At 39.8% G+C, this 288,358-nt stretch overlaps 2 protein-coding genes and 1 long non-coding RNA gene across 3 annotated transcripts; all 3 read right to left on the reverse strand.

Annotated features, from left to right (window-relative positions):
* Positions 1 to 430: 430 nt before the first annotated feature.
* On the reverse strand, positions 431 to 49,550 carry LOC124552390 (SAC3 domain-containing protein 1). The gene is made up of 7 exons (XM_047126651.1): positions 49,208 to 49,550; positions 48,697 to 48,918; positions 40,044 to 40,205; positions 31,712 to 31,936; positions 19,563 to 19,700; positions 11,482 to 11,674; positions 431 to 616 (listed from the first exon to the last, which is right to left on the reverse strand). Exons 1-7 carry the CDS (start codon positions 49,282 to 49,284, stop codon positions 533 to 535), a joined length of 1,101 nt encoding a protein of 366 aa, XP_046982607.1. The 5' UTR covers positions 49,285 to 49,550; the 3' UTR covers positions 431 to 532.
* A 12,478-nt stretch (positions 49,551 to 62,028) lies between these two features.
* On the reverse strand, positions 62,029 to 204,202 carry LOC124552721. Its single transcript, XR_006967965.1, has 3 exons — positions 204,068 to 204,202; positions 203,310 to 203,447; positions 62,029 to 62,206 (listed from the first exon to the last, which is right to left on the reverse strand). It is a non-coding gene; the product is annotated as an uncharacterized LOC124552721 (long non-coding RNA).
* A 42,978-nt stretch (positions 204,203 to 247,180) lies between these two features.
* On the reverse strand, positions 247,181 to 248,017 carry LOC124552391. Its single transcript, XM_047126652.1, has one exon. The coding sequence runs from the start codon at positions 248,015 to 248,017 to the stop codon at positions 247,181 to 247,183; it is 837 nt and encodes a 278-aa protein (XP_046982608.1).
* Positions 248,018 to 288,358: the final 40,341 nt, after the last annotated feature.

A 288,358-nucleotide genomic window follows, 5' to 3' on the forward strand; every position in this document is an offset into this window, starting at 1 on the left:
CAACCGTAAATCAAAACGTCACCCACCGAAAACTGTCACAGTATAGTGTCTGAGCAATAATAAAGAGTCAGGATTTTTCAATTGTCGTTTTTCTCGTGCCAGACTAATCAATGTGCCGACATTGCCACATGCGATACGGTTCACAGTTTTCAGTACTGTCAATTTTCTACTTTTGCTACCACTCTGCAGTGAGACTATTACATTGTAGACACTTGCTAAAACTGAGTACTCAATGATGCCCCTTTCCATCCTCTAAAACATACAGAACTAACAACTTGCTAGGGTCATAGATACTAACTGCAGTATAATGTAGAGAAAAACAGAGGTGTTTTACGTACCCTGTTTTTTAACTTCTATGGAAGTCCCTTTCTAGTAATGGTTGCTCTCTTGTTAGCAAGTAGGCAGCAGGATAAAAAGAAACTCAAAGCAGTAGTCACCCACTGGTTTACTAGTTCAACAACACAGGATTACATATTTTGTCCTTTGGCATGTAGGCCTATGTGCCACTTAATGCTTACTGCTTCCCAAATGATCACACAGGTTCTCCCAGCAACAATTTTGTGACGTCTGCCGCAGCCAGCTTCCGGTCGACTGCTTTCAGGCGGACCGGCGTACGCTGTACAGATAAAAGAATACATGTCAGTATGCGACTGACACAGTGGAAATAGAAATACCAGTAATTACAACAAACAACCAGTTAGGTTAAATAACTGGTCCCCATTTACAGGCCCTTCCCCGACCGCAACAAATAACTTTGTGCTCTTTGCTGTAATGACATGTTAAATATTTGTCTAAGAATTACCTAAAAAACCACACAGGCACTCGATCCATTTCTATAAGGTTAATTTCACCTGAGATTACACACGTTTAAATATCACTCGTCACTCTGAAATTAGCAAGCATCACACTTTTATTAGTTTGAATCACCAATGCCATCACAGCAAACTTTTTTCTGGTTGTGAATGTAACAAGCTGCAACATTTCCACAGTCGATATAAAGTGTGACTTTTGGCAGTCGTGGAGGGGAATGTCATCACCAGCACAAACTATCCGCACCGTGCGCACATACAGATTTTAGTTGTTAACTGGCTGTCAGAATATAATGCTAAGGAATGAAGAAATGGAAATACCAAAAAAGGTACTTCTGTCAGTGATTTTTTTCTAACTACTGAGAGTTTTTGTGTAAGGCCGAACAACCCAACTGATGCCGTACTCTTCCTCGGACCGAGAAATGGTACAAATTCTTAGACGAATGATCATCCCTTCGATTTGTTCTAGCAGTAATCATTCACAGATCCACGTCCTCAATTACCTTAGCACTGATCACAAGTCAAGATTCGTACAGGGTAGTTACTCTCACATCAGCTTCTTTCGACATCATTTCAAAATAAAATTTTTGTAGCTTCTTGCCACATTACTTTCCACTTGAACCTGTGTACAATGAATCACTTTGCAATATACACTGTCCACAGGAAGCCTAATTATGCTTTGGCCATTTAGCATAAACAGTTCGTCTAGATCTATATCGACTTACAAACTTCGCAATCCACTGTGTGGTTCGTGGGGGAGGGTACCCTGTACCATTACTGTTCATTTCCTTTCCTGTTCCACTCACCAATAGAAACAGGATAAAATGACTGTCTATATGCCTCCACATGAGTCCTAATTTATCTTACATCATCTCCGTGGTCCTTATGTGAAGTGGAAGTAGAATTGTTCTAGAGACAGCTTCAAATGCCAGCACTACAAATTTTGTCAATATTGCTTCTTGAAACAAACGTCACCTTTTCTCCAGGGATTCCCATTTCAGTTCCCGAAGTATCTCCATATTACTCGTGTGTTGTTTGAACCTTCCAGTAACGAGTATAGCAGCCTGCCTCTGAAACTATTCAGTGTCTTCCTTTAATCCAATATGGTGCAGATCCTAAACACTCAAGAATAGGTCACAGGAGTGTCCTCTATGTGGTCTCCTTCGCAAATGAATCACACTTTCCAAAAATTTTCCCAATCGACTGAAGCTAACCGTTTGCCTTCCCTACCACAATCCTCACATGCTCACTCCATTCTGTATCACTTTGTGCCATTACTCTCAGATACTTAAACGATGTGACTGTGTCGAGCAGGACACTACTAATGTTGTATCAGAACGAGATGAGTTTGTTTTTCCTATTTATCCACATTAACTTACATTTTTGCCATTTAGAACCAGCTGGCACTCTTCACACAAACTAGACATTTTGTGTGGGTCACCTTGTAGCACCCTACAGCCACTTCATCTTCAAAAACTGCCCATACAGCACAGCATCATCAGCAAACCACTACAAACTTCTGGATCATTCATGTATATAGAAAATAACAGCGGTCCTATCAGGGCACTCCTGATAACACCCTCATCTATGACGAATGCTCACTGTCGAGGACAACATTCTGGGTTCTATTACTTCAGAAGTCTTCGAGCGAATCACGTACCTGGGAACCTATTCTGTACATTCGTACTTTCATTAACAGTCTGCAATACGGCACCATTTTAAATGCTTTTCGGAACTCTAGAAATATGGAATCTACCTGTTGGTCTTCATCCATAGTTTGCAGTATATCACGTGAGAAAAGGGCAAGCTGAGTTTCATCTGAGTGATACGTGAACATCAGCTTTTTGGCCCCTAAGAATTTTATTATATTTGAACTTAGAATATGTTCTAGGATTCTGAGAAAACCAATTTAAGGACATCTATCTGTAACTTTGTCGATCCATTCTTTCACCCTTCCTACGTACAGAAGTGACCTGCACGTTTTGCTGTCGACCAAATAGTGTGGGTTTTCTGGTCTCGACAGTAATACGAGCTCTGTAAACTACTTGTATCGGGTTAGATTTCCTCGGTGGAACGTTCCTCTCTACTTCGAATGACATATTTACTGTCCTACAACGCACTGTTTATTTACACTGATGAGCCAAAACACCTATAACCGTGTACTTAACGGTGTGTCGGTTCAAATATAGAACACAATACAGCAGCGATTCTGTGTGGCACGGTTTTGACAAGAACTCGATAGGTTTCTGGAGGTAGTAGCACGAGACATCTACACTCGGGTCACGCGGTCCGTGTAAATTATGGACCAGTGGTTTGTAGGTGCGGAGCTGATGCCAGATAGCATCTCATATGTATTCTCTGAGGTTCAGATCAAGTTAAGTGATCCAGAAACCAACATGCATTCACTATCGTGCTCCTCAAACAATTGTAGCACAATTTTCACTTCGTGACAGGGACAGTTATCCTGCCAAACAGTGCCGTCACCGTCGGGGTCGCCACAGAGCACGAAGATATGTGAGTGGTCCACAATAATGTTCGTGTAATACACAGCTACTGCAGTGCATTCGATTACTGCCACATGTCCCACATATGGCTAGGTCAATACTCCCCACAGCATACTACTTACCCACCTGACCCACATGCGTTTCTAAGAGCAGTTTACCTCCTGATAGTATATCCAGACACGACCGTCAATCGGATGTAACAAGAAACGTGATTCGTTCAAATGAGCAACACGTTTCCACTGATCCACATTCCAATGTCCACAATCTCGTGCCCACTGCAACCGGAGATGATGACGATGTCGGTCAAAGTGGGAATGTGTAGGTGATGTATGCTACAGAGCACCATTGTCAACAGCATCTGCCACATAGAATTCTCCGAAACACTAATGCCTGCGCTAACATTGCACAGGGTGTTTGTAATTAAAGTTACAATTTCAAAATGGTGCAGAAAGGAAAATTGCTAAGAATGATGTCAAATTTTAACAGCATACCATTGATGCAGGGGGAAATGCCGTGGAATAAAAAAAATAAAATAAAATAAATAAAAATGAAAATTTGACCAATAAATGGCGTCGCAAGTGACACAATATACACATCGACAAACACGTGACACACGGCTGTTCCTCAGTTTGCGTCTGAGACGCCCGACACTACCGTCTCCACAAAGGATTGCACACTGCTGGTACAACTCTGCTATGAGAATGGTGACTGTGGCCAGTAGCCCTATAGAAGTTCCTGACACTCCAGAGTATGAAAATAGGCATTGGTCTGATGTCTGGAGAAGATTACAAAATTTGAAAAGACAGGTGAGTGATAGAGTGAGAAAAACAATTGATCCGACATCTGTCAAAGATGTGGCCACAGCACTGCACGAGAAATCGAGCGATGGTGTGCACCACAAAATCCTACAAAACATCCTACATTGCTATCCAAACAAAACTACTTGCGTTCAGGAGCTACTTCCTGATCTGCAAGCTCTAGAATTTATTGCTCCCACGGAAATGGACACTGAATGGCCACAGAATATTCTCTGGTCAGACAAAGCTCATCTGTACCTCCGAGACACGTCAATACACAGAACTGCAGAATATCCGCAATTTATGCGAGATGGTGCTCCTCCATACATTGCACAGCCAGTGAAGCGGCCGCTGCAGAGGCGTTACGGAGTTCCTACAATTATCAGTTGTCATTTCCCTACAGCATGGCTGTAAAGATCACTTGATCTTTTGCCATTTGACTTCTGGCTGTGAGGTTATCTGAAAGATGATGTGTTCAGCGCTCAAGTTACAAATGTAGTTAATCCAAAAGGCACACTTTGCACAATGCACTCTGAATGTGACTGACGAGACACACTGATTTGTTGTGAAACACGCCGTTTCTCAATTTCAACTTGTAGTGGGAAACAGCGGACAGCATATCAAATACGTCTCGCACCAGTCTCTCGACAATTAGAAACCGATGTTATTTTGCTTTTTATGTACTTTTGGCCACAAGACAATTAAAAAGACCCTAGAAGAATTACAAAATATTTACAACGCTGCCTTTTATGCAGTTTTTAGCCTCGGAACAATTAAAAACCAGTTTTTCCCATCCAGTGTCACACGACCTTGCCAGGGTGGATGAGCTTATCTACCTAATAATGTCACAGTCGTCGACTGCACAAAGTCATGCTCACTGGGCAGCACAGATGGTGTAATGTGCGCCTCAAACCATATTAGTCAGATTGTGAATCATCTGTCATTTGTAGCAGACCTCATTTACATTAAGACAATTAAAGTTCCATCTGTTTATAGAATTTTTGTTACATTTTTTCCTTCCCTGACATTTACCCCTATGTGCTGTTCAATGTCATTCAGAGCAGTAGTTCTCTTCCTACAGCATTTAAAAATTGGAACTTTAATTACAGACACCTCGTCTTCTGTCATCCAATCTGCCACAGATTGACACGTATCCTGCGTTGCAGAGTGGGCGAGCCAGCCTCCACTTTTGTGAGGAGCCTCAGATGTCGTCACAAGTTGTCGCCTAATCGTGAGTCACCACCCTTAAAATACTACCAGCAGCACACAATTAGACAACCAACTTCACCACTTCTGAGAGGCTTGCTCCCTAGCCACAACAATTTGCTCTTTATTGTGGTCACTTATATCAGTGGACTTCCCCATCTGCAGCCCGTATTGTCACTAGAATGATTCCCGATTCATTTGTGTTGTTCTTTCCTCACCTCTTCACATACTTCAAATGCCTCCAGGCATTCAGTCTCACAGTGGGCAGGGGTCAGAATGTTGTAGCTCACAGGAGTAACACTACGGCCCACTGTCCATTACTACTGTTGAATTTTTGGGAATATTTTGGATCAGAAAATTAGATAATCACTCTGTGAAACTGTCACAGTAGTACAGTGTGTATAAATGAACAAGGCCTTTACAAATGTCTGCTTGTGTCTGTGTACGTGTGGATGGATATGTGTGTGTGTGGTGAGTGTATATATGTCCTTTTTTCCCCCTAAGGTAAGTCTTTCCGCTTCCGGGATTGGAATGACTCCTTACCCTCTCCCTTAAAACCCACATCCTTTAGTCTTTCCCTCTCCTTCCCTCTTTCCTGATGAAGCAACTGTTGGTTGCGAAAGCTTGAATTTTGTGTGTATGTTTGTGTGTCTATCGACCTGCCAGCGCTTTTGTTTGGTAAGTCACATCATCTTTGTTTTTTGAACAAGGAAAAATAATTTCCAAGTTTTTCCCGGACTTAAGAGATAAAATACATTTTTTCCCTGGTGAAATAACATTTTCCGGTGTGAAAATACACTTTCTCCATGTTAAGTGACAGTATATGTTCTCTCGGAACTGTAAAACTTATCAATCCATTGAATGGTAAAGGTTATATACACCAGCATACAACTTCCCAGCACTTTTAAAAAGCATTCTGAAAAGATCTTTGACGTGCAGCAACATGTAAACTGCATATTTTCGTATCACGAAAGCATAAATACAAATTCCGCCAAACACATCACGGTAGCTTCCGAAGCACTGAAATCGAGACTGCGATGCGCTTTTGTCAGCAATGATCTCGCCAGCAAGTAACAGCAGATATTCAGATAACACGACACGTGATTTAGTCCCCCGGCAGCAATAATTACTGTTAAGTAGAGCGAACACACGAATACGAAAAGTTAACAGTTTAAATTAATAAACGTATAGTAGAGCTACAAAAAAAAGTTATGCTTTCACATGCAACATCACTCTTTTTTGCGTGTTTTCCCCTTTAAGAAATACCGACCACAAATCTGTCAGTAAAATTTTAAATAATGACACAACTGCCTGACCTCCTGGGCCCAAAATTTTTCTAAGTGGCTGATCCTCAAATTCTTAATTTTTGAATGATAGTCAGATGTTCTTTAATTCAAGAAATTCATTAAACATTCTCACACGTAACGCAATTCATCTCGAGTAAAAGGAAATGTACTTTGAAAGTAACACTTCTCAAACCACCACTCGCAGTATTTTCCAGCACACATTTTGCTGTCGGCAGGCAGTTGTGTGCACATTGTGTTTTGTTTTATAAATCGTGCATTTTTTTCTGCAATTTAAGTTTTATTTTTGGTTTTTCCTCTCCCTTATGTTTTGTTGCTGCAGTATTATTCTGCATTAACAGGCTAAAGTAAAATTCTTTGTAAGAGTATCACTTCTTACCAGTAAAAATTACAAAAATTTAATTGAAAACTAAAACAATGAAAAATACCTGGAAATCTAAAAAATTCCCAGTTTTTCCCCAGATGAAAAAAGTCCTGGGTTTATCCCAGATTTCCTAGTTGGCCCTTTAGTAGCATATTCCTCATGTCAGCAATAACTGTACACTCTTCTGCATATTGCACCCTGCCGGTATGCATCCATCTCCGTTATCTGTCTGTAACAACACGTTTTCCTGCCCAGCATTGCTACACTGTTCTCATGTTTCTGCAATACCAACTCTCAGCACAGTAGACCAACAAATGTTAAGTGTAGCAGCTGTTCTGCACATCACTGTCCTCTACATCTGCAATTGGACCTCTACTAATGCACTCCAGTTGCAAACAGCCAGATCAGTGTCCTCGTCTGCAGACTGTAATTTCCCTTTCGACCCTCTGTATCTTCGAAGCTGGTGAATGTGTTCTCAGACTATCACTTTTACAGTAACTCACTTACCGGTATGTGTCACTCATTGATTAAAATAGTCCTAATCCAAAAACACTAGTTCACAACAGCAGACAAATGGAAGACTTACTGATACTTGAAAACACAACTCTGCAACAAAAGCTGACGAACACAGAAAACAACCGACAGAGTAACGACAGGTCACACCCGAGCTTGCCGATCTATCAGCAGTGCTAGAGAGGACTCTGGCTCGTCAGCGCTATTACCTGAGTAATGGCGGCACGATCCACTGTCACAATTCACAAGTTATTTCGATCATACTGTAGTTTTACTGACAATATTTTGTTTTACAGAAAAACTAGATATATGAAATTTTTCAGTACTACTCATTTTGACCCTCTGCGAAACTTTTGCTAATACACTGACTTATAATGATATAAATTACCAAGTTTCCTGAGTATATGAATTTGTTTCATTTTACCTAATATGTTTTAATTTGAAAAGTTACTTTAATTTACATATGAGGGCTATTCAGCAAGTAGGGAACGTTTCCGTCTGACACCGCTAGGCGCGTGGTGATCCATGAAGCGGGAACATCTCTGTGCATCTGATTTTTTCGATTATTGAAATTTGAAATGTGCGCTGCAATCGAAAATCCTGTCAGTTGTGAAGTGTGGTCGAAAATCCCGTCAGTTGTGATGTGTGGTCTATGATACGGCTTTTGTTGGCAAAAAACCTAAAACCTATAGAAATTTATCGTGCACTGTGCGAAGCGTACGAAAACAACATAATGAGTGAATGTTCAGTCTGGAAATGTTGCATTTGGTTTAAAAATGGCCAAACCAACGTTCATGATGAAGAGAAGAGTGGACACCCGAGCATTGTGACTGACGATCTTGTCGCTAACGTTGATGAAACGATTCGTGAAAACCGTCGCTTCACAATAACAGAGCTTTAGCTTTCTTTTCCACAAGTTTCACGAGATTTTGTTATTTGAAATTGTCACTCAAAAGCTAGGCTACCACAAATTTTGTGCACAATGGGTGCCCAAAATGCTTACAGAGCACCATAAAGAACAGTGAAAGGGGCAACGTTGACATTTCTGGAGGCCAACCACAAACATGGCAATTCATTACTGGATCAAATTTTAACTGGTGATGAGACTTGGGTGAAACACATCAATTGTGAGATAAAATTACAGTCCATGGAGTGGGGGCACACAAGGACTCCCCAAAAACCAAGAAAATGTTTGCAAACCTTGTCAGGAAGGAAGTTGACGGTGACAGTGTTTTGGGATAGGCAAGGTGTGCTTATTGATTTTCTCGAACATGGAGCAACCATAAATTCTGCCCAGTACTGCCAAACTTTGCAAAACCTTAGAAGAGCAGTTCAAAACGAAGGTTGAGGAAAACTGATTTCCAAAATTTTGTTTTTGCACGACAATGCCTAACCTCACTCGGCAAACCGCACTAAATAACTCCTTAATTCATTCAAATGGGAAATTTTCCCTCATCCGCCCTACAGCCCCAATCTTGCACCAAGCGCTTTCCACTTGTTTCCCAAGATGAAGAACTGGCTTGCATCGCAGCGCTTTGGTGACGACGTGGAACTCCAGGAGGGTGTGACTCGCTGACTGAAGTCTCAGGCGGCAGAATTTTACGACGAAGGTTTTTCAAAGCTTGTCCACCGCTATGATAAGTGCCTCAATGTGTTTGGTGACTATGTGGAAAAGTAGTATGTCAGTCGCTCTTTCAGATGTATATAATAAAATGTATTTCTTGTACTTAGTTTTTTTTTATGCCAAAACATTTCCTACTTTCTGAAAAGCCCTCATATTTCGTTGTTTACAAATACATAATAATGAATATTGCTTCATACTTTTGCTTAAAAAAATATGATATGATTAATTTACATGAATGGTTTGATACATCTGGTAAATTTCCATGAAAGAATGGAAAATTTCTATTGCATCCTCATCGTTGGTGAGCTAGATTATTCCAAGGACCACATAAAGAATTTCAACAATGTACGGTGTACAGCTCTTTGTCGACAGCACTTGTATTGGTCAGTTTTTCGACTGAGAAAACTGAGTTTCATGCTGTTATGAAACATTTTCATTTGAAGGGTTGCACTGGCACACAACCAAAACAGAACTGGATGAAGTTTATGCGAACCCTGTGCATCACTGAAGATCATTTACTTTTTGATTAATGAATTTAAACATGACTGGACAAGCACCAAAGATGAAGAGCACTCCGGCCATCCAACTAAGGTGACCACAAAGGAAACCACTGACAAAATCCACGATACGGTAATGTAAGACAGCCGAATAAAAATTCGTGAGATTGCCAAAACTGACAGTGAAAAATATTCTCCTTGCTTTTTGCCGGATTTATCAAACCACCTGTATATATTCAGAAGAGCAAGAGAACATATGGAAACATGTATCAATTATATTACACTATTGATTCAAATTACATTAACATAGATTGTACGAAATAAGTTTATTTAAATAATCTGTAAATTATTAGTATAAATACAGTCCAATGTAGACGATATGTAGAGGCACAAAACAAAGTGGGGGTGGAGCTGTATTGTAGTAGTTGCAGAGTGGCTGTTAGTGCACGGAATAGCAGTTGTAATTGAGAGACGATGATCGATGGTCGGCATAGTATCGTTCCGTACGTAATCAGTGCATTGTGTTTTACACTGTTAATAGCACTTCTCATTCAGTGTACGATAATATATTAAGGCCTCATAAATACTTTTGTGCAGTTAGATTTCGAACGGTCACTGACCGATGTGATCAATATTACGAATATCAATTTTATTACTTGTGAAATTCTTTAACACAAACAGTGCGCATCGATAACAACTAAGACTGGGGCGGTAGAATGCGTCTGCTCTAGATGCGTGAGCTATTCTCAGAAGTGTGACCACTTCGTGTCTGCAGATTTCTCAAATAGCCAAGCAACTGGCTACCCCAACCTCTCTGCTACTGACAGAGCTCGGTTCGGCTCCACACGAAATCGAAACCACCACGGAGTTGCATTTTGACTGCCGCCCACAGCTCACAAATGTTGGTCAGAATTGGCTCTGAGGGAAACCCTATGTTTGTTGGAATCCCAGATGTGCTCAAAATATCAGAGGAGGAGGAGGAGGAATGGCCACAGAGTGCTGTTCTCCATCCTCTAGTTGGTTTCCAGCAAATAGGAGCGTATCAAAACTCATAACTCATCATTTGTGGTAATGTTTTCCACATTCTGAGTATGCAGGGAAGGCACCCACGTGTCTCCTCTATCTTCTGCAGCAATCACAGTTACATACATGAGGCGCCGACTTACAAACTGTGTGGCCACTGATCACCCATTACTAAGCAATACCAAAAGCGTGAATAATTGAATTAACTGGATCCTTCAATAGTGCTTCACCAACTCACAACTGAACTGTCATCTTCCAGCCTAATAAGGAACTCGGGCTAAGCTAAAGATCAGCCAGTCACTATAACCTACATTCCGTGACAAAAAAAGGATTACAACTCTTCTGTCCTCCTCTTTATGCACACCTAACATCACACACCACAGCATCATCGTGTTACGGGACGAAGGCCTCGCATCTGGTATCGGTAGATTCGATCGATCCACCTATCCGCGATTACAACCTGCGACAGTTTGCGGCAACCGCTGCTGACGAGGTGCAGTCCCCCACACACGTCGCCTCTTGTCGTCTCCGCCTTACAGGGTCACTCGCAGCACACGCCAGATACGGCACCCGGTCGACCTCGGAGACAGATCGACCTACGCGGGCGACACACAGGTATCTCACTCGCACTACACTCGACCGTCACCCCGTCAGCTGAACGAGGCACGTGACACGTTGGACGTGTGACGAGCCGAGCTGCCCAAAAGCGGCAGTGACGGGACCGTACTCTATCCGACGAGGTAGCCGGCTCTAAATCGTGAAATAGCTCGCGCCCTCACCATCTGACCACTTGCAGGAATCTTAATAGACGTGTTTATTCTGTACACGTCTCGTACTCACCACTCGTACACTGAGGTCGAAACGGTTCTTGTCGAAAGATATTCCGGCGTCGACGTCGGCGCTCAGCCCGTAGTGCCGACACTCGTCCACGACTTCGGCCGCGCTGCCCGCCAAGAAGAGGTCTGCGAGCACGGTGCTCGGGTAGCGCAGGGTGCGGCTGCTGTAGCCCACACTCATCACCCGCAGGGCCTGCCTGGCAGATGCACAGTCCCATTACATGTCACAGTCACTGGTTTCGTGCAGTTTTATACAGTAATTTATCCCGTATCAGCACGTCCATCTCCGAATAACTACTGCAACCTACATCCGTTCGAACCCGCTTAATGTATCCGAGCCTCAATCTCCCACTACAATTTTTACCCCCGACACTTTCCTCCGTTAACCAAATTGGTGATCTGTCGGTGCTTCGGAATGTGTCCTGTCGACCGATCCCTTCTGTTTGTGAAGTTGTGCCATAAATTTCTTTTTTTACTCAGTTCGATTCAGTGCTTCCTCACTAGTTACTCAATCTACCTATCTAATCTTCAGCATTGTCATACAGTGCCACATATAAAAAATTTCTACTCTCTTCTGATCTGAACTGCTTTCCGCCAAAGTTTAACTTCTGTACAAGGCAACAGTTCACACAAATACCTTCAGATAATACTTCCTACCAGTTAAATTTATATTTAATGTTAACAAATTGCTCTTTTCAGAAAAGCTTTTTGAACTACAACCCGTCTGCATTCTATATCCTTTCTACTTTGGCTACCGTCAGTTATTTTGCTGCCGGCCGCCGTCAGTTATTTTGCTGCCCGAACAGCAAAACACGTGAATTACTTTTAGTTTCTCATTTCCTAGTCCAATTTCCACAGCACTACCCAATAAATCCCACTCGTGGGGGTACAGGTTAAGGTTTTTCTAAACATAGAGAGCATCTGAATAGACTTTGTGCCCTCAATGTTTGCGTATGATTGAGCAAGTGTGGACATTTCAAACAAGGTTCAGAGCAACGGCATTCGTTAGTTAAAGTGTTTTTATTTGGCAGTAATTTTACATTTGAGGTACTCCTGGTCCGCTGTGCAGTGACACGAGGTCTCTTTATGGCGTGCTTACGTCATCGAACAGTGTGTCCTCGGAGTCTGCGACGCAGTGTGCCGTGGAGTCCCTCCTGGAGAAGTTCTGTGTCGCGGACTTCTCACAATTTAATGAATAGATAATAAAGTGAGTCATTAACCGACACACAGATTTTCTATTAGGAAACCATTGTGTGAAAATATTTTGAGACTCTGCAGGGCAGTCGTCCGACCAACATGAGAGCCTAACTGCGAGACGTTGCAATTCGTCAGCACGAACCCTTGCAGACTACAGTCTGTTATCCTAGTTTTACTGTTCTCGATATTTACCTCAAAAATCTCTTTTTAAGATAGTAACCATTTCATTTGACTGTTCTTCCAAATTCTTTGCATGACAAAAGTTATTTCATCACTAATCCGTAAAGTTTTTTATTCTCCTCCCTGAACTGTACTCCCATTTCCAACTTTCTCATCAGTTTCCTTTACTATGAGCTCCATTTTCGGATCGAACAATGTGGGAGATACACGACAACCCTATCTGACTCCCTTTCACGTCATTCGATCTTACAAGTGCAGTCTGGATTCTGCACAAGTTGTAGATAACTTCCCCTGCCTCCCCACTCTCCCTTAAGAGTCACCAGGTGGCCATCCTCTGTCCTCTGCCCCCGCCTTTCACATCCTCTTCTTATCTTCACTCCTCCTCCCCTTTCGATACGACTACTCGTCTCTATCAGGTTTGGTGTGCACAACGTTAGATATACAGTATACTAAAAATAAATTATTTTTGCAGAATGTAAAAAAGTTTAATCGAGAAAGAATCGGGGTACGGTTCGAGACGTAAGCCATTCTAAATATTCAAATGAAATTCTGAATCCTTGTTAGAACTTGGAACAAAGGTGGATAGTGTAAAACTCTGCTTAAGATAAAACTGACATTATTTACAGCATACTCACAACAACTATTTCCATAATTCATTAAAATTGCACATAGGTGTCAATTAATTGCTACATTACTCTTGATTTATGTCAGGAAAAAAAATCAAGGCTTTGAGATACTGGGTAAAGAAACTGCAAGTTAGCACACTAGGTGATTGCACTAAATGGTTTAAATGTTTATAAAATAGTCTAAGTGATTAGGCTGCATCATATTTCTCTTCTCCATTCTTCTTTTTCTTTTCAGACAAAAATGATGCAGCAGAATCAACAGAGCGATTTTATTTCCTTAACAAAGATTGCCAAATCTCACAGATTTACATACTTACAACTACATCTACATTTGGGCTATGCAAACCACTGCAGCGCAGGGCAAAGGCTGCTTCCCACTGCACCACAAATACTGGTTGTCTTCTTGTTTCATTCACACACGAAGTTCTGGAAGAACAATTGTTTAAATGCTTCTGTGCACGCTCAAATTAGTTTAACCTTGTCTTCGCATCTGAGAGATACATGAAGTGTGAAATATGTTTCTAGTTTCATCACTTAAAGCACATTCTCGAAGTAAGTGTTTGTGGGATGGTTGGCGTCTGTGACCGTTCATGGCCCTCTTCTTTGTATACATTCCGTATCCCCTGTAGCCCTGTTTCGTATAGGACTGAAGCACTTGAGAAATATTCTAGAGCAAGCTGAGAAACCCATCTCTGCCCATGTATTTATTTATTTATTCATACGTTTGGAATTCATTTTTCACTTATAAAGCTTCTTTGTACACGATGTCGGAAGCAGTACAATTGAGGCCACAAACGAAGAGCTCATCTGCTTTGCCGACACGGGAGAGAGCCACACAGAGCCGTCCATGCAAAACGCAACTGGCACCGAGGTCCACGCCCGCGACATGCAGTGTATGGCCTCGTCCTCTGTTTACGGTCGTGTTATAACACGAGATCGCCGGGAACTGTACAGTTAAAGCAAAATCGTAAATTGTTAGGAATAACCGGGATTTGAGGTATAAAAACTCACTCGAGAATAACATTTCGCAATAAGAATTTCTGCTTCTTTGAAGTTATGTCGAAGAGAAGAAACTTTAAACCTCTTCAAGTGAAAGATTCTGAGTACTGAAATACTGCATCTTGTTCAGATTTACATTGTGCTTCACTTTTGGAAAGAGTTTCTACACAGCAAGTTAAAGTCTGATGTTCTCGAGCTGCAGCAAGTCTGTGGATTCTCGAGTCGGGCCCGGTCCCCAGTATTTTACCCATCCTGATGCATTAAGAAAGACTTTGCTGCTTCCTAGGAATCATTTTTATTTGTAAACAAAACGAAATCAAAATGTAATGGGTAGGCACCCCTAACAAAAATTATAAATAAAACCTATTAAAAGAAGTAAAGCAATGTCATTACGGTTTTAATACACAAAGCAAAGTCAGTGTATCTTTATATCAAAGCCATGTAAATTCAATGTTAGTTTGTACTCATATAAATGTAAGATTGTGGTACTTAATTCTGTCACTCACATAAACCAAAAATACATTTGACTGGGTTAAAAAAATACGGGGTGTTCAAAAAGTCTCTCCGCAGTGCCGTACGACTGTTAGCCTCACATGCCGTACGATTGTTCGCCTGCCTGGGTTTTTCAACGAAACGATAAACGCACAACGATACTGCAGTGATAGTCTGTATGCATTCGTAGGAGAACTTGTGTTAAGTGAAACAGTGAATGGTTACTTTCAATCAGATGGTGCAACTGCGCATACAGCTCACGTTTCAATGTCACTGCTTGCCGATGTTTTTGGTGATCGGATAATTTCACAGGGACTTGGGCCTCCACGATCACCTGACCTAACACCATCTAACTTTTTCTCCTGGGGTGCAGCAAAAGCAACTGTCTATAAAAACCGTCCAAAATTTGTCGACAAATTGCAATATCCACTTTCACTGCTTCTGTTACAGAAGAAATGTTACAGCTCGTGTTTGGAAACACGATTAGACAAACTGAATTGTGTATTCGACAACAGTGGGGACACTTTCAACATTTAATGTGAAAATTTGTACATAAAAATGAATTTCAATAAATTAATAACTCGCATTTCACCGAGTTTCATTTCGGTATATTCACTGCGGCATACGGCACGCGTGGCTAACAATCGTATAGCACTGCGGAGAGACTGTTTGGACACCTCGTACAATAATGTGACAAAAGTTGTGGAATAGTGATACGCACACATACAGATGGCAGTAGTATCGCACACACGAGGTATATAAGGGCAGTGCATTGGCAGGGTTGTCATTTGTACTGGGGTGATTCATGTGAAAAGGTTTGCGGCGCGATTGAGCTACACGCGAGGGACATTCCATTTCAAAAATCAGTAGGGAGTTCAATATTCCGAGGCCGGCAACGTCAAGAGTTTGCCGAGGATACCAAATTTCGGTCACTACCTCTCACCACAGACAATGGCCTTCACTCAATGACCGACAACAGTAGTGTCTGCGTAGTGCTGTCAGTGCTAAACAACAAGCAGCACTGCACGAAATAACCACAGAAACCAAAACAGAATGCACGACAAACATATCTGTTCAGAGAGTGCAGCCAATCTGGCACTAACAGCCGCGGCAGCAGACGGACGACACGAGTGTCTCTGCTAACAGCACGACATCGCCTGCAGTGCCTCTCCTGTCCTCGTGGCCACGGCGGCTGGACCCTGCACGACCGGAAAAGTGTGGCCCGGTCAGACGAGTCCCGATTTCATTCGGTAAGAGCCGATGGCAGGGTTTGAGTCTGGTGTGGATCCCACAAAGCCACTGTACCAGTTGTCAACAAGGCACTGTGCAACCTGGTGGTGACTCCATAATGGTAAGGGCTGTGTTTAAACAGAATGGACTGGTTCTCAGGTTCAAAGGAACCAATCACTGACCAGAAATGGTTACGTTCGGCTGCTCGGAGACCGTCTGCAGCCGTTCGTGGACTTCACGTTCCCAAACGACGGCGGATTTACAGGACTTAGACGTAATCGAGAGGTCAATTTGTGTACAAAATCCTGTGCCGGCAACACTTTTGCAATTGTGTACGGCTAAGGATGCGGCACGGCTCAGTATTTCTGCCGGGAACTTCCGTCGACTTGTCGAGTCCGTACCACATCAAAATGCTGCACTGTGCCGGGCAAAAGGAGGCCCGACACAATATTAGGAGGTATCCCACAACTCTTGTCACCTCACTGTTTACCGTGGTAATTAAGTATCTGAACTACTAAGCTGAGCAGACAATTTTAGATAAAACTATAGATCATATCTTTTCTTTGTGTTCTGATTTTCAAAAAAACAAAGCTTACATGATTCACCCAGCTGTACTCAAGTTAAATGTGAAAACCCCATGAAAATTTGTAATGTACCTTTGGGGATCAGTGTGTTCGAACAGACACGATAATTTTACAGTTTTATCATTAGTACAGACAGCTCGTACAAGTGTTTTAAGAAGCCTCCTTTGTAGACCAATTGCATTTTGTCAGCATCCTACCACTGATCCAAAGGTCCGCCACCTGCTTTACGCACAACTGAACGATCCTATATGATCTTCCATTTCAGATTCCCATAAATTGTTACACCAAATAATTTGTATGAATTGATTGAGGCCAGTTGTAAAGATCATACATGACTCACTGATTCATTTCTGCATTTTGTAAAGTTCACATTTTTACATTTCTGAACACTTAAATCAATATCTAACTGAACACTGTGCAATTTTTTTCACATAATACTTCATTAAAGATAACTGCAGAAAGTCTGAGGTTTCTATTAATATTGTGTTCGAGGTCATTAATGTATAATGTAAAGGGTAAGATTTCTAACACACATATCTGGAGTACACCTGAAGTGATTTTTAGTGTAACATATCACTTTGGTGAAGTGAAGTGTCGCACAAGCATTTGTCGAACCGATGACTGATGATTGCCACCATAGAAAGTCGATTTTTTTAATGAATTAACAGAACCTCCTGCTCGGATGTACATTTTATTTGTGTGCGTGTCTCACGAAATAGATAGATGCAGCATATCTACAAGTCAGGATGACGATAAACGTCGTGCCGCGTTCACGGTACCTGTCGGTCGGACGGTTATTCCGTGTCGTCGAGTCCAGCCTCGTAGATATGGTGTGAGCCAAAGATGAAGAATGGCAGTGACAGTGCCTGTGATGTAACAGGGATGAGGGAAAACTTGTTATTTCCTCATGTAGACACTCTTTTCTATGTACTGCTGTTCCAAAATGCATTCTTTGTACTAACTGCTTTATATTCTGAAAATGGAACACAAACAAGGCTCGAGAATCCTAACCGAGATGTGTAGTGAGGAAAGATGTTTGTGCAATCCCTCACGATCCGATGTATTGTTATAAGATATGTAGGCAATTGTATTCTTATTCCTGATTACGTGAAACCGATGGCCTCATTACTCTGTCACTCGAGTGAATTCCTTCCTTTATCATCGACAGAGCTAGTGAAAAACAACTCTCGTGGATCGGGGGCCTCAGCTCCTTCTAATAGGAAATAGAGCTCTCGATGAAATACCAATATATATTGGCGATATTATTATTGAGTGCCAATATTATTTTATATTAAATTTTTTTACAATTTCTGATAAATATTTGAAGTTGTTCCTTCGAAATTGAAATATAACATAATTTTAGTTGCACCATGTAAAGAAGTCTCACTGCTTTCTGAACTCTCATCGCATCCAGTCTTCCTCTTTGGCAGTGTGAAGCAAGTACAGATGGCACAAAGAAGAAGTCCGTTTGCTACGGGGAGTGGCAGTGTGAACGGAATAACAAGAAATCCGATGTGAAGAAATAGCACGCTAGTTGCTGAAACTGATGAACAAGGATCTAAATGACAATATTGGTCTTTGCGGAGGTTGGAGACATTTGAGGGGAAATGCCGACACGTTCGGTGGCCGACACTACCGATAGAAACTGCAACGTTTAACTTCACGGTGCAGTTTTGATGCTACAACTGCTAGGTCGCAGGTGTTTGCAGAAATGAAAAAAGAGGTAAATCGACACGAAGTGTTCCAGAGAAATCCGATACGTGATGAAACCAAACGACAGATCCACCGGATACCTTTTATTGTGCCTCTTACATGCAGTTACCACCGGTAGCACAGTGTTTATCGCCAAACGTAAACGTGCACCGTTTTTCTTTCAATCCTCGATTTGAAGGGGATAAGCAGGCTGCTAGCTTGTCGGCGTACATTATATCCAATAATAAACCAGTACTTAAATATACAGCTCTAAAACAGGCAGTTTATTTACAATGTGCAGATGATATTTTTTTGGCCGGTATGTCGATACTTTTTCCGTCAACATATCAAAACGTTGACAATTTTGTTTCAATTTATCGAGGGCAGATAACAATATTTTTTAAAATACTGGTGTACTGGATTCCCAATTTTTTAAAGAATATCAACATTCCTAATAGGGTATACGTGTATCTGTCTTCTGTCTTCTTCCGGATAAGTGTATGCCCGTGCAAGTGAGCTGCACGATACAAAACAAGCAGTCGAGGCCGTAATACGGTACAGCAATAGCTTAGTTCTACGACTGCTACATAAGAGAACAAAAACTACCTAATAAGTAAGAATCTCAATCTCTCATAAATTTTTAGTAGAAATGAAAAACAACTTAACATTAACTCAGACCTTCCCATTCAAGTATTTCCATCACAAATATTCCACACGTGCTCTGTAATTGGGTGATGTGAACAAAGCTGCAGTTACAAACGCATACATTCGGGGTCCTGCTGCACAGGTGAACGTCACAAGTGCATCACACAATACGGCCTCAACGCACAGACGCGGTAGTTTCGACCGCGGCCGGAAGGGCAAGACAGAGCACGCGTCGGACACCTCCGGTCGTCCTCCTCCGATCCGCAAATCTCCGGACATTTCCACGTCGGACTGCTAAAGTCTCACTGCCCCTCTGTGCCACAGGCAGCAGGTGCTCCGGGTACTAAACTGTAGCCGTCGGACGGACGCATCACAGCTGAGGACATTCGGTACACCGAGTCCGTACGCCAGAGATGGGGCAGTGGCGGCAGGTGACCCACCTGCGGAGGTGCGGCACGTGTAATGCGGCGAGGCAGGCGAGCAGTGGCGGCAGGAGTGGCAGGCGGCGCAGCGCCCGCACGTAGTTCCCCGAGTAGCAGGCCAGGCTGAACTCCAGCGCACTCTTCACCGTGTCGGACCTGGTAAAAAGAAAGCACCGAGCGTGGAATCTTACAGATTAACTGAAGTCTGGCGGACTTACGACCGAATTGTCACCTTTCGACCGAAGCTAGACCTCGGGCTACATTACACCGTATTCCCATCCGTCGGCTTTGGCGAGAAGCCGTCACGGTGCCTCCTTACTGCCAAACCTAGACTGTGGGCTATGCTACAGTTCAGTCTGTCACCACGACAAATGTTCCAAAAACTAACAGAGAGAAAAAGAAATACTGTCAGTGTTCTATTGTCCTTCCATTTGTACATGTACGATGTCACACTCTACATCTTCATTCTGTTGTGGAACAACATTAACATCTTCTTTCTGTAGGTTCAGTGGACCCCATTTTACAGTATACTCGAATGGTCCCAACCGTAATGACTCGGGAACTCCAACTGAGAGAGTGTGTGTAAATACTGAAAGATCACAATTCTACTACTCGAAGACTTTTGTGCTTACAAACACGGTCTCTCTCTCCAGTAGTCAGGTGTGTGCAATAAACTGTTCCAAATGTCTGAACAATCCGTGCAACTTTGTCACCTTTTGCTACTGTAAAATATGCACAACAGACCGCGTGCAGAATGACGTGGGCAAGTGGGAGAGGGGGGGGGGGGGGGGGAGAGCAGTAGTGGTGGGGGAAATGCTGAGCACTGAAGGCGAAATGCCTTTCTAAACTGAAGCCTACACTCGTATTAAGTGGAGCCCCTCCACACCCACACTTGCACGGTGGCCATCTACAAAGACCTACTGTCACCTCTGCTTCGGTTAGTGTCTAAAAATAATTCCGCTGAAAATGAAATGAAGGCAGCGACTTATCTTCACCTGACTTGTTAACCATTTGAAACTTCCAGTGAAGTGTCAAGAGTGGAGAATTTTGAGTAAAGCCTACATTTCTCTTGTTGCTATTTTTTGATTGTTTCTGTTGCCAAAACACACCATTATGTAGAGCACTGTGTACAATGTCAGCTCACTAACATGTCGTGCAGATTCAGTTGTGGGAGAATCTTGAAACAGTGGTTTTAAGTGAGGAACTGAGGACAAATAAAGCCAGTATCTTATGAGAAGGCACATTCTCAGTACAAAAATAAATGTGCAATATCTTCAGTTATGTTGCTGCAAAACCAACAGCAATTCTCATTTCACCCTTAAAAATTAGTGTTCAATTGAAAAATTCTGCATTTAGTCGAATAACATGGAAGATAACGAAGTTTCGCAAATTAATCGTGTGGCAAAATACTCCACGTTCTATCATTTGACAAAATGTCGTTTCAATATCTTAAAAGTTTATCAGGTGTCAGGAACGTTTCAGATATTTCATTCTGGCTTTATTACCAGTGCACGTGATCGCAAATGAGTGCACTGTATAAAAATCAATTTTCTCGAGATTGGTGAAGGTACGAATCTCCATTCGAGTCTAAGGAAAAATTCAATATACTAGTTTAATTCCTTACACAATAATGTATGATGTAAAATACACCTAAACTAAAATCAAAGTGGCCCTTGCTTTTCGTTGTGAACTTACCAAATTTCAGGTAGTGTTATACTTAAAGGGAGACATCGATGAATAGTTTCTGTAAAAGAATTTGAGAAAAATTTCAGATTGCGCATCTTGCTTCTGCCGGTACAGTTCCTTGCCGCCTGGCTGAAAGTGAGCAAACGACCATTGCTCCCCTTCTGCACAAACAAATGAACTCGCCCCGCACTTTGGAGAAAAATTTGTCACTGCATACTGGCCACAACAATCTGCGTGGACTCTGCTTACTGAATATGCAGTAGTTTTTTAATCTGAGCTGACATTAATCTGAAATGGAGAAGAATAATAATCCTGTCTCCTGTTCACAAATCTCAATATCAGTGCTTATGTGGGAAATGACTGTGGCTACAGCTGGTGTCCTACACACACACACACACACACACACACACACACACACACACACACAGGCGCGCACCTCACATACACAAGTAGTGTGTGTGCGCGTCTGTGTGTTTACTGTTGAAGAAGGGCTTAATGGCCGAAAGCTATAATTGTGAGAGCCTTTTTGTTGTGCCTATCTGCGACTGAGCATCTCTGATATATGGTGAGTAGCAACTTTCCTTCTCATAGCACTGTTCCAGTCTTATTTTTAAAATAAGTAATTTTCATGTACATAGCTTCGACAACTATTGTGTATGTGCTCTGACTGAGAGAAGGTCACATAAAAACTCAGTGATATTTTGCTTAGTAAATGGAAGCACAATCATAATGAGTTTACATAATTTGTGGTAATTGTCTTACGTAGAACTGGATCCTGTCACAGCAATGATGCGATCTCTGCATATCAAAGGTTTACATGTGTGTATTTGTGCTTGTCTCCACCGTTCTCATTGTTTTGTGCTGCATTTAGAGAGTGAATGAGCACATATGGCAAATACTGACTAATTTTCCCCCCACCCTTCCTATCTCTGTCTCACCACCTCTCACTCCTCCTGTTTCTCTCCACATTATAACGCCAACCCCAATAGGGGGTTGCCCGTTCTTACTTCCAGGTATTACGTTTACCAAGTTTGGTTGAAACTTATCCAGGTTTCTTTTTTTTAAATTATTATCAAGGCTTTCAGCACTCACGTACATGTCACATATGTTTAATATATTTCACACACATCTTTAGTGAACTGTACCATTATCCAGAATGAGATTTTCACTCTGCAGCGGAGTGTGCGCTGATATGAAACTTCCTGGCAGATTAAAACTGTGTGCCCGACCGAGACTCGAACTCGGGACCTTTGCCTTTCGCGGGCAAGTGCTCCACCAACTGAGCTACCGAAGCACGACTCACGCCCGGTACTCACAGCTTTACTTCTGCCAGTACCTCATCTCCTACCTTCCAAACTTTACAGAAGCTCTCCTGCGAGCCATGCAGAACTAGCACTCCTGAAAGAAAGGATATTGCGGAGACATGGCTTAGCCACAGCCTGGGGGATGTTAAAACTGTGTGCCCGACCGAGACTCGAACTCGGGACCATTATCGATGCTTACGACATCTTATGTCCTGAGCTATGTGTCGTACAATGTTATAATTTTGTGGGTACATTCAGTCATTATGTGAATACTGTCTGCAAAGTGTGTTGCGAGTACAGTTAGTAGTACAGTAAAAAGTCATGCCTAATGTGGCAATTTTACTGCGAGAACTGAAAATGTAGTAAGTGACAAGTTTTCTTCAAAACATGGTTCAAATGGCTCTGAGCACTATGGGACTTAACTTCTGAGGTCATCAGTCCCCTAGAACTTAGAACTACGTAAACCTAACTAACCTAAGGACATCACACACATCCATGCCCGAGGAAGGATTCGAACCAGCAACCGTAGTGCCTAGAACTGCTCGGCCACTCCGGCTGCCAAGTTTTCTTCCTTCCATCATTTTGTGGCATTGTCAGTGAGAAAAATTTTCATACGGAATTGAAATTATGTACAAAGTTTGTTATAAGTCACTAAGGGCTCTCATCCTCAAATACTGGATGAATGAAGTCCGGTTATTAGCATGTCATGAGCTACACTGCTTTTTCATTCACACCCACACATTTTTGATAGGTGGCTGGCTCTTACCTCACAGTGATTCTTTGCAGACATTAAGTGATAGGTTTACCAAGTTTGGCTGAAATCGGTCCAGTGGTTTAGGAGGACATGTGGTACGTACACAAGTAGATAAATGTAAGGATAAAATAAACACACCACAGTATTATTTCAGCACCACCAGAAGGTCACACAAGGGTAGTTTCCACACACACACAACCACCATTTCCGGCTGCCGAGGCCCAAATGCGCACTGCAACAGTGTCTGTCATGAGCAGTAATTTGGGGTGGATGTTGGGGATAAGCAGGAGGCATTGGGTGGGGAGGGGGGAAGGACAGCAGGAGAGGGGTGGGGGAAGATGATGTATTGCCTGTAGAGGATGCGGGACGTAATGGGGCAGGATAGGGTTGCTGGTGCAGAGTTGGGAGGCTGTGTGGGGGCAGGTGAGCAGGAAAGGGAGAGGGCAAAGGAGAGAGGTAGAGACGGGGGAAAGACTGTGGGTACATCACTGAAATAGAAGGCGTGTGTAGTGCTGGAGTGGGGGCAGGGATGGGGATTGGTGAGTGGGAGGCAGAGATTAGTGAATGTTGAGGTCAGGGGGATTCTGAGAATGAACACCCCCAATGCCCACAGCCTTGCCACTTATTGAACACTACTTTTCCCAACGCCTGTCCGACTCCACACCTACAGCCTCCTTCCCGGTCACTGCGACTGACTGTATACTCACCCACAAATACTTCTCCTTTGAAGGCATCGTCTAAGTGACGAAGGAAAGCAGACAGTGAGGTAAAAATGGAGATAGAAAAGTAAAAGGGGAATTAAACAACTGCTAGCACTGAAAAAAAAGGAGTGGAGGAGGGGCTATATTGTAATGGAGAATAACTCCAGGAGGGTGTCTGTATGTGAGGACATGTTGCAGGGGAACATCTCATCTCCGGAGTTCAGGTAAGCTAGGAATGGGTGTCAAGATCCTTCCCTTATAATTCTTTCCCTCTACCATCGATTCATCTGCAGTTTTCAGGAACATCTCGTGCTGTAAATATGTGCCTCTCCCCGGCGCAATCCTCGTTATTATGTCTATCTCGCATCTTTTTTTATTTATCACATCTAATACACAGATAGCAAAATCCGTCTTCGAAACCATCTCGTCCGAGTTTAAACATTTTCCTTTCATTTATGCCCGTCTGCTAGGGCTCACTCCACTTCATTAAGCAACTGACTCACTTCCAGTCCACTTTCTGCGACAACTGCTGCGACGTGCGTGAACTGAAACGTGCAATGTATATCCTCGAGAGATGACTTTTGGGATGGCAATTTTGTGCTTTTTTGCATTAGTAATTCATATTTCCTTTCTGGAAATGGAACATTAATTACAGTCCAGTAAAGCGTGACACTATCACAGCCAATTTCCTTTACGCAGTTAGATCTACTCGATGTTCTCTCTCTACCGTCTGAAGTGTACAGTTGCCTAATTTATTTTCCTCTCACACAACAAGGGACTGTGGATTACTCTGATAGGCAATGTATAAATTCCATAAAAAATTACCTGAAATCCTTAGTCCACTTGACATCTTAACTCCATGTGTTGAAAAACAATGCCTTCAGTAAGATAACTGGTAGTAAGATGTGCTTCTCAGAAACACAGTAAAGTTAAGGTGTATTCAGTCTTGAAAGTCATACTGAAAGTGAGCCCTTCTGTGATAAAAAACCACTAGCTATTTGCTTCCCATACTTTGGGAGGAGACAGTATGGACCAAAACATGAATAAAGTGTCTAGTAAACGCAGTCTCTAAAGTGGATACCTTAAGAGCTATGAGTACTTGTTCAGTAGAAGAGATGTGTTTTACAGTAGCAAAGATGAACACAAGCTTGCAATAGAAGAGATTTGTTTCACAGTATCAAAGATGAAGAAGTGCTCACAGTTCTTAACGTATGCATTTTAGAGAAATTTTTACTAGCCTGTTTGCTTCACACGTACGTTCCTGTCGTATCCTCGAATACTGACCATTCCTCGTGGGACACAGTGTATGCAGTGCCATTGCGAGGAAAGAAAAATCTAATTAAAAACTGCACTCCAGAGAGTTCCATACGCCATTAGCAACTCCAGCTGCATGACACAGAGAATAGAGGAGGGGGAAACACAGAGCCTAAACTACTTCTGGACAGATGCAGAAGTACACGTTTATGTGCAGCACCCAGCTGTGCAGTGGTCATCTGGGCCGGAGCCCCCACCGCTGCCATCGTCTCCTCCCCTTCTGTGCAGATATGGGCTGACGTATTTTGGGTTCACTTTACTGTGTCTTATACATTTAAATCTACCTATCCGCAGTGCCAGTATTTTGCCTGCCTGAGGTAAGTACTGGCTGCACATTCTGCCTCCAGAAAACTGTACACAAATTCACAGCACAGTGTACAGTAACAGAATACTAAGATACATAACAAAGTTTGCACTACAGACGACAGCACAGTAACCGATAGTAACTCCCAACGTATACACAAACTTACGTAACTCAATACGCTCGTACGAGATGTGAGAGAAAAGTCACGAGAATGACAACACTGTGAGCAATCTGGCAACGTTACGCTGTTCTACTTGTGTCGACAGACGTGTTCGTATCTTTCAGAGGCTCAGTTCGAGTTTCAGTCCCTACAGCCGTCACGTGATTTCTGACAGTGCAATCGGTGAAGCTGTGTTTTTGTTGCGTGTTACAAACAGGGAACAATGAAATTTAGAGAAACATTATGAACATCAAGTTTTATGTTACATTTGGGAAATCCACGAGTACGATCTCTGAAAAGTTGAAACGGGACTATGGGGTATATTCCTTATTGAGAGCACAAGTTTTTCGCTGACGTGAATTGTTTTTGGAAGGCAGAGAATACGCCGAAGATGAACCTCACTCGGGGAGACCTTTGACTTAAAAAACAGACGAAAACGTCTAATGTGTGCACGCTCTCGTCAGATTAAACCGACGTTTAACAATTAAGGATGGTAGGTGACCTGTTAAACTTCAACACTGTCACCATACATCAGCTTTTGACTCGGTGCTGAAGAAACGTGCTTCGATCTTCTTGAGAGGACTGCCAATGACCACGAATGGTTCAATTGTGTGATGACAAGTGATGAATCGTGGATTTTTGAGTGCTATCCTGAGACAAAGTGACAAATCGAGAAGTGGCAGACTGAGATATCTCCTCAACTGAAAAAAGCTCGAATGAGCAAATTGGAGATCAAAACAATGCCGATCTGACTTTCTGACAGTAGGGATATCGTGCATAAAGAATATGTTCACCTAGGACAAACTATCACCTAGGTGTTTTACAAATATGTCCTCGAAAGGCTCCAGAAGAGGGTGAATCGAGTGAGACTGTTGTAGACGATGGTTGCTGCATTGTGACAATGCCCCATCTCACACAGTTACTTCCGTCACGAAATGCTTCACCTCAAGAGGCATTCCTATTGTTCCATAGCCCCCAATTCACCTGACCTGCATCCTTGTGACTTTTTCTAACCCCCCCCCCCCCCCCCCCCAAGAGAAAAAACTGAAAAATGTCATAAAAGGACTCTGGAGAACATCCGAAAGAATGTGACCGACATCCGACATGTTAAAGGCACTACCAGTTGATGCTTTTCGCACTGCTACCGAGACTGTGAACAGTGACTCTGCCAGTGCAGAGCTGCCAAAGGGAACTACTTTTAAGGGGACAATATTATTGTTTGAAAATAAATAAATAAAAGTTTTGGCAGATAGAAAAATCAGTCCAATTACTTTTCTCACACACCTCATATTGTAACGGTATCAGCTGACCGAGTTAATGAAACAGAGGCACCTGAACCTAAATAATGATGAAATATGGCTTCTATCCGAAAGCATGTGTAACAAATGCAAACATATGCTAAAACCAGTATTTACAAATTTTGTACAAAGAAACCTAATTGTAAATAATGTTCAGTGATGTGTAAAGATCCCAGGATTCAATGAAATCAAACTTGTATTTAAGAAGTGATTAATATTTGTACATCAAATATTGTTATGAAAAGTATTTCATTTACTATGACAATAATAACTGTATTATTACTGCATGTTTATTTCTGAGAAATAATTGTGACAAATTATTTTGGAAAACTAATTATTTTTAATTGTAAATGTCAAAGTTAATGTTTTCAACAATGAATGTATTTATATTTTGACTATTACAGGGCAATTCAAAAAGGACTTTACAGCTTTGAAATGATACAGAAATTTATTGAGATAACTTACACAATCAGTAGGGGTGTCATTTTGCAGCAAACAACTTCAACTTTGATTCACATAGTGCACCAGTATCCCATTCTGCCACCAGGAGTCACAGGGTAGGGCACAGTTATATAGGTTACTCTCACTGGTGCGGAGCATGTTCGCTTTGCGGCTCGGTTTCGTGAAACAAACTCTGCGACAAATGTTTGGTGTACATTTTGTACTGAATACACTAAAGAACCTCCGAGCAGGCTTACAATTTATTTCTGGCACAAGAACATTATTGAGACGAGCTGTTCACTGCGACATCATAAATCGCACGGTCACCCGCATATTGACAATTATGTCAAGTTAGGGAGAGCTTTGCCTGGAGTCCACAAATATCAACTTTTTAATTCCACAGGTCGATGGAGATGACCGAGATGGGACGGTTCACCAACGGCAGCACAGTGTACCACGACTATTGCTTCCCGGGTCGGTGGATTGGCTGTGAAGGGCCAATCGCGTGGCTGGCTACCTCGGTTCCCAGACTTGACACCACTGGACTTCTTCCTCTGGGGTTACATTAAAGACAGTGTATGTGTTCCTCCCCTAACAAACAGTTTAGCAGATCTGAAAAATCAAACATACACTGCCATTGCACTAGTTATGCCCAATTTGCTGCAATGGGTGTGGGAAGAAATTGATTACCAGTGGGTAGTATGTTGCATCACAAATAGTAGTCACACTGAACCAAAACGACACTTGACAATTTATTGTGAAACTTGAGATCATTAATTACAAAATGACACATCCACTGATTCTGTAAGTTATCTCAACAAATTTCTATATCATCCCAAAGTTGTACAGTACAGTCCATTTTGACCTGCCCTATATAAGGGACCACGGCAGCAGCACAGTCGTAGCGAGTATTGTCTCATATTTCGTAGGTTCGATGTTACGTCATCTTAGTGGTGTGAACAAACAAATAATTAAGCACATTTTCATTTCTGCATCATTACAGTGGAACCTCACATACTGAGCATAATTTGTTCCCTAATCATACTCGTAGTGCGAAAAACAGGCGTTGCGCGAAACAATTTGTCCCGTATAAATTAATGTAAAATATGATAATATGTTCCTTGCAGAAAAAGTACTACAAGTTTTATCTTATTCGTGCCATAAATTCAAAGAAAATTACACATACAGTTCAAAAAATGGTTCAAATGGCTCTGAGCACTATGGGACTCAACTGCTGTGGTCATAAGTCCCCTAGAACTTAGAACTACTTAAACCTAACTAACCTAAGGACAGCACACAACACCCAGCCATCACGAGGCAGAGAAAATCCCTGACCCCGCCGGGAATCGAACCCGGGAACCCGGGCGTGGGAAGCGAGAACGCTACCGCACGACCACGAGATGCGGGCACACATACAGTATTATGTACTTTATTATCCACAATACATAATTAATTCTTTTTCACTAGGAAGCTACCTGTAGTCATTCGTTTCTGCAGATGCTTCAACACTCGGCGAAAATGTGACATAGCATTATTGTCAAATATATGCAAAGTGCACATGGCCACTGCTTTATTGGGATGACGATTTTCAATGTACGATGCAACTGATTTGCATGCTTTCAGAATTTCTCTTATTGTGCCAGAAGATTACAGTTTTGCTGTTACTGCTTATTCCTCTGAAGACCTCTCTCCACAACTTCCTGATGTGAAATACACTGCAACTCCATAAACTCTTTGGTAGTAATTTCTTGGTTGTGATCTTCTGCAAGATCACTGACATCATTGGTAAACATTTCTAGTATCATGCTCTTGGCCAAAGACACAATCTCATTGACTACAGGCTCCACAGGTACTGACTCAAATGCCTCAGAGTCACATTCGACAACACACTTCGGCAAAAGCTCCTTGCAAGCAGAACTGAGAGTTATCTCGGTAACCCTCGTGCCTTAACCATCACCTTGACGCAGGCAACGATATTGAAGTGATATTCTCAAAATTGCATGAGAGTGGAATTGGTAGCTTCGGTCAACTCAAAGCAATGCTTGGAGAGTGTTTTAGTGTAGAGCTTCTTAAAGTTACAAATAATCTGCTGGTCAATAGGCTGGAGTAATGGAGTGGTGTTGGGAGGCAAAAATAGGATACTGATGAACTGAAATTCTTGAAGGAAGTGGTCTTGTAGCCCTGGAGGATGAGTAGGAGCATCGTCCATAGCAATCAACATTTCACTGATCCAATGACAAAAAACATCATGTGTCTCCCAAGCCTTGTTGTTCGACCTCCACATCACATTTACATCATCTGGACTTTATACGTCTCGAAGGCTCGTGGAGTTTCTGAATGGTAAACAAGTAGCAGTTTAATTTACAAATCACTGCTTGCATTGACACAAAACAGCAGTGTGAGACAATCTTTCATTTTCTTGTGACGGTGCAGTGTATTCTCCGCTGTTGTTATAAAGGTACAATTCGGCATCTTTCTCCAAAATAGATCAGTCTCATCACAATTAAAAACCTGTTGCGTAAACCCTCAGAATCTACGAGCATCTCGAAGCTGCCGATGAAGTTCTCTGCTGCCTCTGGGTCAGAGCTGGCTGCTTCGCTGTGCCTCATAACACTGTGGATGTCGGTTCTTCTCTTAAACTTCTCGAACCACCGACGGCTTCCCTTAAACACTCCTTCAATCACTGACGATCCTGGCGTCTTCTTAATGAGGTCGGCGAAAATCATTCTCGTCTCGTCACAAATGATGTTCTCTTTAATAGTGTTGCCCTGCAACTGTTTTTCATTTATCCAGGTAAGGAGCAACCTGTTGATATCATCCAAAAAATGAAACCATTGTTTAGATACTTTTGTCACTCCCTTTTGTAGCGGGACTTTGAATTTCGCCGCGCTACACTCGTTCCCTCAGATAAAAAATATCTCGTCGCAGCGGTATGAGCGCTCGACGGCAGAGAAAATACTAAAATGGTAACACTTTTTTTGTTTTTTTATTCCGTTTTCAATTGTCTCTTGATAGCCGTAGCTTAAGGCAGGCGTGATCGGATGCTGACGTAAAAACTTAATGGCTAATCTTGATCTGATTGTAATGTGTAGATATTGTGGAAGTTATTAAGAAATTCGTTGGATGGAAGTAGCAAAGTGAATTAAATTGCATACAGTATCAAGATGATTTTAATTGGTATAAATTAGTGGTCCCTGGACTATTGCAAGATTTCGGAGCAGATTTTTTCACGCTGAAATGAATGAGATTTTTGAAGACGTGGACGCCGCCCTAAAGAAGATAAGTTAATCTGGTAAAGGATGATCTCTCGTCTACGCCACTTCCCCCTGTCCGTTACATTCTGTTATTCTCTGTTTCTTTTCAATAACTTTTGTAGTGAAAATTGGTTTAACTTTTGCTCAAAAACGCCACAAGGACCACCCCAACAATAGCTTTTTCGAATAACGAAGTCCGATAGCTTTTCTGTAATACAAAGTCCGATTTGCTTTTCATTCTTTCCCTTTTTCACGGTCTCTCTTCTCCCATTTTTTTTATTAACCAATACACTTTGAAGCACCTATCTCCTTAATCTTGTCCTTCTTCTTGAGAACAGTGCAAATACTTGATGTAGACTGATTATATGTGCCTGCTAAATCAGCAATGCTCACACCACGTTCGCATTTTTCAACGATTTTACATTTCATTTCTAAGGTCATTTTCTTTGTCTTACGGTCATGTTCTCGCAGCTTTATCTTCGGGAACATTTCTAGGATCGTTTCAAAAATTTGCACAAAAAAAGCACAGTGTGAACACAAGTTTAGAGAAATGTGTGATCACAAGCTGCACTAAGACGGTAGCAGAAAGAACGCTAAATCCAGATTGCAGTATGTACTAAAGACACAGTTCGTATGCTGCTGCTGAGAATGAAAGGTGTTCAAACTGTTGAACGTGTGTGACATCACACTAAACTGCTGTCACTCATTGCGCGAAACATCGCTCATTATGTGAATCATTTTTACAGTTTGTTTTGCTCATTATGCGAATTGCACACTATGCAAGGTGCTCATTAAGTGAGGTTCCACTGTATTTAGTAGATTTTATTAACCGAGATAAGCAGCTCTATTACTGACAGCCTTAGATATTTGAAGATATCACAAACTTCAAGAAACTGCAAGATAAGTATCCATTTCTGGTGGTTGCACTTTAACGGGTCGGCTCAGATGCACCTGTATGCCGCAGGCAGCTGCAGAGCCCGCTGCAGCACGTCTGCACTTCCCGGCGCCAGCACGAGGTAGAGGGCCTCAGTGTCCGCCCGACCGTCGCAGCCGGTCGCGCTCCCACCACTCTCCTGCTCCTGCCGGTCGTAGAGAACCAGCAGCCGCTGCACGCACTCCAGCAAGTGCTGCCTGTGGATCACCGCGTCAAAGCGCGATGCTGGCTCTTCGCACGACCTGGAAAATGCGCTACCTGAAACTTAGGTAAGTCGTACATACAGGGCAACGGGGGTCGTTCGATCGATAGTGCCCCACAACTTTTCTCTCGGAACGTATTTTTCTCTTAAGAGGTAGAATTTGGTGACAATGTCAATCGACATTTCTTCCACATTACTTTTTTCCTACACAGTCTGTAGGACACACAAGAGTATGTATTCCTTGCAAGTGTAGGCTTCTGCGAGTATGTGGTCATTGTCAACAAACTTTTTCAGGGTATGTGACTTCATTGTCAGTATGTAAAATTCTCCGACGGTTTGGCCACTATCGCAAATGACCTTTCTGGAGGTGTTTTGCTTGCTGTTGAATGAAAAAAAAAATAGTTCTTATAGACTAGGGAAGAAGCTGTTTTCGTGATCTGATAGGTTTTAAGGATGAGGAGGAAGGGCATTAATACATCCTTTATTGGTTTTTCTTTTGTTTCTTGTTATTGGTGGAAACAGAAATCCTCTAGTGGCATTTGATTTATTTCTCACCACTGGTGAAAATAGGCATATGAGAAATGAGTGGCAGTTGTGATGTAGTGCCGTTTACTTGCTGCCCAGTGCTAGCTGAGGCGTGCCAGTACCCTGTGTGCCTACGGTCACTTTGGTCTCCTGCCCGACTGTTCAGGTCTCTTGTGAGAGCTGATACCCTGTAGCACTGTTATTGCTGGCAGCTGAGATGCTGAAAGTGTGTACCAATCTTCTCTACTCGTGTTGCCCGGTCATTCGGTTACTTCTATCACCTCTCTAATCTTCATCGTCAGAGTAACGGCCATTTCACCAGTATGCGTGCTTCTCGAAATCCTGTGCTTATTTCGCACTCGTCCTGGCGTTTTGACACTGCCGACTCGGTGTGTTCTCTCAGGCAGATATAGTTTTCGTGTCCACATATCTGTGTCATAATCGGTCACCGAGCCTCACCTACGTACACTAGTTCACACTCACAGCCGATTTCATGAACTCCAGCTGTATGTAGTCGTCTACTGCAGCTTTCATTGAACCGAGAACATCTTTTATTACGTCCCTGATTCGAAAAATTGGCTCAAAACTTGCTCTGTGGAGAATTTTCCCACACGTTCGGTGATCCCTCACAGGCACACTAATACGACGGTACTCTGTGTTTCCTTCTGCACTTCCCTACTGCCTTCCTTTGCCACCTAAGCTTTGCCTATTATTTTCACATCATAACCATACGATCGAAAGGTGGACCCCAGGTTTTTTAGTTCTGCCTCCAGATGTTCGTCATCGCCAATCTTGTGGGTCCTCTCAGTTAAAGTGAGCAGGGCAGATTTCTTCTGAGCAGGGAGATAGTGGCAGGAAGCATGTAGACACCTGTCTATGCTTGTGGATTTTTCTGTATACGCTGTGGTCATGTTTACTATCTGGATTTTGGTAAATTTCTACATCGAGGAAAGGCAGCACCCTATTCTTTTCGATCTCCATAGTAAATTGGATTTTACTATACTGTTCGGTCAGGTGTTGGTGGAAATTCTCTTAATCTTCTTCTCCTTGAGGCCGGACAACAGAGGTATCATCAATACACCAGAACCAGAATTTTGGGCATAATGGGGCTGACTGGAGAGCTGTTTCTTCAAATGCCTCCATGAAAATGTCTGCTGCAATAAGTGAGAGGGGAAACATGCAGGTACATTGTCTGTTGAGGTAGGCGGTCATTAAACAGTGGCGCACTAGCTCACAGACATCGGTAGCAACGCATTCCTCTGAGATGTTCACAGTGGCCGACTGCTCCATTCATAAATAAAGACTTCACATTGTAACTAACCAGCAGATCCATAACCAAGATACATTCTTCTTTTAAAAGTGTCCAAAATGAGTGGGGTCCTTAAAGTATGAATCTATTGGCTCACTAGATGTTGAAGCTTCAGAGCGACTTCTTTTGCTACTTTATAGTTTGGTGAGTTTATGCTGTTAACCGTGGGTCTTGTAGGAAAAGACCTTTGTGGAACTTTGGCATCCCATACGTCCTCAGTGCCGGTGAAACTTGCGGGATGAGTCTTCCAGCTGTGTGAAGTTCATTCTGGTTTGCTTTAACAGTGCTTGTATCAATTTGATTATCTTGGCTGTCAGATTCCCTTTACGTTACTTATAAATGGGTTCACTAAGGAGATCCTCCAGTCATTTGATATAATCTGATATGTCCAACACTATGGCGCCATTTACCTTGTCTGGCTGTAATACTACTTAGCACCGTTCTTCAGGTTTGCAATAGAATATCATTTCTTCTTGCTGGTGTTTTGTTTGGGTTGCTTTGTGTGAGCCAGGACTTGTACCCTTTCTTATCCATCACTAATTGTGGTAGGTGACATACTGAAACCTCAATGGATTCGATGATGCCTTCTTTTCATAACCCCTTTTCAGGCTACAGCAAAATTCATCACCTTAGTCAGCATTTGCATAACTGCATCACATACGGTGTAGATAGAGAGGTTACCCACTGTCTGTCACATGTCCGGTGTCAGTCCATGTTCATCTGTCATTTTCTACTACAGCTTCTCGAACTTGCTCGTCTGACGGTTGGTGATACTATCGCTCGACTTCGTGGCTTGTCAAAAAGTTAACCTGTCATCCTTCTACCAGTCTTTCATATCCAGTTCGCACAATATTCTGTTGTCGGTGTTGAAACTAATATGAATGTGGCATATCCTTTCCAGTAATGACAAGAAATGAAGCAAACACCAATAACAGACATCTAATACCCTTCCTCCATGTACTAAATATCCTATCGGATCACAAAAACAGCTTCTTCCACTGGTATATAAGAACCAAAGTTTTTCTCATTCAGTAGTAAGCAAACCACTCTGAGGAAGGCCATTTGAAATCGTGGCCAAAATGCTGGAAAATTTTATATGCTTATAATGCAGTCATATACTCCAAAAAAATTTAAATTTACTGACACATGTTCCTTGTTGGTAAATGTTCTCGTCACATGATCGTAGCCATGTTGTCACTAGATCAATTGTGCCCTCATCACCTTCAAAGTGTGTCCCACATAAAGAAACATTAAGTCCGCACATATAATGGCATCCACTTCATTCACTGTGTTGGGAGCAGTGGTCATGACAGGACATCTTAAATGCAGCCAATTGTGAAGCTCAGTTTCTGCACTTTCTGATGCTTTATCCATATTTACCCATTGCGCAACACTAGCCCTGTCAAATGCATCATTACCACACACTGTACACAAACATTTACGCATATTCATCACAGTTTATTTTTCCACAAGCAGAAATTCAATTAAAGGGCTTTGCCAGTTAAAGAATGTCTCATCAGGAAAACATTCTGACAGTTCACTATAGCTTTCCAAAAAAAGTTCACTATAGCTTTCCAACCGCTGGAACTGCTGAAAACTTCACACAAGTGTACAAGTAACATCAAGTTTGAAGCACTTAAAGGATGTTTTCCTATATATATTAAAGGCGGTAAAAAATCTGGGGCATTATTTATTGGATGATCCTTGTTCTTTGAGATGAGTGAGGCTAAAACGTTCATAATTACATGTTAAAAGGTAAAGTGTGAAACAGAAATCTGATCCACTGTGCTCCATTTTCATTCACTCATACACACAAAAGCACAAAATATATTAACACTCACAAGGGGACAATCATACCTGTTAATCACATAGGTTGATGAGTCTTGTTGATGAGTCTTCAATATGTTGTTGAGGGACCTTTCATGAGTACCTGTGTAGCTGCTTTCATCGTAAAGTCTCTGAACAGCCTGTCCTTCCCACAAAAAGTTTGATCATTATCAGTTGCATAATTGCGGTTAAAATTAGGGATGAGTATTTCTGTCTGTATTATAAATCCTTCCACAACTGCTAATAATTAATCCATCATTGAGAACTCTTTGGGGATGTCCAAACTATGAACCATAAATGGAATACACATTTGAAGAATTTCTGCTGCACAGATTGATTTATCAATGAAATTACTATGGTGAAAATGACTATTTTTTAATAACTGAATTACATTCTCTGCCAGGGTTCCAATTACCTCTTTCCGTGCCCTGAAATGAGAAATGTCCTGCCCACTATCCTTCCCACCCCTCCTACAGTGGTGTTCCACCAACCAACGAACCTAAACAGTATACTCGTCCATCCTTACATAACCCCTGCTCCCAACCCCTTACCTCATGGCTCATACCGTTGTAATAGACCTACGTGCAAGACTTGTCCCATACATTCTCCCACCACCAAGTACTCCAATCCAGTCACTAACACCTATCCCATCAAAGGCAGGGCTACCTGTGAAACCAGTCATATGATGTACAAGCTGCGCTACAGAGAAAGGCAGAATAAATGGTCACAGGTTTGTTTAATCTGTGGCAGTGTGTTACAGAGATACTGAAGGAACTGAACTTGAAGACTCTTGAAGATATATGTAAACTACTCCGAGAAAGTCTCTTAATGAAGTTTCAAGAACCGGCTTTAAATGATTACTCCAGGGATACGATACAATCCCCTACGCAATGCTCACACAAGGATTATGAGGATAAGAGTAGAACGATTACTGCGTGCAAAGAGCCATTCAATCAATCATTCTTGCCATGCCCCATATGTGAATGGAACAGGAAGAGACCCTAATAACTGGTACAATGGGATGTACCCTCTGACACGCACCTCATGGCGGTTTACAGAGTGTAGATGCAGATTTAGATGTAGAGGTATTCTATGTAATTTTCAGAGAAGTCATTCAGTAATATCTCACATGAGGTCTTGTCATGCTCACCACTAATAAAACTGTAATTATCGCAGTTGACTGTCAGGTGATTAAAGACTCCTCCAATTATGTACATACCTACCAGTAAACTGAGGGTTTCTCTTATGTTTCCACTTACATTGGGCGATGAATGTTGTGGCTGATAGAACAATCCAATCACAAATTTCTGCTTACTCTCAATATTGGGTGTTTACCTTCAATATTGAGTCGTGTACCGAGTAATTATTAACTACACTGTTTTTAGGACAACTTCAAACTCTTGCAGTTTGTTGTGAATACTTCTGCTGCTGATCACATGAACCTGGTTTCCAAAATGCCCAGGTAACTATCACAGTGACTCATCCTTTCCTTTCCTCTGTAGGTGGATCATTTCAACATGTTTTTTCTGCTGGGTTATAGGTGTTGATAGCCTGAGAGATTCTTAGATTGTCACTGCAGATGAAGGATTTGCTAGCACAATTTGACCTACCAACCCTACAGCCATCAAAATCACATATAATTAAAAAATGCAGACTGTGATCTAATTAGCTAGAGAAACCTTTAGGGCATATTCAGGAAATAAAATGCAGCCATTGAACCCCTGCTTACGCTCATCAGTGTAAAGTACAACAATGATGTAGTATTTAGATGAAATTCTCAAAAACATGGATTTGAAAACAAAGTCACGTGCACTATTACTTTCACCCTGATAAATCAAAAATAATTACGGGTCTGTTTATTAACCAGGCAGTTGAACAACTGCACCTTTAATGAAGCACAGTCGTGTGGTCCACATTAATTGTTATTAGGCTGTGGTTCCCTCAAATTCCAAATGGCCTAAAAGCTCACAGCCCATTTATAAAGTTCTCTCCATTGTGTGTGTGTGTGTGAGGGGGGGGGGGGGGGGTGACAGTAGGGAATCTTGGTGTCCGAGGCATCGAGACTGTAGACATGACAAGCGTCTGTTGCCAAATTGTGAGTGGGGCTCACCACCCTTGTCAAAGCAGCTGGTGGGAATATGTCCCATCTTATAAGTTCCTGTTGCCAGCCAAATACCCTCACAGTGAACGAAACAGATGAGTTTTAGGTGTGACTGCATAGCCACACCGTGAACTGTGCATTTGTAGTCGAGGCCAGATCACACAAAAATCTCATATAACATTCAGTCTACTCTCCGTGACCTATGTCTGAGGCATTTTAATGTATTCAATGCCATTAGGTGTTTGGCCTTCATATCCCTCACGTGCGATAATTCTGTCACCCTCTCACAAATTTCGAAAACCAAAAACATCATTCAACTTAAAAATTGAGAGTTTTTCATTTTCATTTCAGAAGCAAGACAGGAATGATCAAAATTTACACAGAAACACTGCTTAAGAAAAATTTAAAACCTGTGTACCAGTGCACTCCTCTGACCACCTTATAGTCAGTATCGTCAGTTGTGACCGACGAGTAGTTGTCATGTGATCGGGTAAGGGTCAAGATATCGTAAAGTTGTCAACAAGCATTGAACAATGAATGGAAGAATTAAGTATGGGTGGAATGTCATCAACTGCTGTATCTAACAGTCACACTTAACAAGATTTCTGAGGGATACCATTCTCCTGCTCAAATCAGACCAAAGGAGCATCACCTAATGAATGTCTAAAAAAGCGTCGAGAAAGGAAGGACATACAAGTACCCAGAGAGAGCCTCAGATGTTCCATTTGTGGAGCCTTCAGACGACATTACGCCTCTGAATAATGTCAGTCACAGCTTGAAGAAGACACCTACATGGTGCCATCCATGGACGAAGGACTATCATTGTATTCCCACTTCTCGAAGTGTGAGACTATCGAGGGTCGAACAGTACTTCCAAACCTGCCAAAAAAGTTACTACGCAGTTCCTACAATTCTAAGTGCTGGATCATGTGCTAGTCGAACACAACTTCTACTACGGTGACTACTTGGCAATGTGACATCCTTCCCGAGTTTCAGAAGGGATACTAACATTATATTCCTCCAGGAAGCCTTGAATCGGCCTAATTAGAAAGGATAGGAGAAGTTTTTTGATCCTTTTTTCAGGTACTATGATACCAGTACTGGATCCCTTCCTCATCTGGTGCATTCCTAGGACATGTGTCAGCATAAATACACAAATATCTGCAACCAGTTGCAGTTAGTTAGCTGTGTGTTCCATACAGCACTTTCACAATTTTTAAAGAAAATGTGTGAAATGAGGCTACATATCCACAATATATTTAGGAACTGGTACATTACCGTTTTTGTAACTCTCACAGTGGAGCAAAAATTTTACAAGAATAAACATATTAGTCTTTGACATAACTCTACTTCCTAATAATAGATATAAAGCTGCTTTCTTTAAACTGCTGTACATACTATCGCTTTTTAATAAATGGTTGTCTATGGAACAGAAAATATTGTACTGTACTCCTTTCTGAGACAATAACAGCTTTGGTAATGAGTAATAACGGTCTTTCTTTTTCCAATGTTGAAACTGTGGGAATCACTATTCTCCTCAAGCAGCAACAGTTTATCTATGAGAATTATCTTTAGTGAATATATAAGGGGCAGTCAAATAAAAGAGGGACAGATGGAAAAAAATAAATTAACTGTTTCAATATTATGAGAAGGAAAGTTGCTACTAACCATATAGTGGAGATGCTGAGTAGCTGACAGGCACAACAAAAAGACTCTCACAATTATACCTTACCGTCATTAAGGTCTTTGTCAACAATAGACAAACATACGCACAGGCAAACACACTTATGCAAACACAGTGTGAGTTGAGTTTGCAAACACACTCACGCAAACTCAACTCACCCTACGTTTGCGTGAGTGTGTTTGCGTGTGCGTATGTTTGTCTATTGTTGACGAAGGCCTTAATGGCAATAAGCTATAATTGTGAGAGTCTTTTTGTTGTGCCTATTTGTGACTCAGCATCTTCACTATTTAGTGAGTAGCAACTTTTCTTCTCATAATATTGTTACACTCCAGGATTTTTGATTGTTTAAAGTAAACTTTTTATTATTTAAAAAATAATTTCCATATCTGTTAACACATTTACGCCAATGTGAGACAAGACAATCCATGACTTCACAGAAAAATATTTGTTGGAGTGAACAAGACTGTACAGATGGTGCGTAAGGGCTTCCCAGCAAAATTTCTGCAGTGCAGTCAAAACAACCTCTGCAACATGTGGGATTGCCCACACTGGGAAGCCAAGTTCCCTTTTCCATATAGGCTATCCTCGAAAAGAATAAACAGCTTTTTTTGACAACGCTATAATCTTCTCGAGCCAATATCCGCATAGAAAACTGTAAAGAGGATGAACAATGAAGGCACGCTCTGCTGTGTGCTACGTACCTATATCCGGCGTATGCCAGAAATCTCGCAATCGGCTCCAGTATCTCCACCGATTCCACAGATGGCGTGCCTTGTATTACCAAATCCTGCCTCACAGCACGCAGGCGGTCGAACACAAAGTCGTACACTTCATTCCAAGGCAGGCTCTGGCTGGGAACAACTCTGAAAGTTTACACGGGTGAGATGTTTATTGAGCGGCACTGCCAATGATCGCATTGCTCAAAAATAAACACATGTTAGTTTCATCTAGGACATTAACAATATAAACTGTTTAAAAGAGAGAGAGAGAGAGAGAGAGAGAGAGAGAGAGAGAGAGAGAGTATGTGCAGCTAACTTGTGACTTGCACAGTTTATGTTTGGTTGGTAATCTCTAACCCGATCTTGCTTCAACCACAGAAAGTCACTACATACTGCAACCTGTGTGACAGAGGTTAAAGTAAACCTGCACTCTTAGAACAGTATGATAAGAAGCAATGGGTTTGCAATCGTGAATGAGACAATGCAGTTAGTGAGTACTGTTCATTCAGTCGACACACTCAGGCAGTGCATGCTTTGTCACTTTATGGCAAGACAGATTATCAATACGGAAAGTTGTCAACCAAACTGGTGTACAGAGGGATGGCTGTAAGGCAATGACCAAACACCAATAAAGTTGGGAGAAAAAAGAAACTTGGTGAACACCACAGTAGCATCCGATCACTGATCTCTCTCGTGAGAAACAAAACAATGAAGCTCTTATAGTGGTCAACTGCAGCCAACTACATCAGATGATGATTTTTATATACAATGGTGGTCTGATAATACTGGTAAAAAAAAAGAAAAATGTTTGTTTCATAAACAACTCACCTTGCTTCTCAACATAGTCTTCTTTAAAGGATATACATTTGGTCCAGCAATCCTCCAGCTTTTTCATCCAGCCGGAAATGTAGGTTCTGTTGAACTATCACTTCCTCATTTGATGAAAATTTCTTCCCAAAGAAGCCGAAGCTTCAAGTTATGGAATGGCAAAAGTCACTTGGGGCTAAGTCTGGTGAATAGGGTGGATGCTGAACAGCTTCAAAGCTCAGCACTTTCGCTATTGTTATTACTGATGTGAGGGATGGTGCATTATCCTGGTGAACCAGCACTTTTTTGTGTGCCTCTCTTCGTATTTTTTTAGCCAACACAAGTTTCAAATGATCCAACAATGAAACAGAATAGTGTCCAGTTATGGTTCTCCCCTTTTTCTAGTATTCTATGAGGACTATTCCTTAAAAAACAGTGACCATCTCCTTACCAGCTGACAAAATGGTCTTAGCCTTCTTCAGTGCACTTTCATCAGCCTTTGTCCATTGTTTTGACTCAAGTATATAATGGCGGATCCAGGTTTCATCAACAGTCACAAACCAGTGCAAAAAGTATTGCAGATTATATTAAACATCAAAAGACATTGTGTTCAAATGTTGTGCTGGATGTGCTTTTGGTCAACTGTAAGCAACTGTGGCACCCACGTCACTCACAGCTTTCATATAGGTCATTCTCCATGCTGGAATTCATGCATTAGCTCAGTTGAGATGCCTACAGTCTCAGCGATCTCACAAATTCTTATTCAGCGGTCTCAGATTACCGTACCATCGGTTTTGAAGGCTTTGTGGTGACCCCGACCGAATGGCCGGAACGAGCTTCGTCTTCAGTGCTCGTCCAATCGTATTACAATTTTTTTATCCAAAATTAAATGGTCTCCAATGGCGGTTTGAGTCCATATGAAATACATGCAATTCTGTTTTGATTTGTGTGGCACTTCAACCCTTCACCAGAAAAACTGTAATAACAGCACGTAATTTGATTTTCTCCATTTTCAATTGCTGTTGACACATTGATGAATTCAGATAGCTGTCATCAATGAACTGTAAGCCGTACATTGTTGAAATTCTTTATATGAGCCTTGGGATAATAACGCTTACCAACAATGATACACAATAAACATGTTCCGTTGTTTCACGGAAATTTATCAGAATTATCAAACCACCTTTGTATGTTCACAGAGTCACTGTCTGGGCTTGGCCAACTACATTCTGCCAGTTCTGCAACTCGAGTGTGGAGAGGAATCGTACAAGATGGAATGGGTGTGGACACAGGGAGAGGGGAGGTGCAAAATCGGGTGAAAATTTGGCAAAAAGTGGCTGATAGCTGCGAGAGAGGCAGCGGATACACGGAGAAGAGACTCAGAACCAGTGTGCCCACTCAGGCTGAAGGCAGTGGGACTGCGTACGGCACACAGCGACATGGACGGGTGGATCTGGACAGAGGCTGCAGAGAGGAGGTGGTGAGGGGAATCAGGTACCTGAGGCAGAGGCGGAGGTGGGTGTCGGACAGGGCCTGGCAGAGAAGGAAGTCGGGAGGATTAACAGACCTGAGAATGTGATGCTGGGATACTCAGTTCAGAGACACTGGTGTCTGGTGCAATGTCGAATGACAGAGCACTGAACTCGATTGAAGAGTTATAGAGATAGGCAGCCAGTTGCCGGCGTTCAGTTATTGGCAAGAGGTGCAGTCCTGAGTGCAGTGGCCTGTTTCTCATGTAGAACTGAACTTGAGGCTCTGTTCTGCCGAGAAATCAATTTCGTGGATACGGTAAATGGATTATTGGGTTTAAAAATGATGAGGGCAGAGAAACAGGCCTGTAGTTTTCTGCCTATTGTGTTACTTTTCCTGAAACAGAGGCATAACTCTTGACTGTTTAAGATATAATGGAAAGTTCCCCACTGGAAATGACTCATTCATTATGTTGGTGTAGGGAGATACTCTTCCCAATACGCACTGTTTCAATGCATCTAGGCCTGTTGTTGTTGTTGTTGTCTTCAATACAGAGACTGGTTTGATGCAGCATTCCATGCTACTCTATGCTGTGCAAGCTTCTTCATCTCCCAGTACCTACTGCAACCTACATCCTTATGAATCTGCTTAGTGTATTCATCTCTTGGTCTCCCTCTACGATTTTTACCCTCTACGCTGCCCTCCAATACTAAATGCCTCAGAACATGTCCTACCAACCGATCCCTTTTTCTAGACAAGTTGTGTCACAAATTTCTCTTCTCCCCAATTCTATTCAATACCTCCTCATTAGTTATGTGATCTACCCATCTAATCTTCAGCATTCTTCTGTAGCACCACATTTCGAAAGCTTCTATTCTCTTCTTGTCCAAACTATTTATTGTCCATGTTTCACTTCCATACATGGCTACACTCCATACAAATACTCTCAGAAACGACTTCCTGACACTTAAATCAATACTCGATGTTAACAAATTTCTCTTCTTCAGAAACGCATTCCTTGCAATTGCATCTACATTTTATATCATCTCCACTTCGACCGCCATCACTTGTTTTGCTCCCCAAATAGCAAAACTCCTTTACTACTTTAAGTGTATCATTTCCTAATCTAATTCCCGCAGCATCACCCGACTTAATTTGACTACATTCCATTATTCTCGTTTTGCTTTTGTTGATGTTCATCTTATACCCTCCTTTCAAAACACTGTCCATTCTGTTCAACTGCTCTTCCAGGTCCTCTACTGTCTCTGACAGAATTACAATGTCATCGGTGAACCACAAAGTTTTTATATCTTCTCCATGGATTTTGAAATCTACTCCGAATTTTTCTTTTGTTTCCTTTACTACTTGCTCAATATACAGGTTGAATAACATTGGGGATAGGCTACAACCTGTCTCATTCCCTTCCCAAACACTGCTTCCCTTTCATGTCCCTCAACTCTTATAACTGCCTTCTGGTTTCTGTACAAATTGTAAATAGCCTTTCGCTCCCTGTATTTTACCCCTGCCACCTTCAGTTTTTGAAAGAGAGTATTCCAGTCAACATTGTCTAAAGATGTTTGCCTTTTCTTAATCTATCTTCTAAGATAAGTCGTAGTGTCAGTATTGCCTCCCGTGTTCCAACATTTCTACGGAATCCAAACTGAGCTTCCCCGATGTTGGCTTCTATCAGTTTTTCCATTCGTCTGTAAAGAATTCACGTTAGTATTTTGCAGCTGTGTATTTTGCAGCTGAGGGTATTTCACCTGTCTCATACATCTTGCTCACCAGATGGTAGAGTTTTGTCAGGACTGGCTCTCCCAAGGCTGTCAGTAGTTCTAATGGAACGTTGTCTACTCCTGGGGACTTGTTTCGACTTAGGTCTTTCAGTGCTCTGTCAAACTCTTCACGCAGTATCATATCTCCCATTTCATCTTCATCTACATTGTCCTTAAGTACGTCGCCCTTGTGTAGACCCTCTATATACTCCTTCCACCTTTCTGCTTTCTCCTCTTTGCTTAGAACTGGGTTTCCATGCATTCACTACTTCATCCCTCAAAACTACCCATTCTTCTTCTACTGTATATCTTTCCCCCATTCCTGTCAATCGTTCCCTTATGCTCTCCCTGAAACACCGTACAACCCCTGGTTTAGTCAGATTATAAAGGTCCCATCCCCTTAAATTCCCACCTTTTTGCAGTTTCTTCAGTTTTAATCTACAGTTCATAACCAATAGATTGTGGTCAGAGTCCACATCTGCCCCTGGAAATGTCCTACAATTTCAAACCTGGTTCCTAAATCTCTGTCTTATCATTATATATTCTATCTCAAACCTTCCAGTATCTCCAGGCTTCTTCCATGTATACTACCTTCTTTTATGATTCTTGTACCAAGTGTTAGCTATGATTAAGTTATGCTCTGTGCAAAATTCTACCAGGTGGCTTCCTCTTTCATTTCTTACTCCCAATCCATATTCACCTACTACGTTTTTTTCTCTTCCTTTCCCTACTGTCGAATTCCAGTCACCCATGACTATTAAATTTTCATCTCCCTTCACTACCTGAATAATTTATTTTATGCCATCATACATTTCATCAGTCTCTTCGTCATCTGCAGATCTAATTGGCATATAAACTTGTACTACTGCAGTAGGCATCGGCTTCATGTGTATATCTTGGCCACAATAATGTGTTCACTATGCTGTTTGTAGTAGCCTACCCGCACTCCTATTTTTTTATTCATTATTCATTATTATTATTAAAGTGGCCTTGCTGTGCTGGTACTGCGAATGGCTGAAGCAAGGGGAAACAACAGCCGTAATTTTTCCCGAGGGCACACAGCTTTACTGTACGATTAAATGATGATTGCGTCCTATTGGGTAAAATATTCCGGAGGTAAAATAGTTCCCCATTCGGATCTCTGGGCAGGGACTACTCAAGAGGACGTCGTTATCAGGAGAAAGAAAACTGGCGTTTTACAGATCGGAGCGTGGAATGTCAGATCCCTTAATCGGGCAGGTAGGTTAGAAAATTTAAAAAGGGAAATGGACAGGTTAAAGTTAGATATAGTGGGAATTAGTGAAGTTCGGTGGCAAGACTTTTGGTCAGGTGAATAGAGGGTTATAAATACAAAATCAAATAGGAGTAATGCTGGAGTAGGTTTAATAATGAATAAAAATTAGGAGAATGGGTAAGCTACTACAAACAGCATCGGGAACACATTATTGTGGCCAAGATAGACATGAAGCCCACGCCTACTACAGTAGTACAAGTTTATATGCCAACTAGCTGTGCAGATGATGAAGAAATTGATGAAATGTATGATGAGATAAAAGAAATTATTCAGATAGTGAAGGGAGACAAAAATTTTATAGTCATGGGTGACTGGAATTCGAGAGTAGGAAAAGGGAGAGAAGGAAACATAGTAGCTGAATATGGATTGGGGCTAAGAAATGAAAGAGGAAGCCGCCTGGTAGAATTTTGCGCAGAGCATAACTTAATCACAGCTAACACTTGGTTCAAGAATCATGAAAGAAGGTTGTATACATGGAAGAACGCTGGAGATACTAAAAGGTATCAGATAGATTATATAATGGTAAGACAGAGATTTAGGAACCAGATTTTAAATTGTAAGACATTTCCAGGGGCAGATGTGGACTCTGACCACAATCTATTGGTTATGAACTGTAGATTAAAACTGAAGAAACTGCAAAAAGGTGGGAATTTAAGGAGATGGGACCTGGATAAACTGAAAGAACCAGAGGTTGTACAGAGTTTCAGGGAGAGCATAAGGGAACAATTGACAGGAATGGGGGAACAAATACAGTAGAAGAAAAATGGGTAGCTTTGAGGGATAAAATAGTGAAGGCAGCAGAGGATCAAATAGGTAAAAAGACGAGGGCTAGTAGAAACCGTTGGGTATCAGAAGAAATATTGAATTTAATTGATGAAAGGAGAAAATATAAAAACGCAGTAAATGAAGCAGGCAAAAAGGAATACAAACGTCTCAAAAATGAGATCGACAGGAAGTGCAAAATGGCTAAGCAGGGATGGCTAGAGGACAAATGTAAGGATGTAGAGGCTTATCTCACTAGGGGTAAGATAGAAACTGCCTACAGGAAAATTAAAGAGACCTTTGGAGAAAGGAGAACCACTTGCATATCAAGAGCTCAGATGGAAACCCAGTTCTAAGCAAAGAAGGAAAAGCAGAAAGGTGGAAGGAGTATACAGAGGGTCTATACAAGGGCGACGTACTTGAGGACAATATTCTGGAAATGAAGAGAATGTAGATGAAGACGAAATGGGAGATAAAATACTGCGTGAAGAGTTTGACAGAGCACTGAAAAACCTGAGTCAAAACAAAGCCCCCGAAGTAGACAACATTCCATTAGAACTACTGACAGGCTTGGGAGAGCCAGTCCTGACAAAACTCTACCATCTGGTGAGCAAGATGTATGAGACAGGTGAAATACCCTCAGACTTCAAGAAGAATATAATAATTCCAATCCCAAAGAAAGCAGGTGTTGACAGATGTGAAAATTACCAAACAATCAGTTTAATAAGCCACGGCTGCAAAATACTAATGCGAATTCTTTACAGATGAATGGAAAAACTAGTAGAAGCTGACCTTGGGGAAGATCAGTTTGGATTCCGTAGAAATATTGGAACACGGGAGGCAATACTGACCTTACGACTTATCTTAGAAGAAAGATTTAGGAAAGGCAAACCTACGTTTCTAGCATTTGTACAAGGCTATTTACAATTTGTACAGAAACCAGATGGCAGTTATAAGAGTCGAGGGACATGAGAGGGAAGCAGCGGTTGGGAAGGGAGTGAGACAGGGTTGTAGCCTCTCCCCGATGTTATTCAATCTGTATATTGAGCAAGCAGTAAAGTAAACAAAAGAAAAATTTCGAGTAGGTATTAAAATCCATGGAGAAGATATAAAACTTTGAGGTTCGCCGATGACATTGTAATTCCGTCAGAGACAGCAAAGGACTTGGAAGAGCAGTTGAACGGAATGGACAGTATCCTGAAAGGAGGGTATAATGGAATGTAGTCGAATTAAGTCGGGTGATGCTGAGGGAATTAGATTAGGAAATGAGACACTTAAAGTAGTGAAGGAGTTTTGCTATTTGGGGAACAAAATAACTGATGATGGTCGAAGTAGAGAGGATATAAAATGTAGACTGGCAATGGCAAGGAAAGCGTTTCTGAAGAAGAGAAATTTGTTAACATTGAGTATAGAGTTAAATGTCAGGAAGTCGTTTCTGAAAGTATTTGTATGGAGTGTAGCCATGTATGGAAGTGAAACATTGACGATAAATAGTTTGGACAAGAAGAGAATAGAAGCTTTCGAAATGTGGTGCTACAGAAGAATGCTGAAGATTGGATGGGTAGATCACATAACTAATGAGGAGGTATTGAATAGAATTGGGGAGAAGGGGAGTTTGTGGCACAACCTGACAAGAAGAAAGGACCGGTTGGTAGGACATGTTCTGAGGCATCAAGGGATCACAAATTTAGCACTGGAGGGCAGCGAGGAGGGTAAAAATCGTAGAGGAAGACCAAGAGATGAATACACTAAGCAGATTCAGAAGGATGTAGGTTGCAGTAAGTACTGGAAGACGAAAGAAGCTTGCACAGGATAGAGTAGCATGGAGAGCTGCATCAAACCAGTCTCAGGACTGAAGACCAGAACAACAACATAAGTTACGTAATGGACTTTGCATCCAAATAAATGTCAAAGACTAGTCCATTATGTAATATAGGTTTTCTTAATAAGGCAAAATGCGTTAAAATATCGTGCAGATGTAAACATTACGCTATGCTACAGGTCAATCTGTTAGCATAAACTTTATTTGGTTTTCATATTTATTAGCTTCATGAATTCACAAGCAATTATCACCGTTTAACTTAACCTAAACCTCTAGCTAGAGTGTACACTGGATACCCCTCTCGCCTACACATGAAGCACCGTTTATGGTGACAAAGAGATCTGTACCGATACCCACGGTACAGGAAAGGCTGAAAAGTGATACAATGACCGTGAGTTGTGGAAGGCAACGAATGTGAAAGACAAATATAGTTTGTGGTAATAGACTGACCCACTTGTAGTGTGGCCTACATTTTAACGCACTTTTCGTCATAAAATTACCACTACAAGGTAAATTATGAAAACGTATATTAGATAATGGAACAAGTCTACAACACGTATTTTGATGCATATTATGTACTACGTAGGGTTGAATATAAACTACGAAAAATGGAAAGGAGGCCCAATACGGAAGTTATACCCATTACCAGAAGTTGTAGTGCAAATAATGACTTACGGCTGCGTACCATCATTGCTGATGACTTACTCGGATAAGAGGTATTTTACAGTCTGGAGCAGCACCTGCGGGGGCCGGATATCGTCGGGGTCCGGTGGTCCGTGTCCAGCTGCTGGCCGACTGTAGCTTTTGATTACGCGTTTGTAGTCAGCTCGCCATCGTGACTTGATAGTTCTTCTGTTTCCAGTTACAGATTCACTTTTCCCCATCTGCACACTTTCCAATTGATGTAGCAAGCCATTTCGCTCTCGCCTAAAAGGGAAAAAAATACGATGGCGCTTATTAAAATAGCAAACTCTGATAATTATCAGAGAACAGTATACTGTATTCTTTTTCCTTTCTACATGTGTGGTACAAATGGGTGCCTGACCGACGCAATGTCTGGGCCAGGTGTACAATGAGCATACAGGAGAGTAAAAGTAGGTAGCCACATAAACAGGTTGCGGTTGAACTCTAAAGCAGAGGGTTTCCAGGAAAGAAATTGTCACTCAAGATATTATTTATGAACAGGATATTGCTCGGTACTCTAGTTCGAACTCACATCCTTATTTCTTTTTCTGGACACATTGACATGCATTTCCCTCGAATGAAGGTATTCACAGTTGAGCTGCTATTCATCTTAAAAGTCACATGTACTACTGCAATTCATATAAACGTGTGAAGACTACGCTCAACAATATCCAAAATTACGAAATAATAAAGTACATAATTTTTCCCCGAATCTACTGTCGTACGCCGGAACCACTCGTTCTAACATTCCCTGCGCCATGTGGTCTACGACGGTTTCATTAATGTCAAACTCAGTTCCCCCACAGGTTATGCTGTTTCATCTGCATAATATTCTCACGTGTTTACAAACACACAAAAGCTAAATAACACACGCCAGAGAAAAAGTAAACAAACCAAAGATGGTATTTTTTACCCCATTCAGTCATTGCTGCGTAATAATAAAGTTTTGTTCACTCACTATCCACATTCTTTCGTGTAGGTAAGCTTTACCTATCCCTCATAGTTTACTATTAAACTTTATATCTTTATCTGTCCATTACATATAAACACGATTATCTTCTTGCAGGTTTTAATCCTCGGGTCATATAGCACAGACTTGACTGGCAATTTTTGCAGGATTTTACTCTTGATATGAAATGCTAGAAACTTGTTCCTCGTCTCAGTATATTTTCTGAATTGAAATAACATATGGTCGTATCTCCCCGAGTAGTGTTATTACAATCATCGTATTAATACTAACAGGAACCTCGGTCATTTTGCAGCTGATGCAGTTATCTATAACGAAACACTGTCTGAAAAAAGCTGCACAAGATTTCAAAGTGTGCAAAGATTGACAACATATCTTAAATGTTCAGAAATGTAAAACTGTGCACTTCAAAAACGAATAAACACAATATCCTGTGACTATAATATCAATGAGTCACTGATGCGGTCGGCCAACTCACACAGACACCTGGGTGTCAGTCATTGTAGGAATACGAAATGGAGTAATTACATAGGCTCAGGCATGGGTAAAGCAAGTGCTAGACTTCCGTTTGTTGGTAGAATACTGGGGAAGGCACTCAGTCTACAAAGGGGAATACTTACAAATCACTCGTGTGACCAGTTCTAGAATATCGCTCATGCCTGGGATCCATACTGAACAGGGCTAACAGGGGATGTTGAACGTATACAGAGACGAAGGGTATGAATGGTTACAGGGCTGATTTATGCATGGGAGTGTCTCAGAGATACTGTAGGAACTATACTGGAGCTCTCTTGAATATAGATGGAAACTATCCCGAGAAAGTCTACTAACAAAGTTTCAAGAACTCGCTTTAGATTATGTCTCTCGGACTGTACTATTTCTGTTTGTGGACAGTCGCCTCCTTTGTGTAGTGAGCTCTGCATCCATGTTTCCTGTCAGTATTCGATTGTGTGTTTCTGAATAAGTTGTCCATATAGTTGAGCTTTATTTCTAATGGTGTTCCGTTGCTTATAGCCTGTTTTGCCAGTTGATCTCTCCTTCATTGCCTGGGATTCCAAAATGGGCTTTCACCCACGTAAAGGCGATTTGTTTCTGTCTTTTGAGGTATTCATAATACCAATAAGGAACTTGGAGTAGGTACTCATTGGTGGTTTTTGAGACTTTTATATTTGATATTGCTTGAAGGGACTTTTCCAGTCTGATAATATTGCATAGGATGTATAGTTCTCATTCATACACCATTGTATCGCCTTTAATATTGGGATTGTTTTGGACAAATAGGTAGAAGTAGTTGGTAATTTAAAATTTTTGACTATCTGCAGTTGTGGACTAAATATAGCACATCCTGTGTTGTCCTCTGCTGCTGTCTTTGATCCATTTGCGAATACGTCGGTTTCCCATTGTCTTGTTTCCTCCATTCGTCTTTGCATTGCTGTAAGTGTCTCCAAGACATCAGACTTTCCCTCTGTCGTTTCCATTGAGATGCGATTCCTGATGATGAAATAGTCATATTGGTAAGCAGGTCACTCTATACTTTTGGCAAAATCTTTGCACTTATTTTCCAAATCAGTACATGCCAAAATGAAATCAAAAGGCTTTCTGCCCCAATTTCCTGGAAAAGACAGTGCAGTCATAGAATGTGATGAACTGAAAACTGTCAGCATAATAATTTCTCTACTCTGTATCGTTCCACAAACTCTTCCTCCATATTTGGAAGGATATTTCTCACGCCTCCACTAGTAGTGTATTTGTCTGTGAGGATTTCGTCACTCCTAAGTACGTGCATATACAGTGATACTGTAATCTGCTCAGCTTCTCGACATTTTGCAAGTTGTGGATTTGTAGTCCATATATCCTTAATTCAATCTGGATCGAATGATTCAGGTATTAATAAGAAATGTCCAAGTAAATCTGTTGTCTAGTGTCATTCAAAAGAACCAAATAAATGCTATAACTTGTATTATTTTATCATATATATGTGTTAAATAATTTCTTGGTACATAACCATTCCTAGTGAAAATGACTACCAAAGATTTCTCCAGTGTCACCATCAGGCCATTGCCTCAAAGTCAGTGACTCAGTTCTTTTGTCGATAACATAAGGTTGCTCACCACCTTCTGTTTTACTCTCTCTAATATATAGAGTCCATTCATTGGTTAATGACGAAATACCTTCTACAAACGTTAGTGGAGTCCTAAATGTAGCAACTTATCAAACAGTATATTTGTCTAAATATTATCATACATTTTTGCTATATCCTAAAATATTGCTGCTCTATAGTTGATCTCACCAAAGCCAACTAACATGCTGTTGTCCCTGCATCTTTTACCTCTACGGAACCCGAATTGTGATCCATCTGGTAAGAATGAAAATTCTACCCACCATTCCATTTACCTTTATATTAGTTTTTCCAATGTTTTAGCAATATGTGACGACAGTGAAGTCAGTCAGTATGCAGTGGCTAATAATGGTTCCTTCCATTTTTTTTAAAATTTAGGGCTATGATCTGTGTCTTCCATTTTGGGACTAACTCTTGATGCATCCAAATTCCATTATAGATTTCAAACAGCATTGTCAGGCATGTTTTGTATTGTGGAATATGTTTTTTGATCAATTGCTGAGGCAGTATAAGTGCTATCTTTGATGACTGATGTCAGCTCATCAGTAGAGAACTGCATACTTAGCATATGTCAAGTTGCAGGATTTCTCCTTTGTCTCCTGAATAACTTATTGCGAATACTTGATTCGTCAATAAAATCACAGAATTCTTCTATACACTCATGTGATTGCACATTATTGACTCCAGGGGAGATAATCCTAAATACATAGACCTTTTGCCATATCCCCTACAATTTAGTATTCTTGGTCAAACTATTACAGTATTTTATCCAACCACTCTTCTTGATGGATTTCAGTATCATCGGTCGCCCATACGATAGACACATGTGATCAATCGATCGGCTGTGGGACCCTGTAGCCTAAAGCGACCCCCTTTTTCACTGTGAGGCATTTTGTGCGTGTGAGTGGGGACTGAGGATAGGTGATTGAGTGTCTTCATTGCACTGAAATTAGAAGTGAAATGTAAGTTATTAATGTATTATTTTATTTTTAAATTCATATTTCTGACGAGAGTGACATTCTTTGATTAATTCTGCGTTTTGATTTAAAATTTATAAACATTTTCACAACTTCTCATGTTAAATTTTACAATAGGCACTGCATTTAGCATTTCAAATTCAAGTGACGGTTTCGTCGAATCTACACGACCTTCATCAACGAAAATACTTGTTCAGTAGGTGCATTCATCCCTGGTAAACAGAGTTGGTGCTGGATGATAGCCAGACAGATTTTGTGTGGTTTGTTAAGATTTTGTACACCTTAAACCACCATTGCTCTGTACTGTTCTTGATCTCTTCCCGTCTATTCAGAACATTGTGATCCACATAATGTGAGATGTAGCAAACTTTCTCAAGTAAGTTAGCTTCTGCTATTGTCGTTGCAGTCTTAGGCATCTGCACCATTAACTTTTGTTATGTGTACTCCACATCAGCCCATTTTAGGCATTGTTTTAGCTCATTACAACTATATGTTTCGAATTCGTTGTACTGATGAATATATTTCTGTAGGTACTGGATGCAGATGTGATAGAAGTAACATATATACCGTATAAAATAATTTCTATCGACTTGTCCGCTCTCCACAAGGTTTTTTAACTTATTTCGTATGCTCAGAGGTGGTTTTTCTAGATGATTTTCAGATACAAAAACAGATGAGAAACATCCATAATGCTAATTTTTGACTCCTTCAGTCATTTTCATGGAATCGTTAAATAATGCAGCTTGAATATGTACGAATTTCAGCCACAGCTCTGAGCATTCATTAGAGAAGAATGCATGTAGTACAGCTGAACGTTTTTCTTGAAATAAAAAGTAAGCTTTCAGTGGTACATATGTTTGCAAGATTCTCTCAACTGCTGGAAAAAGAGTGACCCATCTTGTTTTACTATGTCGCAAAATAGTTTTGTACTAAATCGTCGCCTCTTCGCAAAAATCTTCGAGAGCTTGCACACACACTGTGAATGTATAATGCAACAATATATTCGATGTCCACTAGTAACAAATCTACTGATATTTGTATACTATCGTACGCAATGTGTGCTGAGCACCTCACACCAGCTATTTTTCTTCCTAAGCCTTCTTGAAGTTTGAAGAAAACGTCCTTCACATTGAACTACAACAAAATTTTTATTTGCGTTATCAGCACAAATTCCAGTCACTTTCTCTTGAAGATCATATTTTGCAAGAATGTCTATTAAAGAATCATATATAATGACTACAGTTTCGCGAGGTAAATTGATGATATCTAATATTTTGACATTAATTCCACTGATAGGATGAACGTACTGCGCTTGCATTGGAAATATTTTTACGTTTTTAGCATTTGAAATATCTGTACGTGTACATATAAATGGGACATTATTAAGTTCTGTCTTCAATCTGTCTAAAGACTAAAGCGCAATCACCTCTTTACAATTGCTAGTACTTAGTTTTGCCGCAGCGATACTTCTATTCAAATCCTTTTTGAATTAATTTAGAAGTGCACTCCACAGATCTAAGACTCTGGCTCTGACTTACCGCTTTGAAGGTCCACAAACTCTTGCAAGTTCTCGATCGCCGTATTTTTCTCGTCGAAAGTGAACTGCACCATACTCCAAAAGGTGCTCAACACTACTGTAAAAAAGAGAACTCTTTCTGCAAGTCTTCTGTGTATTTACAACTTCGCTTATTCGCAGTCGTCGGAATTCCCAACTAATACAAGCAGATTACTTCATCAAAGTGGCCAACACAGACACAAGTTAACAATGTCGTGTCAGCGCGTGGACTAAATTAAATCTCAAACAATGGCTTTGCGCCGAAGGTCGTTTTTACAGATGTGTCCAGCCTCAGTGGTTCAGCAGTGTTTGTTATTTTGTTATGCTAACCACATTGTATTACAAAACCCTTAATTCAGTTTCATTTTCTTTTCTACAAATAAGTACCGCATTCCAAGAGGGCCTTTATAATTCACTTTCAAGAATGCATGTTACATCTATGTGAAATTTATTCGCTTGCCACTGCCTAGTATGAGGCACGGGCAACCGTAGTTTACTGGCACTATAGTTCAATTCTTTTATCTTGGCGCCTCGCGCATGCCCGCCCAGACGCGGGAGATTGCTGCGTTGCCAGTTGCACGCGCCAAGTAGCGCCATAGTATAGTATAGTTCGCAAACTTACGCGCAGTTTATGAAGTAAAGCCACCACGGCCGCATTAACCCTTTCGCTGCTGCAGACACGTGCACCCCGCATTCCACGCTGTGCGCGATTTTGTCACCACTACACTGCTCGCCTGTGTAGACACACAGTGTCTCGACTGCTATGACACACTTATGATTCTATTTCACAAAAACTATTTGGCCCAAAAATTCGATTTTTTCACATCTTCTTGACTGATACCTTCCCCCCATAAATGACTTAATTTTGTTTCGGTGTTCAACGCAGTTATTGTGCAGCATTAAATGTAGTAATCCATTGCACGAAATTTGGAAGAGTTTGCAGAGGTAAAAGTCCACAGCGTATACTTTCCGTATGGTCGATTTACTTGCCACTAGAAATTTCAAAAAATTACATTCAAACGAATAAAATTCATGAAGTGAGACACTTCGATATTGTTTGTAAATAAAGAAATTATTAAGCATCGAACAAGATTTGAATTCGGAACCTTTGGCGTAGCAGCCAAACACCATAACCATTACGCTAACCCACCTCGTTGTTCAACAGAATTGCTGGAGTTCTTTAAAGAATCACGCAAAATACCTACAAACACTGTTGATATGACTATGAATTACTCACGTTTCGTCGAAGTACAACAGGAAATAAGAAATTACCGCTGTTCTTTACTGCAAAAAAGCGGTTAGTGAGAATGAATTTCCTTGCTATCGCCTTATTGCTTGTTTGGTTTAATTAATTAAAAGAATATGAAGCAGTTGGTATAAAGAATGCCTTTTCCAAACTTTCTTTCATAGAAAGTCTGCTATCAAGACATTACTTTTGTTCAATTACTTTATTTATGACCGAACGTTTCTAAAACTTAAGACACTCGTCCATGCTCTGCACTGCAGTCGAGCTCTGGCAACGTCGTTCTCTGTTCATTGGCTGACTGTGTTTTGTCACGTCAGATGCGCAGAACGAACCTAAACTCGGCCGCCGTCGTAAATGACGTGCACTTTAGTGTCAGCATTTTTCCTCTCACATTCCCGCTCCAAGCAAAGTCAAGTGATTTCATCTGAACATCCCACGCGTAACAGACTAATCGGTCAACTTTTCGCGGAGCTGTACTGGTTAAAAAGTTGTTATGCTGTGTTTCATTCTTTTTCGTTTTCATTTGACAACGTATGCTATTGCACATAGTCAAACAGAGATTCTGTATTAGATTAGATTTACTTTCATTCCAGTTGATCGTTATTAACAAGTCGATCGATACTTCCTACGAAGTATGAAAATAAAATATGATTAATGGAATGTGAAAATTACAAAAATGCGGGACATGTTAGACGTTTTGTGGGCCTTTTTTGGTTAATTCTTCCAGTGCGTTATTAGAGGTTCCCTTGATGGACGGTCCCGCAGAACCTGGGACAGTTAGCTGCCTTTAGCCTCATTTAACACAACTTTATTCCGCTCGCAGTGACAGCAGATGAACTTTTGTGGGGCGGTTGCCACGACAGTGCAACAAACGGCATAATTTGTTGGTCAAAACAGTGTATGTGATAGGTCGGTAGACAAACTGGTGCATGTGTAGGTCCTTTAACAGCACAAAAGTTGATTGGCGGAAATAAAATCCAACATGCCAGTTTTTCAGTTCATATCAGGAACGTGTCAACCACTCCTGTTTTCGAAGCATATATGTTGGCAATGCGTCAGTCCCCTTAGCCAATGGGAAGACAGTTTTAGGTAGCCAATGAGAGACGAGGAACTAAGGGAATATTCGAAGCGCTGGACTTGAAATTATTTGACGCTCTACAGAGGTTACCCGTAGTTTCGTTGAAGTTTCAGCTCAGTATGTTCGACATTATTTTTAATGATTGATTTTGAATGGAGGTTGCAGCGAAATATAGGTTTGTAATGTAGCCCATGATTCTAATTATTGAATTGCTTTCCTGGTTAGCTATAATTGTAGCTCAGACGCAACTACTTGAAGTTTCGTAGTTACAGAAGTTCAGTGCGTTCACAGCTATTATAATATATTAAGTTTATTTGTACTTAATAGATAATATTTGTTACTAAGAAAATACGCAGGATCGATGTTGTATCCCAGAGCTATAGATAAGTTTTAGCATTTAGTTTTACGAAAATACCAATAATTTTGTGTAATTGTAGGTACCAATTTCGTATAACACCAGTGTTCACAAAACTACTCATTGAATATCTTCAAACTACTTCGTTTTATCTCGATTGTGCAGTAGCTGTGAACGAACATAACCACCGTTTGTGTGACAATAAATGATCTTAAAATCTAAATTAACAAATTTCATATTCTCTCGTAAAATAAGTTTCATTGTGGTGTGCATAATATTTAAGGTTAAAAAAATACTCCTAAATTATGTAACTGATTTGCCCCAAAATAATTCTTAATTTGAAACAGTTTAGCACGAAAATCACTTACCTTTCATGATCATAGCATGCCAACCAAATACCATAAGTGTTATTTTGAACAAATGTACAAACTGTTGCAGGAGGATGGAGGCTCCAGTCTTCATACAACCGTCCTGATTTGTGTTTTCCAGGGTTTCTCAAAAAAATTCAGGAAATTTCGGATTGTTTCTACTATATGGCCACAGCCAGCTACCTTTTCCATCCTTGTCATACTATACCCGTAAGTATGCAAATGTCTGTGTATGTAAATTGCATTGTTTTTGTTTTTCTTAAATTGTAATGCCATGTTATGTACAGTATTCATTCTAAAGGTGCGTTTACACTGCGATTTGTATCGGCACATGTATGAGATACATGTATATGCGACTTTGCGACATGTATCGCGATTTGTATGAGTTGACAAGTATCAACCTCATACATGTATGAGCGTGAGTTTACACTGATTGATATGTATCACAGTGCGACAGCTTCCGACGACGATTTGGAAGTTTTCTCATTTTTATGTGCTGATACACTTGCTCTTTTGGAAGATGATAGGAAGAAAAGGCGGAGGAAGCGTAGATGGTGGCACAGAGAGTTTCTCGCGAATTAACGCCATATTTTAGAAATTATGTTAGGATCAGTATGGAGGATTTCCGCGGTTTGTTATCACTTGTGGCTCTTGTTGTGGCCAAAACCAACACAAACTTTCGGGAAGCGATTCCACCAGAGGATCAGTTGGCAGTAACACTCCGTTTTTTAGCCACTGGGGATTCCTCGTAAAACGAAGATTTCATGACAAAACATTTGCATTGTCGCGCGATTGCTAATGCCGACGTCTCACACACGATTGTCGGCATCCGCTGTCAACATTATCACGCGAGGCCGCCGGAATAACAGCAAAACATTGATATACGTGCCAGATGCATGAAAAAATTATTTAATGTATGACATACTCTGATATATATAAAACTTTTACCTTCACTTCTTGGGATAAAACTTGCACAATGGCCTCGCAAACACGAAGAATAATGTTGCATATGGCACTTTTTGATATTTTATGCAGATACATTAACGTCGAAACGACAGTCGGCACCTTCAAAACTCAAACAGCCGCCAAAGAGCCTGGTACTACGCATGCGCTAATCGTCGAAATAAGCGGCAGTCGACAAGACGACAGGAAATGATAGTACTGCGCATGCGCGAGTTCTTCAAATGTCGCTCATACATGTCGCGTATATGGCCAAAAAGCGATATACAAAATGTATACGCGACATGTATGAGCTCGAGGGTCCGCATACAAGTTCCGTGAATTTTTGTATGAGGTGATGTATCGCGACATGTCAAATTGACATGTCGCTCATACACGTCGCGATACATGTATCCCAGTGTAAACGTACCTTAAGAGTGTTACTTATGGAAATGCAGTGATTGTCACTTTTGCTACACGTATTTGATAAACAGTAGCTTATCTTGGAACTAGATGCTGATTTGGCAGCAGTGCAGGAAGAGTTGGCAGTTTTGGGAGCTGCAGTAATATTAGGCCTGGTCCAGGTGACTGGATTAACATAAAGCCTTCTAAATCGGTGCAAAGATCTAAGTCATACTGCAAGTCTGTTAGCTTCAGTCTAGCCGTCTCCAATGGCTTCAGTTCTTTGGAGACTGAGTTACTTAGTTTCACATTCCATGGATCATTTGAAAAATTGTTATGATGTGGAACAAATCCTTTTATGTTGTCGTTACACATTCATATTATGTGAAGAAACTTTTTCAGTTTGATTTCAAATTTAAGTTTTCTGCCTATGTGACATTTCATGTCATACGGTAAGTGACAAAAAATTTTGGAGGCACAATTATGCACTTCTTGTACTAAGGACAACCGTAATGTGGAGTAATCGATTTCATTTTTCTGTCTGGTATTGTAATTATGTGTATCATTGTACCTGTTTTACTGCAGTGGATTAGTTACATTTAAACTTCATGAGGGAATGGATATACTATGAGGCAGTAGTGAAAATGCATAACTCCTCAAATAGATGTCTAGGACATGATCGTGAATGAGCATCACAAATTATTCTCACAGGACTTTTTTGAGCAATGCAATGAACACTTTCTTTCTCAAAGATGAGTTATCCCAGAACATTATTTAATATGATGACATTAAATGACTTAATGATTTGTCTCTCCCCAAGATTTGCAATGATTTGAAGTTGAAATATGACAGAACTAAGTTCCAAAATTGTTTTTTCCAGTTTAAATTCTCACCAATATGGACATATAAAAACTTTGAAGTTTCCAGGCAAGTTATTATTTCCTCCCCATCTGAATGTCAGAACTAGTTAAAAATCTGCAGAAAAGTAGTTCACAGGTATAGTGTAGCATTTTTAAGTTAAGTGCAAGGTTCAGTGATGTCATCTGTGATTTATGCTCTTTAGGGAAGGTTCTTGGAAAAAATCATATAATAGTAGGGGGTCCAGTCAACAGTTTGGATGGCAATACAGTTAAGAATGACAACAGGCCCATTGTTGAGAACGTTTCATACTAGTGTGAAGATTGTGTCACTCTTTGATTGCTGGGCATGAATTGTTCTGTGGAATGAGTAAATGCAGAGCTTTTAAGATTGCTCACTGGAAATGGATCCCCGAACCCTCATTTGGTCACATCATACTAAACATTGTTTACATCTGACAGCTTCTGGTAAGAGGCTACTTGCAGGGCTAATTGTTTGAAAACATCATCTAACCAGTGCAGTATCCATCCTATTCCAGTGATTACCATTGTATTCCCTAGGTCATTTTTAGGATAAATTCACCTGAAAGACAGACTTACAGAGTAAATATAGTTAACATTCAAACAGGTAAATCAAATACTGCAGCTTGGACAAAGCCAAGGAAGTTAATGAAGCTATATTTAGTGTCTTTCCTCAAAACATTAGAAATTTTACTAAGAACTAATTTCTCATACCCACGCAGGCTACTAAGAGGATAGGTGTAAATCCAGAAGCGGTGCATTCATTTCTTCATATCATGTTCCATAGATCCCATCAAGAAAGATAGCCTTCACAGTTGTGGAATGAGCCAGGATGTATGATTTGTTGACAAGACAAGGAAATTGTAGAGACTTAGCATGTTTATTGCTTTACCTCTAAATTATCATAACACTGCTTAACACTTCTCATGCTTATGTCAGCTAAATTTAATTGTGTAGCCTAAATCAGAAAGAAATCTGCTTCTTTGAATAAAGGGCTGGTGCCATCTAAAGTGCACTGTATAACTGCTAGTTATCTGGCTTTGATAACTGTGACATATGTTAATGATATATTTCAATATGTTATGTGAGTCGTTCTCCATCGTAACATCGGTTTTTTAATGACTGAGTATGACTTCGGGATTTATGGGGACTAGTGTAGCAAGGGATACAACCCGTCGGCTTTGGACAATGTCGTCACAAGTCGCCAAACGAGAAGCGATTCATCTTAGTGTTGTAGCTCCCTTCAGTAGCTGAGAAGGGGTTTTTGGCTTTAAAAAAAAATCTCACGAGATAGAATAAACAGATCCACTTAATTAAGCAATCAGTAAAAAAACGAAACTGAAACATAACAGCAAAAGCGAAAATGGTAAACTGCTCTCTGGCGACTTGTGACGTCATTGTCCAAAGCCGACGGGTTGTATCCCCTGCTACACTAGACCCGATTTATGTATGTGACATAAAAGAATGTGACGAGCACAGCATGTAAAATGACATAACAAGTGTGCTTGATAATGGATTAAGGCAGAAATTAGCTAATAGCTTTATTTTAATAAAGCATAATACAGCCTAAAATGGACAATGCATTCTTTTATTAATTAGTAGAAAGTTGGGTAATGAGATATGTTTTCAATTATCTTTTGAAATGGCAGACACTCCTAGTTTCTTTCTTTATGTTGTATGGAAACTTGTTGAATCTCTTGCCACCAGAGTATGTAACTCTATTTGCAATTAAACAAGAAGGCAAAGTCTACTGAAAATTAGTGTTTTGTAATTGTATTGTGATTATGTAACACACAGCTCAGATGATGATGATGATGATGATGATGATGATGATGATGATGATTCCTTGTGACTATAATCTGATGTAAGTCTTTCAATGTTAAAGACAGACATGAAATATTCCATGTCCTGACCAGGGTTTGATACCACAGCCTCTCAAAATCTAGGCCTACACATCGCCGTTAAACCATCAGTCCCAGTGCAGTCTAGCTGAAACTAATTTGGTTATCAGTGGCAAAAACCATTCTTTAAAATGTATTCTTGTTGGTCTGTTACTACTTGGTGTTCACTGCTGGAGAGTACTTAACCATGGTACAATTTCTGTGAATGTCACCTGTCAGTTCTATGCTCATAATTACCTCTACCTTAAGTCCTATCTCGCTGCACTCATGTCACTGCTTGAAGTTGTATTCCCGCTATGCGTTGGCACTCGTAGCTATATTGAACTTCTTCACCACCTGAAAGAAAGCGCTGTAATAATGGAAAATTAAGTTTGCCACCTACTGGCTATGAAATCTCATAAAAACTTCTTTTCAAAATCTTTCTGTATTTGACAGCCTCATAACACTATTACATATCAATTAAATATTCACTTTTAAGCTCTTAATAAACAGAATTGTCAACAGACATATTGTTGGTATCACAATTCCAAGAAGTAATTAATTAATTAATTAATTCCATACAGTCTTCTTTTGTTTTTCATTTTGGAATGACAGCGATTGTCATGCTGACCTCGTCTTCTTTGGCATCCATGGCACGCACTCCCAAGTCGTGATATCATAGTGTAAATGTCTCCTTCCCCACCAGTAAAACACATGCCCTCCATTGCATCTTGTGGCTTTACTGTGCTTACATTTGGGTTTTGCATCTGAAATAAAAGATTCATCCACAGTATGCGTTCTTTCCTCTACCACTACTGGCATAAATCAGGATTTCTACGTAACCATCTCCCATTGGCACAATAGAAAGGCAGCGAGACATGTTGCTACCTTCAATAGTAACATGTACCACCACATTATCTACTTTAGATACTACTCTAACTGCTCATTTTTGCTGAATAAATACTTCGTTTGCTTGAAGTGCACAATCCTAGAAGATAATTCCATACAGCAGCAGCAAGTGAAAATACAGGAAAAAAAAAAACTAACACACTTGTTTTTAGATCAGTACAGTGAGAGATGCTACCAAGCACAACACCCTGAACTGAGCTTCTTGTTTAGTTTATCTACATACTGACTGCATTTTAACTTCTTCAGCAATTGGACCCCAAGGAACTTTACACACGACGTGTTGTCCAGTGTATAACCATATGTAGGTATATGAGACACGACAGGACAAGCACTCTCGCGAAAATTGTTAAAGAATTTAAATAAGAAAGTAACGCATGAAGAAGGATAAGAGCTAGTCTTGAGGAATTTACCCAGTGTACATCTGGGAGAATGGCTGGAAAAACATGTACATAAAATCATTACTGGCAGAGTATATAAAGGAAGAGACCATCAGTACAAAATAAGTGTGTGATTATTGAACAACAGTGGAGGTAAATACTTATACGTTGGTAGAGGAATAAAGAAGTCGAACAGTTTACCTGGAGATATCTGCTATCCAATCCAAGAATACATCATGAAATTTAAATACTTTAGTGGCAAAATGCCACCAACACATTACAGACAATAGCTGTGGCTAGTGTTAGTTTTACAGTGAATCATTGCATAATAATACTAGGGATATAATGTAATTATGTGATCTAAGGGTTTCATTTTACTTCTCTGGCAACAGCTGTATTTGTAAGCAGATAAAGAAAGGAAAGGAGTAGGTGGGAAATCATGACTCCAAGCCAAAGAGGGCTTTGTGGCATTGCAGTGGTGAAAGTTGAAAATTTGTACCAGCCCAGGACTCGAACCTAAATGCTCAGATTCTCCAGAAGAGTTGTCTTAACCATCCTGTCTGACTTAAATTCTCAACCTATCACATGCTGCATTGCAGCATCTCTTCCATTCGCACTGAAACAGATGTCATGAAGCCATCATGCTTGATTATATTAACATAAGTAAATGTTGTCTGCTGAGTCAGATGTCTGACTGACAGTAATTCTGCAGCATATATCTGTGTTTGAAAATACAGGAACAATCATTTATGGCGTATGGCATGTGATTCCAATTTAGTTCACACTTATGTTTGGCACTTTGGATGCTCAGACTCTATTATTATTTATGAAGACAGTAACTGTTCTCGAAAGAACAGAATACTGTTGATGACCGTGCAGCTTTTCCCTGGAATAAATGATGACTAACTGAAACCCTCAGCTGCCGACAGGTGTTGTTGGTATACCTCAATGTGGACAGCTGAAAATATGTGCCCCGACCGGGACTCGAACCCGGGATCTCCTGCTTACATGGCAGACGCTCTATCCATCTGAGTCACCGAGGACACAGATGAATAGTGCGACTGCAGGGACTTATCCCTTGCACGCTTCCCGTGAGACTCACATTCCCAACTGTCCACAATTCTACATGTGTAATGTACCTTATAGACATTTGCCCATTCACTCATTACTCGCGCACGCTTTGGCGATTCCCGTAAGAATTTGGGCATAAATAAAGACCCTATGCATACAACAGTTCCTAAATAATTATGTTTTTGGTGACAAATTTCCATCACAGTTTTGGCATCACCTTTGAAATTCCTGAAGTAACCCTATGCAGCTCTTGTTTTTAATCCCGCAAGCCAGTACCTGAGTCTTGGCTCTGGCACTGGCTACAACAGTGCACAAGTGAAACTCGGGTGCTGTCTTAGAAATGTTAATCGACTGTCATCCACATTTAAAACTGGAGTGTTTTCCATAAAAAGTGACAGTGAGTCTTCATATTGACCATTGCTGACAGTATTTTGCAAAATATCAGTTTGAGTGTGTCCCCTCAAACTGATAATAGCATCACAGCAATAGTCTCACCTGACACTACTAGAAGGCAGCAGCTTCTGCTAGCAGAACAGATCCATGTGCTGGAGCAAGAAGTAAGTGCTCTCCAGTGGTTGCTCAAAGAAGTGATGGAAAAAAACGTTGCCTAACACCCTCTTGGAAGACAACACCCCACAGCAATAAGTGCTGTAGTGCCTACGAATGAGCTTCAGACGGCTGTTGGTACAGAGGGGAACTCTAGCAAGAACGTGCATTTCTCTTTTCACTTACAAACGACAGTAGTGACTGGGTTTGGCCCAGCTGGCCACTGTTCCAAGAAGCTCTGCCTATTCTGCAACAGTGACAAAACTGATGTTTGTAGTTCTTTGCAACTTTTCTATGTTTTTGGGAACAAATGTGACCAACCAACAGCTATTGCCAAATCAGTCAAGGGATCTGACTTCACACCCAGCACTGGCCGTGTCAATATTTACACAACTTGGGAGTGACAAAACATTCCAGGTACTTCTTGTGGATCCTGCTGATTATATGTCACAGTCACTTGTTCCATGCACATATTTCAGTGTGTCAGGATCAGATGTCAGAGTACTGCCAGTAATCAAGATGAACAAATATAAGCTGACTCTTGGCTTACAGGTGCTAATAACTCCAAAATTTCTACATTTGGGAAATGAACTGTGATTGTGAGCTTAGGCTTCAGGTGACCATTACAACGGAATTTCCTTCTAGCTGATGCCACAGAACCCATTCTTGGCATTCATTTCTTGCACCATTTTAACAAAGATATTTCCACATGGCGAGCACAAATCCGTATGGGGTTTGAGGCAGTTTACATATGGCTTGGTAAAGCAAGCAGCTCGCATCCTCTGCACTACACCCTGTCTCATGTCACACCACATCATAGTGAGGTTCACTGCTCTCCTGCACAAGATCCCTTGGCAACCAATGTAGACTCTAATGGTTCCAGGTCTCATGCCCACAACTACATCTCGAACGATTCTCATGTTTTAATGTGTGCTTCATCAATAAAGGAAGGAAAAAACATACACTTCTACTGAATATAAACTGTTAAATTCCAAAATTTGTATGAAATACAGAGATTTTTGTCTGCCCCGGCTTGCATCTGCATCATGAGTTTCTCTGGTCATAGCTGCTACGGATCAACCTACGCCTAGTTCTGCTATTTCACATAGTGTGAAATATCGCATTCAGACTACTCCCAGAGCTCCTGTAACTTTCAAGGCTTGCAAGCTATCATCATTACAACCTTGATCCACAGACAATATTGTGTTCTCAAATGTTACTGTGACTCAACATCATGGCCTTCGCCCTAAGCCTATGACGAATGACTCCTTCATCTTCAACATCATAGCCTTTGCCACCACTGGACACTGTCCATATATCACAGAAGCCATCACAAGTCTGTACCTATGCCAGATGGCGCACTACAAGTACTCCTAGAACACCAGCTCAACCCTACCAGTGGGGAGGGGGGTGAGTGGTGGTGGGAGCTGTACGGCAACACTGTTATCCAAATGCTATGATAATTGCTGAAGGGATACAGCGTGTAACATCTTTTGTACTGTTGCCTTTGTGACCTGCCTTTGTCATACTTATGTGATTGATGTTTTTTGTCATCTCATGTTATATGCTTTTGCCAGTACGCAATAATAAATTGCAATATTTCACCTTTGGCTTAACTTTCCTGGGCTAATGTGTGACTCTGTCCGTTAAAAATGTGGAGTGTCAGTAGTAATGTACGCTGCATTCCAGATTTATGTTTTGCATAACTGATTTATTCAGCAAAATACAGCTTCCTACTGAATGGTGGTACTTAATGGAATAAAAATGTGAGTTCGTCCAGTAAGAATGTCCCATTATCAACTTAACTAGCAGAACACATTTGATGATAGTCTTCTTTTAGTATTCTCAAATTAGTAAGTGCATTTATACAGCAGTTCTTCTAAACCCAAGTTCTGATGCATAAACTAAAGTCCTCATACAACAAAATACTGTCACATGTTCCAACAGTCAAAGTCACATTCACAAGTCTCTGTTCATAATCTGTCATTTGGCTGCACTCTCGATCAGGAGTGTCTCCTATGGTCTTAAGCAAATGTCCACTCTCATATCAGAAAAAACGAAACCAGCCTTCTCTGTATGGTGGCCATAATATAAACTTTTCTTGTATTTTCGAGCAGCTCCAAAGAGCACATCTCCCACCACTGTTCCTACCAATGTCACCAACCTTTAGCCAACAGAATCTCGAAGTAGCTCCCCACCACATAATGCACTTTTTGGAATGCCATCATTGTAGTTGAAATAGAATGAAAATGAACTTGAAATGTAAATGAAATTGGACCACCATTGATAAACTAATAATTCTGCACTTAATTTTTGTGTGTTGCATGAAACAATATTTGATACCACATCTACAGACACTTACTATTCCATGAAACACAGATCTGTGATTTACATAGACAAGAATGTGCATTTATTGCACTTTCAATAAAATACTGCCAATAAGGTCACTATGTTAAATTGCCCCATAACCCTTCATTTATAGGTGTATATGAAGAGTATTTTCCAGTTTGACACACTCGCTTAATGTGAACACTCAGCTAGGGATAATGACCATTGTACAATGCCGTTATCTGATATTATGTCTACCTCATAAGACTGCCTTGTTTTTTATTTATAATGTGCAAATGCTTACAGTGTAGTGTCTAGTTATGCATGACATTGCAGTTGGTGCTTTTGAATACAAGATTGCATCTCTTGGATGCACATATAACCCTTAGACTTGTTGTTGTTGTTGTGGTCTTCAGTCCTGAGACTGGTTTGATGCAGCTCTCCATGCTACTCTATCCTGTGCAAGCTTTTTCATCTCCCAGTACCTACTGCAACCTACATCCTTCAGAATCTGCTTAGTGTATTCATCTCTTGGTCTCCCTCTACGATTTTTACCCTCCACGCTGCCCTCCAATACTAAATTGGTGATCCCTTGATGCCTCAGAACATGTCCTACCAACCGATCCCTTCTTCTGGTCAAGTTGTGCCACAAACTTCTCTTCTCCCCAATCCTATTCAATACTTCCTCATTAGTTATGTGATAATACTAAATTGGTGATCCCTTGATGCCTCAGAACATGTCCTACCAACCGATCCCTTCTTCTGGTCAAGTTGTGCCACAAACTTCTCTTCTCCCCAATCCTATTCAATACTTCCTCATTAGTTATGTGATCTACCCATCTAATCTTCAGCATTCTTCTGTAGCACCACATTTCGAAAGCTTCTATTCTCTTCTTGTCCAAACTATTTATCGTCCATGTTTCACTTCCATACATGGCTACACTCCATACGAATACTTTCAGAAATGATTTCCTGACACTTAAATCTATACTGGATGTTACAAAATTTCTCTTCTTCAGAAACGCTTTCCTTGCCATTGCCAGCCTACATTTTATATCCTCTCTACTTCGACCATCATCAGTTATTTTGCTCCCCAAATAGCAAAACTCCTTTACTACTTTAAGTGCCTCATTTCCTAATCTAATTCACTCAGCATCACCCGACTTAATTAGACTACATTCCATTATCCTTGTTTTGCTTTTGTTGATGTTCATCTTATATCCTCCTTTCAAGACACTGTCCATTCCATTCAACTGCTCTTCCAAGTCCTTTGCTGTCTCTGACAGAATTACAATGTCATCGGCGAACCTCAAAGTTTTTATTTCTTCTCCATGAATTTTAATACCTACTCCGAATTTTTCTTTTGTTTCCTTTACTGCTTGCTCAATATACAGATTGAACAACATCAGGGAGAGGCTACAACCCTGTCTTACTCCCTTCCCAACCACTGCTTCCCTTTCATGTCCCTCGACTCTTATAACTGCCATCTGGTTTCTGTACAAATTGTAAATAGCCTTTCGCTCCCTGTATTTTACCCCTGCCACCTTTAGAATTTGAAAGAGAGTATTCCAGTCAACATTGTCAAAAGCTTTCTCTAAGTCTACAAATGCTAGAAACGTAGGTTTGCCTTTCCTTAATCTTTCTTGTAAGATAAGTCGTAAGGTCAGTATTGCCTCACGTGTTCCAGTGTTTCTACGGAATCCAAACTGATCTTCCCCGAGGTTGGCTTCTACTAGTTTTTCCATTCGTCTGTAAAGAATTCGTGTTAGTATTTTGCAGCTGTGACTTATTAAGCTGATAGTTCGGTAATTTTCACATCTGTCAACACCTGCTTTCTTTGGGATTGGAATTATTATATTCTTCTTGAAGTCTGAGGGTATTTCGCCTGTTTCATACATCTTGCTCACCAGATGGTAGAGTTTTGTCAGGACTGGCTCTCCCACGGCCGTCAGTAGTTCCAATGGAATATTGTCTACTCCGGGGGCCTTGTTTCGACTCAGGTCTATCAGTGCTCTGTCAAACTCTTCACGCAGTATCATATCTCCCATTTCATCTTCATCTACATCCTCTTCCATTTCCATAATATTGTCCTCAAGTACATCGCCCTTGTATAGACCCTCTATATACTCCTTACACCTTTCTGCTTTCCCTTCTTTGCTTAGAACTGGGTTTCCATCTGAGCTCTTGATATTCATACAAGTCGTTCTCTTATCTCCAAAGGCCTCTTTAATTTTCCTGTAGGCGGTATCTATCTTACCCCTAGTGAGATAGGCCTCTACATCTTTACATTTGTCCTCTAGCCATCCCTGCTTAGCCATTTTGCACTTCCTGTCGATCTCATTTTTGAGACGTTTGTATTCCTTTTTGCCTGTTTCACTTACTGCATTTTTATATTTTCTCCTTTCATCAATTAAATTCAATATTTCTTCTGTTACCCAAGGATTTCTACTAGCCCTCGTCTTTTTACCTACTTGATCCTCTGCTGCCTTCACTACTTCATCCCTCAAAGCTACCCATTCTTCTTCTACTGTATTTATTTCCCCCATTCCTGTCAATTGCTCCCTTATGCTCTCCCTGAATCTCTGTACAACCTCTGGTTCTTTTAGTTTATCCAGGTCCCATCTCCTTAAATTCCCACCTTTTTGCAGTTTCTTCAGTTTTAATCTACAGGTCATAACCAATAGATTGTGGTCAGAGTCCACATCTGCCCCTGGAAATGTCTTACAATTTAAAACCTGGTTCCTAAATCTCTGTCTTACCATTATATAATCTATCTGATACCTTTTAGTATCACCAGGGTTCTTCCATGTATACAACCTTCTTTCATGATTCTTAAACCAAGTGTTAGTTATGATTATGTTGTGCTCTGTGCAAAATTCGACCAGGCGGCTTCCTCTTTCATTTCTGTCCCCCAATCCATATTCACCTACTATGTTTCCTTCTCTCCCTTTTCCTACACTCGAATTCCAGTCACCCATGACTATTAAATTTTCGTCTCCCTTCACAATCTGAATAATTTCTTTTATTTCATCATACATTTCTTCAATTTCTTCATCATCTGCAGAGCTAGTTGGCATATAAACGTGTACTACTGTAGTAGGTGTGGGCTTCGTATCTATCTTGGCCACAATAATGCGTTCACTATGCTGTTTGTAGTAGCTTACGCGCATTCCTATTTTCCTATTCCCTTAGACTTACCGCATCAATATTCCTTATCTCATTCTAAGTTATTAGCATGTTTGTTCTGTTCAGAGCTCTGGTATTTCCAAACAACACAGCTTTGAACACCTCAGCTGTTAGCAGCCTTCTCAGCTTTTACCTGTAAGTGCCTGCCTAGTTTCTTTACAAAATTGTTCCTACACTTACATTATGATGTTGGTCAGCACTACGAAAATCGTCTGATTCCGGTTCAAAGTTCGGTACTACTTTTAAGATGACGGTGGATGGTTAGTTATGTGACAAATTGAGCAAAAGATTAATTCCCTCCTATATCCATACGCCCGTCTCATGCTGTTCTCAGTGGAACCTATTACCATTTGGTCAGCCTCATCCATATACACAGCACTATCAACATTTTTGTTCAGTAATTCCGTGTTGGACATGTTTCTCGAAAGGGGACCATCACTGGTGTTCATCAGCCACTTAAACTAATGGTTGTGCTCATTCACCGCTCTTGTCTTTCCACAGACAGTCTGTTGCATTCTGGGCCTTACTGCATCAGTGGAAGCTTTCCTAATTTCCACATCTTTAACAAATGCCTCTTAATGGCAGCATCAGGCTTTCTCTCAAGACTTGCCTCATTACATAACCTCCTCTTAATGTGACATTTAATTTATTAGATGGTACAGTGAGTAGCACTTATGTACCATTGATGTTAGTATACTTTCTATTTGACCGGTAGTGTAAATAACTTGAAATGGTGAATGAAGCAGTAATATTAACTATAGATTTACAATGATCCATGATGTATAAGTACACTATCTTGTGAATTTGTACTTAATTTGCAGATGATGAAGAGACTGAAGAAATGTGTGAATAGGCAAAAGAAATGATTCAAATAGTTAAAGGAAATGCAGATTTGGGACTGGGGGACTGGAATTCGATAGTAGGGAAAGGATGAGAAGGAAAAATAGTAAATGAACATTGACTGGGGGAAAGGAATGAAAGGGGAAGCCACCTGGTAGAATTTTGCACAGAGCATAATTTAATCATAGCTAACACTTTGCTGTGAGAATCATAAAAGAAGGTTGTATATGTGGAAGCGACCTGGAGGCAACATAAAGTTTAAGATTGATTACATAATAGTTAGACAGAGATTTAGGTATCAATTTTAAACTATAAGACATTTCCAGGGCCAGATGCGGACTCTGAGCACTATTGATTGGTTACGAATTGTAGATTAAAACTGAAGAAATGGGAAAAGGGTTGGAAATTAAGGGAACTGGATAAACTGAAAGAACCAGAAGTTGTTGAGAGCTTCAGAGGGAGCATCAAGCAACAGTTGACTAGAAGAGGGGAAAGGAATAAAGTAGAAGACAAATGGGCAGCTTTAAGAGCTAAAATAATGAAGGCAGTACAGGATCAAATTGGTAAAAAGACAAGGCCTAATATAAATCCTTGGATAACACAAGAGATATTGAATTTAATTGATGAAAGGAGACAACATATAAATGCAAACAATGAAGCAAACGAAAGGGAATAAAAATGTCTATAAAATAAGATTGACAGGAAGTGCAAGGTGGCTAAGCAGGAATGGCTAGAGGACAAATGCAATGATTTAGGAGCATCTACAGCTTTACTCTGCAAACCACTGTGAGGTGCATGGCAGAGGGTTCGTCCTATTGTACCAGTTATTAGGGTTTCTTACTGTTCCATTCACGTATGGAGAGCGGGAAGAATGATTGTTCAAATGCCTCTATGCATGCAGTAATTATTTTAATTTTATCCTCACACTCCCTGTGTGAGTGAAATGTAGGGGGTTGTAGCATATGCCCAGAGTAATCTTTTAAAGCCAGTTCTTGAAACCTTGTTAATAAACTTTATCAGGATAGTTTACGTCTGTCTTCAAGAGTCTGCCACTTCAGTTCCATCAGTATCTTTGTGACACTCTCCATGGATTAAACAAACCTGTAACCATTTGTGCTGCCCTTCTTGTATACGTTCAGTATCCACAGTCAGTCCTACCTGATACGGGTCCCACACACTTGAGCACAAGTGATTCATTTGTAAGCAATCTCTTTTTTAGACTCACTGCACTTCCTTAATATTGTACCAATAAACCAAAGTCTACCACTTGCTTCATCCATGACTGAACCTATGTGATAATTCCATTTCATACCCCCACAAAGTGTCACACGCAGATACTTGTATGAGTTGGTTTAATCCAACAGTGATGCATTGATATTATAGTCATAGAATACTACTTTTTTTTCATTTTGTGAAGTGCACAGTTTTGCATTTCTGAACATTTAGAGCAAGTGGGCAATCTCTGCACCATGTTGAAATCTTACCAAGATCTGACTGAATATTAATGCAGCTTCTCTGAGACATTAATTCATTGTAGATAACTGTATCATTTGCAAAAAGCATTCTTATTATTGATATTGTCTGCAAGGTCATTAATACACAACATGAAGAGCGAGGGTCCCAACACACTTTCCTGGGACACATCCGAAGTTACTTCTACTTCTGACAATGACTCTCCATCTGAGATAACATGCTGTGTCCTCCCTAACAAAAAGACCTACATCCAGTCACAAATTTTGCTTGGTACCCCATATGATTGTACTTTTGACAGTAAGCATAGGTGCAGTACTGAGTCAGAGATCAAGAAACACTGCATCTACCTGCCTGATAGATACTTTCAGTATGTTATGTGAGAAAAGTGCATGATGGGTTTCACGTGATGGATGATTTCGAAAACCATGCTGGATGGCAATGAGTAGGTCATTCTGTTCAAGATACCTCATTATCTTTGAGCTCAGAATATGTTCTAAGATTCTACAACAATTGGATATCAAGGATATTATACGGTAATTTTGTGGATGACCTCTATTACCCATCTTGTAGACAGGTGTGACCTGTGCCGTTTTCCAATAACTGGGCATGGATTTTTGTTCGAGGGATCTATGATAACTATCCAGGAAAATAGCATATTATAGCTACTTTGAGTCGTTTATTCGATATGGCATAATTTTTTGGGGAAACGTGGGAAATGTTACACAAATTTTAAAGTTGCAAATCATTCTCAACATGTGCTCTGCACAGCCGAGGGCATCATGTCAACCATTATTTAAAGAACTAAAAATATGAACTGTCCCTTCTTTATACATCTTTGAGGTGGTTCTTTTCCTATGCAGCAGAGCTGATCTATTAAAAAAAAAATCATTTTGAACACTCATACGACACAAGACATAAAGTAAACTTTATGCTCACCTCTCATTGCTTAAAACTGCGTGCTCAGACTTCTCAGTAAATAGCCATGAAAATTCACAACCCAATAAAAGGGTGTGACATGATTAAGTCAAAGATAAATATTTTAAAAAGCAAGTTACATGATTTTCTAATTGAACGATGCTATTACTCTGTGGAAGATTTTGTGAAGGATGAAGTGATACTTTGAGCTGGATCCCTAAAATGGAATAAAAATTTATGATAGTTATAGTAGATCTAAATACTGTAAATTTGACAAATTTTGTGTACATAAATTCTCCATTAAGTATTATCATAAGTAAGACAAAATTTTAAGTAAGCAAATTGTAACTTTGACATGGCTCTTGTACATCAAACATATGTTCTGAAATTGTGTACGTTATGAGGTGAATAAAATACATTTCACAGCTTTTGCTTTGCTCCCCTCAATTTCAGCTCCTGCCTCATTCACTACAGACTTGACACTAACTTTGGTGCCTCCAACAGCCTTTACATATGACCAAAATTTCTTTTGATTTGTGAAATGTCATTTAACAGTATTCTCTTACGGTAGTCATTGAAGGCATTGTGCATTGCTCTGTTGACAGCCAAATGCGTTTCATTCAGCATCTCTCTATCTACAGCCCTATATTATGTTTTGCACCTATTATGCAGTAATCTCTGTTGCTTCGGAAGTTTCTCCACAGTGACTGCATACCATGAACATTCCCTCCCATTATGAACAGATCTGCTGTGTACATATCTATCCAGAGTGTGGTCAACTACTCTTTTAAACTTGAGCCAGATTTCCTCTACATGCTCCTGACCTGTGCTGAATGTTTCACTAAAGGAAAGATAGATACTCCCTACAGGAAAATTAGAGGCCTTTGGGGAAAAGAGAAGTAACTGTATGAACATCAAAAGCTAAGCAAAGAAGGGAAAGCTGAATGGTGGAAGAAGTACATAGAGGGTCTATACAAGGGAGATGGACTTGAAAACTATGTTATAGAAAGGGAAGTGGACATAGATCAAGATGAGATGGAGATACGATACTGGAAGAAGGATCTGACAAAGCTCTGAAAGATCTAAGTTGATGACATTCTGTCAGAACTACTGATGATCTTGGGAGAGCCTGTCACGACAAAACTCTTCCATCTGGTGTGCAAGATGTATGAAACATATGAAACAGGCAAAATATCCTCAGAGTTCAAGAAGAATGTGGTAATTCCAATTCCAAAGAAAGCAGCTGCTGACAGGAGTGGAAATTACCGAACTATCAATTTACTAAGTTATGGTTGCAGAATAATAACATGAATCCTTTACAGAACAATGGGAAAACTGGTAGAAACAGGCATCACGAAAGATAAGTGTGGACTCCAGAGAAATGTAGGAACATGCAAGGCAATACTGACTCCACAACTTACCTTAGAAGATAGATTAAGAAAAGGCAAACCTGTGTTTATAGCATTTGTAGGCTTAGAGAAATCTTTTGATGATGTTGACTGGAATACTCTTCGAAATTTTGAAGGTAGCAGTAATAAAATACAGTGAGCAAAAGGCTATTTACAGCTTGTACAGAAACCAGATGGCAGAAATAAGTAAGGGAGCATGAAAGGGAAGCAGCAGTTGAGCAGGGAATGAGACAGGGTTGTAGCCTATCCATGATGTTATTCAATCTCTACACTGAATAATCAGTAAAGAAAACCAAAGAAAAACTTGGAATAGTAATTAAAATTCATGGGAAATAAATAAAAACTTTGAGGTTTGCCAATGACTTTGTAATTCTGTCAGAGACACCAAAGGACTTGGAAGAGCAGTTGAATAAATAGACAGTGTTTTTAGTTAGTTAGTTAGTTAGTTGATCAATCTCAATGTAACCATTATGATGTGGAATGTGTTAGGCGCATAAGAAATGCACAAATGAATCAAGAGCTTGTTTTAAAGCTTAAAATTTTTATTGCCTACCCCATTCCCTTAAATGGCCCAAATGATTATATTATACCTATAGCTTTATTTATTCCTGTTCAAGAATTCATCTATGGTATAGAAGGAGCTGTCAAAGAGATATGATTTCAGTTTATTTTTGAAACTACAGACAGCTGCATGTTTTATCCCTTTCTGTACCAAAGGTAGGTTAAACAGAGGATAGTGTAAGTGTTTCTTTTTAAACTGGTCCATGTTGCTGAGAACGGGTTTGCAGCAAACCTGTAAGTTATTTGAACATTCAATTCGCTGGGAAAAGTTAAGGTCTCACATTGTTTACCTCTACGGGCAGGATATGTATCGTTGCCTGCGAAGGTTGGATAAACTTCGCAGCAGTAGAGTAAGGTTGGAATGTGCATTATCGTTTTTATTGAAGTGTCGAAATCATAGTGTGGTTCCAACGTTTGCTAAGGTTGTGCATCATATTAATTCTCCTGCCACCAATTGCATCAAGCAACGTGCTGGTTTAGCTCTTGTTCGAGAAAGGATCCACTATACACGCCGTCAATTAGATTTTGTTTCTGAGGAATTATTTCAGCTTCATTTAATGATGGCGTCTAATGTTTCTGAATTTTCTTGGGATTGGATGGACGGTGCCTCTTGGTCGCAGTCTGACTGGGAATTTCAATCTGTAACTACTCGTCATTCGGCTAAGTTTGACCGTTTCCTTGGCTCAGTGTCTAATTCTAATTCTCGACATTCTGCTATCAATCTCACGGAGAAAACGTTTGACAAAGCAGCTTTGTCTGTGCTGGGGAAAGGTTTGAACTTCGCACCGATGCCTAAAAGTTTGCCAGTCGTTGATTTTATTAGTTCTATCGAACAGGCTGTTCATAAACTACCTTCCGAGGCTGCGGAAGAGGTTAGGAGGGAAGCTTGTCATATGTTGACTGGGGCCCGTCCACCCAAGTGTAACATTACAGCAGCTGAGGCGGCTGCTTTACGTTCACTTAGAATGGATCCTGATATTGTTATTTTACCTGCGGACAAGGGTAACGCCACCGTTTTGTTGAACAAGCATGATTACATTCAAAAGATGCAGTGTCTACTTTCTGATTCGGTGTATCGTAAAATCGGTGCTGACCCTACTAAGAGTGTTGAGAGAAAGACAAATAACCTCCTGAAGAAAAGTTCTTTGCCCCAGGAGACTATCAAGAGTCTTAATTCATACTGTGCTGTACCACCTAGATTATATGGCCTCCCTAAGGTCCATAAGGAGGTTGTCCCGTTGAGGCCTATTGTTTCTAATATTGGTGCTCCGACTATCGTGTAGCTAAACATCTTGCTAGTTTGTTGAGGCCACTAGTAGGTAGGTGTGAACACCACATTAAGAACTCTGCAGATTTCTTACGTCGATTGCAGGGATTGCGTTTGAATGACTCTGATATTTTAGTCAGTTTTGATGTGGTTTCTCTTTTCACTCACGTTCCTCTCTCCGATTCGTTGCAGCTAATTGAGATTAAGTTTGGTGTCGAGTTAACAAATTTGTTTCGACGTGCTGACTTCCACTTACTTTTTATTCAATGGTCAGTACTACGAACAGACTGATGGAGTTGCAATAGGACGCTCGTTGTCGCCTATTGTGGCCAATTTGTTTATGGAGGACTTTGAGGAACGTGCATTGGAGTCAGCGACCTTGAAACCTGCGTGTTTTTCAGATGTGTAGACGATACTTTTGTTGTGTGGCCTCATGGTGGTGAGAATTTAAACCGGTTTTTGGAACATCTGAATTCAATCCACCCGAATATTCAATTCACTATGGAGGTGAAAAAGAATGGATGCCTTCCCTTCCTTGATGTGTTGGTCAAAAGGAAGACTGATGGTATGTTGGGACATTCTGTTTATAGGAAGCCCACCCACACTGACTTGTATCTGTGAGCTGATAGTTGTCACCATCCAGCTCAGCATGAAGGAGTACTTCGCACCTTGGTTCACGGGGCCCACGTTATCTCAGACCCTGAAAGTTTGGCAGCTGAGCTAGCACATCTCGAAGTCACCTTTCGGCAGGATGGTTATAGTGAGAGGCAGATCAAACGTGCGTTGCGCCATCAGCCTTCTGTGCAACGGGTGAGTGACAATAACAACGAAGTGGCACCGAAGTCTACGGCCTTTTTGTCTTACGCAGGAAGCATTTCCAACAGGGTTGGCCGTATTTTGCAGAAATATGATGTGAAATGTGTTTTTCGACCACCTTCTAAGATTAAGGCCCTGTTGGTGTCCGTAAAAGATGATCTTGGTTTGCATAAGGCTGGGGTCTATCGTATTCCTTGCAGTTGTGGCATGTCATATATTGGTCAGACAATCAGGACAGTGGAAGACCGGTGTATCGAACATAAGCGTCACACACGCTTACAACAGCCAAGCAAATCCGCTATTGCAGAACATTGCCTTGACACTGGTCATCCTATGGAATACAACAACACGGAGATTCTGGCTTGCACATCAAGCTATTGGGATAGTGTTATTAAGGAAGCTGTTGAAATCAGACTATCAAGCAACCTTATTAACAGAGATGGCGGATTATGTTTAAATACTGCTTGGAATCCGGCTGTGTCTCTCAAACAGAGGGACAGAATTAGTGCTACCTCACCTGTTGATTAATAGTAACCATTGATATTTCTGATGTTGGTTATCTTTGGTTGTGTTTACACTTGTTCTGTGTGTGGTGTCTTCCTTGTTTCTCCTCTATGAACCGACGTATTACATTTGCTTGTACATTTTTCCTTCCTTGCATTTGTGCCTTGAGAATGGCAGGGTGTGCTCCTGTCGAAATATCAGTGGTGTTCGACGACGTCACCCGGCAGCAAACCTGTAAGTTATTTGAAAATTAGGGCCTGTTCTCACCTCTTGTTCTAAGGCCTGAACCTGACATTTGCATTATATACATTAACCATGAACATCTTTTCAATTTCACAATCTCTTCTCCCACAATTTTGGTAAGAGTGATTTAAAAATTTTCCAGTATCAATTCCAATCATTAACACTGTGTTCTGCTTTCCCTTTATGTAACACTTAGTAGTAATTTTGGGATCCAGCTCAATAATTTCCACATAATATCTTACTGTGGTTCCAGGTCTGACTCAGAACCACTCATTGACATTTTATCATCTAAAACCATTAGGTAGCCTCCCTCTACGGAAATGAATCCTTGGTTCCATCTATTGACACATCTGATCTAGCAGCATTACAATCCTCACCCACTACTTTATTCTCTGAAATCTCCTCACTTTCTTTTGACAATGAATTAATTACCTCTGTCAAAATACGTCCAGCCTTCTCTATACGCCATATGAATCACAATTACTATTTTCTTGAATATCAATCACTGCAATTTCTGAATTACTACCTACATCACAATGATTACTGCTATTGGATTTTATGTCAGTTGAGATCATAGTACAGTACATTCAATCTCCGCCAAGTTTGTATTTGCTCTGGTCTTGAATCTGATACCGAATTCTTTTTTTAAAAAAATTTCTACCATTAGTCTCTACTTCCCCTGAATCAAATACTTCTTTTACTCCCATTAGCTTGTCATCTATTATACAGGGGATAGGCAAAATAATGTAAATGCCTGTACTTACTTGTGAATGGTTGGAATGTTATGCCACTCTGTGATCAGAACTGTATGACGACATGAGCTTTACCCAGCTTACTGAATGTTCAAATAACTTATGGGTCCAGTAACATTATTGACAACCCAAATATTTCAACATTTAAATCTCTCATAATTTTATGTCATGTGTACAGCAATTTAAATCCTCAGTCGCAAAGGCTGTAGCTATGTGAGAATAAAAAGGTTGGCAAAAGAATGACCAGGATTGCCGACAGTGGTGTTATCAGCTTTCAGCTGTGAAGTGCAAATGGCTACAAGTGAAAACAGTAGCCATCTACAGAGCTGAGGTGTTTCCACAGAGACATATACAAAATTGCATTATGTGACTGGGTGAAAGAGATGCACAATTCAATCACACCGAGCCTGCTGCAGCTGTATGGGATCGTCTTTCATTGACTCTACTATGGTACCATCACACAACCAATGGTGCTGGTCATCAGGTGGTATCAGTAGCAATATATTAACCAAAAGCAGGTAAGCAAGTAGATTTAATCCTGTCCCTCTGTTGTTTCACCAGGATGACAGCAAGATCCCAAGCCTAATTCAGACAAATGCATTCCATATCTATTTATGAAACATGTAGTTTACAGCAGAGGGTACAGCAAGGATTCTTTTTTTCTGCATTCATAATCCAAACCTACATGCATATTTGAATAAAATCAGTCCAAAATATGTGGAGTTAGGACAGAAAGAGGACATTTAAGTTATGTGTGAAATGTTAGGATCTACATTTACGAAGTAAATATATCTGACACATTTGGTTTCAACATGTACACATAGGAAATCTCAGAAGTCACCTTACAGATATGTAAACATTCACAAATTCTGCATTAAGCTAGTTTCCTGTGACCTCCTACACAACTGTGTCAAAGGCAGACAGAACAGTATTTTTTTTCCCCTACTAAAAACAGAGAAATCTGTGAAGCCAATAAAGCATATCTGATGTGCCTGCACTTTTCCTGTACAATACAGAGCCACATGCTGCCACCTGTGGTGCTTATGCACCATGTCAATGTACCCCACATGGTCTGATGACTAAGGCCGCTGCTACTGATTGCTTAATGTGTTTCCCATCTTGACCAGTTACTTCTGCAGGTGACACAGCTCTTCTGACATCTCCCAAATGCGCTGTGTGATTCTCTGTCTTACCACCTTTCAGCGCTGCTCTGGCTCGTCATGTTGCTCTAGGGCAAAAATTTAACAAACTGCTATTGAAACTGTTTTCGGTCAAAAGACACACAGAATTGTGATAGTACTCCTGTCAGCATGTACAGAGGCTGTAAAAGCTTAGGCTATATATAACACAATAAAATGTGATGTTTGGTTTGGCATTTGGATCTGATCACAAATAAAGTCACTAGTATCCAATCACAAATAAATTAATATCACTGGTTAACAGTGAACTATTACAAATCAAAATTGGGCAATAATTATTAATGAAGAATCGTAAGAAAAAAAATGCACAACACAGGGGATTACAAGATCAAAATTATGACACTGCTAATGGTTGGCTAATTAGTATGAACATGGAGACATAGTCTGGGAATATTCGGTTGACTGACTGACTGATTGACAGATTTATTCATCTATAGAATGTAGTCTGCACCACACAGTTTTAATACAACAAATGTTTACAAAACAGTGCACCCAACAATGTAGAGCAGAGGATTAAGTCTGGATGTAATTGCCTGTTGTTGTTTGTTGTTGTGGTCTTCAGTCCTGAGACTGGTTTGATGCAGCTCTCCATGCTACTCTATCCTGTGCAAGCTTTTTCATCTCCCAGTACCTAATGCAACCTACATCCTTCAGAATCTGCTTAGTGTATTCATCTCTTGGTCTCCCTCTACGATTTTTACCCTCCACGCTGCCCTCCAATACTAAATTGATCCCTTGATGCCTCAGGACATGTCCTACCAACCGATCCCTTCTTCTGGTCAAGTTGTGCCACAAACTTCTCTTCTCCCCAATCCTATTCAATACTTCCTCATTAGTTATGTGATCTACCCATCTAATCTTCAGCATTCTTCTGTAGCACCACATTTCGAAAGCTTCTATTCTCTTCTTGTCCAAACTATTTATCGTCCATGTTTCACTTCCATACATGGCTACACTCCATACGAATACTTTCAAAAATGACTTCCTGACACTTAAATCAATACTGGATGTTAACAAATTTCTCTTCTTCAGAAACGCTTTCCTTGCCATTGCCAGCCTACATTTTATATCCTCTCTACTTCGACCATCATCAGTTATTTTGCTCCCCAAATAGCAAAACTCCTTTACTACTTTAAGTGTCTCATTTCCTAATCTAATTCCCTCAGCATCACCCGACTTAATTAGACTACATTCCATTATCCTTGTTTTGCTTTTGTTGATGTTCATCTTATATCCTCCTTTCAAGACACTGTCCATTCCATTCAACTGCTCTTCCAAGTCCTTTGCTGTCTCTGACAGAATTACAATGTCATCGGCGAACCTCAAAGTTTTTATTTCTTCTCCATGAATTTTAATACCTACTCCGAATTTTTCTTTTGTTTCCTTTACTGCTTGCTCAATATACAGATTGAACAACATCAGGGAGAGGCTACAACCCTGTCTTACTCCCTTCCCAACCACTGCTTCCCTTTCATGTCCCTCGACTCTTATAACTGCCATCTGGTTTCTGTACAAATTGTAAATAGCCTTTCGCTCCCTGTATTTTACCCCTGCCACCTTTAGAATTTGAAAGAGAGTATTCCAGTCAACATTGTCAAAAGCTTTCTCTAAGTCTACAAATGCTAGAAACGTAGGTTTGCCTTTCCTTAATCTTTCTTGTAAGATAAGTCGTAAGGTCAGTATTGCCTCACGTGTTCCAGTGTTTCTACGGAATCCAAACTGATCTTCCCCGAGGTTGGCTTCTACTAGTTTTTCCATTCGTCTGTAAAGAATTCGTGTTAGTATTTTGCAGCTGTGACTTATTAAGCTGATAGTTCGGTAATTTTCACATCTGTCAACACCTGCTTTCTTTGGGATTGGAATTATTATATTCTTCTTGAAGTCTGAGGGTATTTCGCCTGTTTCATACATCTTGCTCACCAGATGGTAGAGTTTTGTCAGGACTGGCTCTCCCACGGCCGTCAGTAGTTCTAATGGAATATTGTCTACTCCGGGGGCCTTGTTTCGACTTAGGTCTTTCAGTGCTCTGTCAAACTCTTCACGCAGTATCGTATCTCCCATTTCATCTTCATCTACATCCTCTTCCATTTCCATAATATTGTCCTCTAGTACATCGCCCTTGTATAGACCCTTTATATACTCCTTCCATCTTTCTGCTTTCCCTTCTTTGCTTAGAACTGGGTTTCCATCTGAGCTCTTGATATTCATACAAGTCGTTCTCTTATCTCCAAAGGTCTCTTTAATTTTCCTGTAGGCGGTATCTATCTTACCCCTAGTGAGATAGGCCTCTACATCCTTACATTTGTCCTCTAGCCATCCCTGCTTAGCCATTTTGCACTTCCTGTCGATCTCATTTTTGAGACGTTTGTATTCCTTTTTGCCTGTTTCACTTACTGCATTTTTATATTTTCTCCTTTCATCAATTAAATTCAGTATTTCTTCTGTTACCCAAAGATTTCTACTAGCCCTCGTCTTTTTACCTACTTGATCCTCTGCTGCCTTCACTACTTCATCCCTCAAAGCTACCCATTCTTCTTCTACTGTATTTATTTCCCCCATTCCTGTCAATTGCTCCCTTATGCTCTCCCTGAATCTCTGTACAACCTCTGGTTCTTTTAGTTTATCCAGGTCCCATCTCCTTAAATTCCCACCTTTTTGCAGTTTCTTCAGTTTTAATCTACAGACACAATTTAAAACCTGGTTCCTAAATCTCTGTCTTACCATTATATAATCTATCTGATACCTTTTAGTATCTCCAGGGTTCTTCCATGTATACAACCTTCTTTCATGATTCTTAAACCAAGTGTTAGTTATGATTATGTTGTGCTCTGTGCAAAATTCTACAAGGCGGCTTCCTCTTTCATTTCTGTCCCCCAATCCATATTCACCTACTATGTTTCCTTCTCTCCCTTTTCCTACACTCGAATTCCGGTCACCCATGACTATTAAATTTTCGTCTCCCTTCACAATCTGAATAATTTCTTTTATTTCATCATACATTTCTTCAATTTCTTCGTCATCTGCAGAGCTAGTTGGCATATAAACTTGTAGTACTGTAGTAGGCGTGGGCTTCGTATCTATCTTGGCCACAATAATGCGTTCACTATGCTGTTTGTAGTAGCTTACCCGCATTCCTATTTCCCTATTCATTATTAAACCTGCATTACCCCTATTTGATTTTGTGTTTATAACCCTGTAGTCACCTGACCAGAAGTCTTGTTCCTCCTGCCACCGAACTTCACTAATTCCCACTATATCTACCTTCAACCTATCCATTTCCCTTTTTAAATTTTCTAACTTACCTGCCCGATTAAGGGATCTGACATTCCACGCTCCGATCCGTAGAACGCCAGTTTTCTTTCTCCTGATAACGACGTCCTCTTGAGTAGTCCCCACCCGGAGATCCGAATGGGGGACTATTTTACCTCCGGAATATTTTACCCAAGAGGACGCCATCATCATGTAATCATACAGTAAAGCTGCATGCCCTCGGGAAAAATTACGGCTGTAGTTTCCCCTTGCTTTCAGCCGTTCGCAGTACCAGCACAGGAAGGCCGTTTTGGTTATTGTTACAAGGCCAGATCAGTCAATCATCCAGACTGTTGCCCTTGCAACTACTGAAAAGGCTGCTGCCCCTCTTCAGGAACCACACGTTTGTCTGGCCTCTCAACAGATACTCCTCCGTTGTGGTTGCACCTACGGTACGGCTATCTGTATCGCTGAGGCACGCAAGCCTCCCCACCAACGGCAAGGTCCATGGTTCATGGTTCATGCCTGAGCTGTGGCTAAATCATTTCTCTGCAATATCATTTCTTTTAGGAGTGCTGCCAGAGTACAGCTGTGAGGGCTCCATAAATAAACTAATGTTTAGCATGTTAAACACTTTTATTGCAATCTGTCAAAATGGAGACAAGCTTCTCAACTATATCATGGGGTTCCCTCAAATTAGCAATGGTTCATGTACTGATTTGCACACACAACAGCATTGCACATCAGTGTGTTTCTATGGTAGACTAGAAATCATTGTTAAACTTCTTCCCTGACTAAGCTGATGGAAGGATGTGTGAAATGGTCATGTGGTTTGCTGTGTTTCCTTGTCCACTTTCAGAAGCTCCTGTAGACACGTATTGTGTTGGTCATGTCCAGTGACAAGTAAGTAGTCAACTCAAGTCCTTCAGTATATTCTTGTAATTTTTTTTCTCTAAAAACACACACACACACACACACACACACACACACACACACCAAATTAGTACAGGATATGTTGGGCTGCCTTATCTGCTGATAAGTGCTAATTGAAGACAATGAAAGGGGAACAAGCAGCTAAGAAATGGTAATTTTTGGCAACTGGATTTACTTTTAAAAACATTGTAGAAGTAATTGTTCAGTTTTTCCCAGTGTTTTAGTTGCTCAAACAGTCCACGGGTGTACTGCCGGTCCATAGTGTCCAACGGGTACAATATTTCGCATCTGATGATGGCGACACGGCTGATTGCCGAAATATTGTGCCCGTTGGACACTATGGACTGGCAGTACTCCTGTAGACTGTTTGAGGATTGTAGAAGTAGTGTACGTCAAAAGAATCTCCTGTCAAGGAAATATCCGTCAGAGGCAGAACTGGAACTTGATTTGGGGATATTATTTATACTGTAGCTGCAGGGGGGAGAAAGGAAAGGGAAGGAACTATTGATGACAGCTGTGTCAGGACTTTATGGCGGAGTCAGCGGCAATGAGTGAAAATGTGTGCCGGACTGAGATTGAAATACGGGAACTCTTTGTTACCAGGCAGTCATGTTATGCAATGAACACAGTTCATTGCAGTTGCACGATTGTCTCAGCTAACCTCCCAGCTGGCCCACATTCCCACTTAGCGCCATCTATCTGCAGTCCCCGAGCATGCCTTCCATGCTCACTACTTTACGATTCTGGCAGGAGGTTGAATGTCATACTGCATCTGTATTCAATGTGGTGGATTCACTGTCTACCAAGGCAAATTGAATGTGGTGTCTGTTCTTTCTGACATGTTTGAAAGAACAGAAATCGCGCATTCGCATAACTGACTGGGAAAGGTTGAGAAATGAGATAGAATATGTGCCTTTCAAAGCAGTCATTTCAGCTTTTGCCTCAAATAGTTTAATGAGACTGGAAAACCTGTATCCAGAATGTCAAGTGGTAATTTCAAACACCATCCTCCATTTTTTTCTTCAGATTTTCCAGTTCTCATGCTCTTTGAAGTGAAGTGTTCTTATGAAAATGGTCATCTCTTTTGATGACGCCTGAAATACTGCCAACCCGGAGATCCAAATTGGGAGGTGGGAGGGGGCCACATTTACCTCCAGAATTTTTTACTCTAGGAAATGCTATAATTATTCTCTGGAAATATAAAAACATAGTGATCTTTCAATTTCCTTTCCACATCACAGTGTCATGGCTGAAGGACCAGACTGTAATTGGTTTCGCCCTTGCACCTTCGATCTCGATCAATCTAAAGTGTCGTTTACTTGGTGCATCATGTTAGTATGGTGCCTGCTGCTGCCTGGTACCAGCCTACCCACATCACCAGCTGTGCACCCCCTACAACATGGACATTAGCTTACAGAGTTGCTTCTTCTGCAATCTCTTCATCTTCTTCCTCACTGCTTTTGAGGTCTTCACCGTTACCCTGGCAAGGAAACCTCACAAGTGTGACCCATTACAGAACAGTCCCAAAACACAACTTAGGGTACCTGAGTTTGAGGTCAGGACAATTGCAGGAGCTGAGGATGTGTTGTAAGGATAGCTCCCATCTGTGCAGTTCAGAGAAGCTTGTGGCAGAGGAAAGGTTCCAGATGGCACAGGTTGTGAAACAGCCATTGAAACTGAGCATGTTGTGCCACTGGGTGGTCAACTATGTTCTTGATAGCAGTTTGGTAGTGGCAATTCATCCTGGTAGACAATTGGTTGGTAGCCATCCCAACATAAAAGGCTGTGCAGTGCTTGCAGAATAGTTGATGTATGAAATGGCTGCTTTCATAAATGGCCCAGTCTCTGATGGTGAGGATAAGCACTTGACAGGATTGGAGTAGGAGGTGCCTGGTGTGGGTGGATTGGGCAGGTCTTGCAGTTTGGTCTGCCACAGGAATATAATTCCTGTGGCAAGGGCTTCAGAGTGGGAGTGGCATAGGAATGCACTAAAGTGTTGTTGTGTGGGTTGGGTGGGTGATGGAACACCACTTTAGGAAATGCAGGAAGGATTTTGGGTAGGATGTCTCCCACTTCAGGAAAGAGTGAGAGATAATCATAGCTCTTGTGAAGGATATGATTCAGTTGTTTCATTCAAGACTGATATTGGCTGATGAGGGGATGCACCTTTGTGGCTGATTGTTGGTGGTGGTGGGAGGATTTGGGGTATGTAAGGAAATGGCATGGGAAATCTGATTGTGGACTAGGTTTGGCGGGGAGGGGAGGGGGGGGGGGAGGAGGGTATACCCTGTATGAAGACCTTTGTGAGACCTTAAACGTAGTGGGGAAAAGAATTCTTGTCACTACCGATGTGTTGTCCACAGGTGGCTTCGCTACATGGGTTGGATTTTTGTGGTGTGGAAGGTGGTGACATCAACAGTGACAAATATGGGATCAGGAGGTAAAGAGGTGAGGATGGTGGAAAGTTGGTGAAGGAAGTGGTTAGTATCATTAATGTGAGAGGCTAGGTTTGAAGCTAGTGGGTGGAGGTGTTGGTCAGCAAGAGCAGAAATTCTTCCAGAGGGCGCACAATAGCTGGCTACAATGGGCCACCCAGGATTGTCGGATTTGGGGATTATGTGGAAGCCTGCTGTGTGGGGTGCTGTTGGTGTGAGGAGCAAGATGATTTTGGGTGTGCAAATATGCTCCATAAAAGGAAGAATGATGCCTGGATAAAGTGTGATGCTACATTCCACCTTTAACACGAAAAACATACAAAATTTGTTTTGATGCAAACAAAACAGTTGTATTCTTGCTTATTCCACCTCCACCACAGAAAACAATTGTGCTCCGTTAAATAGAAACTGGGCACAGAGCAATATCCCTGCAACCTAAAAGTGCACTGTTTGTGTATTCTTCTGAACATGACCACATGCAGTGTTAGATTAATAGTGACTTATTTAGCTTATCACTCATTTCTATAAATTTTTTGGAGACTGTTGTAAATTTATCTTTTTAACTGATTAGTATTTAGTGAATACACGTAATCCCCATGTCCAGTTTTCTTCTACTGTCATCAAAGAATTTTCGACGTATCTGAAGTGCATGTACCATATAAAGGGCCAGTTCAAGAACATTTTTCTGCACAAGTGACTTATCGTGCTCCTCCCCCCCCCCCCTTCCCTCACCACATTTGCCATTGTGCACTTTCATCTGTCTCAGTTTCCACTACTAATTGTGATATACAGTACATAAAAATTTTGCACTTGGGTTATGCTGTCAGCTTGGTGCCCTAGGCATCTGCTATTAGTTGTGGTATGTGCTGTACAGAATTCTTAGTTACGATGCTGCTGGCACCTCTCTGTTTGGCACTCCAGTTCTCTATTTGTGTCACCTGTGTCTCGAACTGTTCCTTTCTGTATGGTATTTGTAACATAATTGTTAGACATTTTCCGAATAGAGAATAAATATTTTAAAAATTAACAGTTTGCAGAGATGGCGAGTTCACAGATGATGTCGTAGGACCCACTAGTGGGTTTAAAGTGAGTATACAGCAATTTTTTCTGACCCCTAATGATATGTAATTATCTGAAACATATAAACTATATGGTGAGTTGTTATCTTTCTGCCTTCCATTATTCTCACTGCATCATTTTATTGATATACAATTTTGATAAAATAATACCACACAATGAGCTAGTTAATTATAAACAGGCTTCGCAAGCCCAGCATCAACTTCATACTCACTGACACCCCTGCCTAGCTTGTTGAGGGCATGGACGAGCTTGCTAGAGGTATTACAGTGTTGCATGCTCCGTAAACTGTGCAGCCGCCTCTGGACCAGGGCACTCAACTTGACAGCCTCAAACTCTCACCACACCTCATAGCTGCCCACTCTGGCCCATTCACCAGTGTCTGACTTTAGGGACCTGTCTTCAAGAGACAGTTAGTTGAAATGTCAATTAAGAGTTCACTGAGTGGCCCGAACTGGAGAATGTTGAAAAAAGTTATTGGTGTACAAAAAGCACACCTAGGGAACAAGAGATATCAAAGTTGTTTTGGAATAGTCACAAACAGCTGTTACGTCAATCTGTTTGCTGTGCTACCTCTTACAAACTAAGAGATCATAACTGGGCCTCAAAACAACGTAAAGTACACACGATAAGTCATAAATGAGGAAAAATTTAAGATGAGCAGTTGAAATACACCATCCAAAACATATACAAAAGTAGTAAATATAGTGAGGTATGATTTCCACTAAGTTATAGCAGACAATGTGATGAATTTTCTGACATACAAAATAATTTTTTATGTTTATTTATGAAAATTATAACACTAATTTTGTTATTTTTAAATGAAACTATGTGTCTTCAAAGGGAATTTCAAAACCATAGTGTGTGTAACTTAGTAGCAAGATAACAGCATCTGCCATGATGTTCTAAATGTAAGTAATCTCTTAACTCTGGTATTGTTCGTGTGTGTGTATCATTATAACATTTATATCGAGTGCTCAAATGTTGTTTAATTACTACTGGATTTGTTAAGGGCTGAAGTTATCTGCATGATATGGGAAGTCACGTTAGTACCACACATTGATTGCCTTATCTGCGTTGTGATGTTTTCTAATAACTTCTGTTGGGAACTACATAGCCAGATACATTTAAAATTTCTATCAGCAAAACAGGGACCAATGACAGGATTCCTATAAAGTTTGCTCAGCACACTGCGTGACCGAGGTAACTGCTTATCCATTTCTTTCAACCAGTCTGCATTTTCAAGTGGATAGGTAGTGCACATTGCGAAAATCTATTTGCTCATGATCTGTAAATGATGCTTCATGCATAAACAAAATCTTACACAGAAACACTGCATTCGTAGACACCAGAACAGTCGCATGAACTGTTGATGGAGTGAAATGTGGAAAGGGTAAAATGGGTTGGGATGCACTATTTGTAAAACATTCCTTCTGACTAATCCCTCTCATCCGCTAGAGCTGCCTTCTGGTGACGTGTTGATTTTGTGTTACTGCAGTTACAATGTTAGTTCCGTTTCTCTCATATATTACTGTTCTTTCTTCAAGGATGGAAATATGAAGAGTAAAATGCGATTCTTGAATTTATCATTATGTTTGCAAATGAAGGTTGTGTGGGATTGGCAGAACCATGACATGTTTCAGTACAGGATAGCACCACAGCTCCAACAGTTCGATGACACTGATAGTAAACAAAAACTGTATCCACATTTTGAACTGTTGTTTACATTTTGAAAATCTGAATATCTCCCCCAAGCTATCCCATTGCTACAACAAATGAATTGCACTTCGAGCATCCTAGTGAACTCACAAAGTGTAGTGGGGTTATGTGTTGACAGAATGGGCAGAGTCACACCACATGAGGTTCGAGCTGTGAACACAGAGGGGTCGACAGTTCTAGGGACATTGCCATTTACAATGCCAGAGAAATTGAGCTGTCTGGCTGCTGTCTCCTCCTAGCTCATGCACGCATACGAGAACCTCTAAAAGTTCCCTTCAGATTTTCCAAGCAATAGCTGTAATAAAATAAATTGCTTAAAGACCAGTTTAACTAGGAATATATTTTGTTCTTAAAATATCTGATGTAGAGAAAATAATTTTTTTTGAAAAATTATAGCTCCTCCTACTTCATCACAAAGTGCATCTAAATGCATGCATCATTCATTGATAATACATGCAAGGCAGGTCTGCATATCTTCTTCAGCCTGTTTAAGATGTGTGTGTGTGTGTGTGTGTGTGTGTGTGTGTGTGTGTGTGTGTGTGTGTGTGTGGGTACACGTCATTTTTCTTAATTGAGCTATTCAAGGATGTATTTCTTAGTGAGGGGAATTAATAGCTAAAATATTTCAAGAGCTGTATATTCTTTCCTCTAGTTGAAGTGGTCTTCAAGCAATTTATGTTGTTATAGCTATCATTTTAAAATGACATCATAAGCCATAATAACAATATTGGTGGATAACTAATGTGTAATAATATTCTCCCTTCTATTATTCCTATACTTTGGAGCTGCCATGAATAGTTAATGGAAGGGGCAGGATACACAGATATCCTACATGAAGTTTATTGCTGTTAAACACTTACACTACATACTCCAGGGGCTAAGAACGCTCAACTGTATTGTTAATAGAAGTGTGCTCACTTGGCCTCTCTGCCAGTAACAAGACAAATGTGAACAACTTTTCACACTCTCCAGAGTCTCTGCTGTAGAAAAATGTGGGCTTACTTCCCATCTACCAGTTTATACAGCAATTACAGCTTGAGTGACAGGAAATATTCAGGTTTTCTGTAGCTCTACGTGTTAATTTAAATATAGCAAATTTCCTGCGGTGTCAGTCTCTTATCTCCAGAGCAGCAATGACAACCACCACCTTAAATCATTTGTTGTATATGTTCTAATCTCTGTTTGTCTCTGCAGTTCTTGCCCTCTGCACATCCCTGTAGTTAAATGAAAGTTATTCCCTGATGTTGTAATGGAGTTGTTTTCCACATATACCTCTCCTTGCCAATTCACTTAATGTCTTATCTGTGCACTCCATTTTAAGCACCCTCAGTCCAAAGCATAAAACACGAGCCAAAGTTCTTTTCTTGACAACACAGGTAAGGCAATTCTGCAGTCTAGAGCAATATGTTGCTTTAGGCTCTACAGTGCCACTTTGAAAGCAATCACAGCAACAAAGCCACAGCAGCCTTTGGTATTACATAGACTGGGCATACTGCAGAAGGGGAACATAACAACACTGTTCTACACAAAGTACTTTTATTGTGTATTTTGTGATGGCGGTACCACACAGCTCATAAGCAATTGAGAAAACACATTGTTCCACCACCAAGAGGTCATCATCAGTTATTTTGTATATTGAGGGAGATAAATCATGAAATGCATTTCATACGTAACTGTCAATACAATGCAATCTGATGTTTTTCTTTTACATTGTACAACATTCAGCAATTGATATTAGCTATACACCACATGGAACTATTGTTTTATCACATAGTGTACTAATTTTCACTGTGTGTGCATGTTATTGTTAATAAGATACTGTGTATGTAACTATGTTCCTACATATTGTCAGCCTACATATTATAGTTCACTACGGTTAATGTTTCCTGTAAGGAATTAGAACCTAACTGTGAGCATATGTACACATTACTTCAAGTCAGTAACGTACCATACATAAAAATGTACTAAAATGTACTTTCTTGTACTCCACTTACATTAAAACTAAAGAGTGTTGTTTCCCTCAAAGGTCACAGTGTAAGAAAAACCTTGCACATACAAAATGTGAGGAGGAGAAAATTCAGATAGAGGAGAATACATGAATATCAGTCACTACTTATTAGCACATCATGACTGTCAGTGCTAATGTTGTTGTAACACGTATAGTATGCTGTTGCATACAAAGTATAGATTGCTGAGTTTTTGTACATGACTGCCATAAATGATCAGAGTGTCATATGATATACAATATGTAAAATTTAATTTTATTATCTTCCTGTAAATCATTTATGTGATTTAGGAATTGTGACAAGTTTAATTAACTTGCAAAGTACATGTAATACAAACATAATAATGGAATGTCACTTAAATAGCTATTTTCAATGAATTTTTGAGAGTGCAACATTTGTCATGAACATGTACATAAATATTAAGACAATAATTTTACACACATTCAAAGTACTCAGCTATGTCATAGAAACTTTTTCTTAAAATGTAATTTTTAAGCTCAGTCTTAAATTTTACTTTATGTGTTCTTTCCGTCATTTACACTGTTTACCCCAGATTAGACCGAAAGTAAGCAAAATACAGTAATCTAGCACACTCTATGCTGCATACTCTACATATTATTCTCAGTCTCACGCCAAATTGAGCCTGTGGGATAAATATTTGATATGCTCTTTCCAGCTTAAGTTTTGATCAAAGTGCATGCCCATAAACTTGATGGATTGCACATTCTCCTTCTCTTGTCACTCAGTTTTAACAGGTTATTTCCTTCAGTTGGTTATAATTTGTTTTAATTAAGTTAAATGTTAATTTGTTAGCATCAAACCACAGGTGTATATATTTCAGGACTATATCAGTTGTGGTGGATAGTAATTTTTATCATCACTTATAATTATGCTTATGTCATCTCCGAACAACATAATTTTGGTAGCAATATTTAGATTGTTTGTCATTTATATAAACCAAGAACAATAAGAGCCCACGAACACTGCCCTGCAGGATGCATATTTCCCCTTTTTTTGCATCTGAAACCCATTTTACTTTCTGGTTATTTTGGTCTGAGATGATTTCTATGACCTGAGTTCTGTCTTCAAGGTAAGATCCAAACCATTTCCACACAACTTTTCTTACTTCTATTGCCTCCTTCTTGTGTAACAAAATTTGGTGATTTACTGTATCAAAGTCTTTTGATAGACATAAGTTAATTCCCACTACACATTTTTTGTTGTCAAGATTCCTAACAATGTCATCGGTGTAGGCATGGATGACTGATTGTGTGCTGTGGCCTGAACAGAAGGCAGTTGCGGTTCAGAAGTTTGTATGCATCTAAGTAACTTTTAAGCCTTATTTTTCACTAATGTCTCTAAAATTTTAGAAAATGATTAGAGAAACAGCGGTCTAACCTTTGAGATTTTCAACATCTTCAGAAACACCCCTTAGCTGAATGACAAATTGCCAATAAGTACCAGGGGCTTTATAATTTGTTGTGTAACTTTTTTAATTACTACCACTTCATACACACCTGCAGACATTTTTGGTTTTAGACTCTTTATCACCTTTAATGTTTCATTTATATTTGTGGGAGTTAACATCATACTACTGGCTGGTTTCGAAGATGTTAATTTCTTGTGTTTCATAAAGTTTTTGCTTAATGACACCGGTACACTTAAAGAATAGTTTTTCATGTAATCTTCCAGAGTTTCATCTTTTAATTCAACATTTTCACGATTTTTGGGCACTATCTCCTGATCCATGAGGCTGTTACCTGTTTCCCTTTTCATTTTTTCTCAAGTAGTTCTTGATTTATTGCCCGATTTTCTTATTAATATATCACTACTTAGTAATTTTGCATTTATTATTAACTTTCAGTATATCTTTTGTAGTTGGGATTAGTAAACTTTTCAATTTAGAGTTAAGCATTTTCATTGTCCTGGTTGAATTTCTAATACCTGTCGTAATCCAAGAATTAGTATGTAACTGCTCGTATGAGTTTGTTCTGACAAGATTTTTCAGAAACGGCATTTCAAACTTTAATATAAAGAGGGAAAAGAAAACATTATATGAAGCATTTGTGCTTGATTGTAACAATACTTCTGCCCATGATTGGTTAACCAGTGTATTTACGAAATGACTGCAACTGTTAGAGGAGAAAGTTCTGCTGTACATTTGATGTGAAGCATTTTTAGTCACTGGGGCTGTGAGAATTTTAAGGATAACTGCATTGTGATTGGATACTCCTAGGTTGACATTAATTACATCTTTATCTGTGGCTCCTATATTTGTGAAGAAATTATCTGACACTTTCTGAAGAGCTTGTTACTGTTGTAGGGCTAGCTATGTATGGATACAAGTTGAAGCTCTGTAGAACGTTCAGGAACTGATCTTGCATTTTCATTTAACAAGTGTGTTATGCATGCAAACCCTCTGTATCATTTTTCATTGACTTGTGGACATAAAACAGCTGTGTAGTTCTACCGTACCTTCCTTCGCCGTCGGCGTTGTCGTGGTTACCGTGAGACACCGTTATACCAAGAGGAAAGGCGCGTCGATCTTAGAGCATGAGATATGATGACCTTAAGCCATAGACAACACACAACGGTCACGGTAGCACCTGATTCCAGAATAGCTGCAGTAGTTAAGATCTACGAACTATCCCCTGTTGACCAGGTCCCCAAAACTTAACTCGTAACGAGATCCCTTCAAAGCAAATTGTCATAACAATCGTCTATAAAGGCTTCGTACAACGAGAGTACATGTTACGGTTTATGGAATAATAACAGATACGACCAAACTGTCTTGTCTTTTCTGCTTTATTTAACATAACTTCGTTCACAGTTTCATTTCGCATTCACCACTCATTCACCGAAACCCTTTGATGAACAGTTTTGGTTGCATAACACCAACAGTCAATGATAATGATACAGCTTTTCTCCTTTTTATAAATTGAAGCCCGTTCTGCGTGATATAATAAAAAAACCGGTCTCAATATCGCGTGCCTCGTGAGACGCGAATAGACTTATCCTGGAATTGACCGCCCTGTAGGTGTACTCAATTTAATGACAACACTTCACTGTCCGCTATTTCGCGTAACTGAATGTCCATTTGTTAGTCTGATTATACACTGTAGCTATTTAAAATTCGCCCCTATATTTTTCACAACGCACAATTAGCACTTCGTTACTGGTTTTCTTTTTTTTTTCTTCTAAGAGTAAACGGAAGAAAAAGACGCTGTATCATCGGCTTAGTCGATATAAAGCAAAACACCTTAATATGCCCAATTTTACCTCTTCTTATAGGATCGGCTACCTTAATCATTAATTTATTACATATTATTTCCAATAACGCTAAACAGGTATCGCCGTTATATTTTAATTGTATTCAAAAGCATGTTACAACTATTTTGACCGACCAAATCGTAACAAATCGTGCGGCGTGCGTTTTTAACGATAACTTTACGCTATTCAAGTTCCGTTACAGCTGTCTTGACTCGTAATGTTACATAGTCACCAGTATAAGGTGTGTGTCTGCATGAAATGTTGGAATTAGATTGTACATGAAGAATGAACATTAATAGTGTTTGGTACATTTTATTATTGAAAATATAATGTACATTAAAAATTGACAGCAGATGATGCTGTATAAGTGCATCACATTTAAGTAATTTGTTATGTCTGTACACTATCAGCAGCAATACTTATTGTATCATACTTTTAATTTTCATGTCTTTGATGGATTTTATGCTGTATGATGCCATTGGCCATGTTAACTGTTATAAATCACTTTGTTAGTAGCAACTTGCTAGTAGGTGATGTGCTATTAGGTGACTTTTCATTAGCATTGTAGTATTGTATTGACAGTGAAATATGAAATGCATTTCACAGGTTATCTCCTTTTGTACACAGGATACCTCACAATGGTCTGAGGATTGAAACTGGTCATAATTTCTCAGCAGCTCTTGATGGTGGAACTATGACATTATTTAAATAAAACAATAGAAAATCCAGAATGGAATGTAACAATATTATGAAAAGGATAGTTGCTACTCACCATATAGTGTAAATTCTGCCTCGCAGATAGGCACAACAAAAGGAGTGTCACAAAATAAGCTTTCGGCAAACAAAGCCTTTGTAAAAAGAAACACTCTCTCTCTCTCTCTCTCTCTCTCTCTCTCTCTCTCTCTCTCTCTGGTGTGTGTGTGTGTGTGTGTGTGTGTGTGTGTGTGTGTGTGTGTCACATCTATTTTTGACGAAGTCCTTGTTGGCCGAAAGCTGATTTTGTGACAGTCTTTTTGTCGTACCCATCTGCGCCTTAGCATCTCCAGTATATGGTAAATAGCAACTATCCTTTTCATAATATTGTTACATTATTAAAATACATTTATTGTGGTTGGATATTCCCTTTCCTTTTCAGACATCATTGGTAATTGTACCCTTTGTGTAAGCTGAGGCTGAATCATGTAATGAAAGAATAGTGATAGCAGCAGATATTTTACAGTGTCAGACTCATGGTGAGCTCACTGTCAGTAGTTACAGAAGAAGAGATGTGAGAGTTGATCTACATCCACACTCTGCACAGCACTGTGGCATGCATGGAAGAAGGTATTTTCCACTGCTCCAGGTACTGGTACTTCTTTCCATTCCATTTGCTTATGGTGAGTGGGAAGAATGCTTAACATCTCTCCAGCAAACTCGCATATCCGTCACTCATAAAATTGCCCAAATTTATGTCAAATGCAGACAGTATACACTGCTGTAAAGATGGTAAACTTATTGGGTGTAATATGTGCAGAACACAACTACATCACAGCAGCTGATTTCTTAAGAACTACATTCGGGAGGACGACGGTTCAATCCTGTCTCCAGCCATCATGATTCAGGTTTTCCGTGATTTCCCTAAATCATTTCTGGCAAATGCCGGGATGGTTCCTTTGAAAGGGCATGGCCGATTTCCTTCCCCATCCTTCCCTAACCTGAGCTTGTGCTCCGTCTCTAATGACCTCATTGCCGACAGGACGTTAAAAAACACTAACCTAATCTTAAGAACTACAGTTACATTTTGATCTTTAACTTTCAAAGTGTCCTGAAACAAGCAAGTCAACAAGCTGAATGAGGAAATATTGTCCAAATTATGTGTGTACCTGCACTGGAATTTAGTGGCAACAATTTTCCAAAACAAATATGCTGCCAAAAGTTGTAGAACACACAACTGAAACATGAACATGTTGGTGGTCTATGGAGACCCATTATTCATGACACGTGCAAACTTCCAAAAATTCTCCAAGATATACGGTACCTTGATTCATATAGATATATCTTGAAATTATGTAGAACATCCAGTAAAAGCAGAAATGTATGACGACGCCATGAGCTTTACCCAGCATACTGAATGTTCAAATAACTTATGGGACTGCAGCCAGTAACATTATTGACATCAGAAATATTTCAGAAATTAAACCTCTCCATCATTTTTATCGTATGTGTACAGCAAGTTTAATCCTCGGTCACCAAGACAGTGAGAGAATAAAAAGGTCGGCAAAAGAATGTCCTGGATTGCCAGCTGTGGTGTTGCCAGCTTTCAGGTGTGAAGGGCAAATGGCTTCAGCCAGAAACAATAGCCACCTACAGAGCTGAGGTGTTTGCACAGACATATACGAAATTGCATTATGTGACTGGGTGAAGGAGATGCACAAATCGGTCATTCCGAGCCCACTGCAGCTGTATGGGATCGTCTTTCATCGACTCTACTACGGCACCATCACACAACCAGTGGTGCTGGTCATCAGATGTTACCAGTAGCAATATATTAACCAAAAGCAGGTAAGCAAGTAGCTTTAATCCTGTCCCTCTGTTGTTTCACCAGGATGACAGCAAGGTCCCAAGCATAATTCAGACAAATGCATTCCATATCTGTTTATGAAACATGTAGTTTACAGCAGAGTATACAGCAAGGGTTCTTTTTTTCTGCATTCATAATCCAAACCCACATGCATGTATTTGAATAAAATCAGTCCAAAATATGTGGAGTTAGGACAGAAAGAGGACATTTAAGTTATGTGTGAAATGTTAGGATCTACATTTACGAAGTAAATATATCTGACACATTTGGTTTCAACATGTACACATAGGAAATATCAGAAGTCACCTTACATATATGTAAACATTCACAAATTCTGCATTAAGCCAGTTTCCCCGTCATCTCCTACACAGCTGTGCCAAAGGCAGACAGAACAGTATAGCCTTTTTTTTTTTTTTTTTTTTTTTTTTTTTTTTCCCCCCCCCCTACTAAGAACAGAGAAATCTGTAAAGCCAATAAAGCATATCTGACATGCCTCCACTTTTTTTGTACAATACACAGCCACATACTGCCACCTGTGGTGCTTGTGGGCCATTTCGATGTACCCCACATGGTCTGATGACTAAGGCCGCAGCTGCTGCTTCTGCTGCTGTTGTTGCCGTTGACTGCTTAGTGTGTTTCCCATCTTGACCAGCTACTTCTGCAGGTGACACAGCTCTTCTGACTTGTAACCCGATATCTCCTGAGTGCGCTGTGTGATGCTCTCTTACCACCTTTTAGCGCTGCTCTGGCTTGTTATGTTGCTCTAGGACAAAAATTTAACAAACTGCTATTGAAATTGTTTTTGGTCAAATGACACAGAATTGTGATATTACTCCAGTCAGCATGTACAGAGGCTGCAAAAGCTTAGGCCACAAATAACACTATAAAATGTGATATTTGGTTTGGGATTTGGATATGATCACAAATAAAGTCAATAGTATCCAATCACAAATAAATGAATATCACTGGTTAACAGTGAACTATTACAAATCAAAACTGGGCAATAATTATTAATGAAGAATCGTAAGCAAAAATGCACAACATGAGATTACATGATCAAAATTTTGACACTGCTAATGGTTGGCTAATTAGAATGAACATGGAGGCAAAGTCTGAGAATATTCAGTTGACTGACCGACTGATTGTGCAGACTAAATTCTATGGATGAATAAATCTCTCACAGTTTTAATACACCACAAGTTTTCAAAATGGTGTACCCAACAAGGCAGAGCATTGGATTAAGTCTGCATGTAAATGCCCGGGCTGTGGCTAAATCATTTCTCTGCAATATCATTTCTTTCAGGAGTGCTGCTTCAACAGACTAAGAGAATTTCTGTGAAGTTTGTAAGGCAAGAGAGAAGTACTGGCCAGAGTAAAACTTTGAAAGCATCATAAATAATGTTTAGCATGTTAAACACTTTTATTGCAATCTGTCAAAATGGAGACAAGCTTCTCAACTGTATCCTAGGGTTCCCACAAATTAGCAATGGTTCATGTACTGATTTGCTCACACAACAGCATTGCACATCAGTGTGTTTCTATGGTAGACTAGAAATCATTGTAAAACTTCTTCCCTGACTAAGCTGATGGAAGGATGTGTGAAATGGTCATGTGGTTTGCTGTGTTTCCTTGTCCACTTTCAGAAGCTCCTGCAGACACGTATCATGTTGGTCATGTCCAGTGACAAGTAAGTAGTCAAGTCCTTCAGTATATTATTGTAATTATTTTGTCTCTAAAACACACACACAATTACAGCAGGATATGTTGGTTGCCTTATCTGCTGATAAGTGCTAATTGAAGACAATGAAAGAGAACAAGCAGCCAAGAAATGGTAATTTTTGGCAACTGGAATTACTTTTAAAAACATTGTAGAAGTAATTGTTCAGTTTCTCGTGGCATATTTCTTGCTCAAACAGTCCACGGGTGTACTGCCAGGACAAAGTGTCCAAATGCTACAATATTTCGCACCTGATGATGGCGACATGGCTGATCGCCGAAATATTGTGCCCATTGGACACTATGGACTGGCAGTACTCCTGTGGACTGTTCAAGTATCGTAGAAGTAGTGTACGTCAAAAAATCTCCTGTCAAAATATTATGTATACTGAAGCTGCAGAAAGGAAAGGGAAGGAACTATTGATGGCAGCTGCATCAGGACTTTATGGCGGAGTCAGCGGCAATGAGTGAAAATGTGTGCTGTACTGAGATTCAAATGCGGGAACTCTTTGTTACTAGGCAGACGTGTCACCCACTGCACCATCCAAACACAGTTCATTGCAATTGCATGATTGTCTCGGCACACCTCCCGGTTGACGCACATTCCCACCTAGCATCATCTATCTGCAGTCCCCGAGCATATCTTCCATGCTCGCTACTTTACGATTCTGGCAGATCGAATTTTGTACTGCATCTGTATTGGTGGATTCACTGTCCACCAAGGGAAATTGAATGTGGTGTCTGCTCTTTCAGACATGTTTGATAGAACAGAAATCGCACATTCGCATAACCGACTGGGAAAGGTTGAGAAATGAGAGAGAATGTGTGCTTTTCAAAGCAGCCATTTCAGCTTTTGCCTTAAATAATTTAATGAGACTGGAAAACCTATATCCAGAATGTCAAGTGGTAATTTATAATGCCATCCTCCTGGATGTGGGTCCATATAACTTTAATTTTTTTTTTATGTACAAACTGTGTGTTTACATAGTGTCTATAGAAATCAATGCAATATTAGCTGCACTATGATTTAAACTGCACACTAGAAAAGTAAATAAACAAAAATGTGGCAGATGGAGAAACAGTGCTGCTCCTTGAAGCACTAGTATTTGTTGTCGAAGGGTGCTTGTGGTGGCTGACCAATCCAGCAGTGACTCTGCACAGCACAGCTTATCAGGTCACACAGCACTGCCTCCAGGTGTTCCACCCTCAGCAACATGTCTTTCCTGGAGAAAACAGAGGGAAAAAAATGTAATAAGGTGTCACTTCCACAGATGCATGCTCTCTCACTCAAAGTAATTAATTGAAGAATTTCTACACAGATAGAGTGAGAGAGAATGGCCCATGCAAATCTTAGCTTTGATGCTGTGATTATCACAGACTGGTGAGACACAGATGTCCCCCCCCCCCCCCCCCCATGCAAATGCAGTGGTGCAATTTACAACCAACCTCCCTTTTGGACACAATTTCTGTCTGATGACACATTTCATATGCACTGCCAACAACTTGAAGGACAATCACATAGGTCAGGTGCCTGATATAGGCTGAGAGTTAACTAATCTCACTGATTTATTGTTTTCTCTCCTAATTACTCCATATGTAGCCAACTAACCTCTGAGATAACTGTCTGATGCTAAGAAAATAAGAACAGGTACAGTATTCCTGTACCGCTTTACACACACAGAATTTCATCTTCGAATGACAATCTGGTTACCAATAATCACTAATGAAGGCTTTCAGTTGCGTTCTGCTGTTCTCTTGGTCTTCTGGTAAGACTGTACTGCTTAACAGAAAGATGACAATTGCAAATATTTTTTCCTGTGACAACATTAGTTCCTTTAGTCCATTACAGCATACCGTCGTATATCTAGAAGATATTATTAACAGGTCTGTGAAACACATATCAATTTCACTCAGTTGCCACAAAGTATTTATAAAAAAAATAGAAAGTTTTAAGTTACCAGATTAAGATTTTCGCTCTGCAGCGTAGAGTGTGCTGTTATGAAACTTCCTGGCAGATTAAAACTGTGTGACGGACTGAGACTCAAACTCGGGAACTTTGCCTTTCGCGGGAAAGTGCTCTACAGTCTGAGCTAACCACGCACTAGTCACGACCCTTCCTCACAGCTTCAAATCCACCAGTTCTTTGTCTCCTACCTTCCAGAGCAGTTGTTGCCCGCGAAAGGCAAAGGTCCCGACTTCGAGTCTCCTTCCGGCACACAGTTTTAATCTGCCAGGAAATTTCAAGTTTTACGTTAATTGTCCGAACAGTTACAGTCGCTTCACAGTTTTCCATAGAATTTTACTAATTGTGCTTGCTGATATTACAGAACTGAACACCTTCGAGCATTGCAACGACCTGTCTGTCGTCAGACATCTCGAAGTTGCTCATAATCTCTTGTCGATCGCGACTGCCTCTCATTAACATATTTTGCTTCCCCATTTTATCTTGTATCAATACTAATAATGATGAAGAACTCTTCGGAAACTAATTTATGAAATCTTTCGGATCCGTGATTCTGATTTCAATCAATAAATTTACATGTGACCATTCGGTCCTCATTTCAACCAGTATCGGATCCATTTCCTGTTTTTCTTTGTTTTCTGTTGCTTGCGAGCTACAGGTAATATTACTACAGCACACGTTTTTGTCAATGTTATTGATAGTGAGAGGTCGCTTCAGTATATTGAAGGTTTGACAAACTACAATCGTATTGTCAGGCCCCTTAATGCTGACTGTAAATGTTTTACTATAATTGCAACAGAAATAGTGTAATTTTTTCAGTATCTTCTGTTGTTGCTGTAAACATTATGCGTTTTGACCAGTGTTGTACTTTCTCAAAATAATGTTTCTATTTCTGCAATCAGAGAGACAGTAAAATCAGTGTGCTTCAGCAGCAGAACTTTGTAACTGCACAGATTCGACGTCATTCATCCAGTTTCAAAGTTAACATAACTATGTAATAACAGTTACAAAAATATTCAAAATAGCGTTTTACTTGTATTCATACTTTGAACAAGAAAGCCCAAATATGTAAACGTAAAATAGGTAAGTATAAAACATCCAGAACACAAAATACTTTAGTTGTCAATAGCATAATCCCATTTCTCATTCGCTGCTCGTTGGAAAACAAGCCTTTTGTTCGACAATATTTGAGCGAAAATAAGTGCTGAATGTGTCGTGAATGAAACTTAGAGTAGAAAAGACTACAATAACACTTCCACTTGACTTGCGATCGTCTACGTCTCATTTAAAAATTTAAATAATTCTTAACGCCATATTAAGTTACAGTGTGATTGTAATTGACTTCTTGAACCACATACAGAAGAGGGACACGAGCTGCTAATTTGTTTAGCATGCGGCCATAACGTCGAGTGCTGTGCGTCATCAAAACGATGTCTCACGCGAGACTGGTGGCAGGTACAGCTGATCTTCCACCGCTAAAAACGATTTCGATATGTTGGTTATATTTTGTACACAGCAACGTATGTCCTAAAACCCACCAAATGTAACCTGGCTGGTGACTAGCCTCCACTTCTTATAATATTTGTGGTGGTTTACTTACTTGGGAAGTAACAAAAACAATGGGCAAAAAATGAAAATAAAACAGTTTACTATCAAGCTGTGATGTCAGACTAGTTAGCTCCAAAATCGAATGCGAAAGACTGCATAGTGAACACGGGCGAATCCCAAACCAGTGTTTTTTTTTTTTTTTTTTTTTTTAAAAAAAAAAAAAAAAAAAGGGAAGAGTAAGTGTTTCTGAGGAACTATCTACAGAGACGGGTATAGGTTTGCTTTAAGTACAGAAACGAATTATTTTGAGGCACATCGAATGACTTCAAATTAATGTAAATAGCAGCGCGCTACTTGGCGTCTCATGCATGCCACGCATCACTTCGGTGCGCCGCTCGTTGCGATAAACGGACGTGGTGTGGACCACGAAGCGACGTGGCCACGCCACGACATCTCTGAATTGTTCCATTTGTTAATGTAGAGGTACCGCGGCGTATGGGGATCGACCGAGATTTGAACACGGATATCCACCTCCGCAGTCAAACACCGCTACCACGTAACCACGACGCCGTCGCTATTTGAACTCGCTCGGTATTACACATCTTGAGCTTGGATCGTTCACTGTTACAAATTTGCTTCATTTTCCAGAGTTTAGCACGACTACCTGTTTTCATGCTTGATCTCTGTCCAGTTTTTCAGGGGGTACAGACTGAGCCACCTTAACACTAAATCCAAGGGGGTGCGACGGGGAATTTCACTCATTAGTTACACGCTCCATGTATGATGTGGACGGTAAATCTTAATGATATGATTATATATTTACATCGAATTTGTCGGTGAATATGCTTCCATATTGAGCATTTATTAGCTTTTTATCATTTTTTAATTAAAGGCAGGTCTCAGACAGCAATTCCTACGCATCACCATTTACGTCAAAAAGAAACTTTTCAGTTTAGTTTCAAATTTTACTTTGCTGCAACCAAATGGAAGTTCACTTACCCACTGATATAAAATGACAGCATTGTGAACCCGTGTTTCTGTTACAGACAACCTTAATCTGGCGTAATGAATTTATTTATTTATTTATTCATTCATCCGTGGAACAATAAATATTGCATGGATGTCGTCAGATTACAACACATGAGCACACATTTACATTTACAATTAAACAGGTTTCTCATATTTTGTGTAGTTTTTATAACTAGTCATACACATATTTATAATTAGGCTACATAATATTTTGGTGATAATGTCATATGTTGCTAATAATCTACATCTATGTTAAATATTCTTTTACAGTATAAAAACATTTACTTACTAAAAAGGTTTTAAGCTTTTGTCTGAAAGTGAGGGGCTCATTTATTTCTTTAATTTCTTGTGGTAATTTGTTGTACAGTTTTATCCCATTGTAAAATATACTTTTTTGCGTCTTTGCCTTCTTCTTTCTATCTAGATGGATGTGGTGACAAGCTCTTGTTTCATGGTCATGTATTAGGCTATTTGTGTTGTACATGTTAAGATGTTTCTTAATGAACATTATGTTCTGAAAGATATACTCACAAGAAACAGTTAGAATTCCTAGCTTTCTAAATAATTCTAGACAGTGGGCCCTGTTGTTGCTATTTGTTATTATCCTTATGGCTCTTTTTTTGTACTTTGAACACAGTTTGTATGTTCCTGGCACTTATTCCCCAAAACATGATCCCATAGCTGAGGACTGAGTGTAGATATCCGTAATATGTTATTTTAAGACAGGTATTATTGCATACCGGTGCAAGGATTCTAAGAGCATAGCATGCTGTGGATAATTTCTTTGCCAAAATGTTGACATGGTTTGTCCATTTCAGTTGGCTGTCTACATTCATCCCTAAGAATTTGGTACTTGTTACACATTCTAATTCATTATTATTAACTTTTATTCTAGTGGCATTGTGTTTTTTGTTCAATTGGAAGTTAATATAGTTAGTTTTCTTTACATTTAGGGTTACTTTATTTTTTAATGACCAGTTGTGGACATCATTGAGAACCTCGTTTGCTCTTTCTGACAGCTGTGTTGGATTTTCACCTGTTATTACTATGTTGCTATCATCAGCAAAAAGTATTTTTTCGCCATGTCTGATACTTTGTGGGAAGTTGTTAATGTATATAAGAAACAATATTGGGCCTAATACACTTCCCTGTGGGACGCCTATATTCACATTTTCTGGGTCAGACAGGTGTTTTATAAGGGAATTGTTTGAAACTTGTGATATCTCAACTCGTTGAACTCTGTTTTCCAAGTATGATTTGAACCACTTCCTTGTCACACCTCTTATTCCTATTTGTCCTAATTTATGAAGTAAGATTTTGTGGTCAACTGTATCAAAGGCCTTGGACAAGTCTAAAAAGATACCACTTACATTTTCACCTTTGTCCAGTGCTTCTAAAATTGCTTTAGTGAACTGTGCTATAGCATATTGTGTGCCTTTTCCGGGCCTAAAACCAAATTGGTCATTGGAAAGAAGATTATATTTATTCAGGTAATTTAGCAGTCTCTTTTTGACTAGTATTTCTATTATTTTAGAAATGATAGACAGTATAGAGATCGGCCTGTAGTTCTCTACATTTTCCACATCTCCGTTTTTAAGGATAGGTATAACTTTTGCTTGTTTTAGGTACTCCGGAAAGTATCCAGACTCGAAAGATTCATTAATTATGTCTGTTAATGTGCCCTTTATGGAGTCTATACAATCTTTAATTACGCAGACTGGAATTTCATCAAGTCCTACTGAAGTTTTATTTTTTAGTTGGTGTACTACTAATGCCACTTCCCTTTCTGTAGTTGGCAAGAGCACCATTGAGTTTGTTGGCTGGTTCTGAGTAGGTAAATCATATGTATCTGGAAATTTCTGCTGTAATTTTTTTGCAATACTACTGAAATATGAGTTTACAAAATCAGCTAATTTTTTAGGGTTACCTACTGGTACATCTTTGTTTTTAATATGTGAATTGAGGTCCTTTTTAGCAGAGTTAGATGTTTCCTGTTTGACGATGTTCCAGGCTGCTTTGCTCTTGTTTTCAGCTTCAAGTAATATTTTGTTGTTTGAAAGTTTTTTTGCGGCTAGCAACACCTTTCTGTAAATTTTCCTGTACTTTTTGTAGGATTGCAGAACTTCTGGGTTAGACTGATTATTTTTTATGGAGTTGAGATATCTAAGAGTTTCTGAGGATTTTTTGATACCTGTAGTCACCCACTGATTTCTCTTTGTAGTTTTAATTTGATAAAGAGTTTTGGGAAACATCTCTTCAAATCTGAGTTTAAAAATTGACATGAACTTGATAAATTTCTGATTTGCATTGGTTTCTGCATAGACTTCCCTCCAATCTTCATATTCTAGCTGGGATTTAAACTGATGCAGGGCTGATTTGGAAAACATTCTTTTGTATGTACAAAGTTTAGGAGGAGTTTCTACATGAATGTTCGTTTTTAAGATCTGGCAGAGGTGGTCTGCTAGGCCCAGGTTTTGGACAACAATATGACATTTTTTACTATCAATATCTGTAGCTACATGATCTATAGATGAGGATTCTTTCGTTATTCTAGTTGGACAATTAACAAGGGAGGATATTCCGTAACAGCTTAGAATATTCACATATATGTTGCTAGCCTTACCAGGCTTCATCATATTAATGTTTAAGTCACCACAGATAATTACATTTGCTTTTGGTCCAGAAACCCTGTCTAAGCTTTGATTCAGTTTTGAGAAGAATATATCAATGTCTCCACTAGGAGAGCGGTACACACAAAATATGACTAATTTTTTTGCTATGCCAGGTCCTATTATTTCAACAGCGGAAAGTTCGAAATGTTTGTCCTCACCTAGATCTAAAAGATCATATCTTACTTTAAATGACATACCTTTTTTTACATAGATACATGAACCTCCACCATTCATTGAGATTCTGCTATAGTAACATGCAAGGTCAAATGAGGCTAATGCAATGTGTTCAATTTGCTTCCCTTTGCACCAGTGTTCAGTGATACACAAAATTTGGCTATCAAATTTTTCCAATTCTACTTCTAGCTGTTGTGCTTTGTTCTTTATGGCTTGAATGTTTTGGTGAAACACTGTTAGGTATTTGTTTTCACTTATCTTGGTGGCACCTTTCCCTTTAGACCTGATGCTAAAAAATCCTTCAGATGAGCTGGTGGCATGGTTATTCTTCTGTTGATGACAGTGGAGGTGAGTCTGTTGCCGGTTTGACTTGGAAGTTGGTGTATCTGAGGGTATCTGCCTTATGTTAGTCTTGTAACTGAGGCCGGGTACCAAAAATCCTGCAGAGTTGAAAGTTTCCTGGTTCTTGTGCTTCTTCTGTTTGCTTCTGTTACTGATGATGATGGTGAAAAGTCTTTCACTGTTGAAGACTGAGGAGCGGCCAATACTGATGAAAGTTCATTGGCTGTTGGCACATCAGGCGTTTTTTTTCTTGTTAATGATGCAGTTGCGTAGTATGTAGCTGCTTTGGAAACTTCTGTCCTAGTTGACTCATTTATCTCAGCTGTTTGTGACGAAAGTGGAGATTCTAGTGCTGGACCTGTTGTCAGGGATTCAGCTTCATTTTCTTGTTGGAAATTTTCAGTTGCTGTGTTTGGTGGTGGAAGTGGTATGGTCATGCTATTCTTGTTCTTAACTGCCTTCACTGCATTAAGGATTTCTCGACTAATGAATGATTTTCCGAGTTTATTTCTGTGAAGCCCATGCCTTGTAAAATGACTTCTCTCTGTGGATGGTACGTCCACATATGTGGCATTTGGGAGGCTTCGGCAGATTTTCTCAAATTTCCTATTAGTAGCTGTGATTTCTTTGTTGACACAGGATTCTTCTATAAGATCATGTCTTTGTGGGATACTGGCAATGAAGAAGTTAACATCTGTAATTTTCTGTAATGTACTTCTTAGAGCTCTTGTGGCGAGTTTGCCCTCGTTCCTATAAACATCATTAGCACCTCCTATTATTAGACAGTTGCTTCCAAGCTTCAAAGAATGTTCACAGTCTTTTAAAACTTCGCGCAAGGGGGCCCCCGGTTTCGTTATTCCACTAACCTTGAATATAGTTTGCATGTTACACAAAATGTCGGCTAAGCCCTTTCCATGACTGTCTGAAAGTATGAAAATATCTTCTTTTTTGTTCTTACCTGTATTGGTAGATATCTTGTTTGCACGATAAGTATGTTCCATGTATTTTATGGTATTTCCTTTCTTGTTATTACAGGACTTCGTAGGCCTACTGAAATGATTTGTGGTCGCTGCATTTGATGAAAATACTTCCTTTCTTTGGCTCTTTTCACATATTTCATATTCATCACACGTTAAAAATTCAAACTTATTTGCTTGTGGGAGACGAAAGTTGTTTCCGTTACGATTAACACGACAAAACTTTTTAGGCCTAATAAAGTTGCCGTTTTGTTCGTTTACAACCGTCTCACTACCCTTTGAATGGTCTATCACTTCTTCCAGCTTCTGTACACTATCTATCACTGATTCAAGCTTCTCTACATATAGTTTAGCTAACATAAGATCATATTTTAATGAAGAAGTCGTGCATTCTTCTTCGCATTCCGTTTGTAAACACACGATATGACGATAGTTACAGTGCACATTTCCACAGTCACAGGTCATGTTTTTTTCCTCTAAGACATTTAAACATTGACGATGGATCCATTTCAGTGACCACGAACATAATTTAACACCATATTTCACCTTCTTACTGCATTTTACACAGACAGGATTTAAAAACTCGTAATTTTCCGCGGATCGGTTTATTAGTACGTCTACACGCGCCGCCATCTTCGAAAAAAAATGTCGGTTTATTTCTTCCTCTGGTATTGTAGTTACGTGCATCATTGTTACTTCGAAGTGCTATGGGTTATTTACAGCAAACTTCATGGGGGAATAACTACTGTGAAGCGGATAGACGGTAATACTGAAGAATCTGATACATCCCGTCAGTTTGAGCAATGCCGTCACAAGTTATCGCAAATGACGCATTGCAAAGACTTACAAGACAAATCTTGAAAAACGTTTATCACATACATCAATTTTTCGAACGCAATGTTACCTATATCGCTTATTTTCAGTCCTCGTATCCTATTTTTCCGTTAATATATATAGATCAACAAGAATAGGATACTAGTACTAGTGAAGGCAAAAGAAAAGGAATACGTCATATCGCCATGGCGAATCTCAGCTGACCTATATTGATAGCTGTACTTTACTTACAGAAATGGAATGTAGTCGAATTAAGTCGGGTGATGCTGAGGGAATTAGATTAGGAAATGAGACACTTAAAGTAGTAAAGGAGTTTTGCTATTTGGGGAGCAAAATAACCGATGATGGTCGAAGTAGAGAGGATATAAAATGTAGACTTGCAATGGCAAGGAAAGCGTTTCTTAAGAAGAGAAATTTGTTAACATCGAGTGTCAGGAAGTCATTTCTGAAAGTATTCGTATGGAGTGTAGCCATGTATGGAAGTGAAACATGGACGATAAATAGTTTGGACAAGAAGAGAATAGAAGCTTTCGAAATGTGGTGCTACAGAAGAATGCTGAAGATTAGATGGGTAGATCACATAACTAATGAGGAAGTATTGAATAGGATTGGGGAAAAGAGAAGTTTGTGGCACAACTTGACCAGAAGAAGGGATCGGTTGGTAGGACATGCTCTAAGGCATCAAGGGATCACCAATTTAGTGTTGGAGGGCAGCGTGGAGGGTAAAAATCGTAGAGGGAGACCAAGAGATGAATACACTAAGCAGATTCAGAAGGATGTAGGTTGCAGTAGGTACTGGGAGATGAAGAAGCTTGCACAGGATAGAGTAGCATGGAGAGCTGCATCAAACCAGTCTCAGGACTGAAGACCACAACAACAACAAACTTTACTTACACAGGTCAACCGACGTATGGGATACAAATGTTACGTAGCTTTTTCGCTTTCGTTACTAATGGTATCCTACACGTTGATAATATTACAGTTGTCGCTTATTTCGTCTTCACTAGTACTAGTACCCTATTCTTCAGCTAAACTAAATAGAGCCGGGGTCTCGGTAGTCGTGCGGTTCTAGGCGCTACAGTCTGGAGCCGCGTGACCGTTGCGGTCGCAAGTTCGAATCCCGCCTCATGCATGGATGTGTGTGTTGTCCTTAGGTTGGTTAGGTTTAAGTAGTTCTAAGTTCTAGGGGACTGATGACATCAGAAGTTAAGTCCCATAGTGCTCAAAGCCATAAACTAAATAGGTCAGTGAAAGTACAGGATACAAATGTATATCGCGTTTTTCGCTATTACTAGTATCCTGTTGTTCAGCTGATGCTAGCGAAGGTGTAGGAATCGAATTTAAAGGTTCTCTGTTCTTTTCTTGCTCGTATAAATCGCGACAATAATTTATTTCACATCAATCTATATTTCTCTCTTGTTTATTTGTATTATCTTCAATTCATTCCGATACAATTCGTGGATAAGTATGTAATCGCGAGGATTGTGACTAATTTTATCGTATGCCACATTCTTTTGTTTGCAAATATCATCTGCTGCTTTGAAAGTTTACCACCATGTAGCGTCCTCTGCTCTGGTATGACGTCACTGCTCAGGGCCGACGAATGGAATCGGACACCAGAATACATCCAAAATTTGCACCCGTACTTCAGTTGACCTATATAGGTCGACTCAAGTAAACATTGTCCAGAATGAAACACACTTTATCCAACCTGTCTCATAAGCACTAAGGATGATAAAAGCCATGTTTGGAACGTAATGTTACATATCTCACAGTGTAAAGTCCTAGTATCCTCTTCTGTTGATTTATGCAGGTCAACTGAAGGCTAGGATACTAGAGAAAGCGACAAAAGTATAATTTGTATCCTATACTTCAGTTGACCTATACAGGTCATCTGAAGAATAAGATACTACATAAATTACGTATCCTGTACTTCAGTTGACCTACATAGAACTGATGAATAGTATATTAGTACTGACGAAGGTGAAAAAAGGCGATAAACGTAAAATTTGTATCGTGTACCTCACGAGACCTGTATAGGTCAACTGAAGAATATGATGCAACTTTGGTAGTTTAACTGAGGTACAAGATGTCTGTGCTACGCACTCGAATATGGCTTTTCTTTTTGCGTTCGCTAGTACTAGTATCGTAGTCTTTAATCGAATCACGTAATACAGGATACGAATCAATTGCTGAGGAAACAGCAACTGGAACGACTCACTATCGCACAGTGGTATAATTCAAAATGTGCATTCAAATGATTCAGAATTATTAAAAGGGCAAGCGACAGAAAGCGTATGAAGTATCTAACTCTTAATAACACATTTATTTACAATTGTGACGCTTTGCCCCAGAAGAAATTAGATTTATCATCTATGGCTCGAAAATAAACAAAATAATATCTATAACTAAAATATAACATCATTCATTGGTCAAAGCCGCCGACTTGTATACCATTCTTCGGTTGACCCCACACACCAAGCATCGGGCAGGCACGACGAAAAGTGTGCTCACGTAAGTTTTCAGCCAAAACCATCCTCAGAAAAGAAGCAAAGCACACACGACTGCTGTATCCGGCTATTCTGGCCAGAATCTTTTTAAAGGTGCAGGAATTTAGGGGATGCGATGATGTCCCCAACAATCACCGCGCTTACGCAACCTTGCATTCTGCGGGGATGAGACCGTTATTGCAGTGTGGCTCGGACGCCTGAGAGTTTGAGATTGGGAAGGCAATGGAAAACAGAAGAGAGAACGGACACTAAATAAGCAAATCGAAAGTCAAATGGCAAAAATAAAACCACTACAATGAAAGTAAACAGTTCAACCGTAATAAGTGTGTACAAAACAAAATATTGCTCGAACGGCTCCACTTACGAACGAATGATTCCTTTAAAGTTTAGATTACAATCGGATCGATTAGTACTCCTATAAACAAAACAGGCTAGCACTTGTTATGAAACAATCGAAACTGGACGCGGGCACGTCGGAGTGACGTCAGGAGGAAGTATCGCCGCTGTGAATCAAATGTATTTTGGCCTCCTTAAGATGGCAGACGTCTGCTTCAAGTTTATGACGTAATAACTCCTTTTTTTATTTTTCTTCCACCCCCATTGTTCCCAAAGTCTAGGCAGCTTTACTCCCTGGAAAAGCGCCTTCTGCTAGCTAAACCAGACCAAGGCGTTGGGGGTGGTTTCCAACGATTTGTATTGATTATTGTTATCGAGTTGTGCACGATTGCTTATGCCATGAAGTTGGAGGTTTCAATATTTAGTATTGGTAGCGAAAGCCTAGTAAGACTTATTAAAATTACATGGTATCGTCAAGGATCTGAATACTGGAAAAAGTTTGAAATTCATCTTTCTACTTTTGTTCACATTTATGTCGGCTTCTACTAGGACTGATATTTTATTGGATTGACAACGAAGAGCTGAAAAAACAGTTATGAAAAAGGCTCGTTAATGTCGTACTCTTTTTAGGGAAAAAGTAACTGATAGTCTGAGGTCACAATGAGAATGAGTTCAATAGTGAGAATTATGTGGGATTTCTAAACACAGTAATGGACATATATCAACATGGCGATCAATTAAGTGCCCAGACATACGATGGAATGTCAGTATGAGTGGACACTTTAATGGTCTTTTACATGAAGTATCAGATAAATACCCTACAGCCTTCTTCATACATTGCTATGACCATCTTATTAATTAGGTACCTCAAGTGTCTCTAGTCCAACAAAGAGGTTAGTCTTGTTCAGTGGTCCTAAATCTCTGCATCTTTCTTCTCTTATTCCCCTAAAAAGATGCACGAACTTTTGGTTTTCATGCCCAGAAAGCTTCCATCAATAGCTCATATCCGATGCACTTCGTGTCATTGATGGTTTTTGAACATGACTGTGAAAGCAGAGATTTCGAAAACTTGGCTGAAATGCATTTAGAGGATTTTATGGCGTGTTTAAGGATTTCAAAAATCATTTTTAATAGAAGTGTTGTCGAACTTTTTCATGTGTACTGTTCATCGCGCTCCAGTCCAAGAATGTTGAGATTTTATGTTGCAGTACCAAAATAGTGGAGTTTCAGCAACAGCTGTAAAAGGAAAGAGAACTTTGAGCCGTTGTAATCGTCTGTCTTCCATAAAACTGGGGACGAACTTAACACCAATAAAACAATGAAGGCTGAATCACTTGATAACTACTTACGAAGACTGTATTTCGAAATCGTAGATATCAGCAAATAAAAATTAGATTCCCATCTTTTGAAAAATTGTAGTACTTTCCATTGATAAATCTATGAATAAAACGAGCCTTTTTATGAAAAAAAATTAGCGAAAAAGTACGCGGACTCTATGGAGATCTTTTAAATTTCACAAAGAGGGGTTGCTATCCGTTCCGGTATATCGGAAGCATCACCGTTCATTTTGTCCCATTTTCGCAAAATACTGCTATGAGCTTGGCTTGAATATTGAAGTTAGTCTGTAAGTGCAACATGTGAATGTATCCCTTAGTTTTATGTATGTCAAGTTTACGTTGACAAGATCGTCTCACACACAACCAGGCCACCAAATGTAATTTCAGATTTTTTTTTCAGTATCCCGATCAGTGAAATTTATGTTCATGTTTCTGCAGTCAAACTTGGCTCTGTTTGAAAAAATATAAGAATCGTGGAGAATAATAAAGTGTGGGTAATTTGATTACTGCCTGCATCTAGTGGTATTGCAGTAGAGTTCTAGCTTCCCGCGCACAGGGTCGCGGGTTCGATTCCCGGCGGGCTCAGGGATTTTGCGTCCTCGAGACGACTAGGTCTTAATGCCGTCTTCATCGTTACGGTCCGAAGAAGGCAATGGCAAACCACACCCGCTAGGACCTTGCCTAGTCGGCGGTGCGGGTCTCCCGCATCGTCCCCTACGCTCCTCGGAGTATGGGACCTGATCATCAATTCGATTACCAAATTTGAGGAACAGACAATGGCTTTCTATAACATAACATTTGATGACTAAGTGGAATGGGCTTATTATTTTAATAAATATCGAAATTTTGATTGGATGGCGCTATATGAAACGTCAGATTGGGTAATGTGAAGTACTATAATATACCTGACTAAAAATAATGTGAACATTTCAGGAGACAGTTGCTTTCTGGAATATGAGATTTGAAGAGCTTTTTAGCAACTAAGCCCAACTCTGAATAATAGCCTAAAAACTCTGTGGAAGAAAAGTAGATTTACTTCCCTAAAGAAACAGAAAATCGTGAACGCAAACGACAACCTAAAATTTGAATATTTGTTATCTATTCCATCACAAGCCGCTGCTGTGTAAAGAGTATTTTTGCTGATGTCCACAGTGATTTGATGAAAGAATTTGTACCAACTACTGCTGCATCATCTTTCATGTAACTGTGTTCTAAATAAAATGCAGCTTTATGGCACAATTTCTTTTTTTTTCATTGCTACACCCCCCTCTCAAGAGTGTCCTGGCTATATATGGCAACTCTACATAGTATGAACTTCCATATGTTCTAGCAATTAATCTGCAGAGTAGCTTAACATAAATATGCCAGCTGACTGGGCTCATTCAAACATCTGCTGTCATTCTTACTGTGCTACACAAACTCAACATGGCATGGATAAGCTAACACCCAAACCTCCAGATAACAGACATTCAGGTCGGTACCAAATGTTTTGTGTCGATAGAGTATCAACCAAAACACCGGTTCAGTTTGTGCTGTCGTCCAACAGAAGATGTGTAAATGGTAATTAAAGATAACACCTACAACTATCGAGTATTGGGAAATGATTTCTGTGCGCTCTGGATCTGATCACTAGTAGGTGAGTTGGTAGTGGGCCAGACCATTGTTCTGTGAAGTTCTCTTTCACTGTTGAGTGCAGATCATGTTACATCAATGCCCTCGCTGGGAATAGTTAAAATGATAGCAAAAGCAACAATCCATCAAGTCAATACAAAATAAACTCTCAATTGTATGTCTTTTATGTGTTCTAATACATTAGAAAAGATATTGTTCACATTTATCGTCGCCAAAAACTTATTTGTACTTAAAATGGTCTAGCCAGTTACCACATACACATAAGAAGAAAGAATGGAATTCTACAAAAATTTGAATACGAACGGAAAACGTTTCAGTTATGAAACAAACGAACTCAACACAGAAATACCATTAAAACAAAATAACTATCTACATTGAATTCTGATAGCGAAATGTAATGGAATTTAAATCATACCTTATATCTAGTATATATAACTGAACTAAATAAAGTTTATTGTTAAAAACAATAAAGAAGGTCCGAGTTCAAAATCTACTGATGGCGTATTATTCTTATTATTACAGATAAGGTGTGACTTTTTTCTGACATGTAAAAGGGAGTTTTGGAGTTCGTAGCAATGTTCTTTTGGCAGACTTCTTTCGCTACGTTAGTTGAAAGTTGCAGATCTATAGCATATATTTGTACAGATAACAGCACACTTATCTATAAAAATGTATTCTACAGGTTTGCTACTTTCGACTAACGAAGCGAAAGCAGACTGCCGAAAGGACATTGCTACAAAGTCCGAAACGTCCCTTTTAGATGTGAAAAAAAAAAAAAATGTTCTCTCATAACAGTTCCACGCATAATCTGTAATAATAAAAAAAAAAAAAAACAGTCGCTATCCCTGAGTTGCGAATTCATGACCTCTCATACGACGGTCTAATGCTCTACAAACTCAGCTACCACAGATTTTAACATTCGGAGCTCACAGATACAATTTCCTTATATTCCGTAATTCTAGTGTTACTTTTAATTACCGTTTACGCATATCCTACTGGTCGACAGCACACAGCCCGAAATAAATCCGTGATTTGGTTTATACACACAACGTTTGGTACCGATCTAAGTGTCTGCCTTCTGGAGGTTTGGGAGTAAGCCTCACCTCCATTGAAAAATATTTCCTTTCGGAGCTGCGAGGTCATGATAAATCCAATTTCTACAAAGACGTGGCCAAGGCATTCTTGCAGAAAGAACAACGAATGGAATCAGAATTCAAACATCCTATCGTGTATCATTTCTTGTGATGAGCAATGGTATCTTTCTGCGAACATTTAGAAAAGAAAGAAATGCTTGAGTCGAAACAAAACGGCAACTGCCCGCACAAAGACCATCTTAAGTCTAGATGAGGGCTACCGCTGGCACTTATCTACTGCTCATATGCGCACTTTAACAACACGTCAGTCTCGCGAAGCCAAGGGATCATTCTTTGAAATAAACAATGAGAGGCGAAAAGAGATGCAATGAGCGCCGAAATTGAAAAGATTGTTTTGCTTGCCATTTTTTCTGTGTATAAGTGGCTTTCGAGAGAAATACTTTGTGATTATGGCAGCAAATGCTATACACTGTTGCAGGTGCATTAATTGCAGAGGCATGAAAATGTAAAGCGGTGGTAAAATGACCACGCAATCGATTTACGCGAGCACACTAAATGGTTCAATTGAGAGAAGGCACGTGGATCAGTGGTTTATTCATAATAGAGTCGCACGTTCGATATATTAATAAACATTGATCCACCAACCTTCTCCCATGATTTAATTAAAAAACCACTGAGCCATATATCTCCTCCCATGATTTAATTAAGAAACCTTATTCACATCGAGTGCTCGAACAGTAACACAGAGCAGAGATATATTTCACCACTTTTTCGAATATGTCGTGATTTGATACACTGTCCTTGGTTTGCAGATACTAATACAGCTTAAATAGCTGCGACTCAAATAATACGCAATTAAATTTGTAATTCTCGTTAACCACAATGTTTCACCCAACCTTACAAATGTACGGTATTACTTCGAAACAAGTCTTCTGCCTGCTGCTTTCGGATTGGCTACACAATATAACAGATGACACCATCTTTTCTTCCCATCACACTAAATGTTGACAACATTCCAAGACGAAAAGTGGAAGTACGTCACGTTACTCTAGACTTTCATCCAAGGACCTTTGCGCATCCACAAAACATAATATTATGCCTCTGGCTGAACAGCAACAGTGTAGTGTACTTCGATCTGCTTCCCGGTAATATAACTATCACTGCCGACATCTATCAGCAACAAGTAAGATGTCTAGCAGGAGCAATCCGAGAACGATCAGGAAGACTGCGTTGAAAGCTTCTCAACCATAACACCTGCCACATTCTGTTAGTCTGAAAAAACAGGGAATGAGTTGGGAAGTCATTCCGCACCCATCTTATTAATCGGATGTTGCACCCTCAAATTTTCACCTTTTCACTTTCTGTCGAACGACCTTTAAGGAGCTTCCTTTCTGGATGAAAATGCGCTCTGAACATAGCGAATGCACACTCTGTGCCCGAACTCGTAATCTGCCACAAGTAATGAGTATGGTGGGCAAACATCTATTAGGCGCAGTACGAATGTAGTGGTGTGGTCATGTTGGGAATGTGGGTCTCACGGGAGCGTGCAAGGGATAAGTCCCTGCAGGCACACTATCCTCTGTGGCCCCGGTGGCTCAGATGGATAGCCGGCATGGTAACTCAGCGTGCTCGGTCAGAGGGTTAGCTGCCCTCTGTGATAATAAAAAAAAAAAAACTGAGTTAATGGATGACGAACTCAAACGGGTGTCCTGCGACGTCCACCCCAAGAAGATGTAATGAACGAAAACGAACAAAATGAGATTTTTTAAGGGAAAAAAAAAAAAAAAAAAAAGCTAGAGCGTCTGCCATATAACCAGGAGATCCCGGGTTCGAGTTCCGGTCGGGGCACACATTTTCAACATGTCTCCAATGGAGTTCATCAACACCTGTTTGCCGCTGGGTGTCCATTTAATTATCATTTCATAGCTCGAAGAGTTATTCGCCTCAAGCTACACGATTTCTACAGTCGCGTAATTGAAAAATTACCCCAGCGTAGCAGTCCTAAATAGTGAAGAATATATTATTTATGACTGAAGTCTATGTCATGTTTATTAAACTTATGGGGAAACACTACAAACTTAAGTATCGTTAATTTCTCTCTTTTACTATTTTGCTACAGGTTTAACGTTTCTCTCACACTTTCGGCAACGCAGGGATGGGGGGAACCCGAGATCAGGAAGGTAGTACCCGTGGCTTTAAATAAGGAAGCAGTGTAAACCCATTTTCAGGGCGGCAACACCGCTGGTCGTTTCAACGACAAATCGGAATTCGGATTCATTTAGCTACCGCAAAGCAACTAATACTGCTGAATACAGCACTGTCTGAGATTCTGCTTTGCAAAGCAGGTCATAGGAGAGCATATTATTTATTGTCCATTTGTAGAAGCATCCTGGGGCGGCGGTAAGGGGTGGGGGCATAGCACCCCCTCCCCCCAAATGGTGTATCATAGTACACGGGATAAAATGACTTCAGAAATCAACGAATATATTACTTCAACAGATTCAACCATTTTTTGTATAAATATGTAGCAATATATGTTGCCATGTATTTCAAACATATTTTAACAAAAAAATAAGTGCAGCAAATAGCTTACTATCTAAACCAATAAACATCATTTAACTAAAACGGGGGTCTTATTTATTAATATACATTGGATGTATATTAATGTATGAACACCACTTACAATTTTCAAGAAAGCTAAATATTCCGGGTATGCCTACCAACACTTAAAATTACTGACTCCAGACAAAAACTTCGAAATCGCCGGACATCTTGGTCAAATTGTATTACTTTCCTGGGCACACACATTCTGTAGACACATTTTTACCCTGAACTCCAAAATAGTTACCAAAAACCGCTTTAAGCAACGCCAAATTTCACCAGTTTGTCAGTGGAGGACCCCCAACTCTCCATTTGTTAAGCAATATTCCATTCCCCCACCCAACTTCAAGAATTGCCCCTGGAAGCATATAGGCCCGTGGTTATTAAAAACTGAAAAAGTACAAAACAGGTTCATTGTCAGAAATATTGATAGTAAAGCCAGGGTGTCCTTTTTATTTTACTCAACCCCCCCCCCCCCCCCCCCCCCCCCCGCCCCTCCTTTCCACCACAGTAGTCTGTGTGCCTCTTTCCTCTCCATTGTTCCCTGCAATACCTCATTTCCACTGCTTTCAGAATTCAGTCATTGCAAGTCTTGCAGAGAAACAATTCAATAAATTAACATAGAGTACTTCCATTATTTTAATTCAGTAATATCATATGTGGTGGTCTCGCGGTTCTAGACGCGCAGTCCGGAACCGCGCGACTGCTACGGTCGCAGATTCGAATCCTGCCTCGGGCATGGTTGTGTGTGATGTCCTTAGGTTAGTTAGGTTTAAGTAGTTCTAAGTTCTAGGGGACTGATGACCTCAGTAGTTAAGTCCCATAGTGCTCAGAGCCATTTTTTTATCATATGTGGTTATTTTCTTGGATAACTTGTGTTTCACAGTTTTAATTGTACAAATGTGTGTAAGAATAATATGTGGTACTCACCTCCACTCACTGATCGTATCATACTATAGACAGCTATTTAAAGAGTAGTCTCAATTTTTGCTACATAATCACAGCACATCAATTAAATTGTGTGACTTGTTCATAGTTATATGTTCAAAAGAAACGGAGACCATAGTTGCAACACCAGAAGAGAAAAAAATTAAGTACAGAAAGAGGTGGATATTGATGCTGCCAAAGTGGCTTACCCATGGTCATTGAGCCTAACATGTGAAAACTAAATTTGGAACTAGGCTGGAAAATATGTTTGTGGACAGCTCCTACTCTACAGAACGTCTTTATTTATAAATGTATGATGTGCATAGTGCAAATGTCTTACCTACATACTTCGGTTATCAAAGTGAATATTCATTTGACAGTCATGTTTAAATAGAAATGAATTTAATAACCTGCAGTTTCTCACATTACATGTCATTGTGATAGCCTATCTCAAACAACTGACCCATTGAACACTTGACCATGTAGGTTACTAGCCTAGGACTTTGAAAAAAACTCTCTTGTTATGTTGATACGATGGTTAGACTTGCAACAGAGTCCTATGGTGTAATCTTTTTGTGGCAATGCAGGTTATTCTACAGAAGCATGCATTAAGAATTTTGTGTAAGGCTCATCTTGCAGAAACCTCTCCATGGAATTCTTGTGCTCAGATGCCAAATACATTTACACCCTAATATAATCCATGCATCACAGTCTAGGATTGAAAGAAGAATTTTATATCCCTAAGCACAAGTCTCAAAAGGCCCAAGTAAAATAGTACCTCATTGGCCACTCTTCAAATTTGCTGCAACACTTGGTCTGAAGGGCTTAAATCCCAGTAAACACTAATATTAGATTTAAAAACATGTTGGATTTTACGGTATACATGCAGCTGGGAGTGATTTTAAATATCAATACAATTACATAAATGCTTACTTAATATGCAGCAGTGGACAATAACTGCAGCAGGATAGTGCAAGAGGAAGAGCAGTGGATTTTTCAAAGTAGCTAAATTTCTTCTCATATACATACAGTGATATAGAAGGAAATCCAGTTGGTATTAATGTAAGTAGGTTGAAATGTTTTGTTATTATACCTCACAGAAGTGGCTGATTTTACCTGTTAAATGTGTAATTTGACTCCTCAACATGTGTGCTTCCTGATATGTTGTGTGGAATACAGAATGCATGAGTACGTGAACGAATGTACTACTGCTGTCATAGGAGAATATGTTTGTTGTAGTCATGTTCCTGTTATGCAGTACAGTCTTACATACAATAAGAGCAAGAGAAGAGCAGAATGTGAACAAAGGCCTTCATTATTGATGGTGTTGTGACAGCAACCAGCCACAAATTTATTTTAAGTTCCTTTACTCAAAAAGTACCATTACCAGTTTCCAATCATTAAAACCCATCGTCAGGCAGCTTTCATTAGAACATGTGGTGCATTTTTTTATTGATTAGTTGTCCTAAAATATAAATAATACATAATTATAAGCATGCCACACAGATGGTTGCATTGGGATGTGACTTATGTGAAATGATGGTCTGGACTATTTGTTTTCATCCAACAAATGATGTTTGTAGTTTTCGCCACATTCTTATCGCTGCACACATAAATTTGTGCTCAGTGATACAAATTGTAATCATTCAAAACTGGTAATGGTACCTTTTGAATAAAGGAACTTAAAATAAATTTGGGGCTGGTTGCTGTCTCAATACCATCAACATTTGTCTTCAAGCAACAGCCACGGTCTCCAACCATGTCATCATATGACAAAATTGCCTTCATTATTGATTATTAGTAACCAAATCCTCATTGGAAGATGGAATTCTGGGTTTAAAAAGTGACACATGAATACTGCACCTGCTCTTAGTTTCTTAGCACCAGACAATTATCTGAGTGATTAGTTGGTTACAAATGTAATAATTAAGAGGGACACATTAAATTCCTGCCTGATGCGAGTGAGTCCTTGTTGTGAACCCTGTTTATTGGCTGCAGTTCTTTGAATAATGCTGAGGGAGGCTATATTTTGCCTATAACCTGGAATGCCCTTCTAGGTTGAGCCATCAAAATACCTATCAGTGACATTGGTTAACTCTCAGCCTGACACAGTTACCCGTCCTACGTGATAGCCCATTGAGTTGTTGACAGTGCATATGAAATGTGGGTCATCATATACAAATTGTGTCCGAAAGGGAGACCGATTGTAAATTAAAGAAACCATCCCTGCACCAGCTCCATGCATTTGCATGTAGGAGACGGGGATATCTGTGTCTCATCAGTCTGTGCTAATCATATCACATCAGATCTGAGATTCATATAGGTCATTCTCTCTCGTTCACTATGTTTGTAAAAATTCTTCAATAAATTATACTGTATGTACCTGTAACTTGTAACAATTAGGAAACCTGGATATTATCCAGCTACTTCTAGACAGTGTTTGTGCATACATATACAGAAAACACAATGTATCACATTTTTTCCTCTATTTTCCCCTGAAAAGACCTGTCTCTGAGCGTGGAAGAATGGGAGACAATGTTGTGGAGCTTGAGAAACTGTACCATGCAGAGTCACTGCTGGATGGGCCAGCCACCACACAGCTGCAGCCAACAGCCTTGGACTACAAGTACTCTACCATTTTCCACATTTTTGTTTGCTTTAAACTGCACATTGTTAAAGTAAACATAGTGTATCTAGCATTGCAATGATGTTATACGGGCCATGTCTGAAAAAACAGACTCCACACATGAAACAATTGAAAATCCAGGATGGAATGTAACAATATTATCAAAACAAAAGTTGCTACTCACCATAGATCGGAGATGCTGAATTGCAGATAGGCACAATAAAAATACCGTCACAAGAGTGAGTCTACAAAGAATGTCACTCAGAAATATTTGAGTCCAGATAATAATTACAAACAACAACAGCCGTGCACTGTAATTTTTTCACATGTGTCGCATTGTAAACAAAGTAATGTGATTAAAAAATCAGTCAATTAGTCACAAGTGTGTAAAAAAGAATGAAAAGTCTTAATTTTTGCTAATAATCACGGAAGTCAGATAAGAGAAAAGGTGGCAGATACACAAACTAACGCAAGTGTCCACGCCTTTGTCATACCATGAGCAGGCATTTCAGAAGTGACAAACACAGTGCTGAAATTGTGTGAAAATCTTGACTCAAAAGACTGTCATAATCTGTGCAGGTGCAAATGATATTGCCAGAGACACAGGTAGTGAATTCATCACTGTTCTTGAAAGTGTGCTACCCAAATTAGGCAATACAAATGTAGCTGTTGTAAATCAACCACACAGATACAACCTACCTCCTTGGTCATGTGTAAATAAATTAATACATAGAGTAAACAAAGAGATAGATGAAGTATGCAAAAAAATTCTGTATGTGAAATTAATAAATGTAAGCATGTTAGACAGATCTATGCATACCAGCCATGGCCTTAATTTAAATCACAGTGGGAAACAATTTTTGGTCGAAGAAATCTGTCGTTTAGCAAATTTGAGACACATCAGGCATAGTATAGAAGCAGTCCAAAGTACATTGGACAAATGGGTCATAAAGAAAGATGCAATGCCTTATCAAAAGGGCGAAAGGCATTTTTCAGGGAAGTAGACTGTATCTCAAAAATTATGATGCAGAATTAAATTGCAAATACACACTGGAGATTGCACACCAGAATGTACAATCATTAACAAACAAAGTTGAAGAAATAAATATACTCCTCAATAGTGAATGGAAAGATGTTTCAGTTTTGTGAGCATTGGTTACAAAATGAGTATTTTCAATGCTTAAAAATATTGATGCAAATTGCTTATGTAGAATGGAATAAAAACATCGGGAAAGAAAATGTAGATTATAAGAATATAGCCTCTGCCTGCAAACTTGGGTGTGAAAAAAACTATTATTCGACGGGTGTATGGATCTCCAATTAGCAACATAAGTGCTTCTTTTTCCAGGAAACTGGGCCTTACTTTAGGGCCAAACTTAAGACAACTGGGGAAACCAGCGGACCTGTGTGGAGATTTTTCTGAGCCATAGCCTTCACAGGGGAAAGTTCTTAAATATTATAAAAGCCTGCAATCTTTGTCTGACTGTCAGCTCTCCAACACATGCAACAAAAACTAATGTCACTCTCCTTGATCAGGTATGTTTAAACTTTGATACCGGCTATAGTGATCACCTTTCGCAATTACTAACCATACCTGTAAATCACATTTCCACCAGTGCAGAAAATATTATCCATAAAAGGATTTCTAGTCAGAAAAATATTGAATACTTCCAGCATCTAATCCGTGAACAGTCTTGGACAGAAGTATATGATACCTCTATTAACCAATGAAAAGATGGAACTTTTTGGACATTTTCAGGCATAACTTTGACATAGCTTTTCCACAAAGGAAAGTGATTTCCAGAAGCGCATTTAGAGTCAAAAACTGGATTACATCAGGCATTAGAGTATCCTGTAAAACTAAGCAGGAACTTTTTCTGCAGTCAAAAACTGACAGCAGTCCAGAATTTCTTAGTCATTTCAAAAAATTGAAGCTAGTTTGGAACGCATCATAAAAGAGGCAAAAGTTAAGGAAAATAGCAAATATATTATGAAATTATCCAATAAAACTATGTCTATGTGGAAAGCTGTGCAGGATCTTACAGGGAAGAGGACAACTCACAAAAATACTGTGATATCGCACAATGGCAGTTGCAAACAGCTTCAGTTCTTATTATGCAATGGTTGCTGGAAAATTAGTGAAGGAAAAATTTGGAAATCAACCTAATACAACATGGAAAGAATTTTCACCTATTGAAATAAATAATATATCCAGGTTCCTCAGTCCAACAGGCTCAACAGAGCTCCTAAATACCATTAACTAATTGAAGCGTAATTATTCAACTAGTATTTATGATATTCCAGATAATATTATAAAAATAACAGCAAGACAAATACGGTGCTGTCTCCTTTATTAGACATACGCAGTTCTTCCCTATCATGTTGTGTCCTCCAAGAATAACCGAAAATGGCAAAAGTAATACCCCTGACTATAGGTCAGAGTTTTCGAAAATTATTGAAAAAGTGTTCCTTTTACAACTAACTACATTCCTCAATAAGAATAATATCATTTCTGGATGTCAACATGGCTTCATACCACAGCGATGAACTGAAACAGCCACTTTAAACCTGGTAAACTATGTCTTAAATCCAGTGGACAACCACAGTAATATCTCAGCTTTATTTCTGGACCTAACAAAAGCTTTTGATGTGATTGATCATTCTGTGCTCCAGGGGAAGCTTGAACGCTATGGTGTAAGAGGTGTGCCAAATCAGTGGATTACATCATATTTGGAGTATTGTTCTCAGGTAACTGAAATTAAGTACATGGAAGGAAATGAACTCAAGGTACACCTTTTAGAACAATGTGGATTAAGTCATGTTGTTCCATAGGGCTCTATTTTAGGCCCCTTTATTATTATGATATACATTAATGACTTCCCATCACACATTACGGATTCTGAACCTGTACTGTTTTCAGATGACAAGTCTATAGACTGAAGGTAATAAAGAAGAAAATCTCATTGCATTTGCAAAAGATATTACAAAAGTAGTGTCTGAATGGTTTACCGGAAACAGGCTAATAGTTAATCCCAAAAAAAGAAAAAAACAATACTCACGAATTTCCACACCAATCAAAATAAAAAAGTCGCACAATCTGTAATATGTATAGATAACCAAATCATTAGTGCTGTCAATGAAACTAAATTTCTTGGGATTCATATCCAGGAAAATCTGAAATGGACTGCTATCACATCCCTGAATTCAAAACTAGCAAAAATGAGCTATGTAGTAAGAATTCTTTGCAACAATACTAGTGCAGAAATGGTTAGGGCTGTATACTTTACTTGTGTGCATTCAGTATTGAAGTACAGTATCATTCTCTGGGGAAACGTACACCAGGCCATATCAGTTTTCAGGAAACAAAAGGCAGTTATGAGATTAATGAAATAAGTGAGCAGCAGAAAGCCTTGTAAACCTTTCTTTAAAGATCTATAGACTTTACCCCTTCCCTGCATTTATATACTGGACGTAACAAGTGTCCATGATTACAGTACCAGGTCAGACAGTGTCATACATGTTGATCATTGTAACACCACACTATACCAAAAAGATGTATATTATACAGGAAAAAAAATTATACAACAGATTCTTAAAACATATAAAATCTTTTTCTGAACTACAGAGCTTTAAAAAGTCAACAGCCTACCTTCTGAAAAACTGCTACTATTGATTCTCACAGTATCTCATGCAAGAAAAAATGTAATTTGTATCTTTAATTGTAGACATAAGTTAAAAATATACAGTATTTAAAAAATCGTAATTATTAACTGTATAGATCTAATTTGTTATCAAAAAATTAAATATGTATGTACGATGTTTGGAAAACCAATAGATAAAAAGGTTTTCTGTCCGATATCCTGTGTGTGATGTGTGTACTGAAAAGAGAGATTTATATGGACAAATAAATAAATAAATAAAGCGTGGCTACAGTTGCCGGAGACTGCAGTCGTGTGTTTGAGTTGCATTTGCATGAGTGTATGTCGACTATTTTTTGCCAAAGGCCTTACTGGCCGAAAGCTTTATTTGTGACAATCTTTTTGTTGTGCCTACCTGCAACTCAGACATTACACATCCATATAATTGATTCGCCTTGATGGACAATGAATCTGCCACCTTCAGTGCGGGTGCACAATTACATTTGTCCTTCTACAGGAGTCTCAAAGTAGTGGGCATGGAAGACACGGACAGGGACAGGGACTGCAGATATGTGGTGACAGGTGGGAATGTGGGTCAGCCAGGACGTGTGCCAAGATAGTCACACAATAGCGACAAGCATTGTCTGGATGGCACAGAGGTTAACGCAACTGCCTAGTAAGCAGGAGATCCCAGTTCAGCACACATTTTCACTCAACACTGCTGCTTCTGCATAAAGTCCTGAGGCAGCAGACATCAACAGATCCTTCCCTTTCCTTTCTCCCCCCCCCCCCCCCCCCCCTTCCACCTTCATTTTACATAATATTCCCAAACTGCGTTCAGGTTCTGTCTCTAATAGCCATTTCCTTGACAGGAGATTGAAACAACCTGCCCCCTTCTTGATTTAAACTATTTCTATGATATTTTTAAAAGTAATTCCCATCTCGCAAAGATTACAGATTCTTGAGCAATGCCGTGTAGAAGTATGTTGAACTGGTTTCTTCTTTCTTCGTGAATCTGGCTGTCTAGCATGTTTTGATGTGTATGTCTGTCCATTTTTTTCTGCTGTTTCCCCATCTTTTGTTGCCTTGGTTGAGTCAGATTATAACTCTAATTTATTCTCATTGATTCTTCCATTTTGTTCTGTAAGCCTGACATTTTTGAGATATATTGTGTTAGAAATTTAGTCAGTATTAAATTTTTTTTCTTTGTTTATCCTCATGTAACTGATGAAACAGTTCTTTCTTTCTATTTTACTTGTAGCCTAGGAATAACGGGATCTGTAAAAGTTTGTTGTGGTTTCTGTTTGTACCATATTTTTAATTTCTTGTAAAGTTTATCATTAAGAAATTTGAATCTTCTATTTTATTTCTAATGTCTGCATAGTCTTGGAATAATATAAGAGCACCTTACAATGCCTAAAGAATTTATCATTAATTTTTTAACTTTGTAATATTACTTTGCACATAATAAGTTGTTATCTTTCATTGTCTTCCATTAATATGCACTTATCAGCAGATAAGGCAGCAGAAATTTACTATTCTAATCGTGTGTGTGTGTGTTTTAGAGACAAAATAATCACAAGAATAAACTGAAGGACTTGAGTTGACTACATTCTTGTCACTGGACATGACTAACAAGATAAGCGTATACAAGAGCTCCTGAAAGTGGACCAGGACACACACCTAACTTCCTGACCATTTCACATCTCCTGCCATCAACTTAGTCTGGGAGGAAGTGTTACTAACCTGGTACCCTGTCACGGTGTGCCTTTACATGTGGATTGCTAGTCTACCACAGAAACACACAAATATGGAGTGCTGCTGAGTGTGCAGTATAACACACGTTGCTAATTACAGGGAACCCCGTGATTTAGTTATAAATCTCTTCTCCATTTTGACAGAGTGCAATAAAAGTATGAAACATGCTAAAGAATTTTTTATTTTTTGGGCCCTCACAGCTATACCCCAGCCAGTACCTCTCTCCCACCTTACAAAATTCACAGAAATTCTATTGCATACTCCTGGAAGAAATGATATTGAAAATACATGGCTTAATCACAGCCCAGGTGATTATATTTCCAGACTGAATGCTCTGCTCTGCACTGTAGTGTATGCTGTTTTGAAGCTTTGTAGTGTATTAAAACTGTGTGCCATACTAAATCTACAGACGAATAAATTTATCCATCAAGTATTCTCAGTCTTTGTCACAATGTTAATTCTACATAGCCAACCACATTTTGGAGCTTTTAATTCCCTGTGTTGTGCATATTTTGCTTACAATTCTTCATTAATAATTGTTGTTGTTCTTGTGGTCTTCAGTCCTGAGACTGGTTTGATGCAGCTCTCCATGCTACTCTATCCTGTGCAAGCTTTTTCATCTCCCAGTACCTACTGCAACCTACATCCTTCAGAATCTGCTTAGTGTATTCATCTCTTGGTCTCCCTCTACGATTTTTACCCTCCACGCTGCCCTCCAATACTAAATTGGTGATCCCTTGATGGCTCAGAACATGTCCTACCAACCGATCCCTTCTTCTGGTCAAGTTGTGCCACAAACTTCTCTTCTCCCCAATCCTATTCAATACTTCCTCATTAGTTATGTGATCTTACCCATCTAATCTTCAGCATTCTTCTGTAGCACCACATTTCGAAAGCTTCTATTCTCTTCTTGTCCAAACTATTTATCGTCCATGTTTCACTTCCATACATGGCTACACTCCATACGAATACTTTCAGAAATGACTTCCTGACACTTAAATCAATACTGGATGTTAACAAATTTCTCTTCTTCAGAAACGCTTTCCTTGCCATTGCCAGCCTACATTTTATATCCTCTCTACTTCGACCATCATCAGTGATTTTGCTCCCCAAATAGCAAAACTCCTTTACTACTTTAAGTGCCTCATTTCCTAATATAATTCCCTCAGCATCACACGACTTAATGAGACTACATTCCATTATCCTTGTTTTGCTTTTGTTGATGTTCATCTTATATCCTCCTTTCAAGACACTGTCCATTCCATTCAACTGCTCTTCCAAGTCCTTTGCTGTCTCTGACAGAATTACAATGTCATCGGCGAACCTCAAAGTTTTTATTTCTTCTCCATGAATTTTAATACCTACTCCGAATTTTTCTTTTGTTTCCTTTACTGGTTGCTCAATATACAGATTGAATAACATCGGGGAGAGGCTACAACCCTGTCTTACTCCCTTCCCAACCACTGCTTCCCTTTCATGCCCCTCGACTCTTATAACTGCCATCTGGTTTCTGTACAAATTGTAAATAGCCTTTCGCTCCCTGTATTTTACCCCTGCCACCTTTAGAATTTGAAAGAGAGTATTCCAGTCAACATTGTCAAAAGCTTTCTCTAAGTCTACAAATGCTAGAAACGTAGGTTTGCCTTTCCTTAATCTTTCTTCTAAGATAAGTCGTAAGGTCAGTATTGCCTCACGTGTTCCAGTGTTTCTACGGAATCCAAACTGATCTTCCCCGAGGTTGGCTTCTACTAGTTTTTCCATTCGTCTGTAAAGAATTCGTGTTAGTATTTTGCAGCTGTGACTTATTAAGCTGATAGTTCGGTAATTTTCACATCTGTCAACATCTGCTTTCTTTGGGATTGGAATTATTATATTCTTCTTGAAGTCTGAGGGTATTTCGCCTGTTTCATACATCTTGCTCACCAGATGGTAGAGTTTTGTCAGGACTGGCTCTCCCACGGCCGTCAGTAGTTCCAATGGAACATTGTCTACTCCGGGGGCCTTGTTTCGACTCAGGTCTTTCAGTGCTCTGTCAAACTCTTCACGCAGTATCAAATCTCCCATTTCATCTTCATCTACATCCTCTTCCATTTCCATAATATTGTCCTCAAGTACATAGCCCTTGTATAGACCCTCTATATACTCCTTCCACCTTTCTGCTTTCCCTTCTTTGCTTAGAACTGGGTTTCCATCTAAGCTCTTGATATTCATACAAGTCGTTCTCTTATCTCCAAAGGTCTCTTTAATTTTCCTGTAGGCGGTATCTATCTTACCCCTAGTGAGATAGGACTCTACATCCTTACATTTGTCCTCTAGCCATCCCTGCTTAGCCATTTTGCACTTCCTGTCGATCTCATTTTTGAGACGTTTGTATTCCTTTTTGCCTGTTTCACTTACTGCATTTTTATATTTTCTCCTTTCATCAATTAAATTCAATATTTCTTCTGTTACCCAAGGATTTCTACTAGCCCTCGTCTTTTTACCTACTTGATCCTCTACTGCCTTCACTACTTCATCCCTCAAAGCTACCCATTCTTCTTCTACTGTATTTATTTCCCCCATTCCTGTCAATTGCTCCCTTATGCTCTCCCTGAATCTCTGTACAACCTCTGGTTGTTTTAGTTTATCCAGGTCCCATCTCCTTAAATTCCCACCTTTTTGCAGTTTCTTCAGTTTTAATCTACAGGTCATAACCAATAGATTGTGGTCAGAGTCCACATCTGCCCCTGGAAATGTCTTACAATTTAAAACCTGGTTCCTAAATCTCTGTCTTACCATTATATAATCTATCTGATGCCTTTTAGTATCTCCAGGGTTCTTCCATGTATACAACCTTCTTTCATGATTCTTAAACCAAGTGTTAGTTATGATTATGTTGTGCTCTGTGCAAAATTCTACCAGGCGGCTTCCTCTTTCATTTCTGTCCCCCAATCCATATTCACCTACTATGTTTCCTTCTCTCCCTCTTCCTACACTCGAATTCCAGTCACCCATGACTATTAAATTTTCGTCTCCCTTCACAATCTGAATAATTTCTTTTATTTCATCATACATTTCTTCTATTTCTTCGTCATCTGCAGAGCTAGTTGGCATATAAACTTGTACTACTGTAGTAGGTGTGGGCTTCGTATCTATCTTGGCCACAATAATGCGTTCACTATGCTGTTTGTAGTAGCTTACCCACATTCCTATTTTCCTATTCATTATTAAACCTACTCCTGCATTACCCCTATTTGATTTTGTGTTTATAACCCTGTAGTCACCTGACCAGAAGTCTTGTTCCTCCTGCCACCGAACTTCACTAATTCCCACTATATCTAACTTCAACCTATCCATTTCCCTTTTTAAATTTTCTAACCTACCTGCCCGATTAAGGGATCTGACATTCCACGCTCCGATTATTGCCCACTTTTGATTTGTAATAATTCATTGTTACCAATGATATTCATTTATTTGTGATTGGGTGCTAGTGAATTTATTTGTTATCAGATCCAAATGCAAAACCAAACCTCACAATTTATCATGTTATATGTAGCCTAAGCTTTTGCAGCCTCTGTGCATGCTGACAGGAGTACTACAACAATTCTGTGTGTCTTTGGACTGAAAACAATTTCAACAGTAGTTTGTAAATTTTGGTCCTAGAGCAACATAACGAGCCAGAGGAGTGGTAAAGGGTGGTAAGGCACCATGTCATGCAGCGCACTCGGATGTGGGGCTGCATGTCAGAAGAGCTATGGCACCTGCAGAAACAGCTGGTCAAGATGGAAAACGCACTGAGCAGTGACCGGCAGCAGCAGAGGACCATGTGAGGCACATCCTCGACATGACGCACAAACACCACAGGTGACAGGAAACGTGGCTCTGTATTGTACAAGCAAAGTGAAGCCATATCAGTCAGGCTTTTTTGGCTTCACAGATTTTTCTGCATTGAGTGGGACAAAACAGTACTGTTCTGTTTACCTTTGGCACAGTTGTGTCGGAGGTGATAGGAAACTTGCTTAATGCAGAATGTGTGCATGTTTACATATATGTAAGGTGACTTCTGTTATTTCCTTTGTGTAGATGTTGAGACCACATGTGTCAGATATATTTACTTTGTAAATGTAGATCCTAACATTTCACATACAATTAAATTTCCTCTTTCTGTCCTAAACTCAATTATTTTAGACTCATTTTATCTGAAACTAAACATGTATCATTATACAGTGCATATTTTTAGATGAATATAGTGGGGGTACTTACTGCATCGTCTGCTGTAAACTACACGTTTTTTAAATAGATATGGAATGCTTGAATTATGTTTGGTGAAACAGAGGGATAGGATTAAAGCTACTTGCTTACCTGTGTTTGGTTAATATATCACTACTGATAACATCTGATGACCAGCACCACGGGTTGTGTGATGGTGCTGTCGGAGTCGATGGTCCCAGACAGTTGCAGTGGGCTCGGTGTGGCTGATTTGTGCAATTACTTCACCCAGTCACATAATGCAATTTTCTGTATGTCTTTGTGGAAACACCTCAGCTCTGTAGATCGCTATTGTTCCTGGCTATAGCCATTTGTCCTTCGCACCTGAAAGATGGCAACACCACTGCTGGCAATCCGGGACATTCTTTTGCCGACCTTTTTATTCTCTCACAGTCTTGGTGACCAAGGATTTAAATCACTGTACACATACCATAAAAAATGATGGCAGATTCAAATGTTGAAAAATTTGTGGTTGTCAATAATGTCACTGGCTGCAGTCCCATAAGTTATTTGAACATTCAGTGTGCTGGGTAAAGCTCGTGTCATCATACATTTCTGCTTCTACTTGATGTTCTACATAATTTCAAGATATATCTATATGATTCAAGGTACCGTATATCTTGGAGAATTTTTGGAAGTTTGCATGTGTCATGAAAAATGGGTCTTCATAGTCCACCAACATGTGCATGTTGCAATTGTGTGTTCTACAACTTTTAGCAGCACATTTGTTTTGGAAAATTGTTGGCACTAAATTCCAGTGTAGGTACACACATAATTAGGACAATGTTTCCTCATTCTGCTTGTTTTAAGGACATTTTCGAAAGTCAAAGATCAAAATGTAACTGTAGTTCTCAGGAAATCAGCTGCTGTGGTATAGTTGTTTCCTGCACAAATTATATTCATTAAGTTTCCCATCTTGAAGGTAGTGTGTATTGTCTGCATTTGACACATATTAGAGAAACTTTATTAGTGTCCGATATGCAAGTTTGCTGCTGAGGCATTTAAGCATTCTTCTCACTCATGATATGCAAATGGAATAGAAGGAACTACCAGTACCTGAAGCACTGAGAAATACCATCTCCCATGAACTCCGCAGTGCTGTGCAAAGTGTGGATGTGGATCAACTTTCGCACCCCTTCTCCTGTGACAACTGACAGTGAACTCACCTTGAACCTGACACTGCAAACTTCTGCTGTTGGCATAATTCTTTCATTACATGATTCAGCCTCAGCTTACACAAAGCGCACAATTACTGATGTTCATGTCTTTCTATGCCATCACTGAGTGGTCTGTTTAACTCAAAAGAAAAAAGGGAATATGAAACCACAATAAATGTATTTTGATAATGTAACAATATTATGAAAAGGATAGGTGGTGCTCACCATACAGTGGAGATTCTGAGATCCAGATAGGCACAACAAAAAGACCACCACAAAATAAGCTTTTGGTCAACAAGGCCTTTGTCAAAAATAGATGACAGACACGCACACACGCAAACGGAACTCACACACACAGAGCGCAGTCTCTGGCAGCTCCCGACACCTGAAGCCACAGACTGTGATCATATGTGAGTGGGAGTTGCGTTTGTGTGTGTGTGTGTGTCTGTGTGTGTGTGTGTGTGTGTGAATCTACTTTTCACCAAGACCTTGTCGGCCGAAAGTTTATTTTGTGACAATCTTTTTGTTGTGCTTATCTGTGACGCAGTATCTCCACTATAAGGTGAGTAGCAACTATTCTCCTCATAATATTGTTACATTCCATCCTCATTTTTCCATTGTTTTATTTAAATAATGTCACAGTTCCACCATCAAGAGCTGCTGAAAATGTATAACCAGTTTCAATCCTTAGACCGTCATGAGATATCCTGTGTACAAAGGGAGGTAACCTGTGAAATGCATTTTGTATTTCACTGTCAATACAATGAATCTTGGTGTATGTGCTTATGAAAATTCACATGGTAACATGTTACTTACTTACAAAGTGATATAAGACCGTAACATGGCCTATGGTATCAAACAACATAACATCCATCACAAGTTATAGAAATTAAAAGTACAACACAGAAAGTATTGGAGCTGAGAGTGTACAGACATATAATGAACTACTTAAATATGATGCATTTATACAATGTTACCTGCTGTCAAACTTTAAAGTACCTTACACTGACAATAATAAAATGTACCAGACACTATCAATGTTCATTCTATATATACAGCTAATTCCAACATTTCATGTAGAGACACACTTTATACTGTTGACTACACTACTGTTTTACTTCCGCAAGTCAAGCCAAAAATGATACAGAGGGTTGACATACAGAAATATGTACATTACGACCCCGATGATTAATATCCTTACATTATACATGATCTAAATCATATGCTGCTCTGATCATTTATGACAGTCATAAATAAAAACTCAGCAATCTATACTTTGTATGCAATAACATACTCTTAGTATTACATCAACATTAGCATTGACAGTCACGAGGTGCTAATAAGTAGTGACTGATGTTTATGTATTATCTTTTATCTGAATTTTCTGCTCCTTACATTTCGTATGCACAATGTTTTTCTTACACTGTGACCTTTGAGGGAAACAACACTCTTTCATTTTAATGTAAGTGGAGTACAAGAAAGTACATTTTTAATACATTTTTATCATGGTATGTTACTGACTTGAAGTAATATGTACATATGCTCACAGTTAGGTTCTGATTCCTTACAGGAAACATTAACCGTAGTGCACTATAATATGTCGGCTGACAATATGTAGGAACATAGTTACATACACAGTATCTTATTAATGATAACATGCACACACAGTGAAAATTAATACACTATGTGATAGAACAATAGTTCCATATGGTGTATAGCTAATATCAGTTGACTGAATGTTGCACAATATAACAGAAACCCTTCATCAGATTGTATTGTATTGACAGTTACATATGAAATGCATTTCATGAGTTATCTCCCTTGATACACAGAATAACTAATGATGATATCTTGGTGGTGGAACAACGATGTTTTCCCAAATTCTTACGAGCTGTGTGGTACTGCCATCACAAAATACACAATAAAAGTATTTTGTGTACAACATTATTTTTATGTTCCCTTTAAGCAGTATGCCCACTCTATGGCAGGCCAAAGACTGCTGTGGCTTTACTGCTGTGATCCGTTTTCAAAGTGGCACTGTAGAGCAACAATACTTGTGACATGTGCAAACACGCCACCTGTTGACATAGCCTAAAGCAACACACTGCTCTAGATTGCAGAATTGTCTTGTTTGTGTTGTCAAGAAAGGGACTTTAGCTTGTGTTTTATACTCTGGACCGAGGATGTTGAAAATGAAGTGTATTAATTCCTTCCATGAAACATTTCTCCACCACTTCAATACTGCATTTCCACTGAAATCCAGGAAAATCGGAAACAAACACACAAACTCATGGGTAACAGAAGGAATAAGGATTTCCAGCCAAAAAAAGCGTGACTTAAAAAATCACATGAAACACCATAACGTCGTTGATCAGTTTAGGTCATATTGTAAGACCTATTTTGCAATCTACAGGAAAGTTATCCAACAAGCAAAAAAATTATACAATGATAAATTTATAAAGGAATCTAACAATAAAATGAAAGGCTTGTGGACAGTTATAAAAAATGAAACAAACAGTAAGCAGCATGTTATAAACAAAACATTAAAACTAAACCTAAATGATGAAGTCACATCAGATCCCCAAAAAATAGTAAATAGTTTCAATGACTATTTTAGTAAAATAGCAGAAAACCTGAAAGAACAACTGCCACAGACCAAATACTCAACATCAAATACTAATATAAAACATACCAGTACAGGCATCAATGTTTCTTCACAAAGTCTCCAATACTGAAGTACTTACAGCTATAAAAGGACTAAAGAATAAGTACTCCAGTGGTAGTGACAACATTCCTGATTTAATTGTAAAGAAATGTGGAGAATCCATTGTAGAACCCTTAACCCACATAATAAATGCATCCTTTACAAATGGAGTTTTCCCTGACCTACTAAAGACTTCTAAAACTACCCCACTTCACAAAAAGTGCTATGGGCCTGTAATTGGCTACATCATTTTTAGAGCCCACCCCAGCTCATTCTCAAAAATATTTGAAAAATTATTTTACACCAGATTGGAAGACTTTACTAATAAACTATCCTTATTGACAAAATACCAGCATGGTTCTAGAAAGAAAAGACAACTACCACAGTTATTTATGAGTATCTCAACGAAACCTTAAAAGCACTGGATAATAAGGAAATCACTACTGGTATCTTTTTAGATTTACCCAAAGCCTTTGATGTAATGACCATACCATACTCCTTAAGAAGTTAGCAAATAAAGGTATAAGAGGAATTGCAAACAAATGGTTAGAATCTTACCTCTCAAACAGATTTCAAAAAGTTGAAATTAATTTTGAAAAAAAGAATACAACCACCTATCAATCTACTGTCCACTCCTCTGACACAATGCCTATTAGATATGGTGTGCCACAAGGCTCAATCCTGGGACCCATGCTGCTTCTGCTATACATTGATGATATAAGCACGAAGCTTGCTACAGGACATACCACACTATTTGCCGATGACACAAGTATACTAATAACGGGTACTGATACAGAGGACCACAACCAAAAAATTAAACCACTTATGTCGTCACTCAGCAAATGGTTCAACGAGAACAAACTGATTATAAACATACAGAAAACAACGTACATCAACTTCAGACTCTCATCCTAAAAACAAGAAATGCCTGATTTGATTCTAAATAACCAAGAGCTTATGTGTGTGGACTCTGTCAAGTTTCTTGACATATGGCTTGAAGAAAATCTTAAGTGGGAGACTCACACAAATTATGTCTCAAAAAAGCTCTCAACTGTGTGTTACATTTTAAGGATACTCAAAAAATCAGTCACAAAATCTGTTCTCATACATGTATATTATGCTTACTTCCATTCTACATTACAGTATGGAATCATATTTTGGGGGAACTCGCCTGGAGGTAGATATATTTTCAAAATGCAAAAAAAAGGCAATACGCATAATATGTAATCTAAGACATAACGAATCATGCAGACAACATTTCCAAACAAATGGCATTATGACATTACCCTCTGCTTAAATTTATAATATCGTCTCATTTGTCAAGTCATACCTGTTAAACAATGACTGCACACTAAAATTCAATGGAGATATTCATAACTATGCAACAAGGCAGCAATCTGACCTACATATGATTCAGTCCAGAACTACCTGCTACCAAAAAAGTGTTTTAAATGTTGGGATACAAACGTATAATAATTTACCCAATGAAATCAAAGCAACAAAGAACCCAAGAGCCTTCACACATAAGTTAAAAAAATATCTCTTGGACCATTGCTTTTATGCAGTTGATCATTTTTTTGAAAGGGGTTAAAAATTTAAACAATATGATAAATGTTCAATTAGGTCTGAAAATTATATACTGTGCATGTATATGAAATATACTGGACTACTTTACTATTACATTTGTGTTGGCTGTTTGTATTTTACCATACAACATTTGTATTTACTGTTTTGTTAAAGATAGCTAACTTCCTCATTGCAAAATAATGTAAAATCAATTTATTAAATATTACCTGCAAGTATGTTCCCTGGACCTGTCCAATATCGTATGTACAACATTACAATTCTATGATTTGTATTAACTGTTTTGTTTAAGATAGACAATTTCCTTGCTACAAAATAATGTAAAAATCACTTTGTAAAAATTACTTGCAAATAGCTCTCTTGACCTATCCAATATCATATGTACAGCTGTACAATACTATGATTGCCTGGATCAATAAAAATACAATACGATACAATGCAATACAGATAAGACATTAGGTGAACTAACAAGGAGAGATATATGTGGGAAACAACTCTGTTAAAACATCAGGAAATAATTTCCATTTTACTCCAGGGACTGTAGAGGCCAAGAATTGCACAGGCAAACAGAGATTAGAGTTTATACAACAAATGATTTGAGGTGGTGGTTGTCATTGCTGCTCTGGAGGTGAAGAGATTGACACGGGAGGTAATCTGATAGATTTAAATTAATATGCAGAGCTTATCATTATCTAAATGTTTCCGATTACTAATAAATTGGAATTGCTCTATAGATTGGAGATGGGCAGTAACCCTACAATTTACATGGAGAGTGTGCGAAGTTGTTCACATTTGCCTTTTTACTGGCAGAGAGGCCACTCGAGCACATTTCTATAAACAATATATTAGAGTGTAGGCAAACCTGTACGTCAAAACAGGCTTAAACACTTACATTAAATACTCTAGTGGCTAACAGCAATAAACTTCATGTAGGACACCTGTGTATCTTTCCACTTCCAGTCACTATGTTTGGCTGATCCCAAGTTTAGGAATAATAAAAGGAAGAATATTATTACAATTGTGATTATGGCTTATAATGCCATTTCAAAATGATAGCTAAAACAACATAAACTGCTTAAAGATCACTTCAAATAGATGTAAGAATATACTGTTCTTGAAATATTTTAGCTCTTACTTCTCCTCACTAAGAAATACATTTAAGAAAAATGGCATGTGTACCCACACATACCTTAAACAAGCTGAAGAAGATATGCAGACCTGCCTTGCATGTGTTATCAATGATCAATGCTTGCAGTTTGATACACTTTATGGTGAGGTAGGAAGAACTAAAATTTAAAAAAAAAATTCTCTTTGCCAAATATTTTAAGAACAAAACATATTCCAAGTTAGACTAGTCTTTAAGCAATTTATCTTATTACAGCTACTTCTTGGGTAATCTGAAGGGAACTTTAAGAGGTTCTTGTGTGCGTGCATGAGCTATGAGGACAAAGTGGCACACTGCTCAACTTCTTCCACATTGTAAATGGCATTGCCTCTAGAGCCGTCAACCACACTCTGTTCACAGCTTGAACTTCGTGTAGTGTGAGACTGCCCATTCTTTCAATACACAAACCGACTACAGTTTGTGTGTTCACTAGTATGCATGAAGTCTATTAGCCTTTGTTGAACAGTTATAACAACAGGACAGCTTGTTTGTGGAGATATTCGGATTTTCACAATATAAACGACAGTTGAAAATGTGGATACAGTTTTTGTTTATGATCAGTGTCATCAAACTGTTGGAGCAGTGGTGCTATCCTGTACTGAAACATGTCCTGATTGTGCCAATCCCACACGATCTTCATTTGCAAACATAATGATAAATTCAAGAATCACATTTTACTCTTCATATTTCCATGCTTGAAGACAGAATAGTAATACATGAGAGAAAAGGAACTTACAACACATCCTAACCTCAATCTCGGGTAACCCACTATCCCCACAAACTCTATCCAACAGTTCGCCCTTCCTGTGGTCCTCTTCCTGCATTCTGCATCCCTCTCCCCGTATCCGCCCCACCCAATACTATCCCCACCACAACAAGCCCCTCTGCACAAAAGAGCACTGGTATTGTCAGTCTAGCTGGCACAATGTGGGGACATAGGCATGTGTGTGAGTATCTGTGTGTGTTTATGTATATTACTTTACCTTGTCAAAGGAGTAAGGCACAACAAGCTCAATTTCAATGGCTGCTTCACCACCTGAGCCATCTGGAACCTTTCCTCTGCCATAAGCTTCTCTGAACTGCACAGATGGGAGTTATCCTTACAACACATCCTGTAATTGTCCTGACTCCAGTCTCAGGTAATCCACTATCCCCAACGCAGTCCATCCACCCTTCCTCTTTCCTGTCACCCTCTTCCGAATCACATCCCTGTGTCACCTCCAGCATGTGTCGCTTCCTACCAACAGTTATAATCAGGCCAATCCATATACCTGGCAACCTTCCCTCCCACATTCCTGGATGGCAATCTGGTCACCTCCCTCCAAGCTGCTAGCCACCCATCCCAGCCCCTCTTCCTGTCTCCTGCCTGCCTCTCCCTGTACCCACTCTACCCGATACTATCATCACCACAGCCAGTCCCCTGGTGCAAAATAGCACTGGCACTGTCAGTCTAGCTGGTACCATGTGGGTACACAGGCATGTGTATGAATGTGTGTAAGAGTGTGTGTGTTTGTGTATTTTACTCTTGGTCATCAAAGGATAACTCCAAAAGCTAGGAAGTTCTCCTTCTTTTGTGTGTGCCTATCGACAACTCAACACTTCTGCTTTACGCTGAGTGGTTACCTTTAATCCTAAAGTATTTTTACAATAATGATATGACTTACTTAGTAATTAATATTACTCTGAATGAATATTAATATGACCATTCTTTTCATGCTTTTTGACTTGGTGATCTGAAATCATACAGTTTTCTTTCATATTACATACAGCAAGCAGCCAACAAAAATGTTAAAAAGTCATGTAATATATATATACACACACACACACACACACACGCACGCACACACACACACACACACACACACACACACACACACACACACACACACACACACACACACACAATAAAAAAAAAAAAAAAAAATAAAATAACCAGGAGCTATTTATTCACAATTGTATCAGTAATCTTGATACTAACAATTAGGACTCTGAACTAGAAATAAAACAGAGCATCACCTGCAGTAATCCTGATGGACATCAATAATCATAACTAGAGACCGGATTACATGCATTTGCATGTTGCACATGCATTTGCACATTTGGTTCCTTTTAACTTGTTATTGCATATTTTAACTAAAATTGGTGATGATACGTATTTTTGCTCTGTGTATTCAATATTTTAAAAATTTTGATGGGTGGTCTATAGCTGGATCTAGTTTTGATGTCTCATAGATTGACCGCAACCTAGAAATGTGTGCAGTTGCTAATCGAGAGGCCAGTGCCTAGCGAAATCATCACAGAAGAAGAACAGAGGCAGAGTCAATGCTCCTGTGCCTGCACCCACCCGATTAATCCCCTCCGCTGTCATACTGTACGTGTCGGCAACAATTAAATTAAAGTATGCAAGCCTTCAGTCGCACATCCAATGTTTCAGTTAGCTTTCTACTTACTTGTGCACATTGAGCATGTTTACGATGTGTAGTGTGTAGCGTACCCAAAAAATGAAATTTTGTTTCATGGATAGCTGACGATCCTGGAACATGTTTACCATCCTGGAGCATGTTTACGATGTGTGGTGTGTAGCGTACCCAAAAAATGAAATTTTGTTTCATGGATAGCTGACCATCCTGGAACATTTACATATGATGGATTTGTTTCATATTGACAACATCATGAGAAAACCGTTTTGTGCAAAAAAAAGTTTCAAATAGACCAGCATGTCAAGACAAGTCTTCATATCACACAAATGTAGAAGAAAGGACCACAACAACAACTTCTGACAACAGCAAGTTGCAGTAGCAGGGATTTGTCCAAATGTAATCAAAAAAGTTGGTTCAACATGGATCTATGTGAAGCATCCATTGCAAGCAATATTCCTCTTCACAAACTTATGAAACTCTGCAGAAATATTACTTAAATCAGACTGTACCAGATGAATCAACATTACATAAAAATTATATACCAACAATTTACGTAAATGTTTTGCAATAAATATGCAAAGAACTCTAGGACAGCAGTATCTGGATTTCAGTGGAAGAAACTACAGACACATGTGGCCAATACATTGCAAATTTAATTGTTGGTGCTTTAAAAGAAGAGCCTTCTCCTTCCTATTTAGCAGCCTGCAAAGAACTCAAAAAAGTAAATCATTCTATGATCACCAGATTTGGGAATGACGGTATTAGAAAAATGTTTCCAGAATCTTCCACAGATGAAAGGGTGTTTGTGTTCATTTCAGATGCTGCTCCCTATATCATCAAAGCATAAAAATCCCTCCGAGTATTTTACCTCAATTTGATTCAAGTGACATGCTTTGCTCATGGAGTACATCACCTTGCTGGAGAAGTACGTTCCATGTTTGTGAATGTAAATAAACTGATTTCATCCACAAAGAAAGTGTTTCTAAGGGCTCCTGCTTGCATCAAGACCTGCAAAGAAAAACTACCAAATAAGTTTTACTTCCCAAAGCAGTGGTAATGCGTTGTGGTACGTGGGTTTAAGCTGTGTTGTTCTACATTGAACATTTTGAGGCCATTAAAGGTGAAGTAAATGACTTCGAGAGTGCAGAGGCTTTGGCAGTTTGTCAGTGCAAGGAAGTTTTTAATTATTCCGGTATTAAAAAAGACATTGCTGTGATCAGCACTCATTTTTCCCATATACCTGCAAGTATTAAAAAGCTTGAAACTCAAGGTTTAGCATTGAATGGATCTTTTCAGTTAATAAAAAAATTATTCTAGTGAACTCTTCATTGCTGGAGGCATTCCCAAGAAAACTTAAAGAAAAGTTCGAAAACACTGTAACCAATAACCTAGGCTTTGAACCCTTGTTCCAAATTGATAGTTTTATTATAGGGGCAGGTGAACTTTTACCAGAAACAGTAATTGCCAACATAGCACCCAAATTCAAATACTGCCCAGTTAACTCTGTTGATGTAGAATGGTCCTTTTCCGCTTATAAAAATGTTTTGATTGATTGAAGAAACAATCTTTCTACCAAACATTTGGAACAGTATTTGGTTGTTTATGTTTACAATAGTAGAAAAATGTAAAATAATTTGTAAATGATGCTTTGGCTTAATAGTATTAATTAAAAGTTAATGCTGGTCAAAAAAATTCATAATTATATCTTGTTTTTTAAATAAAATGTTATGGAGTTTTTGAGCATGTCCCTCCGCATGCAATATATCTCGAAGTTGATCCTATACATATCGACTGTTTCGCTGTGACTGACTCACATCGCATCTGCTTGTTACTGGCAACAATAGCAAAGAAGTAACAATTCTTGAAACATGGTATGTCTCCCCATTTTGCAAATTTTTAAAAAAGGCCCTGTTCCTACCCCTCTACCAGGAAGTATTCAGAAAATGATGTCAGCATTCTAAATGTACTGATTTTCCACATGGCCGGCACTCTTCCTCGTAACTGACATGTGAACGTTTTGAGTTTGAGATATAATACTTGCAGAAACTACCACTTTTTTTATTATTTGATCTTGCATATTGCAACACTTTTCATCCATTTTCATGCGTATTTTAAGGTTTTTGTGATGTATATAATCTGGTCTCTAATTATAACCAGTCAAAACAAGGTCCCAGGAGTAGACAACATTCCATTAGAACTACTGACAGCCTTTGGAGAGCCAGCCCTGACAATACTCAACAATCTGGTGAGCAAGATGTATGAGACAGGTGAAAAACCCTCAGACTTTAAGAATATAATAATTCCAATCCCAAAGAAAGCAGGTGTTGACAGGTGTGAAAATTACAAAACTATCAGTTTGATAAGACACAGCTGCAAAATACTAACACAAATTCTTTACAGACGAATGGAAAAACTGGTAGAAGCTGACCTCGGGGAAGATCAGTTTGGATTCTGTAGAAATGTTGGAACACATGAGGCAATACTGACTCTATGACTTATCTTAGAAGATAGGTTAAGGAAAGGAAAACCTACATTTCTAGCATTTGTAGACTTAGAGAAAGCTTTTGACAATGTTGACTAGAATACTCTCTTTCCAATTTTGAAGGTGGCAAGGGTAAAACACAGGGAGCGAAAGGCTATTTACAATTTGTACAGGAACCAGATGGCAGTTATGAGTCGAGGGGCATGAAAGGGAAGCAATGGTTGGGAAAGGATTGAAACAGGGTTGTAGCCTATCCCCGATGTTATTCAACCTGTATATTGAGGAAGCAGTAATAAAATAAATAAATAAATAAATAAATAAAATAAAAAAAAGAGGAAAGATAGAAAACATTGAAGTAGGAATTAAAATCCATGCAGAAGAAATAAAAACTTTGAGGTTCGCCAATGACACTGTAATTCTGTCAGAGACAGCAAAGGACCAGGAAGAGCAGTTGAATGGAATGGATAGTGTCTTGAAAGGAGGATATAAGATTAACAACAACAGCAAAACGAGGATAATGAATGTAGTAAAGTAGCAGATGAGTTTTGCTATTTGGGGAGCAAAATAACTGATGGTGGTTGAAGCAGAGAGGATGTAAAATGTAGACGGGCAATGGCAAGGCAAGCATTTCTGAAGGAGAGAAATTTGTTAACATTGAGTATAGATTTAAGTGTCAGGAAGTCGTTTCTCAAAGTATTTGTATGGAACGTAGCCGTGTATGGAAGTAAAACGTGTATGATAAATAGTTTGGACAAGAAGAGAATAGAAGCTTTCAAAATGTGGTGCTACAGGAGAATGCTAAAAATTAGATGGGTAGATCACATAACTGATGAGGATGTTCTGAATAGAATTGGGGAGAAGAGAAATTTGTGGCACAACTTGACTAGAAGAAGGGATCGGTTGGTAAGGCATATTCTGAGACATCAAGGGATCACCAGTTTAGTATTGGAGGACAGGGTAAAAATCACAGGGGGAGGCCAAGAGATGAATACACTAAGCAGATTCAGAAGGATGTTGATTGCAGTAGGTACTGGGAGATGAAGAAGCTTGCACAGGATAGAGAAGCATGGAGTGCTGCATCAAACCAGTCTCTGGACTGAAGACCGCAACAACAAACAAATTATAACCATTCATAGAGTACCAATGGATATTACTCCTAAAAACTGGTCAATCAGGAAATAAGCCTGAAAACCGATGCCAGCTACAGGGCATTTTGGAAACTGTTAACATATTGTAGAGGAATGAAATAAGAAGCTGCTTGGTAGAATTTTGGACAGAGCATAATATAATCATCTTTAACATTTGGCTTAAGAACTATGAAAGAAATTTGTACTCACAGAAGAGATCTGGAGATACTGGAAGGTTTCAGATTGATTAGGTAATGATAAGACAGAGATTTCAGAAACAGATCTTAAATTGTGAGACTCCCCAGGGCAGATGTGAACTCTGGCTGCAAGTTGTTGGTCATTGACTATATGTTAAAAATCGAGAAACTACAGAAAGGTATGAAATTAAGGAGATGGGGCCAGGATAAATTGAAAGAACCAGAGGTGGTTGTGAGTTTCATAGAGGCCATTAGCCAATAATTGACAAGAACAGGAGAAACAAACGCAGTAGAAGATGAGATGAAATAGTGAAGTCAACAGAGGATCAAATAAGTAAAAAGACAAGGCCTAGTAGAAATCCTTGGATAACACAGGAATTATGGAATTTAAAGAATGGAAAACCCAGGATGGAATGTAACAATATTATGAAAAGGATAGTTGCTATTCACCATACAGTGGAGATGCTGAGTCACAGACAGGCACCACAAAAAGACTGTCCGATATGGAATATAACTGATGACAGGAGAAAATAGAAAAATCCAATGAATGAAGCAGGTGAAAGGGTATTCAAAGTCTGAAAAATCAGATTGACGGGAAATGCAAAATGGCTAAGCAGAAATGTGTAGTGAATAAATGGAAGAATTTAGAAGCATGTAGCACTACGGGGAAGATAGATTATTGCATGCAGGAAAATTAAAAATGCATTTGGAGAAAAGAGAATGCAGCTGCATGAATATCAAGAGCCCAGATGTGAAGCCAGTTCTAAGCAAAGAAGGGAAAGCTGGAAGGTGGGAGAAGTATATAGAGGGCTTATACAAGGGAGATGTACTTGAGAGCAATATTATAAAAATGGAAGAGGACATAGATAAAGATGAGATTGAGAAGAATTGGACAGAGCACTGATAGACCTAAGTCAAACCAAGGCCCCAGGAGTTGACCACATTCCATGAAAATTACTGATAACCTCGGGAGAGCCAGCTATAACAAAATTCGTCCATCTGATGTGCAAGATGTATGAGGCAAGAGAAATACCCTCAGGCTGAAAAAAGAATATAATAATTCAAATGCCAAAGAGAGCAGGTGCAGACAGGTGTGAATATTACCAAACTATCAGTTTTATAAGTCAAGTTTCCAAAATATTAACATGAATTCCTTTCAGAAGAATGGACAAACTGTTAGAAGCCAACTGTGGAGAAGATCAGTTTAGAGTATGGAGAAATGTAGGACCCCTGACACAATACAGATCCTACAACTTCTCTCAGAAGATAGGTTAAGGAAAGGCATACCTACAATTATAGCATTTGTGGACATAGAAAAAGTTTGTGACTGTGCTGACTGGAACACTCTCTTTGAAATTCTGAAGGTAGCACAGGTAAAATACAGGGTGCAAAAGGCTATTTATAACTTATAGAGAAACCAGAAAGCAGTTGTAAGAGTTGAGGGGCATGAAAGGCAAGTAGTGGTTGAGAAGGAAATGAGGCAGGGTTGTGATCTGTCCCCTATGTTATTCAATCTCTACATTATTGACAAGTAGTAAAGGGAACAAAAGAAAAATTTGGTGAAGCAATTAACATTCAGGGAGAAGAAATAAAAAGTTTGAGGTTTCCTGATGACTTTGTAATTCCGTCAGAGGGAATAAAAGAATTAGAAGAGCAGTTTAGCATCTTGAAAGGAAACTACAAGATGAACGTCAGCAAAAGCAAGGAAAGGATCGTGGAATCTAGTCAAATTAAATCAGGTGATGCTCAGATGATTAGATTAGGCAAAGAGACACTTAAAGTAGTAGATATTTGGGCAGTAAAATAACTGACGATGGCTGAAGTAGACAGGATATAAAATGTAGACTGGCAATGGGAAGAAAAACATTTCTGAAGAAGAGGAATTTGTTAACATTGAATATTGGCTTAAGTGTTAGGAACTCTTTTGTGAAATGTGTTTGTCTGGAATATAGCAATGTATGGAAGTGAAACATGAACAATAAACAGTTTAGACAAGAAGAGAATAGAAAGTTATAAAATGTGGCTCTAGAGAAGAATGCTGAAAATTAGTTGGGTAGACCACATAATTAACAAGAAGATACTAAATAGAATTGGTGGGAAAAGAAATCTGTGAAACAACCTTACTAGAAGAAGAAATCAGTTGATAGCACACTTTCTCAGACATTGAGCAATCACCAATTTAGTACTACATAGAAGAGTGAGAGGTAAAAATTGTAGAGGGAGACCAAGAAATGAATACAATAAGCACATTCAGAGGTAAGTAGGTTGCAGCAGTTATTTTGAGATGAAGAGACTTGCACAGGATACAGTAGCATCGAGCGCTGCATCAAACCAGTCGTTGAACTGAAGTCCACAGCAACAAGTGGTATAACTCATCAGCACCATCAAGTATGCAGATGACCTGCTAGTGTTCACCAAAAATCAAAGACAACTGCAACATGTAATGAACCAGCTGGTGGATACTATAAGAAAATACAGGATGAAAATCAACACTGAACAATCAAAAGTGATGGGGGTATCAAAATGGGAGAAACCTCTGAGGATAACTGATGAAAATTCAGAATGTGATGCAACTGAAGTACTTGGAAAGCTTGCTGACAAAGGATACTCCCTGCACAAATGAAATTTGGGCAAGAATTCATATGGTTAAAACCACATTCAGCAAGAAGAGCACTCGGCTGACCAGCAAGTTGGGCATGGAATTAAGGAAGAAACTGAGGAACTGCTACATCTGGAGCATTGCACTGTATGGAGCAGAGACATGGACCATGAGAAAAAATTAGAAAAAAATACCTGGAAAGTTTTGAAGTGCAGTGATGGAGAAGATAAAGAAGACAGATCAATGACAAATGATTATATACTGAAAAGAGTAGTAGAGAAGGAAACTGTTCTGTTTACATTTATTGAGAGGAAGTCCGACAGGATCAGACACATACTCACACATAACAGGCAAATACAAAATTTAATAGGAGGGAAATCAAATGAAATACAGGATGATGAAGAAGAATAATTCAATATCTGGATGACATGAAAGATAAAAGGAGGTGCAGCAAACTGTAGGAACAAGCTCAAGACAGGTAACATTGGTGTCAGAAATTCTCCATACAGTGACATGAACATGACACTAGGCAAAATACTACATAACAACAACAATTAGATATGTGTGTGGCAGATTTTAAGAGGGGTAAGAGCCACCTACCCGTCCTTTGTACTCTTCTTCCCTTGTAGATGCCTGTGGGTCCCAAACTGACAAGCAGACCTCCAGTACTGGTTGAATCAATGTTTTCTGGGCTACCCCCTTTGTGGGTGGACTACACATTCTCAGGATTCTTTCAATGAATCCATCTGGCATTTGCCTTTCTATTACTAGTTTTATGTACTCAATCAACTTTAAATTACTACAGATTCTTATTCCCAGATATTTCTCCTTAAACCTATTACAATAAATTCCAAGTTGAACTGTGCTTTGGAGTTTTCATTAAACTGTAGGTCTTCTTGTAAGTACTTGGTTAAGCAGTTCAAAGATCAGATGAAGATAGCAGCACAGCACCTCCAGTAAGGTACTGTTCTTGGTAAACTACTATGGTGTTCGGACCAATGTTTGAGTTGAGGCCAGCATATCTTTTCTTAACATTATTTCAGACAGGAAACAAAAGACCATTGCTTGGATGCGTACATCATTATTCCTTATTGGTAGTTGATACTTGGCTTATTCCAATTGTGTAAGGAAGAAAAGAAATTAAGTTCATAATCACATAATGTAGTATTCAGGCTGTCACCTGTAGCGTTGCTCTTGGGGGGACAAAAATAAAAAGAATTGTTACTTTTTTTTAATGTCGAAAAAGTGAATATTTTGGTGGGCCACTTGGCAACAGAATCAGGGATTTATTACGCTATTATAATAACATACGTTGACCATTAAATACCTGAATAAGAGCAGCATATTGATATATATATATATTTGAGATCGCTCGGAAGAAACATTATCATTTCTGTGCATTTTTATAGTCGCGATGTAGTCATACCCGGATCAACACTAAGGGACCAGAAGATTTATAGACTTTAAAAGAAATGCAACACTACACAAAAAAGTTGGTTCAGAAATAATAGGAAAACGATAATGTTCCTTCTGCCTCATGCTGCGTTCGGCCCATCAGCGTGATCGTAATTTCTGATGAAGTAACACAAAAATAATTATCATTCAGTTAAATAAGGAGATGGAATCATCAAGGTTAATTTACGAAAATAAGCACACTTATCTTTAACACACGTTTTTTTTTAATGCTACGTACCTTTTCATATTAAATTACAATAGATGACCATTGTGGTTAAATACTTTATACATAAGTCAAAATGTCCTCTGGATGCTGTCTGTTCGATATCAGTTACAAGAAACTACATCTTTTCTGATTGGAAAAAAATAACAATTAGCATATTCACTAAATATTTTCACATAAAATATAAAATACAGTTGCGGAACACAGCAAGTCCGCGTCCGCCTCTCATGGAATACAATCAGTAAAAGGTGAGGCGCGAAAAGCCTCATTTGTCTTGAAACAACAGAATTCTTTTTTATACCATTAATCGATACATGTACATCGAGATTTACTGGCACCGCGCAAGAACGGCAAAGATAAAGAATAATAGATTCTGTCGCTGCTATGCGATGATTCATTTCTTTTACTTTACAATTTTTCGATAACTTTAGGCCATCAGGCGTTTACTATTGAGCGTATATTAATGTTTGTGAGGCGAAAATTACTAATATTACACTGCCTCCCATGAGGAGGGAAGGAATACCGAAGGTATTACTTTCATCCTCATGCACATTGGAATATTTGTAATTTTCGAGTGTAACATACAGGTTATTAAAAGTTTCATTTTATATTCATTCCATAATAAAAGAATTAACGTTTCAATTTGTAATTACTGACGGTGGATCATTGTGAATTTGTTCTGTATGTCTATCAGTGTTTGTATGGATTCAGTCTATCTTGATGATTCTTAAAATTAAGGCTATAAGTACACATATTTACAAGATTTATAAGGAAATAGAGTCACACTTCATTTTTCATCGTTGCAAAAGTAATTTGACTATCACAACTGGTACACAACTTTCAGTTTTGACAGTATTCATTATATTGTCATCGTCTTGTCGATTGATTGCCTTGTCCGTCGTCGCATTTAATTATACATTTATTTTCGTCGCACATACACTATTTATGATAGACTTGGATTGTAGAGCGGCCACTGGTGATGGCTTCGAAAAGAAAGTCCATATCTTTCACTTTCAGGGCTCGAGTGTGGCTCTCCGAATTATTTCACATATGAAACAGATAAAATGTCTTATATTAGAATAGCTTACAAAACTAATTTTATATACATGTGGGATGGGATATAGGAAGGATCGGATCCTTTGACGTATTTTCGTGTGCTTATTTTCATTCGTATCGTGACCGTTCGTTAAAGTTTACATTTCAACAGTGTTCAGAGGTGACCTTGTGACTTGTCTCTGTGTACAATCAGTCATTATAATAATTACGTTAACTTCTCTATTTTAGAGTCTCTCGGAAGGTTTATGATACATACAAAATGTTTTCAGTACTGGGTGTGCATGTTTTTTCTACAGAATGTAGCGCACAGCAACTGTGTTGGCGGTTGAACGTTTACATTATTTCGTCACGTGGTGGCTGTCCGCCTCCACTGTTGCGAGCAATCTTGAAATTCAGTCTGTGCGCGCGCACGTGACCGGAGCTTTCTTGCAGAGCGTTGATTTCGCGCTTGAGGTGCCGTGCGTCGCTTTTGTTCGGCGGATCGTGGCTTTGTGCTTTTTAGATTGCTGGAGGGAGCTTCTGCCACCGAAACTGCCTCACATCACTTCCTGTCCACTATCCAGTTACGGATTCACAGGTAAGTGGTAGCTACCGCTGCAACTGCATGTGTGGAATGACACTGATTATTACACACTGCACACATCAACGAAATTGTTCACACATATGGTGCAGTAGAATACTGCCACTGACAATCGTCGAACTTTAAAACTTCACTTGCACTGTGGTGAGCGTCTGCGTGAACGGTGTATTAAAAGAAATTCTCGCGTCATAACATCACACGGTGTTTACAAGTTGATTTACATACTAATATTTACAAGAGTTCATTTAAATCGATAAATAATCTAATTGACTACTTTGAATCAAAACAATTGTTTCTTAATTAGTCTTTTTTTTTTATTTAAGCCTACGGTCACAGGTAGGCTATTATGAGTCCTTTTTCTTTGACCGAATCCATTCCAATCTCCTTTACAAATTAATTTCATTCATAGTAATCTTTATCACGCTTGCTTATTCATTTTGTAGGACCAATACTTTTTTTTTTTTTTTTTTTTTTTTTTTTAGTGCTCGTCCTATTTAGTGTCAAAAGCTTTTCTCGTATGTGCTTGTCTTTAAAGAAAGTTCGAGGACAGATTTGAAAATAGCAATTCCGCCTCTGAGTTTCGTGTAGAAATACAAACAGTCGAAAAAAGAAAGGTGGGAAAAGCGGGTCTACTCGCTGATCGTCGACAGAATTTAAATTACTCCTCAACCAGGTCGAAAATTTAATTTACCTTGCGCATTACAAAAGCAATATGCGCGTCGCGAACCTACTCATTTTTATATGTAGTGCCTCACTTCCTAAGCACACGTGCATCTTTACAAGTTGATCCTGAGGAGTGGATAGGATCAAGGATCTTAAAGGATTTGCACTTAGGAAAGGGATTCAATAATCACATAATCACAGAGAAAACAATAAATATTGCAGTGCACACTTAAAATAAAATCTATCACTTCAAGCATGTATATCTAATATGTATCTTGCTGCAGCTTGCTTACTACTCTTTGCTCATTTCTTAGACTAAGTCAAGTTTATGCATTACGCATTTGGGTATTAATTATCATTTGTATATATAAGCCTCTCACTAGAGTGTTGTTTGCTGCTGTCGCTACCTGTGAAGCTTGGGCGAGATCCTTATTCTATGTGCTGCTAGCTTGTGAATTTGCAGTATCGCTAATGCTCAATAGTACCGTGAAGTTGGCATAATAAACCATGTTACTCATATGTTCTTTTACTCAGCTTGTTTATAGTCTGGACTCATCTTACTTTGCGTTATATAATAAACTTCCTTTTTATTCCATCACGCTTTTACTTAAGGTTAACGTCAGGCCTTTTTAGAACAATTGCACTGCGTTATCAATCTGTTCCTGCTTAATCCTAGGTATCTGTTCACTTCAAAGAGATGTTATTTTATCGCTGGCACAGCACTGTGCTGGAATTTACAAGTTAAATCTACCGACTGTTTTACGCTAACAGGTGGTGCCTTATTTATGTCACCTCTTTTGTCTGGACGTTTAAGTATTTCCTTTTAAAACAGGCCATTAATTTGTCCTAGATTAAATTTCACTTACTAATACTAAGCACATATAATCATCATTTTCATATTACTATTTAGGGAGAGAAGTGCATTATTCGCTCCTTCCTGCTCATTCTCAAATTACTATTTAGCGAGAGAAGTGCATTATTCGCTCCTTCCTCTTTCCTCATTTTAGTACCTCGGGGCTAATTAATACCTCTCGAGTACATCATTTTCCTTACATACTAACTTATAACTAAAATTGAAAATCGCCTCTAGGACATGTCCTCCTGTTTACATAAAGATTATTCATGTAAATACTTGCTGCAACTTATTCTGTATTTTATTTTCCAGACGCGTTGTTTTAATACACAAGGTTTCCTTTCAGCACCGGTTAACGTCCGTAGTCAGTTCAGTTCCGTTCTTGTTACTCATTGGTTAATCCTGATCTCCAATACCTTAGAATTTTCTTACAGCTTAAATTAACTTAATTCCTGGCGTTATAAAATTTTCTTAAATCTTGATGGTGGAACAATCCTTTGATTTTATTCGTGGCAGGGTCAGATAACAAATAGCTACCAATGTGTGGTTTCCTCATTATCACAAAGGGACCTTCATAAATGTGTTGCCACTTACGATTCTTCTTTAACAACAGGGACAGTTTAAAGTGAGTCCTGACTAATACCTTTTCTCCTTCTTTGAAATCTATAACTCTGTTTACCTTCTTATCAAATGCCTTTTTTCGGAGGTTAGCATACGTTGTCAATGATATGAGAGCTTGCCTGATTTTTGCGTCTAGGTCCAATTCGTTGTCTTGTAACTTTGGAAGGGGGTCTATCCATTCATTCCTCTCTTTTGATCTTGACATTAACTCATGTGGCGTGAATCCGGTCGACAGATGAGGAAGGTGGTTTACAATCTGTTCGAATGGTGTTACGAAGTCTACCCACTTAGATTGCTTATTCGGAATGTACGTCCTTATAAATCTGTTAAATTCTTTGAAGATTCTTTCTGTCGGATTCGATTGCGGTCGAAACAGGGATATCAAAATTTGTTTGATTCCATGGCGAGCAAGAAATGCACGCCACGGGCGTGATGTGAAATTTGAAGCATTATCAGACAAAATTGATTCTGGAACCCCGAATCGTGGGAAATAATCATTTTCAATGCGACGAATTATTGGATTTGCACAAGAAGATTTTACTGCGTACAGTCTTATGTGCTTAGAAAAATTGTCCAGGATTGCTACTAAGTATTTAGCGCCTCCCCTGCCGGTGGGTAGTGGACCTGCTAAATCAATACTAAGAAGCTGGTTTGGCCTTTCAGCAACTATTGGATTTAGTGGAATTGAAGTGGAAATGTTTAAGGATTTTGCCTTTTGACAGATGACACAGTTTCTCAATAATTTATGAATTCTCTGGTGTAGATTCGGAACATAACAGTAAGTCGAGATTTTCCTTTTACATTTTTCTGGTCCGTAGTGACCCCATGAAATGTGAGTGTACCACAGAAGATGTTCAATGAAATTTCGAGGGATGCAAACACACCACCTCTCAGATGACTCAGACGTCTTATGAAATAGCACTTGGTTATGAACTTTATAAAACTTGGACAACTTGTGGGCTGGATTTTCGTGAAGAATTTGTATAACCTTTTTCCATTTTGGATCTGTATTTTGAAGAATCTGAATCTGCCTACATAACTGAAGAAAATACTTTCTGTGAATTGGATCTTTCATTAACAAAACTTTATAATTAGACATTTGTTCCACCAGTTCGCTGGTTTCTAGTAAGCCCTTAGGTGAGCGAGAAAGTGCGTCTGCTATAACATTATCTTTACCTTTTATATATACAATGTCAAAGTCATATTCCTGCAGGAATAAGCACCATCGAGTAAGACGAGGGTGTTGCAACTTGCATGTAAGGAGGAATGATAAGGCTTGATGGTCTGAATAGACTTTAATTTTTTTTCCATAGATATAATAGTTAAATCGCCTAAAAGCCCATATTACGGCAAGTGCCTCCAACTCCGTAACCGAATAAGACTTCTCACACTCTGATAACACTCGACTCGCAAAGCTAATCACTTGGATTGCTCGTGTCCATTTACTAATTGAATCTGGAAAAGACAAGCGCCAATACCCACAAAGGAAGCGTCTGCAGTAATATAAAATTCCTTATCCATCTGCGGATGATGGAGAATGTTACTGTTAACCAGACTGTCTTTAATTTTCTTAAATCCGTCTTGGCATTCCGGCGTCCAATTCCAGTGTGAATTCTTTTTTAAAAGGTTGTGAAGAGCGGGATTGTTCAATACCTGATTGGGAACAAAACGTCTGAAAAATGACGTAAGACCGATAAATCCTCTCAGTTGCCTTTTTGTAACAGGGGTTGGAAAGTTTTTTATAGCAGATAATTTTTCCGGGTCGGGTTTAATTCCTTCAGGGGTGATGATGTGCCCTAAAAATTTAATTTCACTTTTTCCAAACTTGGATTTCTTAAGATTTGCTGTAACACCATACTCTCTGAATCGTTGAAATATCTTTTGCAGAAGGGCCACATGATCTTCCCAATTTTTCGATGCTACAAGAACGTCATCCACATAGACTGTTACCTCATCTAAAAGTTCAGGACCTAGTACATAGTCAAGGGCAGAAATAAAAATTCCGGAACTCACATTTAGTCCAAACGGTACAACTTTGAAATGGTAAGATCTACCTGCAAATATAAACGCAGTGTACTTCCTAGACTCCTGCGCAAGTTTTACTTGCCAGTAACTGCTTTTCAAATCAAGGGTACTCAAATACTTAACTCCATGAAACTTCTGCAGATGCTCTTCAAGAGCCTCTGGTCTCGTTCTTATGGGTACTATAATTTTATTGATTAATCTTGCATCTAGGACTAGCCTTACGCTACCATCTGATTTTAGCACAGACAATAAAGGACTCGAATAAGGTGAATGAGATACTTCTATCACATTCCAGCGTAACATTTTCTTGATCTCGCACTTGACAGCTTCGCGTCTCGCATATGGAATGGAATAGCTTGTTCTACAGTAGGTTGAATGGGGCAGGACATCCATTCGATATTCAAAGCCTTTTATTAGTCCAGGTTTCTTAGAAAATACTTGAACGTAATCTGTTAACAAATTGTAAAGCTCATTCTTCTGTTGTTTGGATAATTCAATGGACTCACTAGCTTTACCGTATAATTCATTCTGACCGGGAATTAGGTCTTTATACTCATCGTCATTAACACTTTCAAGATCTGTCATGTCTTCTGTCTGACTGTACTGTTGTCTTTTAGTCCATGGCCGTACTGCTGTTTGAGGCACCCCAAAGTTTGCCTTCACCTTACTTCTTAACAAATTTACAGTTACTTGTTGCTGGCTCGCTACTAGAGTACAGATTCCACACTCGATGTCAATTTTAGCTTTCGTCTGCCTCAAGAATTCCATACTCAGGATACATGGCACTGATAGGTTTTTAACAATAAGAAAAATGCACGTTACTGAAATAGACTCTATCTGGATTTGAAGCTGAGTCTGAAGATTTACACGTTGTGTTAGTGGACCAATTGCTCCGGATATGGTGCAACCTTGAATTGGAAGTGATAAAACTTTGCATACAGAGGATATTTGCTTAAATAAACATAAAGATAAGACATTTATATTAGCTCCTGTATCTACAATAGCTGTTACTGGTATGTTGGCAATTGATACCCTTATGGAAGCTTGAACTTGTTCGTCCCATACGTCATCATTGTCTTTCGTCTCAGTGTCTGCTACTAGATCATCCCGTAAGTTTGTCTCTTTGTCATACCTAATTGCTTTAATTTCGTGTGGACTAAGGGACAGGGTGCCCCCATTCAAACCTGCAGCATCCTCTAGGAGGCTCAAAGGTGCTGCTTTTAATTTTCCGCTCGACGCTTACTTTCCTGCTGATTTATATTTCTTAATGTTTCTTCCGTCTGGAACTGGTGTTGGTTTTGTGGTACGAACTCGGTTGGAAACGGATCTTGTTGTCCTGGCGTATTCGCTTGCGCATAATAAATTTGCGTATTATGCGGGCGTTTAGGCTTCAGAGTTCCCGAAGGTCCGTTCGCTTGTTGCGTGAAGTGTATATTTTGTGGCTGAAAGGTATTTTGCTGTGGCTTGTGTTGATTGTAACCTTTACTGAAAGGTGTACATTGGTCTCCACCTTGATTATGCCATTTATTTCTTTTCCACTGACGATTTGAATCGTAAGACTGATCGTTTTGATAATTACCGTTGATCGGTTGCGTGTTTCCATATTGCTGGGGCTGTGTGCTATAATGTGTATTTTCGTACTGAGGTGGTGACGAATTATATATTGGATTGTATCTCTGGCCGTTATTGTACTTATTTTTGTATTTGCTGTTGGAGTACGTAGTGTGTTTATTTTTGAAACCGTTGTGGGGTTGGTACTGGCTGTCGCTGTGACGCGCTTTCGCTCGGCCACCATTGTTGCCTGCGTATTCTGTATTGTGCTGGCCGCCTGCACTGAAGTGGGCGTTGCCAACATCAACTCTAGCGTCCTCGTAAATCAGATCTAACGAGTCTAACACAGATAGGAAAGTGTCCGTATCGTCCTCAGACACGTTTACTAACTTTTCTCTGATCGCAATCGGTAGCTTAGTTTTTAGAATCATAATAACGTCTTTGGCGGTGATCGGCGAATCCCAGAACTTGATTTTCGCTAAATACTTTTCAAAATATCTTCTCAAACTACCGCGCTTACTGTTAAACACTTCGGCGTTGTAAACCTCTTTTCTCAGGCGCTGCTGCACACCAGAACTCCAGAATTTAGCTAAAAACATCTGTTCAAACTCTTTGTAACTTTTACAAGAGTCGACCATTTCGGTTCCCCATAAGGCAGCATCGCCTACGATAAATCCACTAACAAATTGAATTCGCTGGCGGTCACTCCAGCTACTCGGGAAAATTCCTGAAAAATTTCGGAGGAACACTATAGGATGAATTTCTCTTTTCTGTGGGTGAAAGGTCGGAAAAATACGATGTTTGATCACGCTTTCCTCCTGCATCAAACTGACAAAAGTGGATGGGCTGGTAGTCTGGTTAACGTGTGCTTCTATAGAACTATGAGTTTGAGCGTTATCAAATGGTGAACGGTAATGTACCTGCTGTTGTTCATTACTTCGTGGTGAATTATTCCAGTTTCCTGACACGGGAGGTGGGGAATTTTCAACTTGACATTTTAGTGTACGAACTTCATCAACTATCTGTTGACGCCATTCAGGTAAATCTTGAGCTAACGCTCGTCTTATCTGGCCTAATTCTGACATCACCGTGTCTCCTGTTTTTCCAGGGGCTGCCAATATTTCAAAGGTCATGTTTTTGACAGTTTCCCTGAGTTCGTTCTTGACCTTGTTTTCTATGAATCCGTCTTTGTTTTTAATCCACTCTTGGTAGTGATCAGACAATGCTTCAGCATGTGCCTTAACAGTATTCTTTATTTGGTCCTCTACATTAAGAGTCTCAATCTGTTTCGAAAGATCATCAACAACATTCTCGATCGTGTCTACTGCGGTTTTAACTCCTTTGACCTCATCAGAGATTGCAGTATAATCTTCTTTTAAGGTCGCAGCTTGTTTTTGATATTCTATCACTTTTGAATTTATCTCCCCCTTGGCTGCTTCGATTTTTTCATCTAACCGTTTTGAAATATCTTCTATTTTTGACTCTACTTGTGTGTCAATTTCTAGCCTCATGATCGTGATCTGACTGCTGATTTGGCTTTGGACATTACCCAACAGGGTATTTAAATCAGCTGTTATGTCTGCCTTTAGTTCGGCCTTTACCGAATTTAACCGTGTATTTAGGTCATTTATCTCCGTTTGCAGATCTGTTTTTACTGAATTTATGTCTGTTTTTACCGAATTTATTTCTGTTTTTACTGAATTTATGTCTTCTTTTACTGAGTTGCACAGATTTGTAAGGACCTGATTTTTATTATGCCGTCTTTCGGCCTTCTCTTTTTCTTCGCGGGCCTTTTCATCTAATTTTTCCTGCTTTTCACGTTCCTGTCTTTGCGCCTCTCTCTGTCTTTGACTTTCGAACTTGCGTTCCATTATTGCTTCGATCATTGCAGCCAAGTCATTTTTTTCAAAAGCGGGAATAGTTTGCACACTAGGACCAGCTTCTAAAACTTCGGTCGAGGCTGCTTCTGCCTCCGCTCGTGTACCTATCGCGCGTGATCGTAATGGATAGTGAGGTCCATTCGCATCACCGCTGTCGTCTGGTTTTGTTTGTGTCCGCTGTTTACCGTCAGCCATGTTCATGAATTATTTGTCAAACGTCAAAATGCTACAGATATTGTTTGTCACTGCCGTCAGTCGTTTGTCTGTGACGTAGTGCTATGGCTTACTGGGACCTAAGATAAAATTTTAACTCTGGGTAACAACTGACGTTCATTTACGCCAAGAAGACAAGATGGTTCCTACTAATTACAAACAAATGAAATATCACACGTTTTACCAGTTTTGAGCGTAGTTATCCGCCATATCGTATTTTTTTATGCACTGACAACAATGTTACACTTTCACTGAATTTAACTACGTAAGAATGGACTATGGACAAATTGAAATAAAGCTGTTTCAAGGCAAGGAAAGACAGGTTTACGTTCTGATCAACTCGAAAGATGCTACGTCACTACGAAAGCTTGGCTACTGCGTATAAAAATTTGACTTACTATGGCTGTCTTGATAATGATACAGCTGGATACTCGCGTTTTTTGGAAATTTCATCAATCGTTCTTCTGAATTAATTAAAAGGTTTTCCCACTTCTCTTTCTCGGTTGAATTGCATCCACATGAAAAAATGAAACAGTTATTAGAACAAGCAAAGAAAATTTTTTAAACACATACATGAAATGATTTTTTGATCAAGTCCCTGTTCGGGCGCCAAGTGTAGCGTTGCTCTTGGGGGGACAAAAATAAAAAGAATTGTTACTTTTTTTTAATGTCGAAAAAGTGAATATTTTGGTGGGCCACTTGGCAACAGAATCAGGGATTTATTACGCTATTATAATAACATACGTTGACCATTAAATACCTGAATAAGAGCAGCATATTGATATATATATATATTTGAGATCGCTCGGAAGAAACATTATCATTTCTGTGCATTTTTATAGTCGCGATGTAGTCATACCCGGATCAACACTAAGGGACCAGAAGATTTATAGACTTTAAAAGAAATGCAATACTACACAAAAAAGTTGGTTCAGAAATAATAGGAAAACGATAATGTTCCTTCTGCCTCATGCTGCGTTCGGCCCATCAGCGTGATCGTAATTTCTGATGAAGTAACACAAAAATAATTATCATTCAGTTAAATAAGGAGATGGAATCATCAAGGTTAATTTACGAAAATAAGCACACTTATCTTTAACACACGTTTTTTTTTAATGCTACGTACCTTTTCATATTAAATTACAATAGATGACCATTGTGGTTAAATACTTTATACATAAGTCAAAATGTCCTCTGGATGCTGTCTGTTCGATATCAGTTACAAGAAACTACATCTTTTCTGATTGGAAAAAAATAACAATTAGCATATTCACTAAATATTTTCACATAAAATATAAAATACAGTTGCGGAACACAGCAAGTCCGCGTCCGCCTCTCATGGAATACAATCAGTAAAAGGTGAGGCGCGAAAAGCCTCATTTGTCTTGAAACAACAGAATTCTTTTTTATACCATTAATCGATACATGTACATCGAGATTTACTGGCACCGCGCAAGAACGGCAAAGATAAAGAATAATAGATTCTGTCGCTGCTATGCGATGATTCATTTCTTTTACTTTACAATTTTTCGATAACTTTAGGCCATCAGGCGTTTACTATTGAGCGTATATTAATGTTTGTGAGGCGAAAATTACTAATATTACACACCTAACTCACTCACATTAGAAATGGCACACTCACAAGGTAGTGAATTCATATCACAAACAGCAGAAAGACAAATTAGAGACAATTGCTGAAGTCGGAGTTGTCATATGCCAGAACTCTTAACCTTAAAAGAAGAACTAAATGTAAACAAGTGAACTGGGATTGGTGGACAGATGATCCAATGGAGCTATATGAATAGCTTTGTGTGGTACGCTGCAAAGGAGTTGTTGCAACATTCAGCTATTATTTGGGACAGTGAGCAGTGGCCATGCACATGTCACTCACTTAAAAAACATCAGGTAGGCAGTCTGGTAATGGAGCAGAAGTATGGTCATGGGGATAGGGTGAGGGTACAAATTCTAGAATGTCACCTAGGCTTGATTACAGCATGCAGGTTTGGATGGATGTAGGTTGCTTTGAGGAGAGCACCAAAGAAAGGATGAAAAAGCTGAATTGGCATATGCTTGACAGTTATCTTGTAAAGGCTAACTTACATAGTAACAATAACCACTATTAAGTGAAAAATCTCAGAATGTGCAACAACCCCCTCCCCCCTCCTAATGTATCACTCCTCTAGGGGCTGCAAAGACAGCACTAGAATAATTATAGCACTAATTATAGACTTATAATGGCACTACATATACGAATGAAATGGGAAGGAATATTGATTGACCTGTAGTGCATGGTGAGTACCCTCTGCCATGCACTTCAGTGGTCTGCAGAATATGTATGTATAGTCCGTGAGACGAGTGATTGGTACTGACAGTTCCGGCGGGCAGACGGCGCTGTTGCCGAACGTGGCTCACAGCACGCGGCGCCCTGTCTGCTACACGCATTCTCTAGCAGCAGAAATAAAAGCAAGACAAAATACAAGTCGTATTGGTACGCGTGAATTTATTTAAAGTTGATGCTTGAAATATATTAACTCGAAAACTGATAAGAGCTATTTAGTACAAGTATCTAAGACGCTGAAACATAATAAAGTTATTTGTTAAACTTCACAAGTGAAATGAAAACTATTTTCGCAAGTTGTTGAACATTAGCAGTTTTGGTTTCCATTGTTAAGTATTAGCATTATTAATTTGTTCTACTACAAGCTACAGAATAATTGGTCAGCGTATTAAGAGTTATAATCTGAAGAAAGTACTCACAATATGATGATCTGGTTGTAGATCGATAGCAAACTCTCTCCTCACATTCCCGAATACGTTGTAGTTACTGTAATGGAAAAACACCACTCACATCACTGTCAGAATCTGATTTGACACTGTCTTCCTCAGCACTACTCGAACTATCACTGCTCTCTCCCAGATGTATAATTAAATTTTCGATGCATTCTTCAACAACCCCTTCGGTTTTGGCCGCCTCTCTGATGGCACTTGCAGTGCTGTTTACAATTTTAGCCCACGTCTCGCTTGTCACTTTATTGATAGCTGCTGGAAGGAGAGTTTCCACTTCAGAGATTGTGAATTTTTTATTGTTTGCAGCAATGTAATTTTTTACCTGCGCCCACACTCCTTCAATTGCATTGAAGTGACAGTGGTATGGAGAAAGCCGAACGATTTCATGCCCGTGCCTTTTAGCAATCTCGTCAATTACATATGTTGGAAATTGGGGTTTCTTTTGCACCACAATTTCGAGCAGTTCTGCCTTCCTTAAATCTTCTCTGAAATCTACTTTTCGCCATTTCAACCACTGAATGATATCGTCTTTTTTTGTTGCCAAGGTTGGTGCCTTATCGTGAACAACGGAATGATAAGGCGCATTGTCCATAACAATCACTGATGGACTTGTCAGATTCGTCATAAGCGATGTCTCGAACCATTCTTGAAATACTACACTGTTCATTTCTTCATGGTAATCTCCCGTCTTTTTTGACCGAAACATTTTCAAGCAGTTTGGCACAAAACCTTTCGATGTTCCTGCATGTAAGACAATAATACGCCCTCCTTTGCCAACAGGCACTGCCATTGTCCCCTCAGGCGTTCCCTCATTCCAGCCTCTACGTAAAGAATGGCTGGCATTGACCCAAGTTTCATCTAACCACACTATACTTTCGAATTCCACACCCATGATCCTGCGCAGAAATCTGCACCGCCATGCAACTACATCTGTCCTTTCCATTAATATTTTGCGTCCGTTAAACAGTGAATAGCTGAAGCCTATGTCTTTCAACACTGTACGCAATGAAAATTTGCTCCCTTTAAAAAGATCGTCTTTCTGAAGCGACACCTGTAATTTAGATAGAGTGGGATGTTCCCTTCTCTTATAATAGCTGTATATATGACGACGAATAGCGGCTTTCTGAAAATTGTCCAAAGCTGTCACCTGCTTATTTCTCTGTCACTTCTTTCCTGGTGTGTGCAGCTTTGTTGTGCCATTCTCGTCACAATCTACACTATACTGTTCTTTCCCCATCTTTACAACAGTGTTCTTACTTATTTTCAATGCTGCTGCAGTTCTCTTCACAACCTGAACAACAGGAATCAAGGGCCCACCTTTGTCCTTTTCTTTCTCAAAGTAATCCCTCACAGAGCACACGAATTCACGGGCCTGGGTCGCATCTCGTGGTCGTGCGGTAGCGTTCTTGCTTCCCACGCCCGGGTTCCCAGGTTCGATTCCCGGCGGGGTCAGGGATTTTCTCTGCCTCGTGATGGCTGGGTGTTGTGTGATGTCCTTAGGTTAGTTAGGTTTAAGTAGTTCTAAGTTCTAGGGGACTGATGACCATAGATGTTAAGTCCCATAGTGCTCAGAGCCATTTGAACCATTTTGAACCACGGGCCTGGGTGTGTAGCACACTTATCTTCCTCCGTTTCACTTCTTGTGTTGGGCTGGTACTACCTGCCGCACTAGACATTGTTTACAACGAAACATAAACAAAGAAACACTAAAAACAACAAAAACGAAATAAACTGCGAATTCAACTTCAGACAAACGACGAACGACCGCACCGCCTGCACGCGAGACACTGGTAAGTTTCATAAGCGCGTGCGACCGGGTTTCAGAGCGGCAACGTGGCCCTTGCTACCCGCTCAAAGTCAGACCGTCATTGGCTGCCTGCCTGCGGTCGCTAGGCAACGGAAAGACGCTACCGAGCTGTCAATACCAAAGACTCACAGGATAGACTAGTGTAGAGAACTGGATAAAACAAGTGTTCAAGATTTAAGACCAGAGCAGCATGAAATTTTCTTATTGAACAGCTCTCGAATGCCGATCACTTATTTGCCTGTTGCCTCTATTGTTTGTATTACCTTTCTCCTGGTGCTTACGGGACAATCTTGTGATTTTTGCTGGCTTTCTTCTAAAATATTCATGTACTATTATACAGAGCTGTGGCTGTGGCTGCCAATGCTCCACCTGGTGTACTGACTGTTGTTACATAAGGCACCAAACGGACTGTGATCTTCAAGTCAAAAGGCTGGCAGTACTAATGTCGGCAGCAACTCCACACGTCACTGACCAGGTGAGTAACTACGCTGATCAGCTATGTTACTGTTGGGTGATGCAGCACAATCAGAGGCAGAATTCTTCACAAGGGGAGATCTCAGAGACTTCCAACATGGACTAGTCATTTGACATCACCTCAGTTACAAGTCCATTAGGGGCACTTCAACCCTTCTAAAGATGCCCCCCAAGCCAACTATTGGTGAGTTTTTGTTAAGTGGACATGTGAAGGAGCAACCACAGCTAAGCCAATACCAGGCAGACCTCATGTAATGATGGATGGGGAATTTTGAGCACTGTGGAGAGTGGTTGTAAAAACATTGTATGAAAGTAACCAAAGAACTAGGTTGTAAGTTCCAAAGTGCTACCAGCAGCACAGATAGCTCAATGACTTGTGTGTAGGGAGTTACAAATAATGGGGTACAATAGTTTAGCAGCTCCTGATAAGTCACACATTTCTATACTCAGTGCTAAGCAACACTTGATACAGTGTATAGAGTGACATTACTGTAATCCAGGGATCTGGACTTATAGATCAGAGTATGCCCAGTGGCAATATGATTCAGCAGTTTAGGTCTGGTGAATGACTGTAGAATGTTACCCACCACGAAGTGTAGGACCAACAGAGAAGTATGGAGGAGTCAGCGTTATGACATCGGGATGTTTCTTATGATTAGGGTGTCGTCCCATTATTGTGCTTAAGAAAATGCTAAATGCTGAAGGATATTAACACATTTTACAGAGCCGTGTACTGCGTACGCTAGAAGAAAAATTCAGAGACAGTGACTGTTTGTATCAGCATGACAAAGCACCCTGTCATAAAGCAGCATTTGTGGGGCAATTGTTTGTGGACAGTTACATTCCGGGAATGGACTTGCCTGCACAAGGTTCCCATCTGAACAAGAGAGGATTTTTGGGATGAGTTAGAAAGTCAACTTAGCTCCAGACCCCAGTGCCCAACATCCAACTACATTCTCTGGTTGTGGATCTTGAGGAAGAGGGGGCTCCCATTGCTCCACAGACATTTAGACATATTTGGACACCTCTGTGCAGGGATAAAAGAGGAGCAGCATTGTCAGGATACGAGAGGGGGCTTGAGAGGAGGGTTTTACAAAATTAAAGAATGAAACTAATTGAAATTTAACGCATTCTTGGTACTTGGAGAAATGCTCACCTTAGCAGCCTGTCAAGGTGCAGCATGAAACAAATGGAATAGGACATGTGGGAGGTGGTGGTTCATGATTGTGTGGCTGGTCAGGGTGAACTGGGACAAAGGCAGAGAGCAAACGCCAACCACTTTGTTTGAAGGCTGAGGCTCAAGAGAGCATCTACACTCTGCCCTTCTCTCCAAGGTGTTCCAGCAACCACAAACGTGACCTGCTTCTTATGTTTTCTATTGGTTAAATGCATGGTGTGGCATGCTAGTGCATTCAGCAGAGAGCTCATGGAATTAACTGCTTCTGTCTTGAAGGACAGGTTGCGTTGGCATGTTGGAATTGTGGGAACTTTTGCTTGTAGCATCTCGCAGCTTCAGGGCATGAAAGAAAACTTAATGTTGTCAATGAAGTGTTAATGAATTACTTCTGGTAGCCCATACTAGCTGGCCATCTTGTACATCCTTCTCCTCTCTCCCTCCTATAGGACGCAGTGGCCACATGCATTATTGGTTCCACACAATTTCTAGACAGACATGACTTAAATATTATGGGGAAATGCCATGGCAAATTGAGAAATAGATATCCTTGATGTTGGGAAGCACCTTAAATCACTTAATAAAAGTGAGGCCTGTGGTCCAGATCGTATATCGGTTAGGTTCATTTCCAAGTATACTAATACATTAATTCCTTACTTAGCAACTGTATACAATTGCTCACTTTTCGAAAGATCAGTCCTAAAGACTGAAAAGTTGCATAGGTCACACCAATACATAATAAAGGAATAGGAGTAATCTGCTGATTTGCAAACCCATAACATTAACATCAATTTGCTGTGGGATTTTGGAATATATACTGTGTTCAAATACTATGAATTACCTCGAATAAAGTTATTTATTGACAAATAGTGAATATGGATTAAGAAAATATCACTCTCATTAGACAGCTAACTCTTGATTCACAGTAGTGAGTGCTATCAACAGTGGATGTGAAATTGATTCCATTTCTTTAGAATTCCAGGAAGCTTTTGACACCACTCCTCACAACTGACTTCTAATCAGATTAAGTGCCTACAGAGTATTGCCCCCATTGTGTGGCTGGACTAGTGATTTCCTGTCAGAAAGCTCACAGTTCATAGTAACTGACAGAAAGGCTTCGAGTAAAATGAAAGTGATATCTGGCATTCCTCAAGGAAGTGTTATAGGCCCTCTGCTATTCCTAAAGTATATAAACGATGTAGGAGACCATCTGAGCAGCTCCCTTGCACTGTTTGCAAATGATGCTGTTATTTACCATCTTGTTAAGTCATTAGATGATCAAAACCAAATGCAAAATGATTTAGAAAAGATATATGTGGGGTCTGAAAAGTGACAATTCATTTTAAATAATGAAAAGTGTGGAGTCATCCACATGAGAATGAAACTAATCTACTAAATTTTGGTTACACAATAAATAACACAAAGATAAAGCCTGTGAATTCAAGTAAATACTTAGGGATTACAATTACGAGTAACTTAAAGGGGAATGATCATATTGATAATTTCCTGGGGAAAATGAACCAAAGTCGGTGATTTATTGGCAAAACACTTACAAAATCGAACAGATCTACTAAAGAGACTGCCAACACTATGCTTGTCTGCCCTCTTCTGGAGTGCTGTAGCATGATATGTGATCTGCATCAGATAGGATTTGCAGAGAACACTGAAAAAGTTCAAAGAAGTGCAGCTCATTTTGTATTATCACAAAATAGAGGAGAGTGTGCTCCAGATATGATACGCAAACTGGTGTGGCAATCATTAAAATAAAAATTTTTGCCCCCATCACCTCCACACCCAGTAAATGATGTATGCAAGCAACTGGTTGCTTGAAGTTTACTGCAATAAGCCTCGACCAGGTTTCAATACCACTAAGGGTATCTTCTTCAGAAAAGGTAAAGTTGCATTACATTAAAATTATAAGCGTATACTGTGCAAGAACTGCTAAAGTTAAATAGTAGAAATTATGGATAGAGTCCTCCATGGAATAAAGCTAAAAGTTTTACACAGGTTCAGCTTGTTATAAGAGCAGACATTGAACACTGATTTGTTGCTGCACATTTCCTGTATTGTGCATGCAAGGACCATGGCTTGTTTTTCTGACAGGGGGCTTTGGATGCCAAAGTACTCTGTGATTTGTTTATGATGACATTATAACCCCACCAATCGGTGTCTGCTATTTTGTAGTGTGACAGTGACATACTGTTGAGCAGCTACAGCAGTATGTCAGTAAAGACCTGAAGCTGACGAATGGCTGTCTTGTTGAAATATTGTGCAGCTTTCACAACATTATCCAATGCAATGCCCATGAACCACTGAAGCATATCGCATTTTATTACTATGAAATCTTGAATAATTACCTCATGGGATAAATGAAGATAACTTGTAATAAAAATAATAAAAAGCCATAAATTCAACTAAATACCTAGGTATTACAATTACGAACAACTTAAATTGGAAAGAACACATAGAAAATGTTGTAGGGAAGGTTAACCAGAGGCTGTGTTTTATTGGCAGGACACTTAGAAAATGTAACAGCCCTACTAAGGAGACTGCCTACAATACACTCGTCCGTCCTCTTTTAGAATACTGCTGTGCGGTGTGGCATCCTTACCAGGTAGGATTGCCACAGTACATCAAGAAAGTTCAAAGAAAGGCAGCACATTTTGTATTATCGCGAAATATGGGAGAGAGTGTCACAAAAATGAGACAGGATTTGGGCTGGAAATCATTAAAAGAACAGCGTTATTTGTTACGACGGAATCTTCTCACGAAATTCCAATCACCAACTTTCTCCTCCGAATGCGAAAATATTTTGTTGACACTGACCTACATAGGGCAGAATGATCACCACGATAAAATAAGGGAAATCAGAGCTCGTACAGAATGATATAGGTGTTCATTCTTTCCGTGCGCTATACAAGATTGGAATAATAGAGAATTGTGAAGGTGGTTCGATGAACCCTCTGCCAGGCACTTAAATGTGATTTGCAGAGTATCCACATAGATGTAGATACTAAAATGTATATTCAGGCCTTATTTACCAAGTATGAAGGTTTACTAATAGCGACAAACATTATTATAGCTTCTACTGCATTGTGGCGTCAGACTTGGGGCTTGAACCATGAGGTATTGAGGTGCTCAGCTGGTGCAGTTTTCCTATGATCATTTGAACTTGATAGTAACAAACCACATTTACAAAACTGTTTTGATGTCAGGACCAGCAATGGTTGCTATATGCATGTAGGCATTGGGAGGGGGAAAATAAGGGTGGCACCACATGTATTGCAAAGGCAACAGCTGTATGCCAGGTCATGCATTCTCACCATTTGGTATGCTGCTTGTTGTTAGTATTCACCGATGAAAGAGGTTGTCAAATAAAAGAGCTAGTAACAACTTACAATTTGTACTAGTAACTCACTATACTGTGGTGTCCCATAACATTTTTGTAGAAGAGGCCATGATACACTGTTAGGCTCTTCAGAGTATGGAGAAAGGCCATGTGAATGAAATACAAAAATTGTATATAGCTCAGAAGGACTTTGTAGAAATGGTATATCGATGAGAGTTCTCTTTTTGTACCGAGAGAAGTGAAATAAGCCACTACCTGTGTGTTGCAGCCTGAGTGGTGAGTGTAGGTCTCCACTTGCTGATGGAGCACACTATTCCAAGTTGTCACCAGTTGAGGGAACTTTGCAGGACCACCAGAGAATACACAAGCACACAACTTCAAGAATGTCAATAGAAGTAGAAAAGATATGAGAGAGACTCGTTGATTTTGAGTAAAGATCCATATTAAGAGTTATTGTCATGTAGTTGTGAATTGTAATTGTGTAAGTCTCTGGAAGAAAATACAGTGCTTAAAGCAAAGTCAGTATCAGAAATAATTTACATAGCTAAAGGTAGCAGAAACACCACTCCCTTTCAGTGAAGCACTCACACTTTGGAAAAGATGCACTGCAAGAAGTCAAGCTGGAACTGATCAGCAGGGCCAGCTCACAACTATTATTACAGGTGATCACCTATTCAGTGTTAGAATAAAGCACATTCAACCAGCCAGAGAGAAGGTGGTGTTAGGTACAGTGAAGCATAGTAGCACCAGGGAACATGACAAACATGACAGATGTTGACCATTATGGCCAGGATAGAGTGTGGTAAGTGAATGAGAGCAGGTGAAGGGAATTTTGAAGCATGTAAACAGTTTTAAGTGACCAACTGGCAAGGGCAACCACTGACATTAGTTACAAAATAACAAGACCTGTTGAACCATAAATAGTAGTCTTTGCTCACAAAGTAAGAAGAAGTCACTCACAGAAGGGAGAGTTAAGTTGTTTTTGACATGTAAAATTGCAAAGGAGATAAGGTTAGTGGCTACAAGAAGCACAGATATTGGACGGCTGCAGTCAGTGCTGAAGACAGCATGCATAATTATGAGGCACAGAGGTAACTGATGACACTGCAGTGATGTTGACAATGTGATCTATGAGTAGATGGTAATCTTGTAGGAAAAATACCCAAATGATGTGTCTCCTAAGTAATAGCCGACTTTCCAGTAAGAATGACAGGGCTTGATGGTTGGTATAAATTATAGTTTTATATCTCCAAAACACAGTCTGAAATTTCTCTATACTCCATACTATGGCCAATGACTCTTTCTTTGTTGTGGTATAATTTAACTCATATTTGCTCAGTGCTTTGTTAGGAAATGCTAAGATATTGCTGTCTTCTAATTTCAGATCTCACTCTGCTTGGAACAATTCGCAAGCAATTCCATATTCGAATGCATCAGTACTAAATGTAAAAGGCTTATCCATTTGTGGATGTTCTAAAATAGGTGCCTCTGGCATCGCTAACTTAATATTATTGAATCCTTCCAATTGTATTTTGGTTTTGTTTAAGAAGTATTAATAGCCTTGGATTTTTCACAGGTTGCTCCCATATGTACCGCCTATAAAATCTTGCTTCACTACGAAACAATTTCAATTGCTAATTGCTACACATTCCTTTGCTTCAGGACACTCTTTGATAGCCCATATTCATTCTGGTTCAGGTTTTATCCCATTTATGTGTGCCAGATGTCACACTCTTCTCTCCTGAAAAGTGATTTAGAATGCTTCATTGTAATACTTTTAATGCAAAACCTGTCCAAAATTCTTGTTAACAGATTACAATGTCCATCCCATGTCTGATACTAGTAATATATTCTCTACATACATAATTAACTTTTTTAGCCTCTTCAGTTGCCACATACAGCTGGCGGGACATTACTTCTCTGTTTGTTCTATTGCAACACGAATTATATTGCATTACATGTATGACTGTCTATTGCCTTAGTGGCCTAACAACAATAAAATTATCCTGTTCTATTTTATTCTGTTTGGATTTAAGTGCAATTACAGTTTATTCTACACTGCAACCATGTGTCCAGTAAGCTGGAAATTTTAGCTGCCTCCAGAATTTTTTCTCAGTGATACTTTTTCGGTACTCTTGGCTACAATGAGGTGTTATGTTCACTGTGTCGTGGTGGCCATTGTTGGTGACCTCTCTGCAATATCTTCCCGAAAGAAACGTAAGTACAAATGTTATACTCAGTTTTCTGTAGTTATTTATAATCATTGTTGTTGTAAATAGATCAACAAATTATGTTACAATAACCTAACACTTATCATTCCATGTAGGCTTTCACGCCGGCGTCTTTATCAGTAAACTCTTCTGGGCTAAGTTGCCGTGGTCGATCTGTAGAACTTCTTCTCCCTGACGTTTCGTTCTCAACTACGGAGAACATCTTCCGAGGTGAGTTGACGAAATTTTTTTGGTGAAATTTGGTGAAACAAGCGTGCTAGCGAGGACGTCGCACTATTATACACGTATGTATAGAGAGGCAATTGAAATCCACAAACATCAATACAATTTTAATCGTAAATAAGAAGGATTAAAATTGGATAAGATATGGCTGTCGGCGTTGCATCAATCACGTGACAATCGATTGCCTGCAATTGAGAGAACAGACGATAGCCAGAGATAGCTGCACATCGATGCCACGTGACGTGTGGTGGCGCCCCCTACGATCTCTATATAAGCGGCGGCCCCAGCTCCTAGCAGCCAGTCGTCGACTCACCTCGGAAGATGTTCTCCGTAGTTGAGAACGAAACGTCAGGGAGAAGAAGTTCTACAGATCGACCAGGCAACTTAGCCCGGAAGAGTTTACTGATAAACCTAACACTTAATTCTTAATTATTTCCAAGAGTAAACTATCAAGTCTAGTCAGCTGGACATAGGAAAATCTCTATTCGGATGATTAGTGACTAAAACCTACAATTACAGTGCTCATTTATGACGTCCATATACCATGCCATTATCAAAAATTATTTGAAATAATACAAAAATTTTGTTTGGACCTGAAGAGGTTAGTAGATCTTTACCTAAAGCTGCATGCAAAACTCTATTGAATGTGACCAGTGAACTATTTCATCCAACTGGTAGCACTTTAAATACAAATACCTTCATACAAAAATCTGTGTATTTTTTTGAATTTTTGTCAGTTATGACCTGCCAATACCCCAAGGTGAAATCTATGGAATTAAAATACTGTGCTTGTTTGAATTTTGACAGTAATTCATCAATACAGACTGGTCTGTCTCATTCCATTTTTATGTCGTTATTCAATGTATGCATGTCCAGGACTAACTTGACTCTGACGATAGGTTTATGCACTACTACCAGGGGATTATTACATATACTAAGATTATGTTCAATAATATCATTTTCAAGCACCGCTGTTTGTATATTCAGCAGCAGGACAGAGTTCACAAAAAACGGAATCCTTTATAACGGAATCTTTTATCTTAAAGATATATATATATATATATATATATATATAACACCAACCTATCCGAACTCCGGAGATGGGAACTTGCTCTTCAATATATCCTCTCTTCCCGTTATCCACCAGGCCTCAATCTCCGCTAATTTGAAGTTGCCGCCACTCATACCTCACCTGTCATTCAACAACATCTTTGCCTCTGCACTTCTGCCTCGACTGACATCTCTGCCCAAACTCTTTGTCTTTAAATATGTCTGCTTGTGTCTGTATATGTGTGGATGGATATGTGTGTGTGTGTGTGTGTGTGTGTGTGTGTGCGAGTGTATACCCGTCCTTTTTTCCCCCTAAGGTAAGTCTTTCCGCTCCCAGGATTGGAATGACTCCTTACCCTCTCCCTTAAAACCCACATCCTTTCGTCTTTCCCTCTCCTTCCCTCTTTCCTGATGAGGCAACAGTTTGTTGCGAAAGCTTGAATTTTGTGTGTATGTTTGTGTGTCTGTCGACCTGCCAGCACTTTCATTTGGTAAGTTATATATATATATATATATATATATATATATATATATATATATATGATATGAATATAATAGAGGAAAACATTCCACGCGGGAAAAATATATCTAAAAAGAAAGATGATGAAACTTACCAAACAAAAGCGCTGGCAGGTCAATAGACACACAAACAAACACAAACATACACACAAAATTCTAGCTTTCGCAACCAATGGTTGCCTCGTCAGGAAAGAGGGAAGGAGAAGGAAAGACAAAAGGATATGGGTTTTAAGGGAGAGGGTAAGGAGTCATTCCAATCCCGGGAGCGGAAAGACTTACCTTAGGGGGAAAAAAGGACAGGTATACACTCGCACACACACACATATCCATATCCAGGTGTCTGTGTATGTGTGGATGGATATGTGTGTGTGTGCGAGTGTATACCTGTCCTTTTTTCCCCCTAAGGTAAGTCTTTCCGCTCCCGGGATTGGAATGACTCCTTACCCTCTCCCTTAAAACCCATATCCTTTTGTCTTTCCTTCTCCTTCCCTCTTTCCTGACGAGGCAACCATTGGTTGCGAAAGCTAGAATTTTGTGTGTATGTTTGTGTTTGTTTGTGTGTCTATTGACCTGCCAGCGCTTTTGTTTGGTAAGTTTCATCATCTTTCTTTTTAGATATATATATATATATATATATATATATATATATATATATATATATATATATATATATATATCCAAGAACCCCTGGTTTACCTGAGAACAGCTTTCCATACCATAAAAATTTGGTATCAGTCCTCTTCTTGTTCTATTAACAAATCTTATTCAAATGCTTTTAGCTTTATTTGCAAGTGTAACCAGTCTTGCTGATAACTAGGTTCCTCAGAACTCTGTGCTTCTTGTAGCCACTAACCTTATCTCATATTTCCCATTACTTATTACTATTGTTGTAATTACATGTCAATTCTTTGGCTGTAAAATCTGAAATGACTTTATATGCACCAAGCCAAACAATGCCGAGCAATAATTGAAAATTGACATTGTTGTTGATGTAGTTGTGGTCTTCAGTTCTGCGACTGGTTTGATGCAGCTCTCCATGCTACTCTATCCTGTGCAAGCTTCTTCATCTCCCAGTACTCGCTGCAACCTACATCCTTCTGAATCTGCTTAGTGTATTCATCTCTTGGTCTCCCTCTATGATTTTTACCCTCCACGCTGCCCTCCAAAGCTTAATTTGTGGTCCCTTGATGCCTCAGAACATGTCCTACCAACCGGTCCCTTCTTCTTGTCAAGTTGTGCCACAAACTCCTCTTCTCCCCAATTCTATTCAATACCTCCTCATTAGTTACGTGATCTACCCACCTAATCTTCAACATTCTCCTGTAGCACCACATTTCGAAAGCTTCTATTCTCTTCTTGTCCAAACTATTTATCGTCCATGTTTCACTTCCATACATGGCTACACGCCATACATATACTTTCAGAAACGACTTCCTGACACTTAAATCTATACTCAATGTTAACAAATTTCCCTTCTTCAGAAACGCTTTCCTTGCCATTGGCAGTCTACATTTTATATCCTCTCTACTTCGACCATCATCAGTTATTTTGCTCCCCAAATAGTAAAATTCACTTACTACTTTAAGTGTCTCATTTCCTAATCTAATTCCCTCAGCATTACCCAACTTCATTCGACTACATTCCATTATCCTCGTTTTGCTTTTGTTGATGTTCATCTTATATCCTCCTTTCAAGACACTGTCCATTCCGTTCAACTGCTCTTCCAAGTCCTTTGCTGTCTCTGACAGAATTACAATGTCATCGGCGAACCTCAACGTTTTTATTTCTTCTCCCTGGATTTTAATACATGCTCCAAATTACATACATAATACATAAAATGTAGACTGCCAATGGCAAGGAAAGCGTTTGTGGAGAAGAGAAATTTGTTAACGTCGAGTATAGATTTAAGTGTCAAGATGTCGTTTCTGAAAGTATTTGTATGGAGTGTAGCCATGCATGGAAGTGAAACATGGACAATAAATAGTTTGGACAAGAAGAGAATAGAAGCTTTCACAATGTGGTGTTACAGAAGAATGCTGAAGATTAGATGGGTAGATCACATAACTGATGAGGAGGTATTGAATAGAACTGGGGGGGAAGAGGAGTTTGTGGCACATCTTACAAGAAGAAGGGACCAGTTGGTAGGACATGTTCTGAGGCATCAAGGGATCACAAATTTAGCATTGGAGGGCAGCATGGAGGGTAAAAATCATAGAGGGAGGCCAAGAGATGAATACACTAAGCAGATTCAGAAGGATGTAGGTTGCAGCGAGTACTGGGAGATGAAGAAGCTTGCACAGGATAGAGTAGCATGGATAGCTGCATCAAACCAGTCTCAGGACTGAAGACCACAACAACAACAACAACAACAACAACAACAACAACACCAACACCAATTCGGCGGAGATAGTGGTGGGAAATGTGGTCTTGGAACCTGCGGAAAATGCAAGTACCAGTTATGTTATGGCCATCAGACAGAGAGGGCTGATTTGGATTTTCTGATGTGAGACTGAATATTTGATTATGGCCGTCATAAACTTGTATTTTTCATGATCAGGTGTTCAGCCAAGTCATTGATTACGAACAGAGACTTGAGATTGTGACTTTAGCTGACAGAGCATGTGATTGTATTGCACTATATATCAAATTTAGTTTATGCATCTGATAGTGGGGTTATAAGACCTGGTTCATAAACACACTTAGCAGTTTAAGCATATTAAGTGAAGACTACCATCATTCACATGCTGCCAGTGAAGTTGAAAATGGGACAGTCTTATTAAATGACTCATTGTTTTGCTTCATTAAGGACTACAATTCAGCAGGAAGCCATGTCTCTCTGAATTAAGCAATTACATCAAAATAATTCTGGAGTATATCATATGTTATTACTGCAATTTTTCTGATATGTTGCATGTAATAATGTTTAACTCACATTGTGTGTCTGCCCTCAACTATTTGATGGCATGATTACCAGTGCAGTGGACTGATTGGTCTCTACCATATTAGGGTGCTGTGTCTGTATGTGTGGATGGATATGTGCATGTGTGCGAGTGTATACCTGTCCTTTTTTCCCCCTAAGGTAAGTCTTTCCGCTCCCGGGATTGGAATGACTCCTTACCCTCTCCCTTAAAACCCACTTCCTTTCGTCTTCCCCTCTCCTTCCCTCTTTCCTGATGAGGCAACAGTTTGTTGCGAAAGCTTGAATTTTGTGTGTATGTTTGTGTTTGTTTGTGTGTCTATCGACCTGCCAGCGCTTTTGTTCGGTAAGTCACCTCATCTTTGTTTTTATATATAATATTAGGGTGTAAAGAAGACTGTGTATGCCACAACCCTGAAAAAGCTACGAGCCAAGTTTTTCGCTAACAGCGTCATACATTAGGCCATGACAAAGTCACAAATAGGGTCTTTCTTGTCTGAATGTGGACTTACATTTATTTAGTTCTGAATTCACAAGCAAGAATCGGTTGTCCAGGTCCTGAAAGGTGCAGACAGTTTTGTATAGGAGCTTTGAGCTTCGAAACATTCAGCAGCAGTAATACACAAGAGTTGCTAGCGATATTAAGCAGTGCAAGACGGTAGATGATGGTGCAATGAAAGTGCACTGAATAAGTGTCCTCAGCTTCAGTTGTGGAGACCAACACTGTAGAAATCAGCTACAACCACGAGAGCTTCAGTGTCTTAATCAGCAGCAGAGCCAATGTCGGAAATATTCACTTTTTGGTGACATCATCACAGAAAAGGAAGTCATAATGGGAGAATAGGTAATTACTGGTGAAAAAGATGTAATGTGCATACCTTTGCTCACCTAGCATCACGAACTGAAGATGTTACATTCACACATCACCAAACACTTGGTGTCTGGAGAACAATAGTCAGCCGGGTAGCTTGAAGTCAGATCAGGAAGTTAAGATTTGTAAATTCCTATTACCTACTTATAGCAAATAATGGGGATCTACAGCTTAGTATGAGGAGAATGCAAACTGATCTAACAAATGAGATTTCAATTGTTAAAACCCAACTAAATTAAAAGAGGTGAAAGAAACACGAAATCAAAAAACTAGGTAAATGTTACGTTGGGAAAAATAAAATGGATGTAGATGTTATGATTGAGGTGAAGTTAACTCAAATCAGAACCGAAAGTGGCAAAATTCCGGATGAAGTAGGCCGCATGGGTGAGAAAAAAAGTCAACAGACCTAAAAGTGAAGAGATGGATGATCATTAAAGGGCGGTGTTAATAACTGATTTCTGAGGCAGAATGCACTTTTGGGGGAACACTGCAGTTTAGAATGTGTCTCAAAGAACAGTAAATTGCAATATGGTCATTTGAAAAAAATCAGTGGGGTTTGGAGAAGACAAGCTTGAAAGTATACGTGTTAGCAACAGATCAGGTCGCCACTGTAATAAACATACCATGTGGTGGAACAGGATCTTCAATATGCTTTCCTAACAAGGGAAAGTACCATCTGACAGATTTTCTTGCAGCATGTAAAGACAATTGCACACCAGGAATGTCTGATGTGCAAAACATAAAACTAGTGTAAAGACAGAATAAAATGTACAACAGTGGGCAAAATTGTTGAATGACTTGTTTATCAGATATGAGGCATTTGAAAAACATTTTGTAAATAAATTCTGGAGTGAGGCAAAACAGAGAAAACTTCACAACAAGTTCTTAATTAGGCCAATTTACAGACCTGGCAATACAAAGATGATAAATTTTTGTGTATGTGAAGTGGCTAAACTATTTCGCAAACCTCGACTGCAGGGTGTTCTAACTGAAATTTCAATGCTCAAGTGACAATTTCCAGAATAGATGCAATGGGACTTGGAACACAGCCCATCCAACTTAGTAGACAAATTCTTGGAATTTGTAGTGAAACTGGAAACCACAGAGTTTCACCAGCAGGCAAAGGGAAACGAAACCACAGAGTTTCACCAGGAGACAAAGGAGTGGGACAAAGTAAATTTTAGTTAGGACAAAAGAAATCAATTCAATTTATTTCACAGGACCTCCAACATTATGGAAATAATTAACAAAGTGGGAATAATGAGGAAGCACATTTCAGAGATCGTGACAAGGAGCTAAGGTTTGAATGACCAGCAATGCAAGGACAACATAACCACAACAGGAGAGCAGAAAACTAGATTTCTCTGCATCTGAGGTCCAGAGATGTTGCTCTAAACCAGCATGGAAAAGGACAAGATGGGTAGCAAATCCGGAAATATATAGTGAGTTAGAATGCAAGGTTGAAATTATGAAAATGGAGATTGTTTAGGAGGGCAAGAAAGGAGGGACAAATCAGACGCAGAGTAACAGCAAGGAAAGAGAAATACATGGGGAAGATATTTCAAACGACAAGAAAATGGGAGTAAAATTTTATTTGATTCAAAGGATGATGAGGCTAATGGTGGAAAACTTTGGAAAAATAAAATTGGTATCTGTTTCGAAACCAAAAGCAGATACAAACTTGGCAGAGTTTCATTGTAATCTTATCTCAATTGATATAAATCCAACAGCAGCAGTTATTGCCATATCGGTTGTAACGCAGATGATGCAGCTGTGGATGTTCAAGAAGATAGTAATAGTGATTCATATGGTTGAATTTATGTCAACAGATGTAACTCATTCATCGTCAAAGGAAAGTGAGGAAGAGATTTCTGAGAATAAACTAATGGATGAGCATTGTAATACTGCTGGATTAGATGTGTCAGAAGAGAGAGTCAAAGCATTCATTTCTGTAGTGGATAGCGAGCCAGTCGTTTTAGATGATAAAAACTCAATGAGAGTTATAAGTCTGACCAAGAGAACAGTAAGAAATTATGAGAAAACTGTTGAGTTGGATCACAAAATTAATACTGAGTAGTGCAAAAAGGAGGAAGTGGAATACAGTTTTATGATTGGAGGTCATATTTGAAAATTTTGAAATCACTGTTACTGGAATTGTGGGAGAATAAATAGTTTAAGTTGGCAAAGGCACTTAATAGAAGGAGAGAAAATTTAGTGCAAGTGTAGTGTATGATGAATTTTAAAAAAAAAAATATTGTGAAACTGAAAATATGTCCGTGGAATGTCTATTATGTAAATATCAGGAGTCAGCCCCTAGATCAAGGGGCATGAACAGGTCTTAATTGGATGGATATGGAGGGTCCCTTTAATTCCAAAAGAGTACTCAGTTGTAGCTAGAAATATTTATGAGTATAAATGGAGTAGCTCACTACCAGATAATGCGCTTTTTACAGCAACTTGACATTGTAGGATGTGAGGCCCGCCAGTTATGCAAAACACGGCTTTTTCCAAGTACCCAAACATGTTTCAGCACCACTGTGGCAATATCAGTGGGCTTCTGTTTTATTTAATTTGTAATGTGAGCATTTTTACTAAATGATTAAAAAATTATGTGGATATTTAGTTCAAACAATAGTGCCTTTCAGTTTGTTAATACCTTAACAAAGGTGTAAAGGTATTAACAAAAAGGTAGGAACTATTGAATGAACTATATAACCCCATAATTTTGTAATCATTTAGTAAAAAGTTCACATTACAGATTAAATAAAACAGAAACCCACTGATGATGCTACAGTGGTTTTGAAACATGTTTGGCTACTTGGTAAAAACAGTGAACTTGATTAAGACTGATCTAGTGAACAGAGGATGGACTGTGGATGATGTTCTCTGTGAACTGCTGTATTTGCACAGGATGAAGTGGAAGAGGCTCATTACCAGTACCCAGGAAACTGGAACTGTTAAATGATGATGATGATAACTAAGTATTGGAACCATACATGTGTCACTCTGCACCCAACACCATCATAGCTAATGTCGAATCTGTCAAAATTGGATTTCAAAGCAGCAACCACAATGCTAACTCCAAATGAGTCGCCAAAGTCTGTTCTCTACACACCATTCCCAGTGGAATTGACATGCATGTCATAGCCAATGGAAACCGCCAAATGCTTTGACAGAACTAGATGTTCATTTATTTTAAGTTAACATTTACACCCCTTAATAAATTTTAAACCTAATTAAATGATAATTACAGTTACAAACATACAAAAAAAATTTAATTACATTAGCTCCTCATTATCCCTACTTGAACTGATGGATTGCCCTTTCCCAACCTCCACATGCCTCGAATGACGCCAACTATTCGTAATACTGCCTGGTGTGAAATTGTAAATGCTTCCGTTTTCTTTCAATTCCTTTGAGCACTATTAAGATCAAAGTAACACAAGACAAATATCCCATGAGTATTTTTATATTAAACATGCATTGCTTAATAATTTTATGCATAATTGTATATCCCTTATGTACAGTAATGATGAGTGAAACAGCTCCTCTGTAATGGAGTCTGGGGTGACTCTCACATAAAAATACATTGTTTTCTGTTCGCCATCAAGCATCCCGTTCAATATTATTCTTGCTTTTCTACCTTCTTCATCAAATTTTAACCATTATTTCATATAACTACTCATCATCCTATACTTCATCATAAAATCAGTGCACCACACAATATCTTTTATTAAGATGTTAGCACAAGAGATGTGTATGATGAATTCTTTTTAAAAGCTTGTGAAATTGAAAAGATGTCTGTGGAATGTCAATGATGTGAATATCAGGGATCAGGCCTCAGAACAAGGACTGGGAACACGACCTAATGCGATACGAATGGAGGGTCTTATTAATTCCAAAGGAGTTCTCTGCTGTAGTTACAAATATTTAAGCATTAACGGAGATTTAAGGCCAAAAAATGTTGGTGAAAGTGATGTGACATTTTCCGTATTGGCTGAGATAGTGGAACTGTTAGGTCGGAGGAATCAGATGAGTTGTTTTTGGAGGAGGATGAAAAGGGTGAGGTAAATAATTTTATTTTATGTGTCGATGGCAAAGCTACTGAGAGTAATATGATGGAAGAAATTATGAGTACATTAAATTCTGTCGAGAGCGTCGAATCAGACTTTGAATGACGAAGTCCAAATAGATTGTAGTACAATTGATCTAGACACATATACTAAAGATGAATGGTGTTTATATAGTCAAAATTACGGACATCAGAAGCATATGTGAGATTGTGAAAATGGCAAGATAGGGAAGGAAATTGATAAGAGAACCTGGTGTAGAGGAATTACTTGATGAATTAATGGAAGGAGATAATGAGGTTCAAGACTGTTTGATAGAGGAGTTGAATACGGTGTAGGTGCAAAGAAATAGAAAAGAATCCATGAACAGGAAAATGTTTGGAGGATGAAGAAACTGAAAATCTACAGCCAATCATAGCAGTGGATGTTTGTGACAAGAAAATACATGTACTTATCAGTTGTAAGAACAAGGTGTCATCAGTGTTCAAAAATTTTGTTAAATAGGCATAAGACCAAGAAATTGGCAATTTTTAATGTCAGTGGAGTACAAATTAGAACTGCAACAGGTGGGTTGTGCAAGCCCATAACAGAAGAAATGTTTGTAGAATTGCAAAGTCTTTGATTTCAGTTCACAATGAGTTGGTTTATTGTGAGAGGATTAATAAAAGATTTTGTGATGTAGTATAAGGGTGGTGCTCAGTTGTAAGAAAACATGGTTGAAATATAAACAAGAAAAAAAGGAAGGAAAAAAATCAACAGGTTTCTTGGTGACAAACAGGAAACAACACATTTGCATGTTACAACTATCCCAGAGTCAATTAGAGATGAGGTGTTTCACTCATCATAACCATGCATATTGTAAATACAATTATGCATGAAGTTATTAAATATTACATCCTTAATATAAAAGCATTCATGGGATATTTATGTTTTGTGTTATAGTGATCTTATTAGTGCTAAAAGAACCATAAAGAATAAGGAGGGACTTATATTTTCACACCAGGAAGTATTACAAACAGTTGGCACAATTTGAGGTGTGTGAAGTTTGCGAAACAGCAAGGGGTTAATCGGTTCAAGGATGAGGAGCTAATGCAATTCAATTGTTTTTGTGTGTGTATAATGGTAATTGTCATTTTTTTAGTTTTAAATTTTCTCCAGGGATATAAGGAGTTACTTAAAGTAAATGAACATCCAATTCTGTCGACACATTAGGTGGTTGCATTGCCTCTTACTTATGTTTTGATTCCACTGGGGATGGTGTGCAGAACACGAATTTTGGGAATTCCTTCAGACTTAGTATTCTGGGGGCTGTTTTGTGATCCAATTTTGACAGACTATACATCATATTTGCTGATGGTGGGTGAAGAGTGACACACGCATGGCCACAGTGCTTAGCCTCAGGTATCACACTCATCACCAAGAGATGTGCGGCTGGAAAGAGTGGGCAGAGCAACACCACATGCTGTGACGATTTGGCTATTATAAAAGTGAAGTGCTGCAATGAAACATGTAATATGGCAAAACACCATGGGCTGGTGTAAATTATGCAAGTAAATGAAAACTGAGTGTGAACAACAACTTACTTAAAGGAACACCATTGCATAAAAACCCTTTCACAATAATATTAAAAATTGCTTCCTCTTTGTGTAAAAGTATTTGATCATTCTGTAGTTAGTGGTAATGCTTCAGTCCCCACTTCAAGTTATCTACACAACTGGTCCAACACAGAAGGAAATTATCCTAACATCAATAGTAGGCTAGGTGGTACTGAATGTGTCATCTAATAAATCATCTGTAGCATTAAGTAGAGATTATGTAACATGACGACGGTAGAGAGAACACATTACATTACCATTAAGAGTTACCCATTAGAACTGGGGAAACCAAGAAACTTGCCGCTGCTGCAGTAAGCCCCAAATTGTAAACAATAAGAGACACTCCTTAATGAGTGTTGTATGAAAAACCAGAGCAGCAAATGAGCATAACCAGTAGTTTGAACTGCTGAAGGACACCAGGGATGGTTTACTTTCAGGAAATGCATTCAACTTTGATTTAGTAAAAGAAAATGTTGATTGTGCTGTGTATGTGGACAAAGAACGGGTAAACGGTAATGGGTTCAACTGAGCTTGACATGACGAGGGCCTGTGGACAAAGGATGGATTAGCAGGAGTGAGAATCTGGCCTTAAGTGGTAGGCACTTACATGTAAAAGCCAAGAGGCCGGCTAACAGCTACAAATATCCAAAGCTGGGTTGTTTGGAAACACCAAGTCTCTGAACAGAACAACTACTCTAATAACTTAGAATGGGACAAGGAGCATTAATGCAGTAAGCACAACAATTATATGTCAGTCCAACAAATTCAATCCTATGTACACTAGCACCAACTGTAACTACAAGCATAACTAGACTCTATACTGTAGGCCTTTACACATTATAAGTAAAAAATAAGGCAGTCCTACAATATAGACATAATATCAGATAATGCATTGCACAATAATTATTACCAGTAGCAACACAAATTTCATTCTCATCATTTTATATGCTACAATGATGAGTGTTTACATTAAGTGTGTCATACCAGAAAATTACTACAGACATACATTTATACAGGAAGCAGTAGATAGTTAATCGTATATCAAATTAATTTAACATATTGATCTTGTCGACAGAATTTGATTGAAAGTGCGACACATACACATTCTTGCCTATGAAAAGCATACATTTGTGCTTAAAGGAACTGTAATTAGTATCAGTAGACTTGGTATCAAATAATGTAATGTAACAGATGTACATTAGTTGTCGAATTAGTAGTGCAGGAAAGGGGTCCAATTCCATTTACAATTACATCTACATCTACATTTACGTTTCCAGGTCATTTTCACTCCATTTCAACTGCATGAAATCTATCAAAGTGTTGCAAAACGTGCATAATGTGGTAGGAAGCTAATAGAGATCCAATTAGTTATCTTTGGTAACTTCAGTGGACATGGTGGTGGGAGATGTGGTCTTGGCAGCTGCTGGAATATGCAAGGACCAGTTATGTTATGGCCATCAGGCAGAGAGAGCTGGTTTGGTTTTTCTGATTATGACCATCATAAAAGTTTAAATGATTAATGAAAAATCTCATATAAAGATGTGAAACAAATACTAACAAAGAGAGAGAGGGGCTGGCCAGTACTTACCTCAGCTCAGTACAGCCGATAGATACACAAAACAGAAAATTTTTATCCTAGCTTTCGGAACTTTGTTCCTTCATCAGGGAGGAGAGATGAGAAAAAACGGGAAGAAGGGAAAGTGGATTCGGTTACTCACAAACCAGGTTATGAAGCAACAGAAGAAAGGTAAACATGGAAGGTAGCAAAGATGGAGGCATGGGTGTCAGAGGGAAGCCAAAGATATTCTACTGTAAGAGTTACAAAGCAAGGTTGAAATAATGAAAATGGAGATTGTGAAGGAGGGCAAGAAAGTAGGGACAAATCAGATGCAGAGTAACAGCAAGGAAAGAGAAATACATGGAAAAGATGTATCAAATGACAAGAAAATTAGAGTAAAACATTTATTTGATTCAGGGTAAAATGAGGCTATTGGTAGAAAACATTGAAAAACAATATTGGTATCAGTTTCAAGACCAGAAGCAGATACAACCTTGGCAGAGATTGCCCGTAATCTCATCTCATCGAATCAGTCTTTGAATGACGAAGCGAAAATACATTGTAGTACAAAAGATCTAGACAGGTATACTAAAGATGAATGGTGTTTATGTAGTCAGAATTACAGACATCAGAAGGGTATGTCAGAGTTTGAAAAGGCTAAGATAAGGAATGAAATTGATAAGAGAACCAGATGTGGAGGAATTACTTCATGAATTAATGGAAGGAGATAACAAGGCTCAAGACTCTTTGATAGAGGAGATGAATACAGTGCAGGTGCACAAAAATAGAAAAGAACCCATAAAGAGAAAAATGTTTGGAGGATGAAGAAATGATAAATGTTAAGCCAATCTTAGAAATCAACGTTTGTGACAAGAAAATACATGCACTTATCGTTTCTGAGAGCAAGTTTTTGTCAATGTTCGAAAATTTGTTACACAGGCTAAGACCAAGAAATTGGTAATTTTTATATCACTGGTGTAAAAACTAGAACTGCAACTGTTGGGTTGGGCAAGCCTGTAACAGAAGAAATGCTAGTAGAATTGCAAAGTCATTGATTTCAGTTCACAATGAGTTGCTTTATTGTGAAAAGATTAATAAAACATGTTGTGTTGAGCACTGATTTTATGATGAAGTATAGAATGGTGCTAAGTTATAAGAAAAACGGGTTAAAATTCGAACAGGAAGGAAGAAATGAAGAATAAAATTCAACAGGAAGTTTGGCGGCAAACAGAAAACAACACATTTGCATTTTACAAGTATTCCAGACTCAATTAGGGATGAGCTGTTTCACTCATTTAACAGTGCATAAGGTATATATAATTATACATGTAGTTGTTAAGTATTACATGCTTAATATAAAAACATTCATGGGATACTTACATTTTGTGTTATGGTGATCTTGATAGTGCTAACAGGACCGTAAAGAATAAGGAGGCACTTATAAATTCGCACCAGGAGCTAATACAAATAGTCGGCATAATTTGAGGTGTGTGGAGTTTGGCAAACAGAAAGGGATTAATCAGTACAAGTAGGGATAGTGAGAAGCTAATGTAATTCACTTGTTTTTGTGTGTGTATAATAGTAATTGTTATTTTTTTAGTTTTAAAATTTTCCAACAGATATAAATGGCTGCTTAAAATAAATGAACATCCAATTCTGTCAATGCATTTGGTCGTTGCATTGCCTCTTTTGTGTGTGTCAATTCCATTGGGCATCGTGTGTAAAGCACGAATTTGGGGATTCCTACAGACTTAGTATTTTGGAGGCTGCTCTGTGATCCAATTTTGACACATTTTACGTCATCTTTGCTGATGATGGGTGCAGAGTGACACACACATGGTTGCAGTAGTTAGAGTTGGGTACCAGACTCATCACCATGAGATGTGCAACTGGAAAGAGTAGGCAGAGCAGCACCAGGTGCTACGATGAAATATGTGTTGTGACGTAACACCATGGGCTGGTGTAGATTATGCAAGTAAGGGAAAGCTGAGAGTCAACAGTCATTTGCATAGAGGAACACCATTGCATAAAAAACCTTTCATCATAATATTAAAACTGCTACGTCTTTGTGTAAAAGTATGCAAGTTTAATTCTGTAGGATAATGTATTTATAAGTACTGGATCATTCTATAGTTAGTAGTAATGCTTCAGTCGCCACTTCAAGCTATTTACACTACTGTTCAGAGACAGACAGAAATTATGCATCAATGGTATGCTAAGTGGTACTGAATGTGTCACCTAAGAAATCAAATGTAGCATTAAGTGGAGATTTTGTAAAATGGTGAGGCTAGAGAGAAAACATTACGCTGTCATTAAGATTTATCTGGGGAAAACCAGAGCAGCAAAGGAGCATAACCATTAGTTTGAACTGCAGAAGGATCCCAGGGATCTTTCCCTTTCCAGAAATGTGTTCAACATTGATTTAGTATAGAAAACTGTTGACTCTGCAATGTATTTCGACAAAGGGTGGGCAAACAGTAATGGATTCAACCGAGCTCAACAAGACGAGAGCCTATTGACTAAGAATGGATTAGGAGGAGTTAGAATCTGGTCTTAAGTGGTAGGCATTTACATGTAAAAGCCAACAGGCTCGCCGGCCGAAGTGGCCGTGCGGTTAAAGGCGCTGCAGTCTGGAACCGCAAGACCGCTACGGTCGCAGGTTCGAATCCTGCCTCGGGCATGGATGTTTGTGATGTCCTTAGGTTAGTTAGGTTTAACTAGTTCTAAGTTCTAGGGGACTAATGACCTCAGCAGTTGAGTCCCATAGTGCTCAGAGCCAGAGCCAACAGGCTGGCTAACAGCTACAAATATCCAAAGCTGTGTTGTTTGGAAACACCAGGGCTCTGAACAGGACAAATACTCGAATAACTTAGAATGAGATTAGAAATATTCATACAGTAAGCATAACGGTTATATGTCAACCAACTAATGCAATCCTATGTACACAAGCACCAACTGCAACTACAAGCATAACTAGACTCTATACTGTAGGAATTTACGCATTATACATAACAAATAAGGCAGACATAATATCAGATAATGGCATTGTACAGCAGTCATTATAAACAGTAACGCTGGAAATTTCATTATTATTATTTAATATGCTACCATGATAAGTGTTTATATCAATCGCCTCATACAAGAAAAATACTACAGACACCACACTTATACAGGAAGCGGTACATAGATAATCATGTGCCAAATTAATTTGACATGTTGATGTTACCGACAGTATTTGATTGAATGTGTGAAAAATACTCATTGTTGCCTATAAAAAGTATACATCTGTGCTTAAAGGAGTAATAATTAGTATGATTAGACATGGTATCAAATACTGTTTCATGTAACATACATAAATTAGTTGTAGAATTATTAATGCAGGAATGGGGTCCAATTCCATTTACATTTACAGGTTGTTTCCACTCCATTTCAACTGCATGAAATCTATCAAAGTGTTGTAAAAAGTGCATTACGTGGTAGGGATCTAATAGACACCCCATTAGTTATCTTTGGTGTCTTTGGTGGTCATAGTGGTGGGAGATGTGGTCTTGGTAGCTGCTGGAAAATGCAAACACAAGTTATGTTATGGCCATCAGACAGAGAGGGCTGGTTTGGTTTTTCTGACATGAGACTGAATATTTGATTATGACCATCATAAACCTGTATTTTTTATGACTGGGAGTCCAGCCAACTCAGAGATTACGAACAGAGACTTGAGTTTATGACTTTGGCTGACAGAGCATGTGCATGTATTGCACTTTATATGGACTTTAGTTTATGCAGCTGAGAGTGGGGTTAAAAGACCTGGTATATAAACACACTTAGCATTTTAAGCATATTAAGTGAAGACTACCATCACTCACATGCTGCCAGTTATGTTGAAAATGGGACATTCTTACTAAATGACTCACTGTTTTGCTTCATAAAGGACCACAAATCAGCACAAAGTCATGTCTTTATGAATTAACCAGTTACATTAAACATAATTCCAGGGCATAGCATATGTTATTACTGCAATTTTTCTGATATGTTGCATGTAATAATGTTTAACTCACATTGTGTGTCTGCCCTCCATCATTTGGTGGCAGGATTACCAGTGCAGTGGACTGATTGGCCTCTATCACATTAGGGTGTTAAGAACGCTGTGTATGCCACAACCCTGAAAAACCTACGAGCCAAAATTTTGACTAACAGAGTCGTGCATTGGGCCATACAGTTAAGTCACGAATGGGGTCTTTCTTGTCCGGAATGTGGGCTTAAATTTATTTAGTTGTGAATTTACAATCAAGAATGTGTTGTCTCTGTCCTGAGAGGTGTAGACAATTTTGTATAGGGGCATCGAGCTTAGAAAGATTCAGCAGTAGTAGTACACAGAGTTGCTTGTGATATTAAGCAGTGGAGGAGGGAAGATGATGGTACAATGAAAGTGCATTGAATAGGTGTCATGAGCTTCAGCATCAGAGATCAACCGTGCAGAAATCAGCTACAACCATGAGAGCTTCAGTGTCGTCATCAACAGCAGATCTAGAATCGGTATAAATTAAAATCAATGTAGATGTCAATGTAATAGAAGGAAACATTCCACGTGGGAAAAATTATATATAAAAACAAAGATGAGGTGACTTACCGAACGAAAGCGCTGGCAGGTCGATAGACACACAAACAAACACAAACATACACACAAAATTCAAGCTTTCGCAACAAACTGTTGCCTCATATGTCTGCTTGTGTCTGTATGTGTGGATGGATATGTGCGAGTGTGCGAGTGTATACCTGTCCTTTTTTCCCCCTAAGGTAAGTCTTTCCGCTCCCGGGATTGGAATGACTCCTTACCCTCTCCCTTAAAACCCACTTCCTTTCGTCTTCCTCTCTCCTTCCCTCTTTCCTGATGAGGCAACAGTTTGTTGCAAAAGCTTGAATTTTGTGTGTATGTTTGTGGTTGTTTGTGTGTCTATCGACCTGCCAGCGCTTTCGTTCGGTAAGTCACCTCATCTTTGTTTTTATAAAAATCAATGTAGATGTTATGATTGAGTGAAAGTTAAATCAAATCAGAACCAAAATTGACAAAATTCCCCATGAAGACTGCTGCGTGGATGAGAAAATAAATTATGTTAAAAAGATCAACGGACCTAAAAGTGGAAAAGATGCATGACCATTGAGAGGTGGTGTTAATTACTGTTTTCTAATGCAGAATGCACTTTTGGGGAAAACACAAGATGTGATTCAGAATGTGTCTGAAAGAACTGTAAATTGCAAAATGGTCATTGGAGAAAAGTCAGTGGGGTTCGGAGGAGACGAGTTTGAAAGTAGATGTATTAGGCCGGTATTACACTATCAAATTTCTTTGTCAAAGATTTGATCAAAGCTGTGATCCAATATTCCGTCCAATATATTTGACAAAGATCTTTGACATAGCGCTACAAGGGGTATTACACTTTCGTCAAATTTTTGTCAAAGTTCAAGATGGCTGACAACAACTTGTTATTAACCGCAGCAGTTCTACGTACTCCAATTGCATTGTGTGCACATGCGGAAAAGAAGTGGGGGGGAAATGGAACCATACATACGAGGTTGACAGTCTTAAATTCCTGGGATTACAACTTGATAATAAATTCAGTTGGGAGGAGCACACCACAGAACTGCAGAAAGGCCTTAACAAATCTGTATTTGCAATTCGAGTGTTAGCAGACATAGGCAACATAAAAATGAAAAAGCTTGCATACTTTCATTCCATAATGTCATATGGGATAATATTTTGGGGTAAATCTTGAAGTCAAACAAAAGTTTTCAAGGTCCAAAAGCGTGTAATACGTATTATTTGTGCAGTAAATTCACGGACGTCCTGCAGAAACCTCTTCAAAGAACTGGGTGTACTAACTACTGCCTCTCAGTATATTTACTTCTTAATGAAATTTGTCGTAAATAATATATCTCTTTTTCCAACAAACAACTCAGTTCATACATACAATACCAGGAATAAAAATGATCTGCACAAGGACTTAAAAGCACTTACTTTAATTCAAAAAGGGGTCCACTACTCAGGAACACTCATCTTCAATAATTTGTCAGGAAACATAAAAAATTTAGTTAGAAATAAAGATCATTTTAAAAGAAGCTTGAAAGACTTACTACTGGCCAACTCCCTCTACTCCATTGGCGAAATTTTTAATAGAAACAAATGATGTATTGTATTTATTCATACTATTAGTATTGTTATTTCAGCTTAAAAAAAAAAACAACATGTTCCACATCCACGAGGATCTCCTCAGCATGGATCTATGGAATGAAAAACTAATCTAATCTGCGTGAAGCCGTGGGTTTTACGACGACACGATAAAAGCATTCAACAAAACTTGTTACGTGAGCTTACAGTGGAAGACGTCAAGTCGTACATCAATTACTTAAGAATGGATGAGCATACATTTCTGTATGTGCTCAATGAAGTGTATCCTCATATCACACAATATTAACTTAAGAACTGCTACATCTTCAGAAGACAGGCTCACTATAACATTCCGATTCCTTGCTACAGGAGAGGGTTATGTTATGTTAGGTTAGGTTAGGTTAGGTCAGGTCTCCAATCTTCTTAATCTATTTTTGTATTCAGAGTGCCTCACGTTGTAAAGCGCCTCATCAGCTTCAGACATCTCTATTAATTTTGTAGTTGTCGGCACACACCAATTGTATTTACCAGCAATGGTTATAAAAACACTACAGACGACAGAACGCTGCAGCGGTGCTAGCGCTCCATGTGGTAACATGTCACATTGCAGTGAACAGAAGACAAGCGGTTTCTTTGATCAAATATACAGCGAGGCCCTAGATTTGATCAAATATTGGACGACATTTGACAAAGTCCCTATTACACTATCAAAAATCTTTGACAAAGATACTGGACAAAGAAATTTGATAGTGTAATACCGGCCTTAGTGACGGATCAGGTCGCCACGTTAATAAATGCACCATGTGGTTGACCAGGATCTTAAATACGCTTTCCTAACAATGGAAAGTGCCATCTGACAGATTTTCTTGTAGCATATAAAGACAGCTGCACACCAGGAATTTCTGATGAGTGAAAAATAAAGCTAGTGGAAAAGCAGTTAGAAAGAAATGTGCAACAGTGGGAAAAAACTGTTCAATGACTTGTTTAGCTAATATGAGGAATTTGAAAAATGTTTTGTAAATAAATCCTGGAGAGAGCCAAAACAGACGAAACTTCAGAACAAGTTCGTAAATGGACCAATTTATAGACATAGCAACACATAAATGAAATAGTTTTGTGTATGTGAAGTAGCTAAAAACCCATGCACAAAGCTTGACTGCTGGATGTTCTAACTGAAATTAGAATGCTCCAGTGACAATTTCCAGGATCGATGCAATGGGACTTAATACACAGCCCAACCAACCCAGTAGCTAAATTCTTGGAATTTTTAGTGAAACTGGAAACCACAGGGTTTCCACCAGCAGGCAAGGGAATGGGAACTACAATGTATATTTTAATTAGAACAAAAGGAATCAATACAATATATTTCACAGGAGCATCAGTAATTATGGAAATAATTAATAAAGGGGGAATAATGAGGAAGAAATTTTAGACATCAGGACAAAGAGTAAAGGTCTAAACAACCAGCAATGCAAGGCCAACATAACCACAACAGGAGAGCAGAAAATTAGATTTCTCTGCCTCTCAGGTCCAGAGATTTCAATCTAAACCAGCATGGTAAAGGACAAGATGGGTAGCAAATCCGAAAATATATAGTGAGTTACAAAGCAAGGTTGAAATAATGAAAATGGGAGGACAAGAAAGTAGGGACAAATCAGATGCAGAGTAACAGCAAGAAAAGACAAATACATGGAAAAGATGTATCAAATGACAAGAAAATCAGAGTAAAAGATTTATTTGATTCAGGGTATGATGAGGCTATTGGTGGAAAATATTGAAAAACAATATTGGTATCAGTTTCGAGAATAGAAGCTGATATAACCTTGGCAGAGACTGAAGTAATCTCATCTCAACTGATATATAATCCAACAGCAGCAATCACTGCAATGTCGGTTGTAGCTCACTGGATGCATCAATGGATGTTCAAGAAGGAAGTGATAGTGGTTCATATGTTGTATTGACCGATGTAGATAGGGTCGGATTTACGTTGAGAGATGTAATTCATTCACTGTCAAAGGGAAGTCAGGAGGAGATTTCAGAGAGTAAAGTAATGGGTGAGCATTGTGATACTGCTGGATTAGATGTGTCACAAGAGAAAATCAAAGCTTTCATTTCTATAGTGGATGGGGAGCCAATCATTTTAGATGATGATAAAAAGTCAATGACAGTTATAAGCCAGACACAGAGAACAGCTGGATCACAAAATTAATGCTGAGTAGTACATAAAGGAGGAAATGTAATACAGTTTTATGATTGGAGATCATATATGAAAATTTTAAAATTGCTGTTACTGAAATTGTGGGAGAATTATTAGTTTAAGGTGGTGAAAGCACTTAACAGAAGGACACAAAAGTTAGCGCAAGAGAAGTGTATGATGAACATTTTTTTAAAAATTGTGAAGTTGAAAAGATGTCCGTCAAATGTCTATGATGTGTATATTATGGGTCAGTCCCTAGAGCAAGGGGCGAGAACAGGTCCTAATTTGAGGAAATCGGGGGTTGCATTAATTCCAGTGGAATACTCAGTTGTAGCTAGAAATATTTAAGCATAAATGGAGCAGCTCACTACCAGATAATACACATTGTACAAAACTTTGGTAGATTGTGTGCAGAGGAAATGGAATGAAAACAGGCTGAAAATGTAAATGTAGATGTATATGTAAATGGAATTGGAGCCCATTACTACAATAATAGTTCCACAATTAATTTAGATTTTTTACTTGAAACATTATTTGATACTATGTCTACTGATACTAATTACTATACCTTTAAACACATATCTATGCTTTTCATAGACAAGAATGTGTGGTTATCACACTTTTATTTAAATACCATTGACAAAATCAATGCATTAAATTAATGTGTTATACTATTAATTACATACCACTTTCTTTATAAGTGAATGTGTGAGTATTTTCTGTATGGCTCAATTAATGTGCACACTCATTATCATGATTTTTTAAATAACAATAATGTAATTTCTGTTGCTACTCGTGATAATAACTACTGTGTAAACCATTATCAAATATTATGTCTACCTTGTAAGCCTGCTATGTTCGTTATTTATAATGTGTAAAAGCATACAGTGAACAGTCTAATTACGCCTGTAGTTACAGTTACTGCATGTGTACATAGCATTGCATTCCTTTGACAGACACATAACACTTTGGATTACTGCCTCAATGTCTCTCGTCTCATTCTAAGTTATTAGAGTGTTTGTTCTAGTCACAGCCTCGGCATTTCCAAACAGAACTGCAATGTACATATGTACCTTTTAGTTGCCCTCCTGTCTTTTACACGCAAGTGCCTACTATTTAAGACTAGATGCTCACTCCTGCTAATCCATTCTTTGGCCATAGGTCCTCGTCATGCCAAGCTCAGTGGAACCATTACCATTTACCAGGCTACACCCATATACTTAGCAACATCAACTGTTTCCTATAGTAATGCCATGTTAAATGCATTTACCAAAAGAGAACCAAAGTAATGTCCTTCAGCAGTTCAAACTAATGGTTATGCTCCTTTGCTACACTGGTCTTTCATACAACACTTGTTAAGGAGTGTCTTTTATTGTTTATGTTTAGTGGCCTTACTGCAGCAGTGGAACATTTACTTATTTCTCCAGTTTTACCAATAACTCTTAATGGCAGCATAATGTTTTCTCTCTAGCCTCATCATAATACAGAATCTCCACTCAATGCTACATTTGATTTATTTGATGACACATTCAGTACCACATAGTATACCATTGATTTTAGCATACTTTCTATTTGTGTCTGACCAGTAGTGTAAGTAGATTGAAGTGCCGAATGAAGCAATAGTTGTAAATATAGAATGATCCAGTACTTATAAATATACTATTCTATAGATTAAAAATTGAGTGACTCTGCATACCTTAGCACAATGAAGCAGTAACTTTACATATTATCATGGAAGGTCTTTTATGCAACAGTGTACCTTTCCGCAAATTATTGTTGACACTCACTTGTCACTTATTTGAATAATTGTTTCATCATTGTGCTTAACTTTTATAATAGCCAATTGTTCACAGCACCTGGCATTGCTCTCCCTACTCTTTCCAGCTGCACATCTCACAGTGATTAAGTCTGATACCCAACAGTAAGTACTGAAACCATGCCTGTGTCACTCTGCACCCAACATCAGCCAAGATGATGTAGAATCTGTCAAAATTGGATCTCAAAGCAGCCCCCACAAGTCTAGGTCTGAATGAATCCCCAAAGTCTGTGCTCTGTACATCGTTCCCAGTGGAGCTGACATGCTTGTTAGAGCCAATGCAAACCAGCTTAATGCTTTGACAGAACTAGATGTACATTTATTTTAACTAAACATTTATATCCCTTGATATATTTTAAATCTAACTCTATGACAATTACAGTTATACACATACAAAAACATTTTAATTACATTAGCTCCTCATCACCCCTACTTGAACTGATTGATTGCCCTTTCCCAGCCTCCACATGCCTTGAATGATGCCAACTATTTGTAATACCTCCTGGTGTGAAATTTTAAGTTCCTCCTTATTCTTTCAATTCCTTTGAGCACTATTAAGATCACCATAACACAAGACATAAATATCCAATGAATATTTTTACATTAAACATGTATTACTTAATAATTTTATGCATAATTTTATATCTGTTATGTACAGTAATGGTGAGTGAAACAGCTCTTATGTGATGGAGTCTGGGGCAATGTTCACATACAAATGCAGCATTTTTTGTTCACTACCAAGCATCCCGTTCAATTTTATTCTTGCTATTCTATGTTCTTCTTTTAATTTTAACCATTTTTTCATGTAACTTAATATCATGCTATACTTCATCATAAGATCAGTGCCCCACACAACATCTTTTATTGAGATGTTAGTGCAAGAAAAATGTATGATGAATTCTGTTTAAAAGACTGTGAAATTGAAAAGATGTCTATGATGTGAATATCAGGGGTCAAGCCTCAGAACAAGAACTGAGAAGAGGTCCTAGTTTGATAGAAATGGAGGGTCCCATTAATTGCAAAGGAGTACTCTATTGGAGCTACAAATATTTAAACATTAACAGGGATTTATGGCCACAAAATGTTGGTGAAGGTGATGTGATGTTTTCCTTATCGGCTGAGATGGTGGAGCTGTTAGGTCAGAGGAATCAGTTGAGTTGTTTTTGGAGGAGGATGAAAAGGGTGAGGTAAATAATTAAATTATATGTGTAGATGGTAAAGCTACTGAGAGTAATACAATAGAAGAAAAGACGAGTACATTAAACTCTGTCGAGAGCACTGAATCAGACTTTGAATGACGAAGTCAAAATAGATTGTAGTACAAAAGATCTAGAGAGGTATACTAAAGATGAATGGTGTTTATGTAGTCAGAGTTACAGGCATCAGAAGGGTATGCCAGAGTTTGAAAAGGCTAAGATAAGGAATGAAATTGATAAGAGAATCAGGTGTGGAGGAATAACTTCATGAATTAATGGTAGGAGATAACAAGGCTCTGCAGTTTTGCATGGAGAAAATGCAGACTGACCTAATAAATGAAATTTCAGTTGTAAAAACCAATTACATTCAAAGACAGATGAAGCTCATTAAAGTGGAGAGGAAGTTAGCTCAAATCAGAACCAGTATGTGCCACATGAGAAAATAAATGATGTTAAAAAGTCAATGAGGCTAAAAGTGGAAAAGATGCATTACTAATTTAGGGGTGGTGTTAATAACTGTTTGCTGAAGCAGAATGAACTTTTGGAGGAAACATGAGATATACTTCACAATATGTCTAAGAGAACTGTAAATTGCAAAATGGTCTTTGGAGAAACCCAGTTAGGTTTGGAGATGAGCTTGAATGTAGATGTGTTAGCGACGGATCAGGTCGCCATTATAATAAATGTACCATGTGGTGGACCAGGATCTTCAATATGCTTTCCAAACAATCGAAAGTACCATCTGATAGATTTTCTTGCAGCATTTAAAGACAGTTGCACACCAGAAATGTCTCATGTGTGAAAAATTAAACTAGTGGAATGACAGAAGAAAATGTGCAACAGTGGGAAAAATTGGTGAATGACTTGTTTATCAGTTATGAGGCACCTGAAAAATGTTTTGTAAATAAAGTCTGGAATGAATCACAATGGACAAAACTTCCAAACAAGTTCTTGGGTGGGCCAATTTACAGACACAGCAATACAATAATGAGAAGTTTTGTGAATGTGAAGTAACGAAACTGATGCACGAAACGTGACCGCTGGCTGCTCTAAGTGAAATTACGATAGTCGAGCGAATAGATGCAATGGGATCTAGTACACAGCCCAACAAACTCAGTAGGCAAATTATTGGATGTGTAGTGAAACTGAAAACTGCAGAGTTTCTACCGCAGGTGCGGGAATGGGAACCAAAATGTAAATTTTAATTAGGACAAAATGAATTAGTCCTGTGTATTTCACAGGAACAGCATTATTTATGGAAATAATTAAGAAAGAGGGAATAATGATGATGAAAATTTTAAACATCATGAAAAGGAACAAAGTTTTGCATGACCAACAATGCAAGGACAGCAGAACCACAACAGGAGAGCAGAAAACTAGATTTCTCTGCATCTCAGGTCCAGATATGTAGAATGTAAAAGGGAAAGATGGGTAGCAAATCCGAAAATATATAGTGGGTTAGAAAGGAAGGTTGAAATCATTGAAATGGAGATGGTAAAGGAGGGCAAGAAAGTAGGGAAAAATCAGAAGCAGAGTAACAGCAAGGGAAGAAAAATACATGGGAAACATACATCAAATGACAATAAAATGGGAGTAAAAGATTTTTTGATTCAAGGGAGGAAGATGCTAATCGTAAAAGACTTTGTAAAACTAAATCACTATCAGTTTTATGACCAGAAGCAGATACAACCTTGGTGGAGATTGAATGGAATTTATGTCAATTCATATAAAATGCAGCAGCAGTAATCATTGTGATGTCAGTTGTAATTCAGTGAATGTACTGGTGAATGTTCAAGATGACAGTAATAGAGGTTCACATGTAATATTGATGGATGTAGAGAAAGTTGAATTTATGTCAAAGAAAAGTGAGGAGGAGATTTCAGAGAATACAGTAGTGGATGAGGATTGTAATACTGTTGGATTAAGATGTATCAGAAGAGAGAATCAAAGCATTCATTTCTGTAGTGGATGGTGGGCTAATTGTTTTATATGATGATAAAAAGTCAATGAGAGGTTCTAAGTCGGACCCACAGACCAGTAAGAAATTATGAGGAAACTATTGTGTGGGATCATGAAATAACACTGAGTAGTACATAAAGGAGGAAGCAGAATACAGTTTTATGATGAGAGATGGAAAATTTCAAAATCACTATTAATGTAATTGTGGAACAATAAATAGATTAAGGTGGTGAAAGCGCTTATTAGAAGGAGAGAAAAATTAGGACCAGAGAAGTGTATGATGAATTCTTATAAAAAGATTGTGAAATTGAAAAGATGTCCATGGAATGTCTATGATGTAATATCAGGGGTCAGACCCTAGAGCAAGGGTGGAGAACAGATCCTAATTTGATGGAAATGGAGAATCCCTTTAATTCCAAAGGAGTACTCTAGTTAAGTTAGAAACATTTAAGCATAAATGGAGTAGCTCACTACCGGATAATACACTTTTACAACCTTTGAAAGATTGTGTGTGGATGAAATAGAATGAAAATCCCCTGGAAATGTAAATGTAGGTGTAAATGTAAATGGTATTGGACCCCTTAACTGTAATAATAATTCTACAATTAACTTACATATTTTACATCAAAACTTACTTGGTACTGTGTATACGGATAATAATTACTATTCCTTTAAGTACATGTCTAAGCTTCTCATAGACAAGAATGTGTGTTTATTGCACTTTCATTCAAATACCACTGACAAAATCAATATTTAAATTAATCTGTTACACTATTCATCATGTACCACATCTTTTATAAGTGTTTGTGTGGAGTAATTTCTGGTATGACAATTAATGTAAACACTTATTATCATAGCATTATAATCATGATAACATAATTTGTGTTGCCACTCATGATGACTATTGTGGAATGCCATTGTCTGATATTATGTCTACCTTGTAAAGCTGCTGTGTTTGTTATTTATAATGTGTAAATGCCTACAGTGTAGAGTCTAGTTACACTTGTAGTTGAAGTTGGTGCTGGTGTACATAGGATTACATTCCTTCAACTGACATAACTGTTTGGCTTACTGCATCAATCTCTCTTGTCTATTTCTAAGTTACTAGAGCGTTTGTTCTATTCAGGGCTTTGGCATTTCCAAACAACATTACTTTGGGCATATGTCCTCTGGCCTTTTACATGTAAGTGACTAACACTTAAGACTACCTGCTCACTCCTGCAAATTCTTTGTCCATAGGCCCTAATCGTGCCGAGCTCAGTGGAAACCAATTACCATTTGCCAGGCTACATCCATATACATAGCAGCATCAACTGTTTCCTATAGTAATGCCGCGTTGAATGCATTTCCCCACAAGGGAACTGTCCTTGACGTCCTTCAGCAGTTCAAACTAATGGTTATGCTCCTTTGCAGCTCTGGTCTTTCATACAACACTCGTTAAGGAGTGTCTTACTGTTTATGCTTAGGGGCCTTACTGCAGCAGTGGAACATTTACTTAATTCCCAAGTTTTAAGAAATAACTTATAATGACAGCGTAATGTTCTCTCTCTAGGCACATCATGTTACAGTATCTCCACTCTATGCTACATTTGATTTATTAAATGACATATTCAGTACCACCTAGCATACCATTGACGTTAGCATAATTTCTATCTGTGTCTGACCAGTAGTGTCAGTGGTGAATGAAGCAGTACTACTAACTTAGAATGATACAGTACTCATAAAGACACTATTCTATAGATTTAAAATTAAGTGAATTTGCATCCTTTTGCACGAAGAAGTAGCAATTTTAAATACTGTCAGGAAAGGTTTCTTATGCAGTGGTGTTCATTTGTGCGAATTATTCTTGACTGTCAACTGTCACTTATTCGAATAATTTATACCAGTCCAATTCACAAGTTTCATCATAGCACTTCATTTTCGTAATAGCCAATCGGTCACAGCACCTGGCCTTGCTCTCCCTACTCTTTCCGTTTGCACTTCTCATGGTGCTGAGTCTGGTACCCAGCACTTAAGTACTGCAACAATGCATGTGTCACTCTGCACCCACCATCAGCAAAGATGACGTAGAATCTGTCAAAATAGGTTCATTAAACAGTTCCCAGAATACTAAGTCCAAATGAATTCCCAAAGTTTATGCTGTGCACACCATTCCCAGCAGAACTGACACACATTGTAGGAGCCAATGCAAACTGCCTAATGCTTTGACAGAACTGGATGTTCATTTATTTTAAGTTTACATTTATATCCCTTGATAGATTTTAATCCTAACAAAATGACAATTACAGTTACACACGTACAAAAACAATTTAATTACATTAGCTTGTCATTACTGCTACTTGAACTGATTGACCTCTTGAGCTTTCCCAACCTCCACATACCTTGAATTACGCCAACTGTTTGTTATACCGCCTGGTGCGAAATTGTAAGTTCCTCATTATTCTTTATATTTCTTTGAGCTCTATTAAGATCACCATAACACATGACACAAATATCCCATGAATATTTTTATATTAAACATTTAATATTTAATAATTTTATGCATAATTGTATATCCATTATGTACAGTTATGGTGAATAAAACAGTTCCTCTGTGACAGAGTCTGGGGTAATTGTAACATACAAATGCATTGTTTGTTGTTCGCCACTGAGCATTCCGTTAAATTTTATTTTTGCTTTTCTAGCTTCTTCTCAAATTTTAACCATTTTTTCTTATAACTTAGCACTGTCCTAGACTTCATCAGTGCCAAACACAACATCTTTTATTAACTCTTTCACTATAAAGCAACTCATTCTGAACTGAAATCACTGACTTTGCAGTGCTACTAAGATTTCTTCTATTACTGACTTTCTCAACCCACTTGTTGCAAATCTAATTTTCACACCAGTGACAGTAACAATTACCAATTTCTTGTTTTTTTGCCTATTTAACAAATTTTCTAAAATTGCTGACACCTTGCTCCCATAACCGATAAGTGCATGCATTTTCTCATCACAATTATTGATTTCTATGTTCTTCCTCCAAACATTTTTCCCTTCATAGATCATTTTCTATGTCTCTGTACTTCCAGTGCATACATCTTGTCTGTCAAACAGTCTTGAGCCTTGTTATCTGGTTCCATTAATTCATCAAGAAATTCCTTCACTTCCGGTTCTCTGATCAGTTTCCCTACCTATCTTGGCCTTTTGAAAATTCCATATACCTGTATGATGTCTGCAATTTTGACTACATAATCACCATTCCTCTTTTGTGTAATTGTCTAGATCTTTTGTACTCCCATCTAATTCCACTTTGTCATTCGAAGCCTGATTTGATCCTCTCGACACAATGTAATGTACTCATCCTTTCTTCTATTGCATTACTCTCCATAGCTTTACCACGTACACAAAAAATGTAATTATTTAACTTATCCTTTTCATCTTCCTCCAACAACACTTCATCTGATTCCTCCGACCTAACAGTTTCCCTAACTCATCTGATGAGGTGTTTGGTGGCTGCGGTGCCAGGGTGGTGGGTGATTTGCTCTTCGGAGCTGTTGGAAAATGCGAGGAATGGTTACGTTACGGCTATCAGATAGAGAGGACTGGTTTGGTTTTTCTGATGTGAGAGAGAATGTTTAATTATAACCATAATAAACTAGTATTTTTCATGATATGGAATGGAGCCAGGTGATAAGATTGAGGTTTGTTGGTTTGTGGGATTGAAGGGACCAGACTGCTACGGTCATCGGTCCCCTATTCCAAAACCTTCAATCACCCACAAAGAATGAAAAACGAACAATGGACACGAGAACAGATGACATAGGACAAGAAAGACGCAGACTGAGACAAGACAAAATGAATTAAAATCACACAGAGTGTGACAGTGGTTGGCCGACCAGAGAGACAAAAAAAGGAAAAGCCAACCACCAAGAAACACACTAAAAACTCACACTTAAATAGTAGGCCAAAGGCCAGAACCAATACAAAAAGGACAAACACTTAGATTAAGTGATAAAAACCCCCCTGCCCAAATAAAACACAAAACTAAGCTTGCCATAGCAGTGTCATCATTTAAAAGGGCAGGGAGCATATCAGGCAGCGCAAACGTCTGCCTGAGCACAGTTAAAAGGGGACAGGCCAACAAAATGTGGGCCACTGTCAAAGCCGACCCGCAGCAACATAGAGGCGGGTCCTCATGGTGCAGTAAATGGCTGTGTGTGAAGCGGGTGTGGCCAATGCGGAGCTGACAAAGGACTACTGAGTCCCTGCGAGTGGCGCGCATGGATGACCGCCACACATCCGTCGTCTCCTTGATAGGACGGAGTTTGTTTGGTGTGGTCAGGTTGCGCCATTCAGTGTCCCAAAGTTCGAAAACTTTGCAGCATAAGATTGCTCGCAAATCAGTCTCCGGGAGGCCAATGTCTAGAGATGTTTACTGGTGGCCTGTTTGGCCAGGCGGTCAACATGTTCATTGCCGGGTATCCCAACATGGCCTGGGGTCCACAAAAAGACCACAGAGTGGCCGCAATGAGCAAGAGTATGGAGGGACTCCTGGACAGCCATCACAAGACGAGAGTGGGGGAAGCACTGGTCGATAGCTCGTAAACTGCTCAGGGAGTCGCTACAGATAATGAAGGACTCACCTGAGCAGGAGCGGATATACTCTAGGGCACGAAAGATGGCGACCAGCTCAGCAGTGAAAATGCTGCAGCCAGCCGGCAATGAATGTTCTTCATAGTGGTCCCCTAGAGTGAGAGCGATAAGATAGAGAACAGAAACTTAAGACTGTATCTTTAGCTGATGGAGGATGTGATTGCATTTCATTATATATGGATTCTAAAATCCATATATAATGAAATTCAATCACATGCTCCATCAGCTAAACATACAGTCTTAAGTTTCTGTTCTCTATCTTATCGCTCTCACTCTAGGGGACCACTATGAAGAACATTCATTGCCGGCTGGCTGCTTCTGATCGTGAGGTTAGAAGATCTGATGTATAAACGCACTTAGCAATTTGAGCATATTAAGTGGAGATTACCATCACTCGTGTGCAGTTAGTTAGGTTGGAAATAGCACATCCTTACTTGATGGAGCCACATTTTTATTTCATTAAGGACCACCATTCAGTAGGATGCTATATCTTTTTAATTAAATAAATTACATGAAATATAAATCTGAATTGCAGCATACATTATTACTGTGATTTTCCTGATCTTTTATCTTTAGTTATCTCTAACTCTCTTTACATGTCCTCTCTCATCCATTTGACAGTAGGATCACAGTGTTTTGACTGATTGCTCACTACCATATCAGGGCTTAGACCAGACGGTTTACGGCTCAACCCTGAGACATCTACGAGTGGAGCTTTTAAAGATCACTAACACCAACACCACCACCACCACCACCACCACCACCACCACGATTATCATCAGCTGAAGTGTGACTTTCACATTTAAAATATAATTAAGAAACAATTATTTCATGTAGACTTCACCCTGTTGTTTAGGGTTGTGAATGGAGTCATCTGCTCTGGTGGCAAGATATTCAACAAGTTTCCACACAACATGAAACTGGGAGTATCTACCAATTCAAAAGAAAATTAAAAAGCATTCCCAGTTACCAAACTTTCTACAAATTATCTGAATGCCCTAACACTAGGAAATGATAAGCTGTTGCCTATAAAGCAAGTATCAAAGTATGACTAAAAACTGCATAACAAGCAGTTATGTACTCTAAATAAAACACAGTAAATAAAGTTTTAGGTACATATTTCCTTTGAAATATACCATTCTAATAAAGTAAATATTAAGCTACCGATATCAATAAGCAGCAGCAATATGGCACGATTGAGATGCCACCATCCTTTTGTTCAGAGAAGCAGATTTCCTTCTGATTTAGGACATGCCATTAAATTTAAATGTTAAACATGGAAAGTGTTACACAGTGCAGTGATAAGTTAAAGCAGTATACGGATAAGGTTTCCACAATTTCCTTGACTTTTCTTAATTAACCTTTATCTTCGTTCGTTGCATATCCCTGAAGGCTATCTTTCTTGTTGGGCTCTATGAAACATGATGAAGTAATGAATGGAACTGGATTTACGTTTAACCTCTAATTGTCTTTTGTGGATATGAGAAATCAATGAGCACCCCCCCCCCCCCTCTCCCCCAATTGTATGGTCTTTTTCAAGAACCTTCTCCAAAGAGCTTAAATTGCAGATGACACCACTGGGCCTTGATTTTACTTACAAATGCTATTGTAACCTGGTAATCACTTCCCAAAGAGTTTTGAGCTAGTTCTGATATTCCCTCTTTTGTGGCTATTAGCCAGCAATAAGATCTTTCTGGTCTTTGTAAAAGTTTTCTTCCCACACAGACTGCTTGAAACTTCTTGGGTTCTCTGAATGCTTTTGTCCTCACATGTGGAGGAAACAATAGCTAGGCTGGAAACTTCAGAGTTTTAGGGGTCCGTGTATCAATAATCAGTGTAAGCTGGAAAAAACACATTTTGGAACTCTTAAAAGAACTGAGTTCAGGTGCATTTGCACTTCAAATCATTGCAAATCTTGGACAGAGACAAATCAACACGCTGATGTATTTTGAGTATTTTCATTCAGTAAGATCATATGGGATAATGTTCTGGGGTAACTCATCTCTGAGAAAGGAAGTGTTCATTGCTCAAAAATGTGCCTGCAAGAATAATATGTGGTGTTCACCCATGATCAGCTTACAGACACCTGTTTAAGGGATTAGGCATTTTGACTACTGCCTGACAGTCTATTTATTCCCTCAAGATGTTTGTTGTAACTAGTCCACTGCAGTTGGATAGGCATAATGATACACATAATTACAATATGATACACATAATTACAATATCAGAAGACAAAATTACATAAAATTATTCATTACTCCACATTACGGTTATTCTTAGCACAAAAAAACTTTGCTTAATGGTGCCACCAAAATTTTTGGTCTTTTTCCCTATGATGTAAAATATCCGACAGAGAGAAAAGTTACATTTTAAAATAAACAGAAAAAAGATTCTTTACTTAATGTGAACTTGTAACGAGAGTGTAGAATGACTTGTTCCACATTATAGTGATTAATTATACAAATGGTCCATGGAACATGTAACTAAATCAGTCTCCAAAGCAATGAAGCTATCAGAGACAAGTAGAATGAAACAAATAGATTTGGAGCATCACCTAGATCTTTGTACAGATTTAGAAGGCTTGACGGTGATCCCCTGTTCTAGTCTAACCATAATATTACAACTGCAGACTGCAGCTCTCAAAATTGCCAACTCTTCTTGCACTACTATCAAATTGGCACCTAGTTTCAAGACAAGCTGCTTGTTTTTCGAACACTTTGCTGCAGAAGAGACCATCACTGTGTTTCTAGAAGTGACAATTAATAGTTGTCATGTATATTGCATTACAACATTCCATACTGCCATTTCTGATGATTCTGTTGTTGTTGTAGTAGTAGTAGTAGTAGTAGTAGTAGAAGAAGAAGAAGAAGAAGAAGATGATGATGATGAACAAATACTAGTAGTAGTAGTAGTAGTAGTAGTAGTAGTCATCTGTGGATCATTTTTACAAGGATGCTGGACATAACACGGTATTACAATTTAATAAACACAAAAATAAGGTAGTACACATAACAGACATTTGCATACTTACAGTACAGTATGGCGGACATAACACGGTATTACAATTTAATAAACACAAAAATAAGGTAGTACACATAACAGACATTTGCATACTTACAGTACAGTATGGCAAGGATGCAACAAGTAGTTGGCTGTGGCCTTACAGTAGTAACCACCTGAAATCCTGAAGTAAATTAGAGAAACCATTGAAAACCTGAATCACAATGGCTACATGAAGATTGGAGCCTCCATCCTCCTGCAACAATGTGCACACTTGTTTATTATAACACTCATGGTAACTGGTTAGAACGCTATGTTAAAGAAAGATAATGCACAAGCGATCTGTGCAAAACCGTTTGAAAATTAGAATTATTTTGGGGAAAATTGGTTACATAATTTAAGAGTAGCTTTCAAGCTTAAATACTATTCGCATCACTATGAAATTTATTTACGAGAGAATACGAATATTATTTATTGGTGAAGATTTTAAGACAGATGTAAACTCACTTGACACAGAAACGGAGGTTAGGGTAGTTCACAGCTACTACACAGTCGTGATAAAATGAAGTACTGGTATTCAACTAGTAGTTTTGTGGATACTGGCGTTATACTAAACTATAGTATAAATAGTACCGGCAACTGCACCAATCTACTGATATTTTCCTAAAACTAAATGCTAAAAGTTAGCTACAGCTTTGTTTTACAACGTCGATGCGACGTATTTTCTCCCTAACTCATATAATCTATTAAGTAAAGATAAACTTGATATACTACAATAGCTGTATCTACGAAACTTGAAATAGCCGAGTCTAAACTATAATTATGACTAACCAGAACAGCAATTCAGTAATTAGAACCTTGAGTTACATTACAAACCTATATTTCACAGCAACCTCTATTCAAAACAAGTAATTAAGAAAAATGTCGAATCTGCTGTGCTGAAAATTCAAAGAAAGAGTAACCTCCGTAAAACATCGAACAATTTCAATTCCAGCGCTTCGAACATTTCGCTCGTTCCTCGTCTCTCATTGGCTACGGGACTGACGCAGTGCCAACATATATAAATTCTAGTTGTTTCAAAGAAATTGCATTTTTTGCATGCTGCACATCGAAATTTTTATTTTTATTTATGCACCCACACGTAAAAAATGGACAACTCATGTTATATTTCAGGACACCCACTGAAGATGCCTTGTAAAAAAGGTGAAACGCATCTGAGTGCATAAATAAAAATAAAAAATTCATTGTGCAGCATGCAAAAAAGGCATTTTCTTTGAAACAACTGCAATTTAGATACAGCTGCTGCGAGAACGACGACTGCAAGAAACGTGCCAACATCTATGCTTAGAAAAAGTAGTTGTTGACACTACCCTGACACAGACTGTGACCCTAATATGAACTGGAAAACTGGCATGTTAGATTTTCTGCCAAGCATCTGTTTTGCTCTTGAAGGGCCAACACTTGCACGAATTTATTGACCGGCCGATCGTCCACACCATTTCGCCCAACAAATCATGTCTTGTGAAGTGCTGTCGTGACAAGCGTCCAACAAAAGTTCAGATACCGGTAATGGGTAACCGGCGGTTAAATGTATCAGGAGACACATGACACAGTACACGAATATTGACTGTCCGTTATCACTTTGTAGTGAGGAACGTCCTCAGCTGCGGGTAAGGAGACTAATTCGCAAATACGACAATGCTGTTTCTCAACCAGTCATGAATAAAAATGTTATTGTTTAGCTTCACGTTTCAGATAGCTTCTGCGACTTATCATTGTCAATAATTTACTAATTTACCATGAAACACGGAAAATGCGAATGATTTATATGGCAAAAACAAACTCCCACTCATTGTTAGAAAAAACAAGAAACAAGATTGATCCATAAGAGAAAGAATTAACAGATGACTTGGTCTCACTGTCAGCCGCCTATAGGGTCTAAAAGAAAATTTACAAGCTAGTAATTTTAAGCGACAACTTTTCCAAACAAGAGCGTCTTCAAAGAAAGCACATATACCGACGAAATTCATTATGGTACTGGTACAGGCATATCCGTGCCGGTGTTTTTTTCTCGTTGTTTCAGTTACCTTCAAGAGCGAAGGTAAAATTTATTTTTCTAGCAGTGAACTTTAATTTTTCGCAACAAATTATAACGTACTTCATGCAACCAGCACATTTATTTAGCATTGGGGCTGCTTCTTAAGTACTTTTCGTACTACATACCAGTAATGGGTTCTCACTTTCCAAAAAAGAAAAGGTAGCAATAGTTTCCAAGTTTGCAATGAATAAACCAGATGAACATGTAAAGAGCTTCTGCTTTAATTCGTCTATTAGAATAGCTGCCATGATCACGATTGTACCTTGATAACTGATACATTTATTGATGCCTTTGATGAAGCCAAGGTTATTTTTGAAAGGAGCACAGCTACATTACACCTCGTGATGTGTATGAAAAAGGCACTTAACACTACTCTCTGCGCTGTTATGCAAATCTGGCATGGACTCCCGCTCCTCTCGCCTTTTACTTTTATCATGCCCCACAGATCCTTGAACGCCATGTGTCCCACCCAGTGTTTGGGCTCCACTTACCCTCACCCCCCCTTCCGCCCCCCTGCATCATCTGCCAACTTAAAAATTCCCTATAACTACTCCTTCATCTTGAAGACCCCCATACCATAAACTCGACACTACCCACCCCCTAGCATTCCCTCCCCCCATTCACTGACTGTGCTACTCTGCTGTACCTCTATCTCCACATCCCCCCAACTCCACACCTCCACATCTTCTCCCAATGGAAACCATAGAAAGGCAAGATACGGCATGATGAGATTAAAACAACAAAGCAGATTACCATGGCTGGCTTAACATGAGGATAAAAAAGGAGAAGCCAGCCACTCTGCAACACATTAAAACCTACACCCTAGAAGCACTAGGTTGGAGGACACAAAGGGACAATGGACATGTGTTGAAACTTAGATCAAATGATAAAACCCACCCTCACGAATAAAACGTAAAACTACACTCCTGGAAATTGAAATAAGAACACCGTGAATTCATTGTCCCAGGAAGGGGAAACTTTATTGACACATTCCTGGGGTCAGATACATCACATGATCACACTGACAGAACCGCAGGCACATAGACACAGGCAACAGAGCATGCACAATGTCGGCACTAGTACAGTGTATATCCACCTTTCGCAGCAATGCAGGCTGCTATTCTCCCATGGAGACGATCGTAGAGATGCTGGATGTAGTCCTGTGGAACGGCTTGCCATGCCATTTCCACCTGGCGCCTCAGTTGGACCAGCGTTCGTGCTGGACGTGCAGACCGCGTGAGACGACGCTTCATCCAGTCCCAAACATGCTCAATGGGGGACAGATCCGGAGATCTTGCTGGCCAGGGTAGTTGACTTACACCTTCTAGAGCACGTTGGGTGGCACGGGATACATGCGGACGTGCATTGTCCTGTTGGAACAGCAAGTTCCCTTGCCGGTGTAGGAATGGTAGAACGACGGGTTCGATGACGGTTTGGATGTACCGTGTACTATTCAGTGTCCCCTCGACGATCACCAGTGGTGTACGGCCAGTGTAGGAGATCGCTCCCCACACCATGATGCCGGGTGTTGGCCCTGTGTGCCTCGGTCGTATGCAGTCCTGATTGTGGCGCTCACCTGCACGGCGCCAAACACGCATACGACCATCATTGGCACCAAGCCAGAAGCGACTCTCATCGCTGAAGACGACACGTCTCCATTCGTCCCTCCATTCACGCCTGTCGCGACACCACTGGAGGCGGGCTGGACGATGTTGGGGCGTGAGCGGAAGACGGCCTAACGGTGTGCGGGACCGTAGCCCAGCTTCATGGAGACGGTTGCGAATGGTCCTCGCCGATACCCCAGGAGCAACAGTGTCCCTAATTTGCTGGGAAGTGGCGGTGCGGTCTCCTACGGCACTGCGTAGGATCCTACGGTCTTGGCGTGCATCCGTGCGTCGCTGCGGTCCGGTCCCAGGTCGACGGGCACGTGCACCTTCCGCCGACCACTGGCGACAACATCGATGTACTGTGGAGACCTCACGCCCCACGTGTTGAGCAATTCGGCGGTACTTCCACCCGGCCTCCCGCATGCCCACTATACGCCCTCGCTCAAAGTCCGTCAACTGCACATACGGTTCACGTCCACGCTGTCGCGGCATGCTACCAGTGTTAAAGACTGCGATGGAGCTCCGTATGCCACGGCAAACTGGCTGACACTGACGGCGGCGGTGTACAAATGCTGCGCAGCTAGCGCCATTCGACGGCCAACACCGCGGTTCCTGGTGTGTCCGCTGTGCCGTGCGTGTGATCATTGCTTGTACAGCCCTCTCGCAGTGTCCGGAGCAAGTATGGTGGGTCTGACACACCGGTGTCAATGTGTTCTTTTTTCCATTTCCAGGAGTGTATATTTGCCGATGAGGCGTTGTCAGATAAAATTAGCAGCAATGAGTCTGGTAACCCAAGATTTTGTCACTGGGCAGCCAAAGTGGTACAGTGCACCAGAATATGGACCACTGTCAACTGGGCACCACACCGACACTCAGGTGGGTCTTCGCGGCACAGGAGGTAACCGTGGGTAGCCCAAGAGTGGCCAATGCAGAGCCAGCAGAGGACAACTAATTCCCTGCGAGAGGCCCTCATGGAAGACCTCCACACATTCGTAGTCTCCTTAATGACACACAGTTTGTTGTGTGTACTTTTAGGTCATTCCGTCTCCCAAAGCTGAAAAATCCTGTGGCATAAGTCAGAACGCAGGTCAGGTTCAGAGATCCCCTTCTCCAGAAGCAGATTCCGCATAGCCTGTTTGGCCACCCTATCAGCAAGTACGTTACCTGGGATGCCGACGTGTCCTGGGGTCCACACAAACACCACTGAACGATGGGACGAGTCCAGGGTATAGATGGACTAATGGATGGACGCTACCAAAGGATGGTGAGGGTAGCACTGGTCGATAGCTCGTAGGCTGATCTAGGAGTTAGTACACAGAGAAACGATTCCCCGGGGCATGAACGGATAAACTGAAGTGCACAAGAGTTGGCCACCAGCTCTGCAGTGAATACACTGCAGTCATCGGGCAAGGAATTCTGTTCAAAATGGCCTCTGTGGACGTAGGTGAATCCAACATGACCATCAGCTATCGAGCCGTCTGTGTAAACCACTTCAGAGACCCGGAACACGTCAAGAATCGAGCGGAAGTGACAGCAGAGAGCGGCAGGAGTAACTGAGTCCTTAGGTCATGCAAAAGGTCCAGACGAATCTGCGGCTTAGGTGTACACCATTGAGGTGTATTCGGACAGACCTGGATGGGAGGTGGTAAAGGGAAGGACTCCAGTTCAGACAGAAGGGATCGCACATGAATCGCAATTGTTAGCCCTGTCCTGGGCCACCGATGCAGGAGAGGAACTGCCATGGGTGGAAAAAGGAAACGGTATTTCGGATGCTAAGGAGAATTACGAATGTATGCAACATAACTGGCGAGCAGTTGTGCACGTTGGATCTGCAATGAAAGGTCTCCAACCTCCACCAGGACAATGGTCACCAGACTAGTTCTGAAAGCTCCCGTCGCTAGGCGTATGCCACAGTGGTGCACTTGGTCGAGCACATGCAACGCTGGTTCCTATGATATGACATAAAGAGTTAGTTATTTCCAATGTAGATCTCTCACAGACTAAGTGGATATATTGGTGTGCGTCTAGGTCTGATGGTAGAGCGACCCACTGCATGGTGTAGTGAGGAACCGCAGCTGGCGGTTAAGGCTTGGGAGACGGAAAGGAGATTTGATTGGTAGTAACAGTATTTTAATTTGGGCACAGTTTGCGGAGGCAGTGTGGCTATTTATTCTGTTAGGCCTCTGCTCATATATGTGGCTGTGACGGTTGTTTCCTCCCAATGCTGAGCAACGGAATATACAGAGATTTTGTGGGATTTTCTGAATAGTCTCTGGTGATGCACTGGTTTTGGCGAATTTAGGTGCATGAGCTATCAATTGATTGTCGTCTTGTGGACAGTTTCGGTCGTAAAGTTTGCAGTGGTAAATCCAACGTGGGCCTGGTTAGGGAGAGAAGTGAATTTGTAGGTGCTCAGTTTTTGGGAATCGGTGGAACCTCTAGTGACCTATTTCTGACAATCGATCCCTACAAGTGTACAGTGCTTCATAAACATTCCATGAAGTGTTAATTTACGTGCAGTGATATAGTTATTCTTTGTCTTAGCTTTTGTTAGTTATTTCGTGCTGTTCATGTCTACACAATTCACTCATGTGTGTAGTGTTAAGTTATTGCTAAATATATTTGGGAATAAAGGAATTGTTTTCTCCAACACCCACAAACCGATTTTCTGTCCGTGTTGTACTATTAGTGGTCACAGAGCGCCCAGAAACACATGTTCGTAGTTGTTGTTTAAATAGCACTATCTTACAGCGGACCGAGAATTATCTCGAATAAATACGAACTGTTTCACTATTTCGTGATAGAGTGCACCAGCAGTTGAGTGGATAAGCGACGAGAATATAAAGGAACCATTTTACAAGCAGCACGCAGCTAAACAAAAACTTGATTATCCAAAGTGCCGAGTGGCCGAATTCAAGTAGGGAACTTAGCGGGTTGCGTATTGTCAATGCCTAAAGAGGTTCAGAAATGTTTTAAATTGTTACTTCAGGTTAGATTTAAAATGGCGGTGGCACTTACGGTTTTTGTTTAATTTTGTTTATAGCTGAATTTCCGTGTTTTGGGGGTGTGGTATCTGATGGCCCTAGCACACTTCATGAATAAAAGTGTATTGAAATACCTAGAGACAATAAACTCAAGTTATCTTGGATTAAAGAGAAACTTACGTGTAATCAATTAGTATCTGGTGTGGGTATGTATATTTTATGAGAAAAGCAAAGGGTGAAATTCAGAGATCTTAATACTGCTTTGCAGGACACAAGCATACGCTGGTATTTGTAAGGTTACCTGATCAAAAGTTCATTGATTGAGTGGATCAACGATAAATATATAGAAGGTAGATATTCTAAACAGTTAAAATGATTTCATATATGGAAAGAGTGTCCTCAGTTAATTCAAGTAAAATTGAAGTTGTAATTTAGTACGGAACAGTCATCGATTATACCTAAAACAAAGATTGGTAAATCAGTGGAGTACGTGAAGTCGTGTTGTTTACATTGCAACGCTGGGCTAAGCGGAAAGAGATTTAGTGGTAGCATAAACTATTTTAATCCATATACATATCGGTAAAAGCGTCTTAGTACAAACTGGTCATAACACGTCGATATATGAAATAGGAATTTTGTAAGTAATTGAAAAGTTACGAGTCTTTTCAGGGATAATGTACTGCGTTGTGAGAATGTTGTTGTGTGGGAGAACAATTACACGCTAAATGTGACATTTATCTCGACATAATATAAATAGGTACTGTATTTAAAGAGATTTGTTGCTTTGATTTGACCAGTAGTTTAGATAACGAGAGTTGTTATCTAAATTGGCCTATCTCGCAATTACTGCCTGATATTGGTGATCATTGTCATTAGAATGTTTGGATGGTCTATTCGTAGTGTAATCGTGTCATTGTTCGATCACAACGTTGTGTAAAGTAAGGGTGCTGTCTTTCATTATTCGATATTCGAGCCGGTTGCATAGTCAGTGGTTGAGGTTGCCGCAGTAGCAATTATAGTCAGTGGTTGACGTTGCCGCAGTAGCAATTATACCAAGGTTCATCTGTCTTCAATTTGTTCCTTAAGAGTGCGATTACGGTACGAGCTAGAGTTCTAGTAGTCACCAGGCGCTCCACTACGACTGGAATCTTCTAAAATAAGATAGCGATCTGCAGTCATAACATCGACTGTGAAATTAAAAACGGTACCTAATTAAAGCTGTAGTGGTCAATTGGTTCGCCCAAGTATTTTGCCTGGCAGGAAGCCATACATTAACGGCATAGCGACGTCGGTACAGTACGATCCATTTTCGTTGTAAGTTCGATGTTGGGTACTGCCAGTCGACGGGATACAGTCTGTGGCGACCTTGGCGCAGGATGTGCCTAGTCTGAAGCCATCCTGAAAAGCAAGACATAGTGAGGGAGGGTGCTGGATGACGGAAGTTTGTTCGTCGCACGTCGTTGCATTGTTAAAGGTTATTTTGAGGAGGTTTCCATTGCTAGGAGACGGATTAAGTTGTGTACAGTTTTGCTAATCAGATTCAGCCGAGCTGAGCGGAAACCTAATCCAGACGTCGCTGCTGCTGAACCAACACCGCAGTGCAGACATCTCTTCAGCCGAGACATCGCTTCAGCTGAGGCACTGCAGTAGCGGTATAGTCGGTACAGCTGAGCCGACACTGCAGACTAGCCCTTGCATCAGCCGATACGTCGATACAGACGCAACATCGAGCTGGAGGAGGCAGTGAAGCCTAAAATTTTCTTTCATTAACTTTTTTTCTTTGGTGGTAGTGACCAGTGTTGCGTGTTCAGAGGAACTATAAGACTGGTAGGACATATTGTTATATGCACAGAAACTGTGATGTAGGGAGTGTTGAAGTTCTTGGAAGGATAACTGTTGACATAGTTTGGTTTTTTAAGTATACACAAATGGATGGAAACTCGAAAGACTTTTCGGAGCAACTTTTAGCTGGACAGAGGAAGTTTGGGGAAGAAATGAAAGAACTTAGGGAAAATACGAAAAGTACAAATAAGAGTTTAGTAGATTTGATAATGGATGTTAATGAGTGACGCGAAGAATTAAAGAATGAGGTATTACATTTGATGCAAACAGGATTAAGAAATGTCAGCACTTCCTGAGGAAATGGAAGAGTTGAAAGAGACTCAGCAAATGTCAGTGGGATTGGATATTAATGGTTTGAGTAAGGACTTTGACAGTTTGTAAGTAAGTCTGTTGATTACAAAATCAGTATCACACAGACTTGGATAGTAAGTAAGTTAAAGTCAATATTGGCTTCTTTGTCAGAAGTTAGTGATATGATAGAGTGAAGCGATCCATGGGTGAGCCGGGCTGTAGTCAGCAGGTAGATGTAACTTCATCTCCATGTAGTCGTGAGGCTAATTGGTCACAAGATAGTAGTGTGATTCCTGAGTCATTAAATTCACAGGTGAACAATGGACAGGCCTGTGGAACCGAAACTACTAGTAGTAGCGATTTAGTGGAAGAAGTACCAATATTTAGGATATGAAGAATAATGAGTCGAGGTGTTCGTAGATCTCATAAGTTATCTGTGGGTTGCAGCAAAAGATATAATAAAAGGTCAAAATTAGGTGGAGGCTGAGGGGTCCTTCAGAATCTTTTTCATGTAAGTACATTTTAGAACTACTGTGATGTGAAAAATTTGCAAAGTAAAGTGCTTATTTCAGAGGCTTGATTTGAAGGGAAAATGTTCCAGCTCATGTACTACATTAAGTTCTGGATTATTTATTTTAGACATGAAGGCAACTAAACCGACTGTTACGTGATAACATTGATTAATACTTACAAACATCTATGAAGCCTATATAAAATTTTCTTAAGCCTTTCCAAAGCTGAAACATCTCGTCTAGTGAATAGTGTGGGATGGCAAACAGTTTTCAGTTTTGGCTGGCTTTAAATATTGCAAATTTTGGCTGGCTTTAAATATTACAGAGGGAGAGAGGTTGCTGAAATTAGCAGTCCCTCATTCAGTGGGTCCTTTAATACAGTATAGTTCTATGTATTAAGAGATTAAACAAATCATTGTTTGCTAGTACTGAGTGTGAGCAGGTTCGAGTTCACATTTTTTTTAAGTGTTGACAGCAGTCATCAAAACATGGTACTGCAGGGATGATTTATTTATTGTGAATGGTAGATGGGAAACAGAAGTGTCCTACTATTGCCACAACAAACACCAACAGCAAATATTCATCTACTAAGAGGATGACCCCGAATACCATCACACGGTGTGGCAGAGAGAAACCTGTCATCCATGCGCTTCATTTAGGGTTAAACATCTCTGAGTATGGGTAAATACGCCATAACTCCATATGCATAATATCCAATTTTCATACAAACATTTTGTGACCAATTAACAGGATTGTCCAACATTTAAGCTCACACTACACACCCCATTAAATACTTTCTCATTCTTAGGCAAATATGACAGAGCTAATCTGGCTACCATAATGTCTCGGAAATTCTTACACTAATTTAATTTCAGACTCACAACTAACTTTTCAGGCATTTGACCATTGTAATTTTTGGAGCTGTGGTGCAACGGGTTAATTTTTAATATTTTCAACATTTTGTGGCCTTGTCATCAACTGTATAAATATTAATTTTAAATTAACATAAGCCTCAACATACAAATCGTAGTTCCTTTTATTCTGAAGAAGGTTGGGTTATCCCAAATGAAACCTTGGTAAATCTAAGTAAACATTGACACTGAGACTGTTGTTTATTTAAAATTAATGTTAATTTTTAATCTACTGACACTGACTATAGATCAGTGAAATGGCCATTTTAAGTTAATTCAAGTCATTATTCGACATTTACATTAAACTCATTTAACATTAGAGAACATGATTCAATTTCTTACTGATTCAGCTGAAACATCAGTATTTACACCAAAAACATCGTACACTGCAAATGGCACAGAAAATGAAGTAGGCCTAAATATTTTTTTAAACAGCTAGGGATGCAGTCTTAGGGAAATTCTCAATAATCGTAATGACTTAAAAGCTTGCAGATGTGTAAAACCGGGAGCTACAATGCAGGAAATAAATAGGGGCATGATAAAAGACAACAGAAAAAGCACAAACCATTATATCTTATTAATTGGAGGTGCCAATGGCGTGTAAAAGAACGAATTACTTAATGCTGTGCACAACTTAAAGAAATTTCTAGACAATACTAAGAAGCAGAATGTGATTGTTACTAGCATTCCATAAGACCTGATCTTATTCCCACTTCATGTGTGAGCTCTGAAATTAGGAAAGCCAACTCTCAACTTCAGAAAATATGCAAAATGTATCAAAATCCAAACATTCTTTGAATAGATTTTCTTAAGAGAGATTGCTTTACCAAATGTGGGATACATCTGAACGAAAAGGGGAAGAAACTTTTGTGTGAGAAAATCAGTGAAAAGTCAGAGAGAGTCAACAAACATAATGACAATACGTCATTACTAACAGCTTGAAAAGCCCATTCTTCCAAGCATAAACACTCAGCAAATATTCCTTCCATTAAAGAAACTGAATCAGCAGAGCCAGATGTCCTATGTACTACTACTACTACTACTACTACTACTACGTGATCAGGCCCAGTGGACCGCACGCATCTACAAGTTTCCTCCTCCACTGTATTCTGTCCATTGCTGCTATCCGCCATTCGCCCACATCTATTGACATTTGTTTTAAATCTTCATGGAGTCCATCCCTCCAACGCTTCTTGGGTCTCCCAGGCGGTCTCTTTCCTGTAGGTGTGAAATCCAGGAGCTTCCGAGGCCATCTGTGATCCTCCATCCGGGCCACATGGCGGGCCCACTGCATTCGTTTGGCTTTGACAGCTCCTGTTATGTTGGGCTGCTGGTATAGTTCCTCAAGCTCTTTATTGTATCTGATCCTCCATTCCCCTGTATCTGTATCCAGAACCGGACCGAAGATCTTCCGAAGCACTTTTCTCTCAAAGACAAGGAGCTTATGGAAGTCCTGTTTCCGGATACTCCATGTCTCACAGCCATATAGAACAACAGGCTGGATCAGGGTTTTGTACAGTCGAATCTTGAACTGTCTGGAGAGAGATTTGGACCGAAGCAGTTGTGCTAGGCTGTGGTAAGATCGGTTTCCTGCTTGTATTCTGGCATTGATCTCTGCTTCACATGACGAGTTCTCAGTGAAAAGTGCCCCTAGGTATTTGAATTCTTGCACTCTCTTGTAGGAATGGTCCCCAACCTGCAGTGATTGTAGATGTCCTAATTGAAGAAGAAAAAGCTGTGATGAGCACCCTACTTCCACTAGTTTTAAGTATTTCCACCTAAAATAGTAAAAGCACCAGAAACAATTACAACAACTACCACTACTACAAAAGTGGCAGCAGCTCCCTCAACAGCAGAGCCAGCTCTTATATCAGCAGACACAACAGTAGCAGAACCAACTCCTGCAGCAGTATCTCCTCCAAAAGTAGTAAAAACATCAACAACAGTTGCAGTAACAGCTCTATCAACTGCAGAGCCAGTTGTAATACCAGCAGCAAAATCAACAGCAAGAGCAACAGACCCATTATTAGCAACACCAGAACCATTCATAACAACAGCAGAACCATTCATAACAGCAACAGAAGCAACTCCAACATTAGCGGAACCAGCACTGTCAACTAAAAAAAACTTCAGACAGAAGCCAGTGCCTCCTCCCAATCTAAATGATTTTTTAGTGGAAACCAGAAAGAGGAATTTACAAGATATTTACAACTTTATAATAATCCACCGGAATGTACAGGGCCTGAGCAAAAACTATGAACAATTAGATGTGTTTGTAAATGAAACTATGCCTGATGTACTTCCTATTAGTGAACACTGGTTATCTGATGCCAAATTAGAACTTTTCAAACTTTTAAACATGGTACTAGCTAATAAGTTTTGCAGATGTTCCATCAGAGGTGGGGGTGATTTTAATTCTGTAAATGTAAGTAAATATTCATTAGAAGGGAAAAGTAAATTATGTGCAGCAGACATAAAAATACTGTGGCGTAGAACGCCATAAAAATCGATATTTGTTCTGTGCATAAGTGTGCTATCTTTGAGGAGAGGGCTTTGGAGAGCATGTTGGACGCTGACGGTACTTAGCCTCCGGACTTGTATCTGTGTAGATGCTAAGTGTGAATAAATCTGTATATGAGTAGTTGTTTACCTACAACTATACCATATTCCCTCACTGGTGACCCCGTTTTTGTGTAATACGCGTCCGAGTTACCGCCTGAAGGTTATTTACGCGCCTACCGCGTCGGGTTTCTCCGCGATCGCGAGGGCCTTTGTTCAGCTCCAGACAATGGCCTTTCAGCATTCACCGCCGCCCGGATTCCAGCAACATCTCTCCAGCACTCCTGCCGTCGTAGTGGACATGCCGCAAGAGTCTTCGGAATCCTTCAGCCAGAACATGCAGTGGAATTCATCGAGTGCCGCCAGTTTCTTCCAACCGCCAACGGTCGTGGACTCTGGCTTTGTTAGCCTGGACCTTCCCACGTGTTCTCCACAGAATGTTGGTCGGAACATTTCTACTCCTGTGTCGAACACACAATTCAATACAGTTCGTGGCGTCGAGCGAGGTTTTGTTACTTTGGAAAATCCAGTAGTAAATTCAAACTCGAATCAGTTCCCGCCACGTGTGTATCCTTCTGCGCCAGCTAGTCAACAGGTGTTCAATGCTCGCCAAACAGCAAATATCACACCGAGTGTGCACCCTAGTGGACGTGTGTGGGGTCCTTGTGTTGCTTCTAATCAGGTCAACAATTCTGTGCTGGGTAGTAATTACTCCGACATCTACAACCAGCCCCACCATTCACGGTCGAGTGAATACTGTGTGCATAAAGGACATTCACCGGCGTACTTAAGCACTTGTGGCTTCTCTCCGAGCTACTACGTCAATGAGAATGCACATTTTGACTACGATCCTCACACCGTTCGAGCGTCCGTCGCTTCTCAGCCGCCCCCCCCCCCCCCCCCCCGGCGTCAAGTGAATTTCTCGATTCCCGGATTACGGGACGCCAATAATCCGGACTCGCAATCTTCTGCATGCTCTACTTCCGTCCAAAGTAATAGGCGCACCTCCGCAGTGACTGCAGTGCCGAATCTGCCGAAATTACCAGACTTTAAACCCGCTCACCCGGAGTTCTGGTTTAACCTAGTTGAGCAAACATTCAATGGCTGTGCTTTGGACGACGACGCACGCTTCGCCTGCTTCATGAACCATCTTCACGACCGCGTCGATTTAATTTATGATCTGGTCAAAGCACCCTCCCTAGCAGGGAAGTATGCTGTGGCGAAACAAACGATACTGGAGCGCATCTCTAAAACCAGGAGAGAAAATGTGCGACAGCTCATCTACGAAGAGCGTCTCGGCGACAGGTCTCCGTCCCAGCTGTGGTGGTGCATCCGTCTTCTCGTCGATGAGCAAGTTATGCCTGATGACACGCTCCCAGAAATCTGGACTGAAAAGCTGCCTTTGCCTGTCCAGACTGCAATCTCTGCGTATGAAGATAGGCCAGTAAATGAACGTTTACGCGCCGCCGACAGAGCATACTCCGCCAGGCAACGTGAGCTCCGTGCACTGCATTCTGGACGTGACCGCACTAAGACGCTTTCTGACGCCACGCCCTTGTCTGGTGCTGCTGATAACAAGTTTTTTAAACTAGCCACCCTGCCTGCACCTTCAACTCCTCGCAACGACAGTGCATCGGCCTCTGTGGAAGACTCTGGGGCACATACTCCGTCACCTAGCAACTACCCACAAGGGCACAGGCCCGCCCAACCTTACTGTTTCTTCCACGCGAGATTCGGTGAGCAAGTTCGCAAATGCCAGTCACCGTGTTCTTACCCAAACTCCAACCGCAGGTAGGCTACGGTGCCACCTCCTGCGATGTAAACAACAGGCACCATCCCACGTTGCACTCCGTTTACGATCAGGTGTATGTTTTCTGGTAGACACTGGCGCAGACGTCTCTTTGCTGCCGATTCGCCTGGCAACCAATAAAGTGCAACCACACAAAACAGTACTTCGTGCAGTGAACATGTCTACCCTACAGTGTTCGGGTTCCACTTTGTATACAGTGAAACTTTCGCCTGAGTGCAAGCTGGAGTGGACGTTTCTAGTGTCAACAATTGAAGAACCTATTCTCGGAATTGATTTCCTCAAGCAATATCAGTTGTCACTAGATTTTGTGCAAAATACTGTGTTTTACCCCTCCCTTAACAAACATATTCCTTTCGCTTCGCCGAGTGACAGTTCAGCTAACACCAGACATGTGTGCTGTGCTCAGAAGTGTGTAAACCTATCCTTGGAGCTGCAATCTTGGACAAACAAGTGGCTAGTGGAGTGCGCCAAGTCTTCTAAGTTGCGGATGGAAAGTATGGAAATGCTGCTGCATCTCCGCGACATACACCATGAGTTGGCCTCCACCCAACAATGCCTCGCGGCACTACAAGCAGACGACTCGTTGGCTACAGACAGGGTCAGTCTGTGCCAATCTGGTGTACCCGTGGCCACGCACGTTAACGACAATGGTGTGAACTCTGTAAACTGTGTCAGCACCCCCTTTTGTAATGATAGGGTATGCCCGAGTGCTCATGGTCCTTGCGTTCCGAATGGAAAATTAACTTGCCAAGCTCGTGGCAATGAACTACAGCCATCTGCTGTCCGGCCACGCCCACTCGTGCCTACAGCGCTCGTAGCGGTATGGCCCGCTACCAAGAACCAGTGTACCAACCTCGCCCATGTTAACACGTGTGCGGCCTTTACGCAGCCTACGAGCGGGTGGCACACCTGTACTTCCGTGCCCTCATCGCCACAGCTTGGCCCGTCCGCCACTGCCTGCTCCGCTTCACGGACATCTGACTATCGTGCCGCGCCACGTATTGCAGTAGTCACTAACGGCACAGTTCATCGGTTACGTCTAACCAATGGGCCGCCCATATCGCAACGTCCACGCCGCCTCAAGCCGGAATTTATGAAAATTGCAAAAGAACAATTAGACGATCTGTTACAAAAGGGAATAATTGAACCTTCTTCCGGTTGCTGGGCTAGTCCTATCCTGTTTGACCAAAAGAAAGACGGTACTTGGCATATGGTCGGAGACTATAGGCGTTTAAATGCCCGCACCATCATTGATAAATATCCGGTCCCACACATTGCAGACTTCAATCATGTGCTCACAGGTGCAAAGTACTTCTCTGTTTTGGACTGTAAGCACGCATTTCATCAGATTCCTATGGCTTCGGAGGACATTGAAAAGACTGCCATAACCACTCCCTTCGGGCTGTTCCAATACAAATTTATGCCGTTTGGGTTGAAAAATGCACCCCAAACGTGGCAGCGTTTCATCAATCAAACTTTATCCCATCTAGACTTTTGTTTCGTATATATGGACGACATATTGGATTTTGCTTCTACTTTAGAACAGAGTGAGGAGCGTGTTCAAGTCGTGACAGATATTTTAGCAGCCGCTGGTATTGAACTGAACAATAAAAAGACTCAATTGCACCAGTCATCCGTCTCATTCCTAAGTTATGTTGTGTCATCGGACGGTCTGATACCATCACAGGACAAGATCAAGCCTGTTCTCGAGATGCTACGCCCTCAGACCTACAGGGAATTACGCAGGTTCATCGGAACAGTTAATTATTACCGGAAACATTTGCCAGCCGCTTCTGCGGTGCAGGCTCCTCTCACAGATGCTCTCGCTGGCCCACAAACTTCTGGCACCCGCCAGGTACCATGGACACCAGACATGGACAAGGCATTTAATGAACTCAAACAGCTGTTGGCCTCTGCTGTCACTATTGCTCACCCACGGGCGGACACCACAATGTTTATCACTACTGACGCTAATGACAATGCTACCGGCGCAGTACTGAGTCAGACATACAATGATGTTATGACCCCCTGCAGTTTTTCTCAAAAAAGCTAAACAACGCGCAGAAGAAATACTCAGCATTTGAAAGAGAATTACTTGCAGTTTACGAGGCCATAAGACACTTCAGAACTGATGTTGAGGGACGAGATTTCTATGTGCTCACTGATCACAAGCTGTTGGTTCCTGCCATAAAAAATCCTGTGGCTGATCCGCCCCCACGACGCTTTCGTCACATCGATTATATCTTGCAATTTACAAATGACATTCGCTACATCCGAGGAGCGGACAATGTGGTCGCTGATTTTCTCTCGCGTGTTGGTGCTGTCACAACCTTAATTGACTTAACGGACCTACCTCGGTTGCAATCGGCAGACTCCGATACCATGCAGTTAATTTCAGACCACAGCTCCTCTCTCCAACCGGTACGCTCTACTTTCCCGGGCATATCTGACTTAGTGTGGTGTGATGAATCGACTGGTACGTTGCGGCCATTCATTCCTAAGCCCCTTCAACGCCAGGTCTTTGACAAACTACACGCATTAGCACACCCCGGAGTCAAAGCCTCCACCCGTCTGGTAGCTGAACGGTTTGTCTGTAGAAACATGCACGGTGACTGTCAGTCTTGGGCAAGGGCATGCATGGTGTGTCAACAGAACAAACTTTCCAGGCACACTTCTCCACCCTAGACCGGTTTCACCATGTTCATGTCGACCTCGTACGCCCTTTGCCTCCCTCCGAGGGTTTCCGTTACTTGTTTACAGCTTTTGACAGGATGACTCGGTGGGCTGAGGCTGTGCCTATTCCGAACATTACCTCTGAGACAGTAAGTCGAGCATTCTTAGATTCGTGGATCTCTAGATTTGGCTCACCTGTTTACCTCACCACTGACCAGGGGCGACAATTCGAGTCTTCAGTTTTCTCTGACTTATGTAAAATGTGTGGTATTGTCAAAATTCATACTTCTGCATACCACCCCCAAAGCAATGGGCTTGTCGAGCGATGGCATCGCACCCTGAAGTCTGCCCTGCGTTGCCATGACTCACTATGGACAGAGGCACTGCCCTTCGTGCTTCTTGGCCTTCGTGCGACTTTCAAGGAAGACCTCAAGGGGTCCGTAGCCGAGTTTGTATATGGCCAACCTCTGGTTTTGCCTGGAGAATTAGTCACTCCGACCCCACTTCCACGGCCCTCTGAACTCCCTTCAGTTCTCGAGCGGGTGCGCTTGCACTGCAGCAAAATTCAGCCGCCACCTCCGGCTGCTCATACACCTCCGCGCGTGTACGTACCGCGCACGCTAGACTCTTGTGAGTACATGTTTCTCAGAGACGACTCAGTCAAAGCCCCGCTTCAGTCGCCCCTACACAGGTCCTTACAAGGTCGTCAAACGCTCTGAGAATAACATGGATCTCCTCATAAAAGATTCTGTAACCACGGTCTAACTCAACCGAGTGAAACCAGCTTTCATTGAGCCTCAGGTGCACCTCCCTGATTCTGCCCCTATTTCTCCCACTCCTGCTTCGAGCGGCCATCCATCTTCCCACACCATTCATTTGGGTATTGATTTTCCACAGCGTGTTTCTCCGCCGAGCACTGGTCCTTCTCCGCGTTCATCTAATTCGAGTGGCCAATCTTTTCGGGGCTTCACTCCTCACAGCCCTCGCAGTCGAACTGCCAACCACTCGGATTCTACCATTGTGTTACCATCTTCGTGTGACAGCTCTTTGTCACACCGTTCAACCCATGCTGGCTCCTCGTTGCCTTCGGTCACGCTCCCTCGTCTGTCAGCTGATCGCCCGAGGTTGTCTCCTGCATAGTCTAGTGCACCTGCCACCCCCCTCTTAGCAGATGCTTCCCCCTGCCATGGCTTTCCCACACCTCCCTGCCTCCCTACCATTGCTCGTACAGGTGCCATCCAAGAATTCACAACACATGTGCACCCTGATGACATACATAAATTATCTGTTGTCGTAGATGGCGATACAGTGTGTGTGGTACTCGCATGTGACAATATTGAGGGAGGAAGTGCAGAATCTCGTGTGGTGCGCCGCTTTAAATTGAGCAGAAGTGCTGCGTGTGGCAATTTGCATGCCTTTGTTAGGCCTTCTGGCAAGGTGATTCTCCGCCTGCCGAGTGACGAAGTGCTACACCTTCACTCCAGGACGGGACGTCGTCTTCAGCCGCCGGTGTCGCTTGCTGACTTCACCGTCGACGTACCGGGCTTCACCCCCCCCGTCTCCTACCAGTCGACCGCTTCCGCCTGACGCAGAAGAACTGTGCGTTACCTCTTCTCATCCCCTCACCCTCATTCACAGGGACATACTCCATACTGCGTGGGGGGGGGGGGGGGGGGGGCTATGTGGCGTAGAGCGCCATAAAAATCGATATTTGTTCTGTGCGTAAGTGTGCTATCTTTGAGGAGAGGGCTTTGGAGAGCATGTTGGACGCTAATGGCAGTTAGCCTCCGGACTTGTATCTGTGTAGACGCTAAGTGTGAATAAACCTGTATATGAGAGAATTCTAGTTGTTTACCTACAACTATACCATATTCCCTCAATACTAAATGTGCGCTATACGTTTATACAGACCCCAAGTGGAAACTTTGAATTATTTTTTTAACAAAGTTTTGTGACATGGTAGAGAATACTTTTATGTCACACCTAAATAAGTTAGTAATTATTGGAGATTTCTACATAAATGTATTGGCAGATAAGTTACACACTAGAATATTCAAGTATACCCTGCTTGTAAATAATATGATACTTGATAAACACTGCAACCAGGGAGACTGAAACATGTCAGTCTGCAGTAGATAACAATCACTGGTATTCATCTTTACGATCTTACATCATCTGTTGTTATAAGCAGTTTGTCATACCATCATGCAGTAGAACTAGGTGTGACCATAAAATAGGCCCCTAGACGCAGTTGCTATAATATGTTATGATGAATACAGACCAAAAGATAATTATCTGAATAACATGCTAAGACTACATTCTCTGCCAAGCCTGCTCATTAATAAAAAAAGAGAATTCAGTCACATGCTGTAACCCGAAACTGGATATCAAGTTCAGTCACTGAAGCTAGAGAAAAACTAAGATGGTATGAGTATGCTATGTTAAATGACTTGAGCAATAGAAAATTAAAAGAAGAGTTCAACAAGTATCAGAAATACTATATAGACCTCCTAAATTCTGGAAAACAGAAACATTTTGAAAGTGTTATTCAAAACTCAAAAAATATTTCCGAAACATCATGGTCACTAGTAAACAGAGAAACAGGTAAATCTGGGAAACCTACAACAGAAAATCACTTGCTGATAAATGGTTCAACAGAAACTGATAAGAATAAGGTAGTAGATCTATTTATCAAGTATTTTGTCCCTGTTGGCTTCAGCATAAACAATCAACAAAAATTTAGAGTACACAAATGGCAGGAAATATATTTTTCACGCCAACAAGTGAAGAAGAAATAATTGAAATAGTGAGCAACTTGAAGAATTCTCATGCAGCAGGCTATGATGTTCTTAGCCTGGACACTCTTAAGAAATGCATTGATAAAATTGCATCACCATATTAGCAATTATCAACTTTCTAAAGGAAGATCGTCTATATCAAGAAGAGTTGAAAATTATTCGAGTTGTGCCTATTTTTAAAAGCAGAAAGAGAAATATACTAGAAAAATTACGACCCATATTTGTTCTTTCAATAATATCCAAAATATACATAAAAATCTGGAACTTTCTGGTAAGCAAAACAATGATTTCTAAAGGGCAGTATGGGTTTGTCAAAGAAGTTGTCCATTACTACAGCAGCATCCAACTTAACTGAAAACGCCACCCAAGCAGTAGACAATAAAGAACATGTCTGCAGCATCTATGTAGACTTACAGAAACCATTTGACTATATTGATATGACAATATTGCTGGACAAACTGTGGAACTGTGGCATTCGAGGAACAGCCCATAATCTGATTAGATCCTATTTGACGAATAGGAAGCAGTTTGTGTCTATTAGCACTACAGAGGGAGCATCCAAATCAAACACCACTGACATTAGTTGCAGTATTCGACATGGGTCAATATTAGGACCACTTCTGTTTATTATTTAAGTTAATGATATTCAGTCTATAACAAACCCCACTACAGCTATCTTATATGCAGATGATACCACATTAATATGCTGCAATCCTAGCTCTTTGCAACTTGAAGCGGTATCCAGTATTGCAGTAGATATAATTCTGCAATATTTTAATGAAAACAAACTAAACCTAATTACCAATAAATCATTCTATACTGAATTTGATCTTAGGAGGCAAAAACTAATAAACCCAAATTTTAATAGCTGATGATTATACTAGATAAGAACACTCGACTGAGTTTTCTTGCCTGACACTTGATACAGAGTTAAATTGGTCTGATCATGTAAATTATTTTTGCAAAAAGCTATCTACTACCACATGTGCCCTAAGAAAACTGACATCTTTTTGTAACATTACTAATCTGAGGCAAATATATTTTTCACTATTTGAATCCCATCTAAGCTATGGGGTTCCAGCAGTAAAGGTAATATGAATAGAGTACCTATCCTACAGAAGAAGGCACTTAGAATCATGGGCAATAAATGTGTTAGGGAATCCTGCAGAAATTTGTTTCAGGAATTTATAATAGTCTTTGTTCACAACCTGTATGTATTTAAGGTAGTCACTATAGCAGTAAAGAGCAACAAAACACTTAATAAATACATACACAGCCACAATACTGGAGGTAGAGAGAGACCCCACAATCGCTCTCACATACTGTCACATCATGAGAAAAGTCCTCACTATGTGGGCAGAAAACTACTGAATTGCTTCCACCCTAATATCATCAAATTGTCCATTACAGAACTAAAAAACAAATCAAAATTATGGGTCCTAAACAATCCTGTGTATTCACTAGATGAGTTTCTATATTAGTGCACTCGCATGATTAAAGACCATTTTTTCTAAAAATATATGAATCTCAGATTTGAAGACTCTGTCACAAACTATAAAATCTTTAATCTAGGATTTTGCAATAGCGAATTGTCTTTATGTATAGTCCGTATATGCAACATTGTTCTCTCAACTAAATATAGAAAATATTGTGTAGGTAATAATACCAGGCAATAATATGTAACTCTAGTATGTAAGGCTCTGGGTAATTTCCAAGAATGATTGCCTATCGAAGTCGCTGGGCCCAAACGATACATATCGAACGTACGACCGTAAATCAATCATACGACTCCGGTGGCGGGCGTTATGAGTATGTTTACGGTGGTCACTACAGCAATGACAAAACAGGAGTGTTACAAAAAAACTTGAATTTCAAAGGAGACGACATACCTTAATCATCATCGGTGTTGTCGTCATGTTAAAGTCTATTACGGTGGTCTGGATGGATAATTTGGAAGAGTCGAACCATGTATTCTTCCTGATACTCGTTCGTTTTCCGCACTGTCCGCAATGAAATTGTAACGGTATTTCAGCATTGAAACTGTTCTTACGAAGTTTTACACACTTCGAAACCACTACAGTCTACACAGTCCCTTCTTCTCTCATCTGGTAGTACTCCATATTTGCGACAAAAGCAAACAAGTTTCTATGCTGGATAAACATGGAATTAGATTTTTCCATGTAAGAGAATCCGCTGAAGAAAGACAGCAACACCAGACAACCCACTCAATAAAGACATGAATCGCCTGGGTTTCCCTAGCAACTCACAAATAATTCGCAGAGGTATGTAATTTAGAGAAACTACGGGAACAACGGGAAACAGATAAGAATGACAATCACAAATACCTGATCACAACGCCCGCCACCGGAGTGGCATGATCGATCTACGATGGCACTTTCGATATGTATCGTTTTGACCCAGCGACTTCGATAGGCAATCATTCTTGATTAGATTAGATTAGATTTACTTTCATTCCAATTGATCCGTAGTGAGGAGGTCCTCCAGGATGTGGAACATGTCAGAAAAACAACAATACATGACAAATATTTAAACTAAAACAAATAAGCTAATGTACCATTCCACAGGTCCCAAGTGGAATGATCGTCATTTTTTAATGAACACTAAGAGTCATTTTACAAATACTATCGCACTGAATTTAAAATAAAAAAGTTTTATATTTATTTATAAGGTAAGAAACATGTAATACAACTACTGTAATACTTATTTACAATGAACACATTACTGCACTGAAATGGTGCAGAAGTTAGATTATACTTACACACACACACACACACACACACACACACACACAAATTTTCAGTGAACACATTACTGCACTGAAATTGTGCAGAAGTTATGTTGTACTTATATACAAATCAGTTGGTTTTCCTCAGAAATTCATCAATGGAGTAGAAGGAGTTGGCCACCAATAAATCCTTTAGGCTTCTCTTAAACTGAATTTCATTGGTTGTTAAGCTTTTTATGGCTGCTGGCAAGTTATTGAAAATGTGTGTTCCTGAATAATGCACACCTTTTTGTACAAGACTAAGTGACTTTAAATCCTTGTGAAGATTATTCTTATTTCTAGTATTGATTCCATGAATTGAGCTGTTGGTTTGAAAAAGTGATATATTTTTAATGACAAATGTCATTAAGGAATAAATATATTGGGAAGCTGTAGTTAGTATCCCTAGTTCCCTAAACAGGCTTCTGCAGGATGTTCTTGAGTTCACACCACATATAATTCTTACTGCACGTTTTTGTGCCCGGAAAACTTTAGCTTGGCTTGATGAATACCACTTTCTTTCGTGTAGGTTGGCTCTTCCTATCCTTCATAGTTTACAATTAAACTTTATATCTGTATCTGTCCATTACATGTAAACACGATTATCTTCTTTCAGGCTTTAATGCTGAGGAAAGACTTGACTGACATTGGTTGCAGGATTTTAGTCTTGATATGAAATGCTAGAAACTTGTTCCTCACCTCAGTATATTTTCTGTATTGACATAACACATGGTTCATATCTCCCTGAGTAGTGTCATTACAGTCATCATATTAATATTATTAGGAACCTCAGATGTTTTGCAGCTGATGCAACTATCTATAATGAAGCACCATCTGAAAGAAGCTGCATTAGATTTCAAAGAGATGTAAATATTGGCAACATACCTTAAATGTTCCGAAATGTCAACCTGTGTACTTCAAGAAACTAAAAACGCAGTATCCTGTGGCTATAATATCAATGAGTCTCTGATTGGGTCGGCCAACTCACACAGATACCTGGGTGTCACTCATTGTAGGAATACGAAATGGAGTAATTACATAGGCTCAGTCATGGGTAAAGCAAGTGCTAGACTTCAGTTTGTTGGTAGAATACTGGGGAAGTGTAATCTGTTTACAAAGGAGAATACCAGTTTTAGACTATCACTCAAGTGCCTGGGATCCATACTGAACAATGCTAAAAGGGGATGTTGAATGTATACAGAGAAGAAGGGTATGAATGGTCACAGGGCTGTTTTATCCATGTGAGTGTCACAGAGATACTGAAGATACTTGAAGATAGACGTAAACTATCCCGAGAAAGTCTACTAAAAAGGTTTCATGAAACTAGCTTTAAATCATGTCTGTCGGAATGTACTATTTCTATTTGTGCTATAGTCACCTCATTTGTGTAGTGAGCTCTGCGCTCATGTTTCCTGCCAGTATTTGAATGCCTGTTTCTGAATAAGTTGTCCATCTTCCATATAGGATAGCTTTATGTGTGGTGGTGTCCTGTCGCTTGTAGCCTGTTTCGCCAATTGATCTCTTTTTCATTACCTGGGATTCCAGAATGGGATTTCACCCACGTAAAGGCGATTTGTTTCTGCCTTTCAAGGCATGCATAATACCAATAACGAACTTGGAGTACGTACTCATTGATGGATTTTGAGACTTTTATATTTGATATTGCTTGATGGAACTTTTCAAGTCTGATAATATTGCATAGGATGTATAGTTTTCATTTATACACCACTGTATTGCCTTTAATATTTGGATTGTTTTGGTCAAATATGTAGAAGTAGTTGTTGCTAATTTAAAAGTTTTAGCTATCTGCGGTTGTGGACTAAATTTAACACATCCCATGTTCTCATCTTCAATCCATTCACGTATATGTTGGTTTCCCATTGTCTTGTTTCCTCCATTTGTCTTTGCACTGCTGAACTGTCTCCAAGACATCAGATTTTCCCACTGTCGTTTCGAATGAGATGCGATCCCTGATGATGAAAAGTCGTATTGGTAAGCAGGTCACTTTATACTTGCAGCAAAATCTTTGCACTCATTTTCCAAATGAATACATGTCGAAATAAAACCAAAGGCTTTCCTGGAAAGGACAGTGCAGTCATAGAATGTGATGAACTGAAAACTGCAGCATAATATTTTCTCTACTCTGCATCGTTCCACAAACATCTTCCTCCATATTTGGAAGGATATCTCTCACGCCTCCACCAGGAGTGTATTTGTTGGTGCGGATTTCATCACTCCTAAGCACGTACATATACAGCGATACTGTAATCTGCCCAGCTTCTGGACATTTTGCAGGTTGTGTATTTGTGGTCTATAAATCCATAATTCAATCTGGATCGAATGATTAAGGTATTAATATGACCTGTCCAAGTAAGCTTGTTGTCTAGTGCCATTCCCAAGAAAATAAATCTTTGGTTTTAGTGCTACGGATCCTGGAGCTAATGAATAACTCTATTATAACAATGCAAATTCCTTAATTGTGGAGAAATGCTCTTGTTGCGTTACTAAAACCAGGGAAAGGCCCAGCTGAAGCTAAAAATTTCCGACCTGTCTCACTGCTTTGTCATCTATTTAAAGTGCTGTAACGAATGATCCTCAAATGCATAGCTGATTATGTGAACAAAGCCCTCATTAACGAACAAGCTGGATTTCAACCAGGAAAATCATGCTGTGGCCAAATACTTAATCTCACACAGTACATTGAAGACAGCTGTCAGAGAGGAGAAGTAAATGGGGTCGGATTTCTGGATCTCAATGCCGCATATGACACAGTTAACCATAAGTTGCTTACCCAGAAAGTGTATAATGTCACTAAGGACTACACACTTTCTGTGTTCGTGCAATGCGTGCTACAGACCAGATGCTATTATGTAACCTTACAATCAAAAACAGCCGATGGAGGAGACAGAAAAATGGACTTGCACAGGGTAGCGTCTTGGTTCCAATACTATTTAACATCTATACGAATGACCTTCCCATCAGCCACCAGACGCGAATGTTCATTTATGCCGATGCTGTAGCAATGGCCACACAGGATAAAACCCTTGAGCAAGTGGAGGAGATTCTCACAGGAGCCTTAACAGAACTTGCTACCTATTACGAAGGCAATAATCTCAAACCAAACTCTAGTAAATCTCAAGTATCCGCCTTCCATCTTAGGAACAAACAAGTCATGTGGCAATGGGAAGAGCTGAAGCATACAAACAGCCCAAAATACCTGAGAGTAACATTGGACAGAGCGCTTACTTTTAAGCAGCACTGTCACAACACAAAAAAAGATCTGTGCCAGGAACAACATACTGCGGAAGCTAACAGGTTCATTGTGGGGAGCTCAACCACACGTTTTGCTCACCACAGATCTGGCGCTGAATATCTCAGCAGCGGAATACGCGGCGCCAGTTTGGAGGAACTCTGCTCACACTAAGCAAGTTGACGTCACCATAAACGAAACTGTACGTATTGCCACAGGATGCCTCAAACCAACTCCCAAAGACAAAATTTATCCCATCATAGGCATAGCACCACCCACTATCTGCAGACAAGTAGCCGCCGAGATGGAAAGATCAAAACAAAAGAATGATCCCCGACACCCGATACATAGGCACCGAAAACAACGTGTCCATCTGAAATCCAACAGGAGTTTCATTGAAACTACTGAAGAGCTCGCCACCAAGCCCGTCGCAAGGCGGCCATCTCTTTGGGAAGAAATGGTCCCACACTCCACAATGGAACTACTCAAGGAAGGATCTGCAGGATTTCAACTACATTTTAAAACTTGGGGGTCATTAGACCGGCTGCGCACTGGAGTAACTGGACGCAAATTAAACCTATTTAAATGGGACTACAGTGATAGCGATAGGTGTGAATGCGGAGCAATACCTATTGATTTGCCCAGATATGTCAATAACATGCACTAAAGACGATATTTTGAAAGTCAATGACAAAGCAACCTACGTTGCTAATTACTGGGAAGGGAAGTTATAATTGGTGCATCCGGATCCGGAACAAGAAGAATAATTCCCAAGAACCGAATAAGTGCTGTCACTTGTATTATTTTATCATCTACATGTGTTAAAGAATTTCTTGGTGCATAACCGTTCCTAGTAATATGACTACCAAAGATTTCTCCAGTGCCACCATCAGGCCATTGCCCCAAAGCCGCTGATTCAGCTTTTTTTATCGATGACATAAGGTTGCTCATCGCCTTCTGTTATACTAAAAGGGAAATAAACACACTTATGTCATAAGCAAACTGATACTTAAAACTGGTTGAATTATTATCCTTCCCATATCATATATATACTGCGTACAGTAGTGAGCTGTGTATCGATCCTTGCGGTATGCCATTGTCCACCATGTTGGACTCTTGAATCCAGTATCCTTTCTAATATATACAGTCCATTCATTGGTTAGTGACGAAATATCCTCTACAAACTGAGGTGCATTCCTAAATGTAGTTGCTTATCAAATAGTATATTTGTCTGAATATTATCATACACTTTTGCAATATCCAAAAATAGTGCTGCTGTACAGTTGTTTTCGCAAAAGCCAGCTAACATGGAGGGTACTAATGCTATTGTCCCTGCAGCTTCTATCTCAATGGAACCTGAACTGTGAACCATCTGGTAAGAACAAAGATTCTACCCACCATTCCAATCGCCTTTTTATTAGCTTCTCCAATGTTTTAGCAATATGTGATGACAGTGAAATCATTGTGGATCTGTACAAAGTGGCTAATAATGGTTCTTTCCCTATTTTATATATGAGGACTATGATCTGTGTCTTTCATTTTGGGACTAATTCTCGAAGCACCCAAATTCCATTACAGATTTCAAGAAGTAATTCTACAGCATTGTCAGGCATGTTTTGTATTGTGGAATATGTGTTCTGATCAATTGCTACGGCAGTGTAAGTGCTGTCTTTGATGATTGATGTCAGCTCATGAGTACTGAACTGCGTAGTTAGAATATGTTGAGTTACAGGACTTCCCCTTTGTCCCCTGAATAACGTATTGTGAATACTTGATCGGGCAATAAAACCACAGAATTCTATTATACACTCATGTGTTTGCATATTATTGACTCCAAGGGAGATAATCCTAAACAAGTTGACCTTTTACCATATCCCTGATGATTTAGTATTCTTGGTCAAACTATTACAGTATTCTATCTAACCACTCTTCTTTGTGGATTTAAGTATCTTCTTGGTTCTAGCTGCAGTTTGTTTATACAGTGAAAGGCTGTTTGCATTAGGTTGTTTAACATATTCAGATAACACTACCCTTCTCTCCCGTACTGCTTTAATGCAGTGTTCATTCCACCATGGATTACCCAGCCGCATTGCTTTTCTTGATAAAGGTCGTTTTGGGATGGATTCATTTGCTGTGTGGTGTATGTATATCTACAATATACAGATGCAATGGAGAATCGGCGTTTGTTAGTACTTACTTCATCTACTGCTGCGGCTTGAAAGTCAAGAATAGGTAGTGGCATGGTAATTGGTTAACAGTTGAGTTTTGTACTAATCGATATGGCGACTCCATCTTTCCCATCCTCTCGATCTAATTTTATTACTCGATATCCTCGACATCTGATAGACATGTTTTGTTTAATTCAGTCTTTACTTATAATATCGATAGAACCGTCATTATTATTAAGTTCATGCATGAATGACTCTCTATTAGCATATAAGACTCTGGCATTTCATTGGAGAACTTCAATATCCATTATTCTGTTTATATGAGTAGAGCATAAGTATGGTCTATTTCTATCCTGATACATGTTCTTTTTGTTACTATCAAAGCAACCATATTGTATATATTAGCTTGATCCAAACTATCTTTGTTTAATAGGTAAGCTGTGTTATTAGATTTGCCAGCCACCGACTGTTTGATTATCGTTTTTATCTTATCCTCCCCTCTTGATATCATTGCCTGTTGTGTATGCTTGTGATTTATATTGTAACAGCAAGTTCCGACACCAAATGTAACAGCAACACTAAATGTAGCGGGAAGAGATAGAGGGCACCGTATTAAGACTCGTCTGAGCTTTCCAAGTGATTTATTGTCTACAACTATAGTGCTGCGTTCCCCTAGGTCTGTGTCACTGGGTCACGCAATGCTGAGGACGCCACCTCAGCAACCCGTCAAGCACTCTGCTAATGTGTTGGCCTTGCATGGCTGCGGTGATATGACATCAGGGCAGCCTTCGTCCTGTGCTGCCTCAGCGCCGCCTGCTGACAACTGCAAGGTGGCCCACGCCGTGTGTCTCCACTAGCATGGCTTGGGTCATGGCGACAACAAGCGGCTGTGATCCGGCAGCTGTATCTGCGTTCCTCGCCCTGGATGTCTCCAGTGCGTGTTGGGAGTCAAGACGACTGCCCGCAGTAGCAAACTGTGGAGTGGCCCGCCGTTGGCTGGCTACGAACCCCGCATCGGCTTCAGAGGGTCAAACCAGCCATTGACTGGAATGCTGGCGCCCCATCTGTTGCTGTGTGTGACATGCCCCACCATCCAGGAGAGCTGCCACACTTGAATACTTTGTTAGTGAACCAGCACCTATTTATTTGCGGCTGTGCACCTCTGTTTTGCTAAGCGCATCGCTCTGCGTCATGTACCCATAACACTTAGGTCGGCCAGAGGCACCCTTCTGCCTGTGACTTGCGCTATGCAAACCACTGCGTGTACTTTTTCCGGTCGTTCTACGCCCCTGTAGCCTCCATTTTACTTCGGATCTGCTGCTGACCGTAACTCACTGTAAACAGACCCATGCATGGCTGTAACTTGTGCTCTCAGAAATGTTGCACCAAAACTGTGTTTTCCTATCTCAAACAGTACTGCTGCTACAATGTGGATCCTCTTTAAAAGGAGATATTGGTAAATTTATTTTGGGAAGAAGAGGGCTTTGAGCTGGTTTAGTCTTTATTTGTTTTGGCCCACTGTGGTGAACAGTAGTTGTGAATCCATGCTGAATACTTTTTAAGAGGAGGGGGGTGGACTCCTTGTCCTATTATGATTCACTTCTACCAAGATTTCCAGCCACAGCAGTATCCTTGCTTAACATATTCTTCAGCTTTGTTAAAGGATATACTGTATGAAGCTTATGCTTTCTTAATCTTTAGTTGTTTAAAATATATTGGGCGAGACTTATATCTCAATGTATGGTTCCCGTTACAGTGGATGCTACACATTACTTCACTTGTGCACTGAGCTCATGGTTCCCTCCACAATGACTGCATCTAGTCTGTGACTGACATAGGTTTCTAAGATGGCCATATCGAAGGCGTCTAAAACACTGCCTCACTAGGGGTACATGTGGTCTAACATCACACTTCACGCCATAATTGTCACATATTCTGGTAGGAACTTGTTAGAGTAGATACAGGTGAATAAGTAATACTGAGTAAAACACATTTAGTGCCAGTAACTGTTTTTGCACTTCCATGTAATATACATTGAACACAACAACCAAGGAACATTTAATTACATATGTAAAGCTCAGAGCGTACAATAGCACCAGAGAGGTCTATTATATTCCACATGATGAACTTTGCCGCCGTTTCACACGAATTATATTGTTCACACGATTTCAACACCCCCCGTTGTGGCTTGCCTTCACCAGATTGACCAAATAGTCCCACAGTCTTTTCAAACTTCTCTTTGCCCAAGGACTTTGTCAGAAGGTTAGACAACATGTATTCTGTGCGCATGTATTCCACTGCGATGTTCTGTCGCTCTATGTGGTCCTGAATAAGATGGTGCCTTATACCCAAATTTTTTGTTCTAGCACTAGTGACATCATTTTTAGCTGGATTAATGGCTCCTTTATTGTCACAGAAGATAATTATGGGTTCTACTATTAAATTGCATTCTATTTCACATATTAATGTTCTTAGCCGCAATGCTTCGTGTGTGGTGTAAGACAGCGCCATACACTTGGCTCTACAGTACTCAATTCAACAGTTTTTTGCTTTTGACAGAACCATGAAATGAGGCCTCCCATTAATTTAAAGCAGTAGCCAGTAGTGGAGTGCCTATCTCCAAATCCACTCCCCTCAGTCTGCATTGCTGCAGCCTTCTAGTTTTGCATTACCCTCTCTGTGGTATCATAATTCGTTGTTTGAAGTTCCTCTTAGGTATCGGAATATCTTTTTCATAGCTTTTGAGTGCTTCTCCTTTGGGTCTCTGCAATATCTGTTCGCTGCATTAGTGGCAAAAACAATGTTGGGTCATGACGTTTGAGACAAATATAGTAGACTCTCTACTGCTTCTAAATATGGAACATTCTTATCACATTCCACATCTGTATCATTTATATTTAACTTCACTCCTACTTCCATTGGAGTAGTTATGGGGTTACAATCACTCATGCCAAATTTCTTTAAGATTTTGTTTGTATATGATAATTGATTTATTCTCAATTCTTGTCTGTCCTCATCCTTGGTAATCTGCATACCTAAATAACGTTTAACTTCTCCGAAATCATGCACCTTAAACTTGGTTTGCAGCTGTTTCTTAAAAATTCTCATTTGACTTTCGTTTTCAACCAGGATAAGAAGTCGTCCACCAATATTGCCATTATTATTGTCCTTGCTCTTTCACTTTTATAGTATATACTGGGATCTGCCTTAGATTGTTTCATATTCAAATTTATTAGAGTTTTATGTAGACATCGATTCCAGCAATGTCAACTCTGTTTAAGTCCATAAATACTTTTTTCAAACGCCAGATCTTTTCCTTTCCTGCTCTGGTTTTCATAGCTTCTCTTGGTGGAACGACGTATATCGCCTCCTTCAATATCCCATTTAGATATACTGTTTTTACAACTGTGTGATGAATTGTTAAATTTCATTTTGCTGCCATGGCTAAAAGATATCTGAAGGAGACATACTTGACTGTGGGTGAAAAAGTTTCTTTGTACTCTACCCATTGTTTTTGTGAATATCCTTTTATTACAAGTCGTGATTTATATCTTGGTGATGAATTTTCGGAGCTCTTCAGATTGAATACCGATCTTGCCTGTAATGGCTTCTTATCTGCTGGCATATTTGCACATTCAAGGGTTTCATTCTGAGATAAAGATTCCAATTCTCTCTCCATCACTACATTCCATTCTTGAGAGTTTGGGCCGGTCATTGCTTCTTCTGCTGTTGCTGGCTCATCATTAAAACACTGGGCTGCATACATTTAAAAATCCGGAAGTCTTTCGGTTTACGTAAGCGAGAAGGATGCCTTACATTGTTCTCTTCATTTTGTTCGTCCTCAAACTCTTTCTTCACATACAGTTTCACTCTTGGAATTAGGTGCAGTTAACTTAGTACTCTTGCCCTCTACAGAGTCCTTTCTATTTTCAAAGAATATTACATCTCTGCTTCTAACAATCGTTTTATTCAATGGATCCATCAATCGGTAGCCCTTTGAATTCTCACAATAGCCTACAAAAATATACTTTTCAGCTTTCGGGTCCCATTTTTCTCTAAGCTGTTTGGGAATGTGCACCATTGCATCACACCCCAAAACCCTTATATTGCGTAGGTCAGGTTTCCTTCCTACCCATACCTCATAGGGGATTTTATTCCTTAATGTTTTTGTAGGTGATCTATTTTTCAAATATATGGATGTTGATACTGCCTCTGCCCAAAAATATTCTGACAATCCAGCATAAGTTATCATGCTCCTTGCTTTCTCGGCAATGGTCCTATTAGCCCTCTCCGCAACCCCATTTTGAGATTGGCTGTACCTTATGGTAGTATGATGCCTGATTCCCATTTTTGCCAAAAGTGTCTTCAATTTCTGGTTAATACATTCTCTCCGATTATCAGAGCTGATGATCTTAATGTTCTTTCCTGTCCACCTTTCGACCATATTACAATATTCCTCAAAAATGTCACTCACTTGGTCTTTGGAACTATGAAAATAAACATGAGTACATCGTGGATAATCATCAATAAACGTAAGAAAATAATGGCTCTCACCTATGGATTCGCACTCCATCGGGTCACATACATCTGTATGGATAAACTGTAAGATGTCTGTAGATTTACTTTTACTAGTCTTAAAAGGCAGTCTCGTTTGTTTTCCTTTTATGCATATCAAACAAGGATCCTTGGTTACACTATAATTCTGTATTCCCTTCTCCATATTCATCATTAAAGACATACTCTTTCTATTTAGGTGTCCAAGTCTGCGGTGCCATACAAAATCTTCCACTGAGTTTACTGAATGACTAACATTTCTATGTTTACTGTCAATGGTATCCAATTTAAAAATACCCCTTTCATTACATGCTGTAGTTATAACTTCACCATTTTCATGCACTGTGCATGTCAAAAATGACTGTATTTCCCTTCTTGACAATTTCCCCTACAGACAGTAGGTTAGTCGTAACATTTTTTACATAATGTACATCATGTGCTGTAACCATATCGGATTCACCATTTATGCTCACATGTAGGTCTAGTTTTCCAGCCAAATGACACTGAAGCTTGCTGCCATCAACAGTAGATATCCCCATATGAGTGTTATCTTGAACTTCATAAAGAAGAGATTTGCCTTTAAGAATATGCACAGATGCACCTGAGTCTAAAATCCATTCCAGTTGACGGTTACCCACATCTCCAAAAGAATAAAAACATGAGAGTGCCTTACCTTTCTTATTGGTACCTCTTTCTGGGCTATCAGCAACATACCTCTTTTGCTGTGTGTCTGACCCTGCGTTTACTTTTTCTCTGCACTGAGATGCAATATGCCCCTACTTCTGACATCTATAGCACCTCACTGTTTTCTTCTTTTTGTTTTTTGAATAAAGAGCAGATGCATATTCTTTCTCCAATACATGACAGCTTGAAGTAGTCTTTACATCCTGTAGGATTTTCACTTTAACACTGCCACCCGTGAGGGGTAAACCTGAGCTTTCCAGCCCCACAATCAGAGGCGCATACCTTTTGGGCAGTCCTGCCAACAGAAGTGCCCTGTCCATTTGCCAGCGATCTCAAACCCGAAGTTTCTCAGTCAGTTCGACGTGGCTATTATTTTGTTGACGCTTTCATCTACACTCTTGCATTTGTCCAGCTGAGTGGCAATTAACTCACGTAATAATCCTACTTTCCTTGTAAGACCTCCATCCTCAAATGCACTTCGTAATTTGTCCCAGACTTCCTTCGTCATTGCAGCTTTTTCAACACGAACATAATTCACTGGGTCAACTAGTAATATCAACTTTGATCTTGCTTTCCTATCCTTACTTGAATAATTCTGATATGTGGATTTCATTGTCCCATCCACCACATCCCATAGGTCGTCTAAACGTAAATACGCTTCTACTGCAAATTTCCACGTTGCGAAATTTGTGCCGCGCTCATTTTAACGGTAACTTCGATCTTTCTTGATGAAAAGTATAATATCGAAGAATAATACAACAGAGTTGCGTACATCTTGTAAAGATAGCTCGTACTTCATGCAAGTGTACTACTTGGATCTTTTCCAATACTTTATCACTATTATATTATGCATATACTCATTCCAGATGCATCGCTGGGCCCATAACCTGTTAGAGTTGACACAGGTGAATAAGAAATAGTGAGTAAAACACATTTAGTGCCAGTAACTATATTTGCACTTCCAAGTAAAATACCTTGAACACAACAACGAAGGAACATTTAATTACATACACAAAACTCAGAGTGTACAATAGCACCAGAAAGGTCTGTTATTTTCCACATGATGCACTTTAGTGCCGTTTCACACGAAATATATTGTTCACACAATTCCAACAGAACTGCAATGCAAATGTGACCAGACACGTTTGGCAGGATATGTAGCTCTTCATTTCTAAATAACTTATTCTCTTGATCATTCTGCATACACAGGTGGCTGTAATTGTAGATTGAATAGCGTCCTTCAGTCATAACTCTGTTAATTTGGTATCTACATTTCTAATAACTCCCTGCCGATGTGTTCTGCGTGCATACTGATGTCTGTTTACGATGTAGTGGGTAGTCCTCTACAAACTAGTTTGCAGTCTCCCTTGTTGATAAATCAGTACAAATTCTGTTTTCCCCACTAGCTTGAGATTTGTGATTTTCTGCTTGTCATCAGAATCTGAGGTAAATAGTACCTTCCCCAAGGCCAAAGGGTGGTATTTACCATTTCTATTAAGTCCCTCAACAAATACATAAAATGGCCTATTGCATCACTATGACATCTATTATCTTTCTTTTGATCATTAATTAGGTTTGCATTTGTTTGTGAATGCCCTTTCCTTGATATAAGTGTATTACTCTTTTCTTGCTTATGTTTCATGTAACAGGGTGATACAATGACAGTATATTTTATTATTGCATAATTAAACAATGATTTAGCACATAGATAAATTTACTTTACTGTTGTTTAATTAATCTAAGAATAAACTATGTTTTGCTTATACATGTTTACCTTATTAAAGTAAAGACAGCTATTGTTTACATGTGTATAAAGTGGGCCGCGCACTCGCTCATGTTATGAAAATCGGTACTCCCGCTCGAGGGTTAAATTAAAATGTGCTCATAACAGTACAGTAGATACTGATATCATTCTGTTTAGAAAAATGTATATAATCATTTCATAAATAACACAAAATCATAAGAAGGATCCCATTGTATCACGACTATTACTATGAACTTCCCATCGCTTCTACTACTACAGCACAAGCTTTAAAATGCTAATCACTGCAAAATTGGATGATTTATTCCGTATTACTTCTTAATGTAAATGTCAACTCCGGCTTCCACATCACTTCTCAGAATAGTTTGCGGTTCCAAGATAAATTCTAACGTAAATTTCTTACTCGATGTGGGCGAAGCGAAACAAAACAAAACTGCACAATTATGCTTGATAAATAGAGAAATGGGTCACAGTCATATTGCCACACATCGCCGCTAACCAACAAGGCTGACATGTCATGTGCACAAATTGCATGTAATCCATCAGATTGCCTGGGATTTCCATGTGACCAGCGATCAGAGACTGGTTGCCGCAATTTGCCCATACGCATGCAATCTATGCTGCGATCGGTCACCCGTACAATGGATTACTGCGATAAGTCGCTCGCCTGTGGGACCCTATAGGCAAAAGTTGAGGTTCCTATGCTGCGTTTGACACATGCGGTAGCTGTTGTGCATCTGACATAGTGCGGCTGACGCATATCTCGCGATTCCAATTGTGGTATCGATAGCAACGATGCCACGGTGTAGGTGTAAGTTCATAATTTCGCACTACGAGACACCGACGAAAGCGTCCTCTAGCCTGCGCTGTGGAGCTCTACGAGCGTCGCTCCGGATTCACGCTATCTGATCAAGAGCAATCGGCTGGGACACTTTTCCTCAACTTCAGAGGGTGTTGGCTTGCTATTGAGACTTTGTACTATTTACGACAGGTCTAAGGCTTTGCTCATATGTGCAAAGTTACGTAACTATTTATTAACTTATTTTTGGCCTATAGTAAACATCTGTAATTTGACACGCAGTACTGACGTGTTTTACCTTTTCCTGCTCCTACTCACTTCCTACATTCGGCCTACCCTTCAGTTTACAGGAGCAGACCCACGCCCCGCCTTCCAGGTGGGATACAAAACCTGTAGAGTGGCGGCCGCACAGTGTTTAGTTGGTCTGCTGCGTCTGTGCCGAAAGGATGAGTGAGCGCGATTTGTTGTTTAATCTTACGTTAGAAGACATTGAAGATGAAGAAATTCAGCTTCAGCTATCTGAGGGAAATGCTGAAACACATCCGATTTACCTCACAAGAACTGAGGAAGGCTGTTTTGAGCAGCTCGTCAACCAGTACTTATTAAAAAATGACCAGAAATTGAGAGAGTATTTCAGGTTGAACGTAGCGTAGTTTAACTATGTTCCCGATCTCGTCAAAGAAGATAGCAGGAAGGATTCGTCTCCTAGATATCCATATGCTATAACACCAGACGAAAAACTAGCTTTAACATCGAGGTATGTACAATAAAATTTGTTAATGTGTTATTGCTTTATTAATAATGCACACAGTGTAAAAAATGAAAATAGCACAGTACAAAAATATGAAATTAACACTTATCACAACACTAAATGGGTTCGTAAGCTGGCGTTTCGGTCTCTGTGTTGTCAGATGGTGTGATGGCAGTGTTATCCACACTTGATGTCGTTGAAGCTGTTGAGTATGAGATAGTACTCGGAGAGGAAAGATGCACAGAAGAGTAGTATTCAAATATACTGCGATTCTCCAAATCAATAATCATCTGCAAGGATTTCTGTTTGGCTTCATTGATCAAATTATGATTCAATTTTTTTACGCTGTGGGCGATCTTCACGCTTTTCTTCAGCCAGTCGTTTCATTAACGTTTCTCTCTCGTCTCACCAAGAATTCATCAACTCCATGTTTGTTTTTTTCATTTTGTTGTGACCTTTACCTGGGTGGTCTGAACGATGCGATGTCTTTCCCATCTTTGGAAAAAATTTCTTTTTCTGACAAGGTTGCCGATGTTTGGCACACCTCTGTTACTCGGTTCACCATCTATTGTGGGCTTTGCAATTCATCTGTTCAATGTTGGATGTACTTCTGTGAAATACATTACAAAAATACAGGTAATTCAGTATCAATAATAAAATGAAACAGAATATAAAACAACAAACAGGCAAATTGTGATCCATTTTGTTTTAAATTGTTGACATATCAGACAGTGGTCATTCATTACCTTTATTGGAAGCAGAACTTCCAGTACTTTTTCCTTTTCTCTGCCTTTTTTGATGTGCGTCTTTTATAGACCATCTTTTCTTTGCAGTCTTCAACTATAAAATACAATACAGTCAAATAATTATGTATGTTAATATTCGTTAAATGTAAAAATAATAGTAATTTTTAAGGTTACACCTATCTTATTTTTATTTTGTTTTTAGGTTTATGGCAACAGGTGAAACATTCAGATAACTGGCATTTACATTCAGAATATCTCCTTCTTACATCGGTAAAATCATACAAGGTGTGCTGTCAGTTCTACGTAAGAAGATACTGCCAATCCTTTTGCCATCGATGTCATCTGACCAGTTGAAATCAAGATGTAAGGAACTAGAAGAAAAATGGCAATTTCCTAACCGTGTTGGTGCCATTGACAGAAAACATGTGCGAATTTTTTCCCCTGCACAGTCAGGCTCATTCTACAAAACCTCAAAACATTTTTTTCTCTACCGTCCTTTTTGCTGTGGTTAACGTGAACTACAAATTCATTCTCATTGATGTCGGGTCATATGGGAAAGAAGGTAACAGTGGAATTTTTAATAAAAGTAATATTGGGAAACTGTTTTCAAGTGGTAAGATGTTTCCTTAGCCTACTAAGCTGCTGGATACAGACATAGTAGTGTCACATGTTTTTGTAGGTGACGAGGTATTTCGATTACATCCAAACATGATGAAACCTTTCTCTCGTCGAGTTGCTAGTACTGTCCAAAAAAAAAGCTCTTTTTAACTACCGTCTTTCACGAGCTTGTAGAGTTTCTGAAAATACCTTCGCTCTGTTAAGTCTAAGTATTTCACATATTTTAGTCGCCGATCAGGCTGAAGCCAGAAATGACTGATAATTTGGTTATTGTTGCTTGCTGTTTACACAGTTTACATAGAGATGCTTTCTTAGAGAAAAATAACAAGCCTCATTTTGAATTAAACACAAGTGAACCACTCCTTACTGAAAATCTTGGACCATTAGCAAGCTGATGGATTTTCTGTGCGAGATTCATTTACAGCATACTTCAACAGCCGTGCAGGTGCAGGGATAGCACCATGGCAAAGTGATCACATTAACAGAACTCAGTAGTCTTTAAACTCCACTAAATAACCTTTAAAAATTTGTATGCACATTATAATAAAAATTGAACTTTTATAACATACATCAGATTTTGATGTTCACTTTGTGTACACTTCATTAATAACTGAATATTATGTGGGACGATGGTACTTATTCTTGATTATTACAATATGCATATTTGCCTGACAACTAAGTAATAAACATTATGAATAAAGAGAAAGTATATAGTACTTTTCTTACTTGTTCTTTCCACGAATTCCTCTATCTCTCTCCAATAATTATCCTTCACAGTTTGGTCCTTGTTTACTGGTAACGATACATCGTAGATACAAGGAAATTTAGAAACCATTTATATCAGTTTCTCATCTTCCACCACCGTGAACAGTACTTTTCCCTCAGACATGCTGTCGTGCATCCATTTGTGGCTGTGTCTAGACTGCTGTCAGACTGGCTGGGTGTAGCGTCAGTTGCATGCAGCTGACGCAACATGGGACACAGTCCCATTTCAACACCATCTGTAGCAGTACAGTGCGGCAGATGCTGCATACGAATCCCACCTTAAAGCGACCAACTTTTCGAAATCTCAATGTGAGACATTTTGTGGATGTGGGTGGGGACTGAGGACAGGTGATTGAGTGTCGTCAGTGCATTGAAATTAGAAATGCAATGTAAATTATTAATGTATTAATTTACTTATGAATTTATATTTGTGGTGTGAGTGACATTCTTTGATTAATTCTGCGTTTTGATTTAGAATTCCATAAAAATTTTCACAAGTTCCCATGTTAAATTTTACAATGGGGATTGCATGTAGCGTTTCAAATTAAGGGATGGTTTTTCCTAGTTCACACGGCCTTCATCAACGAAAATACTCGTTCGGTATGTGCATTCATCCCTGGTAAGCAGAGTAGGCGCTGGACGATGGCCAGACAGATTTTATGTGGTATTTGCCGTTCGTTGAGATTTCGTACACCTTTAACCACCGTTGCTCCGTACTGCTCTAGATCTCTTCCCGTCTTTTCAGAACATTATGGCCCACATAATGTGAGATGTAGCAAACTTTCACAAATACAGTACTGGCCATTAAAATTGCTACATCACCGAAGATGACGTGTTACAGACGCGAAATTTAAACGACTGGAAGAAGATGCTGTGATATGCAAATGATTAGCTTTTCAGGGCATTCACACAAGGTTGGCGCCCTTGGCGACACCTACAACCTGTTGACATGAGGGAAGTTTCCAACCGATTTCTCATACACAAACAGCAGTTGACCGGTGCTGCCTGGTAAAACGTTGTTGTGATGCCTCATTTATGGAAAAGAAACGCGTACCATCAGGTTTCCGACTTTCATAAAGGTCGGATTGTAGCCTATCGCGATTGCGGTTTATCGTATCGCGACATTGCTGCTCGCGTTGGTAGAGATCCAATGAATGTTAGCAGAATATGAGGGATCAGGAGGATAATACAGAACGCCGTGCTGGGTCCCAATGGCCTCGTATCACTAGCAGTCGAGATGACAGGCATCTTATCCGCATGGCTGTAACGGATCGTGCAGCCACGTCTCGATCCCTGAGTCAACACATAGGGACGTTTGTAAGACAACAACCATCTGCACGACGACGTTTGCAGCAGCATGAGATATCAGATCGGAGACCATGGCTGCGGTTACCCTTGGCACTGCATCAGAGACAGAGAACTTCGTCACGTACTGTGTGTATATAAAAGAATGAATATATCTTTGTAGCAATATATTCAACGTCCACTAGTAACAAATTTGCTGATGTTTGTATAGTGTTGTATGCAATGTATGCCGAGCACCTCTCACCGGCTTTCTTCCTCAGCCCTCTTGAAGTTTGAAGAAAGCGTCCTTCACATTGAACTCCAACAAAATTTCTATTTGCATTGTCAGACAAATTCCAGTCACTTTCTCTTGAAGCTCATGTTTTGCAAGAATGTCTATTGAATCATATATAATGACAGCACTTTCGCTAGGTAAATTAAGGATATCTAACATTTTGACATTAATTCCAGTTGTAGGATGAAAGTTCTGTGGTTAAATTGGAAATATTTTGACGTCTTTATCGTTTGAAGTATCTGTACACGTACAGATAAATGGGACATCATTAAATTCTGTATTTAGGGTTGCCTAGCACTTAGTTTTGACACAGCGAAACTTCTTTTCAAATACTGTTTGAATTAATTTAGAAGTTCACTGGTCTATAACTCTGATTGTGACTTATCGTGTGGAATGTCCACAAACACTTGCAAGATCTTGATAGCCGTATTTTACTCATCAGAAGTGTACTGCACCGTACTCAGGAAGATGTTGAACAGCTCTGTAAAAAAAACTAACTATTTTTGCAAGTCTTTCGTGGATTTACATCTTTGCTTTGTCAAGGTCGGTGGCATTCCTAAGTGAAACAAGCAGATTACTTCATCAAACTGGCTAACACAGACAGACACAAGTTAAAAATGTCGTGTCAATGTGCGGACTAATTTAAATCTCAAACAATTGCTTTGCACCAAAGGTCGTGTTTGCAGATCGGTCCAGCCTCGGGGGTTAGCGGTGTTCGTTATTTTTTATACTGTGTTGTATTACAAAACCCTTAATTCAATTTCATTTTCTTTTCTACAAATAAGTACCGCATTCCATGAGGGCCGTTGTAATTTGCTGTCAAGAATGCGTGTTACATCTGCGTGAAATTCATTCGCTATCCACTGCCTAGTATGAGGCACGCGCAACTAGGTTGCTGGCACTAATGTCATCATTCTCCCTCTCACATTCCCGCTCCAAGCAAAACCAGATGATTTCACCTGAATATCCCACACGTAACAGTCTAATCGGTGAACTTTTCGAGGGAGCTGTACTGGTTAAAAAGTTCTTATGCTGTACTTCTTTCTCTTTCGTTTACTCTTGACAACGAATGCTATTGCATATAGTCAAACAGAGTGTCTGTATTGACAAGTCGATCGATACTTCCTAAGATGTATGGAAATAAGATGTGATTGATGGAATGTGAAAATTACAAAAATGCGGGACATGTTAGGCGTTTTGTGGGACATTTTTTTGTTAATTCTTCCAGTGCGGGATTAGAGGTTCCATTGCTGGACAGTCCGGCAGAATGTGGAACGGTTGGCCGCCTTTAGCCTTATTTCAACAAAAAAATATTCCACTCACAGTGACAGTAGATGTACTTTTGCGGGACGGTTGCCACGATAGCGCAACATACAGCATAATTTGTTAGGCACAACAGCGTGCGTGATAGGTCGGTAGACAAATTGGTGCATATCTAAGTTCTTTAACAGCACAAAAGTTGATGGCAGTAATGAAAAATATTATTTAAAGGCAAGAAAAAATTTTATTAGCATTGTAATTACACCCTGGATACGAAAAAAAACACATTTACTGAAAGAAAAAACAGAAGTTACACACAAGCCAAGAATAAAGATATTGACAGCAGAATCATGGAGCAGCACATAAATATAGACGTCAAGGAATTTTTTCTTTTCTTTTAACACTCCCTCCAAAAGAAAAAATCATGAAATTCTTGCTTTGCTTTCTGCAACTGACTTGTCCATGACACTGCACCACCTGAGTACTTTACAAGAATTCCAGGTGTTGAGCGCCCTGTCCAGTTATCACCTGCGAAATCTGCACCAGCATAAATCTTTAATTCTTCTTCGGTTTTGCAATACCTTGGCATTCTTCGGACAGTCAACCAGCACCCAGGTATTGTTTTTCTTTAGAGATTGAGGTTCTTCACTGATAGCTTGCATCCATTCTTCCTTCTCGTTTGACTGCACCACCTGAGTACTTTACAAGAATTCCAGTTGTTGAGCGCCCTGTCCAGTTATCACCTGCGAAATCTGTACCAGTATAAATCTTTAATTCTTCTTCGGTTTTGCAATACTTTGGCATTCTTCGGACGGTCAACCAGCACCCAGGTATTGTTTTTCTTTAGAGATTGAGGTTCTTCACTGATAGCTTGCATCCATTCTTCCTTCTCGTTTGACTGCAATATTTCTGAAAAACAGTTTGGATCTTTGTATTCAAGTGCATCAACTTTTGTTGCCATACAAAATTCACCACTTTCCATCCAGGTTGGTTTTCTTCGTTGTCTTTTATTCTTCTGTTTCTCTTCATTAGAAGATTCAGTATTTTCTGCTTTTAGAAATTCTGTTAATTCTTTATTTTCATCAGATTCACTCGACTCTCGACTTTCTCTAGAATCGAGACCGCCAATTTTTTCTTGAATTTGGCTTCCTCCTGAAGTGTACAGCCTAGGAGATTTACATTGGTCGTCTTTAGATGAATTCGGATCATTAAATTCTTCCTGAGGGTCTTCAAATTCAACATGATCACTATATTCAACATGATCACTATGTAAATCACAAACAATTTCAGGCTTAAATTTCACATCGTGACTTAACACCACTTTTCTTTTAGATGGAATCCAAACTCTAAACCCATTTTTTTCATTAACATATCCAACAAGTCGTCCAAAAACTGCCTTATCATCAAACTTGGAACGGAATTGTTTGTTAATGTGAACATAGCAGCCTGTGCCAAAAATTCTAAGATGATCAAGTCGTCCTACTGGTCGATTAAACCATAGTTCATAAGGGGTTTTATTTTCAACTGAAGATTTTCCAGTACGATTTATTAGGTAGACTGCTGTGTTACATGCCTCTGCCCACAACCCTTTAGGTAATTTACTCGAATTTAGCATTGACCGGACAGCTTCAACAATGGTCCTATTTTCCTGTTCAGCCACACCATTTTGTTCAGGAGTGTAAGGAGGAATCAGTAGCTCTATTCCCCTGTCTGCAAGCAGTTCACTGACATTCTTATTGTTAAATTCTTTGCCACCATCACATCTAAATTGTTTGACAACATGTCCATTAGTTCGTGCTTCATTTAAAAATTGCTTTAGCACAGTACACACTTCACTTTTGTGTCTTAAAAAGAAAATTCGACGAAATTTACTAAAATCGTCTTTGAAACATACATAATAATGCTTACCTCCAAAAGATTTCGTGCTAATTGGTCCATTGACGTCCGCGTGGATTAATTCCCCAGTACTGGTAGCGCGTATTGTTCGTGTTTTGAATGGCAGCCTATGCATCTTTCCAACCACACAACCGTCACAAAATTCACTCTTGGCATGTTCCACATTAATGTTCATTCCTTTTAAAATATTCTTCACATGTTGTTTATTTTGATGACCAAACCGTTCGTGGTACACTTGCAATGTTTCGGATGAAGTCATCAAGCTCACACGATTCATTTTTGCATTTCTAACAACACGCATGTTCAACACATAAAGTCCATTTTTCACATAACATGTCATAACAATACTGCCACTGACTTGTTTTCGAACAACTTGCATCAGGGACATACAAAACATTGTCCATTCTAGCATTGTACCATTTATTGTTTCGTCGAATTTGGATGTAAACTGTTCCTTGACCGTACGCACACATTTTGACATCTTGTTTTCCCAATGAAATGACTTGAGGAACATCAAATTCACTATACGAAACAAAATACTGTTTGTTGGGAGTGATATGATTTGTAGCGCCACTGTCGCAATACCATTTATTTGGGTCGCTGTGATTACTGGTACACACACCCATAGCATATGAAGTAAATGCAGCGTCTTCACTTTCTCGCTTCTTCTCTTTTCTTTTATTGCTGTCACGAGTGTTCTGTGGACACTCTGCTGCCCAGTGACCTAATTGTTTGGATATATTACACGGAAACTTCTCTTTTAATTGTGACTTCGTCATCTTTACTTGCTGATTACTTGTTTGCCGTTTTCTTGTTTTAGAAACGACAAAAGCACTTCCATTAATGTCTTGTTCACGAAGTTCAATAGTAAAGAGTTTTTCAATCAATAAATTCAAGCTTCGCTTTTCTGTCGGTATCGTATCCCAGAGATCCTTAAAATTGTCGTAGTCTTTTCCCAGTGTAGACAAAATTCGACCATTTAAGATTCTTTCAGATAGCGTATTTTCTTCATGTTTTGCTAATTCATCGTTCAGGTCCACAAATAACTTTGGCAGTTTGGCCACATGTACACTAATATCTTCCGTTTCATCACGTTTAACACGGAAAAATGTTTCAATCAACATATTCAAACACTGAGTACTGCTACGTTCAAATCGGCCGCGTAATTTGTCCCAGATTACTTTAGCATTCTTGCACGTTAAGACGAGTTCTGCAACAGGTTTACTTAGTGCACTTGCTATAAGACTTGCTGCCTTTGCGTCGTCCTTGTGCCATTGGTGGTGGTGGTGGTGGTGGTGGTGGGAGGATTTGGGGTATATAAGGAAATGGCATGGGAAATCTGATTGTGGACTAGGTTTGGGGGTGGGGGACGGGGGGGGGGGACGGGGGGAAGGGGGGAGGGTATTGCCTGTCTAAAGACCTATGTGAGACCTTAAACGTAGTGGGGAAAAGAATTCTTGTCACTACCGATGTGTTGTCCACAGGTGGTTAGGCTACATGGGTTGGATTTTTGTGGTGTGGAAGGTGGTGACATCAACAGTGACAAATAGGGTTCAGGAGGTAAAGAGGTGAGGATGGTGGAAAGATGATGAAGGAAGTGGTTAGTATCATTAATGTGGGAGGCTAGGTTTCGGGCAAGTGGGTGGAGGTGTTGGTCAACAAGAGCAGAAATTCTTCCAGAGGGACCACAATAGCTGGCTACAATGGGCCACCCAGGATTGTTGGATTTGGGGATTATGTGGAAGGTTGCTGTTGGCGTGAGGAGCAAGATAATTTTGGGTGTGCAAATATGCTCCATAAAAGAAAGAATGATGCCTGGAAAAAGTTTGATGCTACATTCCACCTTTCAGATGAAAAACATACAAAATTTGTTTTGATGCAAACAAAACAGTTGTATTCTTGCTTATTCCACCTCCACACAATTGTGCTCCGTTAAATAGAAAGTGGGCAAAGAGCAGTGTCTCTGCAACCTAAAAGCGCACTGTTTGTGTATTCTTCTGGTCATGACAACCTACAATAATAGATTAATAGTGATTTATTTAGCTTATCACTCATTTCTGTAACTTTTTTGGAGACTGCTGTAAATTTATCTTTTTAACCGATTAGTATTTAGTGAATACACGTAATCCCCATGTCCAGTTTTCTTCTACTGTCATCAAAGAATTTTCGGCGTATCTGAAGTGCATGTACCGTATAAAGGGCAAGTTCAAGAACATTTTTCTGCACAAGTGACTTACCATGCTCCTCCCCCCCTTCCCTCACCACATTTGCCATTGTGCACTTTCATCCGTCTCAGTTTCCACTACTAATTGTGATATCATCATCATCATAAGTTATCTGCTATATTAGCAGGTCCTTTGCCTCTCCATTTTCTGTGATCCATTGCTTCCTTCTTAAGGCTGCTGTATGTTGTACCGTCCATCATGTCATCCAGTATCTGGAATCTCTTCCTTCCTCGCTTCCTTTTCCCTTCTACATAACCTTCTAAAACTGTTTTTATCAGTCCGTCATTCTTTCTTAATATATGCCCAATCCAATTTCTTTTTCTTCTCTTTATTACATCTAGTAACTGTCTTTTCTCTCCCACTCTTCTCAGTACCTCTTCATTTTTTACTCTGTCCATCCAACTTTTTCTTTCCGTCTTCCACCATGTCCAGATCTCAAAAGCCTCCAGCCTTTCTCTGTCTTTTTTCCTCATAGTCCATGTTTCAGCGCCATATAGAAGAACACTCCATACAAGACATTTTATGAGTCTCTTTCTGAGTTCTCTGTCCAGACCGCTGCAGAAGATTCTCCTTTCCTTATAAAACGCCTCTTTTGCCATTGCTATCCTTGTTTTAATTTCTGTGGTGCACTTCCAGTCGGTGTCTATCCTGCTTCCAAGATACTTAAAATTTTGCACCTGTTCTAGTGTTTCTCCATTCAGCACAATTTTTATTTCCTTATTTCCTCCTATTGCCAAAATTTTTGTTTTATTTGTGTTAATTTTCATTCCATATTTTTTTTCCGTTAGTTGCAATGGTGTCCACCAAATCCTGTAATTCTCTTTCCCCTGTGGCTAGAAGGACCATGTCATCAGCAAATCTCAAGCACCCTACTCTTCTTCCTCCAATTTCTACTCCTTTGTCATCTAATAAGCATTGGTCAATCATATTTTCCAAGTACAGGTTGAAAAGAGTAGGTGATAAACAGCACCCTTGTCTTACTCCTTTCCCTAGTCTGATCCAGTTTGTACTTTCTCCTCTCACTTTAACTGAAACTTTTTGATTAAGGTACAATGAGTTTATAAGTCTTCTGGTTTTCCAGTCCACTCTCTTTTCCCTCATAATAGTCGCCAGCTTGTCCCAAACCACATTGTCAAATGCCTTTTCTAAATCAATGAAGCACATATATAGGTCCCTTCCTTTTTCAATAAACCTTTCTCCCAAGATTCGTAGGAGCCCTATTGCATCTCTGGTGCCCGTATTCCGTCTAAAGCCAAACTGCTCCTCGCCGAGATTCTCATCTATTACTTTTTCAATGTTTTATTAATTATTCTTAACATCACTTTGGCTGCACGTGAAATGAGGCTGATTGTCCTGTGCTCGCTGCATTTCTTGGTTCCTTGTTTTTTCGGTAATGGAATCATTACTGTTGTCAAAAAGTCCTCAGGCCATTCACCACTGTCATATATTTTATTACATAACCTCAATATTTCTCTTATTCCATTGTGGTTCAAGCATTTTAGTATTTCTCCCGGTATTGTATCTGTACCTACTGCTTTGCCATTTTTAATTGCAGCAATGGCAGACTTTACTTCTTCCATTATGATGGTCGGTCCTTTCTCTTCATCACTTACACTGTTGTGTGATTGAAGTTCCAGAGTTTCTGGTTTGCAATTTGCGGCATATAGCTCTTTTATATATTCTTCCCATCTCTGGAGGACATCGTCACGATCTTTGTACACTACCTCTTCGTCTTTACCCAAAATTTCCATAGTAGCACTTCCTGCTCTGTTTTGTTCCCATGTCATAGTCTTTACTCTGTTGTATAGTAAGTCGTATCTTCCCTTCCTGTCCAGTTCTTCAATTTCATCACATTCCTCTTTTAGCCATTTTTTTCCTAGCCTGCTCTGTTTCTCTTTGCAGTTCATTATTTAACCTTCGGTATATCTTTCTTGCATCTCCAGTGTTCTTGTTTTTCAATTTTCTTCTCTCCTCCATCTTGGAAATCATTTCTTGTGTGACCCATGTTTTTTTTTTTTTTTTTTTTTTACCTTTTCCCTTTTACATATCCTATATTTTGCTGTCCTGCTTTAATGATTCCTTCTTTCAGCATATTCCAGTACTCGTCGGCATTATCAGGTGCTTCTTTGTCTGGTAATGTGTTTAGAAAGTCCCCAGACAGCATTTCTGTAATTTGTTCTTTGTTGGACCTTATCTTCTCTAAATCCCACTTCTTCACCATTGTCGCCTGTTTCAGTTTTTTCATTCTTATTTCTATTTCTGCCATAAGTAAGTTGTGGTCACTATTAATATCTGCACCTGGTAATGTGTGCACCTTCTTGATTCCATTCCTGTATCTTTCTTCTACCAGTATAAAATCGATTTGGTTTCTGTATTTATCCCCTGGTGATTTCCAAGTGTAGAGCCTCCTCTTATGGTTCTTGAACCATGTGTTTGCCGCTATCAGCTGCCTTTCCCTGCAGAAGTCAATTAACCATTCACCTCTGTCATTTCTCTTTCCAAGACCATGACTGCCTACTATGTTTCCCCTCTTTCCCTTCTCCCACAATGGCGTTCCACTCTTCCATTACTATTTTGCAGCATTTTTTATTTTCGTCCATTATTCTCTCTATTACACTGTACGTTTCCTCTACAATTTGTTCATCATGTTCTGAAGTTGGCATATACACCTGGACAATCAGTAAATCTTTTTGTGCTCCTTTCAGCCTTACACCAATAACCTGGTCATTGCGATATACAGTACATAAAAATTTTGCACTTGGGTTATGCTGTCAGCTTGGTGCCCCAGGCATCTGCTATTAGTTGTGGTATGTGCTGTACAGAATTCTTATAGCTATGATGCTGCTGGCGCCTCTCCCAGTTTGGCACTCCAGCTCTCTGTTTGTGTCACCTGTGTCTTGAACTGGTCCTATCTGTATGGTATTTGTAACATAATTGTTAGACATAGAGAATAAATATTTTAAAAATTAACAGTTTGCAGAGATGGCCAGTTCACAGATAAGGTCGTAGGACCCACTAGTGAGTTTAAAGTGAGTATACAGCAATCATTTCCAACCTCTAATGATGTGTAATTATCTTAAACATATAAACTATATGGTGATTGTTATCTTTCCTCCTTCCATTATTCTCACTGCATCATTTTATTGATATACAATTTTCATAAAATAATACCACATAATGAGATAGTTAATTATAAACAGGCTGAGTATCTGGGGCAGTTATACAATGCTTCGTAAGCCCGGCATCAACTACATACTCACTGACACCCCTACCTAGCTTGTTGAGGGCATGGACGAGCTTGTGAGCAGTATTACAGTCTTGGAGGTTCTGTAAACTGTGCAGCCGCCTCTGGACCAGGGCACTCAACTCGACAGCCTCATCCCCCCTGCGGGTCCGGGGTAAGAATAGGCCCGAGGTATTCCTGCCTGTCGTAAGAGGCAACTAAAAGGAGTTTCAACCGTTTCGGCCTTTCATGTGATGGTCCCCCTTGGGGTTTGACCTCCATTTTTCAAAATTCTACAGAAGTACGAGCCTTTTGGGGAAGGACGCGTTACGTGGTGTCTCACTGGTCCTCAGTGCACTAAGACCTTGGCACTCAGCATTGTAACGGCGTTGTAACCACACCCACCATTCGTCAAATTGGGCCTAAACGCCTGATGGGTTGCACTAGTTACGCCCATAGTGCGTCCCCATCTGCACCTATGATCATGATGGATTTTCCATGGCACCCGAAATCCAGCATGGTAGCCAGCCCGTTGTGGTGGGGTCGTCATGTACCCTCTAGGTTGTAGCCCCCTGACAACACAGGGATCGTACTGCCGATACCTGAGCTGCACCCTCCCCACGTCGGCCAAGGAGTAGATGCCCGTCTCCTTGGGGCATCAGGACACCCGGCAACGGTCATCCTGCCAGGTGGCCCTTGCTGAGGCTGGGTGGCGCCCTTGGGGAGAGCCCCTGGTCGGAGTGGGTGGTATCGGGGCGGACGTTTCGCAGATGAAACATCAACATGTATCGGGTCGCTCTGCGGCCGAGTCTTTTAAAAAGAAAGGTACTGTCTCTGGTTCTGGTTCTCCTGCTTTTGGTGTTTGCGCTTTGGGCACATGTCGTCACGGTGTGAGGCTGAGCCTCTTTGTGGCGATTGTGGACGTCCTCTTCGTGAGGAACATACATGCACCCCACCACCTCGGTGCATCAATTGTCCTGGCATCCACTCGCCTAGATCTTTAGACCGCCCCGCGTATCAGGTGGAGAAGAAGATTCAAGAATTAAAAACTTTGGATCGCCTCTCTTATTCTGAGGCCAGGAAGAAGTATGACCGCCTCCATCCCGTGACGTTGACAACTTCGTTTGCCTCAGCTCCACACCGACGCGTTTTGTCTGACGCTCCATCTGTGAGTCGCTGCTCCCGGCCGTCCTCAGTTTCGCCGGGACGCTCTGCTGCCAGGCGCTCAGCTGGCCTCTCGTCGGCGAATGATGCTGCCCCTCCTACGCAACCCGGGAAAGCGGCCGTAGCTGGCGACGACTCGATGGAACAGGATCCGCCTCCCGCGGTCTGACCTCACCCCTGTGGATGGTATTCCAGCTCATGGTGGGGTCATGTTGCTCGTTCGGGACGATGTCTATCACCATCCCATCCCATTGACCACCCCACTCCAAGCAATAGCTGTCCGTATTACTCTTTCTGCTTTTACTTTTTCCGTTTGTACCATCTACACTCCATCGTCATCCGCAGTTAGTCGGGATGACATGATGCACCTGATTGTTCAGCTTCCTCCGCCGTTATTATTGTTTGGCGACTTCAATGCCCATCATCCCCTTTGGGGCTCTCCTGCATCCTGTCAGAGAGGCTCCCTCTTGGCGGATGTCTTCAACCATCTCAATCTTGTCTGCCTCAATACTGGCGCCCCGACTTTCCTCTCGGACTCTACTCATACCTACTACTCCCACTTGGACCTCTCGATCTGTCCTGCCACTCTTGCCCGTCGGTTCGAGTGGTATGTCCTTTCTGACACCTATTCGAGCGACCACTTCCCCTGTGTCGTTCGTCTCCTGCACCACACCCCATCCCCACGTCCTTCAAGCTGGAACATACCGAAAGCTGACTGGGGACTTTACTCCTCCCTCGCGACCTTTCCGGACCACGATTTCCTCAGTTGTGACAGTCAGGTCGAATACCTCACGGCTGTTATCATCAATGCTGCCGAACATTCCATTCCTCGTACTACCTCTTCTTCACGTCACGTTTCCGTCCCCTGGTGGAATGAGGCTTGTAGACACGCTATCCGTGCTCGACGGCGTGCTTTACGCACCTTTCGCCGCCATCCTACGTTGGCGAATTGTGTTGGATACAAACGACTCCGAGCGCAATGCCGTAGAGTCATCAAAGACAGCAAAAAAGCTTGTTGGGCCTCTTTCACCAGCTCCTTTAACAGGTTTACTCCCTTGTCTGTCGTCTGGGGTGGCCTGCGCCGACTGTCGGGCATTAAGCCCCACTCCTCGGTTCTTGGCCTGACTTCAGGTAATGAGGTCCTTGTTGATCCTGTGGATGTCTCCAATGCCTTCGGCCGGTTTTTCGCGGAGGTTTCAAGCTCCGCCCGTTACCACCCTGCCTTCCTTCCCAGGAAAAAGGCAGCAGAGGCTCAGCGACCTTCCTTCCACTCGCTGAATCTGGAAAATTATAATGCCCTCTTTACTATGCGGGAACTCGAACGTGCACTTGCACTGTCCCAGTCCTCTGCTCCGGGGCCAGATGTCATTCACGTTCAGATGCTGGCCCACCTTTCTCCGGCAGGCAAAAGCTTCATTCTTCTTACCTACAATTGCGTCTGGACCGAAGGTCAAGTCCCCATGCGTTGGCGTGACGCCGTCGTTGTTCCTATACCCAAACCCGGGAAGGATAGACACCTTCCTTCTACTTACCGCCCCATTTCTCTTACAAGCTGTGTCTGTAAGGTGATGGAGCGCATGGTTAACGCTCGGTTAGTTTGGATTCTTGAATCTCGACGGCTACTTACCAATGTTCAATGCGGCTTTCGTTGCCGCCGCTCCGCTGTTGACCATCTTGTGATCTTGTCGACATTCATCATGAACAACTTTTTGCGATAGCACCAAACGGTAGCCGTGTTCTTCGATTTGGAGAAGGCTTATGATACCTGTTGGAGAGGAGGTATCCTCCGAACTATGCACAGGTGGGGTCTACGCGGTCGCCTGCCCCTTTTTATTGATTCCTTTTTAACAGATCGAAAGTTTTGGCTACGTGTGAGTTCTGTATTGTCCGACGTCTTCCTCCAGGAGAACGGAGTGCCTCAGGGCTCCGTCTTGACCGTAGCCCTTTTTGCCATAGCGATCAATCCAATTATGGATTGCATTCCACCTAATGTCTCAGGCTCTCTTTTTGTCGATGACTTTGCGATCTACTGCAGTGCCCAGAGAACATGCCTCCTGGAGCGCTGCCTTCAGCCTCTACTCATGGAGCGTGGCAAATGGCTTCCGGTTCTCTGAAGAGAAGACGGCTTGCATCAACTTTTGGCGATATAAAGCGTTCCTTCCGCCATCCTTACATCTCGGTCCCGTTGTTCTCCCATTCGTGGAAACAACTAAGTTTCTAGGGCTCACACTGGACAGGAAACTTTGTTGGTCTCCGGACTTCTCTTATTTGGCTGCCCGTTGTACACGTTCCCTTAATGTCCTCAGAGTTCTTAGTGGTTCATCTTGGGGAGCGGATCGCACTGTCCTGCTTTGCTTGTATCGGTTCATAGTCTGATCAAAGCTGGATTATGGGAGCCTCGTCTACTCGTCTGCTCGGCCATCCATCTTACGCCGTCTCAACTCCATCCACCATCAGGGGTTACGTCTTGCGACCGGAGCATTCTACACTAGTCCTGTCGCGAGTCTTTATGATGAAGCTGTCGAATTACCATTGACCTACAGGCGCGACGTACTGCTTTGTCGGTATGCCTGCCGGCTGTTGTCAATGCCCGACCACCCCTCTTATCAGTCCTTCTTCGCCGATTCTCTCGACCGTCAGTATGGGTTGTATGTGTCTGCCCTGCTGCCCCCTGGAGTCCGCTTTCGTCGCCTGCTTCGACAATTGGATTTTGCCCTCCCTATCACCTTCAGAGAGGGTGAGAGCCCGACACCACTGTGGCTCCAGGCTCCGGTTCATATCTATCTCGACCTCAGCTCGCTCCCGAAGGAGGGTACTCCAGCTGCAGTGTATTGCTCACGGTTTGTCGAACTTCGTGCGCGACTTGCCAGTCACACCTTTATTTACACTGATGGCTCCAAAACTGATGATGGTGTCGGCTGTGCCTTTGTCGTTGGGGCCGGCACCTTTAAATACCGGCTCCTCGGCCAGTGTTCCAGCTTTACAGCCGAGCTTTTTGCTCTCCATCTGGCCGTTCAGTATGCCTGCTGCCACCGCCATTCATCGTATGTACTCTGCTTTGATTCACTCAGTGCTCTTCAGAGCCTTGGAGCTCCATATCCGGTTCATCCCTTGGTGCAACGGATCCAGCAGTCCCTCCATTCTTCTGCTGCTGATGGCTCTCCTGTCCACTTTCTGTGGGTTCCCGGCCATGTAGGAGTGCCTGGGAATGAGGCTGCTGATGCTGCAGCCAAGGCTGCAGTCCTCCTGCCTCGGCCAGCCTCCCATTGTGTCCCGTCCTCTGACATTAGTGGGGTTGTTTGTAAGAGGCTTGTGTCTTTGTGGTGGGATACTTGGTCATCACTTCAAGGAAACAAGCTCCGGGCAGTAAAACCATTCCCAACTGCTTGGACAACCTCCTCCCGACCATCTCGGCGAGAAGAGGTCCTTCTGACCAGATTGCGGATTGGGCATTGCCGGTTTAGCCACCGCTACCTGCTCTCCGGTGACCCAGCCCCGCAGTGCCCTTGTGGTCATGCATTAACAGTGCGCCATGTTTTATTGTCGTGTCCCCGTTTTAGTCAATCTCGTGTTGTCCTGTCTCTGCCATCTACTTTACAGGATATTTTAGCTGATGACGCTCGAGCAGCTGCTCGTGTTCTTCGTTTCATTACTTTGAGTGGCTTGTCCAAAGACATCTAACTCCTTCACTTATTTTATCTGCATCTTTGTAAGAACTTTCTGGTGTCCCCCCTCCCCCCCCCCCCCACCCCACCCCTCCTTGAGTTTTCCTAGATTCTATGTGCTCTAACAATTGTGACTGGGCGCTAATGACCTCAGTAGTTGAGCGCCCTTAAACCCCAAACAAATTAATCGACAGCCTCAAGCTCTCGCCACACCTCATAGCTGCCCACTCTGGCCCATTCATCAGTGTCTGACTTTAGGGACCTGTCTTCAAAAGACAGTTAGTTGAAATGTCAATTAACAGTTCACTGAGTGGCCCTGGAGAATGTTGAAAAAAGTTGTTTATGAATAGTTGCAGACATCTGTTAAATCAATCTGTTTACTGTGCTACCTCTTACAAACTAAGAGATCATCATTGGGCCTCAAAACATCAACTTAAAGTACACACAAGAAGTCATAAATGAGGGAAAACTTAAGATGTGCAGTTGAAACACACTATCCAAAACATATACTAGAGTAGTAAATGTATCGAGGTATGGTTTTCACTAGGTTATAGCAGACAATGTGGTGAATTTTCTGATGTAAAAAACAATTTTTTTATGTTTTTATGCCAAATTATAACGCTAATTTTGTTATTTTTAAATGAAACTGTGTCTTCATAGGGAATTTCAATACCATAGTGTGTGGAACTTAGTAGTAGCAAGATAACAGCATCTTCCATGATGTTCTAAATGTAAGTAATCTCTTAACTCTGGTATTGTTCGTGTGTATATTGTTATCACATTTATATCAGGTGCTCAAAATGTTGTTTAATTTCTTCTGGATTTGTTAAGGGCTCTAGATATCTGGATGAAACAGGAAGTCATGTTGGTGCCACACATGGATTGCCTTTTCTTAGTTGTGATAGTTTCTAATAATTTCTGTTGAGGACTACATAGCCAGATACATTTAAAATTTCTATCAGTAAAACAGGGACCAATGGTAGGTTTCCTATAAAATTTGCTCAGCACACTTGGTGACCGAGGTACATGCTTATCCATTTCTTTCAACCAGTGTGGATTTTCAAGTGGACAGGTAGTGCATATTGTGAAAATCTATTTGGTCATGATCTGTAAATGATGCTTTGTCCATAAACAAAATATTACACAGAAACACTGCATTCATAGACACCAGAACAGTCACATGAACTGTTGATACCGTGAAATGTGGAAATGGTTAAAATGGGTAGGGATGCGCTATTTGTAGAACACTCATTTTGATTAATCTGTCTCATCTGCTAGAGCTTCCTACTGGTGACATGTTGATTTTGTGTTACTGCAGTTATAATGTTATTTCCATTTCTCTCATGTATTACTGTTCTTTCTTTAACGATGGAAATATGAACAGTAAAATGCGATTCTTGAATTTATCATTATGTTTGCAAATGAAGGTCGTGTGGGATTGGGACAATCAGGATGTGTTCCAGTACAGGATAGCACCACTGCTCCAACAGTTTGATGACAGTGATTGTAAACAAAAACTGTGTCCTTATTTTCAACTGTTGTTTACGTTGTGAAAATCTGAATATCTCTACAAACAAGTTGTCCTATTGCTACAACAACTGAAAAAATGTTAATGCGCTTTGAGCATCCAAGTGAACTCACAAACTGTAGTTGGGTTATGTGTTGACAGAATGGACAGTGTCACACCACATGAAATTTGAGCTGTGAACACAGAGTGGTAGATATCCTAGGGACAACACCATTTAGAATGCTAGAGAAATTGACCTGTCTGGCTACTGTCTGCTCCTAGCTCATGCACGCACATGAGAACCTCTAAAAGTTCCTTTCAGATTTTCCAAGCAATAGCTGTAATAATATATATTGCTTAAAGACCAGTTTAACTAGGAACATATTTTGTTTTTAAAATATCTGATGAAGAGAGAGAATTTTTTTTGAAAAATTATAGCTCTTCCTACCTCACCATAAAGTGCATCAAAACACATGCATTGTTCATTGATAACACTGGCAAGGCAGGTCTGCGTATCTTCTCAGCCTGTTGAGAGAGAGAGAGAGTGAGTGAGTGAGTGAGTGTGTGTGTGTGTGTGTGTGTGTGTGTGTGTGTGTGTGTGTGTGGCGGGCAGGGGGGGGGGGGGGGGCTGGTGGGCAAGCAAGTCATTTTTCATAAACGGGACTATTCATGGATGTATTTCTTAGTGAGGCGAAGTATTGGAGGGAGCAGGATACATAGGTATCCTACATGAAGTTGACTGCTGTTAAACACTTACACTAAGTACTCCAGTGGCTAAAGACACTGAACTGTATTGTTAATAGAAGTGTGCTCACTTGACCTCTCTACCAGTAACAAGACAAATGTGAACAACTTCTCACACTTTCCAGAGTCTCTACTGTAGAAAAATGTAGGATTACTTTCCACGTACCAATTTATACATTAATTACAACTTAAGTGATAGGAAATATTTAGGTTTTCCTTAGCTCTACATGTTAATTTAAATGTAGCAAATTTCCTCTCGTGCCAGTCTCATCATCTCCAGAGCAGCAATAACAACCACCACCTTAAATTATTTATTGTATATATTCTAATCTCTGTTTGCCTCTGCAGTTCTTTCCCTCCACAGTCCCTGCAGTGAAATGGAAGTTACTCCCTGATGTTTTAGCAGAGTTGTTTTCCACATATATCTCCCCCTGCCAATTCACCTAATGTCTTATCTGTGTGCTTCATTTTCAGCATCCTAGGTCCAAAGCATAAAATACAAGCCTAAGTCCTTTTCTTGACACCACAAGCAAGACAATTCTGCAGTCTGGAGGTATGTGTTTCTTTAGGCTATATCAACAGGTGGTGTGTTTATACATGCCACAAGTGTTGTTGCTCTACAGTGCGACTTTGAAAGCGATCACAGCAACAAAGCCACAGCAGCCTTTGGCCTTACATAGACTGGGCATACTGCACATAAGGGGAACATAACAATACTGTTGTACACAAAATACTTTTATTGTGCATTTTGTGATGGCAGTACCACACAGCTCGTAAGCATTTGAGAAAACATCATTGTTCCACCACCAAGAGATCATCGTCAGTTATTCTGTATATCAAGGGAGACAACTCATGAAATGCATTTCATATGTAACTGTCAATACAATGCAGTTTGATGAAGTGTTCCTGTTACCTTGTACAACATTCAGTCAATTCATATTAGCTATACACCATATGGAACTATTGTTTTATCACTTAGTGTACTAATTTTCACTGTGTGTGCATGTTATCATTAATAAGATACTGTGTATGTAACTATGCTCCTACATATTGTCAGCCTACATATTATAGTTCACTATGGTTAATGTTTCCTGTAAGGAATTAGAACCTGACTGTGAGCATATGTACATATTACTTCAAGTCAGTAATGTACCATACATAAAAAATGTATTAAAATGTACTTTCTCGTACTCCACTTACATTAAAACTAAAGAGTGTTGTTTCCCTCAAAGGTCACAGTGTAAGGAAAACATTGCACATACAAATAGTAAGGAGGAGAAAATTCAGATATAAGGGAATACAAAAATATCAGTTGCTACTTATTAGCACTTCATGACTGTCAATGCTAATGTTGTTGTAATACACATAGTATACTATTGCATACAAAGTATAGATTGCTGAGTTTTTATGTAGGACTGTCATAAATGATCAGAGTGTCATATGATATACAACATGTATAATTTCATTTCATTTTATTTTATCATCATCTTCCTGTAAATCATTTATGTGATTTAGGAATTGTCACAAGTTTAATTAACTTGCAAAGTACATGTAGTACAAACATAATAACGGAATGCCACTTAAATAGTGGCATTTTCAATGTATTTTTGAGAGTACAACATTTGTCATGAACATGTACTTAAATGTTAAGACAATAATTTTACACACATTCAAAATACTCATCTACGTCATAGAAACTTTTTCTTAAAAGGTAATTTTTAAGCTGTCTTAAATTTTACTTCATCTGTTATTTCCTTCATTTACACTGTTTACCCCAGAATACTATACCGTAAGACACAATAGACAAAAAGTAAGCAAAATACACTAATCTAGCTCACTCTATGCTGCATACTCAACATATTATCCTCAATGTGAAACATGCCGGATTGAGCCTGCGGGATAAATATTTGTTATGCTCTTTCCAGCTTATGTTTTGATCAGTGTGCATGCCCAGTAACTTGATGGATTGCACATTCTCCTTCTCTTGTCACTCAGTTTTAACAGGAGGTTATTTCCTTCAGTTGCTTTGCCATCTGGTTATAATTTGTTTTAATTAAGTTAAATGTTAATTTGTTAGCATCAAACCACAGGTGTATATATTTCAGGACTATATCAGTTGTGGTGGATAGTAATTTTTATCATCACTTACAATTATGCTCATGTCATCTCCGAACAACATGATTTTGGTAGCAATATTTAGATTGTTTGTCATTTATATAAACCAAGAACAATAAGAGCCCAAGAACACTGCCCTGCAGGATGCGTATTTCCCCTTTTTTTGCATCTGAAACCCATTTTAGTTTCTGGTTATTGTGGTCCGAGATGATTTCTGTGACCTGAGTTCTGTCTTGAAGGTAAGATCCAAACCATTTACACACACCTCTTCTTACTCCTATTGCTTCCTCCTTCTTTAACAAAATTTGGTGATTCACTGTATCAAAGTCTTTCGATAGACCTAAGTCAGTTCCCACTACACATTTTTTGTTGTCAATATTCCTAACAATGTCATCAGTGTAGGCATGGTTGGCTGATTGTGTGCTGTGGCCTGAACAGAAGCCATGTTGCTTGCAGTTCAGAAGTTTGTATGTATCTAAGTAACTTATAAGCCTGATTTTTCACTAATGTCTCTAAAATTTTGGAAAATGTTTAGAGAATGGAAATTAGTCTGTAATTTTCTACATTATATATGGATCTCCTATTTTAAACAGCGGTCTAACCTTGGAGATTTTCAACCTCTTCAGAAATGCCCCTTAGCTGAATGACAAATTGGCAATAAGTACCAGGGGCTTTATAATTTCTTGTACTTCATACACACCTGCAGACATTTTTGGTTTTAGACTCCTTATCACCTTTAATGTTTCAATTATATTGGTGAGAGTTAACATAACGCTACTGGCTAGTTTCAAAGATGTTAATTTATTGAATTTGGTAAAGTTTTTGATTAATGACACAGGTACACTTAAAGAATAGTTATTAATGTAATTTTCCAGAGTTTCATCTTTTAATTCAATATTTTCACAATTTTTGAGTACTATTTCCTGATCCATGAGGCTATTACCTGTTTCCCTTTTTATTATTTCCCAAGTAGTTCTTGATTTATTGCCCAATTTTCTTATTAATATATCACTACTTAGTAATTTTGCTTTTATTATTAACCTTCTATGTATATCATTTTGTAGTTTATTACATGTTCTTCAAACTTGAGGTCAGTAAACTTTTTCATTTTAGAGTTAAGCATTTTCATTGTCCTGGATGGATTTCTAATACCTGTCGTAATCCAGGAATTAGTTTGTAAATGCCCGGATGAGATTGTTCTGACAAGATTTATCAGAAAATGCATTTCAAACTTTAACATAAAGAGGGAAAAGAAAACATATGCAGCATTTGTGCTTGATTGTAACAATACTTTTGCCCATGATTGGTTAACCAGTGTATTTATGAAATGACTGCAACTGTTAGAGGAGAAAGTTCTGTTGTACATTTTATGTGAAGCATTTTTAGTCACTGGGGCTGTGAGAATTTTAAGGATTATTGCATTGTTATTGGATACTCCTACGCTGACAATAATTACATATTTATCTGTAGTTCCTAGATTTCTGAAGAAATTATCTGAGACTTTCTGAAGAGTTTGTTACTCTTGTAGGGCTAGTTATGTACAGATACAAGTTGAAGCTCTGTAGAACATTCAGGAACTGATCTTGCCTTTACAGTTAACAAGTGTGTTATGTATGCAAACTCTCTGTATCATTTTTCATTTGACCTGTGGACATAAAACAGCTATATAGTCACCAGTATAAAGTGTGTGTCTGCATGAAATGTTGGAATTAGATTGTACATGTAGAACAAACATTAAGTGTTTGGTACATTTTATTATTGAAAATATAATGTACTTTAAAAATTGACAGCAGATAATGGTGTAAAAATGCATCACATGTAAGTAATTCGTTACATGTCTGTACACTATCAGCAGCAATACTTATTGTATCATACTTTTAATTTCTATGTCTTTGATGGATTTTATGCTGTATAATGCCATAGGCCATGTTAACTGTTTTAAATCACTTTGTTAGTAGGTGATGTATTACGTGAATTTTCATAAGCACTTTGCTACTAGGTGATGTGTTATTAGGTGACTTTTCATTAGTACATACACCAAGCAGTATTGTATTGACAGTGAAATATGAAATGCATTTCACAGGTTATCTCCTTTTGTACACAGGATACCTCACAGTGGTCTGATGATTGAAACTGCTCATAATATCTCAGCAGCTCTTGATGGTGGAACTGTGACATTATATAAATAAAACAACGGAAAATCCATAATGGAATGTAACAATATTATGAAGAGGATAGCTGCTACTCACCATATAGTCGAAATTCTGAGTCGTAGATAGGCACAGCAAAAAGAATGTCACAAAATAATCTTTCAGCAAACAAAGCCTTTGTCAAACACACACACACACACACACACACACACACACACACACACACACACACACACTCTCTCTCTCTCTCTCTCTCTCTCTCTCCCCTATGGACACAGTCTCTGGCTTCAGCTGCCAGAGACTGTATGTGTGTGTGTGTGTGTGTGTGTGTGTGTGTGTGTGTGTGTGTGTGTGTGTGTGTGTGTGTGTCATCTATTTTTGATGAAGGCCTTGTTGACCAAGAGCTGATTTTGTGACAGTCTTTTTGTTGTGCCCATCTGCGCCTTAGAATCTCTGCTGTATGCCAAGTAGCAACTATCCTTTTCATAATATTGTTACATTATTAAAATACATTTATTGTGGTTCGGTATTCCCTTTCCTTTTCAGACATCATTGGTAATTGTACCCTTTGTTTAAGCTGAGGCTGAATCATGTAATGAAAGAATTGTGATAGCAGCAGATATTTTGCAGTGTTAGACTCAAGGTGAGCTCACTGTCAGTAGTTAAAGAAGAAGAGATGTGAGAGTTGATCTACATCCACACTCTGCACAGCACTGTGGAGTGCATGGGAGAAGGTACTTCACACTGCTCCAGGTAATGGTAGTTCATTCCATTCCATTTGCAAATGGTGAGTGGGAAGAATGCTTAACATCTCTCCAGCAAATTTGCATATCAAACCCTCATAAAATTGCTCAAATTTATGTCAAATGCAGACAGTACACACTGCAGTGAAGATGGGAAACTTAATGAATGTAATATGTGCAGCACACAACTCCATCACAGCAGCAGATTTCCTAAGAACTACAGTTACATTTTGATCTTCATCTTTCAAAAGTATCCTAAAAACAAGCAAGTCAACAAATTGAATAAGGAAATATTGTCCTAATTATGTGTATACCTGCACTGGAATTTAGTCGCAAAAATTTTCCAAAACAAATATGGTGCCAAAAGTTGTAGAACACACAATTGAAACATGCACATGTTGGTGGACTATGGAGACCCATTATTCGTGACACGTGCAAACTTCGAAAAATTCTCCAAGATATATGGTACCTTGAATCATATAGATATACCTTGAAATTATGAAGAACATCAAGTAAAAGCAGAAATGTATGATGACATGAGCTTTACCCAGCATACTGAATGTTCAAATAACTTATGGGACTGCAGCCAGTAACATTATTGACAACCACAAATATTTCGACATTTTAATCTCCCATCATTTTTATGGTATGTGTACAGCAGTTTAAATCCTGAGTCATCAAAACTGTTACAGAATATGAAGGTTGGCAAGAGAATGTCCTGGATTGCCAGTAGTGGTGTTGGCAGTTTTCAGCTGTGAAGTACAAATGGCTACAGGCGAAAACAGTAGCCATCTACAGAGCTGAGGTGTTTCCACAGAGACATATACAAAATTGCATTATGTGACTGGGTGAAGATGCACAAATCAGCAACACTGAGCCCACTGCAGCTGCATGGGATCATCTTTTATTGACTATACTACAGCATCATCACACAACCAGTGGTGGTGGTCATCAGATGTTATCAGTAGCAATATATTAACCAAAAGCAGGTAAGCAAATAGCTTTAATCCTGTCCCTCTGTTGTTTCACCAGGACAACAGCAAGATCCCAAGCATAATTCAGACAAATACATTCCATATCTATTTATAAAACATGTAGTTTATAGAAGAGAATACAGCAAGGGTTCTTTTTTTCTGTAATCATCATCCAAACCTACATGCATAGAAACTTCCTGGCAGATTAAAACTGTGTGCCCAACCGAGACTCGAACTCGGGACCTTTGCCTTTCGCGGGCAAGTGCTCTGCCATCTGAGCTACCGAAGCACGACTCAAAGGTCCCGAGTTCGAGTCTCGGTCGGGCACACAGTTTTAATCTGCCAGGAAGTTTCATATCAGTGCACACTCCGCTGCAGAGTGAAAATCACATTCTGGCTACATGCATAGGTTTCGATAAAATCAGTCCAAAATATGTGGAATTAGCACAGAAAGAAGACATTTAAGTTATGTGTGAGATCTTACAATCTACATTTACGAAGTAAATATACACTCCTGGAAATTGAAATAAGAACACCGTGAATTCATTGTCCCAGGAAGGGGAAACTTTATTGACACATTCCTGGGGTCAGATACATCACATGATCACATTGACAGAACCACAGGCACATAGACACAGGCAACAGAGCATGCACAATGTCGGCACTAGTACAGTGTATATCCACCTTTCACAGCAATGCAGGCTGCTATTCTCCCATGGAGACGATCGTAGAGATGCTGGATGTAGTCCTGTGGAACGGCTTGCCATGCCATTTCCACCTGGCGCCTCAGTTGGACCAGCGTTCATGCTGGACGTGCAGACCGCGTGAGACGACGCTTCATCCAGTCCCAAACATGCTCAATGGGGGACAGATCCGGAGATCTTGCTGGCCAGGGTAGTTGACTTACACCTTCTAGAGCACGTTGGGTGGCACGGGATACATGCGGACGTGCATTGTCCTGTTGGAACAGCAAGTTCCCTTGCCGGTCTAGGAATGGTAGAACGATGGGTTCGATGACGGTTTGGATGTACCGTGCACTATTCAGTGTCCCCTCGACGATCACCAGTGGTGTACGGCCAGTGTAGGAGATCGCTCCCCACACCATGATGCCGGGTGTTGACCCTGTGTGCCTCGGTCGTATGCAGTCCTGATTGTGGCGCTCACCTGCACGGCGCCAAACACGCATACGACCATCATTGGCACCAAGGCAGAAGCGACTCTCATCGCTGAAGACGACACGTCTCCATTCGTCCCTCCATTCACGCCTGTCGCGACACCACTGGAGGCGGGCTGCACGATGTTGGGGCGTGAGCGGAAGATGGCCTAACGGTGTGCGGGACCGTAGCCCAGCTTCATGGAGACGGTTGCGAATGGTCCTCGCCGATACCCCAGGAGCAACAGTGTCCCTAATTTGCTGGGAAGTGGCGGTGCGGTCCCCTACGGCACTGCGTAGGATCCTACGGTCTTGGCGTGCATCCGTGCGTCGCTGCGGTCCGGTCCCAGGTCGACGGGCACGTGCACCTTCCGCCGACCACTGGCGACAACATCGATGTACTGTGGAGACCTCACGCCCCACGTGTTGAGCAATTCGGCGGTACGTCCACCCGGCCTCCCGCATGCCCACTATACGCCGTCGCTAAAAGTCCGTCAACTGCACATACGGTTCACGTCCACGCTGTCGCGGCATGCTACCAGTGTTAAAGACTGCGATGGAGCTCCGTATGCCACGGCAAACTGGCTGACACTGACGGCGGCGGTGCACAAATGCTGCGCAGCTAGCGCCATTCGACGGCCAACACCGCGGTTCCTGGTGTGTCCGCTGTGCCGTGCGTGTGATCATTGCTTGTACAGCCCTCTCGCAGTGTCCGGAGCAAGTATGGTGGGTCTGACACACCGGTGTCAATGTGTTCTTTTTTCCATTTCCAGGAGTGTATTTGACACGTGGTCTCAACATGTACACAGAGGAAATACCAGAAGTCACCTTACATATATGTAAACATTCACAAATTCTGCGTTAAGCCTAGATCCCGTCACCACCTACACAATTATGCCAAAGACAGACAATGGTAATCTGTGAAGCTAATAAAGCATATCTGATGTGCCTCCACTTTGCTTGTACAATACACAGCCACATCCTGCCACCTGTGGTCCTTGCGGGTCATGTTGATGTACCCCACATGGTCTGATGACTAAGGCTGCTGCTACTGCCATTGACTGCTTAGTGTGTTTCCCATCTTGACCAGCTACTTCTGCAGGTGACACAGCTCTTCTGACATGTAGCCCCACATCTCCCAAATGCGCTGTGTGATTCTGTCTTACCACCTTTCAGCACTGCTCTGGCTCGTCATGTTGCTCTAGGGCAAAAATTTGACAAACTGCTATTGTAACTGTTTTCGGTCAAAAGACACACAGATTTGTGACAGTACTCCTGTCAGCATGTACAGAGGCTGCAAAAGCTTAGGCTACATATACCCCAATGAAATGTGACGTTTGGTTTGGCGTTTGGGTCCAATCACAAATAAATAAATATCACTGGTTAACAGTGAACTATTACAAATCAAAATTGGGCAATAATTATTAATGAAGAATGGTAAGCAAAAATGCACAACATAGGGGATTACAAGATCAAAAATATGACACTGCTAATGGTTGGCTAATTAGAATGAACATGGAGGCAAAGTATGGGAATAGTCAGTTGACTGACCGACTGATTGACAGATTAATTCATCTGTAGAATTTAGTCTGCACACAGTTTTAATACAACACAAGTTTTCAAAACAGAGCACCCAACAATGCAGAGCAGAGGATTAAGTCTGGATGTAATTGCCTGAGCTCTGGCTAAATCCTTTCTCTGCAATATCATTTCTTTCAGGATTGCTGCCAGAGTGCAGCTGTGAGGGCACCATAAAAAACTAATGTTTAGCACGCTAAACACTTTTATTGCAATCTGTCAAAATGGAGACAAGCTTCTCAACTATATCATGGGGTTCCTTAAAATTAGCAATGGTTCATGTACTGATATGCAAACACGACAGTGTTGCACATCAGTGTGTTTCTGCGGTAGACTAGCACTCACCAAGTCATACCACACCATCGTACAGTGCCACCATAGTAAAACTTCCTCCCTGACTAAGCTGATGGAAGGATGTGTGAAATGGTCATGTGGTTTGCTGTTTTTCTTTGCCCACTTTCAGAAGCTCCTGTAGACACGTATTGTGTTGGTCATGTCCAGTGACAAGTAAGTAGTCAACTCAAGTCCTTAAGTACAGGGTGATTCAAAAAGAATACCACAACTTTAAAAATGTGTATTTAATGAAAGAAACATAATATAACCTTCTGTTATACATCATTACAAAGAGTATTTAAAAAGGTTTTTTTTTTTCACTCAAAAACAAGTTCAGAGATGTTCAATATGGCCCCCTCCAGACACACGAGCAATATCAACCCGATACTCCAACTCGTTCCACACTCTCTGTAGCATATCAGGCGTAACAGTTTGGATAGCTGCTGTTATTTCTCGTTTCAAATCATCAATGGTGGCTGGGAGAGGTGGCCGAAACACCATATCCTTAACATACCCCCATAAGAAAAAATCGCAGGGGGTAAGATCAGGGCTTCTTGGAGGCCAGTGATGAAGTGCTCTGTCACGGGCTTCCTGGCGGCCGATCCATCGCCTCGGGTAGTTGACGTTCAGGTAGTTACGGACAGATAAGTGCCAATGTGGTGGCGCTCCATCCTGCTGAAATATGAATTATTGTGCTTCTTGTTCGAGCTGAGGGAACAGCCAATTCTTTAACATCTCCAGATACTGTAGTCCAGTTACAGTAGCACCTTCGAAGAAAAAGGGACCAAAAACTTTATTGGCTGAAATGGCGAACAAATGTACAACTAAATGAAACTTTATAGCTCCCTTAATTCGCCGACAGATAGTGCTTAGCTCTGCCTTTTGTCGTTGCATAGTTTTAAATTCCTAAGGTTCTTTTTGAATCACCCTGTATATTCTTGTAATTTTTTTGTTTCTAAAACACACACACACACACACAATTAGAACAGGATATGTTGGCTGCCTTATCTGCTGATAAGTGCTAATTGAAGACAGTGAAAGACAACGAGGAGCCAAGAAATTTTGGGCAACTGGAATTACTTTTAAAAACATTGTACTAGTAGTGTACGTCAAAAGAATCTCCTGTCAAGGAAATGGCCATTACAGGCAGAGCTCCCACTAACATACTGTTGGGCATAAATGTATCTGAGTGCAAGAATCCCATGAGCCCCGGAGAGCTTCTGCGATTGGTTATTTTGTCAGCTTTACATAAAATTATTATTGCATATTTTGTAGAATAAATACACTTTATGACCTTAAATCATTGACAACACACAATGGTCACGGTAGCACCTGATTCCGGAATAGCTGCATTAGTTGGGGTCTATGAACTACCCCCACGTGACCTTGTCCCCAAAACTTTACTCGTAACGAGATCCCTTCGAAGCAAATTGTCATAAAGATCGTCTATAAAGGCTTCGTACAACGATAAGAAATGTTACAGTTTATGCAATAATAACAGATACGACCACACTGTCTTGTTTCTTCTGTTTTATTTAAACTCCCAAGTTCCATTTATACCCTTTGATGAACAGTTTTAGTTGCTCGACACCAACAGTCAATGATAATGATACAGTATTTTGTAATTGACTGATCTAGTTTAGCCACCGCCCTCCATGAATGTTTGTTAGGCGTAAGACAATTACACACTTTTCTCTCCGATTCGCTATTATGAAGAGTTCGCGTAAAAGTTAACGTTTTTCTCCTGTTCATAAAATGGAGCCAGCTCTCCGCGATATAATCAAAAACCGATCTCAATACCGCGTCCCTCGTGAGATGCGTATAGATTTATCCCGGAATTGACCGTCCTGTAGTTGTACTCAATTTAATGACCACACTTCGCTATCTGCGATTTTGTGTAACTAAATGCCCTTTTGTTACTTTGATCGTATATCGGAGTTATTTAAAACTCGCCCCTATACTTTTTCACAACGCACAATTAGCTCGACTTTACTTGTTTAATTCTAAGAGTAAACAAAAAAAAAAAATTACGGCTTCGTCGATATAAAGCAAAACATCTCAATATGCCCAATTTTACCTCTTATAGGATCGGCTATCTTACTCATTAATTTACAACATATTATTTCCAATAACAATAAACAGGTATCGCCGTTATATTTTAATTGCATTCAAAAGCATGTTGTTATTATTATGACCGAACAAATCGCGCGGCGTGCGTTTTTGACGATAGGCTTACACTTGCCCAGCCTTTATTCAGGTAATATTGTATATAAATATACAGACAGGACGGAAAGATCGATCTCTCTACCGTAACCAATAGGGGCAAATACGCTATTCAACTTCCGTTGCATCTATCTTGACTCGTATTGTTACAACGTTTGAATTTTGTACATCATACATTTCTAAATAAAGCTGCCCACAAACATATTTTTCAGCTTAGTATAAAATTTAACTTTCACATCTGTCAGACTCAACAATAATGAACGGGTAAGTCATAAAAACTTCGGTAGCATCAATATCCATACTTTTCTCGGCTCAAGTCAATGCACAGGGTGATACGTGTGTCTAGGTGAGCACCACATTATTTCTGTGCAATGAAAACTGTGAAACATGAGTTATCGGTGGCCGAGCGGTTGTAGGCGCTGCAGTCTGGAACCGCGCGACCGCTACGGTCGCAGGTTCGAATCCTGCCTCGGGCATGGATGTGTGTGATGTCCTTAGGTTAGTCAGGTTTAAGTAGTTCGATGTCTAGGAGACTGATGACCTCAGCAGTTAAGTCCCATAGTGCTCAGAGCCATTTGAACCATGAGTTATCCAAGAACATTATCTAATATGATATTACTGAATGAAAATAATGGAAGTACTGTATGTCAACTTATTGACTGGTTTCTCTGTAAGACTTGCAGTGACTAAATTGGAAAATGGCTGAAATGCAGTGTTTAAGACGTTTAACATTCCCCTGCCCCAGTTTTCTTGTCAAAACCAGAAGGAATTTCAGTGACTGCAGGTGAGGCCACTGGATACTGAGCACAAGTTCAATCTTGAGAAGGAAACCGGTCATATCCTTTGCAAATAAAGCATCTTAATTTCCACTTTAACTGATTTGGGGAAACTGGAGAGAAGCATAAATCTTCTACAGAAGAGTGGGATTTGGATATTCATCCTCCCAAAAGTGTAAGATGCAGGGTAAAATGTTGACGTTTTAACAATATTCTCCATTCAGATGTTGGAGAGTTTCAGGAACCAGCCACACGGTGTTGTGTGCAGTGTTTATTTTTTCATTTCGCTGACGTATATATCATACCACAAATTCAATAGTTAAGGAGTCTTTTAACATAATAGAATTTTAATAGGTCTATGCAAGGGTAATCATTGTGTGTTACAGCACTTTTGGGTGGTTAACCGAGGATTTTCTATTACAATGTTTACTTTATTAATTTGCAAATACAGTATACAGATCGTTTCTACACAGCATGTTTTCAAAACACTTCAGTTTCGAAAAATGCGTCGTATATCTATAAGATATTATGAAGCAGTCTGCGAAACACAGGCCGGTTTCACCCAGTTGCCACAAAGTATTTATAAAAGAAATAGAAAGTTTTACGTTACCAGAAGGAGATTTTCGTTCTACTGTGGAATGTGTGCTGTTATGAAACTTCCTGGCAAATTAAAACTGTGTGCCTTACCGTCTGAGCTACCCAAGCATGACTCACGACTCACCCTCACAACTGTAATTCCGCCAGTTCTCGTATCCTACCTTCCAGAACACTTACCCGCACAAGGCAAAGGTCTCGACTTCGTGTCTCCGTCCGATACACAGTTTTAATCTGCCAGGAAGTTAAAAGCTGTGCGTTAATTGTCCGAACGGGCCCTACCCAGCAGATACTGTTGCTTCATTGCTTTTCCATAGAATTTTGCTAATTGTGCTTGCTGATATTACAGAACTAAACTTCGAGATGTCTGGCGACAGACAGGTCGTTGTAATGCTCGAGTTGCTCATAATCTCTTGTCGATCGCGACTGCCTCTCTCGTTAACATATTTTGCTTCCCCATTTTATATCACATCAATACTAATAACTTGTCGTATGATGCAGAACTCTCCGGAAAGTAATTTATGAAATCTTTCGAATCCGTGATTCTGATTTCATTCAGTAAATTAACATGTGACCATACGGTCCTCATTTCAACCAGTATCGGATCCATTTCCTGTTTTTCTTTGTTTTCTGTTGCTTACGAGCTATAGGTAATATAACTACAGCACATGTTCTTGTCAATGTTATTGATAGTGAGGTCGCTTCAGTATATTGAAGGTTTGACACACTAGTATTGTCAGGCCCCTTAATGCTGACTGTACTTGCAACAGGAATAGTATAATTTTTTCAGTATCTTCTGTTGTTGCAGTAAACATTATGCGTTTCGACCAGTGTTGTACTTTCTCAAAATAATGTTTCTATTTCTGCAATCAGAGAGACAGTAAAATCAGTGTGTTTCAGCAGCAGAACTTTGTAACTGCACAGATTCAACGTCATTCATCCAGTTTCAAAAATTACATAACTATGTAATAACTGTTACAAAAATATTCAAAATAGCGTTTTACTTGTATACATACCTTCATCAAGAAAGCCCAAATATGTAAACATAAAATAGGTAAGTATAAAACATCCAGAACACAAAATACTTTAGTTATGTCAATAACATAATCCCATTTCTCATTCGTTGCTCGTTGGAAAACGAGCCATTTGTTCGACAATATGTGAACGAAAATAGGTGTTCAATGTGTTGTGAATGAAACTTAGTGTAGACAAGACTACAATATATAGCTATCACTTCCACTCGACTTGCGATCGTCTACCGTCAATTTTAAAATTTGAATAACTCTTAACGCCATATTAACTGTGACTGTAATTGACTTCACAAACCACATACGAAAGAGGGACACAAGCCGCTAATTTGCTTAGCATGCGGCCATAACGTCGAGTGCTGCGCATCATCAAAACGGATCACTCACTCGAGACTGGTGGCAGGTATAGCTGTTCTTCCACCGCAAAAAAACGGTTTCGATATGTTGGTTATATTTTTACACAGCAACGTATGTCCTAAAACCCACCAAATGTAAACTGGCCGGTGAATACAGTCCCTACTTCTCATAATATTTATGGTGGTTTACTCATTTGGGAAATAACACAAAAAAAAGGGAGAAAATGAAAGTAAAACAGTTTACTGCCAAGCTGTGATGTCAGACTAGTTTGCTCCATAATCGAATGCGAAAGACTGCATAGTGGAGAACACGGGCGAATCCCAAACCGGTGGTTTTTTAAAAGGGAAAAGTGTTTCCGAGGAACTATCTACAAGGACTGATATAGATTTGCTGCAAGTACAGAAACCAATTATTTTGAGGCAAATCGAATGACTTCAAATTAATGTAAATAGCAGTGCGCTACTTGGCGTCTCATGCCACGCATCTCCTCGGTGCGCCGCTCGTTGCTATAAACGGACGTGGTGTGGACCACGAAGCGACGTGTCCACGCCACATGATCTCTGAATTGTTCCATTTGTTAATATAGAAGTAGCGCGGCGTATGGGGATCGACCGAGATTTGAACACGGATATACTCCTCCGCAGTCCAACACCGCTACATCACCACGACGCCGTCGCTATTCGATCTCTCTCAATATTACACATCTTGAGCTTGGATCGTTCACTGTTACAAATTTGCTTCGTATTCAGAGTTTAGTGCACCACATTCCTGTTTTCATGCTTGATATCTGTCCAGTTTTTGAGGGGGTGCCCACAGGGCCATCTGAACACTAAATCCAAGGGAGTGCGATGGGAAATTTCATTCATTAGTTACACGTTTCCTGTACGATTTGAACGGTAAATCTTAATGATATGGAACGAGTCATTATATATTTACATGGAATTTGTCAATATGCTTCCATATTGGGCATTTATTAGCTTTTTTTCATTTTTTAATTAAAGGCAGGTATCAGACAGCAATTCCTACCCATCACCATTTACGTCAAAGAGAAACTTTTCAGTTTAGTTTCAAAAATAGTTCAAATGGCTCTGAGCACCATGGAACGTAACTTCTGAGGTCATTAGTCCCCTAGGACTTAGAACTACTTAAACCTAACCTAACGACATCCATGCCCGAGGCAGGATTCGAACCAGCGGTCGCGCGGTTCCAAACTGTAGCGCCTAGAACCGCTAGGCTACACCGGCCGGAAGTTTAGTTTCAAATTTTACTTTGCTGTCTGTCATTTTATATCAGTGGGTAAGTGAACTTCCTTTTGGTTGCAGCATTGTGAACCCCTGTTTCTGCTACAGACAACCTTAATTTGGCGTAATAAATGTCGTTTTTTTTTTTCCTTCTTCTTCTGGTATTGTAATTATGTGCATCATTGTTGTAAATAATCCACAGCACTTCGAAGGAACAAACTTCATGAGGGAATAACTACTGCGAAACGGGTAGACGGTAATACTGAAGAATCGGATACAACCCGTCAGTTTGAGCAATGCCGTCACAAGTTATCACAAATGATGAATTGCAAAGACTTAGAAGCACAGACAAATGTGGAAAAACTTATATCACATACGTCAATTTTTCGAACGCAATGTTACCTATACCGCTTTTTTCAGTCATCGTATCCTATTTTACCGTTGATCTACATAGATCAACAAGAATATAGTATAGTATAGACGTTATAGTAAATTGCTCCGCGAAATTTAGTAGTATTATTGATATAAATTGCGTATTGTGCAATGAAGAGGTTATAGAAGGTATCAGATTGTGTCCAGTGATTAATAAGTGGATTCACTCATCGTGTTTGTGTAAAATAAATACGACAGATCACTCATGTTGTTGTGGCCAGGCGCAGTGTGATCCACAAGTAACTGCTCTCACGAAATTTTTAAATGGTCACAATGAATCCGTTGAAGATTGTTTGAAACAGGATTTACAGAATGCAAGAAAATACGTCCTCAACATTGAAAAAGTGGTAAGTTCTTTTGAAAAAAGAAGAAACTCGGAAGAAAGTGTTATTTGTAATCGTTTCCCTAATCCTATAGAAACGATCCATTCAAAACATCATGAACCTATGTTAACATTATTCTCGGCAAATACTAACAAGTGCAGCAAGCTGTTATTATACAGGCCTACTGAACAATTAAATGCTGCGAGTGTGATGTTTAAGTCTGCCAATGATGAAAACAGCAACCTCAAAAAAGTGAGTTTAACTTGTAAATCTACAGGGAAGAAACTTAATGTCAATCCAGTGCCAAATAAAAGTGAAATATGTATATTAGGAGATAGCCATGCCAAAGGAGTAGCCAGTATAATGATAGCTATGCAATCTCGCTACAAAATTACTAGTGTTGTGAAATCAGGTGCACCTCTTGGCGAGATTGTGAAAAACTGTGAAAAGCTAACAAAAAATTCCTCTGTCTGTGTCATAATAGGTGGTGCAAACGATGTTTATCGTAATGAAAGCCATCATGCAACAAGAGCACTCAAAGAAACTTTGGAAAAACTCTCACATATAAAAGTTTTCGTGCTTAGTGTTCCACATAGGCATTACTTAATAAGTAGCTCGTGTGTTAACCTAGAAATTAACAAAGTCAACAGGAAATTAAGAAAACTCTGCTGCAGTTTCCCACAGGCTACCTTTATTGACGCAAACAGCATGGAGAGAGCTCACTTTACAAAGCATGGTATGCACAGGAACACACAGGGAAAGGAAGCTATGTGCAAACAATTGTTAAATTCTATTAACTGCAACACAGTGGAAGGTCGTGCTGTAATCCCTCTGCCAGTATGCTTAATAACAAAAACGAAGAAAATGAATGGATCAGAAGTTTCAGTACCTAGATGCTCAGATGATTCTGTTTCTTCACCAAACAGAGATAACTCAATGGTTACATGTACTGCAGAAGAAGAAAAGGCAGCATTTCCACTCTGTGAACCTACAGCAACACCACTTGTGCACCTGCCTACATGCAGTTCGTCAAAAATATCACTGCCAGCAGAAACACCAGCTGCAACAGCAGTACAACCCCTGGAGCCTACAGCAACAGCAATCTTATCCCCACCTGCAAGCACGTCAATAGCTTCATCATCTCCAAGGGAATTGACAGCATCAGCTCAAGGTAAATCAACAAGCAAGTCATCAGTTTCATCATCTTCAGTAAAGAAGGAAGCATCTACTGAAGAAAAATCGACATCATCACAGAGAACAGGAGGTAAACGTAAAGTTGTGTGTCCTCCTCATCTGAAGGATTTTTTAACCACAAGCACAAGAAAGAAGAAACCACCAAAATAGGTAATAATCCAAACAACTTCTCCATTTTTCATCAAAACATAAGGGGAATAAGAAGCAAACTAGATCAATTAGAAGTTAACATAAATAACAAAAACTTTATGAACAATGCTCAGATCTTATGTTTCTCAGAACACCATATTACAGAAGGAATTGAAATGTTACATATAGACAGTTATAGCCTTGCCACCTACTACTGTAGAGATAGCATGAAAAAAGGTGGAGTAGTAATTTTCATTAAGAATAATTCAACTTTTAGATCTGTAGATGTAAGGAAATATTGCAGTGACCAACAGTTTGAAGTGTGTGCAATAGAAGTGACATTAAACAGTTCCAAATTAATAGTAGTTACAGTGTACAGGGCACCAGGAACCAATTTCACAGCCTTTGTGGTTCAGTTAGAATTGTTACTATCAACCTTATTTTCTAAAAATAATGACATTATCTTACTTGGGGACTTTAATGTCAACTTCGCAATGGAATGCAACAACAAAGTAGAGCTCCAGAATTTGCTGAGTTCCTACAATCTTACATCAGTGGTTGACTTTCCTACTAGGATCACACCTGACTGTCAATCTCTGATAGACAATATATTTTTAGATGTAAATTTATACCAGAACTTCACTGTCACTGCAATAGTAAATGGCATATCAGACCATGATGGACAGCTCCTCTCACTACATGACTACAGACCTGTCAAGAAAGCAGTCCCATCCTGGAAGGCAATCAGACTTATGAACAAAGAGACCCTGGAATTTTTTAACCATAAGCTGCAGCATGAAGATTGGAATTCAGTTCGCAGAGTAGATGATGTTGATACTAAGTTCAACATATTCATAAATGAATTCCTGTCCCACTTTGAAGAAGCTTTTCCTAAAAAGTTTGTTAGGAACAATATTTCCTCGTCCTTAAAGAAGCCATGGATCACAAAGGGTATTCGAGTGTCATGTAAATATAAGAGAGAACTTTATGTTGCAACCAGAGGGTCAAGGGACAGAGAATTAATCAGCCATTATAACATGTATTGTAAAATCCTTAAGAAAGTTATTCAGACATCAAAAGCACTGTATTATGTAAAAGAAATTGATAACTCCAATAATAAAATGAAGACTGTCTGGCAAATAGTTAACAAGGAGACAGGGAACAATAAAAAAAGAGCTGTAGAAAACTTCATAATCAAACATGAAGGGAATCTTGTGCAAAATCCTGAGATCATAGCTGAAATCTTTAATAAACACTTCCTGTCAGTGTCTGAGCAAATAGGCTGCAAGGGTTCTGTGAATGATGCCCTGACCTTTTTGCGAAATGCTTTCCCTAACAAAATCATCCAAATGCATATTAGACCTGTTACAGTATCAGAAATTGAAAGAACAATTGCCTCCATGAAAACCAAGAACTCCTGTGGAGTAGATAATATTTCTAGCAAATTGTTAAAGCAGTGTTGTACTTCTGTAAGCAATATACTGTGTCATATTTTCAATGCCTCTTTGCAGCAAGGAATTGTTCCTGATAGACTAAAGTATGCTATCGTGAAGCCTCTCTTTAAGAAAGGGGAGAAAACTGATGTTAAAAATTTCAGACCAATATCTCTCCTGACTGTGTTTTCAAAGGTACTAGAAAAGCTCATGTATTCTAGAATTTTAGAACACCTACATAAATTCAATATTCTCAGCAAACATCAGTTTGGTTTCCGGAAAGGTCTGTCAACTGAACAAGCAATATATGCTTTTATAGATAAGGTTTTGGAATCTCTAAATGAGAAAATGGTGACAACAGGGTTATTTTGTGATTTATGTAAAGCCTTTGACACTGTGAACCACCAAATACTGTTACTGAAGGCAGACCATCTAGGAATAAGTGGTGTAGCAAATAACTGGCTTCAGTCATACCTGACAGAGAGGAAACAGAAAGTAGTCTTAGATAAGTCAGACAATTTGTGTGGTGGAATGATTTCATCGGAATGGAGAGACATAAATTGTGGAGTTCCACAGGGCTCTATTCTTGGTCCTTTACTGTTCCTGTTATTTATAAATGATTTACCTTATTCTTCAATGATTAAGTGCAATTTTACCATCTTTGCAGATGATACTAACATAATGGTTAATGGTCTTAAATGTGAAAATGTTCAAGAGTCTGTTAATACTATTCTTATAGATTTAATGAAATGGTTCACTGCAAATGGTCTTTCACTTAACCTGAGTAAGACTAATTATATTCAGTTCACCCCAACTGCCAAAACTGAGGAAGAAATGACTGTTAAATATGCCACACAGGTCATAGAAAGAGTGGAAGTAACAAAGTTTCTAGGCGTGAAGATTGACTGTAGAGTAAACTGGTCCCATCACATTTTAGATCTTTACAAGAGACTCAGCTCTTCAGTTTTTGCAATGCGAATCATCTCTGTCAGTGCAAACTTAAGCATTAAAAAAGCTGCATACTATGGTTACTTCCATTCTTTGATGGCATATGGAATTATTTTCTGGGGAAATCAACCTCTTGCAAAGAAAATATTCATTGCTCAGAAGCGTGTTGTAAGAGTGATGTCTGGTGTAGATCCTAGATGCAGCTGCAGAAGCCTATTCCGGAATCTGGGAATTCTTACAACTACTTCTCAATATATATACTCACTTACGTGTTTCATAAGTAAAAACACTGATTTATACAAATGTAACAGTGAATACCATCAGTATAACACAAGGAGGAAACATGATTTCCACACTGAAGGTAAAAATTTGAAGATTGTGCAGAAGGGTGTACAGTCCTCTGGTATAAAGATATTTAATGCTCTTCCTCCAGAAATCAAATGTGAAATTGCCAACAAATCTACATTTAAAGAGCTTCTGAGGCAATTTCTTTTAGCCATGTCATTTTACAGTTTGGAAGAGTTTATGAAACACAGTGAGAAACGTCCTTAAAATAAGATGTATTATCATATAAATTGAACATTAAGCTGAACATTCTTGTCACATATGTAACTCTTTTAGTGTTAATTGCTTATATTTAACAGTCTGGGTTATATGACCTTTTCAGGTTTAATTTACTTTGTTTTATACCTGTAATCTGTAGGTCTAAGGATTCTCATTCCATTATATTGTGTTATGGATCATTGTAGTGGTTAAGTAACTTTATATTCTTTACCTGTAAACATAGTGTACAAGTACTTGTCATTGACAATGTAAAAATTGACACACACTACATCCATGTGAAATTGTCACAGTTGGATCCATGGTGTAAGAAATAAATAAATAAATAAATAAATAAAATACGATACTAGTGCTAGCGAATGCAAAAGAAAAGGATTACGTATTATCGCCATGGCGAATCTCAGCTGACCTATATTGATAGCTGTACTTGACTTCACTTACATAAAATTTGTGTGTGTGTGTGTGTGTGTGTTTTTTTATACTAATGGTATCCTACACGTTAAAAATATTGCAGTTGTCGCTTATTTCATCTTCACTGGCACTAGTACCCTATTGTTCAGCTAAGCTAAATAGGTCAGTGAAAGTACAGGATAAAAATGTACATCGCTTATTTTCGCTATTACTAGCATTCCGTTGTTCAGCTGATGCTAGCGAAGGTGTAAGAATCGAATTTAAAGGGTCTCTGTGCTTTCTCTTGCTCGTATAAATCGCGACAATAATCTATTTCTCACACTTATATATTTCTCTCTTATTTATTTTCATTATCTTCATTTCGATACAATTCGTGGATAAGTATGTAATCGCAAGAATTGTGACTAATGTTATCGTATGGTACATTCTTTTGTTTACAAATATCATCCGTTGCTTTCAAAGTTTACCACCACGTAGCGTCCTTGGCTCTGATATGACGTCACTGCTCAAAGCCGACGAGTGGAATCTGACACTAGAATATATCCCAAATTTGCGCCCGTACTTCAGTTGACCTATATAGGTCGACTCAAGTAAACATTGTCCACAATGAAAACACTTCATCCAAAATGTCTCAAAAGCAGTAAGTATGAAAAAAGTATCTAATAAATTGGAACGAACAAACGATTAAATTATGGCAAGCGAGTAAACACGTGAGAATCCCATCGGCTTTGAAAAATGACGTCATAATTTACCACGGATGATGTATTGCAAAGACAGACAGATGTTGACAAGCACAGGAATGAATAGTAGGGAAAACATATTGCGGATATACACCATGTATAGCCATAATTCGAACGTAATGTTACATATATCACTTTTCTCGCAGTGGAAAGTCCTAGTATCCTACTCTTCTGTTGATTTATGTAGGTCAACTGAAGGCTAGGATACTAGAGAAAGCGACTAAAGTAAAATTTGTATCCTATACTTCAGTTGACCTACATAGGAGAATTGATGAATAGTACATAGGTACTGACAAAGGTGAAAAAAGCGCGAAACGTAAAATTTGTATCGTGTACGTCAGCAGTCAACTGAAGAATAGGATGCAACCTTGGTAGTTAACTGAGTTACAAGATGTCCGTGCTACGCACTCGTATATAGCTTTTTTGTGTTCGCTGGTACTAGTATCCTAGTCTTTGGTTAATCCAGAGGCATCAGCAACTGGAACGACTCACTATCAGACAGTGGTATAATTCAAAATGTGCATACAAATGATTCAAAATTATTAAAATGACAAGCGACAAAGTATATGAATTATCTAACTCTCGATAACACATTTACTTTTATTTACAATTATGACGCTTTGCCCCAGAAGTTATTCGATTTATCATCTATGGCCCTAAAATAAACAAACTAATATGTATGACTAATATGTAACATCACTCATTGGTCAAAGCTGCCGAGTTGTATCCCATTCTTCAGTGGACCCCACACGCCAAGCACCAGGCAGGCACGAAGACGTGTGTTCACACAAGTTTTCAGCCAAAACCACCCTCAGAAAAGAAGCAAAGCACACTACACATTCAAATACACACGCAAGACTGCTGTCAACGGCTATTCTGGACAGGACCTTTTTAAAGCGGTAGGAAAAAGGGGATGAGGTGATGCCCCCAACAATCAGCGCGATTATGTAACCTTGTGTTCTGCGGGGTGGAGACCATTATTGCAGTGGCTCGGATGTCGGAGCGTTTGCGATTTGGAAGGCAATGGAAAACAGAAGAGAGAACGGACACTAAATAAGGCAAATCGAAAGTCAAATGGCAAAAATAAAACTACTATAGTGAAAGTTAACAGTTCAACCATAATACGTGTGTATAACACAAAATATTGCTCCAACGGCTCCACTTACGAATGAATGTGATTCCTTTAAACCTTAGATTACAATCAGACCGATTAGTACCCCCATAAACAAAGAAGACTGGTACTTTTTATGAAAAACAGTCGAAACTGGACGCGGTCACGTCGGAATGACGTCAAGAGGAAGTATCACCGCTGTGAACCATGGAGGTAGGTATATAAATGCCGTGAACCAAATATATTTTGGCCTGCTTAAGATGGCAGACGTCTACTTCAAGTTTATGACGTAATAACTCCTTTCTTTTATTTTTCTTCCATCCCCATGGTTTCCGATGTCTACGCAGCTTTACTCCCTGGAAAAGCGCCTTCTGCTAGCTAAACCACACCAAGGCGTTGGGGTGGTTTCCAACGATATGTATTGATATTGGCTCTGAGCGTTATGGGACTTAACTATTGAGGTCACCAATCCCCTGTAGCTTAGAACTACTTAAACCTAACCAACCCTAGGACATCACACACAACCATGCCCGAGGCAGGATTCGACACCCGCGCCCGTAGCGGTCGCGCTGTTCCAGACAGCAGCGCCTAGAACCGCTCGGCTTATTGATTATCGTTATCGAGTTGTGCATTATTGCAAGTCGGAAGTTTAAATATTTAGTACGGGTAGCGAAATCCTAGTAAGACCAGTTTTTCGTTTCTTTATTTATAATGAAACGAAGCAAGTGCGACAGGAGGATCCAAAGGCTATTAACGTACGAAACTGTGATTTGCAGGTGGGATATGGTAAACAAATTTTATTATTGCTATTTTTAAACAGTAAAATTATATGGTCCTATCAAGGATCTGGATACTGGAAAAAAGTTTGAAATTCATCTTTTTACTTTTATTCACATTTATGTCGGCTTCTACTAGAACTGATAGTTTATTGGATTGACAACGAAGAGCTGAAATATAGCTTCATAATGAAAAATATAAACAGTATAAGCAGTTATAAAAAAGGCTCGTCACTGTAATCTTTTTAGGGAAAAAGGAACTGATAGACTGAGGTCACAATGAGAATTAATGAGGGATTTCTAAACACAATAAGAGACATATTTCAATCTGGTGATCAGCTAAGTACCAAGACATACGATAGAATGTCAATATGAGTGGACATTTTATGATCTTTACACGAAAGTTTCAGATAAATACCTTACAGCCTATCTCAGACATTGCTACGACCATCTTATTACTTAGGTACCTCTATAGCCTCTAGTCCAACAAAGAGATTAGTCTTGTTCAGTGGTCCTAAATCTGTGCATCTTTCTTCTCTTATTCCCATAAAAAGATGCACGAACTTTCGGTTTTCATGCCCAGAAAGCTTCCATCAATAGCTCATATCCGATGCACTTTTACTTCGTGACAGTGATGGTTTTTGAACACGACTGTGAAAGCAGAGATTTCGAAAACTTGGCTGAAATGCGTTTAAAGGATGTGCTGGTGTGTTGAAGGATATTCAAAAATATATTTTTAATAGAACTGTTGTGGAACTTGCTGGAATTTTCATGTGTACTGCTCATCGCATTCCAGTCCGAGAACGTTGAGCTTTTATGTTGCAGTAACAAAATAGTGGAGTTTCAGCAACAGCTGCAAAAGGAAAAACAACTTTGAATTGTTATCGTCTGCTTTCGATAAAACTGGGGAGGAACTTAACACCAATAAAATAATGAACGCTGAATCACTTGATAACTACTTACGAAGACTGTATTTCGAAATCGTAGATAACATCAGCAAATAAAAATTAGATTCCCATCTTTTGAAAAATTGTAGCACTTTCCGTCAATAAATCTATTAAAAAAACGAGCCTTTTTTATGAAAAGAAAAAAAATTACCGAAGAAGTACGAGAACTATATGGAGATATTTTAAATTTCACAAAGAAGGGTTGCCACACGGTCCTGTATATCAGAAGCATCACCGTTCATTTTGTCCCATTCTCGCAAAATACTGTTATGAGCTTGGCTTAAGTACTGAAGTTAGTCTGTAAGTGCAAAATGTAAATGTGCACTCAGTTTTATTTATGTCAACAAGTTGACATTGACAAGATCGTCTCGCACAAAGCCAGGCCATCGAATATAATTTCAGATTTTTTTTCCTTTTTTTTTCTCCAATAGTCCGATCAGTGAAATTTATGTTGATGTTGCTGCAGTCAAACTTGGCTGTTTTTGGAGAAAAATGTAAAAGTCATGGAGAATAATAAAGTGTGGGTAATTTGATTACTGTCTGCAGCTTGTGGTATTGCGGTAGCATTCTAGCTAACCGCGCACAGGGTCGCGGGCTCGAATCCCGGCGGGGTCGGGGATTTTGCCTCCTCGAGATGACTGGGTCCGTCTTCATCATCACTGATCCCCATTACGGTGGGAAGAAGGCAATGGCAAACCACCTCCGCTAGGACCTTGCCTAGTCGGCGGTGCGGGTCTCTCGTATCCTCCCCTATGCTCCTCGGAGTATGGGACCTGATAAATTTGATTAACAGACTGGATTTCTATAACATAGCATTTGATGACGGCTTTTTATTTGAATAAATATCGGAATTTTGATTGGATGGCGCTGTATGAAACGCCAGATTGGGTAATGATGTGAAATACTATAATATACCTGACTAAAAATAATGTGAACATTTCAGAAGGCAATTGTTTTCAGGAATATGAGATTTGAAGAGTTTTTTTAGCGACTAAGCGCAACTTGGAATAATAGTCTAAAAACTCTGTGGAGGAAAAGTAGACTTACTTCCTTAAGGAAACCCAAAATCGTGAACGCAAATATGCTAGCTGACTGGGCTCATTCAAACATCATCTGCTGAGTAATTCTTACTGTGCTACACAAACCCAACATTGCATGGATAAGATAAGACACAAACCTCCAGATGTCAGACATTCAGATCGGTACAAAATGTTTTGTGTCGATATAGTATCAACCAAAACACCGGTATAGTTCGTGCTGTATGCTGTCGTCCAATAGATGATGTGTAAACGGTAATTAAAGATAACACCTAGAACTACCGAGTATTGGGAAATCGTATCTGTGCACTCTGGATCTGATCACTGGTAGGTGAGTTGGTATTGGGCCAGACCATTGTTCTGTGAAGTTCTCTTTCACTGTCGAGTGTAGTGTTTGTTTGTGTTCAGTGTTACATCAATGCCCTCGCTGGGAACAGTTAAAGTGATAGAAAAACCAACAATGACCCTCCTTCCATCACGTCAATACTAAGTACATAATCAACTCCCAAGTGTATGTCTTACGTTTTCTAATACATTAGAAAAATATTGTTCACATTTATCGTTGCCAAAAACTTAATTGTAATTAAAATGGTTTAATCAATTATTACATATAAATAAAAAAGACTGGAATTCTAGAAAAATTTAAATACAAACGGAAAACGTTTCAGAAATGAAACAAACGAACTCAACACAGAAATGCATTAAAACAAAAATAACTATCTAAATGGAAAACTGATAGCGAAATGTAACGGCATTTGAAACATAACTTATATCTACTATATATAATTGAACTGAATAAAGTTTATTGTTAAAAACAATAAAGAAGGTCCGAGTTCAAAATCTACTGATGACGTATTATTATTATTATTACAGATTAGGCGTGGAAAGGTTACACGGGAGAACTTTTTTCTGACATGTAAAAGGGAGTTTCGGAGTTTGTAGCAATGTTCTTTTGGCAGACTTCTTTCCCTACGTTAGTTGAAAGTCGCAAATCTATAGCATATATTTGTACAGATAACAGCACACCTATCTCTAAAAATGTACTCTGCAGGTTTGCAACTTTCGACTAACGAAGCGAAAGCAGACTGCCAAAAGAACATTGCTGCAACATCCGAAACGTCCTTTTTATACGTGGAAAAAAAAAGTTCTCTCATATAACAGTTTCACGCGTAATCTGTAAAAAAAAAAAAAAAAAAAAAAAAGACAGTCGCTATCAGTGAGTTACGAATTCATGACCTCTCATACGACGGTCTGACGCTCTACAAACTCGGCTACCAGAGATTTTACCATTCGGAACTCACAGATACGATTTCCATATATTCTGTAATTCTAGTGTTACTTTTAATTACCGCTTACGCATCTTCTACTCGTCGACAGCACACAGCCCGAACTAAATCCGTGTTCTGGTTTATACACACAACGTTTGATACCGATCTAAGTGTCTGACATCTGGAGGGTTGGGTGTAAGCTTCACCTCCACTGAGAAATATTTTCTTTCAGAGCTGCAAATCCTATTTCAAAGACGTGTCCAAGACATTTTGGCAGAAAGAACAAAGAATTGAATTAGAATTCAGATATCCTATGCTGTATCATTTCTTGTGACGAGCAATGGTATCTTTCTGCGAACATTTAGAAAAAGAAATGCTTGAGCCGAAACAAAACAGCAACTGTCCGCACAAACACCAACTTAACTCCAGATGAGGCCTAGCGCCGCCCCGCCGGCACTAATCTACTGCTCATATGCGCAATTTAATAACGCGTCAGTTTCGCGTAGCCAAGGTATGATTCTTTGAAATAACCAATGAGAGGCGAGAAGAGATGCAATGTGCACCGAAATTGAAGAGATTGTTTTGCTTGCCTCCTTTTAGGCGTATAAGTGGCTTCCAAGAGATAAATTTTGTGATTATGGCATCGAATGCTAAGGACTGCTGCAGGTGCATTAATTGCAGAGGCATGAAAATGTAACATGCGGTGGTGAAATGACCACGCAATCGATCTACGCGAGCACACTAAATGGATCATTGGAGAGAAGGGAGGTGGATCAATGTTTATTCATAATAGAGTCGCACGTTCGATATATTAATAAACATTGATCCACCAACCTTCTCCCATGTTTTAATCAAAAACACACTGAGCCACATATCTCCTTCCATGATTTAATTAAGAAGCACTGATTCACTTCAGGTGCTCGCACAGCAACACAGAGCAGAGAAATATTTCACATGTCATAGTTTGATACACTGTCCTTGGTTTGCAGATACTAATACAGCTTACATAGCTGCGACTCAAATAAGGTGCAATTAAATTTATAACTCTCGTTTACAACCTTCCAAATGTATTACTTCGAAACAAGTCTTCTGCCTGCTGCTTTCACATTGGCTACGCAATATTAACTTGCCGTAGAATTGTTAGTTCCGGGGTTTGGTGTGATGGATGCAGTAGTCTTTTTCACTGGGGGGACTGCAGTGGCGTGGGTGTTGGGAAAGTGGATCAGGCTCATCAGTGGTTATGTAGGATTTGCAGCAGAGATAGGAAGATAGTGGAACAGGAGGGGAAAATTGCTGCCCTTCAGGCTGAGCTAGATCAGGCTAGGGAAGATCTGGACAGGTTAAGGAGGGAGAAGGGCAAAGAGAGGTGGGAAGTGGCAACAGGTAGCAGAAGGAACAGGCCTAGAACTAAGTCTGACAGTTTTGTGGTGAATGTCAAAAATAAGTTTGACCTGTTGCTTCAGTTAGAAACTGATGAGCCTCAAGCAGAGGTAGGTGTAGACAGGACACAACGAACTTTCAATAGGAAATCGAAAAAGAATGTAGGAAAGTCATCGAAAAGGAAGAAAGTTTTGTTGTTAGGCAGTTCTCATGCCAGAGGTGTAGGCCAACTTCTGCAGGAGGAATTAGGACCAGAATACCAGGTCACAAATTTTTTCAAACCAAGTGCTAGTCTGGATCAGGTGACAGAGGATTTAGGTTCACTCTGTAAAGGATTTACCAGGGAAGACACCGTGGTTATTGTGGGAGGGCCAGGGAACAGCATCGACAGAGATCCTGGGTACAGTATAGAGTGTGACCTGGTAAAGATTGCGTCGGCATCGAGACACACCAATGTTGAATTTGTATCTGTCCTGAGACGCCATGACTGGCCTCATTTGAACTCTTCTTTTGGGAGAGTTAATTTGGAGTTGGAACGGCTGCTTGGGACGTGTGCAGGGGCTCATATTGGTGTGATTCCTGTTGATTATCTCAGTAGGTGGGACTATACCAGGCATGGCCTGCATCTCAACAGGAAAGGCAGGGGAAACTGGCTGGGGTAATAGCAGGAAATTTAAGGGGGGGAGGCACTGCCATGAATGGTAAAATACCAGTGGTTACAGGTGTTGGAGCAGCACCTTTTTTAGGATAGGTAAGACAGAAAGATGTCAAGTTCTACGAGAGGTCAGGATTGAAACAAATCTTCAGTTTAGGAAAGAAATTAAACAGCACAATTCTAGCACATTGGATCACCAATCACAGCTATCAATTATAGATTTTCACCAATCACCAGAAATTTTATCTCCACCAAGTTGTATCTCAGTCCTAGGTAATTGCATTGATGAATTAAAGTCACCCAACCCAATTGACATAATCTGCCTCT

The sequence above is a fragment of the Schistocerca americana genome, chromosome 10 (assembly GCF_021461395.2).
Source record: "Schistocerca americana isolate TAMUIC-IGC-003095 chromosome 10, iqSchAmer2.1, whole genome shotgun sequence".
In the NCBI taxonomy this organism is placed as follows: Eukaryota; Metazoa; Arthropoda; class Insecta; order Orthoptera; family Acrididae; genus Schistocerca; species Schistocerca americana.

Coding starts and splice junctions, on each gene's coding strand:
- LOC124552390 (XM_047126651.1), bottom strand. CDS start 49,284: ATGAATAGCAGCTCAACTGTGAATACCTTCATTCGAGGGAAATGCATG. Junction 48,919..49,207: donor CCAGAAAAAGAAATAAGGAT/GTGAGTTCGAAC, acceptor TTTCCCTTTTAG/GCGAGAGCGAAATGGCTTGC. Junction 11,675..19,562: donor CACGTGCCGCACCTCCGCAG/GTGGGTCACCTG, acceptor TGCATCTGCCAG/GCAGGCCCTGCGGGTGATGA.
- LOC124552391 (XM_047126652.1), bottom strand. CDS start 248,017: ATGTTGATTGAAACATTTTTCCGTGTTAAACGTGATGAAACGGAAGAT.